Raw genomic sequence first — 288,358 nt, forward strand, 5'->3', positions numbered from 1 at the left:
AGACTCTTGACTTTTGTTTCCTGCTATTAGAATTATGTTTGGTGGTTCCTTCTAGGGGGCTTATATCTATGTCTGATGTCTTTAGATGGAGGGAGTTGTATTATGGGCTGATTTCCCTTCAGGCTGGTACTTGTGAGGGGTGGGCCTGGGAGTTATGGGCTTTAGGGTGGGGATCCATTGGCATGGGAGACCTTGGGCCCCACATTGGGGGTCGGGTGCCAACCTTACCGCAACAGGTACTTCAAAGGTTTTGAGGTATGGGATGGGGGTTTGGGGGTCAGTTGTTGGCGTTTTTTTTTTTTGTTGGGCATGAGTCGTACAACCACGAGGGGTTCCCTACACTTGTTCGGTGCACGCCCGCACGGCCCGGTGCTTGTGCGGTGACTTTGGACGTTTCCTGATGGCGAATCGCACTGATAATATTTCAGGGTCCCATGGTAACCTCCATATTCTCAGCTGGAATGTGCGTGGAGTTTTAGATAAAATCAAGAGGGGAGTGGTGTTACGCCAAGCGAAAAGAGCTGGGGCTGACATACTTTTGCTACAAGAAACCCACCTATTAGGTACTAAGGTCCTATGCTTGCAACGCTATGGATTTCAGCAAGTCTTTCATGCGGGCTTTGCGAGGGGTTCCAGGGAGCTGGCCATTCTAGTGCATCCATTCAAAGCAATGGGCCGACACACAGGGGCGATATCTGTTTATTAGGGGTAAGGTCGGGGAGAACCCTCTGGTGTTGGGCTGCGTCTACGCTCGGCCCCCTTACAGTGGTCGCTAGTCGAGAAATTGTTTGCAATCTGGGCAGACATCTCGAACGCGATATCGGCAGTGGGAAGAAACTGGAATGATGTTCTAGATATCACTAATTACAGGTACAGGCCTAGGGAGGCCAGAGTGTAGGCCTCTCTACAAAACTACGGGACATGGTGGTGGGGTTGGATTGGGTGGACACATGGCGGTGCCTACACGGGGATAAACGGAAGTACACATTTCTCTCTGCAGTTCACAAATTCTTTTCCAGGTTGGATTATATCTTTGTCCCTAGGGAAATGACGGGAAGAGTGGAGTCGGAGGTGATCCTCCCGCGTGGACTCTCGGATCACTCGCCTATTTCCGTTGATCTCCGGATAGGCAGGGGGAGACAGCCATTTTGTTGGGGCCTCTCAGTGTGGCACCTGCAACAGGAAGACTACGGGAGGCATATGAGCGAGGCAATGGCTGATTACTTGGTTGGGAATGTGGGCTAAGTCTCTAGTGCCGGGACGCTATGGGAAGCACTGAAACCCACGCTAAGGGGGGTAGATATTGCTTGGTGTGCGGCAGCTCGAAAGAAGCGTTGGGCGGACCTAGTACGCTCCGAGGCGGAGATTGAGGAGCTGGAGCACCAGGGACGCATGGCGGGTGAGGGTAAGGGGGTGGGTCAGCTAATCCTGGTGCAACAGTCCTACGCGGCCCTCCTACTAGATGAGGCACGACAGATCTGGCTCACAACACGCAGTAGAATATATCAGTGGGGGGATAAGTCTGGCAAAATGCTGCATCGGCTCTGTCAAGGGGCTTTCCTTGCGCAGACTTTACTGGGGATACTCGACGAAGAGGGTGCCCCACTTACGGATCCGGGGGAGTTGGCAGAGAGCTTCACTACATACTATGCTGACTCATATGCCCCGAAGGAGTGCCTACCGGAATATGTGGTGGACAAGTTTATAGCTTATTTGCCTCCTAAAGCTGTGTCAGATGAGGTGCGGGATTGGTTGGAGCTCCCCCTGACGGATGAGGAACTGGGCACAGCCCTGGGTGAGCTCAACTTGGGGAAAGCCCCCTGTCCGAATGGATTCCCCTGTGAGTTCTTCAAGAAATATCATATACAGTTAGCCCCTCACTATCGAGCAGCATTGGAGGAGGCCAGGGAACAGGGCAGACTCCCCCCGGACTGGAGACATGCAGAGGTAGTGGTATTTCACAAGCCGGGCCGACCCCCAGAACACCATGCCTCCTACCGCCTGACTATACTCTTGAATGTTGAAGCCAAAGTCTTGGCTGAAGCATTGGCCAAACGGCTTCTCCCTCATATCTCAGCGCTTGTACACCCGGATCAGGCCGGCTTTATGCCCCAAAGGGCGCCTAGGCACAATATTCGGCAGGCGCATGTGCGGTGGAGGCGGTCTGGGAAACAGGCCGCGCTTCTTCTTGCTGACATAGACAGGGCATTTGACTCGCTGAGCTGGGTCTGTCTGTTCACGCTACTGCCTCAGCTTAACCTTGGGCCTCGATTCTTGTCCTATCTGCGTCTTCTCTACACTGATTTGACAGCTTTGGTTCGAGTGGCGGGAGCGATTTCATCCAGTTTTCCCATCCGGCGCGGCACCTGGCAGGGATGCCCCCTCTCGCCCTACTATTTGCCTGGGCTATGGTGCCGTTAGCGGCGTGGGTACGCATGGATGCGCAGTTGAGGGGGTTTGAGTGGGCGCAGGGGCCGTCCGACAGGATTGCATTGTATGCAGATGATGTCCTTTCTTTCTTACGGATCTCAATAGGTCGGGCCGCATCTCCTGCGGGTAATGCAGATCTTCGGGGAGTCCTCGGGCTCTACATGAACCCTCACAAGTCCACGTTATGGGTGCTGGGGGAGCGGACAAGAGTGGGTAATTGGGCATCTTCACTTCAAGCAGCGGTGGGGGTCTCAAGTATCTGGGGGGGTTTCTGTCGAGGTCCCGGCCATCTCCTGGGAGCGGAACCTGGTGCCGGTGTGGGAGCGAGTTCGGGCAGATCTCAAGACCTGGTCACGTATGCCGCTTACTATCTATGGAAGATCTGCAATTTATTAAATGGTGGCACTCCCCCGTCTGTTACATCAGCTGCAAAATCACCCATATCCAATACCGCCCGGATGGTTCCTGCTCGTGAACTTCGTCCTAGGGCAGTTTTTGTGGGGGGGTGGAGAGTTGCGTGTGGCATTACGCACATGCTTCCTCTCCACTTATTGCGGAGGGCTGGCGACCTCGGACATCCTTTCCTACTACCAAGCCTCCCGCCTTCTGGTCCTGAACGAGTGGTGGTATGGTGACAGGGGGGATCCTGCGTACGCCATGGAACGCTATCTTATGGGATCCCATATGCTACACACCATTCTATACACAGCGTCGATACGGAGTGCATTACCTGCGGCCACACAGGTGGTGTTTCGAATCTGGCGGCAGGCTCTGCACCGGATGGGGTGGTGGAATGCCCTGACTGGAGAAACCCCCCTGTGGAACAATAGGCGGCTGCCCAGCCTTGCGACATTACAGGGCTTTAGGGGATGGGACAACATAGGCATCTCGACCCTGGGATATGTACTGAGGGGTACGACACTTAAGTCCTTCCAGGATCTCTGTGGGGAATTTGGTATGCCTCGTTCCCAGTTCTTTAGATGCCTCCAATTCCATCATGCACTGTCCCCCAGCCTGGAGAACTTGGAGTCCCTACCCAAGTTTAGCCCGTTGGAAGCGAAAGTGTTCATGGGGGACTTGGTGACAAAGAAGATATCCGCATTTATCAGTCACTGGTCATGCATTGTTCCCCCACACTGCAGAAGCTCCGGGAGATATGGGAGGAGAATGTAGGCGAACTGGTGGAGGAGGACTGGAGAAAGGCTCTGGCCACCCCCAGGGGTGCGGCCATAGCAATGGGTCTCCGTCTCATCCAATTTAAATACTTACACAGAGTATACTTTACCGAGGTTCGGCTTTGGCGGGCGGGACTGATCGCCTCACCGGAGTGCCTCCACTGTAACAGGGAGTACGGGACGTTTTTACATACAGTCTGGAGTTGTGGATCCCTAGATCGGTTCTGGAGGCGGTCCTGGCCTATTTAGCCAAAGTATTGGGATGGGTGCTCCCACGTACGCCACAGTTTGTGCTGATACATGTAATGGAAGGGGTGGGGGGCAATCCATACAAAAGGCACCTGACGCTACTTGGCCTCACATTGGCCAAGAGAGACATTGCTAAAGGGTGGAAAGATTTCCGGGCCCCGTCGGTGGCCGTCTGGAAAAGGGGTTTAGATTTTTGTATGGGGTTGGAGCAGCCGATCTTTGTGGCCAGGGGGTGCCCGCGGAAACATTATAACATCTGGAAGCACTGGGAAGACCATAGGGGTTTGTGGCTTGAATACCCTGTGGAGCCGGAGGATCTTCCTGGGGTGGGATGATAGGGGCGGGTGGTACTGGGGTGAGGGGCGTAGGGGCCTGGGAGGCGGGTGTGCATATACAGCTATTATGTTTTCCCTGTGTGCTCACAGTTGCGGGTGGGTATAACTTGGTGGATTTTTTACGACTCTGGGGGGAGGGAGTTGGGGTGGGGGGGAGTTGGGGGGGCTGGGGCTGTGGGGAGGGGGAGAGATAGGTTTGTTAATTATTGCTTGGTTATACACTAGCCTGTTTGTGCTTGCAACGAAAAAAGTCGATTGCCTTTCAGATACTGTAATGTTTTTAACCTGCAGATGTCCCTGGAGTACAGGGCCCTGCATGGTATGTGCAGTCTGACAATAAAATCTGTTATCGAAAAATATATATATATTTATATTTTTCAGTAAGATATAGAGATGCTACTGGATGAAGACGGCCCTGCTGTGATAAATTAGTGGATTGAAAGGCTGTGTTTGTGTGTGCTGGTTTGTTGAAACTAGTAAATGGGCTTGCATGTAGTTATAGGTAGAAAAATATTAAAGCAAGTAAGAAAAGCACCACTGCAGTAAAGAACATGTGTTTGGTATGGAAAACATTTGTTTATATTTAAAGGCTAGTGAAGTATTGAAATGTATGTGCCCTGAAAGCAAAACTATAGTATTAAGCATTCGTGTATGTGTGTGCACTTTACATGAGTTCTAGTTACGTTACACAAGAACATTTTTATGATCTTGTAGGATTGGTACTTTTATTGCTAACTATATTTATAGATACCTGCGTTTTAAGTACAAATACATTTTTTTTTGCTTCGACTAGTCACATTTTTTTGTTTTTTTCGACTGTATCCTGGAGTGTTTTGTTTTATATTGAGTGGCGTGGAGACAGGGAGTGTATGTTAAGGAAAGAAGGGGGCAGAGAAAGGTACCCATGGTGTTGAGGGGAGAGAAGAAGCAGAGGTCATGAGCCTTGAGGATAAGGGTAAGCTGAGACAGAGGACAGAGGGAAAATGCTTTGCTGCTGCAGCAGAAGGGAGAGGCTGAAGGTGTATAAGATATTGTAACGTCGTCTGCTGAAAAGTGTGAGCCAGTGATGTAGAATGTGCAAAAGTGAAACGTATGAGGGAAGGAAGAGAATGAGTAAGACGCAATTGAGGTGCACAAGGGCCCTGAGGAGAAGCGAGTCTTCACTGATGTCCGTGAGGGTGGTGAAGATGAGTGAATATGTACCAGAGCCCAAGAGAAAATACCCTCAGCGCCCCAGGCCAGCAGCTGTTTGTTGATGTAAGTGGGGCAAGGGTGGGGGGTATGTTGTAGCGCCTCATGACATGACTAAGCAAGCATTTCAACTCACAACAATATTTTAATTTGAGCGAGGGGAAGAGTCCTACGATCTAATTACATCCTTTTCAGAGTTGGGCCTTGTCAGAAATTACTGCCAGAATGTTTGTTGTTGTTTTAATAAGGTGCTTGTATGTATGATCCCCAAACTTGTAGGTTTTAATAGCTTTTGCCCATGTGTGTACCGGCAGACACCAGCTGAAATTAAGCCCCCTGCAGGGGCCTGAGTTACGCCCCTATGTTGAGCAAGGCAGAGGGGAGAGGAGGACCAGATAGAAACTGTTCGGCTGGCTGAGGGAAAAGAGGAACAGAGTGTGTTTCACGGTGTGGAAACAGGGAGAGCATGCTAAGGAAAGAAGGGGGCAGAGAAAGGGGTCCATGGTGTTGAGGGGAGAGAACAATCGGAGGCCATAAATGTTTAAGCTGATCTCTGGAAAAGAGTATCCTTGCCCGGGGTTTCTCCCCCGGTGGTGAAATAGGGTGTTGTCCCATAGACCACATTAAAACACAGACTTTACAAATGTGAAGAAGTGTAGCTATTAAAGGTGGTGTAGTGGCACTGGGCCCAGTTATGAGGGTCCTACTTTGCCCCAAACACTTGTTTTGCTGCAGATGCTGGAGCAAAAAGCCCATGTTCCTCTCTGCTTTGGAGACCTTGGCACTTTTACTATGCCTCTGGTAAGTCATTCAATTACACTTCAACAGAGAGCGGCGGCCTGCACAACCGCCCTATGGAATGGCATATATATAAAGCCGCTAATTTTCAGGATTTAATAGCTTTTTCCCAGGTGCGTACCGGCAAACACTGACTGAAAGTTAGCCCCTATATGGCTCTAGTGGTGCTGCCAGGAGTGCTGGGGCTTCTCGTTTGCCTTCGCAAGGTTAAGCAAGGGGGGGGGGGGGTATTTTGCAGCGCCCCATGCCACGACTAAACAAGCATTTCAAAGAAAAGCAAGGCGGCGCGTTAAGCTCAATTGGTAACCTGATACAGGATACAGGATAAGGAATGCAGCTGCCACCCTGCGCACCTCTGCTCGCTTCCGAGAGCCATGGGAGTGACACATTGGAAAGGAAGTGGGACATGTACCCGCCTTTGGCCGTTTGCGTGCTTTCCTTATTGAAAGCCACATGCAAAGGCCAATCCAATGTGTCGGAGGTGTGTGGGAGGAGTCAGACCCACAAGGAAAAGTTTGAAGTGCTCACAAGAGGCCTCCCCATAGAGCAGCGCATGCACGCTGCGCTAGGCTCGACCTAAAAAGGAGATAGGTCAGACGCTAAAAACTACAGTCCCATATCATTATTAAATTCAGCCGTTAAAGTGATGAGTAAAGTTTTATTACTGCGACTGGAGGAATGGGTAAACGATAATGATATACTCTCTCCAGCGCAATATGGTTTTAGAAGAGGTTTAGGGACTATAGAACAATGTATTAATCTAGAGTTGTTAATAGGCAAATATACACTTGCTAAAGAAGGAAAAATATACCTATGCTTTGCCGACCTACTGAGTGCCTTTGACTTAGTTGATCATACGTGGACTACTTTACTTACCCTGGGGGCACCTAAAGGCATTATTCATTTTCTTGCAAGGCTTTATGAAATGTTATCTTGTAAAGTGAGATATGGACAACAGGGTGAGTGCACTCCAATTATTTTTTTTAATTTGGCATTCGCCAAGGGTGCATCCTTGCCGCCTTACTTTTTTCACTTTTTATTAATGAGATTGATAAAGTGTTGCAGTTGGAGAAGGCAGATGCACCGGTAATATGTGGCAATCCCATACCGATTTTATTATACGCAGACAACGTGGTACTCCTGTCTAGGACCTCGATCCTACAACGACTCCTGGATAAATGTTGTATGTTTATAAGAGAAAGAAAACTGCTAATTAATAAAACAAAATCTTTTACTATGATATGTGGTACCAAAACAATGAAATGTAAAACCTTTTATATTGATAGCACCCCAGTTCGAACTGCTAAAACATTCTGCTATCTAAGGGTAACTTATACCAGTAATGGGAAATGGAATCAGGAATTAACCAATGTTCACTCCAACATGGCTAAGAATGTACATGGGGTTTTTAGATTTGCTTCTAAATAAGGAAATTACCCCGTAAAGGAAATGCTTACAATATATAAAGTGAGATGTGTTACTGATAGAGCGCGCGAGGCCACCCGACCAATAGTTTTCGCCGTTTCCGGCTTCAGGGCCCATATACTTTTCAAATCACCATATACATCGATCAGGTGACTTCACAAGCTCTACCAAGTTGGTGTGTGTGTGTTCCCTGCTACCAATTTTCGGTGCACCCGACTTACCATCCACCGATGAGGGTGCCTAATGACCACAATGAATCAGGGAGCTAGCTGTAAGGAAAGGCAGCAAAATACAAACCCAACCAATAACATTCAAGTACTGTTTAAATGACCACGGACAACTGGAAGTTTTAAATGTTTATCTAAAGTTCATTATTTTCTTGCATGAGGTACAATAAAACAAGGCAATCAATAACCAAGATAACGTAAATTATATATGCATAAAGAAATAATGACAGTGTAATCATCAAAGTACTAATAAAATGTAACGAGAAAAGATACTATGCAAGTCAGTATTATCTAAACAGGGATAGCCTAAGTGTGAGTGACTATAGGAGAGCTTATAATGAATAACACGCTTCACTTAAGGTGAAGGGGCCTTTGAACAATCTAGGCAACGAAGTTCTAGACCATATCAGGAAATGACACACTGCTATGCAAAATATAATTTCTAACAAATGAGAAGACATAGGAATAAACTTATGGAAAATATAAATGACTTTCAATAGTTGCAGAAAGGCATGGAAAATATCACATATGCAATGTTGAACTTTATTAAAGCAAAAGTTAGAAATTCAGAAGGTGCAAGAATTTCAAGAGGTTCAGAGCAATATTTACCTAGAAAGGTGTGGAAACCAAACCCTGGCCACGGGTCGGTTAAGGACAGGAAACCCTCAAGGAAGGATACCCCTCAAGGACAGCAGGTGCAGAATGGACACCCAGGACAGGACAGGATACCCTCGGAATAGGAATCAGGACAGGACCCTCAGGACAGGACAGCAAACCCTCAGGACAGGACCCTCTTCAGGACAGGACCGGAACCCACAGTTCGGAAGCAACGCCTGCGCTCCACCCGCTCTGCAGCTATCGATCAAGACCCCGATTGGGTCAGCGAACTCCCAGCTAAGTGCTTTGCCAGCACTTTAAGGTTCAGTAGAACCTTAGCCTATGGTCAAATTCGGACAGAGTGCTTGCAGCGCTCTGTATCTTCAGTCACCTATTGAGTGCGTTGGGTCAGTGACAGGTCAGCTAAACCAGACAAGTCGGACGGTTCACTAGGTGAACCCAGGGTAGATATACAGTTTGGGGACAGTGTACCACCCCCCAATGTTGCAAAGTGTCAAATCCCTCAATTTGGATTGGTCCTAAGGTAGGATTTGGGTAACACACCAATCACAATACACGATTTGAAGCCTTCATTAACATATTTGGGTACCGCCTAGCAGGTTTGGGGTTCTCATGAGAACTGTGCAGGAAATTAACATTGTAACACATGAGGAGCAACATTCGCCGTTCTCGTAGCGCAGAGGTGGCTTTCCCAGGCGCATCTTGACTGTGGCTGCCAGCTGGCTGAGTTCCACTGTCCAAAGTGGCCACTTTTCAATGCTCCCTGGTCATGCGCAGAAGAGACCGTCAATATGGCTCCCAATCAGTTTGGACCCCCATTCCCCGCGGTACATGAAAAGTAAGCGAAAACAAATTAATACATAATAATGTCATTATGAAAACACATCACAGGGTTTGTACTTTTAACTCATCATCAAGAAATAAACTTATTGCATCTAAATGTTAGCTACATTGATACGGGCACAAGAGCAGTGGCACGAGCAGTACCACATGATAAGCACAGCTATGAATTACGCATGCGCATAACTTTCCCTCCACTTCTGCAGACGCGTCAGGACACGTGAGTGTGGCTGACGCATGCGCAGTAACTAAAATACAAGCGGCGGCCATATTAGAGGACACGGATTAAATTCATTAGAAATACACATAGGCAAGCTTCGGGAACTTTGCCTAAACAGAATAAATGTTAGTAAAACATACATTTTGTTACCTTATTACACATAAACGAGGTTCTTGACTTCGGCAAGCCGCAAAATATGCGAAGCTTTCCTTCATCAATCCCCTCTTTGATGATATTTACTATCATCACAAATTATAATGGAACCAGATGCCAACTTTCTTTCATACTTTATAAAGTTCTATTTCTTCCAGCAGCCGTTCTAACTTTTCTCTCTCAGTTTTAGCAGGGTGAGAAGTCTTCACCTTTTTGTATATCTGATCATTCACCTCCTCTAATTCAATCTCATCCACACTTCGTTTCACTCCTCTTGCATTTACCTCGTGCTTTTTGGTACGCTTGCGGTATTTACAGCATAAGAAAATGGAAAGTATAATAAGACCTATAATACCAATTGGCATCAGAATTTTGAATAATAAGCTTTTACCTATGCTAGCAAGCCAATGACCTACATTTGAGAGACCATCTACCAGTCTCTTCCAGGCACTATCAACCTCGAGTGGTTTGAGTTCCTTTGCCAAATTAGTAATGTTTTTCACATATCTTTTGATCTGTACACTTTTATCCGGAATATAAGTGCAACAATGTTGCGCCTTCAACATCCGGCAGACTCCGCCCTCTTTCGCTAATAAGGTGTCAAGAGCAAGTCGATTTTGTAAAACCATTGATCTGATCGCAACCATTTCGGTATTGACCAGCAGAAATCCATGAGCTGTTTCAGTAGACAGCACATCTACTATAGTAGACAATTTGCAAATTCTGTGAGTGTTCAGAACCACTCCCACTCCAGGTATCAGTGCACTGAAAATACTACCCATAATTTCACCTATACTTTCTCTTTTACTACGCACTAAGCCATTAGTATCTTCATTGCTTCCAGCTTTTCCATTCACATGGTATATTTTCGGGAAGACAATGCCAAAGTAGCAGCTTCCATACCAGTGATCCGGCAATTTGAAATAAGCCTTGTCCCCACAAATATAATAAATTCCAGGAAACACAGGCTCTGACCCATTTTTGAAACCCCAACCTCCAATTACCTTGTAATTATGTTCGCATTCACTGGAACCAATGAAAACATTATTATAATAGCTAGTCTTCTCGCGGTGAAGACATAGCTTGCCTTTCTTTTCAAAATCCAGCAACAGAGCAGGACCCGCTCCACCAGATGAGGTGCCTTCCATGTTCTCTGCCCACTTTGGCTTTTTCTGACTTTCGTCATTAGCCTTCTTTTGAATTTTAATTCTCCTTTTCTCTGCCATGTTCAGGAACATCTTTTCCTGCTCACGCAAAGAACAAGTCAAGTTATCTCTGTGTGCGTCTGCTATGTCAATGTTACCTATAGTCAGAAAGTAGTCTCCCATATATCTTATGGTGTCAGTTTTGGTATGTACAGGATTCAAGTTCCCACGTATAGGAAGTTCAGAAAAGATCACGTCATTGTTAGAGTAATAGTACTGTAACGGTCCTCTTTTATAGAATAAACTAGCTAAAATGCTACAGGAGATTCCATATGTCAATGGCAGATGATGGTATGTCACGCCCTCAGCCACCGAAGTAGGTAGCTTCATGCAGACATAGCAATCTTCAATTTCCATAGTCTCTACATAGTGTATTAACAAGTTTGCGAAAACATTTAAGTGTGTCCTGTTCTTCATTCCATGATAATGTAGTCCTCCCTCATCTGATGCTTCTAAGTTCTGCTTTGTTTGCCTCAAAGCTCTCTCATGTCGTGCTACACTCTGTGTTGTTAGCTCCTCATTATCGGTATTTACAACTTCAGTAGGGACAATGTTAGTATCTTTACTTACAGCAAAGGGAATGAAAATTGTTAATCCTATCCAGATAACTATCAGTACTACTACACTACATATACACACCTTGCAACACGTCTTAAAACGGCTGCAACTAGGTCTACCATTCACTGTTGAATCAGACATTTTGGCTCAGAAGGAGTCTCTCGAACCCCTCTTTTTGGCTTCACACAATTAGCTTACTTTGTGCAAATTCACGGTGGTTCGTCTTCCTCTTCAGCTGAGTACTCTGGGACGGGTTCTCCGTCGCTCACGTCAGTTATATCAAGATCTTCAAGTTCCTCCAAAACCAGTGTCCATTCAGGAGATTTGTACTTTTTGTTTTGTCTTTTTATTCGCTCACTCCTTCTTTTGGAAGAGTCTTCTTCTTGCTCTGCTATTCGAGCACTTCTTCTTGCTTCTGCACGTTTTTCTTCCACTGTCTTTATCCTTAGTCTCAATCTTTTTACAAACCTAGGCTCAAGGTTGTTTCTTTTCTTTAGTCTCTTAGTTGGTACTTGGACTTCACTTTCTTTTCTTATTCTCTTGTTCTCTTTATCTTGTGGTAATTCTTCTCCACTTTCTTCTCCTACTTCCCTTATCTGGCTAGTTCCAGGGCTAGCATCAAATTCTTCTGCCTGGTTGCTAATCTGGCCTTGTTCAGGAATATTTTGTTTTTGGCTTTCGATTGTCTCTGTTTCTGTTTCGTTTTCCTGAACCCGTTCTTTTAACCCTCTCTGATCCTGTTCAAGCACTTAGATCTCTTGATTTTCTTCTGCTCGAACTATCACTCTATTTCTAGTCTCTCCCTTATCTGCATCAGGTGTTAGCGGTGGTGTATCGAATACCTGCTCTGTCCCTGTCTGACCTTCTCCTTCCTCAGTTTTGATTTGAATCTCAAGCGGCTGAGGTTCTTCGCCTGTGCCTTGCTTTTCCTGACTAGTCCACTCTCTACCTTCACTAAGTCGTTCTCTTGTTCTGATAGGATCTTCGGTCAGATCAATCATCGGTATCCATTCTTCTGGCCATATGCTTGGCAGCTCGTCTTCAGCTACTCCTGGCTCAGTTTCCTGGACCTCTTCCACAGGCTGGTTTCTTGGCAGTTCGTAGTCAACTACTCCTGGGCCAACGTCTGCTGTTCCTGCAACCTGACTGGTGCTGGGCTGCTCGTTGTCAGTTGCTTCTGGTCTGGCTCCTTCAGGGTCCTCTGCCGGTTGCCCTTCTTCTTCAAATCCTTTGTCTGGCAATACCTTCTGGGTGTGTCCAGCGTGGATCCACTGGGGAACACCTGCGACCTTCACTGCAGTGGTTGTTACCAGGATTACTTGGCGTTTCTTTCCCCACCTTGGTGCCAGACAGCTTGATCGAGTGTGCTTCTTTATTTTGACCCAGTCTCCTGGAACCAAGCTGTGGAGAGGAGTCGTTGGATTGAGGATGCCGTCGTCTCCAATCTGGCGAGAGATAGAACGCACTTGGTCACCCAATCTTCTGCAGTATTCAAGCACCAAATCATCAGTAATACTCAACAGTTTGCTTCCTGGCACCCATGCTTGTCTCATCACTCTTCCCATAATGATTTCATGGGGACTTAGGCCTGTCTTGCGGTCAGGAACACTTCTCAGTCCCATCAGGACCAGGGGCAGGGCCTTCACCCAGGTCATGCCCGTAGCATCTGTCAGCTTTGCTAGTCTGTTTTTGATAGTTCCATTTACTTGTTCCACTATTCCAGAAGCCTCTGGGTGGTATGCACAATGGAGTTTCTGCCTTATTCCAAAGGCCTTACACAGTTCAGCCAGTATTTCATTCTGGAAATGTCCACCCTTATCTGATTCAATAATGTATGGTATTCCGAATCTAGGTATCAGTTCTTTTAGTAAACACTTCGCTACTGTCAGTGCGTCACTTTGAGGAGTAGGGTAAGCTTCTACCCATTTTGAAAATACGCAAACAATGACAAGGACATATCGTTTCCCTTCACAACGGGGCATGGTGATGAAATCAATCTGTATCCTTATAAAGGGACCCCCTGATCTCCCAATCCTGCTCAGTTCAACCATTGTCCTCTTGCCTGGGTTCATCTGTTGACATGACAGGCACCTCTGGCAGAGGGACTCTGCTACCTTCCTGAACTTTTTACTGTACCAAGTCTGTTTAAATACCAGAATCATGGCATCCCTACCAATGTGTGATCCTTCATGTATTAATCTTGCCATTGTGCCAAGCAAGTGTCGGGGTAACACAGGCATACCAGTTGGGCCCAAAATCACACCATCCACACGTCTCGGTCTACACCCATCCTCCTTCCATTTCTCTCTTTCTTGCCAAGGAGCCGATTCCTGCCACTCTCTCACTTCATCCCACGTAGGCACTTCTTCAAACACCTGAAGCTGGCAGCTGGTTCCTGGCCCCCCTCGTTTTGGATTTACAATATACCGATCTTTGGCACACCATTGGGCCACTCGATCAGCATAATCGTTTCCCAGTGATACTCTGTCCATGCTCCTTTGATGAGCAGCACATTTTACCACTGCCAGTTCTTTGGGCAACTGGATGGCCTCTAAAAGGTCATGAACAACCTTTGCATTCCGTATGGGAGTACCTGAGGAAGTCATGAATTCCCTTTGTAGCCATAATTGGCCAAAGTCATGCACAACTCCATAACAGTACTGACTGTCAGTATACACTGTTATGCGTAAGTCCTTCCCAATTTTGCAAGCCTTTATCATGGCTATCAATTCGGCTACTTGTGCAGACTTGATGTTATATAGGTAACCTGCTTCTTCAATTTTGGTGAAAGACACTACTGCATAAGCAGCACTCAAGCCTCCTAGTTCATGTCTTAGACAGGAACCATCCACAAATAGTTCTTTATCATGCTCAGGCAATGGTACTTCTTTTATGTCTGGGCGTGGCTTAGTACTGAACTCTGTCAGGTCAATACAATCATGTTCATCATCATCCCCACCTTCTATTTCCAAGGGGTCGGGGAGTAAGGTGGCAGGGTTCAGAATACCGCACCTAACAATGCTTACATTTGCTGCACCCACAAGAATCCTCTCGTATTTAGTCAGCCGACTAGGGGTGAGATACTGTGTTTTAGTTCTGGTCAATAGAATTACCACTCCATGTGAAACATACACGGTCACAGGATGTCCCATGACAATGGACTCACTCTGTTCCAAACTTGCACAGGTAGCAGCTACTGCTTTCAGACAGCCTGGTAACCCAGCAGCTACTGGGTCCAATGTGGCAGAGAAATAAGCCACAGGCCTTCTGGTCGTGCCATGTTCTTGAGTCAGGACTGACAATGCGCAATTATCGCGAGTGTCACAGAAAAGGGCAAACTCTTTGGAATAATCTGGCATTCCCAACGCAGGGGCTGTACACAGACAGTTTTTCAGTCTTGTGAAAGCCATTAGACTTTCATCGTCCCACTCTACAACATCTGGCATTCCTCTCGTGGTCATTTTTATCAAGGGCCTGGCTAAAGCTGCAAATCCCAGAATCCACTGTCTGCAGTACCCTAATACCCCCAGGAACATTCTGACATCTTTTTGAGTACGGGGCAACTGCATCTTTTGAATTATTCTCACTCTTTCTGATGTGACTTTTCTGACACCCTTTTCTATCTGGTGTCCTAGATATTTTACTGATTTCGCACAGAACTGTAGTTTGTCAGGGGCCACTTTATGCCCTTTCTCACACAGATGATTTAGGAGGGCAATGGTGTCAACTACACAGTCCCTGTGACTTTTAGACGCCAGTAGAAGGTCGTCTATGTACTGTACTAACACAGAGTTCCCAGGTAAGATCAAAGTCTCTAGACATTTTTTCAAGATCTGATTAAAGATAGAGGGGCTCTCTGTATACCCTTGAGGGACCCGGTTCCAACAATACACGTGACCCTCGAAGGCAAATGAGAAAAGAAATTTGCTGTCGGGGTGCAGGGGTATCGAAAAGAATGCATGACATAAATCAATCACAGTGAACCATTCAGCATCCCAAGGGATCTGGTACAATATCACTGCAGGGTTTGGGACAATAGGGCAGCAAGGAACTACAATTTTGTTAACCTTTCTCAGGTCCTGCACTACCCTATACTTGCCACTAGGCTTTTTGATGCCCATAATCGGTGAGTTGCATGGGCTGCTCATCACTTCCTGTATGATGTCTCCTTCTAATAATTTTTGTATTTCCAGAGTGACACCTGCTTTCACTTCAGCATTCATTCGGTAGGGCCTAGTGTTAGGATATACTGCATTGTCCTTGATGGCTATCTGTATGGGGTCCACATCTTTCATCAACCCCACATCCTTTCCAGTGAAATCCCACACCTCTGGCTTTACGGCTTCCTGTAGTTCTTGGGGCAAGTCCTGCAGGGTCAATCTTTTAATTTCTGAGTCAGGTCTAAGTAACAATAATTTATAAATGCCATCTTCATCTGGGGTCTGTATTTCCACACCTTTTGGTGTGCAAAAGATGGTACAGTTCATTTTGCACAGGAAATCACGACCCAGTAGATTCACTGGACTGGTGTCACAGACGACAAATCTATGCATCTGTTTAAAATTTCCAATTGAAATCTCCATTGGTTCGGTAACAGGAGTACTAATCAATTGATTAGATACACCCACTACTTGGATATTTTCTCCCGAGAGGGGTAGGTTTGGAACGTCCACTGTTCTTACAGTAGAACGGGTAGCGCCAGTGTCCAACAGAAAGGTGACATCATTTCCGTCAACCTTTCCTTCAATATATGGTCCAGACTGGTCTACCGGCAAGGAAGCGCCAAGTACGCACTCCTCGTCCTCCCCTCTCAGGCCCCGTCAGTCCTGATCATTACAAAGGAAGGTATCATTCAGCAGATACTGCGAAGTTGCTGTATTTCTGTTCTCCCCGCTTTCCAAAACCTCTATCTCTTCATCTTCTGCCTGTCTTCCCCTGTATACCTGCTTGGGTGCTCGAGGCACCTGAATTGTTTTTACCTGGGGTTGAGTCTTTCTTGGTCTTTCTTTCTGCGTCTGTGGAGTTAAATCAGGAGTTTTTTCATTAACATCGACTAATTGAGGACACTCGTTTCGCCAGTGTCCAATTTCGCCGCACTGATGGCAGGGAAATTTCTTCATAGCCTCTTCCCTGCTAAATTTGGGCCGGGGCTTTCCTCCACCCCCTCCCCCAGGACCTTTGTTCTCAGCATTTTTAACCATGTTACTCAATTGTTTTTCCTGCTGTTCTGCGAGCTTCACCTGAGCCCACATCACCTTTTCCTTAAGGGCCTTTTTCTTCTCTGCCATCTCGTCCTCGCAGTACTTAGCGTACCGCAGGACCTCATCCATTTTCTTAGTATGCCAACAGATTTTATTATCTTTTATCCACTGACAAATTTCAGGTCTTAAACCATTTACAAACCTGTAAATAAAGTGCGTCATATCCTTCAGGTCGATGCTATCAATACCACTGTATGTTTTAAATACCTGCAATAACCTCTCATAGAAGGAGTGCACTGTCTCGTCCCTTTCCTGTGTTGTTCTATCTATTTTTGTCCAATCAGTTTCCTTTGCGGGCACCTTTTCTTTCAAATGCTGAATTACCTGCTCATATTTTCGCATGACATCCTTTGATGGCTCTCCAGTTTCCTTGTTTCTGGGGTACTCCTCACTCGGCCAGTCTATGTTTATTTTACACTGGGTCCATAAATCTACTGGAACCACAATGTCGAAAAACCCATCCAGGTCTTTCCACAGACATTTCTGTACCTTCACGAACCTTTCCACCTGCCTGTACCAGTCAACTGGTTTCTCTCGTAATTTTGGAAAATCGTTCGTGAAGGACACAATATCCTGCCTAGACCAGGGGACATGCACATATTTCCCTCCTGGAACTTCGCGCATGGGGCATAACTGCTCAGGTTTTTCTATCTCTCTTAAAGCAAACTCGGGAGTCACTTGTCGGGAGCGAACCTCTTCCCTCTTTTTCGCCCACCTGCTTCTCCATCTTTCCACATCTCCCCATTTCTGCAGTACCCCCATTAATTCTTTAATCTGCAACTTCTTCCCTGCCACATTCAGGTGTTCTATATCTTTGTCTGAGAAGTCTGCTCTGTACGGTTTCTGTAAGGGCTTGGATTTTGAGATATCTACCCTCATACTAACTGCTGTTTCGGTCAGTTTTTCGTGGAGCACTCTGGTGTTCCTTGTAAAGCTTTTACATATGAACGACAATTCTTCTTCAGAGTAGGTATTCAATCGATCCAACCCCACATTTCCTGCCATAAATTCTTCTATTTCAACCCTCAGCTTGTAGAGGTCTAAAGGTTTTGTTTGCGGAGTCTGCTTCTCTAATTCACGACTCCAACTCTCAATTTCATCCGGAGTTACCAGAGAGACATTCCTAGTACCTGTTGCTGTCTCTAATTTAATTTCTTTTGTATTAAAAGGGTTATGCCTCTGCTGTATTCCCTTTCCAGTCTGTTTGTTTGGCAATTCCAAAAACGCAACTTCAGACTCGCACTCACTGGACTGATCATCTATGATGATCGGTTCCTGTCTCGGGGTTGCCATGCCTGGGGTCATAACTGGAGTAATCGGATTTCCCTGACCATTTCCGTATAACGGGACCACCGGTCCAATAGTTACTGGAATAGTCAATGCCTCAGGACTGGTATTTAACTGGGAAATTTTCTGAATTATTTCTGTTCTTTGTCTAGCTAGAGCCTCTTGCTCCTTTTCCACTAGTACCCTTCTTAAAGTTGTGTCATGTAATATCTGTGGGGTCAACGGAGGAGTAAAACTCGGGGCAGTAGGATGCGTTTCACTTGGTCCTCCCCCATAATTTGGTTTCGGGAATACAGTTCCAGTATTAAAGGACCTGCGCTCTTCCCCATATGGAGGTTGAACAAAAGGCAGTCCTGAATTCGATGGTTTCTCTTCGCTTTCATACAAGGGTCTGGGAAAAAAGATTTTCGTACGTGAATATTTTTCTTCCTGGCTTGCGGGCACTTTGGGATATATATCCCTTGTTTCCGTCGGTTCGGGTTTTTCAGGATAGGGCAATACTTGACCACCCCCTCCCAGTCCCAGGGACCTGTCTTCTTCCTTTAGGAAGTGGCGTCGGGGAACATCTCCTACACTGGAAGGTCGGGTTCCCTCATTGTAAGGTGGCGGACTTCTGGTACAGATGTCATCTATTAGTTCATCATCTGAATCCCCCAGGGCCCCCCAATGCTTACATTTTTCAGTACTTTTCTCACCCGCTCCAATGTTATGACATGCCGGCATCATGGGAAACAGACCCTCAACAATCATGCTCTGTCTCCACTGTTTCATCCTTTTATCCCTGGACTCCTGTTTCTGCCTGGGGTACCACTTGGTCAAACCCTTGTCCATTCGGGGTCTTTCTCTTTCAAAAGCCTCAATCTCCCATTCCTCTAATGCCTCATACTGCGTTAGTCTCGGTCTGGGATGCAGTTCATTCATTCGGGTTCTTAAATTAAATAAGATCCTACCATTGAAAGTACCATCTAACGGAAAAGCCAATACTCCGTCATCTTTTGTGTACTTCACCCAATTCTCCAACCACACACAGGTATTGTACCCTCGGTCAAACATCATGAATGAGGCGGGAGTATTGGGTGCTGGGACAAGAACACCTTCCCTAGATTTAATCGGTTTGTCCGTTTTAAAATAATTTTTCACCTTACTTACAAGGGACATTTTTCTCTTGGTTCCGTACATAATATCGTATCTATTAGTCTTCCACTGATCCCTTTCAAACCCTAGGTGCCTTGGATCAGGTCGAGTTCCTGTAGTCTGCGAGTGCCACATACGACTTCTGCGCTAACTTTGTTTACAAACTACCTCCAATCAGAACGCGCTTCAGAAATCCGTGCAACCAATGGGTGCGCGACACTAAATAAGCTCCTCCAATGGGTGCGCGGCCCCTTCGTGGGACAGTTCCCACGCTCCGGCGCTCACCCCTCCTTTACAATTCCAGCTCCGCTACCCGCCCGCTGCTTCTACCAATCCCAGCGCGGCACAGAGTGACGTCAGAGGCGCTTCGCGACTGACTCCCTCCCTTCACAAGGTAACGGAAACTTTCTTTCTTTTAAAGTGCTCAGTGCTTGGTTAATTTACAACAAATACACATTCGCCACAGTGCTCAAGTGTCTAGACAGAGAAAGAATTGTTTTACTGCAAGTAAACTACTTCCATTTACTTTTCACTCGCTGCGGGCAGATCTCTTCTGCCTACCCTTCACTCTAGCATCGGGGAACCTGTTATTCCCCTAAACTCATCCACTTCTTTCCGGGATATATTCCGAGTTTAAGGTTTCTCAGCGGACCCCTCTGCTTTCACGCTAGCTCCGAGGATCCTGCTACTCTTCCGATGTGACCCTTACTAGGTTACGCCACTATGGGAATTTTGCCAATGAACCCCGTTACTGTCATTTATTCACACATGTATTCAGAAAACCCTAGTTAGTGCTTCCCGGTTATCCTAACCTGCACCTAACTTTCCTCGAACCTGTGACCTCAGGACAATGGATTCTATTCACCACTTGCCCTTTCAATTCCCCGGGGAGTTCGGACAACATACAACTAAACGATTGACAATTGCATGGATTAGTACATATAACAATATAAGAACAAGAATAATGGCAATACAGTAATTCATGAATTTCAGCAGCGTATTCACAAGAGAGTGATCAGTTCCCTCAGAACAGCCGCTCTTATAGCAGCATTAATATAATAGCAGCTTCCGACTTAACTAGTCCAACTAATCCCTGCCTTACTCTCAACTAGTCCCTAACCATCCTCTAGCTACCAGAAAACTGATAGAGCGCGCGAGGCCACCCGACCAATAGTTTTCGCCGTTTCTGGCTTCAGGGCCCATATACTTTTCAAATCACCATATACATCGATCAGGTGACTTCACGAGCTCTACCAAGTTGGTGTGTGTGTGTTCCCTGCTACCAATTTTCGGTGCACCCGACTTACCATCCACCGATGAGGGTGCCTAATGACCACAATGAATCAGGGAGCTAGCTGTAAGGAAAGGCAGCAAAATACAAACCCAACCAATAACATTCAAGTACTGTTTAAATGACCACGGACAACTGGAAGTTTTAAATGTTTATCTAAAGTTCATTATTTTCTTGCATGAGGTACAATAAAACAAGGCAATCAATAACCAAGATAACGTAAATTATATATGCATAAAGAAATAATGACAGTGTAATCATCAAAGTACTAATAAAATGTAACGAGAAAAGATACTATGCAAGTCAGTATTATCTAAACAGGGATAGCCTAAGTGTGAGTGACTATAGGAGAGCTTATAATGAATAACACGCTTCACTTAAGGTGAAGGGGCCTTTGAACAATCTAGGCAACGAAGTTCTAGACCATATCAGGAAATGACACACTGCTATGCAAAATATAATTTCTAACAAATGAGAAGACATAGGAATAAACTTATGGAAAATATAAATGACTTTCAATAGTTGCAGAAAGGCATGGAAAATATCACATATGCAATGTTGAACTTTATTAAAGCAAAAGTTAGAAATTCAGAAGGTGCAAGAATTTCAAGAGGTTCAGAGCAATATTTACCTAGAAAGGTGTGGAAACCAAACCCTGGCCACGGGTCGGTTAAGGACAGGAAACCCTCAAGGAAGGATACCCCTCAAGGACAGCAGGTGCAGAATGGACACCCAGGACAGGACAGGATACCCTCGGAATAGGAATCAGGACAGGACCCTCAGGACAGGACAGCAAACCCTCAGGACAGGACCCTCTTCAGGACAGGACCGGAACCCACAGTTCGGAAGCAACGCCTGCGCTCCACCCGCTCTGCAGCTATCGATCAAGACCCCGATTGGGTCAGCGAACTCCCAGCTAAGTGCTTTGCCAGCACTTTAAGGTTCAGTAGAACCTTAGCCTATGGTCAAATTCGGACAGAGTGCTTGCAGCGCTCTGTATCTTCAGTCACCTATTGAGTGCGTTGGGTCAGTGACAGGTCAGCTAAACCAGACAAGTCGGACGGTTCACTAGGTGAACCCAGGGTAGATATACAGTTTGGGGACAGTGTACCACCCCCCAATGTTGCAAAGTGTCAAATCCCTCAATTTGGATTGGTCCTAAGGTAGGATTTGGGTAACACACCAATCACAATACACGATTTGAAGCCTTCATTAACATATTTGGGTACCGCCTAGCAGGTTTGGGGTTCTCATGAGAACTGTGCAGGAAATTAACATTGTAACACATGAGGAGCAACATTCGCCGTTCTCGTAGCGCAGAGGTGGCTTTCCCAGGCGCATCTTGACTGTGGCTGCCAGCTGGCTGAGTTCCACTGTCCAAAGTGGCCACTTTTCAATGCTCCCTGGTCATGCGCAGAAGAGACCGTCAATATGGCTCCCAATCAGTTTGGACCCCCATTCCCCGCGGTACATGAAAAGTAAGCGAAAACAAATTAATACATAATAATGTCATTATGAAAACACATCACAGGGTTTGTACTTTTAACTCATCATCAAGAAATAAACTTATTGCATCTAAATGTTAGCTACATTGATACGGGCACAAGAGCAGTGGCACGAGCAGTACCACATGATAAGCACAGCTATGAATTACGCATGCGCATAACTTTCCCTCCACTTCTGCAGACGCGTCAGGACACGTGAGTGTGGCTGACGCATGCGCAGTAACTAAAATACAAGCGGCGGCCATATTAGAGGACACGGATTAAATTCATTAGAAATACACATAGGCAAGCTTCGGGAACTTTGCCTAAACAGAATAAATGTTAGTAAAACATACATTTTGTTACCTTATTACACATAAACGAGGTTCTTGACTTCGGCAAGCCGCAAAATATGCGAAGCTTTGCTTCATCATTACTACAGCTTTATATTGTGCAGGGGTATGGGGTTATCATTGCAGCCAGGCTCTACAACAACAAGAAAATGCCCTTTTAAACCATCCAGTTCAGAAAACATGCCCCTTGGATTCTAACCCTTGCCCCTGCGATGAGTTTTCTAGACAAAGTATTGTGCATTTCATGTTCTTTTGTACATTTTACTTGTATTTTAGATATTTTTATCTGAAACTGCTTTTTATAAAAAAACAAGGTAGGATGGTATGAATTTGCTTTTTGCACTGTATGATCCGGGAACTTGCTATCATGTAGCAATATATATTTTAAAAGCAATTCATGTCAGGAAAGGTATTATTACTATTAATTGACCAAGAAAAGATATATGTGAGACTGCATAATGTTGATTTGTCCAGCTACTGTTTTGAATGGTCATGGAACTAGGAATCATGCTGTGGTATTAATTTTATGAGATATGTTACCATTACTGTCTTCTATGGTTATGGAACTTGTGACTAATTATATAATTGATTTCAAATGTGTATTTTTAATCCATGTAAACGCTTTTATGGTAAAACGAATAAAGTATTTGAATTGAATCGAATCGATCACCCAAAGGAATTTTTGTGATAAAACCAGTACCCCGGGTCATGGGCCAATAGAAGGCAAAGAATGGTTCAATAGGGAATATACACTAATGTAAAATGACCTTATATTATCCTTAAAATTCTCAGGAGATATGGAGAAAAGAGAAACGGGTAATATATGGGAAGATCAATAAAGGAGCTAGGCTCAATTGGGAATCTAGAAACTGGGAGGATGCCCCATAAGCCTCTAAGTGGAACAATGTAAAAACATTTTGGCATATAGTATCCCATGGTATCCAGAATCACTCCAAGAATCCAGAGGTTCCTATATATGAAAATGACTGGGTTAACTGCTTTAAGGCTCTTTATAATAGTCTGTCCTTAAACACCGCTAGTGAGCCACATAAAAAACTTGACCATACTAGAAAAGAAACAAAACAAATTATAATCAGTCATGTTTTCCTTAAAAGACACTGTGATGGGGGGCGTGGTCAAGATGGCGGGGTGAGCGGTCGCACTCTCCGCGAGCTCCTGTAAACCTGGGCCCCTAGACCACTAATATCTGCTGATCTCCCCCCACATCGCTGGAGATCGGCGACGGACAGTGGGGTGTACCCAGCGACACTGCCCAGAGCATCGACGAACCCCGGGTTGCAGCGGCGGGGCCTCGGGAGTGTGGCCTGGGGAGGTGACGGCACAGTGAAAAGGCCGGAGCCGGAGGCAGTGAGAGGCCCGGAGCTGTGGCACCAGACCGGAGACGTCCCGGAGCGGTGCGGCCCGCCTAGCATCGAGGGCCGAGCCCTACCTGGACGCCCAGCGAGACTTAGAGTTTTAGAGCAGCCGGTGCCCGGGAGCGGCGGAGCCGAGACAGGGGCCCCGGCGTGATCTACTACGCAAGACCGGGGCTGCGGCCTATACGTCAGCCCCCGGCTTTGCTCTGCGGATCCCTCTTATGCAGGCCGCGGCTCACTGGAGGAGGTGTGGAGGCGCCCGAGGCAGCAGACGACCCTAGCCGCGATGCCGGGCCCCGGGGGAGCAACTGAGGTTGGCGGCGGCGCCGGGTGTTGCCACGAGTTAGCGGGAAACGGTGATTAAGGCCCGGAGCGGGGGCGAATCACCCCACGGCAAGAGCGTGCCCTGGCCGCCTGCCCGGTGGACCCTGAGGGGTGCGGACGGCAAAGAGCGGGGAGCGGCTGGCCTGGGTGCGAGAATCAGCACTGGGCCAGCGTACAAGACGGGGGAAGGGCCGACCAGTGGACAGGCCTCGGCGCCAGAGCGAGAAGGCAACGAGCCCCGCGAGGAGTGTCGGAAAGGGCGCGCAGCTGTGACACGCCGGCCTACTGGGAGCAGACAGGCCTTGGGCTGGGTGTTAGTGCGCCACTGGGCGCCCCCAGCCCATCACCAGCCAGCCCGGGGACGGCCGATCGCCACCGCGGACTGCCTGGGGGTGACCCGGGCCCCTTCACATTCGACTGAGGGAGCGTAGTGGATGGTGAAGATAGACCAACTGTGCTACCGGCCCAGGTGCGGAACGTAAGCATTGGAGGTGGTGGTGTGTCAGCCAGGCCTACTGAGGCCGAGACCGATCGAGGGGTGACCGAAGCTGAGAGGTGAGCGCCCAGGGGCCGGAGCCCGGTCTGCCTGCCGGTGGTGGGCGCTTGGCGCACCGGGTGCCCGAAGAGACGACGACATTGGCACGTGTCGAAAAGACGGCGGAGAGACTCCTACTGCGGCCGCCCTGGTGCTGGCGCCGGCCGCGTTCCCGCGTTTGGAGCCCAGGAGGACATAGAAGGCCTGGAGCTGGAGGTGAGCGGTTCGCTGGGTCCTCTGGGAGTGTAGCGGTGGAGCTGGGCCTCCCGGGGGGTCATGTCCCCCGGTTCGTTGGTGGTCTCGGAACTGTACTGACCAACGTCGCGATAAGCCACCAGGTGTGAGACTCCCACTACTAGCATGGCTAGCAACAGAGGGGGCAAGAAGGGTGAGCGGACATTGCCAGAGATGCTGGGCAGAGGCTCCGCGAAGCAAGATAAGGGACAGCACTCCCCGGGCCACCCGAGCAGCTCACAGGGGGCGAACGGAGGGGAACCCCCGGTCACCAGATCGTTCCTGGAGTCACTTTTCAGTTTCCTTAGAGAGGATTTCCATGCGCTGAAGCAGGAAGTGGCCGGAGAAGTTCGGGAAGTGCGGAGAGAGGTCGATGGCCTTGGCGAGAGGGTAACTACGGTGGAGGAAGCAGGGCACACTCGGGACGAGGAGATCGCACAGCTGCAGCAGGAAGTGATACGACTAAGGGACCCAACAACTTGATCTTCAGGCGCACAATGAGGACCTTGAGAACCGGTCCCGGAGAAACAACATTCGGGTCCGGGGAATTCCGTCCAGAGAAGAGGGTGAAGACGTGGCTGGGTACCTGAGAGACTTGTTCAGGGAGATACTGGGTGAGCCAGACGATTTCCCCATCAGAATTGACAGGGCACATAGAGTGGGCCAGGCACGTCGGACCTCAGCGCCACCCTCAGATATCCTAGCCTTCCTGCCGGACTTCCCTTTGAAAGAGCGGATCCTCCGTGAAGCGCGAAAGAAGCAATCCTTTCGTTTCCGGGGGCACCAGGTGGCCCTTTTTCAGGATCTATCAGCAATCACATTGCAGAAACGCAGAGCCTTCAAAATTGCAACTGACTTCCTGCGAGAACATGATACGCAGTACTCCTGGGGCCACCCTTTCCGACTCATCTTCCGGTGGAATGGGACTCTGCACCAGCTTTGCTCCCTCCAGGACACCTGCGGAGTGCTGGGAATCACCGCGACGGACAAAGAGGCGCCCACACCGCGCCGAAGACGGATCACCAGAGATGGCTGGCAGACGGTCCCTGGACGGCGGTCCTCTACATCTTCCGCACGACCAAACTCACCCACTATCCGAGCAGAAATGGACAACGCGGTGCGGGAGGTGGCCAGGGACACCGCGTCTAGTGATGTGGCGCTGATAGCCTGAGAGAACTCCGGGGGGAGATCGACACAGCTTAATCAACATTGCAGGTTCGGGGGCCCGGGGGAGGGGGGGCGGCGGGAGGGTGTGCAGTGGCTGGACGTCCTCTTAAGTAACTTTCCACAGACTTGTCCGGTGAGGACTGGACTGGGACAATGGGGTTCTGGGAACAGTTGGCGGGGTGGGATGGGGGGAAGGGGGGTGTTGGGACAGTTTCAGGGTTGGATTGGGGGAAGAGGGTTGGAGGGGTGAGGATGGGGAGTTTTGGGTAGGGGTCAGGGAGTTGGAAGGGAGGGGGTGGGTCGTCCAGTGCACTATGTTATGTTATGTTATGTTATTTAAGATTTGTAAAGCGCGCGTACGCCCAAAAGCTTCTTGGCGCTGAGGAGAGAATAAGAACATAACAAGGAATACCAGAAAAAAAAAGAAGAGTCGCTATTTCAAATAGGCCTGTGTGAAAAGAAAAGTCTTAAATGCCTTTCTAAAAGTAAGAAGGTCCCTACTCTGTCGCAGTGTCAAAGGGAGGGAATTCCACAAGGAAGCAGCCAAAAAATGAAAGCAGCTACCTCCTTGTCGTTTCTTCTTGAAACGGGGGACCTCAAGTAGCTCCTTGTGAGCTGATCTCAGACTTCGTGAGGGACTATATCTCCCTATCAGTTGTCTAATAAACATTGGGCCTTTACCCTCCAAAGCCTTGAAAACAATGCAGCCTACCTTGAATGTGGCTCTCTGTGCCACGGGAAGCCAGTGCAAGCTCTCTAATCCTGATCTAATTGATTCCCATTTAGGTACCTTGCAGATCAGTCTGGCAGCTTGGTTCTGCAGGTATTGCAGTCTTCTGAGTTGACCAATAGGTGAACCCAGATAGAGGCTGTTTGAAAAATCAATGTGAGAGAGAACTAAAGCACTGACTACCTGAATTAAAGCAAGATCAGTGAGGAAGTGTGCAATTTTCCTGATCTTCCTCAATTGAAAAAACCAGAGGAAACCACCGTACCGATTTGAGATTTTAAAGTAAGGTCCTCACTGATAGTCACTCCCAGGCTTTTTACTGTTTGGGATTTTTTTGGAGGAGAGCCCATGTCAGATGGCCAAAAACATGGGCTCCAACTAATCTCGCTCTTCCCAGGCAGGATAAGTTCTGTTTTTCCCAGATTTAATTTAAGATGATTTAAGGACATCCACCTTTGAATAAGAGACATGGTTGCCTGAAAATCCTCGGCCGCATTAGGTGAATTTAATGCAAAAACCAACTGCAGGTCGTCTGCATAATTATATACAGTAACCTTGTGCTCTCTTAGGGAGAACAAGAGAGGCCGCATATATAAATTAAATAATAAAGGGGACAAGGAGGATCCTTGAGGAACCCCACAAAAGGAACTATTTTTTGGGGCTGTGAAGGATCCCAGCCGGACAGACTGGGTACGTTCTGATATAAAAGACTTGAGCCAGGCCAAGGCCGAGTCTCGAAGACCGGCCTGTTCGACACGGTTGACCAGAATAGTATAGTCAACCGTGTCGAACGCCGCAGACAGATCCAAAAGTACCAAGGCCTGGTGCAAGTCCCTATCGGCATTAGACCTTAGGGTATTCTGAACGGCCAGTATCACTGCCTCGGTGGAATGACCAGGCCGAAAGCCTGCCTGGTTAGGTTGTAAATAACCGGAGTCTTCCACAAAGTTGAAAGGCTGTTGGTGACATGAGCCTCCAAGATCTTAGATAAGTAGGGTAAAAGTGATATTGGCCGATAGTTGGAGAGATCTGAAGAATCAATACCTAATTTTTTCATAAGGGGAATCAATAAGGCCTGTTTGAAGCTGTTAGGGACTATCCCCGACGTAAGGGAATTATTGAGCAAAGGGATCATGCTGTCTGGGATTGCCTGACCAATTTCTCTCATTATTTGGGGGGGGCAAACGTCCTCAGGAGATCCTGTTTTGACTCTAATAAGTAGATCTAAAAAGGTTTTGTTATCAATTAAAGGAAAAGAATGCAGTGTTGAAGGATTAAGGAAAATATCATCCATAGGGGCGCAAGCAGGAAGTTTGGATAAATTGTCCTTAATCAATAATATCTTATCACTGAAAAAATCGTTCAGCGAGTTGCAGAGTGTTTGTGAAGGAACTACCGGGAGAGAGGTTCTGTCATCATTACACAATTCAGTCACAATCCTGAAAATTTCTTTCGACTTATTAGTCGCATTTAAGATTTTTGTAGAGAAATAGTCAGTTTTGTGAGTGTGTAGTGTTTTTTGATAGGCTTTCCTAGTTAAACAATATGCAGTCCTTGCTAGGGGGCAGTAATTAGTTCGCCAGATTCTCTCTTGCTGCCTCACTTCTAGTTTTAATTTTTTTAACTCCGGCGTGAACCATTTATGTGCGTCCACGCCGTGTGAATTGCAAAAGCAAGTAAGAGGGGCATAAACGTTAATGGCAGAAGTTAGCCATTCTTTAAGCCTATAATCGGCTGTCTCCACATCAGAACTCTGTACAGGCAAAGTAGTCTTTAGGAAATTTAAAAAAGCTGACATGTCCATAGAGGTCCATTTTCGAATTGTGTTTGTAGTTTGCAGCTTAAATTGAGGGGTTTTATCAACGCAAAAGGAGAAACTAATGCTAAAGTGGTCAGACCAACTACAAGGTTTAATATCAATGGACTGTATGGGTAAGTTCAGAGACCAGATTTGGTCGAGGCTGTGGCCCTTCTGATGGGTTTTGGTATCAATGTATTGTATTAGATTAATATCAGTCAGAAGGTCCTTCAACTCAGCTGCTTGGGGGTCTAATGCTGTGTTGTCAAACCAAAGGTTCAAATCCCCTATCAAAAGTAATTTAGAATTATATTATAGCCAACGTAGCCAGTTGTTCGGCAAGAATAGAAGGAAATGTGGGCATAGTTTGAGGTGGGCGATATAATAAGACCACTACAAGTGTCCCATTAGCAGTGTCTAATTTAGCAACTATGTTCTCTACATTGGGCAAGAGTAGAGATGGAAGTTGTCTAAGTTGATATTTCTTATTGACAATGATGGCAACTCCACCCCCAGCTTTACCTGCCGGACGAATTACTGAGAGAATATAGTAGTCCGCAGGCAGAGTGGCTAAGATATCTGGTAGGGAATCCGGAGTGGGCCATGTCTCGGTTAACAACAGCAGGTCCGGTTTTATGTCAGATAGTAGCAGGAATATATCCATCTGGTGTCTGATCATAGAGCGGGTATTTAAATAAATACACTTAAAATTACAGGTTGTACTTGGTGACGTTTCCAACACCTCGTATTTAGGGGCAATATCATCAGATAAATTGGCAAGATTGCTAATGCCAAGACGAGATATTCGTTTCGTCGTGTTGAGAGGTACGGGGGGGCACATCATAAAGGTAGGTCTTAACGCTTGTAACTTAGCGGATGTGTACCTGTAGAGACTAGCAGAGTCCTTAGCCCCTAGCCCCGGACGCTCGCGGACGAGCGCAGACGAGCTTGACTCTAGCGCCCTCCAACACATCACGTTTTATGGGAGTGAGCCTCGAGCGACTGGACCGCTGCCACAGGTCCCAGTGCTCTCTGACTCCTCCCAATATGGCGCCCGTTCTAACCACCAGACCGGCACTAGGAGCCGCGGTAGGTGAGCCGCCCTCCACTCAATCGGCAACAAGCCGCGATGGAACGGGGCAGAGGGGCCGCTGGCAAAGGTGAGAAGCAAGTGGCGCTAGTAATCAGCTGCCCTGCGCGCATATGAATGCAAGACGCTCGCCAGCGTTATAAGATGAATGAATGTTAAAATTACCGCTTTACCCACAGTAATTAATAAAACAACAGTTTTACAAAAATACAGCAAATAATAAGTTTTAAAAGCGATTTTAGTCAGGTCTGCCTCATGCAGTATCTCTCCACAAATGGCGCCGGGGTGCTGCCACCAACCCGGAATCCACTATGCGGGTCCTAGCCACTTTGACAGTATTCATATACCTTGCCTTGTTCGGGCGGGGAAATTACGCTTTCACTTACACCTTCTCCTATGCCTCCCGGCACTTTTAAGGTAGTGACCCTTAATGTTAGGGGCCTCAAGAACCCAGTCAAAAGACGGGCAGTATTGTCTCTTCTGGCGAGCACTCAAGCTGATGTCTGTCTCCTTCAAGAGACACACCTGCTATCACGAGACACTCACAGACTGCGCTCACATAAATTCCCGACACAGTTTTTCTCTTACAGCACCACTAAGACAGCGGGGGTTGCAATTCTGGTGGCCAGACACTTTAAGGGGGAAATCCTTCTCAAACACGCAGAACACAAAAGCCGGCTGTTAGCATAGCGGTTTAGGATTGGAGGTATCGCTTTTACAGTTGGATCCCTGTATAGTCCTAATGACCAGCAAGAACGCTTTTTACAATCAGCGCTCGTAGACGTTACTGCTTCGCAAGATAGGCATGTTATTATTGGAGGAGACTTGAACATGGTCTTTGACTCGACCATGGATAGATCTGCGCAACGATCCCTGCAGGTCGGGGAGTTCTCAGCCGGGTGTAAGGCGCAGGTGTCGGAAGTAGACCTACACGACCTCTGGCGACACATGCATCCCACTAACAGGGGGTATTCGTATTACTCCCATGCCCACAAGACGTACGCGAGGCTGGACCATCTCCTGGTCACGGCTCCGGTACGGGCTTTGGTCTCTGCGTCGGACATGGGAGTGCTGTCCTTATCGGACCATGCCCCGGTCTCCGACACTTTATGTCTACCGCCGGTGGCTAGTCCTCCCAGAATATGGCGCCTCCGCGACACCTTGCTACACAGAAAGGTGGTGGTCGACCGCATCGAAGGAGCGATCCGAGAGTATTTGTCCCACAATGACAACCCGGACACCACCCGGGCAACGCAGTGGGCAGCCTTGAAGGCAGTCCTTAGGGGGGAATTCCTAGCAATCTCCTCTGCTGAAAATAAAGAAAGACAGAACAAGAGGGACGAACTCACCCAGAGAGTCTGCGAGCCCGAACAGATGCACCGCAGGACAGGAGCCCCCAGAATATGGAAGCAGCTTAAGGAGGCGAGGAAACTCCTGGCGGCCCTAGATTTGGATCGTGCGGAGTATGCTGCGCTTCGCCGACGCCATGCATACTACACCGGAGGGAACCGCTGTGGCAGACTGCTGGCTAATAGGCTCCGAGTGGCGCATCAGAGTCAGCTAGTGAAAGAGATCTCCGACTCCACAGGGACGGTGGTGACAGAAGACGCCCAAATAGCTGACACGTTCCGCCGCTTTTACGCAGATTTATATGCCGGCGACCCGCCGGATGACACTGGGACATCCACGTACTTGGACTCGGTTACCCTGCCCTCCCTAGACCCCTCGCAGGCAGAGCACCTAGATAGGGAAATTCGACCAGAGGAGGTAATTTCCGCCATTGCCAGACTCAAGCATGGTAAGGCGCCGGGACCGGACGGGTATACCTCGCTTTTTTACAAAACATTCTGCATGACATTGGCCCCGATCCTCACGCGCCTCTTTAACTCGTTCGGGGGCCATTCCACCTGACCTCCTGCGACCCTCGCTCACGGTTATCCCCAGACCCGGGAAGGATCGGAGGCACTCTGGCTCTTACAGGCCGATATCCCTCTTGAATGTGGATTTAAAACTGTACACAGGGATCCTTGCGGCCCGATTAGCCCCCCACCTGCCGGGACTTATAGATCCAGACCAGGCGGGATTTGTGCCGGGGAGACAGACGGTGGATAACACCAAAAGGATCGTTCACCTCTTGGAGAAGGCCTCCCGGATTCCTGGAGAGAGAATGATGCTGGCGGTGGACGCCGAGAAGGCATTTGATCGGGTACACTGGCCTTATCTCGAACAGGTCTTGATGAAAGCAGGCATAGGAGACAAGTTCCGCTACATGATCCTTAACTGCTACAGATTACCAACTGCGGTAGTGCGAGTGAATGGTTATAATTCAAAGAGCTTTAACATCGAGAGAGGTACCAGGCAGGGAAGCCCGCTCTCGCCACTGCTCTTCGCCCTTTATATGGAACCGTTCGCCCAACGGGTGCGTAACAATCCGGTGGCGACAGGGGGGGGTTCGGGGGCTTCACGCATACCATAAGCCTCTACGCGGATGACATCATATTCTCGCTAGACGAGTCCCGGACGGCCCTGCCAGCTTGCATCGAAGAGCTGGACTCCTTTGGTGCTGTCGCGGGTTTTAAAATGAATATGGGTAAATCTGTGGCTCTGGACATCTCCCTTGCGCCAGCCACCAGGACTCACCTGCAAGGCCAATTCCCCATGCTATGGTCGTCGGGGCAGGTGCCCTACCTGGGGATCCAGTTGGCTCCCACCTTGCCGGCCATGGTGACGGCCAACTACACCGCATTAGGCAAGAAGATTCGAGAGGAACTAGGGCGGTGGAATCGCGGCACTCTTTCCTGGTTGGGCAGAATAGCTGCTGTCAAAATGACGATCTTGCCCCAGGTTCTTTACCTGTCTTGGGCCTTGCCGCTCCAGCCGCCGGTCGGGTGGATCCCACAGATACAGGCAGACCTCTCGCGCTTTATCTGGCAAGGTAGGAAGCCCAGAATGCGCAGGGCTCTCTCCATGCTAGCCCCAGAGGCAGGAGGGCTAGGAATACCGGACCTTCGCAAGTATTTCCAAGTGGCACAGTTGCGCTATCTGGTAGAATGGAGCAGGTGGGAATCAGATATGCACTGGCTCTTTCAGGATCAGGCAGTGGCGGGCTGGCCTCTGCAGGAAGTCCCGTTTCTGCGCCGGCTTCACCGGCCCGCAAATCTGTATGCCTCCTTTGTCACCAGAGTACCACTGCGGGTCTGGGACGCCACCAACCTCGCACACAATCTCACTACATTCCCGTCACCACTTACACCGTTGGTGGACAACCCGGACTTTACGCCGGGGATGGAAAAGAGGGCCTTTACCCACTGGCGGGCGGCCGGGTGTCGAGCCCTGTGTCATATGTATGGCCCAGAAGGCGTCATCCCCTTCCTGCACTTTTGACAGGAATTCTCATTCCCTGAATCTGAAAGACTCCGCTATATGCAGGCTCGCCATTGGGCACTACACCCACAGGTACGGGAGTCGGCCGATAGAAAACTCCTCCCATATGAGAATTGGCTTATGACACGAAAGTCAGACTCGAAACTGATCACTGATCTCTATAAGCTACTGCAACCACTCTCCTCACACCTTTATAACCCGGGAAGAGAATGTTGGGAACGGGAGCTGGGCAGGACTCTGAGCCACAAGGAATGGGAGCAGATATCCTACAGGGCGAGACACTCGGCGTACCACATGGGCCTCACTGACACGCTAACTAACTGGTACTATACGCCGGAACGGTTCCATGAAATGGACCGCAGCAAGGATGACACCTGTTGGAGAGGGTGTGGGCACAGGGGCACACTGACACACATTCTATGGGACTGTCCGCTTCTGGAGCCGTACTGGAAAGAAGTGTTAGACGAAATTAATTCCCACTTTAACATAGAACTGCCACGCTTCCCCGCATATACACTGTTGGGGCTCCCGAATGGGCTGATGTATCCCCTTAGATCACGCAGGGGCAGACAGATAGCTATTGCACTAGGTTCAGCATTTCAGAACATCTTACTACATTGGCCCACTACCACGATACCCTCTCTCACGGGTTGGCTACATAGATTGTGGCATGTATTAGGCATGGAGAAATTATCACTCATGGTGGCGGGAGATATAGAGCAATTTAACGACCTTTGGCAACCATTCCACTCTCTGCTGCTCACTGAATTCAGGGAACTTACCTGTCCCAAATATCTCCGCCTACTGAGGCTCACGAGCCCTGCAGAGCCAGCCTCCTGAGTGGAGAAGGGATCCATCCCTCTCGCTAAGGACGACCAAGGTAGGCGGCTTGGGAACGGCCTGCGCATTGGACGATGGGTGGGTGGGGGGGTGGGGGTAGGGGGGTTTTGGGGTGTTGGGAGTTGGGGTTTGGGGGGGGAGTTTGAGAAGGGGGTAATGAACACTGCAACAATGCATATCCTTCGATACCGCTGTGGACTGGCCCACGATCGAACTGTCCTTTGAAGATACAACGCTATGGGCGTGGCCTTGTCCGCATTGACCCGATGCCTCATGCATTTTGTATGTCTGTCCATTTGTGTTGCACCAAATGAACTACTTTAAACCTAAAAGACACTGTGATGCTACTAGGGCCCAAAAGAAGGATAAAGCATAAGGCCTAGATAAAATCCCCTTGGATCTCTTCCTTTCTGAACCAGATATATGGGCCACTCATATAAATGCAGTATCTAATACTATAGCTATTGAGGCATCAATTCCTGATACATGGAAGGGTGCAGAAATTGTCCTAATGCATAAGAAGGGTAGTCATACCGAGCCTGGTAATTATCATCCCTCAAGGTTGATCGATAATATGGAGAAAATAATCTACTAGCAGTTCTTGGACAAGCTTATGGGTTGGATAATGGAAAACAACATACCGAATCAGTTCCAGGCCGGGATTAGATCCAAAATAAGTTCCATCAATCAGGTCTTTCATTTCCTCTTGGTGAACTGGAAGACAGTTGATAATGGCGGAGGCAGCTTAAATGCTGCACTTGTTGACATACAGGCAGCTTTTGATATGGTCCCTTGGGAGACGTTATTTGACGTTCTAGCTGAATTTGCTGTCCCTTTAAACCTTTTGTAACAGAAGCCTGCTCGACAGCAACTTTACACAGGTCTAGCAGGCGTTTAAATGGAGAATTGACAGAAAGGATTCATGCCACAAAAGGCATCCAACAGGCTTTGTTTTGGTGCCCTCTCTTTTTCTCCTCTATATAAACAGCTGTACTGACTTTTTAATAAATTGTGAAAACGATTCCCCAGTCTTGGCTGGTAGGAAGTTGCCAGCTTTGTTATTTGCTGACAACACTTTGCTTGTCTCCAAAACACATTGTGGGTAGAGATTTAATGCAGAGATTTCCCATGTTCTATAATTGACATGGATTAGAAATAAATACAGAGAAGATGAGATTCATCATATTTAGGTCACATAAAAGTTTTAGGGGCAAAATAACTTGGTGATACTTCTGTAGAGATAGTGACAGAGTTCAAATATTTGGGTGTCAGCTTGTCTAACTTGAACTCGAGCAAATCGTGAAAAGTACATCTATACTAAAGCACCGATCTTGCGCATTAATTAGATTTGCTAAACGTGGAACTACCTACCATGTATTCCCAGGCTCAAAGATATACAGAGGCCAAGCTTTTAATGTGGCTCTCTATGTGTTAGAAAGGCGATCCCAGGGGAGACAAAAGATGTCTGACTGACCACTCCGAGACCCACCTCTCCTTATGAAATAGGCCGAGCGCCGTCGAGAGACCTCCTTGGCGAGGCTCCTCTCCAACAATCGTAACAGCCGAGCAATCAAACCACTACAAAGGGACACCACAAGAGAGTAGATTCTTAAGAGTCTTTATATATAGAATAAAGGCAAGTTCTCGCAGCAATACGTACAAAGGTATCGATGGATCCTTAAACTCTCGGTATCAGGGAAAAGGAGGTAGCGGGACAGTCTTGGTACCAACTGGTACTAGGATACCCCGCGCACAGCTCTCAATCCTCGAGCTGGGGGGTGCAAGGAGCCGCAACGTCGTCAGCAGGGCTCTGAGGATAGTTCAGCGATGTCGGGCCGCGACAGCGTCAGCAGGGCTCCGAGGATGGATCAGCGTGGTCGGGCCGTGACAACGTCAGCAGGGCTCCGAAGATGGTTCAGCGTGGTCGGGCCGCGACAGCGTCAGCAGGGCTCCGAAGATGGTTCAGCGTGGTCGGGCTGCGACAGAGTCAGCAGGGCTCCGAGGTTCCAGGTTCCAGGTACAAGAGTTCTTATCAGGATCAGCCGCAACAAGGTCAGCAGGGCTTCGACTCCAAGATACAACTGGAGTCCTAATCCAGGGCTGGCCCAGATATAGGACTGGAGTCCTTTGATGTCCGGACCCTCGCGCCTGGGGGTCAGAGGGGCCGGGATGAGAGTGTCCAGACACCCAGCAGGGGGGTGGAGCCAGCGCCCAGGGAGGCCGGAGGGCGGTCGATACCAGGCGTCCGGGGACGGCCGGAGGGCCATCGAAACTCCCTCCTCCTGGATCCGTCAAGTGGCCACTCTACCACCTGGGTGGATCTTGGTGCCTCGATGTCGGGGCTTCGCTGGGGCCGCGGCCGGGGTCAGGCCGAGGCCACGTGCTCGGGACGTGATGGGCACAAGATGGAGTCGGGCCTGAAATGGTGGCCCGGAGTGGTAGCCGGACCTGCAGAGTTGGGGCGAGCAGGGTTCGCCGGGTTCCAGGGGGAGAGCCGTGGGTTGCCAGGGGGGCTGCTCTCGTCGAGAGTTCGTGGAGGGTAGTGTCAGGGGGGGCGACAGCAGGTCGATGTAGGGCCGATGTCGTCCCGGGCCCGTCATGCGGGAGGAGTAGGACCACGCCACGAGCCGGGGTCCAACACACGTCCTCTCCAGCTGAAGGCAGGGAGAGTCACCCATCTTCTTGGGGGTTCTCCTCGCCGAGGGGGAAGAAGCGGGACAGGCCATCAGCATTGGCGTGGTCGTTGCCAGGGCGATGCTCCACAGTGAAGTCCATCCCTTGCAGGGAGATGGACCATCGCAGCAGCTTCGGGTTCTCGCCACGCATCTGCATCAGCCACCGCAGGGGCCGGTGGTCGGTCTGGACCCGGAAGTGGGTGCCGAAGAGGTAGGGCCGGAGTTTCTTTAGGGCCCACACGACGGCGAAGGCCTCTCTCTCGATGGTGCTCCATCGTTGTTCTCTAGCCAGCAGTCACCGGCTGATGAAGGCCACAGGATGGTCAACTCCCTGGGGGTTAACTTGCGATAGGACCGCCCGATGCCGTGCTCCGAGGCGTCGGTTTGGACCTCAAACTCTCGGCTGTAGTCGGGGGCTTGGAGCACAGGGGCGGTGCACATGGCAGTTTTCAGAGTCTCGAAGGCCGTCTGACACTCGGGGGTCCAGTGCACCTTCTGTGGTTGCCTTTTGGAGGTCAGTTCAGTGAGGGGCCCCACAATGCTCCCATAGTCTTTTATGAAGCGCCGGTAATATCCAGTGAGCCCCAGGAAGGCTCGGACTGCTGTCTGGGTGACCGGGGGCTCCCAGGCCACAATGGCGTCAATCTTTGGTTGGAGGGGAGCCACATGGCCGCTCCCTACTTGGTGCCCCAGATAGGTCACAGACCCTTGGCCTATCTGGCACTTGCTGGCTTTTATTGTCAGTCCGGCCCGTCGGAGGGCCGTCAGGACCTCCCAGAGGTGCTTCAGGTGCTCGTCCCAGTGGAGGCTGTACACCGCGATATCGTCCAGATATGCGGCACTGAACTCTTCTAGCCCCGCCAGCACCTTATTCACCAGTCTCTGGAAGGTGGCCGGGGTGTTTTTCATACCGAAGGGCATCACCTTGAAATGGAAGTGGCCATCGGGGGTCGAGAAGGCAGATCACTCTTGGGCACCAGGGGTGAGGCTGATCTGCCAATACCCGGCCGTGAGGTCGAAGGTGCTGAGGTACCTGGCGGCCCCCAGGCGATCGATCAGTTCATCTGCCCGGGGGATGGGATGGGCGTCGGTCCTGGTGACGGCATTCAGTCCCCGGTAGTCGACACAAAACCTGAGTTCCGGAGAGGCGCCGGGGCGGCGACTTTAGGGACCAGGACAACTGGACTGGCCCAGGGACTGTCTGAGGGCTCGACCACCCCCAGGGCTAGCATCTTGGCAACTTCGGACTGGATGCAGGCCGAACTCGGTCGGGAACTCGGTAGGCCCGGTGTCGCACGGGCGGGCTGTCCCCGGTGTCGACATCGTGGACACACCACTGCGTGACCCCGGGAGTGAGCAAAAACAGGTCCGCAAACTGCCCCAGCAGCTCTTGGCAGTCCTGGCGCTGTTCGGGGGTAAGGGCAGAGGAGAGGGGGATTCCTTCGACGGAGCCGTCGTTTTCAGAGCACTTCAGGAGGTCGGGCAGGGGCTCAGAGTCGTCTTCGGCTCCGTCATCCGTAGCTAGCAGCAGGCTCAGCTCCGTGCGGGCAAAGTGAGGCTTGAGCCGGTTGGCGTGCAGAACCCGGAGGGGGTTCCTGGGGGACTCCATGTCCACCAGATAGGTGACGGGGCTCTTGCGCTCCACCACTTTGAAGGGCCCCGTCCATTTGTCCTGGAGGGCACAAGGTTCGACCGGGGACATGACCCAGACCTGCTGGCCCGGCTCGAACTCGATGGACGAGGCGTTCTGGTCATACCAGCGTTTCATCTCCTCCTGACTGGCCTCAAGGTTGGCCTCGGCAAGTTCCCGGAACTTCCGAGTCTGGTTTCGGAGGGTCAGGAGGTACCAGTAGACATCAGGCGGAGCATCTCGGACTGTAGTCTCCCAGCCTTCTTTGACCAGGCTGAGGGGACCTCTGACAGGGTGTCCGTACAATAGTTCAAAGGGGCTGAACCCCAGGGACTTCTGTGGCACCTCCCGATAGGCAAACAGGATGCAGGGCAGCAGGACGTCCCATTTGCAGCGTAGAGGCTCTTCCAGGCCCTTGATCATCCCCTTGAGTGTTCGGTTAAACCGCTCCACAAGTAAAGTCCATTTCCTTGGGGGTGATATGGGGTGGTGAACTTATATGTGACCCTGCACTGTTGCCACAGGGACCGCATATATTTGGATATAAAGTTTGTACCCCGATCACTCACGACCTCTCGGGGGAATCCCACTCTGGATAAGATCCCCATCAGCGCCCGGCCCACCACGGGGGCCGTTATGGTCCGGAGGGGGATGGCTTCTGGGTAGCGGGTGGCATGGTCCACCAGGACGAGGATGAAGCGGTGCCCCTGAGAGGTGCGGGGGTCCAGGGGCCCCACGATGTCGATCCCCACTCGCTCGAAGGGGGTGGTTACCACGGGAAAGGGTTGGAGCGGGGCCTTGACTTTTCCCCCGCTCTTTCCGCTGGCTTGACAGGTCCTGCAGTGATTGTTCACATCGTTGCGCATTTTTGGCCAGTAAAAATGGGTCACCAGGCGGCTGTAGGTTTTGTCCTGCCCCAGGTGCCCAGCGAGGGGCACGTCGTGTGCCAGGTTTAAGAGGAAGTCTCTGAATCGTAGGGGGACCACTAACACTCGGCTGGCCCTCAGTTCGGCAATTTTCTGTTCGCTGTATAGGAGGTTGTGGTCCCAGTAGACCCAGTGGGACCCCAATGTGTCCCCGGCGGCTTGAGCTGCGGCTTGCTGCCGGGTTCCCTCGAAGGAGGGACAGACCTTCTGTTCCTGCCGGAATTGTTCTCGGGTGGGACCACCTTCCTGGCGCCATTGGGCTAGTTCGGGGATGTCGCCGAGCTCGGCGATGTCTTCGCGGTTGGGCTCCGGTGGCCTGGACTCAGGGTCGGTTTCTTCATCGACGGCGGGCGGTGGCGGCGCGGGCCACTCCTGTTCTTCGGTCGGGGCGGCCTCGGTCGATGCCGGGGCCAGGGCTGCCGGGGGGTCGCGCAGACCCACTCGGGTAGTCCCAGCATGCCCAGATGCTCTCTCCGCTCGACTTGGGCCCAGGGGGAACTCTCGAGGTCGTTTCCGAGGAGGCAGTCCACGGGGGCGTCGTCCCGGACGGTTACCTTTAGCATGCCCGACACCCCTCCCCACTCGAAGGGGATTCGGGCCATCTGGCACAGGGTCTCGGAATTGTCGGCAGCCAGCACAGGGCACAGCACATTTGGTAGGATCTGTTCGGGAGTCACCAAGTGGCAGTGGACGGCCGTCACACTGGCTTCGGTGTCACGGAGTGCTTCGGCCCGTCGCCCGTTAATGTTGACCCACTGACAGTATTTTTGGTTGTTGCTCGGGAGTGGAGCCCGGGGGATCATGTCTCTCTCGCCCAGACAGACTAGGGCCATGGCGGGCGGCTCCCACTCGGTCTGGTCCTCGTTGTAGGCCTCTTCTTCTTCTTCCCCTCCTTCCCCCAGGGCTGCGGCAGCGATCTGGCGGGTCGGAGGCCCGGTGGTGCCGGGGCGCTGGTTCATTGGGCAGTGAGGGTCACTGGCAAAGTGACCTGGCCGCTGGAATCTGCGGCAGGTAACGTTCGGGCGGAGCCCCGGCCGTGCTGGGGGGGCCCTCTTCAGGTCAGGGATGGCGAAGTGTTGTTCTGGGGCGACCCCCGGGGCGGACTCTGGGGCGGCGCAGACGGGAAGTCTCGGTTCCGGTTCTGGCCTCCTCCGCCGCCTCGCTGGCGGAGGTGCCCCTGGGGGTTCCGTCCTGATTCTCCTATGGGGGCCCGGGGGACCCAGGTGCTCACCCATCGATCGGCCTCGACGGCGAGTTTCCGTGGCTCGGTCAGTTTGCTGTCGAGTAGATGCTGTCTGAGCTCGACAAAGCAGTTGTTGGAGAGATGCTCCCATACAATGAGGTCGAACAGCTGCTCATAGGTGGTCACTTTGCTGCCCTTGATCCACCCTTCCAGTGCCCTGCTATAAAAGTTCACGTACTCCACCCATGTAGTACTGGGGATCTTTTTACAGTCTCGGAATCTTTGCCGGTACATCTCAGGAGTGAGGCCATAACGGGTGAGCAGGGCGTCCTTCATGTGATCATAGGAGGACATCACGTCGTCGGCCAGTTCCAGCAGGGTGTCTCTTCCTTCACTGACGAATTTCCCCCATAAGCCGGCACCCCAATCTTTTCGGGGTATGCGGTGCACGGTCATGGCGACTTCGTAGGCCTTAAACCACTGCTGGATGTCGTCATTTTTATAATACTCTTTGACCACATCCTTGGGAATGTGGACCTTCATGTCGGCAGGAGGAGGGGGGCTTCGGTTCCCAGTGGCGCCAGCTTCTTCGCTCTTGGCCTTGATCTCCAGTTCTTTGAGGCCACGCTCGTGCTCGAATGTGATTATCTTTTCTTCCAATTCTCTCTGCCTCCGTCTCTCCTCCAGGTCTCCTTGCAGCCGTAGTTGCTCAAGGGCCATTTTCTTTTCCGCTAGCTGGAGTTCTCCGTCCAGCCGGAGTCGGGCGAGCTCCAACTCATGGAGCCGGCTTCTCTCTCGTTCTTGGGCGTCTTCGTGGGAGAGGCCCGTGTCTCTGTTGGCGGTTCTTTCTTCCGCTGGGGCTGTTATGGTTCCCTGGGGCACGTCTGGGACAGTGTCACCTTCAGTTTGGGGTGGTGTCGCTCCGGCCTCCACCCATGTTTGCAGTGCTTCTTTAAAATCCTCTTTGGTGCTTAGTCCGGTGGTAGCGATACCTAAGTCTTTGCAAAATTGTTTGAGTTCTTTATGGGTGTACTCCTCCAATAGATCCTTCTGGAACTCTGTGGTCGTTCCGGCTTCTTTAGTACTCATGGTTGCTGTGTGTCTCTGTTAGTAGTGGGCGAGTTACTCGCTGTACAATTTGCGTCGGCTCGGATCCCGTCGCCTGCCACCAATGTTAGAAAGGCGATCCCAGGGGAGACAGAAGATGTCTGACTGACCACCCCAAGAACCTCCTCTCCTTATGAAATAGGCCGAGCGCCGTTGAGAGGCCTCCTTGGCGAGGCTCCTCCCCTACAATCGTAATAGCCGAGCAATCAAACCACTACAAAGGGACACCACACGAGAGTAGATTCTTAAGAGTCTTTATATATAGAATAAAGGCAAGTTCTCGCAGCAATACATACAAAGGGATCGAGGGATCCTTAAAGTCTCGGTATCAGGGAAAAGGAGGTAGCGGGACAGTCTTGGTACCGACTGGTACTAGGATACCCGGCGCACAGCTCTCAATCCTCGAGCTGGGGAGTGCAAGGAGCCGCGACGTCGTCAGCAGGGCTCTGAGGATAGTTCAGCGATGTCGGGCCGCGACAGCGTCAGCAGGGCTCCGAGGATGGATCAGCGTGGGCGGGCCGCGACAACGTCAGCAGGGCTCCGAAGATGGTTCAGCGTGGTCGGGCCGCGACAGCGTCAGCAGGGCTCCGAAGATGGTTCAGCATGGTCGGGCCGCGACAGCGTCAGCAGGGCTCCGAGGTTCCAGGTTCCAGGTATAAGAGTTCTTATCAGGATCAGCCGCGACAAGGTCAGCAGGGCTTCGACTCCAAGATACAACTGGAGTCCTAATCCAGGGCTGGCCCAGATATAGGACTGGAGTCCTTTGATGTCCGGAACCTCGCACCTGGGGGTCAGGGGGGCCGGGATGAGAGTGTCCAGACACCCAGCAGGGGGGTGGAGCCAGCGCCCAGGGAGGCCGGAGGGCGGTCGATACCAGGCGTCCGGGCACGGCCGGAGGGCCATCGAAACTCCCCTCCTCCTGGATCCGTCAAGTGGCCACTCTACCACCTGGGTGGATCTTGGTGCCTCGATGTTGGGGCTTCGCTGGGGCCACAGCCGGGGTCGGGCCGAGGCCACGTGCTCGGGACGTGATGGGCCCAAGATGGAGTCGGGCCTGAAATGGTGGCCCGGAGTGGTAGCCGGACCTGCAGAGTTGGGGCGGGCAGGGTTCGCCGGGTTCCAGGGGGGAGAGCCGTGGGTTGCCAGGGGGGCTGCTCTCGTCGAGAGTTCGTGGAGGGTAGTGTCAGGGGGGGCGACAGCAGGTCGATGGAGGGCCGATGTCGTCCCGGGCCCGTCATGCGGGAGGAGTAGGACCACGCCACGAGGCCGGGTCCAACACTATGGTTCGGACATATGGGGACATTATCATCTTGATAGCATAGAGAAGGCAGAAAATACCTCCAAGAGATAATTGATAACGCCCACAAATAGTTCCCCTGTGGTGCCCATTAGATTAGACTCAGGGTTAAGACCGATTTCTGAATCTGCCGAACTGAGACTTATATTTTTCTGGCTGAGATTTGGTTGACAAATAAATTAAAAGCAGACAGAGAAGGCCTTTGTGATAAGATGACATGCCCTTGGGTGTCTAAAATCCCATCTCTGATATATGTAAAAATACATCTTTGGTCAATTTGATATTAGGAGAATTTTAGTGAAACACTTCATCCTTCAATACGTTTGGTCACTGTGTTGTAAATAAAAGATACAGGTACTGTGCCCTTGACACAAGATACACAAGATAGGCCAGCTAAAAAGCAAATTATTTTCCATGAAGTGTGAGTATGGTCATGAGGAATGTATGATTTATAGCAAACCTTTCCCAACAAGCAAAGCAAGTTTAGGACAGGGATTTTACAAATATCTATTTTCACGAACACATGGCTGAAGCCAGAATTCGATGGCACATTATGCCCACTATGTCGCCTAGCGGATGAAACCGAAGAGCATGTTCTCTTCTTCTATTCTGGATATAGGAGTCCTAGGCAGCCATTGATCAAACCTCTCTGTAGGCTACTGGGGGTTACGATGTTGTCATCTTGCTTTGAAAACATGCAAGGTTGATACCAGTACTTCTGCTGTGTTTACAATTGCTACATTTCTGCAATCGATTCATAAAGGGGGTGGTGATGGACAGAGTATCTGAATTAAGCAGAACACTCCTACCCAGTCAAAAGATCAGGGCTTGATCCATCACCGTTTTTTAGCTCACTGCACCATCCCAGCTCAGAACCTGGCTACATGCAAATTAGTCTGACCCTGGCCCAGTGCATCATGGGAACAGGGCAGACTAAACTACCAAACCAATTCTTTACTGGAAAGGAAACAAGCTTCCGGGGACCGGTTTCTGGCATTACAGCCGTCTTCGGCCAGGGTTGCTTGAATCCTGATGGTGCAGTGAGCAAGGGACTCACATCTGAGCATACCCTTCCACACTTGTGGTGGCCAAAACGATTCATAAAGGGGGTGGTGATGGACAGAGTATCTGAATTAAGCAGAACACTCCTACCCAGTCAAAAGATCAGGGCTTGATCCATCACCGTTTTTTAGCTCACTGCACCATCCCATCTCAGAACCTGGCTACATGCAAATTAGTCTGACCCTGGCCCAGTGCATCATGGGAACAGGGCAGACCAAACTACCAAGCCAATTCTTTACTGGAAAGGAAACAAGCTTCCGGGGACCGGTTTCTGGCATTACAGCCATCTTCGGCCCGGCTTGCTTGAATCCTGATGGTGCAGTGAGCAAGGGACTCACATCTGAGCATACCCTTCCACACTTGTGGTGGCCAAAACGATTCATAAAGGGGGTGGTGATGGACAGAGTATCTGAATTAAGCAGAACACTCCTACCCAGTCAAAGGATCAGGGCTTGATCCATCACCGTTTTTTAGCTCACTGCACCATCCCAGCTCAGAACCTGGCTACATGCAAATTAGTCTGACCCTGGCCCAGTGCATCATGGGAACAGGGCAGACCAAACTACCAAGCCAATTCTTTACTGGAAAGGAAACAAGCTTCCGGGGACCGGTTTCTGGCATTACAGCCGTCTTCGGCCCGGCTTGCTTGAATCCTGATGGTGCAGTGAGCAAGGGACTCACATCTGAGCATACCCTTCCACACTTGTGGTGGCCAAAACGATTCATAAAGGGGGTGGTGATGGACAGAGTATCTGAATTAAGCAGAACACTCCTACCCAGTCAAAGGATCAGGGCTTGATCCATCACCGTTTTTTAGCTCACTGCACCATCCCAGCTCAGAACCTGGCTACATGCAAATTAGTCTGACCCTGGCCCAGTGCATCATGGGAACAGGGCAGACCAAACTACCAAGCCAATTCTTTACTGGAAAGGAAAAAAGTTTCTGGGGACCGGTTTCTGGTATTCCAGCCGTCTTCGGCCCGGCTTGCTTGAATCCTGATGGTGCAGTGAGCAAGGGACTCACATCTGAGCATACCCTTCCACACTTGTGGTGGCCAAAACGATTCATAAAGGGGGTGGTGATGGACAGAGTATCCGAATTAAGTAGAACACTGCTACCCAGTCAAAGGATCAGGGCTTGATCCATCACCGTTTTTTAGCTCACTGCACCATCCCAGCTCAGAACCTGGCTACATGCAAATTAGTCTGACCCTGGCCCAGTGCATCATGGGAACAGGGCAGACCAAACTACCAAGCCAATTCTTTACTGGAAAGGAAACAAGCTTCCGGGGACCGGTTTCTGGCATAACAGCCGTCTTCGGCCCGGCTTGCTTGAATCCTGATGGTGCAGTGAGCAAGGGACTCACATCTGAGCATACCCTTCCACACTTTTGGTGGCCAAAACGATTCATAAAGGGGGTGGTGATGGACAGAGTATCTGAATTAAGCAGAACACTCCTACCCAGTCAAAGGATCAGGGCTTGATCCATCACCGTTTTTTAGCTCACTGCACCATCCCAGCTCAGAACCTGGCTACATGCAAATTAGTCTGACCCTGGCCCAGTGCATCATGGGAACAGGGCAGACCAAACTACCAAGCCAATTCTTTACTGGAAAGGAAACAAGCTTCCGGGGACCGGTTTCTGGCATTACAGCCGTCTTCGGCCCGCTTGCTTGAATCCTGATGGTGCAGTGAGCAAGGGACTCACATCTGAGCATACCCTTCCACACTTGTGGTGGCCAAAACGATTCATAAAGGGGGTGGTGATGGACAGAGTATCTGAATTAAGCAGAACACTCCTATACAGTCAAAGGATCACGGCTTGATCCATCACCGTTTTTTAGCTCACTGCACCATCCCAGCTCAGAACCTGGCTACATGCAAATTAGTCTGAACCTGGCCCAGTGCATCATGGGAACAGGGCAGACCAAACTACCAAGCCAATTCTTTACTGGAAAGGAAACAAGCTTCCGGGGACCGGTTTCTGGCATTACAGCCGTCTTCGGCCCGGCTTGCTTGAATCCTGATGGTGCAGTGAGCAAGGGACTCACATCTGAGCATACCCTTCCACACTTGTGGTGGCCAAAACGATTCATAAAGGGGGTGGTGATGCTCTGTCCATCACCACCCCCTTTATGAATCGTTTTGGCCACTATAGGAGTGGAAGGGTATGCTCAGACATGAGTCCCTTGCTCACTGCACCATCAGGATTCAAGCAAGCCGGGCCGAAGACGGCTGTAATGCCAGAAACCGGTCCCCGGAAGCTTGTTTCCTTTCCAGTAAAGAATTGGCTTGGTAGTTTGGTCTGCACTGTTCCCATGATGCACTGGGCCAGGGACAGACTAATTTGCATGTAGCCAGGTTCTGAACTGGGATGGTGCAGTGAGCTAAAAAACGGTGATGGATCAAACCCTGATCTTTTGACTGGGTAGGAGTGTTCTGCTTAATTCAGATGCTCTGTCCATCACCACCCCCTTTATGAATCGTTTTGGCCACTATAGGAGTGGAAGGGTATGCTCAGACACGAGTCCCTTGCTCACTGCACCATCAGGATTCAAGCAAGCCGGGCCGAAGATGACTGTAATGCCAGAAACCGGTTCCCGGAAGCTTGTTTCCTTTCCAGTAAAGAATTGGCTTGGTAGTTTGGTCTGCCATGTTCCCATGATGCACTGGGCCAGGGACAGACTAATTTGCATGTAGCCAGGTTCTGAACTGGGATGGTGCAGTGAGCTAAAAAACGGTGATGGATCAAACCCTGATCTTTTGACTGGGTAGGAGTGTTCTGCCTAATTCAGATGCTCTGTCCATCACCACCCCCTTTATGAATCGTTTTGGCCACTATAGGAGTGGAAGGGTATGCTCAGACATGAGTCCCTTGCTCACTGCACCATCAGGATTCAAGCAAGCCGGGCCGAAGACGGCTGTAATGCCAGAAACCGGTCCCCGGAAGCTTGTTTCCTTTCCAGTAAAGAATTGGCTTGGTAGTTTGGTCTGCCCTGTTCCCATGATGCACTGGGCCAGGGACAGACTAATTTGCATGTAGCCAGGTTCTGAACTGGGATGGTGCAGTGAGCTAAAAAACGGTGATGGATCAAACCCTGATCTTTTGACTGGGTAGGAGTGTTCTGCTTAATTCAGATGCTCTGTCCATCACCACCCCCTTTATGAATCGTTTTGGCCACTATAGGAGTGGAAGGGTATGCTCAGACATGAGTCCCTTGCTCACTGCACCATCAGATTCAAGCAAGCCGGGCCGAAGACGGCTGTAATGCCAGAAACCGGTCCCCGGAAGCTTGTTTCCTTTCCAGTAAAGAATTGGCTTGGTAGTTTGGTCTGCCCTGTTCCCATGATGCACTGGGCCAGGGACAGACTAATTTGCATGTAGCCAGGTTCTGAACTGGGATGGTGCAGTGAGCTAAAAAACGGTGATGGATCAAACCCTGATCTTTTGACTGGGTAGGAGTGTTCTGCTTAATTCAGATGCTCTGTCCATCACCACGCCCTTTATGAAACATTTCTGCAATCAGCATGAGATTTAAAAATATATATATTTTATTTTGTACTTTTACCTGATTTTGGATTTTTATGTTTATTGTGCATTTGTAAATGAAGCTCTTTCTATCCGATCTGACAATAAAGTAAAGATTGGGTAAGAGAGCCTGTGACCACAAAAGAACCTTTCAACCATGCCCCTCATCGGAGACCAGTGTTGTACCTATATTCCCGATTATAGTACATCTATGACTGATGTCATAAGTAGTCTTTCCAATCTTAGAGACCAAATAGAAACACCAAGTAATCACACAATCCCAAGGATTGGTATCTATGGGAATGGACAGAGTATAGTATAGGATCCTTTGCTTAGATGATAGTGAATAGGATTTTAATAATCATGGGAATATTTATTGCTTCTTATATGTTGTGCAAATGTATTCTTCCAGGTGCTAGAAATGTATGTAAATCAGGTCGTGGCTCACCATGCAACATACCACTATCATAGCTATGAACGAACAACAAGAGATACAAAATGTAATGGCAAGAGATGTATAAAAGCCAAAAGCATTTAAGGGGGGACGGAGAGTAGAAATTTTTGTTGTGCAAAAAATGTGTGTGTGCCAACTAGAAGAGCTTGCATGAAAAGGATAGTTAGAGGGAATGTAATCTTAAAATAAAAAAATAACATATTCAAAACCACAGAAATGTTCTTGCCTGTTTCCCAAAAATCCAGCAAAAGGCTTAAAACTTCAAATGTGCATGGGGCTGTAAACTGCGATAAAGGGTTGCTTGTATGCGATTTGGGTTTGGTTAAAATTACAAAGCACGTTTGTAATGTTATACTGCGTGTGATGATATAAAAGTTACACAAAAGTAGAGCGGGCGCTATGCCCTCTCGTACCTGCCATCTAAAGCCTGGAATGACGTCCCACAACACGTCAGAGCCTTCACCTCTCTTCATGACTTTCTCAAGAAGCTGAAGACCTGACTTTTTGGGTAAGCCCCCAGGGCTGACCTCACACACCTGCTACAGAGTACCTGGATATCATCACGGGTGATTAGCGCGCTCTAAAAACACTGATAACATAACATTAGTTGTTTGTTTCCACAAGGATGGCTTGCCCTCCGACTGCACTCTGAGGGACTTTGCAACTGAAAATTTGATAGATTCCACTGCCCTGTTCCAGTTTCTCAGGGGCACAGAAAGAAACTATTGCAAAAGTATAGTCCTCTATGATTAATTTTAATGATACAGCCCTGCCATTGCCATCTGCTACTAAACCCCATGGAATGAATTTGCCAATAAAATTACCACCCCAGATATTTCTTAGGTTCAAACAAGAAATATTGCTAGGGGAATCATTTTGAGCGCAATCTGTGAAATTCTTTTTCTAACAGATGGGTTTCTTGCAAAAGTCATATCTCACATCCAGAATCTCTTAAAATGGACAGGAGAGCCCCCTGAACACCAGGTTATTGAGAAACGTCACATTCAAACTTAATATTTTAGTCTCCTTTATTACAACTATCTACCGGAAAAACGTCTGTGCATTGTTCCCTATCACATGGGTTTTTCTCTGTTCTCCCTTCCATGCTCAATTTCTATTTCGCTTCTCCGGCATTGTACAGGGACCCCTCCTTGTCCTGCTTCCCAATGCATTCAAACAAATACCAGTAACTGCAAACCAAATTATAATCCTGTCTATCCCCTGTCGAGGACCCATCCAGCAAATAAGCTACTAATCTGTTCATCACCATATTTAGAGTAATCATCTACCATTGTACACAATCTCCTATATACTGTGCTACCTCCTACCTTAGAATCACTTGCTTTACCATCTCAATGAAGTCCTCCAGTCTTGTAGACAGTGTCATTTGATGCCTTCATCTCTTCAGTGATCAGAATTGTCACTTGATTCTTTGAGCTGGTCGAAACACTGCTTGTCTCTCCACTGCCATTATATTTGCTTGTGGCATAATTTGCTTCTTAGTATGTTGTACTCTTTACCATTATTCAGGCCTCTGCAGTTGTGCTTTGATAGTTGGTGTCTCCTTTGCTGCTGAGACTCTCAGTCTTTGTAAATCTTCTATCCCAAAATTAGGCATGCAAGAGGTCTCTCATATTGTGATACAGCTTACGATAGAACAGGAACTCATATTGATAAATCAGTACTATACAGCCCGAAAGGTACAGATCTAACTCCTAATAATGATGTCTTAAATCTACCACCTGCCTCATGCCGTATGTGATAGTTTTAGCAGGGGTACCAGCGCTCAGGAGGTACCAGAATGAGAATTGGATGAACCTAAAAAATAAGACAATATATTGGTAAGTACAATTTAAGCAGTTCAATTCAATTCAATGAGAGTGGCTGATATCCTAATGGTACGCAGGATAGGCTGGGTGGGTGTATATAGGAAGAATTTTAGGGGTGATTGTGTGGTGGTAAATTTTAGACAGCCACAGATGGCCAGGGCCATTTTAGCCACCAAAGAGATAAAAATTGCTCTTGGGAATACCAGCATCAGCGTGTTACCGCTGGGATATTTCTATAGACCGATGGAGAGAGGAAATGCAAATGGTGCTGATCCCATGGTCCCACTGAAAAATGGTTTTGAGGCTCGGTCATCCATCGAGGATTTGGATTGACATCTAAAGTTCCCGTATTGTAGGTTGGAACCACCAACAGTGTCTCGGAAAGATGATTCTGTGGATAGGGGTTTTGTCCTAGAGACAGTGATAGTGGAGGTTCATCAGCCTTATTCACCAAGGGATCAAATGAATGAAGCAAATATCCCAGAGATTGTAGAGGGTACTCAGGAATTACAGGTGGTAGACGTAGAGGTGTACTCAACCAACACGATAGGTAGCAATGATGCAAGCACAACAACTAGGACTATTGGAGATGACTTAATGCGGTTTAGGGTTTCGAGCGATACCTCGGATTTACATGTTACATTGTAGAATATTACAGGTTTAAGGAGGAATACAGTCGACTCATCCTGGAACGAATAAATAGAGGTTAGTGACATCATACTCTTACAGGAGACTTGGCTTCTAGAAATACCTCATAGAGTTGGTTTTAAAACATTCAGTGTGGGGGCTAGTCCCTCAGTGAAAGGAAGGCCTTCGGGGGGCTTGGTGAATTGGATACGGGTTTCCCTGGAGATTAATATTGTTTCACTAAATGTACCGTCCCGAGATATATTGTGCCTAAAACTAGTTGCAAAGAACGGCGGGGTCCTATTTTTATTTAATATCTATAATAGACATGGCCCTGCACATTGTGAGTCGGCATTAATAAGCCAGCTGGAGCTCCTTTTCGATAAATTATGATACAGACCAAATATTATAGCTGGAGGCGACTTCAACTGTAATTTTGCACCTGTATCGGGATTTGGCAACCTGCTGGAGGCTGAAGACCTCGCGTACAATATTCCGGAGATTGAAAGTGACAAAGAGGCAAAGTGTACAGTAGCTGTGGCTCAACTATTAAGGCTTACAATGGGCCATACCCTGAGAGCTTGGAATGGACGCCTCCCCTCTGACAGACCAAATGTCCATACTTTTAGAAGAGGTACTTCGCAAACTAATATAGATTATATTCTAGTGACACTAGGATTCTGGAGCCCCCTAGTTGATTTTAAAATTGATGCCAGAACAGAGAGTGTCCATCAACCTTTGAGTCTGTTGGTACTATCGGAATTTTTTATTCCAACCCAAACTGGTTCCAACGAGACTGGCACCAAGGATGATGAAACCATACTAAGGAAAAACAACCGAGCTGTATAGTGGCCATATATCCTAGGGAACACTAAAGCAATGGCTAGTATTTAGTCTACCTTTGCAGATACCATTGCACCTTTTATAGAACAGCCCACAGGCCAAATTAAGATGACAGACCTGCATGGTACGCTGGTAAATGCCTTAGGACCAGTGTTAAGCAAAATACCTAAAGCAGGGAATGCAGGAGCAACACATAAGAATAGTTTTGGTAATTCCTGGTATAATGGGAACTGCGAGCGGCCAAGTCAGAGCTAATCCAGGCCGTTAGGAGCGAAATATAGCTATAATAAGAGCAAAAAGGCACAATTACAAACAGACCCTAGAAGATGCAAAGAGGTCATGGGATGAGGCGATCTGATCTGACCTAATTTGTGCGGCCAAAGCCAAGGATCAGGCTGGATTTTGGAATCTGATAGCCAAAGGGAACAAGTCGGGAAGAACGCAGAGAGACCTATTCCTCGACGAAAATACATGGGTGGAAAACTTTTCTGGTCTTTACTCTCAGTGGTGGCTGGTGACATTTGAAACTGGTGAGGCAGAAATTGATAATCATACAGCACCGTAGCGAGCAAGCGTAGCGAGCGATCCCGAACCCCCTAAGGAGGGTCCGGGGGGATTTCCCCCCGAGAAAATTTTGAAAAAATAGTGGAAAAATTTTGCATTTTCAAGCAAATTTGAGAAAGCAGGAAGGTTAATAAAGCAATTGTGAAAGTGCAGGTATTACATTATTAAAGAGCTGTCATATAACATAGGTGCTGGAAATAAAAATATAATAATTTATTTTTGAGACATTAGGGTAATCAAACAAAGACTGGGGGGGAACATAACGGTACAATTTTAACCTTGCAGTTTTCAATAGTTCACTGTTGTATGTTAGGATTTTTACTTACGAACTGCAAGTGACAAAATGATTTATCTGAGAAATGCAGTGACTCACTGACCTATTTACAGCATTTTGTGATCTGCATCAGGTACATGTTCTTTGCAGCAGGCACATTAACCTTCTGTGCTACCTTTCCATGAGTCAAAACTTCCATTAGACAAAACTGTGATCTCTCTCTAGGAAAAACATTAACAATATCCTTGGTGCCCTCTCCCTCCGCACCTTCAGACCATACGTGTAACACGATAAAAGGTCCCTTCACAGGGTGAGGAGAAGCAGGAGCTATTATCACACAGTGAGTGTGCAAGCAAGTTCTCCAAGCTTCCAGGTGCTAGCCTGAGGTCACCATGTGTACCCTCTAATAAAACGACTGCGACAGCCCAGGAGTGGCAAGGCTGGGCCAGGGGATCAAAGAGCAAGTTAGGGATGAGTAGCAGCTGTCTCCCGTGGCGATATGAATGGCGTGCTTTTATTGTACATGTTGTCTATTATTGATGCAATTTTATTATGCGCCTGCAATGCACAAAAGCGTTAGAGAGCTTTAAAAGGAAGCAGCGAGTCACATACATGGAAGTCATGAAACCCAACAGATGCAGGGAGCGCATCGAAAGTCAATCAAAATTTCACTTAATGTCTATAGTCAACGGTAAATCTAGGTGGAAACTGTCACATTCCAGCTAATGGTAATCCCATTTTTAATACACTATCGGCTGCACACATTGTAATGCAGCGGTTGGACCGCAGCATCAGATGCTGGTCAGACCGCAACTGACAAGCCATCAGACTGACATAGGAATGACCCCCTATGTTCAAAGCAGTTCTGAAGGATATCCACACCATGAAGAAAAGTCAAGCTGAACAAGCAACCAGCTTTGATGACATAGCATAAAACATTCAGAAAGGGGTGGTAATGCCCGTATGAACTTATAGATAACTATTCTCCTCAAATGCTGTGTCCCTGTTAAGGAAAATGGCTGCCATGACTTGGCAGATGTAGAATATGCCTTTAACCAAAGCACACCTAATACTAAGTGACTTAACTAGACCCAAAATCAAAGCACACAAATCCAACCTATTTCCTGAGAGAGCTATAGAATATTTACTTAGGGAGCTATATATCTTTTCTATATTTACAGACTATGCCTGAGAAACTGAAATATGAAAAAGAAAAAGAGGAAATGAGGACTCTGGAATTTTGCGCTCTTTCGATACAAGCCCCACTGGGAAATGGCCCCTTGTTAAGGTTACTTGGCAAGGCTCATTCCAATGTTCATAGAGGTTTCTAAAGCAAAATACATTCAGATATTGAGGGCAATATTTTATAGAGTGGCCTCTGGCGATCCCCCTAATAAAATGTTTGGAACATTTTAGGCCAGAGAGTGCATTTTACAGCGCCATTTGTTATATGTATTGGTAAACTAACTTTCTTTTTAAAGGCAATTCTAAGGGGGAACTAATTAAATATACCTATATCATTTGGAGTATGCCTCACTGCAGAGGAGCAGTATTTCTCAATATGAGCACATTTTACATGTGCTTACGAGAAACTTTTTTTCTTGAGTTTTATTATGGAATTAACAACATAATACACAGGGTACAGTTGAATGCATACAAGATATGCGACGGTTGATATGATTAACATTCCGCTTACTCGTAAACATGTACACTTTTGTGAGGGCCGGGGGTGTGTTCCTATTGAACAAGTTCATGTACTCTGCCAAGGTAGTACAAACAGGACACATGGGAGACACAAGGTGAGAATGAATTGCATGTTCGTGTCCATCTGAGTAGGATTTGCGTCCAGATATGTTCTCAAGGTCCCCATATGTCTTTCGGTCGCAGCTGCAGGACCATCGACTCAGCATAAGTTGCTACTGTCTCGCTGCAGCATGCAACATCTTTGAGCCAAACCTTTGTCAGAGATGGGGGGCCTTTCATACAGGCCAGAAGTAACCTGCATTTTGCTGCTAGTGGTAGTAGCAGTGGCAGTAATTCTTCTTATGAAACTTGAGCAACCAATACAAAACAGTGAGGTCACAGTATGCAATTACATTTGTGACACTGAAAAAACAGTTCCTCTCTGTTACTGCCCCCTACTAACTCTCATGATGTACCTATATATTGCGGCCCGCTTTGTCCATTCAGCTCCTGGAGGAAGGCTTTGCGGCGAGGTGACCTGAGGCAAAGGCTTTGCCTCAGGTCACCTCACCTATCTGTAAAAACTGGCAGCACTTACAAGCAGACCATCTGCCAGTAATAAGCACTGTTTAAAAGTTAGAAACCTACTCACGTTCTTCAGGCAGAAAAAGCAATATCAGAATTCTCTCAATCCTAAGTTTGGCTCGGTTAGGTCTCTTGTCACACATTAAATTAAAGCAGTGCCAGTTACTTCACAAGCTTTCCTTATGAGCTTCATGCTGCACTGACCGCTCCAAGAACATTATACTGGGACTCTGCCAATGCCAGGACAGGGTTTTGATATCCTCCTAAGACCTAAATGACTCCCACCTCATGAGCCATTCAATTACTTTCCTCATAGGAAAGCATTGCAGTGCTGGTAAAATAACACTTGTCAAACCATGAGTACTTTTTGAATAAACAACACTAATAGTGAACAATCTAATATTATACATTATTTCTGTAATTTAAAAAATGGTGGGAAACGAGGAGAGTGGAGCCCCAACCGATGCCCATAACCACGAGCTGCCCCCATGTTCATGGCACTGATTTTTGTTACCTCGGAGGCCAGGGGTCGCAAGGTGCAGCCATACCATGGGTCGTTTCTGCGTCCCCCTACATGAGGTCCACGAGCACTGCTCAAGGTTTTCGGGGGCATGCATGTGTTGTTTACTTAGACCAAAAACTGACGTTTCCTGCTGGAAGTCGACACTACTTTTGACAACAAAAAAGGCAAAGAGTTGGCATGCAATGGAATTAATTGACAATGGTTAATGGGTGCGCGTTTAAGTGGGCAAACGCAGTGTGTGTGTGCCATTGCAGCGAGCGACACTGCTTTGGAAAAAGGTACAAATTCGGACAATGAGAACTTTAATTTGAAAGGAATAACTTCCACCGCCACCCATCTGTCCACGTCAGCCTGTCTGGAGGAGAGCCCTGCTCTATCCAGCCCACAGCCAAAGGTCAGAAATGCCCCCAAACAGGAAATAATACGGCGTGCTCCACGCGGAGGCAGTCTCCAGTCTGTGATTACTGTGTGTGTGTGTACAATATAATAGCCCCTCTGAGCTCGGCATCCTGAGATATGAAATACATAAATTAAAAAGCTACTACAGACGCTCATAAGAACGCTTAGTGCGTGCGAGACAGCACAGACTCAGAGCATAGGAAATTGCTCACGTTCGGTTCAACACATTCACAGTGGCAGACATGTTTTTGCCGAGATAGTGTTACCATGTATAAAAGTGAATTAAATAATTCACTTTTATACATGTTAACACTATCTCTGCAAAAACAACTCACCTCATCGGTACCAGTTTATTAATCAGATACAGCAACAGTTTATTAATCAGATACAGCAATTAGCAAGTGAAAGATAACTTTTGCAAAGGGCTTTCCACCGTGAGGGAGCACGTCATCACCATGTTCTTGGTAACTTTCGCTCCGTTTGTGCTAAAAATACATTTTGGTTAAAATCTGCAGATTAGAAATTATGCAATTGATGACGGATCATGTGGCAAATGCGGCAACTCCATAATTATATATAAAACGCTAAAACCGTGAAATCGCGAAATTCTAGTGGCCCGGACTACATGATACATACCGAACTAGACACGTACAGTAGTCGAGCACTTTGAACAATAATAGTGAGTGCAAAATAATATTTACTTTTCCCAATGCTCTCTCTCCACTCGTGATAAAATCATCTGAAATCATCACACCATATACATTAAGCTGAATTTACATTATCAGGCGATTTTCTCATACTGCCAGCCACTGAACACTGCCATTTACTCAGAAATGAAAGCAGGGGCGCAGCAACGCCGAGAAGAAATATTAAGGTTGAAGGAGCAAAATTAAATATGTTGATATGTCCATTTTCTTTCCAGCGAGTGACATTCCTTCTGTTCTGTCTAGGGGTAGTTGCGACAAGAAATATGAAGGGGGCGCAGACCCTCAGGAATGATGAGAGTGACTCGGGGGCCAGCGCAATGCCAATGCTGCAGTAGTATATTATTACAGTGACAGTCACGGATTGGTCAAAACACTTACGCGGTAACTCTGGCATGTTAGTCCAGTACACAAAGCAAACAGTGCAAATTTAAAGCAGGTCCAGGCAGGCGCCGGCGGTCCTACTAGGCTGCAGCACACATACAACACGACTCACTGGTCACGACGAGGTCGGAGTCACGATGATGAGTCACGCGCCCTGGTGGTCCGTCCTGGAGAACTGTCTGAGTCTGACTCTCTCTCAACTCACACTATGACTCATCCTCGGACCTCGACTATACGAAGTTCTACTGTAGTACTTTCAGTTTCACACTTACCCAGTCAGTCTTAGTTGTTGTGGTGGCATTGGGCAGCACTGGTGTGCCACGTGCTGTGACGTCCTGACTGTCCAACAGCATAGGGAAATGGCCAATCACCGACTACATGGCTGGATATAGCCATATGTGATTGGCTTTTACTGTGCGAGCAGCAAACACCCACGCGCGGCACCATCCTGCTGCAGCAGCCAATCCTGGCGCAGCATGAACAGCGCCACTGCGCCAGGATTGGCTACTAGCAGGCTCCTATCTGCCCTAGATGAGACTGGGCCCCGGGTCCTCCTGCCTGCCTATGTATCTGAGTGCTAGGGGGTGGGAGGGAAGGTCTCAGTGTACGCATGAGCGAGCCAGTCAACAAATTGACTAATCCGGGATTTGGCATGCGCTGTCAGCACCCCACTGCCTGTCTGTGTGCGCTGCCTGCCTGTCACTCTGCCGCAGCCCCGCCCCCCACGGCCCTCTTCATTATGGATGCCCGATTCGGTCGGGCTTTTCCCGGGACAGGTAGCGCGCAATGCGCTCGGCTCAGATTTAATTTCTTTAAGTAAAATTTTTATTTTCTAAAACTCATACTTCATTGCCAGTGCAGTCGTCCATGGCTAGTGGGGCAACGCCCCAACGCCCTCAATGGACGCACCGCCACTGTAATTACTCTGAAACCAATGGTGATGCCTTTGTGGTAACAAAAGATATGGAGAACATTGCAAAGTCAGCTAAATTGCATTTTACACTTAATGAAACTCTACTAGTACTGAAGTCAGTTAATTCAGGCACAGCACCAGGATCCGATAAAATCCCAGCTGATCTTTTAAAACAAGATATGAGTATTTGGTGACCTTATATCAACCATCTTTTTAATGCGATAGCTGATTGTGAACCAATACCAAACACGTGGAAGGGTGCAGAAATAGTCACAATTTTTAACAAGCATTTACAATGCAACGGTTTCGCCTTTGTAAAAGTTAGAGCTATTGGCATTGTAAATGACAATTTTTTTATTTATGTGTTGGTTTTGAAAACAGATAAATAAATGGCATTGCCATTTACAATGCCAGTAGCTTAATCTCTCGCAAACAGTAAAAATGACTAATGCATTGGAGGGTGGCTGATGATGAATGGACGGGTGGAGGGTAGTGGATGAATGTGAGTGGGTTGGTATGATGAGTCGGTGGATGGATTGGATGGAGGATGGATGACATGGACAGATGAATGGGTGTATGGATGGGTGGATTGATGCAGTAGTGGACGGACTGTTCAGAGCAAACTGTACGTTCTACTACGTTTCCTGGGTGTTTTAATGCGATATTGCAATGCTGCTGTGGTCGTGTCATTCATTCTAAAAGCGAACACTGCAACGTACGTTAATAATGGACTTTATGTACAGATATCTTACGTATATCGTGTGGGACGTCGGAAAAGGGTCATTTCCGGTCCCATTGTAGTTTCCATTTGTAATCAACAGCCATGGGCACACACCTGTAAAAAGAGGCAGAGCTGCGCGCGCCGGCATGTGTCAGGGCACGGCGGGCGCGTGGCTGCACGTGGAGTGTCAATAAGCTGCCTCCTTGAGAGTTCAAGAATTCAACACACACAAGCACATGAAGGGGAAAAATGGATGCGTGTGCCCCCCCCTTGATATTAAACATGCTTAACCGCATTTAAGAGGCAATGTACGTATATAAGAGCAGACCACCCCTTATTGCGGAATTATAAAATGCCTAAGAACCTCAGTTGTTTCCAGTAATGAAGTGGATATAGCCGCGTCACGCTGAGAGCCCTGCAGTTTACTGCGCACAGGGTTGTAAAAGTGAACGCTGCAAACATTTCATGTTACCTTTGACATCGGTCATATTCTCAAAATTAAACCGCCTGAAATTGGATCGCGCTATTTCATTTATTTCACGTTTCTTTACTGGCACGTAGCGCTTCTTGTCTCCGCGTGGCAGTGTTTTGGCACTAGTCCTGATAAACTGAAGCGGATAAATCATTAATCAGCGTGTGCATGCTTCAGGTGGATTAAATGCTTGCTCTGCTGTTGGTTGTGGCAGTGTTTGCTGGCTTGCGTGTCTGGCTCCCTCCCTGGTGCTCCCCTAGTACAGTGACAGTGTGTGCTCTTGCACTGGTGAAGCTGTGCACAATACCCCAACACTCTGGGGGGTTGGGGGCAGGTCTGGCATGCTGTCCCATTTGTGGGCTGTGAATTGAGTCTGGTGTCGGCCGCAGCTCCCGTGGGGGCTTTGGTAATTCGCCCTGGTCGCTGCTGGCTGATGATGCGCTGGGTCGGTGGTCCCGCACAGCCCTCCCTCTCGATAGCTGACAAATGGTGCGAGGGTGACACGGTGCATCAGCGGGTTCCAGCTGAGCAGGGCCGTCGCGCTCCCCGCAAAGGATTTCAACCTCTCCATCCCTAATGCGACGTCCTCGCTTAATAACAAGATTGCGAGGACTCGGCGCTAAGAAGCGTCTGAAAGGCTACATTTTGTAGAACATAAGCAGGCAGGGTGTCGAGCATTCACGGAGTGTGTCCGCGGTCTCACATGGAGCACAGCACACACAGCACGTGTGCATGCGCAGCAGGGGACTGTGTAGGAACATGCACAGCGTGCATAGAGAGAGATCACACCGAATATAGAGACAGCACGCACGGAGGGTGCAAACAACACACTGAGATCACCCTATATACTACTAGGGACACACATGCAGTGTGTCTGCGGATAACTCAGTACAAAACATCAGGCTTGAGGTATGCAGACAGAGCAGACGGTGCACACACACACACAGGAGGCTGCACGTACGACAATCGCAGAAGGCGCACGCACACAGCGTGCATAAGGTATACCTACATAACACATGAAGGAGTGAATGCACACAAACTGCGCCAACAACAGTAAATGCATTCCTTTAGAGAACACACACATGACGCACGCCTGCATGCACAGCGGGCATAGTCGCAAGTAGGCACGCATGCAGTCTGCGAGTACAGCAGGCACATGCACCGGGCGTATACGGCAGACGCATGCACACAGCAGAAGGCAGCATGCACCTATAAAGATACGAGTGGAGCGCACACATGCACAGAGCGGGCTCACTGCTGACGCGGCGCTCGTGCAGGATGGATGCAGACAGACCATGCACATTAGTAATAGTATGCGTAGTACACAAACAACTACACGCGCTCCGCACACAGGCGGCCTTGCTGCCGCAAACACAACCACGCACGCACGCACGCACGGCCGCGGCTGTTGGGACACTAAAGGTGACCCCCTCAGCCCGAGACATCCGCTCCAGCTCACCCACACCCCGAAGCACAGCGCCCGCTCGGCGGCACACAGCAGTCTCCGGTCTCTGCTCCGGTGCCCGGGCTGTGCGGTTCCCTCAGGCGGCCTCTCCCCGGGGTCTGCTCGCGCTCCTCCACAGAGCCCTGCCTGTCACTGGCCGTCGAGCTGCATCCTTGGCGCACAGGGTGACAGTACGGCAATGACTGCACTCATACAACAAATCAGGTCCCGGGCCGGCCAGCCAAACACAGGGCGGCCCGGGAAATGACATCACGGGGGTGTCCCGGGCCGGCAGCCAATCACAGCGCGGCCCGGGACAAAGGGGCGGGGCTTAAAAAAAGCCCGAGAAACGCCCCCGAATCGCGTTTTCCCCGAGAAAGCGCGATTGACAGCCTCTGTCTCCCAATGGCTAGCCTCCATTTATGGAGCTAGCCAATGAGAGGCAGAGGCGGGTCATCTATCACATATACATCTCAAGAGGTTTTGCTAGCGCATGCGAACTTCGTACGCATTGGCTAGGCAAAACCTAAAAAGGGAAATCGACATGATCCTGCAAATTATCGCCCCATTAGCTTGATCGATATCCCACAGAAATTATTTGCCAGGCACATTTTATATAGGTTAACTGCATGGATTGAAGAGGTTGATTTACTTTCAAAATATCAAGCTGGGTTCAGGAAGAAGACTAGCACTATTAATCAAGTCTTCAGATTTATGTGTCTTTGCTGGAAATATATAAACTTAAGGAAAGGTAGATTATATATTGCCTTTGTAGACTTGAAGGCTGCGTTCGAATTGGTACCCAGGAACCGGTTATGGGGTTGCTTGAAAGATCTGGGGGTACCAATCGAACTGCTTGTCCAGATAATTAGGCTTCATGAGGGAAATTACTCTAGAGTGTGATGGAGGCCGAGGGGTGAACTTACCAAGGAAATACCTGTAAGACAGGGAGTACGTCAAGGTTGTGTATTGGCGTTTAGCCTGTATGTAAATGACATCCCTTCTTATCTGGAAGGCTGTAAAAACAATTCCCCTAAGCTGGGAGGCGAAATAATACCTGCATTACTTTTTGCAGATGATACAATTTTAATCTCGCAAACTCCCAGCAGTCTTCAAAATCTGTTGAATTCCTTCCAGTCGTATTGTACCAACAAGGGACTTGAAATAAATTCCAGCAATACCACATGTCTAATAATTCTCATAAAGCTTTCAAAAAGAATTTAGAGCTAAATTGTCAAAGGCTTGAATATGTACACAATTTTAATTATTTAGGCATCACATTAGATACAAAGTTGACCTGGAAGCCACAACTGGAAGAAAATAGAATAATTTTGCTCCAAAATTGTACTTCCGTTATAAAGAAGCATGGGGGGAGTACCTCTAAGGCTGTGTCTCCTGCCATTGAGGTTTTTAAATTCAAGGCCCAGTCATCTGCCTTGTACGGAGCAGAAATATGGGGGCCCTATTGCAAACGTAATTTTGAAATTGGAGAAAATAACTTCTTCCGTAAATTATTGTCTCTACCTAATAGGACCCGGTTGATTCCAGTAATATTGGACCTGAATCTGAAACGAACTGACAATCATGCTGTATTACGCCCCCTTTTATTTTGGGTAAGAATCTGGTCAACAATGGAGCTTGCACATTATAAAAAAGGTTTACAGGAGATAATGAGTACTGGTCTTTTCAAGGCTATACCATGGTGCCAACACGTGTCAACCTGGTTAGACAAAATAGGATTATTACACTATTGGGAGGAGCCCTTAGAACTGACCATGGCATGTAGCAAAGTAGTGAAGTCAACTTTCTGGACTTATATCAACAGAAAATTGCTACATGATTCTAGTCTAGGCCCTCTGACATCATCATTTCTCCTGTTCAAATACATAGCTTAGTTTGAACCGTTTCTAGATGAGGTGTATCCGCAAACTGCAAAATCTTTGTACCTGAAATTTAGATACGGGGTTTTAAAAACAAATAATAATAAATCCAAATGGGGCAGTAACCGTGATGATAAGGATTATGATAAGTGTATGTTCTGTAAAAATGTGGCTGAGGTTAAGGAAGATGATGCACATATATTTTTCTTCTGCCCCCTATATGACACTCCAAGAAAAAACGGATTAAACCTCTCTGCAACAACTTAACTATTAGGCATTGTAGAGAGGCTAAGCGTCTATTAAGGACGGATACCATGCAACTTGTGTTTTTTTTTGTGTATCTAGATTCCTGTACAATGTGTTGTTTATTAGAGCCAAAATTGGTTTGAAACTGTAATACTGTAACTTGTAATTCCAGCAGATATTTGACATATTTTGCACTTGCACTTTAACCCCTTGGGCGCGGCCACGATTCTGCGCCTGTGCGGCCGTTTTGAAGAGTGGGCGGGATCATGATGACGGCCCCCAGCCGTCATCAGCACACACCCACCGTGATGCATGACGGACGGGGGCCATCATCAGCATCGAAGGGGTTAAATCTGTTAAGAACCCAGTGATTAATTTTTTTTTCAACCTCTAAAAACTGAAAACGGTGGAGTTACCAGATATCACATATTTTGATAATTGTAATTATGAGGAGTGCGACCGAAGGTTTAAACGTGCCTATTTTTATTGTTCCAAAATATTTTTATTGTATTTATTGTATTTATTTGTATAATTGGTATTAATTGTACACTAAGGATGGATCATGATATCATACTTTCTAATACCCAATCAATGTGTCAAAATCAACTGTCGATTAAGTGTATGATGGAAATGCTTATCTTTTTTTATGTGCTTTTATGGTCTAAGAGACCGAAATAAAGTTCCATTGATTCAGTTGGTAGAGAGTCCTTCCCAATGTGAAGATAATTATCAAGTGGCAGCCCCATCTGTATTTAATGCCTTTGCTGTTTAGGAGTTCTAAGACTATTTAAAAGTCACAGCGTTTTTGCAACGTTATATTTGAGATATCTTGGAATAACGCTAACTTATCTTCCTCAAACATGATCTGGCTCATATTTCTGGTGGCCTCCATGACACTTTCTTTCTGCCGAAAATAATGGAGACAGGTAAGGATGCATAGAGTTTGACTGGATCTCGTGAATCTTGAGTTTATATGATGGGTGCAGTCCAACATAAAAATTCCTTTCCTCCAGACTTGGGAGTATATGCTTGAAGAGTCTCTTAGCAAAGCTTTCTATATTGTCTCTTTCCGCTGATCTTGATGCTCCTTTGAATCATATGTTCTGACTCCTTAGGGGGTTCTTGGTATATTTCTGATAAGTAGGCAGACCTTCTGTTCAGTTTTTCAACATAAGAACCTCTTGTTGAAGTGCATCCATAGCTTCAGCTCGAGCATCTTCCACTTCCTAAATCGTCATGACCCTATTGTGTTCTTTTTCGTGTCTTGCGTAAGGGTTTGAATTTCCAAGCCAATTTCCCCACGGAGTCTCAAGAAGTTTTCTCTCAGGCCCTGAATGAGCTCCTCCATAAACAAGTGTGTCAATGTGGGCTCAAATTGCGTCATCTCCGAAATGGCTTGGATGCCTTTGTTCGGGGAGTTAGATATGGGTATTAGCATATCCTGTTTGTATGCACCTTACCTGCCTAGCATATTCTTGATGCTAGAATCATGATTGCCCTTCCAGGATGCCACTGCCAGTGAGTTCTGACTGTGCTCCCTTTTGGAAGATTTTTAGAGCTTTGGACCCATGGTGACTCAAAGTGTTGCCAGTTTCTTGGTCGTGGCGGCCCCTGAACCTTAATTTTCAAAACACTCCCACAGTGCCAACAACAAGGGCCCTCACTGTGCTCTCCAAGCCTTCCACCCAATTGTCAGTTAGACAGCCTTTGCTGTCTTCTCTGTCTCCCTGATGTGCTCCGTCTCCTTTATTATGCAGACGATTTGTTGTTGATCTACCTTTTCGGCTATTGTGGCCAAAAACCCTGGCTCAGATTTACTAAGGACTTGCATTGTCCTTGCATGGCGCAAGTCATTACAAAGTAACGCAAGTCCTTATCTGGGATTTACTAAGCAACTTTGAGTGGTTTAGTAAATACAAAGGAACGCCAATGGTGTTTACACGCATCCACTCATTTATTTTGGCACAATACCAGATTTACTATGGTCAATAAACCTGGAATTATGCCAAAATGGTGCACTTTCCAGCACAGGCATAACAAGGAGAAATATTTTTATTTCTCTCTCTAACTGCCTTTAAGGATTTTTCTTGTGCAGAAAGAGACTTTCTGCACAAAAAACAATCCTACTCAAAACGCAGGCACCCCTTGGAGCAAGGGGCCCCTGTTAAAAAAAACTCATTGGAGCCTGCTCTAGCTGTGAGCAAAATTCTGGAAAAATCTATTAATAAAAATCTCTCTGGATTCTGGGAATCCCATAACATTCTGCATCCTACCCAAACTGGTTTCTGGCTTGGGTGCAGTATGGAAACAGCGCTCCTTGCAGCCACAGAAGAGTTGAAAAGGGTCCTTGACCAAGGTGGATCAGATGCAGTCATTTTGTAAGATTTGAGTGCAGCATTTGATACAGTCTCTTATCCAATTCCATTGCACAGATCGGAAGAGGCTGGGATCACAGGGAGCGCACTAAAATAGCTCTCATCCTTCTTAAATAACAGAAGTGTCCAAATTAGCGAAGGGCCATTTCTTACAGCAACCCATCGCCTAAAATGTGGGGTCCTACAGGGATCTTCACTGAGCCCTTTTCTTTTTAGGTTTCGCCTGTCGAAAGCTGCGCAAGCAGCCTTTCGCGCAGGCGAAATCTAATGACTTACACTGTGTAGCTTTGTTCCGCCCTCTCTTTCCATTGGCTAGCTCCATAAATGGAGGCTAGCCATTGGAAGAGAGATCGGCTCGTCATTCTGCGAGCAGATTCGTGGGCGTTCAGGCGATTTTTAGGCTTTTCTCTACGTCATGCAGCTGTGGGCGTGTTTATTATTTTTTTGGGGAGGTTTTTTTTTGGTCATTCCGCCGGAAGAAGTCGTCCTTGGTGAGTGCTTGCTGTCCTGTCTTCCCCCGCTACCCCTCCCGCTGTCCGTGTGCCCGTTACCGCCCCCCCTCCCGCTGTCCATGTGTGCCCGTTCCCGCCCCCCCACTCCCACTGTCCATGTGTGCCCGTTCCCACCCCCTCCCGCTGTCCGTTCCCACCCCCCCTCCCGCTGTCCGTGTCTCCGGCAAAAGCTTCCCCTTTACCCAAGCGACTTTATTTAATAGCAACAGCAGCAAAAATGTTCGGAAACGGCATGGTTTTGATAGTGAAGCGATGAAAAAAGTGAAAACTGGCTATTAGTGTGCATCGACTGAAGAAATTATATATTTTTTTCTTGTGTGTTATAATTCGGACAAGAATGCGCGTGTGCTTTAGTGCGGGGGCGACCTCTACTGAATTGTAATTGGATTTATACAGCGTTTACTACCCCTGGCGAGGCGTCGAAGCGCTTTACGGCGAGTATTTGCTGATCTCACTTAACCACAACTGTTATTGATTATTGCATCCCCGTCTAGATGCAGCACACATTTGAGCAGCCAGATATGGCAAGCTGTAATGTCGTGCTCATCAGCGATTTATGTGTAGTCTGTTGTGTAATATCCTGACTGTTTTCCGTGCGAAGCCTCCATTGGTCTCCAGTAGGACTCACAATGGGCTGTCATTGGTTAGGGAGTCCTACGGTGAAGCTAGACCATGATTGGCGGGGCAGTGTCCAAGGAACGTCTGTTATTTGTCTGGACTTGCTGCTCGCAGGGCTGTGTCTGACCCGGGTGGTTGTGGGCGGGGCTTAGTGCTGATTGGTTAGAGTTTCCTTCCTGCAGCAGCCTGTGCTGTAATTGGACAGGGCTTGCTGGGCCGGGGGTTCTTTAGACCCCCTTCGCTCCCTGTCTCGGTTGTCAGCTTTTAGTGCCTCCGCCGCAGTCGGTTTACCTCTGCCTCCGTGTCCTCCCCTCTCAAGCACCATGTCGCGGCCTCTGACTGACCAAGAGAAGCGAAGGCAAATCAGCGTGCGCGGCCTGGCAGGTGTGGAGAATGTGACCGACCTGAAGAAGAACTTCAACCGGCACCTGCATTTCACCTTGGTGAAGACCGCAACGTAGTCACCACCCGCGACTACTACTTCGCCCTAGCCCACACTGTGCACGATCACCTGGTAGGGAGGTGGATCCGCACCCAGCAGTACTACTATGAGAAAGACCCCAAGGTAAGAGCCTTGAGAAAGTGGAAGGTTAAGAGACCTGCTTTTGTAGACCGCAACCAGTCTTAACACATAACTTCTCATAGAGCAGTGCTGGTGCGAGGTGGTCCACCAAGAAAGGCGCAGTGGCGAAGTATTGAAGGGTCTGGCTAAAAACCCAGTAGCTGTCATCCCTACTTTGGCCAAGGAAAAACATACAACACTTACCTGCGGTAAAGTATTTCATGTTACCCCGCAAACTATACACCCCTGCGTTCAAGGGGAGGCTGGAGGGCAACTTTACTCATCCTAGAGACCAATTACTACTCTGATCTCTAGCACTCAACTCTCTCTCTCTGGTATAATCATTCTTTCTTTCTCCACCCACTAGAGAAGCTTGAGGGGGTGGGGAGGGCCACCCTTAAAGGGGACTCCCATTGAGCCCAAGGTATATCCGTAAGGTATGGGAGATTTTTGCTGGTGGGGGCATCGTTTTATTTTACACCACCGGCTTGCAGGCAGTTTGGATGCAGCACCTACATGGTGGTGGCGTTTTTAGGTTTCGCCTTTCGAAAGCTGCGCAAGCAGCCTTTCGCGCAGGCGAAATCTAATGACTTACACTGTGTGGCTTTGTTCCGCCCTCTCTTTCCATTGGCTAGCTCCATAAATGGAGGCTAGCCATTGGAAGAGAGATCTGCTCGTCATTCTGCGAGCAGATTCGTGGGCGTTCCGGCAATTATTAGGCTTTTCGCTATGTCATGCGGCTGTGGGCGTGTTTATTTTTTTTTGGGGAGGTTTTTTTTTGGTCATTCCGCCGAAAGCCGCCGAAAGAAGTCGTCCTTGGTGAGTTCTTGCTGTCCTGTCTTCCCCCGCCCCCCTCCCGCTGTCCGTGTGCCCGCTACCGACCCCCCTCCCGCTGTCCATGTGTGCCCATTCCCGCCCCCCCTCCCGCTGTCCGTGTGCCTGTTCACACCCCCCTCCCGCTGTCCGTGTCTCCGGCATTGTAAATGCTTGTTTAATCCGATTTGAGACCCGTTGTTTTCATTTGCAACACAACCTGCAGGCACATAAGGCCACAATGTAGCTGCGAGTAGAACCCTGTGCTTAATTGGACACATTCAAAGCACCGCAGATAAAATTCAGTGGATCTCTGCCACTAGTAAGGACAATTTTCAGAAACGAGGACATAATGCTGCAAGAGATGGCAAAATCAGGCACGCAATATCCTATTTTAAAATAAAAGTAAATGGAAAGGTAGACTTCAGAGTCATTTATCAACCGTTAATCCTTTCACATACTTTCAGATTGACAATACATTTGATTGCTGCCAGCTCTTTCTAGCAGCTAATTGGAAGTATGTAGTCGTGAACAACCCGTAATGGTTTGCTTCACGAATATAAGGCAGGAGTAGCAACCACCTACCACCTTCTTCAGTTTTAAAATCTGTGTGGTATTTACATAGTGCCTGGATTAAGCTCATCCTGCATATAAAGCTAATGAGGGATATAAAATATGTCAGTGTGTTACTGTCTGCTGAAAGACCTTGTTTCCCAATTCTGTGTAGGACATAAAACACAGGGCTCGGATGTTATTTATTGCTTGTGCTTAAATCTATTAGATTCCAGCCTTTCGTGAAAAGGGACACCTCTGCTGAGATATCAATGTGCATTCCATGTTATTTTAGTGGAATGTTTGGGAGTAAGTTTGGTTGTAGAGTTTGATTTTTAACCCCCATGTTAAGGTTTTTTTTTTTTTAAATGTAGGAGCCTCTGAAATTATTAATGCAGGTTAAGATTGTAAGTCCCCAACCTGTGTGTTTATCACTGCAGGATCAGCCACCCACTTAGCTTTAATACAGATCATTCTGTTTACACACACTAACAGTACCACAAACGGCGCTCTGCAGTCATTGGAGCCCATAACGACTGCCTAGATGTGTGGGAAATGTTTAAAATTGTATGTGGTGACATACGTAAATTCAGCTGAAGTACTAGTGGAAACTAATATTATTGTTCTTAGACCAAAGTCAGAAATGAGAAAAGTACCTCAAACTGCACTTAGTGTATTTATTTTCAGCATTCCTTAAACAAGCTTGTTGAAATGTGAAGGCTTTCTGTCATGCTCACACACATCTCTCTAAGCTATAGTTTGAGTCTTGATGTCAAGGTCTGTCTCCCTCACACTTCCTGACCACAGTAAACTTTCATCAGGTCTCCTTTTCAGTTTTTTACACATGCTGCTGCATTTAATAATAGGGAATTGAGTCACTGGGAGGCTGATGGAGTTGGGCTTGGTAGCGTTCCTCCTACCACATACTGTGTATGTGCCCAGGGGTATAGCTGCCATTAGTGCAAGCTGAGCAGTGATACTGGAACTCGGGTGACTGAGGACCCCCATTACGCAGTACAACCAAAGGGGAGGTGTCCCATTTTTTTCTTGTTTGCTTTAGGGTCCATTTCACGCTGGCTTTGCTGCTAAAGGTGCCGATTGCGCAGACTTGCAAATTCAGCTACTATTAAAGTTAATTGAGTACCTCAGTCCGTGCTATAGCGTTGCTAGTTTAAGATAATAGCTGCCACCGTGGCTGCTCCTCCTTCGTCTGTCATTTCTCATATTTTGATTGTTTTCTGGAAACTTTAAAAGATGTTCAAAAATTAGCAAAAGAGCCAAAATCTGTGGTAAAGTAACAAATCTGTGGTAAAGTAACAAACACGCTATTTCTACGCAACAGTCTGTGCCGTGGATATGGGCCATTGTCCACACACACATTATTTGGAAAAGCCCCCCCCTCCCCTAACCTCAGGGAGGCTCTACCATAGCGAGGTAGCAGGTCTGCAGAGGGCGCACAGGGGTGATGATCGGGGGCTCAAAACATGCCCTCCTACGGACGGCTGTGTGTGTGTTGCTCTGTCTGTGTGTGTTGCTCTGTCTGTGTGTGTGTTGCTCTGTCTGTGTGGGTGTGTTGCTCTGTCTGTGTGGGTGCGTTGCTCTGTCTGTGTGGGTGCGTTGCTCTGTCTGTGTGGGTGTGTTGCTCTGTCTGTGTGGGGGCGTTGCTCTGTCTGTGTGGGTGTGTTGCTCTGTCTGTGTGGGTGTGGCTTTGTCTGTGGGTGTGGCTTTGTCTGTGGCTCTGTCTCTGGGTGTGGCTCTACGTGTGTGTGTGCAAATGCAATAGGTCTCGCATTTGTGAGAGATTAAGCTATTGGCATTGTAAATGACAATGCCATTTATTTATCTGCTTTCAAAACCAACACATAAATACAAAATTTGTCATTTACAATGCCAATAGCTCAAACTTTTATAAAGGCGAAACCATTGCATTGTAAATGTCTGTCTGTGTGTGTGTTGCTTTGTCTGTGTGTGTGTGTTGCTCTGTCTGTGTGTGTGTGTTGCTCTGTCTGTGTGTGTGTGTTGCTCTGTCTGTGTGTGTGTGTTGCTCTGTCTGTGTGTGGTGCTCTGTCTGTGTGTGCAAATGCAATAGGTCTCGCATTTGTGAGATTAAGCTACTGGCATTGTAAATGACAATGCCATTTATTTATCTGCTTTCAAAACCAACACATAAATACAAAATTTGTCATTTACAATGCCAATAGCTCAAACTTTTACAAAGGCGAAACTGTTGCATTGTAAATGCTTGTTAATCTTTATGTTCATCCACTGTCAGACATCATCTGCTCTTTCAATTTTGTAATGGTGTCATATACAGATGACACACAGATTATTGTCTCTTTTACTTCTAACACAGGAATAATATCGTAACAACTTGACACCTGCCTATAGCAAGTTGCAGACTGAATGGCTGCCAGCTGCCTAAAGTTCAATGGCGATAAAACAGAGGTTCTAGTAGTTGGCAACAATACATCGCTATGGAATGAATTTAGCTGGTCTGCTTCCCTTGTAGATCAGCCATGCCCCAAGTCAGAAGTAAAAAGCTTGGGTGTTATGCTGAACAGTATACTCACCATTGGGGTTCAGTCTTGAAAGATGTTGCCCAGCTGTTTTGCCTATTAAGAGCCCTCAGCAAAATGCTCAATTGGCTACCAGTATCTATTTGGAGAGTGGTAGTTTAAGGCGTAGGATTATTCCTCCTTGATTACGGTAATTCCTAATGCTCAGGAAGCCCACAAGCTGTCATTAAAAAACTTCACGTAATCCAAAATGACATGGCTTGAATCCTTTTGGGTATCCCAAAATATCAGGCTGTCTCTCCTGCACTAGCCACATTACACTGGCTACCGATACAAAAGAGGATTTAAAGTTCTTTGCATGGTCCACCATGCAATGCACATGAAGGGGCCTTGAATCCTTCACCATCGGGTCTGCCCATATCACTCCAGGAGAGAGCTAAGATCCAGCAACTGTAGTCTACCCTCCATTCCTAGGGTGAAGAAAGTCAGTAGTGGTGGATGTTCGTTTGCATTCCTAGCCACCAAGCTATGCAACACCTTACCTCTAATCGTTAGGGTGACTGACAACCTACTCAATTTCAGGAAACAACTTAAGACACATCTGAGTGCTTATGAATGTGATGCACTAGAGCCTGGAAGACCCACTTGGGTAGCCTTTGGGTAGCCATGCGCTTAAGAAAATCTTGAATTGAATTGAAGGGTGCCTGCGTTAGCACTAGGAAGCCTCAAGTGGGGCAGCACAAGGAGGGAGCAGAAGTGCACCATCTTAGTAGAAATGGTGCACTTCTATTCTCTTCATTTCAAGCACCACAGTGCAGCATATCTCCATTTCAAGCAACACAGTGCAGCAACTTTGCTTGATTCCCTGCATTGAGTGAAATGTCGAAAATATGCTCTCCTGTGTCTGTGGGCTCTTCTGACACCATACACTCACTAATCGGCTTGTTGAGCCCGCTCCCCAGAAGTTCCCTGTTGTGGTCCTCTTTCACTTGTGTTCTGGCCACATGACAGCACAGGCCTCTGCACAGCCACTACTTGTCTTGTTGTTGCAGCCACGAACAGTTCAGCACGTCGCTTGATGAGCTGTACTTGCCCCTGGTGTGAGTAGGTGTTTATGTGTCAGCCTTGTGTGGTGCTTACAGGCAGGTGTCTTTGGCTTCAGTGTCCTCGGTGTTATGAGGTCTTGCAAGCCTTTCGTTCATGCAGTCCGTAGTTCATAATGTTATGCTCTCCCTTCGTGCTTTCTCGGCCAAATCCTTACCACGAAGCGCCTTCGAGAGGGCCTCCAGCTTCATGTGGCCTGTTCTTCCTGGCACAATCCCAGTCCAAAGTCTCGCCCTCCAGCAGCTCCCAGCTGGATTTCCCCTAACGGTAGGTATTCAAGTTCCCACTGGGGTGTGCTGTTTTTTGTGGCTCTGGTGAGGCCCTTAGATCATCTTTAATGCCTTTGTACCTGTCCCCGAATTGTACCAGCAAACAGCCACTTCCAGCATGCCGATAGCACACCTTACTTTAGGTACACTTTGCAGGCTGCCATGCTGGTTCCAGGCCACTCTCTGTGGTTGGGCCAAAACTCAGCGGTAGCAAGGTTGTGTTGCCCCCAAAATCGGACTATAAATTCACAGCTATAGGAGGGGCTCCGTTTTGAATAAATAGGGGTCCCGCTATGCAGAGGGGTCAGGTGGGGGCGGAGAAATCTCCTTTACAGCAGCTGGTACAGAGTAGCTTGAAGAGCCTCCTATCTTACCGCCATCAAGGCCTCGTCCCTTTAATAATACTTTTTTTGGATAGGAAAGTTATTTGTGGTGTTTCCTATAATTTTAAATATTGTTAATTTTGAACAATGTGGGCGATGCAAACGATGCTATATTTTGAAGAGCACTTGTGTTCAGGTCGATTTATTTAATCTAGAACAAAGGCTCTTTCTTTATTACCGTAAAGCACTAGGGCCAGATGTAGGTCGCCCAATACCGGTCGGTAAAGGCCGAAATTCGGTAATTTCGTCCGTTACCGACCGGTATTTGGCATTTGGAATGTAGGTGGCATGATTGTAGGATTCGGTATTTTACCGAATCGGTAACTTAAGGAATCGGTAAATTACCAAATCTTAACATACCGATTCGATAAGTTACCAAATCCATAATGTAGGAAGCACTCAAGTGAGTGCTTTTCACATTTAAGGATTCGTTATTTACCACCAACTACAAGTTGGTGGTAAATAACGAAAACCGTTAAAAAAGCAATTTTGTGCAGACATACATGCCCTTAGGACATGTATGTGTGCCACATGTGCACTCATGCACTATTCAGGGATGCAACAGGGTGTCAATGTGACACCATGCCACCCTTGTAAGTCTACCCCCTATTACCAATTCGGTATTTACAGAATCAGTATTTCTCATTCATTCCTATAGGCCTCCAGGCCCATAGGAATGAATGGGGAATACTGAATCGGTAAATACCGAATCGGTATTTACCGAATGTTACCGATTCGGCAAAATTTACCGAATCATTAGCTACATACCATTTACCGATTCTAAAATACCAAATCTGTAAAATTGGGTATTTTAGAATCAGTAAATGATATTTACCTAAATCTGGCCCTAAGAGTGATACATACTAGGTCTTGGTGAATTTCTTAACCACTGAAAACACAATTCTTCTGGTAATTTTTATTTTCTAAATATAGGACTACAAAATAAGAGTTGATGTGGCTATTTGATTGTTGATGTAGTAATAAAATAAAAGCTATTTTACCATATATCGAAGGAATAAGTGACCAGCTGAGATGCAATGATTAAGAGTCCTTAAATAGTTTAGGTAGAATCAAGAAAAAGTCTTCGGGACACTTAATTTATATTTGTACAATGGAACAAAAGGACTCTAGAAGATTCTGCCAGACAGTGGCAACCGGCAGCAGACTATTACCGCAACTGGGTTAAAGCCCGATCGTCTCGGCTGCATTAAAAGCTGTGGGCTGCTTCACTGTGGTGTTCACATTCCTCTTTATTAGCATGATTTCCTTGATGCAGCGACAGATGTTTGTTAAGAAACAAGTGTGTCTGTCCATTCTTTTGATATTAACTCATGAAACTTTTTGTTGACCTTCTGGTGATACTTTAATGATAAATACTTTTTTCCAAAGAATGATGTATATGTGTGCTGAAATGACTTTTCGGTGCCTCCTGTATTTTTAAATCTTATGACTGAGCCTTTGTAAAATAACAGTTGAGTCCTTCCTCTGAAATGTTTCATGTGTTTAGTCTTCAGGAGTTTGGTATCAATCTTTGGAATCTTTGCTTGGGGCACTTAGCCACCCTAAAAGGAATTTGTTCAGCACCTCAGTTGTTCCATGGGCATAGTTCAAAGGGTATCCTATACTGTTAATGCATGTGCCAAATTAAAGAGGTTTCGGCCTTTACATACAACACCATGCAGCAGAGCATTTGTGACAATTGGGCTAGGTGTTCAAGGAAGGAACATGTAATGGATTACTGGGCTACTTTTTTCTGTTAACCAACAGGTACGTTTGTATATTACGGGAAACTCTCCGAGTACAACAAAGAACTGCAACCACAACTCGCTTAAACTGTCATAACTATCACTAAAGAAGGGTGGTGGCCAATGTTCTAACCAGGCGAGACCAAAGGAAGAAGGTGAATGTGACAAGGGGAAATACAACATATCCTTCCCCTTCAAGGAAACTTAAAGAGAGAAATACAATACAATAATGTACATTTTCCTGGTAAATTCACCATGATGGCATTCTGACTCTAAATAACAATTTAACACATTAGGTAATAGAGATGTCAAAGGAACTGTCATCAACATGAGAATCATTAGCTGGCATTGACATATAAGAAGTTGCACCATCTTCCCCATTGGTCTGGTATGAATTGGGGGTGTTCTTTTTGCATTGTGAATTGCTAAAATCATCACATGTACTGTTGTACATGAAAACATCCCCAACATTTTCAAGCAAGCTGCCATCATAGTCACACTTGCCAAATGCCTGATGCTCCAACATTTACCTTCTTGAGTAATCAACTCTTCCCTTGTCGAACTTGACTAGTTTGAATAACTTAGAAAACCTTTTCTCACCTTTTGTCAATGTGTTCAGGAATATTAACCCTGAAAAAGTCTCCAACATGAACATCTCTTGGTTTAACATAACATAAGGCATCATTAAGAAGACTTGATTTAATTCCATGTTTACTTTGCAAGGATTAGCAGTGTCTTGATACCTTAAGCTGGGAAGAATCTTATTCAACAGCAACCATGGGCTCAAATCTGAAACAGGTGGCTATCCTCTAAGTAAAAGGAAGAGACTCACCCGTCACAAATATGTGTGAAATACAATAAGACCACAGCCCATCCCTTACAGTGGATATTATAGGTGTATGAGTAGACACGTTGAGATGTACACTCTCCTTAAGGTAGTGGTTAAAGCCCTCAAATTGCTCATTACACTGGGGAACATGTAAGGTGGGTATATGAGTGATGTTGTGTGCCACGAAAAACTGTGTCATTTCAATAGCACACCGTTGTCAAAAACTTGATTATAACAGAAGAGGTGATGGCTACCACAAATGTAATCTCTGGCTTTTGTAATGGTAATACATGAAAACACTTCAAAATTGTGTGAGGGATGGAGTTTCTTGAAAGACTTACTACATGCAACCCACGTTTTTGCCATGCCTGTTTGTGCCCCATGATGGGCTGCAGTGGTGGGTAAAACATTTATCACAACTGGGGCAATCCTCACTTTCCCTGACAAAATGTCCTGCTCCCGCATCCATGCCAGGCCACCAAAAATGGGTTTACAGAAGGTTTTTTAAAGCTGACATTTCCATATGTCATTCATGACTGACACTAAGAATGCAGTACGTACACCTGCTAGGGAACACATTTGTCATTGTGAAAGTCTAAGCTGTTTACAATACCCAAGTCATCAGAAACTTGACAAAAGAAATACATGGAACCCTTCGGAAATCTGCGTGTTGGACAACCCTCCTGAATGTACTTTACCAAGGATTGCAACCTTAGAGTCTTCAGAATCCCACTCTTCTTCTATTATGGAGAATCAGGGAAAGGTGCATACTTAATTTACACAGGCTACCACATCCATTTCCTCCTCATCACACATATCACCATTCTCATTCTGCATGGTAAATGTGATAAATAATCTGCTGTAAGGAGCTGTTTTCATCATTCTCACTTCTATATGGTAAACCTGATAAACAATCCTGCTCGTAACGCAGGCACCCTTGGAGCAAGGGGTCCCTGTTAAAATAAAACTCCTTGGATCCTGCTCTAGCTGTGAGCACAGTACTGGAAAAATCTATTAATAATAATCGCTCTGGATTCTTGGAATCCCATTACATTTTGCACCCTACCCACACTGCTTTCTGGCTTGGGTGCAATACGGAAACAGCGCTCCTTGCAGCCACAGAAGGTACTTTTTCCCCAGAACTTAAAGTTTCAAAACCATATTCTTGCATCTTTTAACAAAGATGAAAAATCCATGCAGTGGCTTGCAGTACCCCTGTGACAATATAAGGGCAAGGGGTTCATGGTCTATTTGTAGTATTAATCTATTTCCCGGAAGGTAATATCTGAAATAGTTAATGGCCCACACAAGAAAGTAGTTCTCTTTCGATTACACCATTATGTCTTTCGTTTCATTGAGTTTATGAAGCATAGATCACAACCCAGTTGTTGTTGTCGCTGCATTTTTGCAACAACACAGCTTTGAGTCCATAAGCACATGTGTCAATGTTAATGATATTGCTTGCCCACAGAGAAGGGTTGTAATGTAGGGTCCGAAGCTATTTGCTCCTTCACATTTTCAAAAAGTCAATTGATCTTTGCCCCAAGTAAATTTTAAATTTCTGTCGGACAGGTGCAGCACTCCCCTTGAGTTTGATACAGTAAACAAAGTTAAATACAATTTGATATACAATAAAGAAACATTTCCACTCCATTTATGACCATTACTGTATCAGGCAAGGAACGTTTCAAAATGATTTTCAACAATTGCTGGTTCTTCCAACCCTGCACATACACTCCTTTCTTGCTTACATAGATTTTTATCTTCAACAGGCTTAATGTGGGGAAGTATCCGATAAATTCAGCGAGTCTTCCATAGAATGATACAGCCCTTATATCATGTTCTCTCAACTCCTGCATCAACGAGGATAATAAAAATGTAAATTTTTCTCTGGTTATGGTGGTTTAAGGAGAACTTGAGTCTTCCATTACAACAACTTCCTTCAGCATCACTTCCACTGTACATATTGGTGGTTTGTCCAACTCTGAGTCTTTTGTGTTCCTTACACCATCAATCACAACTGCCATTTGGTATGTTTCTTTCTCAGGTTCATCTTTCATACATTATGCAACCTTGGCCTCAGACACTTGCGCTGTCCTTGAGTTTATATGGTGTTTGCTTTTCTTATGACTTTTTTGTGAAATGTTCTACTTTGCCAAATAGGCTACATTTTTTGTTTAATTCAGGGTATCTCTTAAATTATGCTAGAATGACGTTCCTTCCAATATGACATCTGATTTTTGTTCTCATCCTTTTGTTCTTTCTGGTGTCAACTTTCTTGTTTGCTTACAGCACTTACATCTGCAATTTTCATCTCATGTCTGTCTCTGGGGACTTCCTTCACACAAGACACACATTGCTGTATAGCTTTAGAAAATTTAGTTACTTCATTGGATTACCCATGTTCTACAACCTCTTTTGAATGTGTTTTCTACGCGTGTTGACCATGAGTTGGTCTTGTATCATTATGTTGTTTGCTCTTTCAGAATGACTTAGCTGAGAATTTACTCAAAGCTTTCAAAAATGTGTCAAAGGACTCTGCTTCTCATTGTCTACTCATAAAGAACTGATATCTTTCAAGCATAGTGCGGAATCTAGTTTTAGTGTAGGTTTCCAATCAGGCGAGGGCCTCCTCATATTCATCCTCTCAGTCATGTTCTGCTTGGAAAGATATCCAAAAATATCCTTTACTTCTGGACCTAAACGGCCGCTAAGAATTCCCTTACATCGTCAACATGCATCTTGTTTGCACTAGGGAGACATCTTTTAAAATGTGTCCTTCCGTAAGATAGGCGATTCCCCTTCATATTGCAGGATTCTTTTGGTGGTGGATTGCATTGCATCAACAGTATGGAAGAGAAGAATAAATCAGAGACAAATTGCATGGAAGGCCAGGAGAAAAAACTTGATGAAGAAAAAATATGTGTGTGATTCGATAGGCACAGGTGAACTGCAATTTACTATACTCATAAACAATATGTAGAAAAGAGTAAATCATGTGGAGGCAAAAGCCCACTCTGCAGGATAGAGTAGGTAATGTGTGAAACAATACTTGATGGTTGAATTGATGGAAAATAAAAACTGCAGTGGAATGCAGAGTTCAATGTAAGTCAATAGCAATTACAAAAAGGCAGCCGTTCCAGACGAGGCTTGGAGAGCCAGTGTCCTATGAGGACATACTGCACAACACTCCACACAAGAGGAGATAGTACACCCAAACGTTTCCTCAATCAGACCTCAAACCAACCTCTGTGGAAGAGATGAGCAAGCTCAAGGTAACACCCTATAGGGTTAGAAGAGATGAGCGGGACAAGTGTCTCATATTATCCGCTGGGCGAGACAAGCGCTGCAGCAACCTCTCCTCCACTACACCACGCCAGATAAGATTAAGGCTGCTCTATGGCACTGGAGAGGGAAGCAAAGGGTCACCAGACCTCAGGACATGCACAGCTCAACTCCCATAGATACCGCACACAAGCGAGCGGAGCAGCAATCGCTTCTGAAGGACTCTGAAACTAAGCTACTTCCAAGCAGCCATCACAGTCAGACACATAAGAATTAATCCTGTTCTCTGTTACCAAAGTTGTGTCACACAAGGAAGGAGCCACCAAGTAAGTGTTAACTTCTTTTATTAGAAGACACCCTGCCAGCATGTCAATATACAAAGAACTGCATCCACAACCAGGTTCAATTGTGGTAACTGTCACTGAGAACATGGGGTGACCAACGTTCTAACCAAGTGAGACTGAAGGAAAGAGTGGGGTGGGAGGAAGGAGGGAAAAGGGACAATATGAATTTGTAAAGACAAGAGTCCACTGTATACATTGAATTTAAAGTCAGCCCGTAGTGTGCTCCACACAGAATGCCAACTATCAAATCCCAGACACTCAGCTCAATCCCCAACATTTTAAATACAGCTCCCAAAGGAATTTGTGTGCACAGACACAACAGGAAGGAAAGGAAAATGGGCCCGATTCACAGAACTAACTTAAGACAAAATCCTAAACTTACTACCATTTTGGTATTCACAGAAGGCACTTACTCATTTTGGTATTCACAGAAGGCACTTACTCGTCAATGAGTAAGTGCCTTCTGTGAATACCAAAATGAGTAAGTGCACTTACTCATTTTGGTATTCACAGAAGGTACTTACTCATCAATGATTAACTGCCTTCTGTGAATACCAAAATGAGTAAGTGCCTTCTGTAAATACCAAAATGAGTAAGTGCCTTCTGTGAATACCAAAATGGTAATAAGCTTAGGAATTTGTCTTAAGTTAGTTCTGTGAATCGGGCCCAATGTGAGGAAAGTGAATGAACAGCACAAGAGCATAAAACAACATTAACAAAGTTGATAACAGTAATGTAAGCACAATATCAACCTTAGAGTAGCACATACGGATGTTATGTATTTTCCCTATCTTGGAAGAAATCTGTCAAACAAGTTATTCTTCAATTTGATAGGCATTCCCAGATTTTGCCTGGGCAATTTATTAGGAATATATCAACACAATACTCCCAGTAATAACTAGGAGAGGGAACTAGAGGATAAGGGGTCTCTAGGGTGAGCTGGCCTCCAAATCTACTTTATACACACAGTTGTAGCTACCCTAAAGTTATAGTCACTTGTTCTCAATAGCACTACTTAATAGGAGTGCTGGGCAAATTAAAAATTGTGAAGGGAGGCACTTCTCATTTTTAAAGTGGGAGCTCGTCGGGGAGAAGGAGGGGACGTACTTAGGTGTAAGGCGAGGGATGTACCTTGAGACAAGTGTGACTACAGAGGTGCCGGAACCCTGCTCCCATGGGCTTTAAAGACCCTACGTTGGGATATCTAAGGAACCACAATGTTAGTTAAGAGGCAGACATAGATCGCCCTAACAAAGAAGTAATATCTAATACCATATTGTAAACCGGGAGCCCGACTCTCGTCCCGAAGAATGCGGCGGACTCATTACAGCCAAAGGCAGAAACATGTTGACGACGGTAACAGTGGTGATGGGGTAATTGTTCCCCTAATCCCTGTATCCAATATTTTTAATACCAAGTAGTATACCCTACTATTAAATGCAAATTGGGGTACTACATTGGTTTTTAACACACTATGTGCATGGGGCCCCACTTTAATGATTAGAAGTACCTCCTTGTCTTCAGGTGACGGCCCGCTCTCTATCAAACCGAGTTTTTAGAGAGCAAGGGCTGACTATGATGAAGCATGACACTTGGTGGTGTGTGAGGACAGACAAAACAAAATCAATGTCCTGAGCAATACTCATGTATTAATGTCCAAAATAAATCGACACAGTGGTCTTCTCCAAGAGTTCTTCTTGATTTATTATGCCAGATCTTGTCAGATGAGTACTTCAGTTTTCATTTTCTTTTTTTCTTTTTTTAACAACTGATAGCCACAAAGCCAACACGTGTTTCATCTTATATGGGTATTCACCCAAGACTTCTTCAGGGCGTGAAAGATTATCTTCAGAAGAATTAAGACTGTCATTTCTATATTTGAAGCACTAGAAGATTGTCATAAAAAACAGAATGATGCCCAATAGAATAGCCAGTCCAAAGGAAAACAACTTTGAAATTTCAACGAGAAGTGTTCATATCAATAGCTAGAAGGTAGTTCCAACTATTTGAAAAACCCAGCAGCGTCACGGAGAGTACTCCGTCCCGTAAGTCAGCGTGTGTGAGGCCAGCCCTTCACGATTTTTGATATACCCAGCACTCCTATCAAGTAGTGCTATTGAGGACATGGTAATGTAATGTAAGTGATTATAACTTTAGGGTAGCTATAACTGTGTGTATACAATTTATTTGGATCCCCTGGGTACTACACAGTAGTATTGGTTGCATTCCTCGAAACGTCATGACGCACAGACATTCTCTGAGTTGGTGAAGCAGTAGTATCTGAACTGATATCTGTAGTTGTTTTCCCAATATTGCTTCTTAAGGGTAAGCAAATAATGGTTCCAATAGACTGCGGAGGTGTGTTGTCAAAGTGAAATTTACATAGCACGACATATCCCAACAATATCCATTGTTGACCATTATAGCATACCCTGACTTTTTAACCAACCTCATGGGGTTCCCAATCTGGTCACCAACAAAGCTATGGGAACATCTAATCCTAACAATATCACACACGGATATCTTATTGAGAATTGCTTATTTCTTTCAAACATAATAACAGTTTATCTTGGCTGGGGTCCATTGCACCCTGTCCCTCTTGGTTTTCTGGCCTTTACTCAGTTGTTTCTTTATTGGAGTCCCCCTCCCCGAACCAGTGGGACTGAAATTTGGTGGAAACAGGCTAACTTTTCGTAATACACCATGAGGATTAGTACACTACGCCCAGGGACGTGTTCTTAATGCATTCGAACAGGTAGGTTGCCCATATCTGTGGAAGAGGTGTGGCGCCGCGGCCAGGGCGACTGACTCCGGAATCTGGGGATCACGGTTCGATCCCCGGCACCGGCGGCAGATTAGCCCAGCACCATGTGACTCTGGGCAATAGCTTGCTTAATCTTCCCGACGGCCCCCAGCGCCTAGAGACCCTTACGGGTGATTGTGCGCTTTACAAATGTGGATTTATTATTATTATTATTATAATGGCTAACTGTATAGTTTTTTTTAATGATGCAGTTGGTCCTCGCTGCTCGACCATTCCTGTAGGGATGGTATAAAGACGACTTGTGGTAAACAATCCTGTATGTGCTAAGAAATTCTGACATTTTGATAGAGAGGAACTGGGTGGTGCTGTCACTCACTATTTCTAAGGGAAATCCCTAGAAAACACTTGTTGGAAGAATGGTGATAACTAAGAAGATGCTGAATCTTGTTTGATTACGCGTTCCTTCAGCTAATCATCCAACACTTTCTTGATGTCTTTGCGAACGATGTAATGATATGTTGCACATTTTGTTTTACTAGCAAAAACAACAAGTGATGGACTGAATGTGGATCAATGTCACACACTCCCCCAGTCAAAGGATCTGGGCCCAAATCCATCGTTTTTTTGCACTCCACACCACCCTGGGTTAGACAATGGCGATATGCAAATCAGCTCTGACCCTGTTGCCCCATGGGAACAGTCCAGTCCGAACTACAAAAGCCATGTCCTTCCCAGAACGGAATCAAGCATCCGAGGACCGGACCGGTTTCGAGGTAACACCTCTCTTCAGCCCGGCTAGCTTGACTCCAAGTGGTGTGGAGTGCCTGGGACCCACGTCTGGGCATCCCCAGCGCACTTAGGGCGGCAATTGCAAAAACAACAAGTGATGGACTGAATGTGGATCAATGTCACACACTCCCCCAGTCAAAAGATCTGGGCCCAAATCCATCGTTTTTTTGCACTCCACACCACCCTGGGTTAGACAATGGCGATATGCAAATCAGCTCTGACCCTGTTGCCCCATGGGAACAGTCCAGTCCGAACTACAAAAGCCATGTCCTTCCCAGAACGGAATCAAGCATCCGAGCGCCGGACCGGTTTCGAGGTAACACCTCTCTTCAGCCCGGCTAGCTTGACTCCAAGTGGTGTGGAGTGCCTGGGACCCACGTCTGGGCATCCCCAGCGCACTTAGGGCGGCAATTGCAAAAACAACAAGTGATGGACTGAATGTGGATCAATGTCACACACTCCCCCAGTCAAAAGATCTGGGCCCAAATCCATCGTTTTTTTGCAAAAAAACGATGGATTTAGGCCCAGATCCTTGTACTGGGGTGAATGTATGACATTGTTCTACATTCTGTCCATCAACTGTGTTTTTTGCATTTTGTTTTACTGGCAAAGACTGAACCTTAAAGTTTAATGAAATGCTGGACCCTCCTCAACTGATCTAAGGTACTAAAAGGCTGCTTGGAATTCATATAAAACATCATTGGAGGTCAACACTAGTGATACTGAAAACATAAGGCCCTTTGAATGGATTTATTAACATGCGTACATTTTGCTGCTCCGACACCCTTGTCAACACGTATACTTTAGCAGAGGCAGACCTTCAAAAGTCAGATTGGCCCTGAACACGCTGTCCATGGGATAAGCACCTGGTGTGATACTGCAGGGATGCAGCATACTCTTGTTTGACTGATTGTCATATTCTTCCTTTGATAGGATAGTGATGCATAAAAACGTGTCCACTAAGATCATGACCTCAAGTTGTGTTACTTGAATAGTGCAATTGGGAGGATCCATAGCATTAGATTTATCCAGGATAGCCGTCAGCACAACAAGGTCTTCTAAGTTTTCCTCAAAATCAGTTTCCTCTCTGTTGTCATCCTCAATGCCGAAGCCATTTTTGGGATGGTCACTTGCATGAAACTTTTGCAAAATGAGCTGTTTCCACACTTGTGTGTTGTTTTGATTTCCTAAACATCTTCGCTCCCTTGGCTGAGCTTTCACAACGTTTGATAGTGCTGGTAACCTTCTGAAGACAAGGGTTTTTGTGGCATAGTAACCTCTCTTGCTCTTTGACAAATTTTGTGGACATGACCACTCTGTCCCGGATCATTTTATTAATGATACCAAAATCACAAGTCAATGATAGTATGTGGAAGGGTGCAACATATGCCTCTATTGTCTTGCCTGATGCTTGTTATCTGTAGTAAAAATTGTGACGCTCCTTTAGGATGCAAATATTTGTATAAAAATGTTCCTCTATTGTCTTCTATGAAAATGTTTCAGTCTCCATCTCCTTCAGGTTTTTCAAAGGGGCCATACTGTCAAACAATCATTAACCTACTGCACACACAGCTATACAGACATGCCTGTTTGCCTTGTGCAGTGTACTTAATTTCGTCTCTGGCCACTAGGTGCATTTTGAAACTCTTGATCCACAAGGACCATTGTTCCCTCAGTAACCCAGGAAGGTTACTGGCATTGCTACAGCATTCATCATGCCAGTCATGGTGCCCAAGAAAGGAAGGCAGGGTGGGTAGCTGGTGCGCTTGCCTTTAATAGTGTGTAGACCAGGATTGCAGGGAAATATAGTGGATGTGGAGCTGGCAAGTAGAAAAAGATTACAACAGTATCAATGTAATGAAAGTGGTATAACAAGAGCACGTTTTAGTGTCTTTACCCTAGGTGCAGAAAAAGGCAACAGGGATGCAGAAAAAGGGAAGCGAAGTGCAGAAAGACGTAAAAGGGGTGCAAAAAGAAGCGACAGATGCGGAAAGACATAAACAATCCTGAAAGAAGGAACAGGGGTGCAGAGGCCATGCATACTACCTAAGTAATTGAAAGAGTCTATGGGTAATTGCCTCTTTCTGCACCTCTATTGCCTCTTTGTGCACCTCTGTTCCTTTTTTTGTGTACTTTTTTCGTACCTCTTATGCTTCTTTCTGCACTCCTCTTCTCTGTTTCTGTACCCATCTTCCCTTATTTTGCTGCTGTGCTCCTTCGTTCTGCAATTCTTTTGTTTCTTTCTGCATTCTTCATTCCTTTTTTGCATCCCACTTGCCTCTTTCTGCAGTTCTCTTGTGGCTTTTTACACCTCTCTTGCCACCTTCTACACCTCACTTACCCTTTTCTGCACTTGTTTTGCTTCTTTCTACAGTTCTGTTGCTTATTTCAGCAATTTTGTTGCCTCTTTGTGCACCTGCCTTGCATCTTTCTTCACCTCTGTTGCTTCTTTGTGCACCACACTTGCTTCTTTCTGTACCTCTCTTGCCTCTTTCTGCAACCCTATTTCCTCTTTCAGCGTTTCACTTGCGTCTTTCTGTACTTTTTTCCCCTTTTACTGCACATCCCATGCCTCTTTCAGCACGCCTATTGCTTCTTTCTGCACAACTCTTAGTTCTTTCTGGAGTGCTCTTCCCTTTTTCTGCACTTCTTTTGTTTCTTTCTGCACTTCTTTTTCTTCGTACTGTACCCCTTGTGCCTCTTTGTCCATCCTTTTTCCTGTACGTGCATTGGTTCTTTCTGTAGTGCTCTTGGCTCTTTCTACACATCTCTTCCCTTCCTCTGTACCTCTGTTGCTTCTCATTGCGGTGTTCTTGCTTCTTTCTGCACCTCTGTTGAAGTCCATTTTCTAACATGACATATGTCACTTTTGTTCTTCTGCTTTACTATTTTAGTAATGCTCAAAGTGTTGGGCTCAGGCAAATATAAAAAAAAGCCTATAACATGTCTCAGGTGCAAGTCTCAAAATATTCCGAAAACCATATATGCATTTGTTAGTACCTTTTAAATAGAAGGTGTTTCTTTAGGAATAGATAAGAATATTTGTGTATAATTATTTCAATAATATTAAATTAATTAAAAAAAGTTTTTTTAGATATTCCCCATTATTATTAAGAAAGATTCAGTATGACAAGAAAAGCTCAAAAGAAAAGAGAACAAAAAAATAGTACTATTTAAAGGAGAGAGAAAAGCAGAAATTAGATGAAGTACAACATGTGACATAGATGAAAAAATCTTCTGGTAAGTGAAACTAAAGAATTTGTTAAAAGACTTTTAACGACTGGAAAGAATTTTGAAAATGAGGAAAACAGAAAGAAAAGTTGTAGAACCAAGGAGAATGAAATGAAAAAGGACAAATTAATGGAAAATCAGGTTATGGGAAAACAATCTAGGTTGAAAGAAAGATGAAACAATATAAGGAACTTAGGAAACAAATGTATAAAACTAGAGTACTACAAAATGTATTGAAAGATTGCAAGAAATATAAAAAAATCAGCATTTTACAAGAAAAACAACGGACTGAAAGTGTAGTCAAAAAGGCTTTTGAATTGAAAAGAAGATTGTTTATATTAGTAATAAAGATGTTGAATAAAACAATGCATTCATGAAAGAGAAAAGTAAAACAAAAAGACTGGTTAATAGAACTAACTTTTGTAAAAAACAAATCGCGTGAATGGAAGCACACTTCTAGTTCAGAACCTTTTTTTAATGGAGAAAGCTATTTTCAACAAAATACATTACTCCACGCAGTTAATACCAATGGTTGTTCTTTTGACGTTAGAAAAGGTTGTCCAATTGAAAAAGAAAAGATGGTTGCTAGAAATGTGGAAGAAGTAACAGCTGAAGAAGCTAAAGGGAAATGTTCACTAGCTCCAGTGTATACATGGAATTGTAGTAGTATTTGTAGCATACAACAGGAATCTATTGATATTTTACAAAATTTCTTACGACAGTATACTAAAAAAGATATTAAAGAAAATATTAAGATGTTGCAAGGACTAGATCCTTGTAAAATGAGAAAAAATACTGACTTGCAGGGTCATTCTCTGGCTTGTCTTTCCAGAAAAGTGTGTCAAAGTATTTTTCATCACTTGAGAATGTTAGCAGTACATCACTCTGCAATGCAGAAGTTAGTAAGAAGATTGTACTATGTAAAAAGTCCTGCATTGTTTTTAAGTGAAATAAACACTGCTCTTTTGCATGGTTCAGTATTGGATGTAAAAAAAAGTTTGTGATGATATAGAGTTTAGTTTCTTTAGTACTGAACAAGAGTGTAAAGAAATTGAGAGTTTGGTAAGTGTAGGTGTTGCGGAAGAGGTGGAAGATGGTATTACTGAGAAGTTTGTACAAGAAATGACAAAGTTTAAGGTAATTTGTTGTGAAAAACCAAACTATTTTTGTATTGGTTGTTGACATACTCACTATAGTAGTCAAACTAGGAATGTTGATGTGTATTTAAAAAGTGAAAAGGAAAACAAAGATAAGTGGAAGTAATTTGGCGCTTATTTGTTGGTGGAAGGTTGTTTTGAGTTGGGTAGTGATCAACGTATTTGTAAATATTGTTACAGCAAATTAGAAGAGAACAAAATGTCAGCTAGAGCTGTACATAACACATTAGAGTTGGTAGATATTCCCCCGGAACTGGTGGATTTAAATACATATGAATCTATTCATATTTAATCTGTACACCCATTTCAGGCTATAGTTCGTATGGAGCCTAAAACAGGTAAGTTGCCTCCTTCAGATTTACAAAGAGGATTAAAAGAGAGTTGTGTATTTACCTTTAGATTTAAAGAAAAATATTGAAACTATTGGTGTAGAGAAAGAGGAAACTGAACCTGTAGGTATTCTAGTTAATGGTGTACCAACAAAGAGTCGGAAAATATGGCAAGAGTTAGTAGATGTCACCAAAGTTCAAAAGGCTACGTTCTATCTCCTAGAAAACAATATTTATTATAAAAAATGTATATCTGGAAGAACAAGAAATATCTTTAGGAGATGATAGAGAAATTTCAACTGGCCAAATCTAAAAAGTGGACAACTCCAGGAGTGAAGAAATGTATGAACATTATAGTACACATCCTTTACATTCAAAAGAAGTGATTGGAAATACTATTGAATTATTCCAAATGAAGAAAGTGAAGGGAACGCCCATGAGTGTTTGGGAAAGAAGTTTAGAAGCCTGTTGTTTTCCATAGCTCTTCGCCACTGGAAAAGGTGGACGATATGATGAAGGACCCGTGCAGATTCCAGCTTCAGAGTATCGTACAACAAGATTGTACTCAGAAGATCCAATATTTCGACCATGTATTCCATACATATTTCATCTTCTGTTTGACTTGTCTGAACTTTCATATGCAGTGAACCACATATTAAAAACAGGAGTTCATTTTACACAATTTTCTGTAAAGGATTTCATGGACAAAGTACAACAAAGAGACGATCATTTAGAATCTCAGTTAATTAATTTGATGGCGTGTCAACATGGTACTAATGAGTGTTGCTATCATCGTCACGGAGAACTTAAATGTATGTTAGGGAACTTAGGAACCCCTATGTGGTTTGTTACGCTTAGCTGTGCTGAATACGCATGGGAAGATTTACTTGAATTTCCACGAGAAGCAAATTCAAATATTAAAAACATTGAATTGAGGACAGCTGAAGAACTGTGTTCCTTGGATCCTGTAAATGTGTGCAGATATTTTAATCATAGGTTCCAAGCTATGATGTGTTTTATCTGCAATAAAAATAACCCACCTCTTGGAGAAGTTATTAATTTCTTTTGGAGAAATGAGTACCAAACCAGAGTTGCTCCTCATATAGACGTGCTATTATGGATCAAGGATAAACCTAAATTTGGAACTAATTCTGATGAGACTGTTATATCTTTCATTGAAGACTATGTTGCCTGTGCTATTCCAAAAACAGGAGGAGAAAATACCTTAAGACAACAAATTTTACGGTTTGAAAGTCATTGATTTGGAAAATATTGTTGACGGAAATACAAGTCAAAGGAAAACTTTTATATAAAATGTTATTTTGGATTCCCACATCCAGTAATTTCCAAAGGAAGAGTCAACAGTTTCATTTCAGCAGTGAGGCATACTATAACTCACAAATCTCCTAAGAATACTTACAATATAAAAAGAAGTAAAGATTCAAATTATATTAATGATTACAATCCAGTGATTTTGACGATGTGGAATGCAAATATGGATATCCAGTATGTTGCAGATAATTCAATTGCTGTTGCTCGCTATGTTACATCATATATAACAAAATCTGATAAGACAGAGTTGAAAGAAATGTGGGAAGAAATTTCACGAGAAGACTCTTAGTAACAAATTGTACGGCTTTAGTTTGAAGATGCTTTCCCATCGAAAGATTGGATCGTACGAATGTTTGGATTAGTTGACATTTGCAAGTTTATATTCAAAGTCAAACGGAATCATTTAGGTAAGTCTAGGTCTTGCTGCAACACGAAATTGAGTATTAAAATCTCTACAAGAAATTGAATACTTAGCATTAGATGAACCGGAAAGTACAGATATTGTTAATACAAATATGATGGATACGTACTATCCTAAAAGAACTTCGTAGAGACATATGTCTCTACAAAGTATTGCCATATTACAACTTTAAGAGAAAGGTTATAGAAAATATGAATGAAGAAAAATATGCAGTAATTGGATGTGATGGATGTTTGGTAAAACATACCAAAGAAAATGTTATTAATCACAGTAAACTCAGTTGTGATACTCCAGATAAAAGGGAATGTTTCTATTTAGCACTTCTGCAACTCTTTAAGCCTTGGCGTACTGAAATGGAATTACTTGGAGATTTTGAGTACTATGAAGATTCTTTTAATGCATGTAAAGATAGCATTGAATGTACAGTTTTTCCAAATTATCTACAAATGTTGACTGAAGAGATTGAACAAGTAACTAGTATTGCAGCTGAAATCGAATGAGACAGATCTCAAGATAGTCAAAGTTCTACTCCACTGAGTCAAGATCCACTAGGATAACCAATTTGTGAAAGTGAAGCAGCAATTGCTATGAATGAAGTAGAAACAGCAATGCAACAGGCACAACAGGATATTATTGAGTTGGGAAACTTGGAAGGACAACGAAATATTAAACAAAAAGAAATATATCAGCAAGTTACACAATGGATAGAGCATGGGTTAGTTAATGAAAAAAAAGAATGCCAAGGAACATCATTTAAACCTATTCGAATGTATATCAGTGGGCAAGCTGGAACAGGAAAAAGTTTCTTCATTAAAGTTTTGACTAGTTATTTACACAAAACCACTGAATCACATTTATCTTGTGTTTTAACTGCTCCAGCTAGGTTAGCATCTCATAACATTACAGGGATTACATTACATCGATTACTCATGCTACCAGTTGAACATGAAAATAAGTTGGAATATCACAAGCTATCTGGAGAAGCTTGTTATGAAGTTAAAGAAAACAAAACTTCTGATCTTTGATGAGGTGAGCATGGTCTCAAACTTAATGCTTGCCTTTGTACATTTAAGAATGCAACAGATTTTAAAAACAGATTATGATGTTTTATTTGGAGGAAAACATGTAATTGTAATCGGCGATCTATTACAACTTACTCCTGTGAAAGGACAACCAGTTTTTAAAACACTTGTCCATCAAGATATTAAGAAATCTTTGGGATGTATTGGAAATGTGAATATTTGGTCTCTTTTTGAATATATAGAACTTATTAAGAATATGCGACAAGCAAGTGATGAACATTATGGAAACATTCTTCAAGATATTAGAAATGGAGTTTTGACAAAAGATGGTAAAGAAGCTTTACAAAGTCGACTACTAACAAACTTGTTTCCAAATGAAAATATTGCACCTGAAACAATGTACGAAGAAATTGGAGAAAAGAAGTCTATAGTTTATCTAATGCCAACACTGCAAGAGTGCTCTATATTCAACCAAGAACTTTTGAAACTGGAGAAACAACCAATAGTGAAAATGGAAGCCATTGATAAAAATGGCACATGAAGGAGTTACTATTCTTCTCTCAGAGAAATTACAGTCAATATTGGATTCTTTGGAAAAATCTGTATCTAAGACTGCTGGTTTGGAGAAGACTTTATATGTATGTGTAAACTGTCGGGTAATATTACGGCATAATTTAAATGTTGAAAAAGGTTTAGTAAATGGAGCAATGGGAAAAGTTGTTGATTATGTACATTTTCAGAACAGAGATGGAATTTAATTTTTGAAGATTAAATTTGATCAGATTGAAGAGGTAAAGCAGATTGGATGTTGTGCTGTTCAATTTTTGCTTGTAAAAGGTTTGTATGTTCGTAGAAAACTGTTTCCTCTTTCTTTAGCATATGCGGTGACCATTCATAAATCTCAAGGTTTAAGTGTAGACAGTGCTTTGATAAATATTGGAAGTACAGTGTTTAAAGAGGGTATGGCATATGTTGCATTGTCTCGAGGAAGAATATCATCTGGATTGTATTTGATTGATTTTGAGGAGAAAAAGGTTAGTGCAGATGCAAATTGTGTAAGAGAGTATAATCGGTTAAGAAGACTGTATGCTCCTAACTTAGGTGAATATCTGATATATGAAAAATGTGTAGTACGTTCAAAACGAAAATATGACAAACCTTCTAGTGAGGTTGAAAAAAAACCAATTCAAGAGAATGATGAGGCTGCAAAGAAAATGAAAATGGACACTGTTGATGATATTGTAGGATAGTAGTTAGAAAATAGTACAGGTATCAACTACTATGCTAATGTAATTCTAAATGTGGTCTTTTATCTAGAAGATCTTCATCATGAAATTATGGAAAATCGAGAAAAAAGATTCTGTTCTTTATTACATCATATTTTTCAAAAGTTGATAACTGATAGAACTAAAATCCATACTGCTTCTGGCATTCGGTATCTTTTGGATATATGTACTGCTTCTTCACAATTTACACTTAATATACAACAAGATGCACAAGAGTTTCTTATGTTTACGCTTGCAGTATTGGATGATGAAGGGATTGAAATTGAAAATTTGTTTGGACTAAGTTACAGATGGGATAATAAATGTCAAGAGTGCTCATTTTCTTCTACCACTGAAAAATACACTGAACGATTCACATATTTGATAATGCCAGATTGCAAATCAGTGTCTTTTAAAAAATTAGTAAAACCAGCTAATCAAGGTATGAAATGTTGTCATTGTAAATTAGAAACTTTGTCAACATTATTTATAGAAAAATGTGGACAATATGTCATTTTAATGCTACAACGTTATAGAGCAGATGGAAGAAAATTGTAAACCAAAATTACAAATTTTGTTGCAATTCAAGTGTCAATTTCAGGATGAACTTTTAAAGCAGTGGCTATTATTTTCCATGATGGACCTACTGCAACATCTGGACACTATACTGTGTATTTAAAATGCAATAAAGGATGGACACATTGTAATGATGCCCATTTGGAATTCAAATGTTGGTTGCCTTATGAATTTCCAAATTCATATCTAATATTTTGATGCCAGAGTTTTTAAAACATCATTCGGCCTATTGGGAAGATGTGAACATAAATTAACGAGTCTGTTTTGGATATTTTCAATGCAAATGAATTTGGAAACATCATTCGGCCTATTGGGAAGATGTGAACAATTAATGTTTGGATTATCGTTTGTGTTAATTGATATTGCATTTGGGAAATTGTGTTTCAAAGAAGTAGTTCATATATTTGTTTTTTATATTATATGTAGGGCTCCCGGTTTTATGGTATTTATTTTTTTAACATTTCCGTCTGTATTTATCCATATTTCTTTTTTGGTCATTTTTTCAGTATTTATCCATATTTATTTGGTCGGGAGCAAAAAAAAGACGCTGTAGCTAGTATTTATTCACATTTATTTAAAAAGGCAATGCGCGCTCAGTAGTTTTAGGTTCATATAGATTTATGTAGATGGGCAAATGGGTTACAGCTTTTAACAAAGAGATCCTTGTGTTACTTGCTGTTAATAAATTGCAAACCTTCTAATAGAAGACAGTGAGCTATGAAGGGTCTTGTAAGCCTCGCTGTCTTATGTAACACATCCTATGCATTTGTTTACACATGATTTATTGTATTGTAATTGCATTTATATAGCACTTACTACCCTTGACGAGGCATTGCAGCACTTTTTTATCCAGTAGCACGCTACTCCGGAAATAACTTAAAAAATCAGGGATTGTGAATAGCATGACTTTCCGTGGTGGTCACATATTAGTCAGGAAAATAATATTATTTGAGTAGAGGTGAAAGAATTATGTTTTAGACTGGATAAAATCATTATTTGCCATTGGTACGCATGCATATCGTCTTGTCACTGACCTAGCAGTGCTAAAATAAATGCCTCCCCAGACTGAAAATGCTGTGGTACTCTGCAGTAAATACAGTGCTGTGCAGAGCTCCCTGTGAAAGTCACGCTACACACTGGAGTGAACCGTGGGAGAGATATGATGCAAGGAGAACCTGACCCGAAGCACCCTGTGAAATCATATTGTATTCCAGCCACAGTCTCAGCAAGCCAGACAGGCATATTCTGAAGCCGAATAAGAATCCCTGAGAGCATTTCATCTTTTTCGTGAAACAGAAACCATTCACCCTTGTAGCAGACCACCTTTCTCTGCTTTTAATCTGCAGAAATCCTAAAATGAAACTTCCCCTCACAATAGAAAGGCGGTGCCTCTGTCTACAGGACTAGAAATAATTCACAGGTTCCACTTGGCAAATGACTACACCGCACTCTCAGTGGCTGAAATTTCCTGAAAAATACCCGAGCTATGTAGTCAAGCCGGTCAAACCTGTGCACTTCGCAAGGACGTGTTAATGCAAGCATCAATGAGTGGTCCAGCGCAGCAGGCATCCTCTCCGCTCCTGGACCATAAGCAGTGGGGGGCTCAGAGTGCACCCACAGGCAGCACTTGCAGCCCCTTAGCACAGCTCAAGTTCTTCAGGCACCCACGGACAGGACTGGCCAGCAGCCGCCATGGACTCATTGTGAGAGAACACACGTCTCCTACAACATCAGGCAGAGGACCCAGGCCGTGACAGCCGCTGAGGAACAGTGGCAACAAAACTTCCAGTACACCAGGAAGTATGGGTTCCAGCTCTAAGATGCACCTTGTGGCGAAAAATGTGGGTGAATGTCACAAGTGCCAAAAACTGAGCGAAACTCTGGCACCAGAGACCTGCAAATGCCCGGCCTGACTCATGTGCTGAGAGGGCCCCTGCAGCTCGCCCCCCCTCCCCCGCCCCACGGGGAATGGCGAGGGGGGGGCGAGCTGCACAAAGCTAATCACTTCACAGATACTCTCAAGTATCTGTGAAGTGATTAGCTTTGTGCAATTGTTTTACCTTAATTTCTTTTAAGTGTGCATCCCGCCGCACCTCTGCTCCCGCCAGGACAGCTCCAAGTCAGGATATTTAAACAAAAGGAGGCCCTAATAGCCCCTTAACATCAACCTTTCTATTAATTTAGCTGAAATCCGTGACGCCTTCTCCCTGCCTGCGCTTGGACAGACTTGTCTTCGAGACCAATTTATTGGCATTTTTCCGTTTTTACATATAAATGCAGACAAAGGAAAAATATTTTTCCGTCTGTATTTATATGTAAAAATTTGTTTAAACGGAAAACCGGGAGCCTTAATTATATGCAATGTAAATGAGAGTGTATATTTTTGAAAATGTAAACAGATAGTTCAACTTGTAAATATTTTCAACACAGATTTGTTTTTTGTTTTTTACAATCTTATTGATTGTATTTTTTGCCCGCTGTTATATGATGATCAACATTGAAATCACTGTGTATGGTGACATTCAGTAGAATTTGAAAACAGCAAAAAAGAGAAACTGAATTTGTTATGTATTCTAAAATTATGTTGTGTTCTTAAAACTATATTATTATATGTAATAACAGTATTTTGTCTTCTCTTTTACAGAAAGTAATACTAAAGTTTGAAAATATTTTAAATTTAGTTTACAATGAAACAAATGTAAAATGGTTTCAATAAGTTTGATATCTACTTCAATAAAGAAGGTAAGATGAAATAATGTAATAAGCATAATAATATGAATTAATGTTTAGTCACTTTTATTGCAGTTATTCATTTTTTCAAAGTCAATCATCTCACTCCTCAGATCACCTCAGCAGTACCCATGCACTCCTTCAATCACTGAAGCATAACCTATGTACTTACAAAATCACCCAGGCATTACTAATCCACACATTTCATCACTCTGGCAGTACCCATAAACTTGTGCAATCACCCAGACATTACTTCAACAGTCTTGCAATCATACAAGTATTACCTATGCACTTCTTCAATCACCCAGACATTACTCGTCCACTGATGGAATCACCCAAGCAGCAACCATGCACTAATGCAATCACCCAGGCATTACCTATGCCCTTACACAATCATCCAAACAATACCTATGCACGTACAAAATCACCCAGGCACTACTGATACACTTTTGCAATCACCCAGGCACCACTCATGCACTGCTCCAATCACCCGTGCACTACCCATGCACTCCTCTAATCACCCAGACGCTACTCGTTCACTCCTTCAATTACCCAGCCAGTAGCCATTCACTCCTCCAATCACCCAGGCAGTATTCATCCACTCATGTAATAACCCAAGCACTACACATGCACTCAAGTTCAAGTTCAAAAGCTTTGTTTGGTTTGTAAATCACAACCATATAAGCAACATTAAAAAACAATTATACCATTGTTATTATTGTTTTCAGCCCTTATTAAAAACACAGGTAAAACTTGTCTTCGTAAATAAATTTGTACACACCTTTAGTAAATAATATTGTGCAAACTCGCAAATAGTTGCCATGTGCGCTATAAGCTACATAATGTGCAAATGTCACAATACAGTACTAAGTATAAATAATTTACATTTCGTACACGTTTTCCCAAAGGGACAAATGCTCTGGAAAATACATTATGTGCAAATTTCGCAATAAAGTGCCATGTGCCAGCAGATTACGTTTCGTGCAATTTTGCAAGAAAAGTGCCATGTGCTAATGATATTTGGGTAATTAAAATAATGGCATTCCTGACGAATTTAAGTATAAGATCCTAGTGCAGGGCCAAAAGGGTTCATAAGGTGCTATCATGCTATTTTAATTAATTGATCAAGCAACAATATGTAAGCTCATAAAACTATATATTTCCTAGCAGCTATACACTTTAAAATGTAAGATGCAACATAAAAACAAATATCTGAATTTCCAGTGAAGACATTAACTTCATTGCATTTTTAGTGGATCGGACATTATATTTTAAAGGGATAGGCTTCAGATAAAACTTCCTTAAAAATTAATAGAATTTACAAAATAGTAAAAAATGACAGCAGCTTTGTTTAGATATATTGTCACAAGGGCATTCAGAATTACAGCTTTTTTCATGATGGGAAAGGCCACAAGGTGATAAACAATCCCTAGCCTAAGACGTGACAATACAAAACGATGGGAGCATCTTGTCACTCTGGACAAGTAATCCTGAAAGCCAATTCTAAGATGTAGTTGCTGGTAAAATACTAGTGTGGGTTGATCGCCGATCAGTCTCCATCGAACCTCCCTTTTGTGGGCTAAGAAAGTTCCTTTTAACTCCTTTTTTGGTATTGATACTGCATATTCTGGCTCTGTATAAATATTGCAATTAAACAAAAGACTAAACCAATGATGGATATAGCTTAGCCAAGGGATGCGGGAGCAATGGTCCAACTTCATGCAGTCATTAATTATGGACTGAGTGAAGAAAGTTTCATTTTTGGACCAGATGGAACGCCATAAAAGCTAGGGGTGTAGGGCTGCTAGGTCTGAAATATAGTTAATACCAACTTCCTGATGTATTAATTCAGTAGAAGCGGAAGTTGGTACACCCAGCAACCGTTTAAGGAAAGTATTTTCATCTTGCTGAAGTGTTTTGTCGCAACAATGGCCCCAAACTCCAGCCCCATACAAAGCAGAGGATACACACCTGGCGTTATATATAGCCACCATATCTTTTAGTCTGCGATCCCCCAGTTTGGTAGAAAATCTAAAAATGATATTAGTGTTCCTGCTTATCTTGTAGCGCACATTTTCGTGTTCGAATAACCATTTCCTGTTCCCTGCGTATGTTACACCAAGATAGCAGAATGATTTAACCAATTTTACTTTGGTTTTATCCAGATAAAAAGACCTAGGTAGATTGACTTTCTTCCCACATGTCATGACAAATGTCTTTGATTTGTAAATGAAAAATTTTCTTCCATTAATAAACTGTATAAAATTAGCAATAAGTCGCTGGAGGCCTATAGGGGTGCGTGATAGTAAAACAACATCGTCAGCATATAACAAAATTGGTACAGCCTTTCCATCTATCAATGGGGTGTCCGCAGGTATCTGGCTTAGAGTCATGTCTATTTGGTTAATAAATAGTGAGAATAAAAGTGGGGCCAAAACACAACCCCTCCTTACACTGAAGAAAGGGGTACATTCGCCAGCTGGCCCATATCGCACACTACTCGATAGTCTCTCGTATACTCTAGCCAAAAAATAAACAATTTCTCGTGGGGCCCCAGATTCAAGCAGTGTGGACCATAGTATTGAGTGGTCCACCAGATCAAAAGCACTGCTCAGGTCTGCGAAACATAAAAACAGATTGCCCCCTTTCACAGTTGTATATTTGCTAATGAGCAGGTCAAGGTTAACACATTGTTCTAAGGTTCCTAGGCCCTTTCTAAACCTGTATTGTACTTGGGAAAGGATGTTGTTGTCTGAAGCCCAGGTTTCCAACTTTTTCAATAAAATCCTGCTTACAACTTTTATGGACGAATCTAGCAATGATATTGGACGGTAGTTACATGCTTCGGATCTGGAGCCTTTTTTAAAAAGGGTAATAATTAATGACTGGCCCCAGGACATCGGGAAATCGCCCAATGCCGCAGCATTAAAAATCCTCGCTAAAATCGGGGCCCATAAATCCATTTCATTTCTAAATAAATCTATTGGCACAACATCGGGGCCCGGTGCCTTACCCCCCCTTGCTATTGACTAGCCCCTCATATGCTTCATCTACACTAATAAGCAGGGGTAAAGTAGGCCATGTGAAAACATAATTGTGTGGCGGTGAATCTAAAACCTCCCTATCCGGGTTAAAAATATTGGTAAAATGTTTGATCCAGGCATTGCAATTTACATGTGAAGTTAATTCTAGGGTACGGTCATTCTGTAAAAAGGGACTATTTACAGTTTCCAAAAACAGTTTACTGTTATTTGTATCTGCTGCTAAGCTAAGTTTGTCCCAGGCTTCCGCTTGAAGCTCCTTTTTCCGTGCCTCGATGGTTAGCTTATAAGTGTGGCGTAGGTCATGAATATGTATTTAATTGCGTAGTTTAGTACCTAGGGCAAGTTTCAAGCTACGTAAAGCTTGGGTGCACTTTTTGTCGAACCATCCTACAGGCAGCTGTTTAATTCCCTTAATACTCTTGGTTAGTATGCCTTTAATTATTTTATTTATCTCCAAAAAGTTGGAAATCAATGTATGTGGATAAACTCTTCGCTAAGACAGTGGTCTATTTTTTTTCTGCATTTTATTACCACATCCCTTTGGGTCTTTTGGGGGTCGACTCCAGCCCATTTAATCCTCATGCCATTTGGTCTCATCGGGACAATGTTGAAAATGTGGTAATTATTATTATGTAGGTTATTCCCCCAACATAACAGTGATATAGAAATACATTGTGATCGCTGACAGCCTGTTCTATGATCCATAGGTTAGAATAGTCACTGTTACATGAAATTAGGATGTGGTCAATATTGCTAGCGGCGTTCCTGCCGGTGAAGGTTGGGCATTTAATATTGCCCCTTCTCATGGTGCAATTTAATAGTTCTAAATCAAATTTCGCAATTAAAGTATTTAAAGCTAGACCATATTCGCAATGGGGGAAGTGTATATGGTCAGCGTTGTTATCGGCACTATGACCCTTCATAAACCTACATGTCTTAGTTTGCACCAGCGGACACGCTTGCATGTTAAAATTGCCAGCCCATACGATGATAGCCAACTTACTTGACAGTGCAAAAGCCCTATCAATCTCCTTGCCCAAAGCCTGCACTACAGTCCCCCTGCTGTTATTAAAAATGGTATTATAGTAATTGACTAGGACCAGGTCTTTGCCCCTATGGAAATCAAGCCTCATTACCTGGCTATGGGTATCTATTGAAGAGCAACTTTTGATTTTACACACAGTTAGTTTGTTCGACACGAGCAACAGAAGACCACCCTTTGCTCTGCTCGCCACAGAGTTGGCAGCGCTTAACCAATGTGAGGTGTAACCCTCAACAAAAATCGATTCCCTACACCAGGTTTCCTGTAGGCAGATTATCATAGCCTAAGGAAATGAAATCCCTCCAAAAAGATGTATCCAATTTCTCACTGAGGCCTGCGATGTTCCATGTTACGATAGTGTAGCCTTCGTTAAAAATGTCGGTGGCAGATGTACTTCGGTTGGTAACTGGGCCCTCCTTATGGGAAGGGTCAGGAAGCTCCTCAGCTATTATCGCGGTTTTGGTTGCCACCCCAGCGGATATATTGTTTGGTTCACTATTCTTGGCAGAGGCCATTTCTGCAACAGCTTGCCTGCTGTCTTGCAGCGTTGGGGAAGGGAGTAACCGGGCTTGTAATAATTCCCCCTCGGTCTCCCTATACAAAGACCCTGGTGGGTTATGGTTCGGAGTTAAGCTGTCGCCCATCATAAGTCAGTCGTTGTCTTCCAAGGGGGTTAATACCTGAAATCTATTATAAGTTGGGACTGTAAAGGAAGGTGGCGGTATTAGTGGCAGTGACATTTTGTTAGGAATACATTTGTAATCGGGGTTTGGGTTGCCAAAGTTATTTCTCGCCATCAGGTGTCTGTAGAAATATCCCAAGGGCAGGAGGGTTGTATTATACTCCCAGTATGATGGAGAAGGGGCACTCAATAAGGTGTTCCGTGCCCAGCTGGGGGACCTGAAATTGATGATTATACAGTCACCCTCACATCTTTTATTGAGGGGACCAATCCACCCCACCCTTTGGGTTAGATGTACCTGGTCTGCCCCTGCCATTGGGAAGCCACAGTTTTTAGACAGCCAATGTATTGTTTTGTTTTTGAGTGTATCGTGGTTTTCTGTCTGATCTTCCCGTAATTTTGGTACATTCGTATGGACCGCTACATAAGCCCCACATTCAGACGGCAAGTTGATAAATGCCGGTATCTTATGGTAGGTGACATAGAATCCGTAGAGCCTGTTTTGGGGGTTTCTACAGCTAACACTTTACTGGTCCCTGTAGTTGATTTCTCCCTTCGGTTCAGGTCATAGTTTGGTGCAGTGGCTGGCAATAATCTGGTTGGCATAGCAATTTCATTGGGTTTCGTGCTGGGGCCTGGATGTTCGCAGATGCCCTTTCTAGATGTTCATTGTTCGTTTTGGATACCGGTCGAGTGCTGCTACTGTTGCAATCCAAGTTAATTATTTCGCTATTTGTGTCTCTGAATGTAACTGCCCTTAAGTTGCCTAATTGGACCTTCATACTACATTTGTCAAGATTACTGCTTAACTTGTGAACTTCCCTGGCTAGGTTGTCAACCTTCTTGTGTAATGGCCTGAGCAGCTCAGTTATTTTGCCAAGAATAACTTCTATATTTGGTATACCATAGGCAACATCGGGGCTTGGTTCGCTACTTGTAGTTGCCAAGTCCCCCCGTGATGAGGGTTTCTTGTCCTTTTTGGCCTTTGTGTTTCCCTGACCTGTAGTTTTCTTTTTGTATCCTTTTGACCTAATTGGGGAAGCAGGGGAGGGGGCCAGATTAGATAGTCTAGTTGTAGTGGAGATGCGTGAATGCTCTACATCGGTGTTAATTACGTCGTCTAATGCACCTATTAAATCTTAGGGAGTGACGGCTAGTACTGAGGTGTTCAGTCTGTCCTTACTGATCGACAGGGGTTCTTCACTTACGCTAACGTGATCTCCAAACATAATGCTAGACCCCCTAGATAAGCGTCTTTCCGTGCGATCAATTTCTTCGGACAAGACGCTAACTGCTTTTACCAAATAGGTGTCTATAGTTTTACACGTTTTTTCCATAAGGGGTTTTGCTCTTCGCCTTGCCATGGTAAAGTTGTAAACGGATCTCAGATCTCTGTTCTCGCTCCACAGTAAAAGACTACTGCTTAAAGTTCGGGGTAATACAACCAAGAACAACTAGAGCACCATTAACGCGCCTTGACCCAGCAATACAACTTAAATACCTCTTTAGTAAAGAGTCCACGCCTAGTCCATTCCAAAATGTTAGGGGGGTGGCCGAGCTCGGCTTCTGACGGGCGCGGACGGGCCCGCGCGCGTCCCGCGCTGCGGGAGCCCTGCTGAGGTTTAATAGCGCCTCCTGGCGGAGAAGGTGGGGCTGCTGATGGGCACCCGCGGGCACTCTGGGTAATGCAGTCCCGGGCAACCCTCGCAGCGTGTGGTGTCAACAGTGGCGGTAGCAGCCCCCTGTGGGCTGAGCAGGTGAGCGCCGGTCAATCTGGGCAGCTTTGGCAGGGAACACGCTGCGGGATCCCTGCTGAGGTTTAATAGCGCCTCCTGGCGCGGGAAGGTGACGCTGCTGATGGGCACCCCTGGGGACTCTGGGAAATGGAGTCCCGGGCAAACCCTTGCGGCGTGTGGTGTCAACAGTGGCGGTAGCAGCCCCCAGTGGGCGGAGCAGGTGAGCACCGGTCGCTCTGGGCAACATTGGCAGGGACCCCATCTATTCACTCATCTAATCACCCGTGCACTACCCATGCACTCCTCTAATCACCCAGACGCTAATAATGTATTCCTTCAGTTACCCAGCCAGTAGCCATGCACTCTTTTAATCACTCAGTTACTATCCATGCTCTTATAAAATTACCATGCACTATTCTTGCTCTTCTCCACCATTCACCCAGGCAGTGCCCATGCACTCATGCAATTACCCAGGCACTACTCATCCACTCATGCAATGACCTGTGCACTACCCATGCACTCCTCTAATCACCCACATGCAATTACATTCACTTCTACAATTACCCAGCCAGTAGCCATGCACTCCTCCAATCACCCAGGCCCTACTCATTCACTCATGCAATAACCCAGGCACTACCCATGCCCTACTTTAATCACCAGTACACTACCCATGCACTCCTCAATCACCCAGACACTACTCATTCACTCCTTCGATTACCCAGCCAGTAGCCATGCACTTCTTCAATCACCCAGGCACTACCCATGCAGTCACAGAGGCACTACCCATGCACTCTTCCAATCACTCAGGCACTATACTTGCAGTCCTCCAATCATCCAGGCCATACCCATGTAATCATCCAGATATTATCCTTGCACTTCTTCGTGCAACACATACAAATTTGTCTTTTTTTAACCAAATAGGCGCTTCTAACAAGACCCATTTTTTCTTCTTTTTTTGTTTTATATATTTTTTGTGTTTTTCTAACTCTTTTATTTTAATGTGATATTTAAAAAAAATAACAGAATAAACTGACAAAACTGCTGTCTAAACTTTTGCAATTTAAAAAACATTGTAAAAAAAAAAAAATTGCAGTGGTGGCTTCGTGCAGCAATAACAATGCACTTCGATGAACTGTTCACCATAACAGAGAACCTTCCTGCACTTGATGCACCTTTCCTCCAGATCAGCAAATTCTGCCCTAATATCAGGTCCAGTTTGAAGTTCCAGAACAAGTAGAAGTACTTGGTCCTTGTTGCTGGTCTTGTTCTTCCAGCTCTCGTCTGCATTGCTCCTGTGCTAGCTGACGAGGATGTACTGTTTGCAGATATTTTAGCATGGAGGAAGTACCACATGAGTATTTCTTCTCGGAGCCCCGAGGTAAGACATGTTTGCAGATTCTGCAGGTGACCTTCTTCGAATACACTTTTTTTTCCTTCCGGAAAAGTGAAAAAGGCCCACAAAACACTCTCCTTGCTTTTTCTTGATGGTTCCTCCAACTCATCTCCTTCACCATGGATGTTTTCAGGTGCATTGGAAGATGCAATTTTTGTTGTTTTCCCAAAAAAAACACCAACAAAATTGAACAAGAGAAGAAAACACAGTAGGTGTGTCTCCTAGCAATGTTCTTGAAGGAATGAGAAAATTGGGTGGCGTGCTGTAACTTCTAGAATGAAAAGGTTCTTAACCAATGAAATTATTTATTTAAAAGTCACTTAGATTCGCGCACCAAGCCGCAACCAGCGTGCACCTGTTGCGAATCCGTAAAAATATATTTAACAATAATTTATCTTTATTCCAGTTACAAATATATGATTTTATAAATAAAATAATCTCTTGCTATAATATACATATTAAACATATATATAAATATACATATAGTTTTAAAACTTAAAAATTTACTGTGGATTCGCGTACCCGGCACGACCTCTGGAACTACGTACGTATCGTTACATGGGATCGAAATTCGCGCACCCGTCGCTTACCGAGCGCGAATCCTACACAACTTTACCAATATGACGGCATGGATTCGCGCACCCACCGAGACAGGTACACGATCGGTACGTGAATCCACTTTTTTTTAGATAAATAAAAATTAATATTTATATTTTTAGAAAACATCAAAATATACATTATTTTTATAACAAATAAAAAACTATGAAAAAATATTTTTCAGGGATGTTATAGTTAAAAATTAGCATTTAAAAAAACCTTTGAAATTCACTGAAAAAAACTCAGGTTTCAGGGACTTACAAAACCAGAGAAATATGGCCGTTATAAGTAGTTGAGATAACAAGAACTTGCGCCCCCGCGATGCACTGCTTATGACGTCACATATTACATCATTCATGACATGGTCAGTGACATCACTGATGACATCTCAAATGACATCACTGATGACATCATCCACGTGATAATCTGATGCACCTCCTCACACCCTAATATAACCTTTGATACACCCACTCTAAATACAGACTACCATTTTCGAAACCATAGTCACACTAATACAGGTTACTACAGGAGAATAAAGAAACTAAGCGCAATTTGAAGTGGTGTGCGGCGTCTTCTTGAGTGAAGAAACTTTTTGCTACAGCAATATATATATATATATATTCCACAAACAGTCGTTCTCCTCACTCTCACAAGAACGATGTCCAGGCCACAGCTTGATTCAGAAATCTTGTTTATTCACAAACGCACTCGACGCGTTTCGGGAACTGGGTCCCCTTGTTCACGAGTGTTGGTGCATATTAACAATACAGTTTAAATGCAAATCATGTGACTTGTTCATTTCGTGGACATAGAAAGCAGACTACCCGGTCGGATAATGTCTGGAGCTATGAAAACAGACTCACAATCTAAAGCAGCAGGCTAAACCATATTAGTCACAAATAAATCATAATTATATTCATTTTACAGTATTCAAGTTACCGCAAAGCATTCGACAAAATTTGTGAATTGAAGTTGTGTCACAAAACCATGATTCGAACTCGCGACCTCAAAACACCAGCAGACATCCTTCTGCTACGCGCACTAACATGCCGTGCCACTTTCCTCTTAGTCAAATAACAGCCCCAGTGGGCTGTCAAGCGCTTCGTGTTCGCCATGCGCAAACCCGCACACTCCATGTTTATACTCGTTATCCAGCCCCAGTGGGCTTGTGGCCAAAACCATTATCGTTGTGCCACGTATCGCACATTATCTCATTCTTTGCTTTTGCTCAAGGTGCTTTGTCCATTTGCCGGTCTATCTGCCTTCCTTCAGGCAGTGCCATGAGGTCAATCAATCACAGTATTCAAATTATATACTTGATATTGAATCAACTTTGCTCCAGCCTCTCTGTCTTTCATGTGCTGTGTCTCACATTCTCCCAAATTAATTCAACAGGTACCTGCAGTGAAAAAATATAGAAATAAGCGTGAATATAGCTCACATTCAGCCGTGATTTGTGCACATTCATACATTTAAAATTTAAGGTTACTGCGGCAGGTATAATTTAACAGGCAACAAATACATTACGTTACATTTACGTTTGTCATCCAAGGTGTACCCCAAGTGCCTCATCACAATTATGGCCCAGGGGTTGCATGGTTTGGTACTTGATAATAAACCTTGATTCAAGGCGTCTCAGTTCTTGTAGTCTGTTACCACCTCTCTCTCTTACTGGAATCTGATCCAGTACTGTAAAGGATAACAGACTGTTGTTACTCTGGTGGTGGGTTGCAAAGTGCCTGGCAACTGGATATTGTTTATCCAGGTTTTTTATAGCCCTGAGATGTTGTAGGACCCTCTCCTTAGCCGGTTTGATGGAGCTACCCACGTAAAATTTGTTGCATGGGCACCTGAGTGCATAGACAGCAAACTCCGTGTGGCAGGAAACATGTTTCAAAATCTTGTAGGGGGCACAGTGTTCAGACAGCTTAATTTCTTTAGTGTTATGGCTGTACTTGCAAGCCTTACAACGACCACAGACAAAAAATCCCTGGACAGGGTTACTTCTCTTTTTGTTGGCAACCAATGTCTGACATACTCTGTCTTTTAATGACATAGGTCTTCTGTAGGTTATTTGTGGAAATTCAAGGATACTTGTTTTTACGTCCTTGTCAGTTTGCAAGGTATTCCAGAATTTACTTATGGCACCTCTGACCTCTTTAAATTGTGAATTATAGTCTGTGATGAACCTGACTGTTTCTTGGCTCTCCCCATCTTTCTCTATATCTTTCTTGGTTGACTCTTTAGCATACACTTTTTTGACCGCTGCTGAAATACACTTCTTACTGTACCCTCTAGTTTTGAATCTTTCACACATGACCTTCTTTTCATGCTCAAAGTCTTCGAGTTTCGTACAGTTTCTCTTAGCTCTGAGGAGTTCTCCCAGTGGAATAGAATTGATCAAATTCCGGGGGTGACAGCTCTGAGCATGAAGGAGGCTATTTCCAGCCGTCTCTTTTCTGAACAGAGCTGTTGTGAGGTGATTATCCTCTATTCTGACTTTAAGGTCTAAAAAGACTGTTGTGACTTTATCTATGTGGCTCGTGAAGGTTAAGTTAAAATCATTAACATTAAGAGTGTGAACAAACACTGTGGCTTCTTCCTCACTGCCCTCCCAGATGATGAAAATATCATCAATATACCGGAGCCACGTGCGTACTCTGGTCCGGTATTGATGAAGGTGTCTGACTACCTGCTCCTCCCACCAGCCCAAGTACAATCCAGCAAAGCTGGGGGCGAAGCAGGTACCCATAGAAGTACCAAGCAGTTGGTGATATATGCTGCCATTAAACAGGAAATAATTCTGGGTAAGACATGTGTGAATCATATCCAGTAGCATTTCCGTATGGAACAGATAGGAGACTGATCTGCTACTCAGAAAATGCCTACAGGCCCTAATCCCAAGTTCATGCGGGATGTTGGTATATAGGCTGTTCACATCAAGGGTCATGAGTAAACAGTCTGCATTAAGTTCAATATTTGCAATTTTTTTCAGAAAATCACCTGAATCTTTAAGGTAAGCCGGGAGGCTTTGCACTAAAGGCTGGAGAAAATAATCTACATACCTGGATGTATTCTCCAGGCAGCTATTTCTAGACGAAACAATTGGCCTACCCGGGGGATTTGTGGGGTTTTTGTGAAGTTTGGGTAATAGGTAGAGAGCCGGCAGTTTGGGGAACTTGCATTTTAAAAAATTATACTCATCAGTCTCAATAAGTCCCTTATTTTTCCATTCCATCAGTTGCTCTTGGTATCTATTATTTTCAGAGTCATAGATTTTTCTAGTACTTTTCAACATCATTCAGTTGTTTCAAACCTTCATCAATATACATTTCACGAGACAGGATAACAATGTTTCCACCCTTGTCGGATTTCTTAATAACAATACTAGTGTCATTACTTAAATTGTCAATAGCTAGTCTCTGTGCTTGAGTGAGGTTACTTTTACCCCGCTCATTTTTCTTGGCCAGTTCTTTAAATTCCTCCACCACTTCTTTTTCAAAAACATCAATGGCATCATTGGTAATCATAGGTAAAAAAATCGATTTTGGTTTGAACCCACTGTTACTCTTAAGGTCCAGCCTGATGTTTTCATTTATCAAGTTAAGGGTGGGATTTTCAATCACTTCAGGGTTCCCCCCTAAATCATGAAGCACTTGTAGCATTTCTGCATCACCTATCTCAAGTGTGCTAGGGGATGGTGCATTACTGCCAGAATCTTGGTTCATTCTAGTAGCAAACCACTTTTTTAGTCTTAGTTTTCTAGTAAACTGAAAAAGATCTATTCTACTTTGAGTGTAGTTGAAATTAGCAGAGGGACAAAAAGATAACCAATATGACAGTACCTCAATTTCAGCTTCATTAAGGATCCTGTTGGAAAGGTTGACCGTTGTTTTCACGTCTTTCATTTTAGTTTCCTCTGGCCCCTTGTCCTTGTTCCCACTGGGCTCGGTACGTTTGCTACCATTGCGTTTTGCTTGTTTCCTCCTTTGCCTCCTCTTCCTCGTCCTCTGGTTCCTCCTGTGCTTGTCTTGTTCTGGGCTTCTAATCTTCCTTTTGCCATCAAGGAAAATTCTTTTAAAATTTGATCTTTTGGGCTTAGGAAACCCGCATTCATGTCTCCTGCCCGGTTTTCCACATCCTCTGCTTCTTCGTCTTGCCCGTTAATTGCCCCTTCTGTTGCCTCCATTACAGGTTTAGTCGGCCAGCTTACTGGAGTAGGGGTTGTTGTTTGGGCGCGAAGGTGATCGTATTTTTTTGAAAAGGTGAGAACCTGCCCCTTTTCATAGTCGACATGATCTCTTAGGAATTTCCTTTGTTTCTTTTCTTTTATTTCTTTTTCAATGATTTCAAGTTTTTTATCAAGTCTGGCCATTTCCGTTTCAAATTCGTCTTTACTACAGATCGTTTTCAGATGTTCCATTAAATCTTCGATTTCGGCAGCCCATTTCACACAGTCCTTTTTGGCATATTTTACTAGTAGCCTCAGCATGACCATTGAGCATTTGTGGCTGTTTGTTGCCCATTCCTCTACCAAATCGGGGTCCGGATCGTTAAAGGTGGGTGTGGTGTAAATTCTCAACCCTCTCAGGATTCTTCCCACCTCAATGTACTTTGCTAGGGTGGTTGCCTCCCACCATTTCGTCTGCTCTAATTTGAGCAATTTCCATAGTTTATTCCAGCAATCCTGCTTGCTTTTTGCATCTCCACCACTTGCCATGCATGACGTCGTGTCTGTGCTTGACCCCAGTGCCTGGATGTCAAACATTTGCCTCGCAGCCTCATCCCTTTTAAAATTTCTGTTAGAAGCCATTGTTGTGAATTAAGTATGTTACTCGGCTTTCCAAGCGCTGTAGTTAGTCTAAAAGGCGCCCACTTATTACTGACTGTCCGGATTTGTAGCACTGCTTGTGTACAGTTCACCAGACCTCCGCTTGCCTCTGCTGTGTGTCAACGATCCCTAGAACTCCCGGTTCCCACACCTTATGTGAATAAGTGTCCGCACGTTATTTACTTAGCTCGTATTCAGCGTATCGCGTGTCCTCATCTCACGGTCGGTGAAGTTTGAACCAAATCTTCTTTTCGGGATCGTTCCTACGGGATTCACTCCTCGTGTTCAGGCAGCAGTGGCGGGCCAAAGCTTCAAATTACATCCACCCGAAGCGGCCATCCCAGCTTCTTCGACGATTTCGGGTGGATATATATATATATATATATATATATATATATATATATATAAACATAAACTTTACAGAAACACACAGTCACTGGATGTCATCAGTGATGTAATTGACCATGTCATAAATGGTGTCAAATGGGAAGTCATCAGCAGTCTATTGCGGGGGCACGAGTTATAGTTAGCTCAACTAACTATAACTGCCGAATTTCTCTGGTTTGAAATGTCCAACTAACTACAACGTCCCTGCACTGCACAAGAGGGTTGGCAGCAGTCAATCACTAACAGCAAGACAGGGACCCAACAGGCTCACTAGTAAAGGGGAGAAGCAGTGCACACATGCATCCCATCCACGTCTCCAAAAGGACACCCATGGTAAGGGGCACAATGAATTTAATGTCCACTTGGAGTGGGCACCACACAGAGTGCCAAATGAGAAAACCCAACCCGATCCCAAACATCCTAAATAAAGCGCACATGGGAAAACTAACGCACACAATTGGGGAATGTGAATGAACACCACAAGGTCATAACACAATGTTAACAAAGTCAATAACAGTAATGTTAAAAATGCCATTCTTACAGTAGCACGTACAAGGAGAAATACAACACCATTGAAGTTCATTCACTATCCGGTTTTTAATGTTAATACTGACAGTGTGTGTCTTATGGCACAACAGATGGGCTTGTCGTTACATGGCAGGCAGACTGGTGGAATGTGAAATTGGTGGCAGGGAAGAGAATACTACCACCTTTATATTAGTGCTTACCCCACGTACGCCAGTAACATTGACAGCCATGTTATGATGTCAAGAACTAGAAGAAAGAGATTCGGAAAGCATGCAAACCACTGCTTAGATGGCGAGTGGGGCAGTTGAGCAGGGGTGGAGGACCCTTCAGTGTCCTCAATTCAGTCCATGGTCTTTGAACATCTGTGTGATATGAACGGCTCAGGAGCACCTCACAACAGACTGCATGGCAGTGGACTTCAAACTTTTTCAACAATGATTCTATTAAACTGCCAATGTTTAAACATGTCCAGACTTGTTTAAACATTGCAGTTAAGTTCTGTTACGGATTTAAAAATACAATCAAATTCATGATTGCCCCACATACTATTCTGCTCAGGCAGACCTTACTAACACGTAAAAGTATCCACTGTGTGATTATTAGAAATGGAGTTCTCGGTATGAAGAATATTTGGACTCCCTTTCCTTTTTACACCTTCTCGCTGCCAGGATGTAAATCACAAAAGAGATTAGTGATGGCCCATTACACAATGGCTTACTGCCGCTCATTTTTTTCCGCTGGAGAAAAAGCTGTCCTCAACATAATGCTTATTAAGGCTAGAGCCGGGTGCCCCTTTGGGATGCCTTGAGCCCTCCAGTTTGAAGATCCCAACTGTATGCGGAACATCAATTAGCAGTACACCACCGTTAGTGAGAAATTAAAAGGCTACGCTGCCCACCTTGATTCTGCAGTTACATTATAGAGAATGGTTGATGCATTGGACATAAAGTATGGGGGGGATACGGTTGCAGACAGGGCCGGCTTTTCGCAAAGGAGGTGCCTGGTGTGACAATTTGTGGCGCCACCCCAAGCCATCCTCCTTGGATTCCCTCACTATACCCGGGCAAAAATGCTCCTCATTCTCCATAGCCCTTTTCTAACACACACACTTAATTTTTTTTAACACTGGTAAAGGCTAGCTTTACTGATAGGAAAGTATATCTACCCAGGCAAATCCTTTTTAGCAACCTTAGGAATAGATAATGAAATACTGGGGCAAAACATAACTTCTGACCCTATTTTATGTAGTTTGCATGCAGCTCTTTGATAACATTTCATAAGTCACTGTTCTATATTAGTGTTGTACCTTATTAACTGCAGTAACAAAAGAAACTCTGAACAAAAGCAGTAATCTACTCAGCTATCCACCTAAAATATAGATGTTATTTGCACCACCCGCGAGCTTTGCAGCAGAGCTTTAAGTGGGCCGGGTCTCACTCTCACCGGTGCTAAGCACCTGCAGTTTTTTAAAGGGGGCTTCGAAACGGGTCTCTATCGGGCTCTGTTTTGTGCCCTGGTACAGGCAGTTCGTTTTTTCCAGACTGCAGTGACAGCAGGCATATTGATGTGCGCCTGCTCACTTCTCACTGGTGGAGAAGTTACTACATGACGTCATGCAAGGTGAGCTTTGTAGAGGAAGGGAAATCCTTTAAAGAGAGTCATTGCCTCTCTGGATTTACCTTCTCTTTTTGAAACTCTGGAGCAGCAACATCTTTATGGTATCACCAGGGCTTTAATTGGATGCTTTTTCAATATTATATACAAGCCATAGTTGCTGCCAATTTATCCTATGCAACTAACAACCATTGACAAAGCCAATAGTCCTGACTTGTTGTAGGTATGATGTTAATTGTTGTATCATATATCTGGATGCAATGACAAACAGCAAAATACAAGTCGGGTGGCACACTATGCTAATCACAGATTTTTAGCTTACCTGTTTTTAAGCCACGCCCTTAATTACATTGCCCACCCCCTTTGAGAGACCCCCCAGTTTTTTCATCAAACTTAAAGGCCTGGCAGCAAGTAGATGAAGCATCTGCGCTACTTTATGGCAAATCAAAGCTGCCAGTAGGCAATACTCTGCTCTCTCTCTCAGGAACATTAACCACAAGAGTTATCTTGACATTTTCCTTACTGCCTGAAAGCTGGGCGCACAAGGAACTCTGCAGCAGATGTTTTTAAATATAGTAAGTTATTACTGAACACAACACCCAGGTAAGTAGCCCCTTACAGGTCAGCGCCTAGTGCGGCAGCCCAGACATATAGCCTGTCCTGGCGGCAGGTGTGAGATCGGAGCCGCACCGTAGTGGAAAGCTTCGTCCTGTCGGTCCTGGGAGGAGGGAATTGCCTTAGTTTTTATTAAAACATTTTGTTGGGGAGAAAATGATTAGGCCTGGCGCCGAGTCTGGCCGGTGCGGTTTCTCCTTTCCTCCTCCCGATGGCTAGACTGTAGGATAGGGGGTCACGGCCTTCGGTGACGTTTCGTGCCGTCACAAATCTTAGCCCAGAGCTGGAAGGAGCGCCCATTGTTCGGTCATAGACACCGGCACCGGTGAGAGCGCGCCTGATGCGGTCCAGTCTTAGAGCATCCAACGGCCACTGCCCATCACGCGGCGTTAGCCTCCCCGTACGAGATGGCAGCGCTGTCACTCCATCCAATGAAACCAGGCATCGCATGCTGATTGATATAACGCTTGTCGAATTGGCGATGGAATTCGCCGATTGATTTCCCTCGCGTCCAATCGTTGGTCGGCAAGTGGGCGTGCTGTCTGCAGGGCTCAACCCGCCCACTGCTGGAATCTGAAGGTAGTTCGATCGGCAGCGGGAGCGGACGCCAGGGAGCCCGAAGGCAGCAGCCACCGCCGGCCTGATACCATCAACCCCCGGGGAAGGAGTCAAGTCACCACCGCGGACACCAGCATGAGCAGCGAGGTCGACACCCAGCAGCAGACCGAGGCTGTGGAGATCAAGCCCGGCCTGGCTCCGGCGGCCCCCGCGGGGGACAAGAAGGTCATCGGTGAGATGGGGGTGACACATATCAATGGGGTACATCTGCTGGGAGCGAACACCTTTAGAAAGTGAAGTGTTGGATGCGCGCTGGGTCAGTGCGCGCCCACCTGCAGCCTCTGGTCCTTCCGTACTGACAGGTGAGCGCGCGCTCTAAGCGGCTGGAAAAGCGCGCGACACGAGGAGGTGGGGGCTTGCAAGGACCCTCGTACGAGACAAAATGTCCGCCACCCCCCACACCAGCCTTTTGTGTGCAGGGAGATGAATGCTTTCTCCGTGGAGGCGGGCTGTTTTATCTACAGTGCACGGTGCCAGCAAAGAGGCGGTTCTCCTCCTCTGAGTGCACGTAGTAGCAGCTCCAGAGCGAGTGGTCCTTCTTCCCTGTGAGTGTGTGTGGAGGGGAGGAAGGGGGTCCTCTTAGTGTACACCCGCTGCACATCAGTGATCATGTGTTTCCCAGCAGGCTCTTTGGAGCGCGTGCCAAGCTAATAGTGAAGCCTGGACATGAGTGCAGTAGGCATCACTGAGCACTTAGTCGCTTTGAACTGCGCCTCCGAATTGGATGGGGCTGCCAGCTAGCGTGCTCCCCTGAGCGGCAGTGAACTTGAACTACGTTTCCCAGAATGACGTTTTCAAATGAAAGCTCAGCCCTTGAAACTTGATGAAGTGCGACTGGCATATGTGTGTGTGTGTGGGCAGAGAACAATTTGTTTAAAAAATGAAGCTTTAAGTTTTAATAGGGACCTCCCTGCCTCAGCCCGCACGATGCTGTAATTGCCGAATACCAAGGCAGACAGGCTAGTTTTGCCTATTCCGCCACATCCTACACACTTAAACCATCTCGCTATTGTTTTTGCTTCTTTTGCGTTTTTTCCATTCTCGCTTTCTAGCTTTGCCACTGTTTCTTACCTTTCTGTTCACCGTTCTTTCTCCCTGTTCTCTTTCTTTCAGTATGTCAAAGTATAATGCTTAGAAAACATGGCTTGGCTCCTAGATTAGTTTTGTGCTCGCCATTTGCAACCAGTGGCACAAATTAGGCCATGCAGTAATTTCTTTCAGTAGAAGTAAAGATCTGGACGGGAATTTTTATCACCGCTCATTCTATCTTGCCTTGCCTACAGAAGAGATCCTTCTGTACTATGAGCGGGAGCAACACATCCTAGTAAGACACGAGGGAACTCCTATTTTCAACTATATACGTTTTCAAGCCACAGGTTTCCATTATGGATTTAAGCACATAACCCAACAAAGCTGTGAGAGGGAATGAGATAGCACAGCGCCATGGTAGTCGTGTAATTTTGGGGGGTAAATGCAACCGCAATCAACAGGGACATGCATCAAGATAAGCTTTTGCGAGTCCTTAATTGTGATTATTAAGGAATCGCAAAAACATGGGTGCACATCACAATTTCAGGGGTGCAACAGGGTGTCATTTTAACACCTTTGCACCCCTGAAATTGTGATGTGCACCAGGGGCGCAACTAGGTCTAAATTTCGGGGGGGGCTAACATGGCAAATGAAGGGGCGGGGCTAATGTTAATCAATGGGGCGTGGCTAAAATGGCAGATAATCAGGATCGATTAATGCTCAGGTCAAGCGGAGAAAACGTGGTGAATTCTGCATTTGAAACTGGACAGCAATTAGAGCACACATTTTTGTTAATTTGATGCATTTATATGCTATTGTGTTATGAAAAAGGAACAGAGTGTACTGAATTAAAAGGCCAATTTAATATATTTTACTACAAAGCACTTTAGGAACACAATATAACCAATTTTCACAATGCCATTTCAAAGCGACGGCCCTTTTTCGCCAGTTCGTCAACAATTGCCTCTATAGGAGGACAATGTGCTCGTGAAATGTTTATCATTGCAAGTCCAGAGAGTCGTTCTTACCCCATTGTTGAACGAAGATAGGTTTTCATTCTGCCAAGACAACTGAAGCACCTTTCTGGGGATGCGGTTATCACTGGCAAAGTGGCAAATTATTTTAGCAGGCAGTATATGTTGGGATAGAAGTCAATGTGAGCATGAGTTAAGGTGTCATTTTAAAATATAACAACCCCCAATTACCCACCAGGACGCTTGGCAGACAGCGCGGTAAGCAGATATTAATATCCCCTGTTTGGGTGACCGGGACTCCCGCGCCAACCCCCGCAAAGGACACCAGGCAGAGAGGTTGCGGCGGTCAAACAAGGGGGACCCGAGGGGGCACCGAAGTGTACATTTGCCTCACCTCCCCAATAGACTTTTAATGGCTGCGCCTGTCACGGAAGCCGACTCGATCTTCATCACCCCACAGCATTCTTCAATTTCCTCGAGGCACAGCATTGGGGCTTTGTGGGAAGTATAGTTCCACTACACAGGACTACACAGTTTGATTGCATCACATCGTGGGGGCGGAGCATGGCAACTGTTAACAACAGCGTGACAGGCTGACCATTCGCAGCACAAGGAGCAGCTGGAGAGGGGCGCTGAGGAAGGCAGAAAGTGCCGAAATGCATTCGCCCGAGACCTGTGTGCAGTAAAGTGCTCCTTTGAATCTCCCTTCTGGGTCACGTCTCTTTTCTTTTGGAGGAGGGGTTGTTTCATATATATATGTATGTATATATATATATACACACACACAAACATCTATCTATACACCCACATATGAATATACTAGCAGCCCGTCCCGACCTTGTCCGGGAGCAATCAGGCTTCAGGGCCACCCCCCCAACATTGTCCATGGGTCCCCCGGAGTAGTAGCCCATCCCGACCTTGGCTTCAGGGCCCCCGGCCGCCCGATATTGTCCGTGGGTCCCCTGGAGCCTTACCTCATCCGCCGCACCTCCCCGCGCTCCTGAGTTCACCGGTCCGCCGCTCCTCGCCACTCCTCCCCGCCTGTCCGCAGCTCCCCACCGCTCCTCCCTGCCTATCCGCCGCTCCTCCCTGCGCTCATGTCCGCCACTCCTCCTCGCGCTCCTGGACGCCGCTCCTCCCCGCGCTCCTGATGTCAGCACGCACGTCACGGCCGGCGCTACTTCCATGGGACTACTTATTTTTCTCGTAAATTCTTTAAATAACTTTTTTTTTAAATTTATATAGCCTATGTCCATCTGCACACCTTGACAATTACAACGATGTATCGGGTGTGTGGATTGGCGCTGTGGTTCCCGAGTTTACCTGCCTCAAAGGTTCAAAGTTCTTCCTTTATAATAGTAGTATAGATATAGGTTTATATTTACCTGTAAATGGCTTATTTTTTTAGTAAAGTATATATATATATATATATATATATATATATATATATATATATATATATATATATATATATATATATATATATATATTACATCAAAAGAGTCGCCTGCTGAGGAGAGAGCCACACGACAGGTAAGTCTTCGCCATTAATTTTATTGCAGGGTACAGCGGGGAATCTTGCCATGCATCGCACAATTATAGTCCACTAGAAGCGACTCTTTTGATGTAATTTGTTGCGGCTCAGCCTGGGCCGCGGAGAGAGCCCTGTTGCTGTTCTCGGCATCCTGCAGCGACGCCAACCGACGCCGCTGCAAATGGGGACAGGTGCCGAATGTTGGAGGATAGAACGTATGAGCGGGGACTCGAACAGTGACATCGCAACCCCTAAAATTAACCCAAAACCCATACCCACGCTGAACCCTAAAATTACCCCGACACCCTAAAACCCATTACCACCCTGAACTCTAAAATTGCCCCCCTGGCACCACAAAACCCATCCCCACCCTGAACCCTAAAATTACCCCTGGCACCCCAAAACCCATACCCACCCTGAACCCTAAAATTAACCCTGGCACCCCAAAACCCATACCGATCCCTAAGATAACCCACCCTGGAACCCCAAAACACATACACTGATCCCCAAAATTACACCCTTGCCCCCCAAAATCCATTACCACCCTGAACCCCCAAATTACACTCCTGGCACCCCAAAACCCATACCCACCCGAACCCTAAAATTACCTCCTCACACCCCAAAACCCATTACCACCCTTAATCCTGAAATCATCCCCCTAGAACCCCAAACCCCATACCCACGCTGATCCCTAAAATTACACCCTTGCCCCCCAAAATCCATTACCACCCCAAACCCCCAAATTACACCCCTGGCACCCCAAAACCCATACCCACCCGAACCCTAAAATTACCTCCTCACACCCCAAAACCCATTACCACCCTTAATCCTGAAATCATCCCCCTAGAACCCCAAACCCCATACCCACGCTGATCCCTAAAATTACACCCCTGCCCCCCAAAACCCATACCCACCCTGAACCTTAAAATTACCTCTGGCACCTCAAAATTCATACCCGCGCTGATCCCTAAAATTACACCCTTGCCCCCCAAAATCCATTACCACCCTAAACCCTAAAATTACCCCCTGGCACCCCAAATCCCATACCCACCCTGAACCCTAAATTTACCCCTGGAACCCCAAAACCCATGCCCTCCCTGAACCCTAAAATTACACCTGGCACCCCAAAACCCATTACCACTCTGACCCCCAAAATTACCCGCTGAGCCCTAAAATTACCCCTGGCACCCCAAAACCCATACCCACACAGAACCCTAATATTACTCCAGGCACCCCAAAACCCATACCCACCCTGTACACTAAAATTACCCCTGGCTCCCCAAAACCCATACCCACCCTGAAGCCTAAAATTACCCCTGGCACCCCAAAACCCACACCCACCCTGCACCCCTAGATTACCCTCCTGGCCCCCAAAACCCATAACCGTCCTGAACCCTAAAATTACCCCCTGGCACACCAAAACCCATTACTACCCTGAACCCTAAAATTACCCCTGGTACCCTAAAAGCCATACCCACTCAGAACGCTAAAATTACCCCCTGGCACCCCAATCCCTAACTCACCCTGAACCCTAAAATTACTTCTTGGCACCCTAAAACCCAGACCCACCCTGAACCCTAAAGTTACCCACTAACACTCCAAAAAATGAATTCCCTACAAGTGCACAGACAGCAGGGGGAAAGGGATGGCCAGTACAGGTGAAGCTTTTCCTTTGTAAATGAATTCCTGCTGCCCTCATTGCCCAGGGTTTGCTGTCTGTGCACTTGTATGTAATACACATCCATACAAGTGCACAGACAGCAACCCCTGGGCTATGACTCCAGTGGAAATTCCTTTACAAAGGAAAAGCATCATCTGCACTGGCCGGCCCTTTCCCCCTGCTGTGCACTTCACACCCCATGCTGAATACATTAAGTGCTTAGGAGAAATCCCTGCCTTTAGGCAAGGATATCACCTCAGCGCCAGTAAAGGAAAACAAGAGGTGGGGGCAGGGGGGTTCACTGAAACTGTTTAGAGGCTGTCTGTCTGTCTGTCTCGGCTGCTGGGCCTCTCAGAATGCATCATAAAAATGACATTCTCGGCTCCGATGCGCAGCCTTCTTTCATCATTTCAGTGCGTGTCAAATGAGCCCGGGCTGAAGAAGACGACGGGGGGGGGCTGAAGCCCGGTGAGCCCAATGGGTGTTGCGCGCCTGATGTGCACCCATGTTGCGCAACGCACGTGTGTGTAACCTAAGGTTTTTGCAAAATACGGACTAGAGTAATTTCTCTGTATTTTGCGGCCCCAAATAGCGAAATCGCTATTTGAAAGTGCTTCTTGCATTGCATTTAAGGAATTGCAGATTACAATTCCTTAAGTGAAATTGCAATTTAAGAAATCGCAATAAATTGCGATTTCTTAAATTGCGAGTGCCTAACCCTTTAATGCATCGCAAAAATACTTTTTGAGGGTGCAAACGGCCGATTTTTGCAAATCGCACCATTCGCGCGCATAAAACCTTTGATGCATGTGCCCCCAAATATATTATTAGACATTGCGAAACCCAAGGCAGAATACGTCTGCCAGAGCCCTATTCCTAACCGTCTCAGTGGCAATAGTATACAATTGAGTGTTCACATTTTAAAGTGTAGCACTTTAGTTCGACTACAGGAGAAAATGTTTTTACTCATTTGTCAGTTCAGTCTATGTCCGCCTCCCAATAAGCCACAGCGACAGAGTATTTAGAATATTATCGTCTTGGCTATTTCTCTCTTTTTTTTCCTTCTTCTTTTGGAAATGGTACTGTGCATAGTATCTGTTGTCATAGTCTGCTTGGAAAAACAACACATTCTCCTGAAAGATTATAAAACTAGGCTATATAGATTGAGCTGCATGTTTCAACTTGTATAGCAGGAAAGGTCCATGCGGTGTCACCATCTCTGTCCTTAATCAATGCTGCCACTTGGGAACATATCTCCAAGCATTGACATTTTAGAGGCGATAGAGCAGTAGGTCAAGAGACCAGGCCAACCCATACAATTCGAGACAGATGAAACGTGCAGTTCAGAGCAGCATGCAAAGAAGAATATATTAGTCCAGCAATTGTTAAATAATGAGCTGTTTATAACATGCCAGAGTGTGTAACTAGAAAGCCTCGCAATGAGCTTCTGCTGATGAGTGGACATAAACGTCCGGTACATCTATGCCGCCAATCTACATTAATCTTCTCAGGATCTCCTTCCTATTACTAGCTAGTTGCCTCGCCCAGATTAAACGCAACAGCACTGTTTGTGATTTAGTGTGAATGGTATCTTTGTCATGCGGCAATACCATAAAACTATTTAACCTGCTGTTGTATACTATTATGCACGTTATTATCCAGGCTTTTTCATTTAGTTTTTTTCTGTGATGTCTGTGTATTCCATTTGCTGACGGTGACAGTTTCTTTCTGTCAGTCCGTGGTGCAGCACCTGGCACAGTTAGTTCCTTGAAATCCCCCTTGACCATCTAAGTATCCACATTTCAACTCTTCAAATAAAGACCCGAAAAGTTAGAGATCTCCACTCAGTCTCTCTCTCTCTTCCACAATATGGTGACAAGTTAACTCTACTGTTTTCCTTCAAGTCTTCACCATTGTGTATTACTGCATAAACTTCCACACTTTTCACCTTACTATGTAGTTTTGTTTCATTCATCTTGCTTTGCTAGCTTTTCAGTGGTCTAACCGTTTTCAAACACCTTGTTTTCAACTCTTGTTCGATCCGCTGAGATTCTTTGCTCTCGCATTCTTCCAGCTCGTGCTACCCAAGAGAATGCTCACTGTACACGCACGTTCATAAAGGAGAACAAACAATATGGTGTGCAGCCTCTACTGCTTCTGCGAGGGCGTGTTTTCTGCTGATGCAAGTTTCAAAGCATGCTCTGTACTTTATTCAGTGGTTTGTAAGCACCTATACATGTTTGTGTGTGCCTGGGACGTGTTTCCATTAAATGCCGAGCATTGTAATTGCAAGGAACGGATCATTCTTTTCTGGGGTAACATTCCTTGTTTAATCTACACAGAAGCCTTTGTTTGAATTGTTGAACCTTCACAATTTATCGTTTGGAAAAGTATGTGTTTTAATTACATATAGCGGGCCAGTTTCCCAACCAACCCAATTTGTGATTTGCAAAAATACTTGTAAATCAAGCCTTAAGTTGAAACAAGCGCACCACTCTTTTGAGAATTACCTGCTGGCAATTGATCAGTCATTCACACTGGAAAAAAGTTTTGATTGTTTTGTTCACTGATGCTGGATAGAAGACTTTTGATAACCTAGCCAAGTTAGGAGCCCCTGCTTCTTAATTTTTATATTGGAATGTGCATATGACACATTTAAAGGACTGGAGAAGTGTTTCACTGAAGACCCTAGCAGCGCAGTGCTTGATCTTGTTTTTAAAAAAATAAAGAAAGAGAACAATAATTTGTAGAGCCTAGGGAAGAATATGTAACAACATTAGGAATTCTTGCTTCTACGAGTGTAATCATTGTTTCTCATCTCAGAGACCGGTTTGTTCTCAATTGCATATCCAAAATAATACAAGAACGTTTGTTTACTTGCATAAAGGAAACCTACTCTTGATAAAGTTGTAGATGTTGCAAAAAGTATTGAACAGTATACCTCAGCTAAAGTGTTGGTGAAGATGCTTCAGATTTAATTCTAAAAGTCATATCTGCAACGGTCCTCCATGTCCTGCGACTGGGAAACTGTTAAAAGCAAAACGATTTGGCCATTTTCAGAATGCATTTAGTAGTGTCAAAGTTTCTGGAATTTTGAAAAGCAGGTTGAATATAAATTAGTGTTTACCATTGTGAGTAATACTATGTGGTAACCATTGAGAGTACCACAGGGTATCATAGTAGTGATACGTTCCGGGAACCTTTAGTGTATGCTCATATTGGAGACGTATACTAAAGATTAATGGCTGATTCTGGCTTACCAATCACCAGTTAGATCATTTATTTACTGTGCCCCCAAAAGAGCCTCAAATTAAAGCAACTACACATTTTTTCTCGGGCAGTTTGACTGATTTTCCTAAAAGTTTGCAAAACAGAAGTTCTGTCAACCCAACCCTGCCAAAAAACTGCAAGCAACCAAGATCCCCAACTGTCTCCAGCATTAACAAGCGGCAACACCACTCGGAGCTACAATCCTCACTTTGGATCTGCGATTATCCCTGCAAAAAAGGCAGAAGGCAATACTGAACCAATCACCGTAAGCATCCCTGTAGATAGAAAAGTGCTCTAGTCGGGCACATTCAGTATGTTTCAACTCCAATCTCGCATGACCAATCGGCAACAACTTCTCTCATACCAAACCAAAATGGATTCCGACACTGCTGCATGCCCAACCCATGAACACGATAGGGATCCCGATTCCTCCAGATGTAATTTTAGCACCTAGTGGCAGAAGCAGGCAAAATGTGACTCAAACAGCCTTCTCAACATTTCCCCAGATATGGGTAGAACTGCGGTTCACATAGATCATGCTTCCTGCCAGAAAAAGAGACTTTCAAAGCAAATGACCAGAACAGTATATGCATTTATCACCGTTTTCTTAGTCTCCCTAAAACTTCACGTTAAAGCGACAAATCCAGGGAGGAAGGGTGGTTGGCGCATAAACAATACCATCAAAGCCGCTGACAAGTACCTGGGCCTAATGTTTAACATCAAAGGTTTCCTCTCCAGGCAATTCGAGGAAATACAATCCTAAAGAGAGCGGCTTGATTTAGCGGCTTGGTTTACACTTTCCTGAACCTATTCAATAATCTGCCAGGGCCCAGTTTAAAACACTTATTACTGGTAATAAAAGCGAAGTGTATACCTTCCCTGCTGTGCTTCTGCAAAATGCTGTCTACCTCTCAGTTCGACAAGTCGAAAATAAGAGTACACTATTCAGAAGAAGGCTATTTATCTTACGATTGTTAACACACCAGACCGACACCATTTGATTTTGTAAAAGCAATCCGTGTATAGGGTGGATTGGTTATTTTCCCACTAGCAAGAGGGCCAAACAGCTCGGTAAGATCATTTCTCAGGAGATAACTATGGGCCTTCCTGGAGCTAAAACACACGTCTAGCACCCTTAAAAACCCAATTAAAAGGCTCAGCATGACAGAACTTTGGGACCCAGCTGTACTCTGGTATCAACTATAATTGCTATTCAAAAACCAACAGCTCCTCTGCTGCTTTGCAGTCCACACCTCCTTCCGTGCCCCCAAGCATGTCAGTACTTTATTACACCTTTACAAACAAAATTCTGTCCAACTACCTGACAGAGGCATTCTTGTTTAAATGTACAAGGGAACTGTAAAAAACGGAGATTCGGACTGTTTGTTGCAGGCGAAACAAAGCAGATCTGGAAGCTTGCCGGGTCCACCAACAGTTGCTGCTTCTGTTCATACAAGAATAAATCCCTGGCTCATGTACTTTGCTGCTGTAAAGGTCGTGCGGAAGAGCAGCGGACATTTTAATACCTTTATGTAAACTTTTTTAAACAGAAGGACGTGCAAAAACACAATATGTGAATATTTTAACCCCTCGGGCATGCTAGTGGCACTGCGATTTATTTATTTATTTATTTATTTATTCATTAAGCTTCATTTTAGCAAAAGAAAATTCTCTTTGAAAAACCCAAAAACTTCTAATAACTGAGCGAATGCTTTGATTTAAAATTTTTATAACCCGTTTAAGTTTGACTTTATAATTTTTATCGGTAGACCAAGGCGAACGTTGTGTGGTAGGACATTTGTGCCTGCAAGGTGATCCTACACAGAAATGTGAGGAAAATGTGATTTATTTTCCCCCAGCTAAATTTGAGGTTTGCGGGGGATTCTGGGTAGGAAAATGTTGGGGGATCCACGCAAGCCACACATCCCTGGACTCCCCTGAGTGTCTAGTTTTCAGAAATGTGTGAGTTTAGTAGGTTTCCGTAGATGGCCGCTGATCCGGGACCAAAAACTGCATTGCCCCCTTGCAAAACCAGGTCGTTTTAGCAATTGGTAATATTGATGTCTCCACAATACGTTTTGGACCCTTGCCTGTGACGGGTACTTGGCCCACCCACACAAGTGAGGTACCATTTTTATTAGGAGACCTGGGGGAACGCTGGTTGGTAGGAAATTAGTGTCTGCTTGGTGATCCCACAACTTTCCCACACAGAAACCTGAGGAAAATTAGATGTTATTAGCTAAATTTGAGGTTTGCAGGAGTTTCTGGGTAGAAAAATGTTGGGAGATCCAATCAAGCTGCACATCCCTGGATTCCCCTAGGTGTCTAGTTTTAGAAAATGTCTGGGTTTAGTAGATTTCCCTAGATGGCCGCTGAGCCCAGGACCAAACACGTAGGTGACCTTCTTGAAAAACCAGGTCTTTTTGTGATGGATAGTTGGGCACCTGTGTTTTTGGTCCTGGGCTTACAGACATCTAGGGGAACCTAAAAAAAACAGACATTTCTGAAAGCTAGTCACCCGTTGGAGTCCAGGGAGGTGTGGCTCTCGTTGATCCCCCAACATTTTCCTTCCCAGAATCCGCTACAAATTAAGCTAAAAAGTCACATTTTCCTCTAATATCTATGTGGGAAAGTTGTGGGATCACCGCACGGCACACATTTCTAGTAAAAAGCACCTCTCCTGCTTTTGTTACTGAGGGCCGATAATGCAGCACTGCTTTAAAACCGGCCTCCACGGCCAGAAATACCAGCCCCCACCCCTCCGGCCCACCGGGTAAACGCCCGGTGCCCGCTATGGCCAGTCCGGCCCTGCAGCCAAGCACCATCCATGCACACAGTCAACCAATCGCGAGTCCACGTACACTTTCAGCCAAGCGCCACTCCATGCACAGCACCAGGCAAGCGCCATTCTACTCACCCAGTCTTCAACAGTGAGTCCACACACATCATTAGCCAAGTGCAGATCCACACACACTGTCAGCAAAATGCCAGCCAAGATCAGTAAACGCAGACGGTCAGCCAAACTCCAGTTCACACAAACAAACAACCTCTCCCTGGTTTCTAGTGGTTTTCTTCCCCTCCTTGGGGAAAATGTCACTCAAACAACCAAAATGTGTGCCTAAAAAAGGGGGAGTGACCCATGCCTATGACCTTTAACATATCCCTGGTGCCTAGTGGGGTTTCTGCCACTCCAGCAGGGGGGGGGGGGGGGAGGCAGATAAGGGGCTATTTCCCCAATCTGCCTTCTGGGGGGGGGGGGGGGAGAAAGACTTTTGGCGGGTGGGGAGCATTAGCATGCCCATTCTCAGCATCCCCACCCCTCCCTACCTATAAAAAAAACAACATCGGAAGCAGAAAGACTGGGACATTTTTAGGGCGAAGGCATTGGCATGCCCATTTGGGCAGCCCCCACCCCTATAGGCGTTAAAAAATGTCCTGGTGCCTAGTCTGCTTTCTGCCCCTTCTCCCCGGGTGGACCGATCAGGAGCTGTTGCCCATCTCCCTCCCAGGGTGGTAGGAAGACTGTGGAATTTGGGAGGGGGCATTGGCATGCCCATTTTGGGAAACTCCCACCCTTATAGACATAAAATAAAAATCATAACAATATATGATCAAACAAGAGGAAACAACTTCATATCCTCCTTCTGCCAATGGTCTGATGGAAAGAGTAAATACATTTTTTTTTAAAAGGCGTGCAAACCAAATTGAATGCTATGTTGGATGCTAGGAATTTCTTTAGCAACCAAGTTTGAAGTTGTGTCAACTCCCCATTCACTTGACGCCATCCTAAGGGTTAGAGAGGCTGTTGCCCATTTAGCTCCCAAGTGGAATGCAAGTAAAGCTGCATTAGCATCAGTGATAAAGAAATTAGAGCACTTGTGAAGAGTTAGGAAGAATTAACAAGGTTATACTAGAAACAAGAGTGTGGGAATCGAGAACAAGGACCTTGAATTGGGAGTCTGTTCTGGTTCAGAAACCGTCTAGAGTGTTGAAAGAGGATTCATAATTCTCCAACCCAATATAAGTTCATAGTTTTAAGGCGTGATGAGTTCCTCGGAAACTGGGGTTGGTTGAATAAGTGATCTGTTGTTAAACTGAGACCAGGTCAAGAGAATATTTTGATGAATGGGAAGTCTTGTAAGGAATTTGATGCATAGGTGGATATAAAATTTCCTAGCTATCATGAAGGAAAGTTTCAATTCTATTAAGGACGTGGAGGCGAGGATTATGCTTGTCTCTCATTTTATTGCTCAGCAGCCTTAAAACCAATAACAACAAAAGACTACAAATCCCATGCAAGACCTCTGACCTCCTGGTCGGAGACCTGCTCTCTTCCCCCCCCGAACGGTGATGGATTAAACCCAGATCTGTTGACTGGGTGTGAGTGTTTGATTGGTTCAGATGCTCCCTCCATCACCACCCCCTTTTGACTGGGTGCGAGTGTGAGTGATCCCTGTCCCCTCAAAATCCAAAAAAATTGCAGGGACACCTTACTTCCCCCCCTTGTTGGAAGTTATGAATAGGGCCATCTCCAGTGGATTATTTCCAGCATCCTGGAAGACTGCCATCGTTAAGCCCCTCTTGAAAAAGGCCTCCTTGAATCCTGGGACTTTGAAGAACTTTCGTCCCATTTCTCTCCTTCCTGCTCCAGCCAAGATGCTGGAGGCTCATTTGAATTTCCATCTTAGCGCCTTTCTTGATAAGACCTGCCTGCTTGACCCCTCTCAGCATGGCTTCCGAAAGGCGCATAGCACTGAGTCAGCCCTCACAGTGGTGGTCAATAACATCCGCGCTAAGGTCGACAGTGGTCAGACTACTCTTCTGATCCTGCTCGACCTTACAGCCGCATTTGACACCCTGTCCCCTACCATCTTGGCCTCCCGTCTCAGGGAGACGGGAGTGGAGGGTTTGGCTCTGAGCCTCCTCACTTCCTTCCTTAACCATCGGGAGCAAAGGGTCAAATTGGGTGACTTCCTTTCCAACGCCAGGCCTGTGCAGTGTGGGGTCCCACAGGGCTCTTCTTTGAGTCCTACGCTCTTCAACGTTTGTGGCCCCACTTGCTAGGCTCATTAGAACTTTTGGACTGGAAGTGCTTTGTACGCCGATGACACCCAGATCATGGTCTCTCTGTCGCAATCTGTTGAGACCACGGCCCTAAATTTTAGAAATTGTATGGAAGCAGTGGCAGGCTGGATGGCCTCGAATTTCCTCAAATTAAATGGGGAAAAGACGGAGATTCTGGTTTTTGGTGGAAATAAGGAGGTTTGGTCAGCCGACTGGTGGCCACAGACACTGGGTACTTGTCCCCAGCCTTCTCCCGCCGCCCGTAACCTGGGAGTCATATTTGACACCTCACTTGCTTTCGATAAGCAAGTAAATAGAACGGTCTCAACCTGTTGCGGGGTTCTAAGGGTGTTAAGAAAACTTACCCATTACCTCTCTCCTGACGCCCGGAAACTGGTTGCGGTTGCCCTCCTATCCACGCGACTGGACTACTGCAATGCCTTATATCTTGGCATGAGCAACAAACTACTCCATCGCTTGCAAGTCGTCCAGAACGCTGTAGCGAGGTTTGTCGTCTATGCCCCCAGACGCTCTTCAGGTACCTTGATCAGGAAGAATCTTCACTGGCTCCCTGTATATGCTAGGATAAAATTTAAAATCCTGACCATTACTCACCTGGCTCTCCATGGTGCTGGTGCTGAGGGCATCAGGTCCCTAGTGTCGACCTACGTCCCCGGTAGGGCCTTGCGCTCTGCCAGCCAGAATTTGCTGACCGCCCCCCGAGTCGTCAAGGCGAGATGGGGAGGCAAGGCTTTCTCCTCTCTCGCTCCCAGACTCTGGAATGAGCTCCCCTTGGAACTCGGGGTCCAAGAATCTCTTCCCCTCTTCCGAAAGGGCCTTAAAACTCTGCTTTTTACTGAAGCCTACTCCTAGGCCTCTATACCCTATATTTCTATACATGTACCTGGCTATTTTCCATCAATTGCGCCTTGAAGCCTCCGGGCAAAGTTTCGCATTACAAATCCCTATTCAATCAATCAATCAATCAATCAGTGTTTGATTGGTTCAGATGCTCCGTCCATCACCACCCCCTTTTGTACCACTTTGTTCGCCATCAGTTGGCAGGGTATGCTCAGAGGTGAGTCCCTTGCTCACTTTGCCACTGGATTCAAGCAAGCCGGGCTGAATATGGCTGCAATGCCAGAAACCGGTCCTCGGAAGCTTGTTTCCGGTCCAGGGAAGGCATGGCTTGGCAGTTCGGGCTGGACTGTTCCCATGAGGCACAGGGTCAGACTGATTTGCATATGGCCATGTCTGAACTGGGGTGGCAGAGTGGGCTAAAGAACGGTGATGGATTAAACCCAGATCTGTTGACTGGGTGTGAGTGGTTGATTGGTTCAGATGCTCCCTCCATCACCACCCCCTTTTGTACCACGCTGTTGCTGCTGTGCCGCTGTTGCTGCTGCTGCTGCGCCACTGCCCTGTGTAGGGAGGGTTCGAGTCCACTCTCCGACAGTCTGCCTCGTGGTAATGCGTCTTTTTACTGTTTCCCCTTTTTACTGTTGCTCCTTTTTAGGGCTCGCTGCGAAAAGCGCGCTCTCGCTGAGAGCACTATAGCTGTCTGGTCAGGGGAAAATCGAGGGGCGACAGGAGCTGGCCACACGCAGCTTGTTCCCATAGGATTATGTAGCGCGCGTGAGCTTCTGCATTGGAATGCATGGGCGACCGAATCGGATCGCGTCTCGCGCCTCGTTAACAGTTCCTTTGGAATGCAGGGGGAGTCTGCAGAGGGACGCGCGGCGCTGTTCACGAGGCGCGCGGCGCTGATAAACAGGCTGGCTGCAGTTAGCATAGTGTGCCGCCTGACTTGTTTTTTGTGGAGAGCAGATATAATGCCCTTTCCAATGCTTGTTAAAAAGTGAGCCCGCATTTGGGCTCTTGGAAAGAATTTGCGAGCAATGAGAGGAGTGAGCCCACCCCACATATCTTGAAGATCTGCCGAGATTGGCCAGAACTGCTGCCTCGAGAAATATGGGGGCAGAGCTTACTGGCCAGCAGAGGAAGTTCCCGCGTGCCAGTTGTATGCTGTTTTTGTAGGACTTTGTGATGTTTATACAGCGCAAACGGTTTAAGTCTCTGCTGATGCCCCCCCTTCCCATAGGGTGGTTGTCAGTGCCTGATCCTCCTCCATCAGCAGCAGACATGCAGCCAGCGCCCCTCCCTGAGGTCAGGTGACACCGCAGGCAGGGCTGCTCGGGCGGTTGCATGCCTCTGTTTTCCTCCCGGACTCATTTGCTCTCTACTGTACTTTCTACTGTTGCTCCTGCAGCGTTTGCTGTGTAACAACAACATGGGGCTAGACTTCTACTCTGCCGCCGCGATTCCACGCACCAAGAAGACGTGCTGCGGAGCCTAAACCAGCTTATATGGTGTAGACCCCCTCCTCCGGTGCGAACCTGGGCCAGAGCTACTAATCCCTTTTCCCTTCACCCCTCTGATGCCCAGATCGGCCTCCGGTGTTGTCTCGGAGATAACTGGGTCCCGGAAACAAACATGACGGCCAGAGAGCAGAGCAGTCTCTTCCGAGCTCTCTGCAAGACAAGGCGGCAACATGTGTGTAGTATGTGCCCCTGCGCAGACTGCTTGACAGGAAACATAATCCTCTATGCCATGGAGTGTGGAGGCATGACGCCCGAATGACAGCCCCGCCTTCACCTCTGTCAAAACACACCAGTCAGACACACACACGGGCTGACAGGCAGCCAAACACATTCTTAGAGTCACGCATACCAACAACACACAGACTGGCCTCCGCCCATGAGACACTCAGACTATCGTGCATACACACACAGGCAGACACACATCAAAAGAGTCACTGACAAGCAGACCGTAAACAAACACACACGTAGATGATACACAGATATGATTATTACTCGCACACAGACACAAACAAGCAGCCTCAGCCAGTGAAACCCACAAAGAATGGCACACACACACTCCAGCACACAGGGATATAACCACAGACACACTAACACACCTTAGACAGTTATGGAGATATGCACATGCATACAGGAACGCAAACCAAGCATACTTACAGACACACACCAACACTCACAGGCACACATATACGCACTGTCAGTCAGTCACTTCACAGACACACATATAAACACTGTCAGATACTAAGAGGCAACCACAGACACATGGTAGTCAAAGAGTAGCGCATACATGCGTGCACAACAGCAAGCAAACATACACACATCCAGCAGGATCTCCACAGTCACACTTAACCTCTCACCCCGCTCACACACCCACGTGCGCGCACACAATGTGGACCTCAAAGTGGTGGGAACAATAATCTTTGTTGGGCACAAAATATGAACTGCACCTCTTGCAATTTGATGGCACGTTTTAAAACAAAAAACGCAGTTGCCACTAGCATCTGCCAGGGTGCCATAAACGTCTCTGCACTGCTTTCAGTTCTGCCACAAACATGTAACTGCGTACGTTTGGTACAGGCTGCAGCCAAACTCCATACACACCATCGCACAGTTAAAGGCAATGAATCAGAGCGGAGTCAACGCCTCATCTCAGGTCACAGGGGCACAGGTATTGTAAGAGCGGCGAGGTTGTACTTAACTTTAGAGATGGGTAGATAGACGGGACAGTGGCTACATTGCCCGTGTCTGCCCCGCGACACGTTGATCCTGCCATGGAGGTTTCCCACAGCCGGGTGCAGTTAATAAGTACAGGGACCCAAAGATATGTGGCATTGCAGAATAAGAACAGACGTGGTACAGGTAGGCTTTTTTGTATTTATTTATTCGTTTTCACTTTTATATAGCGCAAACTTTACCCGCAGGTATCAGAGCGCTTTAAATCAGCATGCTTAATAACAAGCAAGACTAGCATTCTATATTACTGCCAACTTTGCTTAGCATAAGCAACAACTAACCATTCACAAACAATGCTTATATACCAATTGCAAATCAAAAACCAAAAAAATTAATGCAAAGCATTGTCATTTACAATGCTAGTAACTCAAACTTTAATGCTGCGAGACCTATTGCATTGTAAATGCTTGTTTACTTTATTACAATTACTGTGATTTCCTAGTTGTCCATTGCCTCTTGCCCTTGTCAACCGTGCTCACTTTGACACCCTTTTTCCGCTGCTGCTCGCCCTGTGGCCCCTGTAGTTTCCCGCACTTGCCTCCCAGCTGCGCTTCCCTCCTGTTGCCCCTAGTTGATGGTAACCGCAGGGGTGCCAAAGCCCGTCCGCGACCTGCTCCAGGGACCCTGGATCTCCGCCCCCCCCCACCGCTACAACTCTGCCACCTCCTCTCACTCAACCCCGGAAAGAACAACAACTGCTAGCTGTCTACTCCGAACACCACCCACGGGCAGTTCTCCTGCTGATAATCCCTCACCATCCACAGCACCCCCACGACTGCCGCACTACACCGGACATCCGCACAACCTGGAGCCCTGAGGTGCATCCTCCTCCACGTGCGTTCTCTGCACAGACATGCCGTAGAGATCAGGGACCTCCTCGACACCCTTTCGCCAGACGTTGCCTTCTTCACGTAAACCTGGACCAACGCCTCCTCCGCCCGACATCGGCACTGACATCCCTGACTGATACAAGATCCAGAGTAAGGACCTTCCCCACTGCCTAGGTGGAGGGCTCTCCATCGCACACAGTAGCTCCCTCTGACTCTCCACCTGCAGCACGAGCGACTCTTCCTCCACCACCGAACACCTTCACCTCCAGATCCAGACCAGCCCTAGAACCACTCTTAACCGCACCCTCGCCTATAGACCCCCAGGGCCTTGCGCTTTCTCCACTACCATTGCGGACCTCATCGCACCCTACGCCATCGCATCAACGGACTACATACTTATCGGAGACCTGAACTTCCACCTCGACAAGCGCAGTGACCCCGACCCCACCACCCTCCCGGACAACCTCGGACTGAAGTAGCTCATCTCCACCCACAAGGCAGGATACACCCTTAACCCTAGCTTCACAGGAGGGACCAACATCCGCTTCAGCCAAACCTCACAGACCCTCTAGACTGCCCACCACTGTGTACACTCCTCTTTCAACACCACAACCACTCACAAGCCCACTCTGCGCCTACCACGAAGGAATTGGAGCAAGGTCACAGAGGAACACCTCAACTCCACCCTCATCCACAACCCCCACCACCAACGCCAACTCTGCAGCCAAGGAACTACACAGCTGGATCACCAGCTGCACAGACCAGATCACATCCCTCCTCAACCCCGACAGACAACACCCCCTGATGGTCACCTGGTTCACCACCGATCCCCAAGAAGCTAGAGGCTCCTACAGACGTCTCGAAAAAGGTTGGAGAAACAGCAAAATCACCAAAGACCAGACCACTCACAAGACGCCATGACAGAACACCACCAACTCATAAGATCCACCAAGAGGACCTTCATCCGAACAAAATCCTCAACAACTCCAGCAACTCTAAGGAACTCTTCAACATCCTCCAGCAATTCACCAGCCCCCCACCCCTCCCCAGCAAAGGCACAGACGTCACACCCTCCCAGAACGTCTGCTGCAAGCTCAGCTCCTACTTCCACCAGAAAAGCAAGGCCCTCTACAACAACTTCAATGAGACTCCAGAGACCACCCTTCCCTCCAGCGATGACAGCCAGCCCACCATCACCTCCTGAAACTTCAACAGAGGCTGTCGCGCATTACATTAGCTGTTTGCTGGTAACTCCATACCCATCGGATTAGTTCCGGTCGCGCCGACTCCACCGCGCAGACTACAAGCTCCATCCACGTCTCAATATTAACCCCCGGGCTACTTTGCGCCCTTACCGACCTCCAGCCCACACATCTCCCAAGCTGTTGTCTAGATTGACGATATTCCAGCACATCTTCCTGCAATTTGAACCCACAAAGATCGGCGCTTTAACTTTTGACTCAGCTCACACTTTATTGTCCTGATGACTTCTCGCAACCAAAACTCCATTAACACAACTTCATACTCGCAGAGTGTTGTAATATGTTGTCATTGTGATGAAAATTTTAAGTCACCATCACTAATCACTTCACGCACCTTCACTTTTTGTGTGAGCACCTGGACTAGCTCCTTAACGTTGGATGACGCTCCATTTATTATGTTAATAAATGTGGTCACCCTTGCTACCTTGTGTCCCTGCATACATTGTTTTTCCATTGTTACTGGTTCTCCTGTTCAACCACTAACCTAGATGAAAGCTATACTCTAACAGTAGCCTTGCTACACAAGGACCAGTTTGGCCTCACCCAGACCATTGTTCTTCTCAACTACGTATAGCACACCTGGTCGTACTACTGGGGTACCCTTGTTCTCTATATACACATTCACCACCTGGACACCGGTCACCACCGAAGACACGACCATGAAAAGCACCCATTCAGGAGCCCCCACTGACCCCTGCCCGCTGCGCATCCTCCACAGAGCCGCCGTAGCACCCGAGCTACGCCGCATCATCAATGCCAGCTTCGAACCTGGCATTTTCCCCGACGACTGGAAGCAGGCTGAGGTCAAGCCCCTCCCCAAGAAACCCTCGGCAGACCCGACGGACCTGAAAACTACTGCCCCATCTCTCTCCTTCCCTTCGCAGCCTAGGTCATCGAGAAAATTGCCAACGCCCAGCTGACGACCTTCATCGAAGAAAATGCCGTCCACCACTCTTACCAGTCTGGCTTCCGCAGTAACCACAGCACAGAGACCGCCCTCCTTGCCGCTACCGACGACATCTGCACGCTCCGCGATCAGGGCCACACGACGGCCCTCATCCTGCTGTACCTTTCTGCAGCCTTCAACACAGTCTTCCCACCGCACTCTCGCAGCTAGGCTCCACAATGCCGGCATACGGGGAACCGCCCTCGACTGGATCTGCTCATTTCTCACCGGTAGAACTCAAAGGATCAGACTCCCACGCTTCCTCTCCGAACCCACAGAGATCAACTGCGGAGTACCCCGAGGATCATTGCTCAGCCCCACGCTCTTCAACATCTACATGGCCCCCCTAGCTTAGCTGCCATCGTCAGATAGCATGGACTCAGCATAGTATCCTATGCCGATGACACCCAGCTCATCCTTTCCCTCACGAAGAACCCAGAAGACCCCAGACTCAGTTTCTAGGACGGAATGAAAGGCAGTCCGGATGAGCAGCAGCTGCCTAAAACACAACTCGGAGAAGACAGAGGTCCTCAGACCCTCCCCCACTGCCTGGGACAACACCTGGTAGCCCTCCGACCTCAGAAACCCACCCACGCCTACGGACCACACTGGAAACCTCTGCATCATTCTCGACTCCCCCTCACCATGACTTGACAGACCAACTTCATCGCCTCCACCTGCTTCAACCCCCTCTGCATCCTTCGCAAGAACTTCAAGTGGATCCCCCCGAAGCCAGGAAGACATCACCCGCACACTCATAACTAGCAGACTGGACTACGGAAACGCCCTTTACGCCAGAATCAATAAATCCCTGCTCCAAAAACTCCAGACCATCTAGAACACAGCGGCCAGACTCATCCTCTGCACCCCTCGACGAGAGCCCATGACCCCTCGACGAGAGCCCATGACCCAACACCTGCGAGACCTCCACTGGCTCCCAGTCAAGAAGATAGTAACCTTCAAGCTACTCACCCACACCTACAAATCCCTCCACAACATCGGACCCAAATACCTCCACGAAAGAGCCTCTTTCCACGTACCCAAAAGAAACCTCAGCTCCGCCGACCTCACCCTAGCAGAAACTCCGCGCATCCTCAGAACGAGAGCAGGTGGATGAGCCTTCTCCTATGTCGCAGCCAAGGCCTGGAACGAGCTCCTAGTCCACATCAGACGCTCCCCTACTGTGCAAACCTTCAGGAAGAGCCTCAAGACCCGGCTTTTTTGGTTGACCCGAAGATGCCCCTCCCTCTACATCCCCCGCCCCCTGCCCCCCCCCACCCTCCCCCCAGAACTGCAATACTTAGCCAACATGAAGCATGCCAACATCGAGGGAGGGAGGGAAGGAATAATGATTACTCTGGGTGGGATAATCCTCTCCTTCAAGTCCTTAATAGAATTGAAACTTTCTTTCACGATGGCTAGGACGATTTATATTCTATGTCAGGACCAGAGGCTCGGATTATGCTAGTTCATAGCTGATCGACAACCATAGAAGCCATGCCCAGGACCGGTTTAAAATAAAAAGTCTTAAAGGTGGAGTCCGAGGAACAATTCGCTGCTCCGAGGATGTCCTCTAGCCCCCCACCCCACCCACCCCAGAGCGAAGGCTTTCAAAGCCAAGGCTTCCCTTGCTGAGTGGGCTCACACGCGCGCTGTCTCCAAGGCTTGGGCATCTGACATCCGCATGCACGAGATCAGCCAAAGGAGCATTGCTAGTTTACCTGTCAGCTCCTTACGGGAAGGATATTGATTGTCTTGCCAAGACTATAGAAGACGTAGCACTGTATTAAAGTCCCACAAGGCAGAGTACCTCGTAAGGGGAGGAAATTACAGGCATATGCCCATCAACAATCTACAAACCAGGGGATGTTCGCCCACCGGAACCTTGTGAATGGGCGAGTTACCTGCTAAAATCGCGAATCTACTCGTGTTAATCGAACGATAGGCTAGACCTTGATCCACTAACTCCAACAAGTAGTTGACTACATGAATTACATCGGCCCCCATGGGATCCAAACCCCGTCGCACACACCAGTATAACCACTTTCTCCAAGATGACCTATATCGTTTGACTGTAGATTCAGCCCATGCCTTCCTGATAAGGGAGGAAGCTCTTGCCGAAAGGCCAGGGACCTCCCAACATCCCCTGTAATTCTCCAACCCATAAGGTTGAAGCTGCCCTCCAGAACCAGAGGATGCAAGTATCCCTGAAAATCCACCAGAAAATGATGAGTCCAGGGAAGTTGGATTGTTGCCCAACCAATACGGTTAGCTGATGCGCTGCGGAATAAGCGTAATGCTGGAGCCAGTAAACAAAGAATGTGAGCACTGCTCGCCCGATTCCACGAAGCGCGAAGAAACTAACAGCCCGCTCAACGGGAAGCTGTTCGAAGCACCGACTGGATCCGAGGAATGACAAATGTGGAGGAATGCCCCCTCCCTCCTTCTACCTGCTCGCACTGTCCCCTCTATCAGGGTCGACGGTGCACCGCGGTGTGAGGGGAAGGGAGCAGCACCGCCTTGGAAGACCCGGCCCGCAGTCTGCATGACAGTCCGTCCAGAGCGAGAATGAGACGGTACCAACGCGTTCTCACACATCAGGCGAAGGCAGAAGTCATCAAGGGCTGACACACCCCGCAGTCCCGACCTCCTGGGAATTCTCCCCCCACGCCCAACTGTCAATGCTCACAATCAAGTACTCGCAGTAACTAATGAATGCACGATGTCCCCACAGACACAAACAAGATCAAGGAAAAGCACTTATCTGGCTGCTGAGCATCAAAGAAGGAGGAACTGCTGTCCCTTGATGATGTTTATATGGGACTGCCTCTATGGTTATTTTGAACTGTGGAAAGACTTGTGGGATTTGTAGTCTTTTGTTATTGATTTAGGACTGCTGATCAATAAAATAAGGGAGAGACCAGCATAATCCGAGCCTCTGGTCCTGACATATAATTGGTTACGTGGTTGTCGTTTGACAGGAAACAAAAATGTTGAACAGAAAGACCCACCCATACCCCTAGTGCTTTTGTTTGGGGTAGTTTATGCTTATATTCTTTTCTTCACAGAAGGTATCCACTTCAAATTTTCATCTCCCGGGATTCTAAAGGTACCCAGGATTTGGAGATACCCCTGGATGGAACCCAGAAAATAGCCAATAGCTATATTTTAGAGTTTTTTTTTTTTTTTTTTTTTTTTAGGCGAAACCTGAAATGCTGTGGAAGAAATTGTATTTTTTTCTCTAAAAATGGTACTGGTGAAAGGTATGCTGTGGTAAGATCACCAGTCTTGAGGAATAAGCAGAGATGTATCAAACAATGTTTTAAATTGTAGGTTTTGCCTTTTTCAAAGAGGTTATCCATTTTTCATAACTTTTGTGGTTTCAACCTACGTACAGTTTGCTATGGAAACTAGTGTGAAACACAAGCGTGATCTCTTAAAGGTATACCTTTCGAAAAAGTTCACAAAACTCTGAATTCAGCAATGGGTCATTTATATAGCTCTGTCAAGCTTTTCGCCTGGAAATTTATGGTTGAAATAAAAAAGAATGGAAATGAGTAGGGGGAAAAAAGTTACAAGTGACCGCTTTTCCATCCGTAATTTTTTGTCACAGTGGCCTTATTACAAAAGCAATATATGGTTCTGTCTGATAGACCCTTCTGTTGGCGGGCATATGTGGTGTTTATAGGTTCCTCAAAAACATCCGTTACAGACAGCCTACACAAATGAGCTGTGGCTTATAATTGTTTTTCATTGTGTACCTACCATACAGCAATTCATATGGATAAAGATGAAGTAAAATATAATAAATGAAGAATGGGTATGAAGGAGACCAATGAATTTCTAAAATGTGCACAAGATATAGTGTTTAGGAACAGTGGTTACCTGTACACCCCAAATGTCTTTTTTGCATACTGGCTTACATTTGGAAGCCAAAGATGCAGAGAAATCCAAGCGGTAATAACAAATGTTCTTCTATTCAGTGTTCCCACACATCTCCCGGTTAAAATCTGTACTTAAACCCCTCAGACATTCAGCTAACTTGTTGATTGGCATAATACCTGACAAGATTAGAATTAAAAATTAACGTTCAGCTGGCTGTATTGTATCTGAGGCGGATTACGTACTTTTGAACTCTTTTCATGTACAAGTCTACCTGACCACTGCTACTTTAGATGAACAAAACTGGACTAATTAGGCCAATAACCAGCTGATGGAAGCGCATGTGGCCACTCATTTTAAATGGATGACCCGCATCGAGTGGTTGAGAAGACAGCTCGACCTCCTACGTGCAACACCATGTCCGTACTGCCACTTTTTTGCGACTAAGATTTGTTCAAGACCCTTACTGCTGCTGTTTTTTAGTACAAAAAAGGATTGACACATATTGCACTTTAAACTGATTGATTGTTGTGTTTGGCCAAGCTACAGTCTATTAGCTAGCAGAGGACAACCCAGCCTTGGAGCTTTATGTTGTGAAAATTCAGTATTGACTTTACAATTATTAGAACTGTTGTATTTTTATACACACCGAGTACCGTACATTTAAATTATTTCTATTTTGAATAATTATCAGTATTTTGACATTTTTAAATGAATATTTGTCTTAAAAAAGTTAGTGGAAAAGTTTTAATTAACTACACACTCAATCTCGTACTTTGTGTGCCTTCTTCAATGCCATCTACTTAATCTGAAAATAATATGCTAGTAAACTGTGTTGCCCCCTTGCACCAGTTCAGACAGTGTAAGTGTACATATGTTGAAAGTATGTGCTTATATTTCTTATCCGATTTTAGTTTGAATGTTTGACGTACGTTGAATCTCATTTCTCAAATCATTATACATCGAGTTTATACCTCTGTAACAATTCCAACTAAAGTAATGTACAGCACTTCTTTTAACAGGGCAGCACATTCTTTTAGTACATAGCAAATAATAATACTATTGTTGCCTCTAATATCACGTTGACACTAGCCCTACTATTGTTTATACAAGAATAAAACACCTCTTGATACTGCTACCAGAAATACTTCCAGTGATGCTTTAAGTACAGCTACCAGTACTAAGTCTCATTCAACTAGTTGTACTCTTAGTGGGAGCCATTTCAATGTTGGTGGATTTAGAGGAAATCTGATGGTCCGATCTGCTAGGTAAACACACAAGTGGCAAGTGTGTAAAGCCATTTTTAGCTGTCTCTGAGCCAGCGCATGCGCTGCTCTGCGAGACATTTAGTAGTGTGCCTTTAAAAGTGCTGCCCTAGGCTTCTGCTGGCCTAGCGCTTGTGGTCACGCGCACAGCCGCCAGCTTCCAGCGCCGAGGCGCCATCTGGAGCGTGATTACTTTCACTTTTGCCGATGCTGCGCTCGCACCACTCGCGTGTTTGCTGTCTTGCGCGCGCACCCCTGATTTCACTTTTGCCATCTTGCGATCCGTGTCACTTTCACGGCCGCGCGGCCAATGCTTGTTTTTAGTCTCCCATTCCTTCCCTCGGTTGCACTCTGTGCCTCTCGATCGCAGTCTAAAGCAAACACCCTCGTTTATGCTGTCCGTCGGGTTCAATGTGTGTTCCCCCTTTGCTATCGTGCGTTAATACCAATCTGCTCATTTGACGAAGGAAACAAAAAATGCTGAGAAGACAAAAGTCAAAACGCTGCTGCCAATAAAAGTAAACACCAAGGACAGGGGATTCTAATCGCACGGCGAGTTTAGCGGTTCGAGGCACTGGGCTACTGCTCTGTGCTCTTTGGACACAAATTCCTATGGGGCGCTACAAGTGTTTGCTTCGGTTTCCAGGATATCACAGATTCTTTTAGACAACCGCAAAACCTTTAAAAACTCTAACCCTCTACCACTTTTAGAATTTAGGAACAAGAGAAATTCAAGGTATATTTAATCTCTGCCAATCTGCACACCTAATTTTCAAGCAAATGGGCATTTTCACCCAAGAACGATTTTGTCCAAAGTACAAAATTGTGAGTATGGAGGGACAAGCAGACGATAGCTATCAGTACTAAACTGAACATATGTCGTTTGTTTCCAATACCGTTTATTTGGTGGGCTCGTGGCTAGTATGGCTTCATAGTCTGATATGGAAAAGCATGTGTGTGAAGTGCTGCGCTTTGAACAGTACTCTGGCAGAAGGGTGCTTAAGTCTGCTTGATAAGCCAGATTTTACTAGTGGGCATGTGTTCTGCTCTTTTTTTCTCAACACGTGAAAAGCTCTGGAAGAGAGTTGAAAAAGTGGCAGAAGTTTTGCCCTCTACACGCCATTGAACATGATAAAGATAGCAGGCACCAGGGAAGCAGGAGTTCCCAGCAGGGATGCCTCACCACAGCTCAGCACGTCCCACGATCGTTGCCTCCGTTCACACGTACAGCTCGGTGTGCTTGTCAGCAGGGATGACGAGCAGTAGACACGCCGCGGCTCCTCTCACAGCGCGGGAGTCTCTCCTCGTCACTTAGGAACGTGCAGAGACGCCCTTGCAGCACATTGTGAGTGAGGCCTTCGCGGTACAGGAGACACGGCGTGCCGATATGTGAGGTACCCAAAGTGCATCTTCATGCCAACATACAACTTGGCAGCGCCACTGGTACATGGGACTGGCTATGAGCGTAGCAAGTGACCGTTAATCGCCAACTCCTGGTGCTCCTCCTTAACTCAAGTCAACTAGCGGATCCGAATGAATGTCAGACAGCTGTCACACTGTGGGGCGCTTGAACAAATGCTCCCATCCTTCACACGCAATCACCCCCACCCACCTCCCCTACACTCGGACCAGAGACCTGGGCCTCGCACACCATGTACAAGGCTCCCACTGCCATCTCCACACAAAGGTACACACCCATCCAAGCCTCAGGGCCCCAGCGCACGCCTTCAACAGCCCCAAGGGTCACTTAATCGCATTCATCTCCCCCAAAGACTCACACCTCATGCAACAGCCCCCCAGAAATCCAATAGCACCTAAAAGGCAATGCAAGTGCATAACTCAACGGATTTTACGCCACTACACCCCTCCAACCTGCGTTCTCTCGTCTATCCAAAAGATTTCAAAAGCATCCTGCCTTAAACATTCACACAAACTCCGATTGTGCCGCCCCCGCCCCAAGAAATAAACGCTAAACTAAAAACGCACCACTCCCGCCCTACAAAATAACGTTTAGCACACTCTGATTTGATACACCTGCACCTCAGAAACAATTCCAACAAACATCCTTTTTTTACACATTCGAGCAAGACACCATTGCCCCAGATGACCCACACAGCACAGCTTGCCTAACACGCCTTGCCCAGAATGCGCTGCCCTTGGGAATCCACACAGCACAGCATGCCTTCACACAGTAGTGCATGTCATGTACAGACTCCACATGGTGTCCAGCTGTCGCTTACACTCCTCTAAATATGTTGTATATAACATTGAAAATGCGTGAACGAACTAAAGAGTCTCATTAAAGTTACATTCAAGACTTCGAGCAGTGGTACTGCTGCATAATTATGAATTTTTATTCCAGCCTGAGGGCGAGAGCAACAAGCGTTGGCATAGCCAATAGGTCTCGCCTTTGGGACCTTATAAGTGTTTATTCATGCAACAGTTGATGCTGTTGCACCAAGGATATTGTGTTGCATAACTAAATACTTATAAGGTCCCAAAGGCGCGACCTATTTTATTTATTTATAAAGTTTTGGCTATGCCAATACTTGGTTCATGTGGCATCATTTTAGTATAGGATGACTTTCAAATTCCAATGCTACTTCCACTTGCAGATGATAGGCATCGAGTAGTTTGCTAACCATTCTAGCCCTTTAGATTGGCGGGCTTTAGTTTGCAGTATGGACATTTGCATCTCTGGCCTCAAAGTTCCTTCATTGCTGAATTTGAATTTTCTTTTTGTTTCCTTAAAGACTTATGCCAATGGATGCTGCTGGTGATGGGGCGAGGCAATTCTGGCTTGATTGCTGTATTTCCCTATTTGCTGAGTGTTCATGCTCCCTTTTATGCAAAACCCGCCCTATTGGGTTCAGACCTTTTTCTGGGCAGGTGGACGCAAAGGACTGACGCAGACAGGCTAATCAGTGCAACCGTCCGTTTCATGACCCCTCTTGACACGGACTTCCCTTCTGATCCGGGTCTGGCTCCCTCAGTAGACCAACTACCCGTTTCGGCCTTGGCGCCAGAAATATCACTGTGCAGGTTTCTGCCACTTACATTTGATTTCTTTACCAAGGTAGCCAGAGGGATTGTTTCCGGCTCCCCCCTGGACCCGGTGCCTCCCAAAATTTGGAAGGAATTTGAAGATGAGTTCTTCCCCACACTCCATCTCATCTGCAATCAATCCCTGGTGACTGGCACCGTCCCTGCTCACTGGAAACGGGCGCTAGTCTCCCCCTTGTTAAAAAAACCTTCCTTGGATCCTGACTGCTCCAAAAACTATCGGCCCATTTCACTGCTGCCGTTCCCCGCCAAGATAGTTGAGCGGGTGGTTAGTAACACTCTCTCCACCCACCTGGAACATCATCTCCCACTTGACGAGGACCAATTCGGCTTTCGGCCTGCTCATGGAACCGAAACAGCTCTCATCAGCTCTCATCCGCTATGGACGAACTGCAAAGGCGTGCAGACAGAAGACAGGCCTCATTTCTGATCCTGCTCGATATGTCTGCCGCCTTTTACACAGTAAACCATAAGATCCTACTGAGGCGGCTGTCTGAGGTAGGAGTGAGAGACTCGGCACTGCAATGGTTCCACTCTTTTCTGCATGATAGGCAGCAGGCAGTTTCTATGCCTCCTTTCCAATCATGCCTTTCCCCGGTGCTGCACGGAGTTCCTCAGGGTTCTGCTATCAGCCCAATTCTTTTTAATGTGTACCTCAGGCCACTAATTAGGCTTATTAAAGGATTCGGCATTAGAACTGTTAATTATGCCGATGACACGCAGATGATCCTCTCCTTGGAAGGAGAGGATTCTATCTCCGGGGAGGTCTTTCACAATTGTTTACGGAACACGTCAAGTTGGTTAAAGGCTAACTCACTTCAGTTTAATGTCGGGAAAACCGAAGTGCTTTTTAGTGCTGGAACAAGGATCCCTCGCCCATTTCCTAACAACTTCTGGCCCCCAGAAACAGGCTCCAACGTACGGCCTGCGGAATCTGTCCGCAACCTAGGGGTCATGTTAAACCAGGGGCTCAGCATGGACACCCACGTGCAGAAAACATCGGCTTGCTGCCTCGCCATCCTTCGCTCACTTAGGAAGGTTCTGCCCCTCTTACCCACTTATGCTCGCGCCCAAGTGGTCAGATGCACTATCCTGAGCCGGCTGGATTACTGTAATGCCCTCCTGCTCGGGCCCCTAATTATCTACTGGAAAGGCTTCAAAGGGTTCAATCCGCGGCCGCGAAACTGGCCTTGGGGATGCCTAGAAGATCTCATGGACCATTGGCCTTGGCAAAACTACACTGGCTTCCTCTTAGACAAAGAATCCAATTTAAAGCCCTCTGTATAGTTTTTAAGGCTCTTCATGGTTGCGGTCCAGCCCCTCTACAATCCAAGTTTGCTTGGTACACTCCTACCAGACAACTTCGCTCATCTGATGCTAGACTGGTTGTCGTTCCCAGATTTAGGAAGGTCAGAGCTGGAGGTAGATCCTTCGAGGTGACTGCCGCCAGACTCTGGAACTCCCTCCCCACCGAACTTAGGTCCACAAATGAACTCTTGCAGTTAAAAAAAAAAAGAAAAAGGTGAAAACCTGGCTCTTCCCTTGCTAGCCTCTCCTACGGTATCTGATCTCCACCCCTCTTGGTTTCTGTTAGCGCCAGGATGCCTGCAACGGTGACAGTTCGCGCTCTATAAATTCTCACAATAAATAAAATAAATAAATGAGCGATGCATTAAACAACTGTGTTTTCTGTAACAGTAATGCACCATAAACTTTGTTTTTGATCAGTCTAAGATTTCTTCTCTGTGTTGTCGTCGTGTTTTGAATGTGAATTACTACTGTAAAATGGTCAGGTATACATGACTGCATTAACGCATATTATGGATTTTTTTTGCTGTTCATTGTGTGGCTGAGAACATGTGGCGCTAATTTTTGGTGTTACTGCAACTGATTTTAATCTGTTTCCTTTCAGCAACAAAGGTTTTGGGGACCGTTAAATGGTTTAATGTACGAAATGGGTACGGTTTCATCAATAGGTGAGCAGAATATCAAACTTTCATAAATTAAATGATGTTTTGCTTTTTTATCTCAAGTCTCTTTGTCTTTAGAAGCATATGTATTTTGTTTTTGGAGATAACGATCATGATAGAACATATACTCTTTTTTTTTTTGTATTGCTCTAGGTGGTGCAACTTACCTAGTAGCACGGCAGTGTTTTATTTTATGCCCTTTAAGATTTGCTAAATATTTTTTCCAACTATTCCCCCGGCTTTAGTACTGCAAAAAGCATGTGAAATGCACAATTAAGCTATCTCGCTTTTCAATTTCCGCAACAGACACCATTGCGGCTAATTCTTATTCCGTTCCTAGTTCCAGGCAGGTTTTGTTTTGGCCATATACTTTACACCCTTCAACTGTGATACATCGCATCATCATACACAACATAATTTGTTCAAAATATGCAGTGCTCATAAAAGGTTGGTTTTTCAATGTACCCAAAATAGAAGTAATAGATAACACAAATCTATTCGTATAATGCTCAATTGAATTTATGAATTTCAGAGATACATTACATTTGTTACAGTAGTATTGTATTCGATATTCACCACACAAGTTCGAGAAATAGGATGAACGATAAACTGTGGTGACTGTATCCACCTAAAATATTGTTATGAAAGAGGAGATTATTGGTATTGTGTATGTAGTTTTTGAGAAATTTCTGTTACAGAAAGTTTTTTAGTGGGCTTTTAGGATTACTGAGAGAGCACTTTTATATAGTATAGTTGTTAATTTATGGATTCTTCGAGTAGCCGGATCCTTTACTCCTTCGAGAATACTAAATTTGAAAATCTAATCGATCATATTCAAGGAGGAAGCATTTTTTCCTTAATCCAATAAAGACTTCTTAGGTCAGGATTAGGACGATCTGGCTGTCAGTAACTGGAAATTCTTGTTGTGGTGCCCATAACAAGATGCCAGACCTCCATCCTGGGGACAAGAGACCAGGGAACTATCCCCCCGAGGGGTAGATGCCCAGTGTTTTTTTTTCCTTTGAAATTCTTTCACATGATTACATTTCAGTTTGATAGCCAAAATCCTTTCACCTACTGCCAATTTTCAGATATTCTACACTGATGGCCTCCCTTTACAACCAAAAAAAACCACAGCTGGCTATACAGAATGGACTGCCACGTTGTATATTTACACACCTATTATGCCATCTGTCTGTAAAACAATGTATTAACAGTGTTGGGTAACAGTTCACTGTCCCACATGTCTGGGTAATCACAGGTTGGTGAAAGTCTACTAACTTAAAGTAATTGAGCCACCATTATAGTAAATATTGCAGTTTGCAGGTCATGCAAAATTGCATGATTGTTGTTGTGAGCTACACTGGCGGGAGTTGGGTGGAGATGCTAGTAAAGTTCTAGATAATGCTTTCTGAGCTTTGGACATACAGATAGATGGTGAAAAATGTTTATTCTTAAACTCCCATATGCTGTAATGTGGCATTGGCTTGCTGGAAGGTGTAGTTACGTTTTTTACTCCACACAAGCAGGGAGAGATTTGTTTTGGCTGGTAAGAAATTCTACTCTGCAACCACCTTAGCTCTTAAATTCTCAAGCGGTTCTGGCTTGTTGCATTTTACAAATATTTGAACAGTTGCAGTACTGTAGCAGCTTCTACCTTAATGCTCGAAGATGAGCAAATGATGGCATTCCTTCTTATCTCAATTTAGGCCAAATAAAAACAGCAGCAAGTGGTTAAAGTCATCTTGCTTCACTCTAAAACACAAAAGAGGTGATTGGCTTTCTATTTGATGGGAAAGATGTTTGATGGTGTGGTTGTATCATAGCAACATTTTGGAGCACTTGCTGACAAATCTTGGCCCATGGTCAAAAGTCCATACAATTTAAAATTCACTGACTCTAAAATGCTGTTGTCCCATACATTAATGGTTCAGTATAGGTAGACAGATTTGGAACTTGCTGGCCTTGAATTTTAGGAGATTACATAAAATTCAGTAAGAGACTATAGGCTTTCATAGTGCTCTTGCTCATTTTGCTCTTGGGCAAAGGCCAGTTTGGTATTAGAACTCCCTATAAACTACACAACCTAACCATGTACTCAAGCAGTGTTATGTCTTGGACTGTCGACTGGAAGAAAAGGGTTAGGAGTAAATAACATGTCACTTGCAGTTCATGGGGAATAAACCAAAGATTTGGTCTACAAGAGATATTAACCTCTATTTCATGTACATAGGAGGAGTTTCCTGTCTCAAGATTTGCTAAAACTCAGTGACAAGTGAACCCCTTAAGTGATTAATACCCTAGCCAAAAATGAGAAAGCTGGATGTTTGGCAGCAGATCTTTCGGTATAATATAAAATTTCCACACATCAGTTGCACACCACTTTGTCTAAAGGCTTGCGTAGCTTCCTGGCCACATATGTGGCCAGTTTGTATGCCGGCACCCAATCCGATGATCTCTGGTGCAGTAGATCTGGGTTCAGCATGTCAAACCCATGGGCGTCTTTGTCGTCGCAGACGACTTGTGGTCTGAGAACCATGCCATGATCTGTCTGGCTCTATATCCCCATCAGACCTCTGGGGAGACAGGGAGTTTGCTGTGTTGAAGGTGAGTTTAGCATGATCCCCAGCCAGAGGTAAAAGGGGGTGGGGGTGTCCAACCCTTAAAGGGTAGTAGTATCGAGGAATGCACATTTAATCCTAACGAAGGCATCTAGGGCGAAAGGGGTAAATGGCCCATGTCTCTCCGCCATTGCTAAATTAAGAGCTTCTGTTCTTAAGGGCTCCACTGCTTCGGAGACCGCCTTACAAATAGAGGCATCAATGACATCTCACAGGTTGTCATCAATAGGTAGGTAGAAGACACTCTCCTCTTACATAAACGAGTACTAAGACTCCTGCATAGTTGGGGCAGTAATGTTGGGGAGGTGTAGGAAACTGACTCTTTATATATCAAGAAGGGGTATATTGTGTAGAGAGTTCAGGTATCCCGTACTAGTGGACAGGATTTGCTTTAAAAATCCCAAGGTGATCTTTTAGTGGTTGTGTGGTTGAGCAGCCTTAGGCTTATCAAGTAGGCATGTTTGACATTTGTTGCATACACACAGTCAAAATATGGCAAACACACTCCCTAAGGAGATCACATCAATTTAGAAAAATAGCACTTATTTTTAGACACCAAGAACTTTGTTATTGGTTAAGAACTTTTCAAAATAGCAGTTTTGAAGAAAACTACTAAGTACACGTGTATTGTCTCTATTGCTGTAATATCATCCTATGGGAAAAACACATATACTGCCTACGGGTACTAAGCAGCGACTTACAAGACCAATCTTCTGGCATTAATGTAAGTACGGGGCAAGGTCTTAGGCAGCACCTACAGGTCCCCTCGGGAGGTCCTGGGGCGTCCGGGTGCAGTGGTGCTTTTCGGCATCTGGTGCTTGTTGATGTAAATGGGAAACGGTCCTGGGACAAAGAGGCTGCACATAAGGACCTACGGAGGGAGGGGGGGGGAGGAGGGGGGGGGAGGAGTCTGGCTGAACCAAGAGGGTTGCTCTGGTTCCCCGATGCACATAGTGACAAATTCTGTCTACTTCTCCTCAGGCTGTAGGGCTCTGGTGCATTGGTGTTTTGAGGAGTCAGGTTTTCACTGCAGAAGATACTCTCGGCAGAGGGGGGCTTGCACAAAAAAGCGGCAGGTGGCGAGTGGAAGTCCAGTCTAAGCAAACCTAAGCTAGAGTTAGGCTCTGGAGGGTCTCAGGACCTCACTTGCATAGTTCACCCACTTCGACTGGAACTTGGGGGAACAGGTGCAGTGGTGTTTTCTGGTGTCGGGCTTTTAGAGATCTAGATTTCTCGCAGTTCTTCTTGGGTGGCTGCAGGGGAGCAGCTTCACAACTTCACTGGAGATCCTGGTTGCTTCTTAAAGTTCTGGGAGTCCTTCCAGGCTTTTGTAGGCAGAGCAGCTGCAGGACGGGTCCTTTTCGATGCAGTTATCAGAGACAGCAGGCAGGCCAGTAGGGTTTGCACCAGGTCACTTGCTGCTCCTTTGTTCTTGCTTTTCACAGCTCTTCTGTGTCCTTCTTAGGTCGGTAGAATGCTTTTCTGGTGCTAGGGGCTCCCTTAATACTACATTTGGGGGTGTTAAGGGGAGTAAGGCTGGGAGTCACTAAACCCCCTATATGACCACCTCATGTGAGAAGTAGGCATATGCCTGTCCCAGAGTTCCTAATATTGCCATCACCAAGACGAAAGAATTTTCTTAAAGAAGGGCACATCATTCAGCTCATCTTAAGGGTGTGACTGGCCTGGTAGTGCCTCCCTGCATATCTAATTTCCCACCTGCCCTGGTGCCAAATGGGCCCAGGGCAGGGGGTTGGCATTTCACCTGTCTGGGAAAGCCGTAATCACATATCAAAGGCGGAAGAGGCCTTTGAAGCCTCCTGCCTTCATATGCCGATTACTGAGCCATCCTGCTGGGAGGAGGTGACAACACCTCCGGCCAGAGCAGGCATTTTTTCCTCCGAGAACTTAGGCTCTCGCAAGCAGGGGTCAGAAACCTGTCTGGTGGCAGGCTGGTCTACACCAGTCGGCCAGCACACTAGAGACTGGTAGGTTTTCAGGGGGCACCTCCAGGGAGCCCGCTGGGTGCATGTATTAATAAATCCACCACTGGTATCAGTTATGGTTTATTAATACAGGGTGTTTGATACTAAACACCATAGAATTCAGTGGAACCATCATGTAGCTAATTTTTATCAGTGTCCCGCACCTGTACTTAAAATGGCTTTCCTGTTAACTTGTGACATCTACGTATTGGTTCACACATCACAGGGACATATCTGCTGTAGGGCTGGCTTACCAATACTGCATGGAATATCTGTAGGCATGGCACACAGGGATGTGTGCCATGTTGTGTTTTACTTTTATCTGCACCAAGACACACAGCCTGAATGGCACTCTGCATGAGTTAGGTGAGGGGTCCATTAGGGTGGCACAAGACATGTTGCAGCCCTTACAGACACTCTTTAGCACCCTTGCCCTACGTACCTAGGGTACCACTTACTAGTGGCTTACAAGGGATGCTAAAGATAGTGCCAATTGGGGAAACAATTGCACGGTTTAGGGAGAGAGATCTGGCACTGTGGATCTGGACAGCAGGAACCCAGTGCACTTATGTTATTGTGATGTGTAGAGCGCTTAATACCGGCAGGTCTCTAAGTGCTGAGAGAGAGTAACCACAGGCCACCCCGATGAGTGAATGTTAACCACTTCTGTCAAAACTTGCATCAATTACCAGGCAAAAAGTAGAGGTGACCATATCAAAAAGGGGCACTTTTCTACAGGGGGTCCCAGTTATACAGATATGCAGTGCCTAAAGTTTAATAATAGTTAAACACCACTTCTGTGGAAGCAGAATGCCTGGGCCAGTGTCCCCAGCAGGGAAGTGAGCGCGTTATGTGCAGGTCAGGTTTCTAGAGGAGGACAGGACCTCATTCAAACCAAATAATGAGGAGGCGAAAGCCTAAATGGAGACCCCTTCACTGGGGCGTGTTGGTGTCCTTCGGGCACTTTTGAAATACAGACACCTTAGAAGGGGGGTAAGACTTCAGGTAGAGGGTCAGTTACTTATGTGGCCAGACGCGTTGCTCCAATGTCATTTTTGAAACTACATGAGCGTGCGCGCCTGCCGGGACCAGATACACCTCTGGGAGAGGGGAGCAGCGTGTGGGTGCCCTCTAGCGGTCAAAAGACTGTACTGCACAGCCTCTCCCGTTCCCACTGTAAATGGCCTCAGAGGGTTCGGGTGACCATGTAAGGAGTGCAAAGGCATCTTGCTGCCGCTCAGTACCTGCAATGAGGAAGCACTAAAAATACAGCAAGATGTGCACAATTACAGCCATAATATGACAGATACATAAAAAAAAATACACCTAAATACGAGCCGAAGGCCAACGTACTTAACTGAAGGCTACTGGAGTAGTGAAGAAAGAGTCAACAAGGGACTACAAAGGGACTCTCATATGCTGGTTGGATAGACTAGGGTTCATGGGATTTTCAAGTTTATTAGTTGGCTGCTGTAAAAATAAAGTTAAAGTGTAGCATAATCCTTGCTTTCGGTCCTGACATAGAATCCAAAACCTCTACTTAAAGAAAAAAAAAACCTGGGTACTCCTACATTTTGACACTGTTGCATACTCCATCTGGGGATACAGGCCACTTGCATACTTTGCTTTGCATGCCTGGCACCTATGCAATCTTTTCTTAAGAACCTTCTTTTCCCAGAAGCTATCTAGCATCAGGACCTAATTTTTATGACCCTTCCTTACTCGCCAAGGATCGCCTCATGTTATTGCAGGACTTTGCAGGCCATATATCTTCTATTTGCAATCTAGTCTTTCCCTTGCTGCTGGGTTGCAGATGGAGGTGGGCCAGCAGAGTTGCATCTTCCCAGTGTCTCTCCTGACATTCAGTCCCTTCAGCCCTCCCCTTAGTGTGATTGACACAAACTTCCAGCCCTTGATTTAGTGATCTCTACTGCACCACTGTAGAGCCCTTGTGGGGGTTATGTCGATGTTCAGTTAGCAGCACTATTTCTTCATTGGGTTTCTCTAAATTCTGGCACTGGATGTTGCACCTCTCCTTCACTTCCTCTTTAATGTGGAGAACACCTGGTTGGTCGCCAGCTTGCTGCAGGCTTGAAGATCAACACTCTACCACCACAGTCCATTGACCTCTAGAACGAACCACTGTGTATGACGTTGTTGGGGGTTATACGATCATTACGCTTTTAAATGGGCTGCTACCCAGGCATTTTCAGCCATGGGTAGACCATGGTCTAATATCACCACAAAGGAGGAGGGAGGATGGACTTGGGCCTCCTCCACCTCACTACTTTGAGATTCTCCAGAGCAGGTCTACATTTGGACTCCTTTATCTCTAATACTGAGTTTTTACTATTGATAATGCTTGTTTCCAGCCATCTGCTTTTTGCCTGTTTGGACATGTTCAGGGACATTCAGCTGTTCTGCATGTAAATGGCACAGTTTTTTGCTTGCTATAGTTTTTTTATATTGGAGCACTAGGGACGTCTAAAAAAAAATTGAAGAATTTTAGGAATGGGAGCTCACCATAGGAACAGCCTTCTTGTCAGTGTTCCGTTATGGGCTTCTTCGACAACTGTGGATGTTCTCTGAGTGGTTGAAGATAGAAGATGTACGGTCGTATTGCATCTCTATGCAGCTTTTGATGCAGAAGTGCATACTTTCGGTTTGTTGAAGCAGCCCTGCCTTCTTGATCTGTGGTTCCTCTGGGATCAGTTAAATTCTCAGTGATGAATCCCGGTAAAACAGGTCTACAGTTGTTTAATCTATTCCTGATTGTTTGAACTGTGGAACACTGGCCCTCAACTGTGGTTCTTGTGCTGTTCCATCCATCACGAAATATGTTGTCTCCCCATATTAGCTATACTGTACACCTTTGTTTGGTGTTTTCTTATAACTTTTTGTAAGCGGTTCTGATTCTAGAAATTCACTCATCTTTACTCTTCCATTGTGGCCCTTGTTTTTTGTTGTGGGACCGTGCCCATTGGGTCTTGATGGATCTCCCAATGTACAGCTTTGCTAAACCCTAGGAAGGGTTAACTATAGTGCCCCTTGTTATACTTAGTCTGCCAGTCTGGCCTCCCAAGACTCGGATCTCTTTTGGAACTTGCATTGGTTTCTGCCCGAGAGTCAACGTTATAGATGTTTTGTATAGCTTGAGCAAGCATTTACCTGAAGCCATTGTTTCCTACCTAAAAAAATTGGGTCCTGAACATACAATTGCAATCGTAGTCCATGAAAACTAGACCTATTAACGCCACCTGAACTAGAGGTCTGTGTCCAAAGTTTGCTTAGTGTTAAACATAGTATAGCTTGCCATTCACAACACGAACTGGCTCCAATTTCAGTTGATACAGAATTCTCAGTGTAAAAATGTTCTCCCTTAAAATGCATTGTCAGAGTTCACATTGTCAACCCCCTACTTACTACCCTTAATAAGTATTTCACAGTGTAAAACCTGGCTCTCATGAGGAGTAGTCTAAGGTTGACTAAGGGAGGTGTTGTAGGATAGAAACTAAAAACTGAGCAACACACAAAAATAACACCCACTAATATCCAAACACTGCTTTTTCTTTAGAAAGTAGACGTTTTAATGCACTAACTGATACATGTAAACCCACTTTCTCTTGCATTTGTGACAGTTCATAATGTAATAACCATTATCCAGTATTGGGGTATCTTTCATAGATTCACATGCCTGAATCATTCCCCCATCTCGACGACGGTGAATGATTCAGGCATGTGAATCTATGAAAGATAGCAATACTGGATAACCGTAGTTACAGGTAAGTAACTTCTTTTCTTTTGTTGTATTTTGTCATAAGGTTGACAATGTAAACACTTTTCCTGTTTATTTGGCAGAAAAAATACCATTGTAAAAAACCTTTACTAATTTTATTTGTCAGTATTCTCTTTTTCCTTTTTAAGGATTTGTGAATTCACAATGTAAAATACTTTTCTTTTGTATTTCTCACATAGTTGACAGTATAAAACTCCTTCGTGTGATGTTTGACAGGATCACAATGTAAAATCCATTTCTGTTATTTTATCAGTGAGTTCACAGTGCAAAACCTTGGCATATCCTATTTAGGATGTCTCAGGGACGTTTTGACAATTACTGGAACACAGTTGTCAACTGGAAGTCTATATCGTTTGGTGCCCTGAAGCCTCTCTACCGTGGTCCCACAAACTGTGTACCAGCAGGCTTTAAGGATAAAAAATAGCAAAGGCTTTCCAGAATTGAAAAGATTGTATACTGGAACTGGCAATTTGTTTACTATGTAAAGTTGGAGGCCTACTGCCTTTGTCAACACCTTTAAATATCAGTAAAGCAAGCTTGTGTTCTCCCTGTAAGTCAAATAATTAGGTGCTGCAAAATGTTGAATTTGATGGCTAAAAGTCATAACTCGTGTATTTAAATGGATTATGTTCTGGATTATTTCTCCTAACGGAGAGATGGAATTTATGCATTTGAAATATATACAACGTTTTCTAATATTGTTTTTTTTTCTTTCAGGAATGACACCAAAGAAGATGTGTTTGTACACCAGGTACGTCAACTATATATCACAATACTATCACCTTTCTTTCTGATAGATACATCTGCCGTGTGGATTCCTCACCTTGTGAATATCCCCCTTGCGTCAGCAACGTTCGGAATTTTTCTTCGTAGCACGCCGGCATGGACGACGTCATAGGAGCACGGCATCGCGCGCGACTCCGTCTGACGTCACCGACTCCTTATTAGACCCACGTCGGCGTGATGACGTCAGTTCTCTTTTTTCCGCGTCGTCGACGCTAACGGTTTCTGGGATCTTCTGCGATACTTAGTATCTTCTTCTGTTTCGTGTTACTATTTCATCTGTTGAGTGTTTCTTCTTCGTCGAGAATGTCATCGAGGAAGACAGGGTTCAAACAGTGTGGGTCATGCGCTCGCATGATGTCGATCACCGATCCGCACGGTGATTGTTTATGGTGTCTTGGATCAGACCATGAAGTTAAAAACTGTCGATCCTGCTTCAAAATGAACCCTAAAGCCTTACGTGAACGTGAAGCTAAACTTCTTCTAGCGAAGGTGAAAGGAAGGGAAGCTGGTAGATCATGGAGGTCGACGTCTAGACGCTCGAAGTCGAGACAGAAGTCGCGATCGAAGTCGAGGTCGGCTTCGAGGTCGAGGTCCAGAGCGAGGTCGAGATCCAGAGAAAGGTCAAGATCCGGATCCAAGTCGGCTTCGGGTCATGCTTCTGGCTCTTTGAAAAAGAAGCACAAGAGGAGAAAACATAGCTCGAGACATCACTCTGGTAAAGATTCTTCGGATTCAAAGAAAAAATCTCGAAGGCATCATAAGGACTTCGTATCTCCTTCTCCTTTACAATCTCTTCGAGGTTCCCCGACTCCGGATCAAGAACCGGATCCGGAATTACACCATTCTTCGGATTTATGAGGTAGAAGAAGAAGTTCCTCAGACTGTAAATTTTGAAGGCCAGGATGAACCGATGCCGGAGCAACCTCCTTCGTAACAACCAATTGGTTCGTACCCTCCCTTACCTGGTCCGGGACAAGACCCCTCGCATTTTATTAATGCGATGTTTGGAGTCTATACTAGAGCAATGTACCCCACTGGTGCACCGGCTGGTCCCCTGGGCCCAATGTCTTTCAACTTGCGCATACCTCAAACTTATGCCCCGGCTCCCTTTATGCCGTTTATGCCGGCGCCTTTTACACCTTGGCTCGGTACGGCTCCACCGAGGTCATCGACTCCGCATACGGCTTCGCCGACTCCGGATCGACCACGTGAATCTAATCGAGGTGCCACGCCGATTCGTGAATCTCATCCTCCTGCTGCCCCGGCTCCTCGCTCGACGCCGGATCCGACTCCGTCGGAGTCGTTACCGGATCCATCGACTTCGATTCGTATGGAATGGTCGAGGCGCAGAGTTAAGCGCCTTTTGGAAGAAAAGGAGTTCGAGGATCCTGAAGTAGAGGAAGGTGAACTTCTGGATCAAGGAGACTGTTTTGATGACCTTCATAGTGCCAGTGGCCTAGAACTTTCTCCGGAATGGGGTTTGCCATCGGTTTCTGATGCACCATCAAGAGACGTGACACCTTACCACATTGTGATTAGAAAGGCTGCAGATCTACTTAATCTGACCTTACCTACTGTTGAATACAAACCTAATATTCTTACAGAGATTTTACATTCGTCCTCATCCATTATAGAGCCTACACTTCCATTTACTGAGGCTTTAATTGAACCAATAATGGAGGTTTGGAAGAAACCATTGACTGCTCCTGCGGTTTCCAGGTCTGTAGCAAGACGTTACAGAGTGGCACCTGGTGACCCAGAGTTCCTCTCTTCACATCCTTCTCCTGAAAGTTTAGTGGTACAGGCCGCTTGTTCCAACAGATCGGCAGGTTCATTTCCTCAAGTACCAGCAGACAAAGACTCAAAGAAATTAGACCAATCTGCTAAAAAGATTTTCTCATCAAGTAGCATGGCTCTAAATTCTACTAATGCTACTTGTCTACTAGGGAGATATGTACATGCTTTGATGGACTCTGTTAAGCAACTGTCACCTAAGCTTACTGAGGATGATAGGAAAAACTTTAATGAAGTAGTCTCCGACACTCAAGCTGCAGCCCGCTTAGTCATTCAGAGTGGCATGGACACGGCGGACTCTGTTGCCAGAATTATGGGTTCTACTATTGCCACCAGAAGGGCTGCATGGCTAAAATCTTCTGATTTTTCAGCAGACGTTCAATCCACTTTAATGGCCTTGCCTTTTGATGGTACAGGCCTCTTTGGGAAGAAGGCGGATGTGGCTTTGGAGAGATTCAAAGATAGCCGGGCTACAGCAAGATCTTTTGGTCTTCAGGCTAGAGGTTCTGCCACTAAGAAGTTTAGAGGATTTGGTAGATCCACTTTTCGTTCCTATAAGCAAGGCCAACAACAATAACAGCAGAACCCTTTGTATAAATCTTAGAGGCAGACAAAGGGGACGTGCTCGTGGACGCCATGCCTCCTCCTCCTCTACTTCCTCCAATAATACCCACCCCCCACCTGCAACAGCAAAGCAGCCCTAGATCCACCATTCTGGATCATGCGGGTCCGGTAGGGGGTCGGCTTACTCATTTTCTACGGGATTGGGAATCGGTTACATCAGATCTTTGGGTTCTCAATCTCGTAGAAAATGGGTATGCACTTCCCTTCCAGGAGTTCCCTCCCAATTACCCTCCTTGCCAAGGTTATTGTTCGGAGGACCACCTACTTCTCCTGCAGGAAGAAGTCCTGGCACTGTTCCGAAAAGGTGCGATAGAGGTGGTTCCAGAGCAGGAAAGGGGTCAGGGGTGCTACTCCCGGTATTTCCTGATCCCCAAGAAGGATGGCAGGCTTCGGCCAATCCTGGACCTCAGGATTTTGAACCTCTATCTCAAACAGGAGAAGTTCAAAATGCTCACACTTGCACAGGGTCTTCAAGCGCTGTTGTAAGAAGACTGGATGGTGTCGATCGACTTGCAGGATGCGTATTTTCACATCCCCATTCTGAAGTCGCACAGAAAGTATCTCCGTTTTACGGTGGGATCGCAGCACTAACAGTTTGCGGTCCTTCCGTTTGGACTTACTACTGCGCCTCGAGTTTTCACCAAGGTGATGGCAGTGGTGGCTGCGCATCTCAGAAGATCGGGGATTCCTGTATTGCCCTATCTAGACGACTGGCTGATCAAAGCAGAGTCACCGGAGAATGTGCTTCATCATCTGCAAGAGACAACTCAGTTGTTGCACAGGTTGGGTTTTTCGATAAATGTACCCTAATCTCACCTGGTGCCCTCCCAGCGCAACCTGTTCATAGGTGTGGTACTGGACACTACTGTATGTCGTGCATTCCCTCCACCTCAAAGGATTCGCGACATACAGGATATGATTCCTTTATTCTACAATGGAGCGGTTGTTCCAGTCTTGAAGGTCCTTCGTCTGCTCGGTCTGATGGCTTCTTGCATTCTGTCGGTCAACCATGCACGCTGGCACATGAGGGCACTCCAGTGGTGCCTCCGCAGACAGTGGTTTTAACACAATGGAGATCTCAGGGAGTCAGTGAGGATCTCAAGAGAAACTGCAGCGGATCTGTCTTGGTGGAGTGTGGAAGGCAATCTGTCTCAGGGAAAGCCTTTCCATCTTCCTCCATCTGTTGCCACAGTGATAACGGATGCATCCACTCTCGGGTGGGGTGCTCATCTGGGGGATCTAGAGATCAAAGGTCTTTGGTCTCCAGAGGAAAGGTTGCTTCATATCAACCTTCTAGAATTGCAGGCGATAAGTTTGGTGCTCAAGGCCTTCCTCCCTTCCCTTCGCGGTCAGTCGGTTCAGGTCCTGACGGACAACACGACCGCGATGTGGTACGTTAACAAGCAGGGAGGAGTAGGGTCGCAGTGTCTCTGCAGAGAGGCTCTGCGTCTCTGGTCCTGGGTTCAGGATCATCAGATTTGTCTGATGGCAAATCATCTGGCCGGAGTTCTGAACGTTCGTGCAGACGTTCTCAGTCGGCAGTTCTCTGCCGACCACGAGTGGAGGCTTCACCCGGAGGTGGTTCACGACATCTTTCAGATGTGGGGATCTCCTCAGGTGGACCGGTTTGCCACTCGCGAGAATGCTCACTGCCGGTCATTCTGCAGTCTCCAGTATCCGATGCAAGGAGCTTTGGGGGACGCGTTTCAGTTGAGTTGGGGAAATCAACTCCTTTACGCGTTTCCCCCCATACCCTTGTTTCCTCGGGTTCTGAGGAAGATTCGCCAGGACCGGGCCCAAGTCATATTGGTCGCCCCGGATTGGCCAAGAAGGGTGTGGTACACAGACCTTCTCCACCTCTCCTCTCGCCCGTCGCTCCGTCTCCCTTTCAGGGCAGACCTCCACTCTCAGATGGAGGGGCAAGGTTTACACCCCCACCTCCAGACCTTACACCTTCATGCCTGGAGATTAAACGGGGCAACTTGAATTCCTTTTCTCTCCCTCACGATGTGGTGGATGTCATTCTTTCTGCCAGGCGTGACTCCACTATGTCCATTTATTCGTATAGGTGGACTAAATTTGTCTCTTGGTGTAGGGAGAGGGATGTTGACCCTTTGAAAGCTCATTTGTCTGACATTTTGCAGTTTGCTCTTTCTCTGGCGCGGCAAGTATTTGCTGTTGCCACGGTCAAGGGGTATCTTTCAGCCTAATCGGCATTTCTCTGTTTGCCGGATCAGCCTTCTCTTTTTAAGTCTCCTGTGGTTTTAAGATTTTTGAAGGGTCTCACTAATAGATTCCCTCCTACTCCTTTTGTTGTTCCTCATTGGGATTTGAATCTTGTGTTGACCTATTTGATGGGTTCTCCCTTCGAACCCTTGCACAAGTGTCCCATGAGGCTTCTTTCTTTTAAAACGGTCTTCTTGGTTGCAATAACCTCGGCAAGGAGGGTAAGTGAGCTTCAGGCTCTTAGTTACAAGCCCCCGTTCTTGACCATTCATGCTGAAAGAATGGTTCTCAGGACCAGGGCTGCTTTTCTGCCTAAGGTGGTAACTCCCTTCCATCTAGGACAATCCATTACCCTTCCTACTTGTTATCCTCCCCCTCACCCTTCCAAGGAGGAGGAGAGACTTCATCGCTTGGACCCAAAGAGGGCAGTCAGTTTCTATCTCGATAGGACTAAAGACTATCGTGTTGATGATCAACTCTTCGTGGGTTTTGCTGGCTGTAAGAAGGGCAGAGCGGTGCACAAGCGCACACTTTCCAGGTGGATAATCCTGTGCATCAAGATTTGCTACTCCCTGCCGGGTAAGGACCCTCCTGAGGGTATTTGAGCACATTCAACTAGAGCAAAGTCTGCAACATCTGCTTTGTCTAGAGGTGTTCCTGTTGAAGACATTTGCAGGGCCGCGACTTGGGCCTCCCTCCACACTTTCGCGAAGCACTACTGCTTGGATACCGGGGTGAGGAGGGACGGCCACTTCGCGGCTCTGTCCTCCAAGATTTCCTGGTATAGCAGGGTGGACACCCTCCTCCGGGAGTGGGGACTGCTGTGGAACTCTATTCACAAGGTGAGGAATCCACACGGCAGATGTATCTATCAGAAGAACAAGTTACTTACCTTCGGTAACGCTTTTTCTGGTAGATACAATATCTGCCTGTGGATTCCTCACTGACCCACCCGCCTCCCCGTTGTCCACTCTGCTATACCTGGTTTTATGTATTTATATTTTCTGGTTTTTGATGCTTTTGCTACCCACTTTCTGTGTAGTTTTGATTTGTATGTACTGTGTACACTGTATATATGTATATTTACTGTCGTTGGTCCGTCCGGGTGCCTCGAAGGCACGGAAAAAGGGCGGAACTGACGTCATCACGCCGACGTGGGTCTAATAAGGAGTCGGTGACGTCAGACGGAGTCGCGCGCGATGCCGTGCTCCTATGACGTCGTCCACGCCGGCGTGCTACGAACAAAAATACCGAACGTTGCTGACGCAAGGGGGATATTCACAAGGTGAGGAATCCACAGGCAGATATTGTATCTACCAGAAAAAGCGTTACCGAAGGTAAGTAACTTGTTCATCAGTCTTACTGATTTAGAGCATTTAAAATGCAAGTTTTTGTCTGCTCTAAAGAATTGTTGCTAGAGGTAAACCTTCCTTGGTATGGGATCCTGCTGTACTTTGATTACAGGTGGTTTGGAGGATTCTGCATAAGTGCATCCATAAAATAATGCATCTCCGTCATGGCCAGCAGTTCCATTTTTTTCATTAGATAGTTTGAAAATATTCCCTGCTCAAGGCTTGGAATATGGACTTTTTCCCACATTGATTTTGGCAACAAGGATTACAGAATGTGTGTTTAAAAGTGTTGCTTAGGCATGGGCCCGTCTTTCCAGTGCCCTGTCGCCAAGTGCTGATTTGAATGTTAAATGCTTGAGTGAGTGAGTGTCATGTGCCTTTTACTACTATTATGCCATATCATTGCCTGTTCATTTAAAAAAAATTATTTTTGCTCCCTTTTGTGCTTTTGGAACCTGCGTCTTGTGCTAAGCGTGATTCTAACTAATGTGGCACCCTATCTTTATGCCCCACAATTTTTTTGTTTTTTTGGCTGTTTGTTCCCTCCAACCTGTTTTTCCTTCAGCTGGTCCACCTATAACCCAACAGTGCAACATTAACCTATGCACATTGTCGCCAACCATTGGGAACATCTGATTTCCATTACCTCAGCATCTCACATTTGAGGACCAGTCATCCAAGAGTAAAGTTGCACCAGCCCTTTTGGGACTTGTGACTTTATTATTTGGGGCAATAATCAAATTGGCCCTGCACAATTACTTCACGTAACTGATCGCACCTAGTTGCAAGAATGTTGTTTGTCGCTCTCGTGGCCAAGACTTTGGAAGTGATTTTGTGGTGATCCTGGCAGCCTCACCAGGGAATTAGAGCATTTGTGCACTGGTGACAGCACCAGCTTCTTCATCACAACCAGCCCTGTCATTGTGCCACGCATTGTGGTTTAAATTCCAGAGAATTGTTAAGATTCAGCCTGGACAAGGAGGATCCAGGACAAAAGCTGCTGATGTGCCTGGTAATGAGGTAATGAGCCTTACCTCTGCTGTTGCCAGAACCTCAAATAGCAACATTTTCATGCACTGGAAATACAGGATTAAGTCCTCCTGCATGTGAATTTGGATTCAGTTATCGACTTCCCATTCAGCGTGAAGAATCTATTTTATTTATTGGCAGATAACACAAGATGGGCATGGCCAAATTGATGAGTGCCGTTCAGCTGATTCCCTGAGACCTTCCTTCCATTTGCAGCTAATGAAGGCTTTCTAGTCTTTTAAGACTATGGAATCCTTTTGCTTCATGACCCTTGTTAGGGAAGCCTCTTCAAGAAACCAGCAGAGAAGGTGCTGCTGAGAGATTAACAAATCACCTTCTTTAGACTTGATAGAAGCCAGGAAGTCCCAGTGACTTATGGGGACCATCTGCCCTTCGCTGCATGATTTCAGATGCCACTCTACGCATTTTGAGGGGACAAGGCTTTCCTCTACAACTGGCTCTGGACCAGATAATTATGGATGCATATGGCACACTCAGTGGCAAATTCTCTACCGCAAACACCTCTCCCTCCATTCAGGCCACTGTTGGCCCAGGGAGCACAGTAATCATTTCGGCAATAGGAAGTAATATTTTCTTGTTAGCCATCAAGCCAGTCCTGCCCTCAGAAAAAGTCAGGCATATTACTTTCACTGCTTCCTGTGAGGACAAAAAGGGAATACTGTTATGCCTCGCCCTAGACCTCAATTATCTCAAGCAATTCCCCCCAGTCCAAAATTTAAATATTCTACGGTGCTGGTAATTGTCCAAAAAATAATGACTGACTTTTTTTACCCTTCAGGATATCTTCTTTGATTTACCTGTATTGAGGACAACTGGGAGTAAGTCTGTTTCAAAGTAGGAAATCAGAACAACTAGTGCCCGATGCTGCCATTCACTTACACTGCCACGCTGCAAATCTTCACTTACATTCAGTTCCCTATGGCACCCTTTCCGCATGAGCTGAAAATCCACTGTCTTCTGAGCTAAGAGGACTGTCTTGCCTGATTAGAGTCAAATGAAGAAGCAGTGTCTAGTTTAGTGCAGCCTCTTGCAGGATATCTGTTCCGTTCAGTCTGCAACTTGCAGTCAGCCCAGACTCACTCACATAATCGTTTGATGGAAGTAATTGCTGGGGACGGCATGATTTGTGTGGAAAAGTCGATTTATTTCTACAGGTGAAAGTATTGGAGCTAAAAGCAGTCTCTGAAACACATGAATAAGTAAATCCACTCACCACCAGGCGGGAAAGTCTACAGAAAGGGCATACTCCCATCTTCTAGTGTGGGCTTGTCCATGTATAGTTGCTTTTTCTACTCACCTGATCACCAAGTGTGACCAGCTTGCTTTGATTGGTAGTGGGGTCTGTATCCCTGTGGATGCCTTGGTGCTGCATTGGACTGGGTTGTTTCTTAATGCCCTTCTTGTTATTACTAGGATTCTGAGGATCTTCCAAAAGAGTATAAAATATATGGTGCTCAGTCATCTTTTTTCCGCTCGACTATGCCAGTTTTTTCTCTGATCTAGTGCCCATGCAAAAGCTTGTTTGGTTGCTTCCAGTGGAGCTAAGATATTCACAGCTAGGTCCATTGGGATTCTGGTGGTTTGTTGGTAATCCTCTATCTGATCTCAGTGCAAGGGGAAGATTCAGTCATTGGATACTGGTGAGCAAAATGTAGATGATGTGAGAAGTTGGCCTGGTATATGATGTTCACTATTCTAGTGAGCACCTTGCACCAGTCCAAACAACCCTTATGGTGATGGTTGTAAAGTCAACCTTATAGACCAGCTATCCTAGTGGTAGCATGAACAAAGCAGTCTTAGGCTAAAACTTCAGAGAGCATGTGAAGCCAGCTGTTTTACCATATGTAACCCCTTGAATACCAAATGAAAGGACACCACACGGGTTATATATCAGATATATATGCATTTATTATAAACACAACCCCTCTGAACTCTTTATGAGGTCAGAGGCTAAAGCACATAACCAGTTACTCCATTATCATACAATAAGTTGCACAAAATACAGTCAAGCCCTAGGGGCGCTGAAGACCATATACTAAAATAGTGGTATAAGAACCACTTCACGAACAAAGAATAGGCCTAGGGAATCGCTGGGGCTACGCTCAGCTAACAATAGTTAGGAAGCAGGAGGCCCACGGGATGTGTGTGCAGTGTCTAAACAAACACGCGAGTTACCATAGGGATACAATGGGATCATAAGAGTCAGAAACTAGTTGATTTAGGACACTTCCGGATGAACTAGGAGAAAGCCACTAAAAACAGGGACACTTGGATAGTTAATACCCACAGTAGCACCGGAGTACTCGCGTTACCTCACCCACAGGAGCCGGTGCATAGGTGTCAAGATGTGTCTGGGTTCGTCGCTGAATCCTATGGAGACCTGTAAAAAGATGCTGCAGGCGACCAGGAGAGAAGTGTCCAGGTGGATCCAAGGGTGGATCGAGGATGAAGAGTACCTGAAAGCAGAGGGGACCGAGTCTGGGTCACTAGCCAGTGACCAGGAAGGAACCAGGCGATGTTGGGTGTAGTCGGGTAAAGATGCAAACCTTGTCTCTGCAGCCACGTGGACCAGGAGGTGTCGACGACGACCAGGAGCTGGAGGCGGACTGTCCCACGAAGGCTCTCGCTGTCGGCTTCCGGATTGGAGTCAACAGGCCTTGGCAAATGCAACCCACGCAGGAATCAAAGATGGGCTTCTGTTCAGACCAGCAAGGTCTGGGGGGCTCCTCCTTTTCAGGGAAGCAGAGGCCAACCTGGAGCAATCAGGCAGGTGGTTCAAAGTTAAAGGTTAGTCGTCACAGAGGCCACTAGCCAACGGGCAAGTGACCGGACAGACGCGTCGAGCACAAAAGTACTAGCAGGCCCCACGCGGCACTCTGTGAGTGTGGGGGGCTGTGCGTCGGTGCAAAAAGTGCTCGGGGCTGGGGCTTCTCAATCCCCAAAGCACAACTTTGAGGGTGCCTCAGAAGCTGCACAAGTAGCAAGGAGCAGGTTTTTCAAGATGTCCTCTCCCACGTCTCTCGTCGCCTCCACGGGTCTCAGCTTTGCTGTGGCTGTGGATCGGGCTCAAGGAAGTCTGGAAGTCCAGGTCTTGTCAGGCTCTGTCTCGGGCTCTGGCGGGAGCGTCGACAAAGCAAACCGCTGATTGCTGGATGGTGCCTGTTTGCACAGGGTGGTCACTCCTTGACCGCAAGGGAGTTTCTTCAGTCGTCTTCTGGAAAGTAGATCGTCGAAGGTCCAGAGCTTCCTTTCAGGTTTCAGTTCAGGATTACTCTAAAGTCTCTAGACTCAGCTCCTATATTTATACCAATTAAAGGGGCTGGATTACCTGCTAGGTCCCTCCTATGGGTGGGACCAGGGAAGGGGGTGGTTACACCCCTTTCCCTTTGTCCAGTTTCGCGCCAGAGCTGGGGCTGGAGTGCCCCAGCAACTGGTTTCAACCGGACTATGCATGGAGCACCTTGTGTGCCCCAGGCAGTGTCTCATTTCATTCAGCCCTCCCTGCCCCAATACACTAAGGCCTGTCTGGGGTGGTGCTAGCACCTCCCAAGGCAGGAAATCTATTGTCCAAGCCTCCCTCGCTGGAAGGATTCCCAGCAGCAGGAGGTCAGACTTGTGTCTGTGGCAGCAGCATCCATTTTGTGATGCTGAGGCTCTGGTTAACTTTAACCGGGATTAACAGGAACAACATGTCTTCTCCCTCTAGGATGGTGGAATGCTACCCCCGTCGCCAGAACTGGCGAGGGGGTAGTATTCCAAAGCGTATGACACCTTACACGACATGTTTTGATAAAGCCAAACCAAAGTTAGCAATAACTGCGAGGATTATAATGCACTTAAGAGTATATGGTATGGCTATATCATAGAACAGCTGTAAGGAGATGGTTCCGAAAGCTGCAGGCAGGCTCAGCTCATGCTAGAGCCTCACCTCGCATAAAACCATGCACTCTGCCTTTAGGATTGTTAAGGCCTGCCATAGGAGTGACTTATAGGTGTATATGTCTCTATATATAAGGGTAGGTATAGAAATAGTATACCTAAGCAAGGGGTGATTACACGACCTTGACCCTGCTGAGTGATCAGCCAGTTGTGTCAATTAGGATGGCCAGCCAGGGGTGGCATAATATATGCTGCAGCCCCTGGTAGGCCTTGGATGTACCTATGCCCTGGGTACCTATGGTACACTATACAGGGGCTCACAAGGTGACCCAATATCCAATTAGGTATGTACCTAAAGTACATGGAGTCCATTTTACAGTGAGAGCAGATTGCCTGGGGTCCTGATTAGCAGGATCCCAGGCCAACTAAGTCGAAAACCAGCTAAACACTAGGCAAAAAAGTTGGGGGTAACCATAGTCAGATATCCATCCTCCTAAAGATGATATGTCTTCTTCATGTTACACAACACAGACTGAGTTTTCCTTATTGGTTATAAATCTCATCAAGAGAGATCTGACCCTTCAAATACACCCTTTTCCTCTTTTTCACAACTCCGGCCATATCTTGCATTGTACACCTTGTACTAGCCAGGTTGAAGCACACAACTTATGAGCCATTGGCCTCCTGTAACACGTACTTGCTTATAGGTCACCATAAGATTCACCAGGCATGTAAGTGAACTGCAAGCCTTTTAAGTATGAAAAACGTTCATGGTTTATCATGGAACATGGCCTTTCTTCGGAATCATCTTTCCTTCACCCTTCAGAGTTCCATCTTAATGAGAAGGTGAGATTATACGCATGCTCCAAGGCTTCTTCAGACGAGCAGTCCACATGGATGTAAGTTGTCCCTTGTGCTTTTATTTTGACAGTTCAAGGGGTCTGCAAGATGTTGAGGAAATGTGGCCTACCTAGAAGACTGGTTGGCCAGCATTGCTTGATAATCTGTTGGTACACCTAGCATGGAGCTCACCCTCGTTCCAGTGTAATAGCACGCTGTGCCAGAGGCTTCTGATAGATACATCTGCCGTGTGGATTCCTCACCTTCTGAATACCCCTTGCGTCAGCAACATTCGGAAATTCTTTTTTCGTAGCCTCGCGCCGACGTGGACTCCTGACGTCATAGAGACACGACCTCGCTCGCGACTCCGCTGACGTCACCGACGCCTATAATAGGCCCACGCCGGCGTGATGACATCAGTTCCCTTTTTTCCGCGTCGTCGACGCTAACGGTTTCGGGATACTCTGTAGCCTTAGTACATTGTTACTTCGTTTCTTCGTTTTCTCCAATTCTCAGATATTGTCATGTCGACAAAGAAGACCGGTTTTAAGCCTTGCAGAGAATGCGGGAAGATGATGTCCGTTACGGACCCTCATCAAGACTGTATCTGGTGTTTAAGCTCGGATCATGACGTCGATGATTGTTCATCTTGTCAAAAGATGAATCCGAAGGCTCTTCGTGAGAGGGAATCTAAACTTCTTGTTGCCAAACTTAAAGCAAGTAAGGTTAAAAGATCCTCAAAGCATCAGAAGAGGTCGAGATCCAGGTCAAGGTCTCGAGAGGCGTCGGCCTCGAAGTCATCATCCGGTCATGCTTCCGGTTCCCGCAAGAAGCATAAGAAGAGGAGACACGGATCACGTCATCATTCCAGATCAAAGTCTCCCAAAAGGATGAAGTCGAAAGTGATTCCTCCTCATGAGTCGGTAGGTGAGGCTTCACCTTCGGAGTCGGTGGTCCATTCTCCGACTCCAGTTCCAGATCCGACGCCGGCTCCGGCTCCATCTCCGGCTCCATCTCCGGCTCCATCTCCGGCTCCGGAAGACACCGATGGAGTTCCTGTTGAGGAAGGGGCTTCGAATCCTGTTGAGGAAACAGATTCTAATGTACCTCGAGGTCAGCCTGAGCATCCACCATTTCCGACTCCAGGTCAGGACCCTTCTGCGTTTTTAAACGCGATGTATGGTGTTTTCTCGAGGTCGTGGTACCCCTCTGGAGCACCTTTGGGTCCCATGGGTCCAATGGCTTTCAATTTGGGTGTTCCACACTCATATGCTCCGGCACCCTTCATGCCGTATATGCCGGCTCCGACTCCGTTGTGGCAGTACCAAGCTCCACCGCGGTCGCCGCCGGTGTCGACGCCGGCTCGGCCGAAGTCGGCGACTCCGGTCCCGGCGTCATCGACTCCCTTGGATTCTATGGGGCAGCCTTCCAAGCCCTCGGATTCGATTCCGAAGTCGGCTCCGGCGCCGTCGAATTCGGCGTTGGATTCGGCTGCACTTCGAGTCAAAATGAGATCTCGTAGAGAGGCTCAACGGCTTCGGGAGGAGCAGAGAGTTAATGATTCATTTTCTGAGGTGGAGGAAGGTGAACTGGAAGGGGATTGTTTCGAAGACCTGGCGGATGCTAGTGGTCTTGAGTTTTCTCCGGAGTGGTCTTTGCCTTCTGGACCTGATGCTCCCTCCAGAGATGTTCAACCTTATCATGTTGTCATGAAGAAAGCAGCAGGACTTTTAGGTCTGACTTTGCCCTCTGTCGAGTTTAAATCGAATTTGTTGACAGAGGTTCTCCAATCTCCTAGTTCTTCAGTGGAACCTTTGCTCCCATTTAACGATGCCTTAAAGGATCCTATAATGGAAGTTTGGAAAAAGCCTTTTTCTGCTCCTGCGGTTGCAAAAAGTGTGGCTAGGAGGTATAGAGTGGCTCCTGAGGATCCTGCTTTCTTATCTTCGCATCCTTCCCCTGAAAGTTTGGTGATTCAGGCTGCTTGCTCTAAGAAGTCTGTTGGGGCTTTTCCGCAGGTGCCTGGCGACAAAGAAGCCAAGAAACAAGATCAGATTGCGAAGAAGATTTTTTCTTCGTCCAGCATGGCTTTGAAGTCTTCTAACGCCACTTGCCTCATGGGAAGATACATCCATGCTCTTATGGACTCTATAAGGTCTTTGGTCCCTAAGGTTCCTGAGGCTAGTAGAAAGGACTTTGAAGAGGCTTTATCTGACACTCAGGCAGCGGCTCGTCAGGTCATCCAAAGTGGACTTGATACAACAGATTCTGTGGCAAGGATCATGGGCACGGCGGTTGCCACGAGGCGTTCAGCCTTGTTGAAGTCATCTGACTTTTCGACTGATGTGCAGTCTGCATTATTGGATTTGCCTTTCGATGGCGAGGGGCTTTTTGGGAAGAAGGCAGACACGGCCTTGGAGAGATTCAAGGACAGCAGGGCAACTGCTAGATCTCTTGGCCTTCAGGTCAGGGGTTCTACGACCAGAAAGTTTAGAGGGTTTGGTCGCTCTTCCTTTCGGTCATATAGACCCGCTCAGCAGCAGCAGCAACAACAGCAGCAGCAGCAGAATACCTTGTCACGTCCTCGAGGTCGTCAGGTCTCTTCCTCCTCCACCTCCTCCAACCCCCCAGCCACAGAAAAGCAGCCCTAGATCCGCCATTCGGGATCATGTGGGTCCAGTGGGGGGTCGGCTTACCTACTTTCTACGAGATTGGGAATCGGTTACATCAGATCTTTGGGTTCTCAATCTCGTAGAAAATGGGTATGCCCTTCCCTTTCGGGAATTCCCTCCCAATTACCCTCCTTGCCAGGGATATTGCTCAGAGGAACATCTGTTACTCCTACAGGAGGAAGTCCAAACACTTTTGAGAAAAGGTGCGATAGAGGTGGTTCCAGAGCAGGAAAGGGGTCAGGGATGCTACTCCCGGTATTTCCTGATTCCCTAGAAGGATGGCAGGCTTTGTCCGATCCTGGATCTCAGGATCTTGAATTTTTATCTGAAGCAGGAGAAATTCAAGATGCTCACCCTTGCTCAGGTTGTTCAGGCTCTGCTGGAAGAAGACTGGATGGTGTCACTCGACTTGCAGGATGCGTACTTTCACATCCCAATCCTGAAGTCGCACAGGAGGTATCTCCGTTTTACGGTTGGATCACAACACTACCAGTTTGTGGTCCTTCCGTTTGGACTTACTACTGCACCTCGGGTCTTCACCAAGGTGATGGCAGTGGTGGCGGCGCATCTCAGAAGATCGGGGATTCCGGTATTCCCGTATCTGGACGATTGGCTGATCAAAGCTGAGTCGTCAGAGGTTGTGCTTCATCATCTGCAGGAGACAACCCAGTTGTTGTACAGGTTGGGTTTTTCAATAAATGTACCCAAGTCTCACCTGGTGCCCTCCCAGCGCAACCTGTTCATAGGTGCAGTACTGGACACAACCGTATGTCGTGCATTCCCTCCCCCTCAAAGGATTCGCGACATACGGGAGACGATTCCTTTATTTTACAATGGAGCGGTTGTTCCAGTCCTGAAGGTCCTTCGCCTGCTCGGTCTGATGGCTTCATGCATTCTGTTGGTCAACCATGCACGCTGGCACATGAGGGTGCTCCAGTGGTGCCTCCGCAAGCAGTGGTATCCGCACAACGGAGATCTCAGAGAGTCAGTGAGGATCTCCAGAGAAGCTGCGGCGGATCTGTCTTGGTGGGGCGTGGAAGGCAATCTGTCCCAAGGAAAGCCTTTTCAACTTCCCCCATCGGTGGCCACGGTGATATCGGATGCATCCACTCTCGGGTGGGGTGCTCATCTGGGGGATCTGGAGGTCAAGGGCCTTTGGTCTCCAGAGGAAAGGTTGCTTCACATCAACCTTCTAGAATTGCGGGCGATATGTTTGGCGCTCAAGGCCTTCCTCCCTTCCCTTCGCGGTCAGTAGGTTCAAGTCCTGACGGACAACACGACCGCGATGTGGTACATCAACAAGCAGGGAGGAGTAGGGTCGCAGTGTCTCTGCAGAGAGGCTCTGCGTCTCTGGTCCTGGGCTCAGGACCATCAGATTTGTCTGATGGCAAATCATCTGGCCGGGGTGTTGAACGTTCGTGCAGACAGTCTCAGTCGGCAGTTCTCTGCCGATCACGAGTGGAGGCTTCACCCGGAGGTTGTTCACGACATCTTTCAGATGTGGGGGACTCCTCGGGTGGACCAGTTCGCCACTCACGAGAATGCGCACTGCCTGTCTTTCTGCAGTCTCCAGTATCCGATGCAAGGAGCCTTGGGGGACGCGTTTCAGTTGAGTTGGGAAGGTCAACTCCTTTACGCGTTTCCCCCCATACCTTTGATTCCTCGGGTTCTGAGGAAGATTCGCCAAGACCGGGCCCAAGTCATATTGGTCGCCCCGGATTGGCCAAGAAGGGTGTGGTATACAGATCTACTCCACCTCTCCTCTCACCCGCCTCTCTGTCTCCCTCACAGGGCAGACCTCCTCTCTCAGATGGAGGGGCAGGTTCTACACCCCCACCTCCAGACATTGCACCTTCATGCCTGGAGATTGAGCGGGGCAACCTGATTTCCTTTTCCCTCCCCCCTGACGTTGTGGATGTTATCTTGTCAGCCAGGCGTGACTCCACTAAGTCCATCTATTCTTATAGATGGTCGAAATTTGTCACGTGGTGTGGGGAAAGGTCTGTTGATCCTTTGAAGGCCCATTTGTCTAATGTTCTCCAGTTTGCCCTTTCTCTGGCGCAGCAGGGTCTTGCCGTTGCTACAGTGAAGGGCTATCTTTCTGCGCTGTCAGCTTTTCTCTGTTTGCCTGACCAGCCTTCTCTTTTTAAGTCACCTGTGGTTTTACGGTTTTTAAAGGGCCTTATTAATAAGTTTCCTCCTGTCCCTTTTATTGTGCCTCAGTGGGACTTGAATCTGGTCTTGACCTTTTTGATGGGTGCTCCTTTCGAGCCTCTCCACAATTGTCCCTTGAGGCTTCTTACCCTTAAGACGGTCTTCCTCGTGGCAATAACCTCGGCAAGAAGCGTAAGTGCGCTTCAAGCTCTTTGTCACAAGCCCCCTTTCTTGTCCATACATGCTGATCGAATGGTTCTCAGGACCAGGGCTGCTTTTCTGCCTAAGGTGGTAACTCCCTTCCACCTAGGACAGTCCATTACTTTACCTTCCTTCTATCCTCCCCCTCACCCTTCTAAGGAGGAAGAGAGACTGCACCGTCTGGATCCTAAGAGGGCGGTGTCCTTTTACTTGGACAGATCCAAGGACTTTCGTTTGGAAGACCAGCTCTTCGTTGGGTTTGCTGGCTGCAAGAAAGGAAGAGCGGTCCATAAAAGAACTTTATCGAGATGGATCGTCCTCTGCATAAAGATCTGCTACTCTGGCCGGTAAGGAAACCACCAGAGGGTATAAGGGCTCATTCAACTAGAGCTAAATCTTCGACCTCTGCATTGGCTAGAGGTGTGCCTGTAGAGGATATTTGTAGAGCGGCAACTTGGTCTTCCCTCCACACTTTCGCGAAGCATTACTGCTTGGATTCCGAGGTGAGGAGGGATGGTCATTTTGCACGCTCTGTCCTTCAGGATTTCCTGGTTTAGAAGAGTGGACACCCTCCTCCGGGAGTGGGGACTGCTGTGGGACTCTATTCACAAGGTGAGGAATCCACACGGCAGATGTATCTATCAGAAGAACAAGTTAGTTACCTTCGGTAACGCTTTTTCTGGTAGATACAATATCTGCCTGTGGATTCCTCACTGACCCACCCGCCTCCCCGTTTGTCCACTCTTCTTTGCCAGAGTCACTGTAATGTAATGTATATATATATTTTGTTGTCAAGGAAATGTTCCAATTTCTTTCCTGCTTTTGCTTAACACTGTGTGTTTTGCCTTGATTATGGTGTACTGTGTATACTTGTATATTTCTACTGTCATTGGTCCGTTCGTGTGCCTCGATGGCACGGAAAAAAGGGCGGAACTGATGTCATCATGCCGGCGTGGGCCTATTATAGGCGTCGGTGACGTCAGCGGAGTCGCGAGCGAGGTCGTGTCTCTATGACGTCAGGAGTCCACGTCGGCGCGAGGCTGCGAAAAAAGAATTTCCGAATGTTGCTGACGCAAGGGGTATTCACAAGGTGAGGAATCCACAGGCAGATATTGTATCTACCAGAAAAAGCGTTACCGAAGGTAAGTAACTTGTTCATCTGTGGCATTCTCCAGGTCGACAATTGTCGGAGAATAATGTTGGATGGCTTCATTCATTCTGCTGAGTCTTCTCTCTGTAGGCTGCTTACTTCAGCTATGGTAGATTTTGGTAGGAACTGATCTTTATCCGCTTTGCCTATGCTGTTTTATGCCTTCTACTCCTCCCTTTCTCATTTTCAGCTTCTTGCAGTCGGTTCACAAATGTAAATGCAAGAGTAGAATAAAGGTACCACAGTTCTCCTTTCTTTAGCTCTTTCCAGCACATACCCATGTCTCCCTTTAGCTTATTTTTTTAAAAAATGCACTGATTGATGACTTTTTCACTAGGGACTGGCTATGGGGTAAGTATGCAGGGATAGTAGACAGCCATGTATGATGCACACATGTGAGGACTATACCAGATGGCATTTGCCTGAAATTAATAGATGTAGAGACCGCTTCCTATCCCACCACTTGGTTGAAGGGTAGCCACAACTGTGATCATGAGAAAGAGCCTATGGATTTTGAGTATAGTCATTACCATTAGGGTGGCTTTGACTTTTCCTGCTCCACATTCAGTTGGGCTTTACTGTGTTCAGAAATGAAAGTATGAAGTTCAGCTTATCAGAAAGTTCCCTTGTAGTACTGTCTCAAAATAAGCACACATGCTATAGGATTTTAATGCCAAATCCGCTCTCATTCAGTCATATCAAAGACAGGCTCCCAAAGTAGTTGTAGGTAACTTGTGATCTCATTGTATTAATTTTCTATTTACTAGGGTTGAGCCTGTACAAGTATGCTCTAGCGCTTGTGTCCCGCTTACGAGACACTTGTATACAGAAATGGGCTTGTAGTCTGCCCGTTGCTTACCATTTGTTGGCTTGCGTGGCACTCTTCTTTACAGCCTCGTAATTTGTCACGGCAGGCCTAATATCATTTCCGTTCCTTTCTTTGGAGCAGGGACCAAGCATCGATTGATACAACGTAATCAGTGTTCGTCCGCTGTTTCCGACGTGATTGAGATTCTGTTTTGTTTGTTTTAGCTTTTAGTACCCTGCACACAGAAGGTGTGTGACTTGTAAAGACGTTCCTACCAGAACAAACAAAATTGCAAAGATTGTTCTATAGATAACTTTCTTCATTTTGCCAGGTCTTCTGGTCTCACATTGCATTCATGTTTTCTTTTATTTTTGATCGTGGTTGCTGTTCTCAAATGGTGAAAATTGTTTTTCTTATATGTAATTTTTTTAATTATGCTGTAACACATAATCGTGCAGTACACCCCAATCCACCCGCTCCAATCCATCTGACCCCACACCAATCCACTACACTCAGTCCAAACCACCCCAGAACAATCCAACCCACTCCAATCCAATCCACCCCACCCCACCCCAATCCAGACCACTCACCCAAATCCAGGCCACTCCAAATCACCACACTCCAGTACTCCCAAACAACCCCCCTCCAATCCAACTCACACCACACCAATCCGTTCCATTCAGTCCAAACCACCCCAGACCAATCCACCCCAATCCAGACCACTCTCCCAAATCCAGGCCACACCAAATCACCACACTCCAATATTCCCAACCCACCCCTCTCCAACCTGCTCCAGTCCAGAACAATCTGCCCCACTCCAATACAAAACAGTCTGTTCCACTCCAATCCAAAACAGTCTACCCCACTCCAATCCAAAACAGTCTACCCCACTCCAATCCAAAGCAATCTCCCTACTCTAATCCAAAGCAATCTGCCCCACTCTAATCCAAAGCAATCTGCCCCACTCTAATCCAAAGCAATCTGCCCTACTCTAATCCAAAGCAATCTGCCCCACTCTAATCCAAAGCAATCTGCCCCACTCTAATCCAAAGCAATCTGCCCCACTCTAATCCAAAGCAATCTGCCCCACTCTAATCCAAAGCATTCTGCTCCACTCTAATCCAAAGCAATCTGCCCCACTTCAGTCCAAAACAATCTGCCCCACTTCAGTCCAAAACAATCTGCCCCACTTCAGTCCAAAGCAATCTGCCCCACTTCAGTCCAAAGCAATCTGCCCCACTTCAGTCCAAAGCAATCTGCCCCACTTCAGTCCAAAGCAATCTGCCCCACTTCAGTCCAAAGCAATCTGCCCCACTTCAGTCCAAAGCAATCTGCCCCACTTCAATCCAAAGCAATCTGTTCCACTCTAATCCAAAACAATCTGCCCCAATCCAGTCTGCCTCAATCCAAATCAATCTGCCTACTGCAATCCAACTCAGTCTGCCCCACTCCAGTCCATCCTACTCCAATCCACCCCACTCCAGTCTGCCCTACTCCAATCCAAAACAGTCTGCTCCACTTCAACACACCCCAATCCAATCCACCTTACCCCATTCCAATCCAAAATAATCTGCCCACTCCAATCCAAAACGATGTGCCCCAATCTAATAAAAAACAGTCCGCTCCTCTCCACCTCACCCCAATACAGTAACCCTACTCCAATCCAATCTACCCTACTCCAGTCCTATTCACCCCCCTCCAGTCCCCCACACCAATCCAGCCAAATCCAATCTACCCCACCTCAATCCTCAATCTAATCGAATCCACCCCAATGCAGTTCACCCCACCCAGTCCAATCCACGTCAATCCAATCTATCCCACTGCACTCCAGTCTACTCCACTCCAATCCACCCCACCCGCTTCATTCCACCTCCCTGCAATCTTATTCTCCCCATTAAATCCACCCACTCTACCCCAATACACCCTAGCCAGTTCAGTCAGCACCACTTAATCCAATCCATCCAGCCAACCTCGCTAAAATCCAATCCAGTCCACCGCACTCCAATCCATCCCCTCCAGTACATTCCCCTCCAGTCCAATCCACTCCACCCCAAGCCATCCACTCCACTCTATCTCACACCACTCCAAACCACCCTACTCTAATTCACTCCTCCCCAAACCAATCTAATATACCACAGTCCACATCATCCCATTTCAATCCATCCCATCCCATCCCATCACACCACAACCCAATCCACTCTACCCAATCCAATCTATTCCAGTCAGTCCACCTCATTCCCTCAATCCACTGTACCCTATTACACCTCATCCAGTCTACTCCACTCAGCGACACTGCGCTCTACTGAACTCTACTCGCCTGTATGACATTCTACTCCCCCTATGATACTCTGCTCCCCCCTACAACACTCTACTCTAACTTGTACCGTCTGCAACACTCTACTCCCCCTCCCCCCCGTTACCCCCCCTCCCTGTCCCCCTACTCCACTCTAGGACACTCCATGCCACTAAACTTTAGTCATGCTGAACAGCAGCTACACTGTTGTGCAAAATGGCATAACCACATTGCCAAAGCCAATAAATAGCTCTTGTAAAGGTGCTACCTAATTGTTTTGCCAATGCTTGTTTTTATGTAGCACAAACTTGACCTAATGCCATCAGAGCACTTTGCAATGAGCACTTGATCACACAAGGTCACATTTTATTTTTTTAATTTTATTTCTGGCACATGAAGGTTAAGTAATTTTCTCAGAATCACAGGATGTTAGGGAGACACCAGGTCACATCTACTCCCGTCCATCAGGATTGTGAGATCTGCTGAACGTGATCTGTTTGGGAAGATTGTTCTTGAAAGAGGAAGATGCAGCTGAATGTCTTTAATTGCTCAAGCATGCCCTCAATCTTCCATGTCATTTGAATCTGAGCACAGGTCTCCAACACCGTCTGAAATAGAGCAAAGCCTAATTGATATCACAGTGAATCAAGTGTTTCAAAACTCCCATCATTCTCAGGACGTAGTTTGAAGAAAGCAGTGGTTAAGTATTTCTCGGTCTCTCTCCTTTGTCGTATTAGGGTGCGGGCAGGGGAGGTGCGCTGGAAATTGGTGTTTGAGTTTTGTAAGTGCTCCAGAGGTCTTGAGACCAACCCAGGTCTCCTGGTTTGGCAGTGAGGAGTTGCAGCAGGCAGCTTGTGCCATTTCTCTTGTGGATTTGCCAGTAACATATATGTCTAAAGTTTTTAGAAACAGGTTCTTGGAATTGTTTTCCTCTTTTTGTTGAGTATAAGACGCGAGGCTCCTTTTTAGAGGGTGTCCAACCTCATCCTGTTGGTTACAGTATTTCTGTGCCATTGACTTTCCTGGTTGTGGACATTTTTATATTTTTGGATGTTTGTGGATGGTTCGGTCACCTTACAAACTAGAATCAGGAAAGAAAGTTGGTAAACAGATTTTCATCCTGGTTCAAGTGGATATTTCAAACACCTATTGATATAAAATTACCATCAGTCTTTAAAACGTTTAATTAAAAATGACCTAAATGTATCCTCATCCAAATGAGCCTCCAGCTCACTTATATATCAGACTAAACCACCACTGCAGAGAATACGAGCTTAATTTTGGTCCAACTGCCTCTCCTCTTTATTATCGTTTTTTCCCAAAATCATTCTAGTGTGCCCATGTACATAATAAAGTAGTTCGTGCAGGAATTTTGTAGCTGGGATGCAGTAAGGCTATTGCTGACACTTCAGAGGCAGTTTGTTCCTCAGTTGGATCAGATCTGTTAACAGCTAATTTTGACAAATCCATACAGCCATCATTTGTATTGTAGCAATTCGGGAATTTCCTTACCGTAGCTGTGATTCTGTTGGCCAAAACCAGTGCTACATCCCCTTTAGTCTTCTCCTTTTTTCCTAGATAAATTCTCCAAGCAGGCATGATTGTCCTGTCCAAAAGTCCGTCCTACCTGCCAACCCATAATATATGCCTGTCTCTGCTAGAATTGTGCAACATTCCGTCCATCATCTTGTGTTTTGCTGTTCATCCTATGTGGGAAGGGTATGCCCAGACGTGGGTCCCGTGCTCACTAAGCCACTGGAGTCAAGCTATCCTGGCTGAAGACGGCGGATAGCCAGAAACCGGTCCTAGGATGCTTGATTCCGGTCCAGGGTAGACATGGCTTTGCATTTCGGGCTGGACTGTTCCCATGAGGCACAGGATCAAGACTGATTTGCATATAGCCATGTCTGAACTGCGGTGGCTTGGTGAGCAAAATAACGATGGATTAAACCCAGATCTGTGACTGGGGTGAATGTTTTGCCATTGTGTAACATTCCGTCCATCATCTTGTGTGTTTTGCTGTTGCTGCTAGAAAGCCTTTACTTTTGTACCGTGTATGTTGGAATTGCATGCCTAATGTTCCTCAGCTTTTGCATCTGTGTATCTTTGTATCCAGTAGCTCACAGTTTAGCTACAGTATGGACTAACTACATTCCCCAAAGATTCTACCAATGTTGGACCACCAATGTACTTGTCTCATCAGACCTCTTTCGCAAGAATTGATCAGTTGGTGTATCATTCTTTCCCAGTGTTAGACTGCCTTTCGGGTAGTCTGGCAGTCAGATGCGTCATTGTCTGTACTGTTCGTTTTGGTCCCGTCCCGTCCAGTCACAGATCAAAGAACCAAAAACAACTGCCCTCACACAGGCCATTTCAAGCTGTCCTGTCTGGCAGCACCACACTGTCCAAAGACCAGTCCCACACTTAATATTAGTGAAGGTCTGGAGTGTCTTCTATTCGAACAGAAGACCCGGTTTGAACCATCACTGCTGCTTCCACAAAGAGGTAGTAATTTCTGTCGCCTCCTTTGCACAGTTGCTGTGGACCCACTGGGTCCTTTATGATGCGTTTCCATTTTCTAGTTTCTTGCGTATATTGATCCAGGCCTGTCCGACTTCTCAACTGGATCAACCGTTTTATTATAATTGTTTGCATTGTCTTGGTAAAACTCTTTCCCACTACTATCCTTTTAACAAGCATTATTGGACCTAGTAGTTTTTCCAGTTTTCTGTAGCACGTGCATTCTGGTATGTGTGCAGACATAGGAAACACTGACTTGTTCATAAAGCAACATATAAGCTTACACCATTTTATATGTATACTCAATAAGCATGTGTGCACCCCCACATACAGAGCCCAGTCATTCACAACAATGTGCACGAGAGTAAAAATGACCGATTCATTTGGCAGCTGTATAGCATAATTAGATTTAAAATAATTAAAAATCAGACTAACAACTATAAGATAAAGTCCAAGTACAGGTTATTGATTGTAGGTTCTTCTTTTATTGTTGAGCACAAGATGATATGTAACAGCAGGAAACATAGGGTAACGTCTGAGCGATGTGCTCAATAGATAATGAATGCTGCAGTTCCACTTGTAATGTAAATGCTTTATTGTATGATTAAATAAAATCTTCACAATAATAAAAATAGATAACATTAAAAAAGACGCTGCAATGTAATAAATACTTCAAAACTGTGATATGGTTATAAATGATAACTTAACATTCATTTAATGTGGAAAAATGGAAAAGAGGTAAAGTGCGGAATTATTCTAAGGTACCAGAATTATAACAGCATGTCAGGTTCGCCCACCTGGTCCTTACCACTTAATGCAGAGTAAGTAACATTTCAAGGTAAGGTGCGACGTGCCTAGGATGCAAAAACTCAGCCAAGGTCCAGCATGCCTAAGGTGGGGAGGCTATCCAGTGCCTTTTCTTGCAGTCTAAGATAAGAGTAAAGTGTACATTTAGTTCTAGAGTGCAGATGTTATGGACACTGCCAATTTCGTATCAGGTAATGTAACATGGAAAACGAATGAGTTGCAAAGTTTAATCTAATATCCAAGTGATGCAAAGGTTATTTTAGATTCAAAGGTCAAACCAGCATGGAGGAAGACTTGTCAGAAATAGTCCCACAGTTCTGGCAGTAAATGGGATAACCGTATTCCAAACTTAAACCAGAATATGAATAACTTTGATGCTGTTTTTTCAAGGTCAACGAAATCTCACTAGTGGGGCTCTGTCACTTCGACTTCAAACATCTTCGGTAGTGGCTGATTCCAAGCAAAACTTCCAGTTATGAGTGTTATAGTAACTGAAAGACTTCAGGTATTGCATACCCTTAGCTGATGCGCTAGTATTAAAACATATTTTGCCATGCCCCACTTCTGAAACCCACCTCTGACATTCATAAAGCTAAAGCTTCAAATGAAATTAGGACCAGGAGCAATTTATCACCTTGAATTAAAAAAAATCATCCGATAACGTCTACAACGCCGAACAGAAAAAAGTCGCTTTAAAAGTTAAATTGTACTTTTTGAGAAGTGTTCTTTGTCCCCGCAGGCACTTTCCAATCAGTTAGTTGTGTATGAAAAGCCCAAAGAACAAAAATACTGTCACCTGTAAAAATCAAGCTTTTGCAATGCAATAGGTCTCACATTAAAAAAGTTTGAGCTATTGGCATTGCGTTATTATGTGCAACGCCAATAGATAAAACTTTCAGTAATGCGAGCACTATGCTTGTTTAAGCTTGATCTTACCTCTGGGATCCCATGACTCCTCATCAGGCCAGTGGCTTGTAGAAAAGAGCCTAAATGAGCCCCCTCGAGATAACGACATGGATGGACGCTGCATTTGCACGTGATTGGGGGCGTGGAGGCGGGGTGCTAGCAAGGACTCAGATGGCCTGAGCTGGCTAACCTAAAGAATCAATTGGTGATGTCAGCTGGGAGGGAAACCAGCACCAAAAGGCGGGACAGATGCACAATAAATAACCAACAAGAGAAAAGGAATTTTAAAAAGCAGCCCAACTAACCAACCAAAAGTAGTGGGCGTGTCGAAAGTCCCAGATAGCCCATTTACTAAATAACGCATGCCTCGCAGAGCAGCTCATACGCTGCCCAGGCTCAACCTAAAAATTTATCTTTTTTTCCCAGTCCACAGACTTTTTCAGATGTTCTCTCCACGACATCAAAGAACATGCCGACTCCTGTTTCATTAGGATTAGGAAATTTAGATTGAAACCTAGATTAGAATCAAAATCAAGTTCTGTTATATGAGGTAGAGAAACGTCTTTACTTTCAAACGGGCCTGCATTCCAATCTTTGCTTCAGGCTTCAATCACTCCTTCTACGGAAACAAAAGTGGTATACATTTTAAGTTGCATTTGCTAAAGGTTTCTGACAGGCCTGAAGTCTGTAGCTTGTATAGTTTGTTGGAATAAGGATAGAGGTGATCACCAATACTGCAGGGATTAATGAAAAGACAAGCATGGATTATAGGATGTTGCTAAGAGAACCCTAACATTTTCATCATGTGATTGTGTCAGATAAAATCTCTAGTATTTCTGGAAGTGTCAGTGTGAGTATTTAATGAAAATGTAGCCATTTTTGCTGTTGATCACTCCATTTTCTTTTCACTAGACTGCCATCAAGAAGAATAATCCCAGGAAGTACCTTCGCAGTGTAGGGGATGGAGAAATAGTGGAGTTTGATGTGGTGGAAGGAGAAAAGGTGCATATATTTTTGCCAGTTTGTGGGTTATTGTAACATTATTATTAAACTGTTGATTTTAATATTAATGAAACAACCTTTTGTAGGGTGCAGAGGCAGCTAATGTCACAGGTCCTGGTGGTGTTCCAGTTCAAGGTAGCAAATATGCAGCAGACCGTAACCATTACAGACGCTATCCCCGTCGAAGGGGCCCTCCTCGTAATTACCAGCAAAATTACCAGAACAGTGAGAGTGGAGAAAAAAGTGAAGGGACCGAGAGCGCGCCTGAAGAAGGCAGTCTTCAACAGCCACGCCCATTTCGCAGGCGTCGCTATCCACCTTACTACATGCGAAGGCCTTATGGACGCCGACCACAATATGCCCATCATCCTTTACAGGGGGAGGTAGTAGAGGTATGTTTTTAGGTCTGATCAACGGACCGCTTTGGCTTTATGTGGCTCAAAAATCTATTGTGAGCAGTGGATCAGCTCGGTGCATGTCATTGGCTGGCTTTCTTGACAATCTCATTATCATGCTTATTATTCCATGGCTGTTCTTCTTATTGTTGTGTGGGCCCAGCTCTGAACCAAAGCTTCTTTACTATCCTTTTAATCAGATGATTTTCATCTTTCTGCTTACATTCAGGCAACTGCTTTTTTTCCCCTTAGCTTTTGACACTCCATGGTAGTGCATGTGTTTCTTGCTCTCTCCCTAGTTTACTGCTTCCCGCGTTGGTACCCATGACCCACTGTGCTTTTCCAGTTGGCTCCACCCCTCCAGCGACACCCCTCCCAGCTTGTCCATCACCCCCAACATTTCCCATCCAACTCTGCTTTTATTTTCTAACAAAGGGCATTGCTCTCCTGCCCCTTTTTATCATCATGATGGACTGTCGTAGCATATTGACGCATGTATGTGCATGCATGATGACCAGTGAGCACATATACATTATGGCACTTTTGTCGTCCAATTCTGTCCAACTGGCAATAACCATGTTTTAACCTATTTTGAAAAATCGTTGGCAAAGCTTATAGGTTTGCATTGTTAAAGCCTAAGGCAATGAAATATCCAATGATTAAAAAAAGGGGGGGGGGGGGTAACTTGTTAATTTGTATGTATTTTCACCTGACTGGATTCTGAAAGTCTTTTAGAAATGTATTATTTTTAAAACATTCATGAACTCACTACATATTTTTAATCTTCCACCAAGGGTAACTGTGCGTCTCCAGCACGGATTTGCATGCTTTCATTATTTCACTTCTTTAAACTGGGAATCCCCAGTTGTAAAAAAAATGTTGTATATTTTTATTGAAAAGTACATATCGGATTATAAACAACACCTACATTTATTTTTTTAAAGGAGTATAAACAAATCAAATTATGGCCACACAATGAATTACTATGAAATGTCATCTTCTCAGAGTTGTACATTTTAAATAGTTGTGATGACCTTCACCTACCTAGAACTAATGAGGTGTAAGAATTGTGAGCTTCACTCTTCCCAGAGGCTTCCACCATTTGACAGAGCAACTATGAGCGATTCTGTTTATAAAATGAAGGACATGACTTGTAAGACATTTGGAATATTTATCCTGGTTCTGGATTTCGTGACACGTCAGGCATTTTTCACATCGTAAGTGCACACATATAATATATGTGTGTGTGTGTTTTGGCCTCGCTCTCAAGAAAAACCAAATCAGATATTGCAATCAGTCTGTAATTAACAATTCACAACCAAAATTCTTCACGTTTCACAGATTATTTGGATTACTTGGATCTGGCATTAGGGTATGTCAACCTTATTGGTAAGACATTTTGTGAAATAAATATTTTAAATAATTATATTAGAGAGCACAGGAAGAGGTATATCCCAAAAGAAATGTTAATGCTGTTTCAGAATTGTATAAGATTTGAGCAAAGTCTCAGATCTGGGACAAAGTTTTCTAGACTTTAAAGACCCCAGTAGAGAGAGACTGATGTTCGTGGCATGTGTAACTGTATATACGCATGCTGTACCTACTCCTGTCATCTAGTGTTGGGCTCGGACGAGTGCAGCTTGTTTTTGTTCGAAGAAGTAATTTCTGTACACAAGGTGTGGTAACTCCACCTATTGTAGGCAATGCACATGGGCATCGTCTCCATATTTAGATTGGTTCTCTCCTCTGTCATGTTCAGACGTGTATACGGGAGCTTCTGTTTGAAGCCACGTGCCTTTGGCACCGTCCCATTTCAATCACACTTTTCCGTTGGTCTACCGTCCCTGGGTTTACTTTGATGCTGTTTTTTCAAGGTCAACGAAATCTCACTAGTAGGGCTCTGTCACTTCGACTTCAAACATCTTCGATAGTCAAGAATGACTACATGATGGAAAGGGGTTCCTTTCGGTTCTGCTCATCTTGCCATGCCAAGTATCTCAGAACAGTCTTGCACGAAGTTTGTAACCTGTGCCTGTTCTCAGACCACCAAGAGAATGCCTGTGCGTGTGTAACAAGAAAACTCTTCGGAACTGAAGGGCACGTCTCATTACCTCTGCTTCAGAGATGCAGTGAGTATACTCAGGACATCTTCGGCGAAGGCGAGGAGGAAGGTCTACGGCAGCCAGGCACATCTGGTGCCCAATTCGAGGAGGCATTATCTTCGGAGGAGTCAGAGTCTGGTGTTGAAGCAGAGGCCCCAGCCAAATCCTGTTGCCGAGGACCACAGTAAGCACCACTCTCCTTCTGAGGCACCAGCCTTGAGTTCTCGGGCTGCCACTGCCTCATGGCCATGGTTGGCACCAAGCTACCGAGCCGACCCCATGCTCTTGCAACCCTTGGTGCTGAAGTCCACCTCAAAGCCTCATCCCTCGGCGTTGACCACCGCTTCGGTGCCAGATCTGAAGATGCTCACTCGGCCACAGTCAGAGTTGAAAGCTTCGGAGGTGAAATCTACTTTGCGTCATTCTGGACGCTGACCCTCTTTGACTCTATCCAGGCCAACTTCGTAGGAGGTCGATCAGCCAGTCCTGCAGCAGTTCCAACATCATCTAGACCCCGGCCAGCAGGACACGTGCAGGATCCTGGATAAGCCTGTTCACCCAAGGATCCCCACATGAGGAGACTGACTTTCAAGGAGGCTGTCCACCCTTTGTCCGGCCCGACACCCAAAAACCCTCAGCATCATGACAGAGGCATCTCTCCACTACTGCCTGGCCTTTCCAGACCTGCTCCTCCTCCTCCGTCCCCTCCTATTCCTATCTCCCTCTTGCTGCTTGTAGACCCTCGACCACATTCAGCACTGGATCTCCATATTCTGGGGATGGGAAAAGTCCAGGTTCTCTCTATGATCCCTATGATTTACCTTATGATCCCTTGGTTCCTGACCCTTGGGAAGACTGTCTATTAATTCTCCAGTAGACACGACCGGATTTGAACCCCGCTAAACCCTCTCCCACTGTCAATACCACCTCCTACCATGAGGTCCTGCACAGGGCAGGTGCTTTCCATAGTTGAGTTTTATGTTCAGCTTGAGGAAGAATATTTCCTGATGGAAACCTGTCCTCCACACAAAGGCCACTACAGTATCTGCCCATGTTGAAGGGTGTGCTTAAGCCTTTGGAGGCATCTTCAAGGAGCCTGTGAAAGCCAGAGTGATTACGCCCCGGGTTGACAAATAATGTAAGGCTCCTACCTCCAACCCCCCAACTCCAAACCACTCATCAGAGGGCAGTTCACTAGTCGTCCAGCACCAGGAATGCTGCCGAATTTACACAAGGGCCATGCTTTAATGCGAGAAAAACTCTCTCTGATCTTCTCCCCATTTCCCTCCTTCCTTGCCTAAGTAAAATCACAGAAAATGGGTCAATTCATAACTTGTGACCTACCCTAAAAGCTGCCCTTGACCAGGGAAAAAGTGCTGTATTGGTTCTATTGGACCTAATAGCCGCTTTCGACATGGTCTCGCATAACATTCTTTTTGACCGCCTCGAAGCCTATGGCATTTCCCAGTTTGCACTGGCCTTTTTAAAATCTTCCCTTTAAAACCGAAGGCAAGTCATTACTCATGGGCAATATCAATCAGCAGAAAAGCCTCTGCTCTCTGGGGTCCCACAGGGTTCGATCCTCAGCCCAGTACTTTTTAATGCATATATGGCCCCACTTGGTTAATATCATCTTTCAACATTGAGACCATCTCATATGCGGACGACACACAGCTGGTATTGGTCCTAGACAAAAATACTACTGGCTGAGGAAATCTCCTGCCAATTCCTCACAGCTGTTTTTCACTGGATGAAGACCATCCACCTGAGATGCAATTCTGAAAAAACCAGAAATAATGCCGTTAGGGAATAATTTCTGCCCCCGCCGATGGTGGCCAGCTGATACCCCTCCTCCCCCTAACACCATAACTGCCGTCAGAAACCTGGGGGTCAGATTTGACTCCACCCTGTCTTTTCATCAGCAATCGCTATCTGTAACAGGCACCTCCTTTCACTTACTCAAATCCCAAAAAAGGTCCTTGATCTACTTCCCATTACGACGAGGCAGACGGTTTCAACAGCTTTGATTACTTCTAGAATCGACTATTGCAACAGCCTTTATGCAGGAACTAATAAATAAGTCCTTCATAATCTTCAGATGGTTCAACATGCTGCAGCAAGCTTAGTACTTAAATGTCCTAGGAAATCCTCTGCATCTGCTGCCCTAAAAACTCTGCACTGGTTAAACGTCCACAAAAGAATACTGTTCAAACTCTTAATAATTACTTTCAGAACCTCCAGCCTTCAAACATATCTCTAAAGGAGACAAGTCCATTACAGTGTTAGGCACAAAGGTGTGGATCTGACTTCCTAGTAACCTCTGTTTCATTCAATCAAACCCTTTTTAGGAAGTTCTTAAAGACCTAGATTTTCACAGCCTCAGATACACTATGTAGAGCTCTGATCTAACCCCTTCAGTCCAGCTCTCAACTGTTGTTACTGTTGTTGTTATGCCCGCAACTCAATCAACTACAGTGCCATGATACTCTTCGGAGTGACTGCTGCGCTCTATAAATACTCTCTAACATAACAAGAGTGTTGCAGCGCAATCTGCCACTAAGTGGCGTTTCACCAACTCCATGGGCTTTCTCTCCCGGTATGATCGCGCCCACTGGGGCCAGATGAGGATCTTATCCCACATCTCCCAGAGCAGTACCACAAGTGAGATTATGAGTTTGGTATCAGAGTGGAAGATTATCTCCAATAACATCCTGTACGCTCTGGATGCCCCGGACACAGTTGCTTGCTGCATTAATTCCAGTCTTCATCTCCACACTCATGCATGGCTACATGTCTATGGGAATAAACCGGAGATACAGTAACACCTTGTGTTGGACGAGATGATCAAGAAGGACACTGATAAAGCTAAATCCCTGGGTGTCCTAGAGACTCCCACTCCCTGCGGCTCTTTCTGCTGCTCACAGTACTGTGACGCAGCCTAAACAGTTGCCACGCCAAGACTTCCACCACCTACACCAAACAACATCAGCAGACTCCTTCACAGGGTTATTACAGGGGAGGATATGTTGGGGCAAAGGTAGGGGCAAATGAGCCACTGCCCCCAAACCGTAACACGCTCCTCCTTTACCCTGATTATCCAACACCTGTCAGGGGCAGGGTGCAGGTTTTTCTGCCCCACTGGGAGGCAAGTTCACTTGACCGGTGGGTTCTAGACATCATTACGGGAAGTATTGTTTAGAACACACACAAATACGACCCCCCCCCCCTAAATATGCGTAAAGTGGAGTTGCACGCACCACTTGCCAAATGAGCCATAGAGCTGTTGCCGCCCCTGCAATGCAGCACTGTACTTACTTCCTGTAGTTTTTCATTCTCAAGAAAGAAAAGATAGCTTCCTCAGGCCCATACTCTACCTCCAGCCCCTTCCCAGTACATTCTGCCACATGGTGTCACAGTTCAGGATGTCATCCCTCTGTTGTTGCAAGGCGACTTTATGACCGCCCTCAACTTAAAAAATGCCTACTTCCATATTCTCATCCACCCTGCCCATCGAATGTTCCTGCAGTTTGTGATGAGTGGACAATATGATCAGTTCAAGACGATGCCTTTCGTGGTAGCAGCCCACAAGTGTCTAGCTGTGGTAACCGCTCACCTCAGGCGGTGTGGCATCCACTTCCTCCCTTACCTTGACGACAGGCTGATCAAGAGCACCATGCAGCAGCAATGTCTAGTGCGCTCACAGCAAGCTATAAACCTTCACTAGTTAGGCTTCATGTTAAATATAGCCAAATATCACCTTCAACCCCTCCCAGTACAACCCTTCCTCTGGGCTACTCTAGACTAAAGCAATGCATTTTTTAGGCACAATGGCATCCTGCATTGCAATAGTTCTTTTGTAAGGTTAACCATGTGTGCCTTACAGCAGCGCCTAGTGGCACTGTGGTCTCAGGCCAAGGGTCGGCATGAGTATCTAGTGTTGATTTGTGGCCATACACATCGCTCTGTAGTGATAGGACGCAAACCACCTGTTGCAGGGACGGCCCTTTCTACACCCAGTTTTGCAGGAGACCATCACCGTGGACTCCTCGCTCACCAGATGGGTAGCGCCTCTACAAGATCACACAATACAGGGCTTGTGGACGCCTGCACAGAAGGGCCTCCTCATCAACCACCTTGAACTGTTGGCTATTCAGCTTGCTCTTCGAGCATTCTTTCCACTCATTCACAACAAGGTCGTTTTAGTCCGAATGGACAAAACCACAGCTATATTTTATGTGCAATGCAAATGCAGGGTGCATACACTTGCTCCAGCTGTTTGCGCTAGCCCAGAGCACCTGGAGATGAGCAATACTTCACAGGGTGGAGTTCATGCAGTATATTCTGGGTCTGGACAACACCTAGGCCGACCTGCTCAGCAGCACGCATCAAGTCCTCGAGGGCAAACTCCACTCCCAAACTCTACTCATTTACTTCCAGCAGTGGGGGTTTTCTCACATAGATCTTTTTGCCACTGCTGAAAACGCAAAATGCCCAAACTTTGCCCCCAGGTTACCACATCTGCGGTCCGTGGGAAATGCACTATGGGTGAACTTGTCTGGGATATTTGCTTATACTTTTCCTCCTCTCCCACTCCTACAATTCGCCGTTCGCAAGCTGTGGCTGATATCCCTTACCCTCATCCTAGTAGCCCCAGCCTGGGTTTGCCAGCCTTGGTGCTGTACTCTGCTGGAACTCACTCTAGTTCCTCACGAGAAACTCTCCAATCAACCGGACCTTCTCGCACAGAACCACTGAACGACACACCAATCCTCAGCTGCTGAATCTTGTGATCTGGCTCCTGAGGTTTTAGAATTTGGTTATCTCAATCTGTCAGAGGATTGTGTGTCCATTCTTTGCTAAGCACTCAGGCCTACTACCAGGGCCCGCTATGCAGCCAAATGGAAACGTTTTGTGCACTATTGCCTTCCAAAACATGTTGGTCCGCTCACACCGCCTGTACAAGAATTCGTCTGTTACTTCCTTCACCAGTCAGGCCTTTCCTGCACCTCCATTTGGTTACATCTGGCTGCTGTGGCTGCTTACCTACAAAATAGACAACACCCTTCGCTCTTCAGAGTACCAGTAATTAAGTCCTTGATGGAAGGACTTAGGCGGGTTATTCCCTCCGGTGTGGAATCTGAACATTGTCCTGTCTAGGTTCCTGGGTCCGGCCTAGAGCCCCTTTACTCTTGCCCTCTTCAATTTATTCATGAAAGGTTGCCATCCTTGTAGCCATCACTTCCCTCAATCGTGTCTGTGGGGTACACACTCTCACCTTAGAGGAACCCTTCTTCTAGGTTCATTGAGATGGGGGGTGGGGAGTGGGGCAGGGTATCCTCAGAACAAACCCCAAATTCCTCCCCAAGGTGGCTTCTAGTTTTCACCTAAAACAAACAATTGAGCTGCCAGTTTTCTTTCCACACCCAGAGTCTGTAGTGCAACACGACTTGCATACCCTCGATGTCTAAAGTGTGTTGACGTGTTATCTATATAGAACAAAACCTTCTCCTACTCAAAGCCGTACAAGGGTTGTACTATTTCCAAAGCACGGATTGCTTGATTGCTTGTCTGGTGTATTCAGACTTGTTATGCTAAAGCTAAAAGGTCCTTATCCGTCCCTTCCAGACCCCATTCCACTCACATAAAAGGGTTTCTATGGTGTTCTTAGGGAACATACCACTAGCTGATATCTGTAAAGCAGCTACTTGGTCCACACTTCACTTAACTAAACATTACTGTGTGGATGTCCTGGCTAGAGAACAAGCTAGAGTTGGTAAGGCTGTCTTACGCACACTGTTTCAGTATTCTGCACCAACCTCAGGGTAAGGCTACAGCTATTTGGGAAGGACGACTGTGCAGTCTATCCACAGCATGTGTATCTACAGCTACACATACAATTGGATTGCATTTAGTGTTGTAGATTTACACGTGCCACCCTCCACCCCGGTCGCCTGGAGATGGTTGCAAATACTCTTAATTCATTCCTTCGCATGGTCATCTTTTCTGTATCTCTGTGCTCCATCTACATATTCGCCCTCTGCGGGGAAAAACAATCTAACTATGGAGCTGGTGCCCATGAGCTTTACCTACAATAGGTGGAGTCCCCTCACCTTGTGACTCAAAAAGACTTTTTCGAACAAAAACAAGTTCCGCATATCCAAGCCCAACAATAGATGGCAGGAGTATGTACAGCCAGTGAATCTGCAGGACTTCATGCCACGAACAGATGCTTACAGGGTAAGTAACATTTTCCATTTGGTTTGTTGCTTTCTGAACTATAGGACTTCGAACTGCTGCAGGTCTTAGTAAAGCAAAGTTACCATTGGACAGTCATGTGTGATCACTGTCTGATCCATTGTGTCCATAGGATGCTGATTCCCAGGGTGCAGGAGAACAAGGCAGACCAGTGCGACAAAATATGTTCAGGGGTTACAGACCACGATTCCGCAGGTATGCTCAGAAGTGATGAATCCTTCCATATAATTGTATGTGTGTATGTGTGTATATATAGCTATATCAAACATCAAGGAGTTGCCCCCTAGAAGAAGTGCACTCTTTGAAAGAACCTTTATTCCATAGGAGCCGCGTCGGTAAGTTGCACAACATGACATCACCTGACGCGCATCGGAAAAACATCCTTCAAAGGCTGCACGCAAGAAAATGTCCACAATTAACCACCAATAAATACCCTTTAAAACATCATAGTGCTCAAGTGAGTATAAAGCCAGTGCAAAGTTTTGTGGGCTTGGTAGTCTTTAGTAATGCCCTTGGGGGCCGCCATTCCATTATGTTTTAAAAAATGCTTTTTTATTTGTTGTGCAAATCTCACCCAAAGCAAGCTCCTTCACTCAGTCCTTCAAGCGACAAAATGCTGCCCCAGTAAACCAGCTGCAGCCCGCTGAGATTCCACAGTGGTGCTCTCCACGGCCGGCCCAGCCGTATTAATCAAACATCAAGGAGTTGCCACCAGACGAAGTGCACTTTTTTTAAAAGAACCTTTATTCCATAGGACCCGCTTCGGTAAGCTGCACAACATGGCATCGCCGGACGCGTTTCAGAAAAACGTCCTTCTTCAAAGGCTGCCCGAAAGAAAATGTCCACAATTAGCCACCAATAAATACCCTATAAAACATGCTAGTCCTCAAGTGAGTATAAAGCCAGTGCAAAGTTTTATGGGATTGGTAGTCTTTAGTAATGCCCATGTGGGCCCCTATTCTGGGATCTCAGCGAGCTGCAGCTGGCTTATTGGGGCAGCATTTTGTGGATTGAAGGGCTGAGTGAAGGAGCACGCTTTTGGGTGAGACTTGTACAACAAATAAAAAAGCACTTTTGAACACGTAATGGAATGGCGGCCCACATGTACATTACTAAAGACTGCCAATCCATAAGCTTGGCACTGGCTTTATACTCACTTGAGGACTATGATGTTTTAAAGGGTATTTATTGGTCACTAGTTGTGGAAATGTTCCTGTGTGCAGCCTTTGAAGAAGGAAGTTTTTCCGAAATGGGTCAGGCAATGCCATGTTGTGCAACTTACCGAAGCAGCTCCTATGGAATAAAGATTCTATCTAAGAGTGCACTTTGTCCTTGATGTTATATATATTATTAATTTATTGGGTTACATGCACGCCTTTTCATTGAAAAACTTTCTTGTTCTTAAACCTAAACACAGGGGCCCTCCTCGTCAAAGACCATCTAGAGAGGACATGAATGAAGAAGATAAGGAAAACCAGGGGGATGGGACTCAAAGTCAGCAAGCACCTCAACGTCGATATCGTCGCAATTTTAACTACAGGCGTAGACGGCCAGAAAACCCTAAACCACAAGATGGCAAAGAGACCAAGACAGCCGACTCTCCAGCTGAGAACACGTCTGCTCCCGAGGCCGAGCAGGGCGGTGCTGAGTAAATACCGGCTTACCATCTCGACCATCATCCGGGTATGTATTATTAATGCTGAGTTTCACATTCTAGGCTTTTCGGTATTTTATTACATGCAGACAGTGGTTGTGAAGCTGCCTCTGTTAACTTATCTAATAAGAGCAAGAGTGGTGAACAACTCTTTTAGCGTGTCGGGTTAGGATCACAAGTATGGACTTTTCCAACGTCATCCATCCCCATTAAGAAATCTCTATTTGTTAAGATTATCACCATAGAAAATCCTCAGCACCTTTAAAAAAAATGTAATTGGAATCAAAGAGGAAGAGACTTCTTAGAGAATTGTGTTGGTACCTATTTCAGTTTGGCAGACAACAAGCACCCATAGTGTCATGCATCTGGTCAGTTCCCTCAGTTCTATTTTCTGCTTTTCCAGAGAAAAGCCTATAGCAGCTGGATGCTCTCATTAAACTGAGTCAAATGTGGTGAATTAGAATGCACAAGCATTCTCAGTGTCTGTCCTGCCATTTTGATCAGAACATTACCTTAAAAGGGAGAGGGAATTATAGAATTGAAAGTTATCATGCTAAGCACCAGACCTAGTCGTGGCTCCTCTTCAGTTAAGCCATTTCTTGGGTCTGTGCTAAGTCTGCCAAGGGAGAAGAAACTCCACTCTGAGTTGAGACCAAATAATGTTTTACCATTAACTTTTAATTGTGCCAAGTCTACTTAAGCCCCCCCTTGGACCCCTGTGAAGTGGCTTGTTAGCCACACTGTTTGCAAACAATAGGCACTGACTGAAAATACTTTTGTTGCTGTCTGGAACATTGTCACCAAGCCAGCAGACTCTAAGAAGTGAATCTTTGTTGAGATGGTTCTTACTTGTTGAACTATTCATCACTCTATATTGTTACCTCTATTCTACCTCCCTTTTAACAGGCACTAAGCACACTAGCTGCATGATCTACTGTATAAGAATCTGAAAATCAGATGTAACATTTCTTACATAAAGCTTTGGTATCAACATGCCCATTATTCTTTCTAGTGTATAACTTGAGAACTCATTCCGCTGCAGGCAAAGTTGCCTTTAGATCCTTGTTTGATAATGTCCCTGGTGTTTTTTGTTACTGTGCCACATGGAATAAGCTTTTCTGTAAGCATACATTAATGTATTCTGATGCCAGAACAGGAAATCAATGAATCAGGGGGTTTGAAGCGCACTACTTCTCCGTGAGGGTCTCAATGCACTGGGGGGAGGGCGGTTCAGCTCAGGTTCAGTCGAAGAGACAGGTCTTGAGGCACTTCCTGAAGGTGTGCAGAGTAGGGGAGCATCTGATGTTGACTGGGAGATTGTTCCAGGCTTTGGCTGCGATGTAGGAGAAGGCTCTACCACCCGCTCTGGTTCTGCGGATGCGTGGGGTTTCTACCATGGTGAGGTGGGCGGAGCGGAGGTTCCTTTTGGGTACGTGGAAGGAGACTCTTTCGTTGAGGTATTTGGGTCCGATTTTGTGGAGGGATTTGTAGGCGTGGGTGAGTAGCTTGAAGGTTAGTCTCTTCTCGACGGGGAGCCAGTGGGGGTCTCGCAGGTGTTGGGTGATGTGTTCATGTCGTGGGATGCCGAGGACTAGTCTGGCCGCGGTGTTCTCGATGGTCTGGAATTTGTGTAGCAGGGATTTGTTGATTCCAGCGTAGAGGGCGTGTTCGTAGTCCAGTCTGCTTGTCATGAGTGCGTGGGTGACGGTCTTTCTGGCTTTGGGGGGAACCACTTGAAGGTCTTGCGGAGGGTGCTTGTCACGGTTCGCGGCGTTTTCCGCGGCCGGCCATTCCCCGCATTACACACATAGAAGCCGGGATACTCACTTCCGGCCGGAAGTAGAGTTCCCGGTCTAGTCCCGGGCAGCGACCTGGGAGCACAGAAGCACTTCCGGGGGAAACGCTTAAACATTGCGTTTCCCGCCGGCTCGGTGCTTCGGATTCCTTGCTGGGATCCCGCTGCTGAGACCTGCCTACGCAGTCCTGGGACGAGCCACGTTGGAGCGCTGTTCGGCTGTCACGTCAGCCACACTTGGGAGCGTTTCCTTTCACTCGTCTATTTTCGAGGAGGCAACCCGCGCTGGAGCGCAACCCTGCCTCACGTCTGCGCCACTCAGAGGCGCTTGTTCATTGCTTCTCCTGGGGGTTCCAGGAATGTGCCCGTTTATTGTTTTCCTTAACCCTTGATGCGCAGGAGCGCCTTGAGGGTGTTTAGTGGACCAGTAGCCACGTTTTGGGGTTTGTACTTCACATTCCCACCGCGCAGGAGCGCCAAAGGGAAACAACTCAGCCCACAGACTATAAGTTCCTTATCAGGGTTACCACAGGTGGAGTGACTGCTGACCATTTACTGCTACACGCGCAGGAGCGCTTTCTTTTTGTTTTAGCTTGGGTGAAACGCGCAGGAGCGCTTCTTTTAGTTTGGACTTGGCTGTAACGCGCAGGAGCGCCTTACCGTCGCTATTCACATCCGGAGCTGTTCTCATCTGGGGATCTTTCTTCCCGGAAGCATTGGTGAGTCCTCAGAGGGTGACAAGGTCTGTGTGTGTATGTGGGGGGTGGTTCCTTTTCGGGTCTGACTCAGTTTCTGATCTATCTTCTTTGGTTTCCAGTTGACACCCGGACGCCCCGCCAGCTCCACGCTATCCTCTAACCCTACACCCTGGCTCCCATCCCTGCGTCCATCTCATCCCTGCTGGGTATTGCCTTCCACGAGGGTCAGGTGGGTACAGGGACGGGTGCTCTTGTCTCTGTGGAATTGCGTCACAAGCAAAGGTAAGACTTGTGGGGTATCTGACAGAATCCGAAGCCCACGGTAACTATTCCGCCCAGACGATATGGGCGACCCGGAGGTCACTCTGCAAGACATCGCAGTCATGCTGGCTGCCATGCAGACAGAGAACCTTGCTTTACGCCATGACATAACGGCCCTACAGGGTCAAATGGCAGCTGGGGTCACGAGTCCTTGGGGTACTACTTCCAGCCCTAGAGTCAGACAAGGCGGCCTGTTGAGACAACCAACGTTCACCTTTGGGGGGCCCTCCGCCGCCACCAACCAAGACACAGCCATCCAGGTCGTCACTCCCCATCCTGTGCAGTTGGCACCACCAGAACGCTTCTATGGTGATAGCACTAAGTACGGAATATTCATTCATCAATGTCAACTGCATTTCATGGCTAGGATCGCTGCCTTTCCGGATGATGCTTCCAAGGTCGCCTACATACTATCTTACATGGGCGGGGATGCCGCTGAGTGGTCCATTTCCTTGGTAGAGAACGACGATCCCATGCTTAACCACCTGCCAACGTTTAAGGAAGCCATGCGGCGTATGTTCGCTCGCCATACCTTCGTGCAGGCCGCAGACAACGAGTTGCTCAGCCTCAAACAAGGTAACCAGGACTTGCTCCATTACATCACCATGTTCAACAGACTTGTCATCGAGGCCCACTGGCCAGAGGATAAGAAGGTATCTGTGTTCTATCGGGGGTTACGGGATGACCTGAAGGACCTTATCTCGCAGTATCCCGATTCGCCCGAAGCTATCGGCCCTTTCATCGACATGGTTGTGAAAATGAACTTCCGTCTACAAGAAAGAAAGACCGACAGGGGAAAAGGCAAAGACAACCGTCTCTTGCCCATTGGGGACAAGGGCGTCGAGAAAGCCAAAGAGGACTCCACTCCCCAGGGAGAAGCTTCCGAGCCCATGCAGATCGGAGGCATAAGGGAACCCTTGTCCCATGTGCACCACGCTCCTGTTCTGGTTCGTGCTTTCCATCTGAGTCATCCCATGAGCCCTCGCCCTGTCTCTCTTTTCTGATTTCCGGGGGTGTGGGTTCTGTTCTAGGGGGGGGGTGCTGTCACGGTTCGCGGCGTTTGGCGCGGCCGGCCATTCCCCGCATTACACACATAGAAGCCGGGATACTCACTTCCGGCCGGAAGTTGAGTTCCCGGTCTAGTCCCGGGCAGCGACCTGGGAGCACAGAAGCACTTCCGGGGGAAACGCTTAAACAGCGCGTTTCCTGCCGGCTCGGTGCTTCGGATTCCTTGCTGGGATCCCGCTGCTGAGACCTGCCTACTGGGACGAGCCACGTTGGAGCGCTGTTCGGCTGTCACGTCAGCCACACTTGGGAGCGTTTCCTTTCACTCGTCTATTTTCGAGGAGGCAACCCGCGCTGGAGCGCAACCCTGCCTCACGTCTGCGCCACTCAGAGGCGCTTGTTCATTCCTTCTCCTGGGGGTTCCAGGAATGTGCCCGTTTATTGTTTTCCTTAACCCTTGATGCGCAGGAGCGCCTTGAGGGTGTTTAGTGGACCAGTAGCCACGTTTTGGGGTTTGTACTTCAGATTCCCACCGCGCAGGAGCGCCAAAGGGAAACAACTCAGCCCACAGACTATAAGTTCCTTATCAGGGTTACCACAGGTGGAGTGACTGCTGACCATTTACTGCTACACGCGCAGGAGCGCTTTCTTTTTGTTTTAGCTTGGGTGAAACGCGCAGGAGCGCTTCTTTTAGTTTGGACTTGGCTGTAACGCGCAGGAGCGCCTTACCGTCGCTATTCACATCCGGAGCTGTTCTCATCTGGGGATCTTTCTTCCCGGAAGCATTGGTGAGTCCTCAGAGGGTGACAAGGTCTGTGTGTGTATGTGGGGGGTGGTTCCTTTTCGGGTCTGACTCAGTTTCTGATTTATCTTCTTTGGTTTCCAGTTGACACCCGGACGCCCGCCAGCTCCACGCTATCCTCCAACCCTACACCCTGGCTCCCATCCCTGCGTCCATCTCATCCCTGCTGGGTATTGCCTTCCACGAGGGTCTGGTGGGTACAGGGACGGGTGCTCTTGTCTCTGCGGAATTGCGTCACAAGCAAAGGTAAGACTTGTGGGGCATCTGACAGTGCTGAAGCAGGTGGAGGGGACGGCGTTGATCGGTCGGGTCAAGGTGAGGGAGGAGTAGAGTATGATGCCGAGGTTACGGGCGTGATCCGTGGGGGTGCTGAGGGCAGGGGGCCACCAGGAGTTGTCCCATGCCGAAGGAGAGGGTCCAAGAACTAGGACTTTTGTCTTCTCAGAGTTGAGTTTCAGACAGCTGCTGCTCCTCCAAGCTGCGACGTCTTTCATTCCTTCTTGAAAGCGGAGTCTGGTGGTTTCGGGGTCCTTCGTGAGGGAGAGGATGAGCTGGGTGTCGTCGGCATAGGATACCATGCTGAGTCCATGCTGTCTGACAATGGCGGCAAAGAGGGCCATGTAGATGTTGAAGAGTGTGGGACTGAGCCCTAAAACAAAATCTGCTTTTTAGTGCCTGGCTTCTCCTCTCATTTCTCCAGAGTGTTCTCCTCGCTAGTTCATCGTAATGGCTAGGAATGATTGAGGCTCATATCATGGTGAATGAAATAAGACCCCTTCTATTTATTGTTCTTTCTGGTACCAAATGATGATATAATCATATTAGAGTGTACGCTGAGATGGTTTGTTTAGCAGAATAAGAAACCCCCAACTACCTTGGTGGTAGTGGATTAGACCTAAGACCAGAAGAGAATGTCCTCTTCTAAATGTTCAGTGGTATTACTGGGCTGCTACCTTGATGAGAAATTGGATTGTTATTACCCTTTACGTACATTAGATTATATAGCACATCAGGCTATGTTGAATCTTAGAAAAACTAAACCGATACATTTAAGATTTTCCTGCGCTCTATGTTTAAAAAAAAGTTTGTCTAAAAAAAATGTTATGATGGGAGGTTGCTAAATATTTTAGTTTCCTTAAGGAAGTAGTGGAATCTCTGCTGTAGAAACAATAACGTTTCACTCACCTGTAGGAAATTAGTATAATTCTATGCATGTTACATGGAAAATGCAAAAACCCATGCAATCTTCCTGGGAAAACATGTCCACTTCCCTTGGTTTCCCTTCAATTTTATTGCTTAAAACAATATTTATTTGCGGTTGAATTAAACCAGTAGTTAGAAGTGCTCCAATTTATAATATAGTACCTACTTTGCTTAATCTCATATTTCATACTTGTATTGTTTTTTCATAATTGCAGTTATTGAAGGGTCGAGCTTAATTTCAAATTCGGAGGGGTTTATGGGTATCGAGGTTTAGACCTACAGACCTATGATACTTTCACTCCATTTCGCTCAGGAACAGCTCAAAAAGATCTTTAATATGTTGGGGTGCACGATTATATTACACCCCAGGCGATGTCAGAGTCCTTAGTTAAATACGGAGTTTAGAATCCAATGCTTTTGTGAGTTTCTTGATCCTTAGGGAGTCAAATAGTGTAATAATAAACAATTTTTGCACTTGCTATGGTAACCACCCACAATGGTCGTTTTTTAAAATTCAGTTACAGCAGATGGATGTTCTTTTCTTTTATCAAAAATACATTATTTTTTGTCAGATAAAACCTATTCTTGTAAAGAAATTTTTAATGAAGGTATTTTGGGGTAAATCGTGCTTTTCTTCAAGGTTCCACCCCCGCACCCCCAATTTACGTTTTTGTGCATTCTAAAGTAAAATCGAACATACATTCATAAAGAAATGTTCTACTTTTATATTAAGTTCACCAAATCTTAATTTCTAGTCACAATTCATTGCTCTGTTCGGTTGCTCTTACTTGAAAATCAGTTTACCAAACACTAAAAAGTCTCCTGTTAAGAAAATATAAACATCACTGTTCAAATTGTCTACATGACAAGTTTGTTTACATAAATGTTTAATTTGACAGATAACCACACAGGGCAATACTACTATCCTCTTCTACAGTTTTTTTTGTATTTAGGCCAATTCTAGTTGACAGTATGAGCAGAGTCTAATATTAGGAAATCTTTGTTTAACATTGAGGACTACTGTAAACAGATTACAAAAAACAGATTAGTACAGAAAAGAGATATAGAGGAGTATGGAAAATATATTTATACGTCAGCCAAAAAAGATAGTACCAGCACCAAGGAATGGTAGACAAAGTTTAAAGAAAGTTACGTGAAGGGTTTGTGTGGGACGTTGGCTGAATATCCAGGACTAGCAATCCTAGACTGAAAAATAAAGCAGGATATCAGATACAAATGGAAATAATAATGACTTCATAACTGCATCAGAAGATTACGTTTAACCAGCAATGTTTTTTCATTCTAGTCTCTCTCATACTGTACTAGTTTGGAACAAATGTAATATAGGCAGGACTGAAAAAATGTAATCAAAAGATGAACTGTTTATATGTTTTGTTCACTGAGCCATAATGAGTGGCCTTACTCTTGCACCATCACCCTTTACCCTGCTTCCTGTCTGCTGGGCCCTTTGTTTACCTGTACATTACTAACAATCCGATGCCAGTTGCTGTTTTATCCATTTGTTGTGAGATTGGCTCAATTTCTGTGCATTGTTTGTTTTTGCTCTCTCCCCAGCTGGGACGCCCTTGGGTAGCCATCGCGCTATATAAATCCTCTTTCCATTCCATTCAATTAATTTGTGCTTTTATAATTGATTGGGTAAAATGCATTTGCATATTCTGTGGAAGGCTGTTTTGAAGCATTGTATATGTTGCCTGGGCTTCTTGGTGACTGCTCTTCACAAAGCTTGTATGGGGTCTTGTTTAGGCAATGTTTGAGTTCTTTTCATTTCTGTGAAGGAATACAGCCAAGGTGCCAAGATCAAGAATTATGTCATTGTCAAGTTAGGTATCTGAAAGAAACACAAAGTGATTCCTTACCTTAGAATTACCCCCAGGCGTCAGACTGGATCCGGAAAGTTTTCTTCAGCAGTACCCCTGCGTGTCGGAAGGTGGCGTCGTGCGGATCCACGTCCGTCGTGGTCACCGAGAAGACGTCGCAGCAGCTACTTAGACTCCGCCCTTGCGCGCTGACACCAGATCTTTCTTTTTCTGCGCCAGCAAGCGCAGCTCTGGAGAGAGTGGTACACCCAGTCATTTTTTGACTGAGTTTTTGAGGCTTTTTGTCTTTGTTATTGTTGAGTCGATCGACTCCTGGTGTCGTAGGGATGCCCGGTTTCAAGTCTTGCGGGGATTGTCGTCGGATGATGTCAGTGACGGACCCACACCCCGTGTGTCTCTACTGCCTGGAGCGTGACCACAGCCCCAAGTGGTGACCCGACTGCAGTGCCATGGCGCCGAAGACTTTGCGGGAGAGGTCCCGGAATTTGCTTGAGGTCCAGCAGTCGGCTCCGCGCCACTCAAGGGTCCCGGTCCCGTGGGAGGTTGAGGGACAGGTCGCGGAGCCATCACTATCGTTCTTCAGGATCGAAGTCTTCGCACTCGGGGTCAGGTAAGAGTAAGCACAAGAAGTCAAAGAAGCGTCATCGCTCGACAACTTCCCCTCGCCCGTCCCGGCTGAGGGTGCGGGTGGTGCCTCCCCCACGGCTCCGGCGGAGCCTATGGTGTCGCCGTCGGCTTATCCCCCCTTCCCAAGTCCTTCGGCGTCTCTGGCCCAGCGGCAGGAGTTTCTGTCTGCCATGGCCCGCCTCATTGGGCCGTTGGGTCCCGCGGGCGCGCCTTCGGGCCCGACTGAGGGCCCTTGCCCTTCACTGTCGGCAGCTCCAGCATCACTGTCCGATCCAGCCCCGGTGCCGCAGGGCCCCCAAGGATCCAGGCCTGGATCCCGGTTAACCTAGTTACACCTCCACCGGCACCACCTCCGACGTCACCCCCTGTTTCTGCCCTGACTTGGACACAGAGCCAGAACGGCATCGCTCGACGCCGATGGGGCCTTTCTACCCCTATGTCCAACCTCCTTATTTTCAGCCTGTACATCAGCCTTCGGAGGGGGAGGACTGGGAGAGGTCTGAGGACCCTCTCACAGCTGAGTGTGAGTATGACCCGGACTGGCCAGAGGAACTGGGGGATGCCAATGTTCTGGACACCTCCCCTGACCTTGGCATGCTCACTCATCCTACTGTGGCTACGGAGGAAGGTGCAAGTTATGCAGTGGTGTTGCATAGGCCCTCAACCTCCCAACTCCCAAAGGTGGCCGTCAGGACTAACCTCCTGACAGAAGTGCTTCAGCCGGCGGCTACATCTGTGGAGCCACTGCTGCCCTTTAATTTGGCTCTTTCTGACGTTTCTTTGGGCACCTGGTCCAGGCCCAACACACGGGTTCCTGTAGATAGGAACGTGGCTCATCGCCTGGCCCCGGGTGACCCCATTTTCCTTCTCCCAACACCCCACCCCTGAGAGCTTGGTTGTCCAAGCCTCGACATCCCAGAGTACCTTCCTTACCGCACCCAGGACAGGGAATCCAAGAGACTGGAACAATTTGGGAAGAAGATTTTTTCTTCCGCCAGTTCAGGGCTGCGGTCTGTGAGCACTGCATGCCTCTTGGGCTGTTCTTCCCATTCTGTGTGGGATACAGTTGCGCAAGTGCTGCTTCAGTGTCTGGGGGAGGCGCAGACAGTGCTCTTTAAGGCTATTGCTGAGCGAAGAGATGCTGCCAAGTTCACAATACGATGTGGCCTTGACACTGCCGACTCGCTGGGCAGGGCAATTTCCATGACGGTGGCGCTCCGCTGCCACGCCTGGCTGAGGACTACTGGCTTCTTGGGGTATGTCCAGACACCCTGATGGGCATGCCCTTTGATGGCATTCGCCTTTTTGGCAACAAGTCATATAGTGCGTTGGAGCGTTTTAAGGACTTGCGGGCTACGGCCAAGTCCTTGGGCCTTTCGGCTACTCGCCCTCCTCCACCTTCTGCTGTTCACTCCTTTCGTGGCCACAGAAGGGGCGCCCAAACACATTTGCTTCAGAGCCACATGCCCCAGCAGCGGCAGTCCCAGCGCAGACGTGGGACCCGCAGAGGTGGGTCAGGGGGCCAGCGGGTGGGTCAGTCCTCTTCACCGCGGCCACCACTGCCCCAAAACCTTCATAGTCCGGTCTTACAGGCCCATCAAACGCCAGAGGGCGTCCGGATTCCCCATCACCTCCCCCACTGGCGCAACATCACTTCGGACAGATGGGTTTAACAAATAGTCCGAAGGGGCTACTCCCTCCCTTCGAGACTACCCATCCAGCCATGCCCCCCCAGTACCACCGCATGTCGGGGGATCACTAGGCACTTCTTCAACAGGAAGTCGCGGCCCTCTTGGCCAAGGGGGCCATCATGCGCATTCCTGCACCAGAAGTAGGACGGGGTTGTTATTTCCACTACTTTCTGTTGCCCAAGAAGGACAAGGGCCTGCGTCCTATCTTGGACCTCAGGGACATCAGTCGCTTCCTCTGGTAGGAGAAGTTCAAGATGCTAACTCTGGCTCAGGTCTTGTTTGCTCTCGACGCTGGAGACTGGATGGCACCGTTGGACTTGTAGACGCATATTTCCACATTCCCGTCCTGACGGCCCACCGGCGTTACCTACGGTTCACGTAGGCCATGAGCATTTTCAGTTTACTGTGCTCCCCTTTGGCCTTACCAGCACCCCTCGGGTTTTCACGAAAGTGATGGCGGTGGTCACAGCTCATCTGTGCAGATCAGGGGTTCCAGCCTTCCCCTATCTCGACGACTGGCTGTTGTAGGCGGGCTCGCCCCAGGCAGTTGTTTTCCACCTCCAGACTACGGCCGACCTCCTGCATTTGCTGGGGTTCTCCAACAACGTGCCGAAGTCGCACCTGATTCCCTCTCAGAAGCTCCTCTTCATCAGAGCGGTTCTGGATACAACGCAGTTTCGGGCATATCCTGCCGAATGGCGAGTCGGCCTCTCTCCTGGGTTTTGGTCAGGATGACCCTGGGGCTGCTGGGCCTCATGGCCTCTTGCATCCTGCTGGTCACTCATGCCAGATGGCATATGAGGGCTCTACAGTGGGACCCGAAGTTCCAGTGGGCGCAGCATCAGGGGAAATTGTCAGATTACGTCCCGATCTCGGAGAGCACTGCACAGCAGCTGGCAGTGGTGGTTCATGAACCGACTTTGGGTCCAGGGCAGATCCCTCTCCCTTACCCAACCAGAGCACACAGTGGTGACCGACGCGTCCCTCCTGGGATGGGGGGGGGCACATGGGAGAGGCGGAGATCAGCGGTCTCTGCTCTCTGGTCTCCGGCGGAGTCCAGGCTCCATATCAACCTTCTGGAGCTTCGGGCGATCCGACTTGCACTGAAAGCCCTCCTTCCCTCTGTCAAAGAGAAAGTGGTGCAGGTGTTCACAGACAACACTGCCGCCATATGGTACTGCAACAAACAAGGCGGGGTTGGGTCGTGGACCCTATATCAGGAGACTCTGCGCCTCAGGGCATGGCTGGAACAGCAGGGCATTTTCCCTGGTGTTTCAACACCTGGCAGGTTCATTGAACGCCAGGGCGGACAGACATAAGCCGCAGGTGCATGATGGATCATGAATGGCGTCTTCACTCGGAGGTGGCGCAAGGTCTCTTTCAATAGTGGGGAGAGCCTTGGTTAGATCTATTCGCCACAGAAGAGAACGCGCAATGTCAGCAATTCTGCACGTTGGAATTTCCAAGGCGGCACTCGCTAGTCGATGTTTTTCGTTGCGAGTGGAGTTGCGGTCTGTTGTACGTCATTCCGCCTATACCACTTCTGCCCAGAGTGCCGAAGAAGATCAGGCGCGACCAGGCCCAAGTCATTCTTGTGGCGCCGGACTGGGCTCGAAGAGTTTGGAATCCCGAGCTACTCAGTATGACGATTGATCCCCTGAACCGACTCCTCTTCAGGAGGATCTTGTCTCAGCAGCAGGGACAGTCCTCCACCCGAACCTGTCCAGTCTCCACCTGAACCTGTCCAGTCTCCACCTCTTTGCGTGGAGATTGAGCGGCGGCAGTTTATTCCTTTTTAACTTGCCTCATAGAGTCTGTGATGTCATTCTGGTAGCCAGGCGTCCCTCCACTAAGTTGGTATACGCCTGCAGGTTGAACAAATTTGTGGCATGGTGCACAGCAAAGGCTGTGGATCCCCTTTCTGCCCCTTTTTCAGAAGTTCTTTTGTTCCTTCTTTCCTTGGCCCAGCAGGGCTCTGCTCTGGGCACTATCAAGGGCTACCTTTCTGCTATTTTGGCCTTTCTCAGGCTGCCAGATCAGCCTTCTCTTTTCAAGTCCCCTGTTGTAAATAGATTTCTCAAAGGCATTACTCATCTTTTCCCTCATATTCCTTTCCTTTCGTAATGCCATAGTGGGACTTGAAGAGCAGGAAGCTAGGCTCTTTGTGGCTGTAGCTAAGGAATTTAGCGGGAGTTGCAAGTCCAGGGCCCTACTCTAGGTTTCCGGCATCGAGAGTCTTCTTCTGAATGCATAATTAGAAGAGAAGACAAGGGAGCAAACACAAGTGAGTTAAGTCGCCCTAGCTGTTCTTGAACTCTTCAGAGCCGGAGTTGGTGGAGGCATTCCCGCATCAGGAACCAGCACCACTGGCATAATTTAAGGCCCTTGCACCACCACTCGCATTCTCTATTCCACCCCAATGCCCGGATATTCCAGCTCTTAATGCCATGTTCAAAATATTCAAGCTTGCTATGGTCCCTTTTGGGGCTCCTGTGGTACTTTTTTTTTTTTTTACTTTTCAAGTTTCCTTAGATGCAAGGTTACATATATGCATATATGTTCACTTATGTATTGCCTCACATTGTCGCCATCCGTTAATGCATAATACAAAAATTATAACAGTGTTGTATGTTCACAGGTAATATATAACTAAATTGTAATATCATAAACCTCATCCTCGCGAAGGGTACATTCAACCACATCCCAATCCGTACCCTGTTCCCCAGCAGCTCAATCTATCCCACAAGCCCGCCAGTCCTTGTCCCGCTTATGCATGATTCTCTGTTTCTTTGTGGCTAATGAGATGTTGCTTTAGGATGCCCCGCTCTATCTGAGAGCTGGATGCCTGATTTATGTTCTCCACTTATGAACAATATGGGCCCCATATGTCCTTAGGACGGGATGTAGTAGGCATTACAGAAGTGTAGTTTTCGCTATTAACATTGCAATAGGCCAGGCTGCGTAACCAACTCTGGACAGTGGGTACTGATTTGTAGCCCCAGTGAAGTGTAACCTCCCGTTTCGCCAGTAGAGCTCCTGTGGTACTTGAATGAATGCCTTATGTGGCACTGATCCCAGTCCAGCCGAGACCATCTCTGCCTGCGGCACCCATCCCCCGTACCAGTTTCCACCACACCAAAGATGCTGTTGGCACTAGTCCTGCCTTTGGAGCCGTCCAAACCTCTGGTGCCTTTACATACATCTAGAAGGGAGGCACATTGTCAGCTGGAGGAGAGCACCATACTTTACAAACTGGCACTGTTTTCCGAGTGGTAGGACCTCCAAGAGTCCTAACGGAATTTCAGAGGATTGCTGAGGTGTGTGGCATAGATAACTCCACTGAGTTGGAGTTCCTGAACACATCTACCACAGTTTCTGCGGGAGCATAAACATACCATTCCATCATTAGAAAGGAAGGAGATATAATGAAGTTGCCCTTGCCTATTGTTGAAACTAAAGCCAGTATTCTGACTGTAGTGATGCAGTCCTCCTCCACCTACCCTTTGTAGCCAATACTTAGTCAGTAAGGCTCTTATACCTCATTTTGCCTTCTTGGACCAAACCATCCTCCGACCCTGCTGTCAACGGTAAATGGCAATACTGTATAGACCCGCCCCAGATGATCCATTATTCCTTTTGGAACCCCCACAAGATAACCTGGTTATTTAAGCCTTTTGTTGAAAGCTTACACCTGGAGAGTTCTCCACTCCACCAGCAGACAGATATTCTGAAACGACTGAGGCTTGGGCAAAAAGATCTTTGCAGCTGGGAGCCTGCCATCAAAGTCCCTCACTGCCACTTGTCTGCTTGGTCGCTATGTCAATGCCTTTCGGATACCCTTTGGCAGATGGCAGGTACGGTAGTTCCTAATCTCCCCCAGGAACTTAATACCCATTTCCAAGATCTGATCAGTGATGTTCAGACAGTGTCGGGAAAAGTGATCCGACCTAGATATGGTGTATTTATTCGCCAGAACAGTGAGACATCTGTACTGTCAGGAGACATGCTTGTGTTTTTTTTTTTTCTAGGATGTGCAATCCATTTTTATGTACCTTCCCTTTGAACGTACCAAACTGTTCAGGGAAAAGGCCATCTCAGCCTTGGAACGCTTCAAAGCTACTTCTGCCACAGCCCATTCTTGCTCTGCAGCCACACAGGAAGGAATTCCGGGGTTTGAGAAATGTTGTGACTTTAGAAGAGGTCTCTAATCCACCAGTGCCATGCAGCCCTTGCTGAGCAGCAATCTCAGAATCCCATTATGCGACAATACGTCCTCCTCCTACCCAACCACCACAGGGCAGCAGCTCTAGTTCTCCCTTTTAGGCCATTTGAGGTTGGGTATCCCTTTTTCCACTGGCCTGGAAGGCCAATAATTCAGTTGCTCATACAGATTTTGGAAAATGGATATACCCTACACTTCCAGAAGCCTCTACCCCGGATCCCTTCACCCTATCCAGGCCCTTTGCAGGAACACTTTCTCCTACTGCAGAGGTGGCATCCTTGCTTCAGCTGTTGAGTTGGTGCCAGAGATAAAATTGGACAAAGGTGCTCCTCATTGTACTTTCTGGTTCCAAAAAAGTACAGCAGTCTTCATCCAATCCTGGATCTCACGATCTTAAACATATTTCTGAGCAAAGAGAAGATCAAGATGCTGTTCCATGTTTAGGTTCTTTTGAGGCTTGAAGCTAGATGGTGTTACTAGACTTCCTAGATGCGTATTTGCTTATACCCATCCTGACGTTCAACAGGTAGTACCTGAGTTTCTGGTGGAATTGACTCCCTGTTGATTGTGGTAGCACATCTCAAGAGGTCAAGATTCCAGTTGTTCCCCTAATGGGATGGCTAGTTTGTGAATGCCAAGTCTCCTGAGATGGCAGAGTCGCACACACCTGCAGTCGATGGCATCCTTGCTGTACGTTCTGGGCTTTTCCATCATTGTGCCCAAATCCCACCTTGATCCCTCTCTGCACCTCCTGTTTATCAGGGTTACCATCTTGGGCCGGGGCTTTCCATTTGAGAAGAGTATACAAGACATCGACGTGTAGCTCCCACACTTCCAGTAATTTGCTCAGTTTCATGTCTTGTGTCCTTCATCCTGTTAGTCTGCTAGCCAATTGGATCCTCCTGGTGTTGAATGCTCACTAGCATATCCAGACTGTATAGTGGTGCCTACGCAGGCAGTGGTTCCAACATGAGGGTAACTTGCAGAATCCGTTATGGTCTCTGGGAACACTGCAGCAAAACTTGCTTGTTTGGGGTGTGGAGGAAAACCTTAAGAGAGATGTCCTTCCAACTCCCTCCAGCCATGGTCACAGTAGTGGCAGATGCATCTATTCTACGGTGGGGGGCTCACCTGGAGGATTAGAGGCCTCTGGTCTGATATTCTCAGTTCAACACTTTCGTTAGCAATGGAAACCTGTTCGGTGGGTACAATTAAGTGGTATTTAGCACTCTTGTCACCATTCCTTTGTCTCAAGGATCAACCATCCCTTTTTAAGTTTTACTTTTCTTGAAAAGTCTGAATAATCTTTTCTCCTTTTATGATGCTTCAGTGGGATTTAAACCTGGTTCTTACCTTTTTAATGTGAGCTCGCTCAAGCTGATTCACAGTTGTTCCTTAAGACTTTTAAACATCAAACCTAAAATTCTGGTTGTTATGACTTCTGCCAGGCATGTTCATGAGTTGCAAGCAATATATAATATCCCATGGTTATAAACAACTGATGAACAGTGCCACTTGGGCATATCAAACGTGACATTGTTTTGGAAGTTTAGGATTAAAAAAAAGACCAATAAATACAATATGTTGCTTTAAAAAGAGCTGAAAGTGTAAATGTGAATGAAAAAGATGCAGCCTGATAGGCCTACATTGAATGCTAAGAAAAGGGTATCCTGTTCTTTTAAGATCCCAGAAGCCTCCCCTCCCAATGATTCTCTGTACTGGCAATTGACTTATATAGTCAGGTTCTTTTTCCGACCCCTGTGAGTAGGATCTCGGAGCCGATGTGAGGCTGTGACATATCTTTGTTGGGAGGCATTTTTGACTCCATTTTCAGTCATCTTTGTAGCTTTTTCACTTTTAATCGAAGTCTTATATTCATCTATCAGGTTAATTAACATGTTCCTACATTCTGAAAACATTTTCCAGTCAGAATGCCTTCTCTGCTTGAGAAGTGCCCATGAGGTGGGAGAAGGTGGTCTCAGACCCTCCTAAGCTCTGTGTGGTATACTTTCTAGGTTCATATACTGTTGAAGACGTATGTCTGAAAATGCCAGAGTACATTAAAGGAGCAGCAAGGCATACGGCTCAGAGGGATGCCACAGGATGTGGGAGCAGAGGAAAAAGAAGAGTATGGAGAACAGCTCCAGTTATTCACCTTCTGTAAGAGAGCTCCCTAAAATGACTTCCTAAGGGGAAGATGTTGGGACACAAAAATTAATTAACATAATTGTTCCACCCGTTACTGAAGATTGCTGCAGAGACCAACGCCATCAGCATCTTCAGTACCTTAAGCCTAGCTTTCTAAGACTGGTATATCACAGTCATCTCACTGCCGACCGTAGGCACTGAGGGTATTGGTCACCCAACGCTGGGGTACAGTCGACACCACGGTTTTACTGGATAACGTCGACAAGATCACGGACTTCTACGTAGCAGATCAACGGTTGACGTCTACAAGAGAGCACCACTTGTCGTCAATCAAGTTTGCAGAACCTCCATCGCCATGGAATAAACAGAAATACAAAAGCTACCTCTCCATCAACATCGAGATGACTCAGAAAAGGCATAGCACCCTATCAATCGATATCCATGATAATGCCAGACTCACCCCTTCTATCTGCAATTTCAATATCTTCATCAAAATCTCTTCGCTCACTGAGGCTTTAGGATTCCATTTCAAAGTTTTCCTACGTCTTCTCTCTCTCTCCAACACCAAATTTGAGAAAAACAGCAGAGAACACAGCTAGAGACCTCCTCAGACCTTACCAGTGCTTGTCATTATGGATCTTTATTATCGGCCACTAATGCCCTTGAGACCAATCATTACAATTGAGCATCCCATTCAAGAACCTCTGCAGCCATTACAATGTTCTCTACCAAGAATGGTGTCCAGAGTCTACATCCCTGGTGGGAGGAACTAAAAAACTTTCACCTCCTTCTCGTCCTCAGTCTTCATCAAAAGATATATCACAAAGCTTAAAGAAGACTAGAAGACACAGGCTCCATTGAGGTTTGTCGCTCTATTCTGATATGCATGGTTCTCATTCCTCGTAAAGAACCTCATCTTCAGCAGCGTCTTCTCATGTCTCACATATAGATGACATCGCAACTTTTCATGAGGTCGTGGCCAGAGGAGCTTCAAACTTTAACACTCCTCGATAGACATTACAAACATGGGCGTCTATAAAGCCTCCTCCTCTGGCCCCTCTCTCACATAGCAGAAGAAAAATTCCTCACGTCTGCGATGGTAAAAGCTGCAACTCCACGTCAAAAGAAAATAAAACTCCCAACAGGATCCTGACTTTATAAAGTTTGATCTAAATCCAGGCTCGATCACAGTGGCATCAGTCCAACGGGGGCATCTTTGCGCCTGAGACCGTGGAGCCACCAGTAAAAGAAAGTAAAAGGTAAGAGGTCACAGGCAGAAAAGTCTGCGGAACTGCTGCTATATTTCCTAAAGTACAACAGATATCCGCGGCAGGTACCAGCGAGACATCATGGACAGCATTAGGTCATTTATGAACAATTTGCCAAACCTTGTGCAACAAGACTTCTTAGAAGAACTCAGTGAAAATTCTCAGGTTGCCAACTAGGTAATCCGCAAGGCTGTTTATTCTGCTGGATTAGCCTCCACTGCCTATTGCCACAGGATTGCAATTGGAACATTGTCCTATCTTATACGAATACATTTGAAGCCACAAGCCAAACTGAAGGTTATGAATCTTCCTTTTCCAAGTTCACCTCAGTCTGTTGTCACACCAATGACGAAACAGTTAAGATGAAAAAATTAAACGGAACCCCTCAAGGTAGCTGGATCGGAAAATAGACAGTGGTATAAACCTAAAGCCTGCAGTTTCTAACAATGGATGGTTCAATCTCATGGGTGGCTTTTTTACGCACAGCAACAATATCCACAGGACTAGAAATATTGGTATCAAAGATGTACATCCAACACAAGGTGAAGACCAACAATCCCTAGAAAAAGTAATTCTTCAGGAGGCACCACTGACAACCATTTAAGACTTTCAACCCTCTGCTCCCTTTCCATCTTGAGTGGGTGGGAGTGCTTCCTGCCATTAGGAAGTATGTACTGAAATAAACTGGTGATTTTATTATGTCATATGGATACTTTCTACTTTTCAAGTAAATTCCACCGCCATTTTCTCCAACAAATCCTCAAAGCACCAAATTTAAATTTTGAGGAAAGAACCATCGGCCCTTCTTTAAAAAAAAATAAAAGCAATAGAGTTGGTTCCACAGAACTAAAATGCCTCAGGAAATACTCAAAAGTATTTTCTGGTGGGAAAGAAAGATTCAACGTGAGAATTCAGACCAATTTTAGACGTTCACTTCACAAATACATCAAAGGAAAAAAATTCTGAATGCTTGCCCTTTATCAAATCATCCCTCATTTAAGACCAAATGATTTAATAAGCACAATATGGACTTTCACATCCAGTAGCCTCAGCACAGGAAATGCATAAGGTTCATGGTAGGGCAATATCTCTACCAATATGGAGCCTTGCCATTTGTTCTGAAATTCACTCCTTGCACCTTCTCGAAAACCATGGCAGTGATAGCAGGCCAACTCAAGAGAAGTCGTATTTTCATCTATCCCTTTCTGGATGACTGGCTTCTGAAGGCAAAAGTTGAAGTAAGATCTCAAAGTAACATGAATCCTGTTGTTCGTATTAGGGTTTCAAAATCTTGTTCATAAATCAACCCCTCTTCCAACACGGAAGCTGGCCTACCTAAGGGCATGACGCAATAAAAAGAAAAGTGTTTCCTTCAGGGCAGAGTGTCGTCTCTACGTGACATCTGCTAAGGAGAGCTAACAGCTATACAGATATCATTGCTAGGCTCTATGACCTCATCTGTTTACGTTGTCCAAATGCATGTTTACAAATGTGACCCTTATAACGGTTTCTGGAGGCACAATTGAGTTAAAAGATAAGCCATTGGGAAGACCATCTGATGCTGAACACAACATCAATTCAGCAGGGTGGTGCAGAAGTCAAAATCTTCTGCAATTAGTCCCCTTCTGGAAAGACTCTCCTTTCACAAACAATAGTCACAGATTAATCCATGACACAATGGGTTTTGCACTTGAATCTTCTTTTGTTTCAAGGACTGTGGACAGAAAGGGAGAGAACATAACATATAAATCTCAGGCTGGGTGTAGTTCATCTAACCTACAAAGCATTCCTTCTGTTCCTGCTCATGAAGACAACAGTCAGGATTCAGACAGACACCCCCACCTCCATGCTCTAGATTACCAAGCATGACAACACCAAGTCTCAACTGCTATCCATGGAAGCTCAGTGAATTTAGCATTGGACTGTAGCCAAGGATCTATCCATAACAGAATGACATCACCACGAATCAACAGGTAGACTTTCGCATCAGCCGGTATTACGAGGAACCACAAATGGGTCTTGGTTGATGAGGTTTTAGAAGACTATTTCAAAAAGTGAGGAACAACTTCTTTATACCCCTTCGTAAAGGCACAGAACAAATATGTTGAGACTTTGCATCCAGATGACCCGAACCAGGCTCAAGGGGCAAATATGTTCTCTACACCTTTCCTCCCATATCGTGTATGCCCTCTGTGATAGTGAAACTGAGAGAGGCTCCAGGAAAGATGATTTTAATAGCTCCAGGCTGTCCCTGATAATGGTGGGACGCATATGTGCTACAGATGCACACCAGACTGAACATGAGGCAGGCCCTCATGGCTTCTCAAGTCACACAGTTTGGATGTCTGAATCTCCCTCCTGCTTGCACAGCGATTTTAAGAGGCCAAATGTCCTTCAACAAAATCTTGTTATTCCATGAAGTGGAAACTGTTCTTGTTAGTGGTATCAAAACAGTGATTACAAAAGTATAACCTGTCAAGAAATTTTCCTCTTACCTTACCTGCTGCATTCAGCTCAATCTAAGTTATAATTTTCATCTTTTACAGTGCGTTTGGCTGCTGTCACGGCCTACAGGAGATCTCCGAATCAGATTTCATTTTTCAAGGTTCCAATAATTAAAGGCTGGAATTTTTAAAAAAAAGTGTTCTGCTCCAAACACAAGACCCTCTCTCTCATGCGAACTGAATCTTTGTGTCAAAATTGATAGGCCTTCCTTTCTAACCAATTTGCAAGGCTAAATTACAGCACCTGTCCTGAAAATCAGCCTTTTTAGTAGCCATTACATCTGCTTGAAGAGTGAGCAAGATGTAGGTTCCATTTTCACTTTGGCCTTGCACGGTATTCCTCTGTAACAGGCTAGTGATGAGTACATATCCTTCTTTTCTTCCAAAGGTTTTTTCTAAATTCCATATCAAGCAAACCATTACACTGCGCCCACCTTCTTTCCAAAACCTTTGACCCCTGCTTAGCGGTTGTTTTACTCATTGGGCATTAGAAGAGTACTTCTATTTTACCTTGACAAGACTAAAACATATAGATGAATCAACCAGCTTTTTGTGAATTACGTCTTAGGCAGGGGTTGCAACCTCTAAACAATTGATTGCTTGTTGGATAATGGCTTGAAATACTACGTGCTATAGGATATGAACGTAGACGGATTCTTGGCCTGACGTTGAGCTGCTTGCCTCACCACAGAATCTGGTTTTGGATGACCTAGTGAGGTCTGCTTGTGAGCATTCCGGTGCTTTGTATTTTTTGTCTAACCTTGGTAAAACTACAGAGACTGTAGCAGGGTTCTTCATTATCTTGACACCTTCTTCCCAAATAAAATCTTCTACAGGGATTGCGTTAACTGATTTGTTATTATTTTTTTAGCATTTTCCTTAAGGTCATATAAAAAACAATCTGACTACTTGATAGTCAGTGGCAATTGAAACCTTTTAGTGGCTATTCCCATCAGATTATGGAACCCTCTGATGTCATCAGGTGGAGAATCCACTGGTTGTGGTGCAGGCGGAGATGGCACAGGAATTCGATAATCGGGCCATTTATTGGGTGTTGATTGGTTGGGAGGTATTTTCTCCTTCTTTTCTATCCTCAACTCGGGAGACTGCTTCCTCTGTCGGAAGAAACTACAATATTCAAAGTTGGAGTCCCTCTTAGGTGTGAGAGGCGTAGTTTACTTTTTTTAAATTTAATTTTATTTAATATTAAAACAGTAACATCAACAGTTGTGCCACAAATTCAGTAAATGTACAGTGCAATCATCAGAGCCCAAAACCGTCCCCTATGGTGCAAATCGGAAGGAAAAGTATTTCTCTCCACCCACATAAAACCGAGATGATGTGATTACCAAATGAGGTAAATAGCACCATGGAGCAAGTGAGGATCTTCATATGGGGGGAAAACTGTAGATTGGGCACAGAGTCTAGGAGGGTAAAGTCTGAGTGGCATCCCCATTTTGCCCAGTGGGTTCAACAGGCTCAGCACGAGTGTTGTCTCATCAGAATAGCTGTCAGAAGAGCATGCAGGAGCAGATATGTCCGTAGCAAATCCGAAATATTCCGAGGTCTTGAAGTGGGAGGGAGTAGCTCAGCATATAAAAACATTTCCTCATTATAGTAAATGAGACCAGCAAGCCACTCCTTGAATTTCGGCACCCTCCCTCATCACCAGCGACAAGCGACACTGCATTTAGCCAACAGCACAAGCGCTATATATTTCCTGAGGCCAGCCTTGAGGTGTCGCTGAGATATTCCAGAAGTGGGGTCAGTGTTGGGGATTGTCCTTTCATTAAAGCGAGCACAGCGCTCGCCTCACACCAGAAGGTCCTCATCTGGGACACCCATCGCCTGGTCTAAGTCCATATCTATGTGGACGGGCCGGAGTAAAATATATTCTATGAAGGAATTTGTGTGTGATGCGGAGCCTACTACTTGGATCTACATGCACCTTTTGCGCTCAACAGCATTTCCATTGCTCTTCCGTGAAGACAACCCCAATATCTGCCTCCCATTACGCTTGTGCCCAGCCTTGTGAACCAGCATATTCCGCTTGTGCAGTGTTATATAGTAGGGATACTAGGTAATATGGAAAATCAACCCGAAGCATGATATGTAAGGTGTTAAAAGTAGGAAGATCAGTCAGGAAATCTGGCGTGGCTGATTTAACATTATGTCTCAATGGATGTATGTAAACTTTTCTAGTGGGGAAGCCGGGGCCTCGCTTATGTAGCCTGCTTGAGAAAGAAAGACGTTGTTGCTATATAAGACTCACCACTGCTTGAAAGCACACCTTTTGAACTGAAGTCTCCACAAAGACTCATGAGTGACCTGCAGCAATGTGTGATGGGAGAGAGGAATCAATGGAGAATAAAGGAGCGTCTTACCCATTTTTTGGCCTAACCTATGCCATGCCGTCAAGGTACAGGCCACGATGGAGTCAACAATAAAAGGGGCGTCTGAGGAGGTGCCCTAAAAGGAGGATGATGGGATAGGGCCATTAATCCCGCTCTACCGCCAAGTGGGGACGCAATGGCGCGGGTCTATACCAATGGATTGCATAGTCGGCCTGAGCGCATAGATAGTATAGCTCCATATCAGGAGCTGGAAAGCCCCCATTTGAGAAAGGTACGGTCAGAATTTCCCACTGCAAGCATTGCTGTTTCCCTGTCTATGCCAAACAAATCAATTGAGTTTACAGCTTGTGAAAGAAAGAGGAAGTCCATGGCAAAGGTATGTTAAAAAAAAAAAAAAAGGAAAAAGTATTTGGACAGTAACACCATTTTCATTAGGGCATTACGATCTGCCAGCGACAGTGGGAGAGAAATCTAGCAAATTATGTGATCAGTGGGGAAAGAGTGCTATGCCATAGTTGGAGCGAATCCTTCCTCTCTATCTCAAGATATCACAACCCCCAAATATTTGAGGTCTGCCTGACACTGCTGCAATGCAAAGTCTGTGGTAAAGAGTCTGGTAGCCATCGTCAAAGGGAAAATCTGTTGTTTCTCCCAGTTTATCTGAAGCCCCTGCCAGCCCACAGACTTGTACAAATTCCCGGAGGATAGCTTTGAGACAAAGATGGGGATCGCGTAGAAAGAGGTTCATGTCTTTGGCATATAGAGAGATCCAAAGATGCTGACTGGGATACTGTAGCGCTTATTCTCAATGGTCTTGTCTCAGCTTGGTGGCAAGAGAGGCATAGTTAATGTATGCAGAGTGGGGGCGTCTGTATTTGAGGGGATTGTGGCGGATGCATAGGCTGTGAAGGAGATGCAGCCTTCGTAGGTTCTGGAAATCTTATATAGTAGTCTTGTAGCATGCCTTGGAGGTCTTGTACTAAAGTAACTGGTACTTGAACCATGCCTTCCTGAAGATGAGGATGACTGTAATGCTGAAATTGGTCCATATATTGTGCAGGTGTCTCTATATATTACTGGGGTCCTGAGGAATTGTAATCTTCATAGTATCCCTCATCATCTTCCTCTTGGTATTTGACATTCAGTTCGGAAGGACTATGGGCCTCTTCAAATAGTCCATCATCTAAATCCTCTTTCATCAAGCAAGCGACTTGACGGGTGATGAGAAACTTTGGTTTGAGAGGTGTGTTCTTGATTTAAAATATCAGATTGTCTCTTTTCCTTATCGACTGTGTAGGAACTGGGTTCGCCAGATCCCCGGGGGGTAGCTGGGCCGAGCATGTAGGCACCCGAAGCTTAGGTGTAAAGTGATCGAACACAACACACACATCGACTGAGACAATAAGTACACGCAAAGACTGAGACCACACTAGTATGTTTGATTTAAATAAATAAGCTTTATCTAAGCTCAAAATCAGGGCAATCAAACAGCACAGTAGTAGGACTCATTACCTTTCCTTAAAAACGCATATTTTTCAGTATTCAACCATAAATACATAAATAAATAAATAGTAAATAGCTATAGGCCTGGCTTCAGCCTTGCTCCTGGTCAGCACCTGCAAGGAATTCCCTATAGAACCATTCAGATAACATTTCATTTATAGTCTCCAATAACCACAGTAGTAACACCTCATTTCATTAGGAGGATAAACGCTGCGTTACTCTGCAATAACAGTTCCTAGCTGCAAAAATAAGCAGTTCAACAGCAGAAGTAGAACATTTCATTAGGTAATAATGGATATCTCCTGAAAGTTTGGACCACAGTTCATTAGGCAAATTAAACTAATTCCTTATCTGGTAAGCCAGCATTTCATCAAGCTAGTGTAAACATTTCTTTAGGCAAGAACATAACCTTTCATCTGGCCAGGATAAACATCTCATTAGGCAGGGGATAATTATCTCATCAGGTAGAGTGAAACAGCTCAATAAGCTAGTGTAGACATTTCAGGTAACAAGAATGAGCCTTTCACCAGGCAGGAAGAAACAACTCTACCCTATGCATATACAGTCCCCAAGTCAGGGGTTAACTCCAGCAGACCCAGTTCATTGAGCCCTGGGGGGGCCAATGGGCCCTGTCAACAGTTCCCTGCGGGGAGGGCGATCTCTGGGCCTCCCCGGGGGTTTACCTTGGTACCTTCGGACCTCCTCGGGGCCCTGGCAGAGGTTCGGTCGCTGGGGTAGGACTCCTGCTCTCACTTGAGCCCTCCGGTGTATCACGTTGTCGGGGCCGGCCCCAAGGGTATAGCTAGGCGGAGGGGGCTCTCACTCCTCCGTGATGCTCCTCGGGCCGGCTCAGGGCTTCACCGGTCGCTGGGCCAGTCCGTGGCCTCGCTGGAAAGGGTGCCGCCCGTTGGGCCAATCACGCAACAGCAGGGGCGGGGCACGACTGGTGACGCGGCCGAGCGCCCCGTCACGTGGGAAGGGTGTAGGCGGCTTCGGGCCTAGCTCGGCCTACTGGAAGTTCGCGGCGCCTCCCTCCCTCACTCCTCAGGGCCTGGCGTGGCCCTCCTCTGGCATCGGGGGCCGCCGGGGGAAAGTCAGAAGGCTCAGAGGATTCCCGCGCTGCAGCGGTAGATCAGCAGCGCGTTCTGGGTGCAACAGCCTCTTTCAGGGCAGAATGGCGCGGGGCAATTATAGCGCCTCTGGGCCACAACAGTCACGGGCACAGCGCTCAGACCGATAGCAGATCTCTGCTCACAGCGCTGGGGTGGAATGCAGGGTTAGCCTCACACAGCGGTTCTGGCAGATATAGCGCTTCAGGGTCACCACATCCTCATGGATCACAGCCCGCTCCGGAGCCCGAGAGACACTAGCACTTCGACGCTTCTCAAGGGCACAGTGGGGGAGTAGAGCGCTCGAGGAGAATAGCACAGTTCAGCTGAAGGGATGAGGCAGGACAGCGCAGGGACCCCAGTTTAGGGCAAAAGGGGCGCAGAGGTGACAAGGCCCAATACCTGGTTGGTCCCCAGTAGTCCTTGGGGCACAGAAAGAAGGTCTTCACAGCGCTAGTTGGTTCTGGCACCCTTCTGTGAGATTAGAATCTTGGTTTCTTGAGGAGGGGGGGGGGGTGGTGAGTTGAAGGCTTTCCTCAGCAGGTCACTTCAGATGGTTCCTGAGTTCCCCTTCCGCCGGGCCAGATCAGTGGGCTAGTTCTGTGTTCCTCACACAGCTTGGTGGGCAGCGCCTCAACCCTGTCACCCCAGTGGTATAGGTTTCTGACTAGGCCCTCCCGCGTAAGTCTCCTGCGTAGGGTCCCCCAGGTAAGTGATGCCCCAACTGACTAGAAAGTTTCCCTCCCTTTCCTTTTATAGCGTCAGTTGGCAGTTGGCAGGGGCAGTTGGTGTCCACTCCCCTATTCTGGGAGGTTCCAGGAGCTTCCCTCACTCTAGCTATGGGCAGGCTGGCAGGCCGGCATTGCAACATTGTTTAAGGGTTCCAGCCAGCTCCTGGCTACTAGAGTGCGCCTATAACGACCACGCTGTGGTAGCAGGGGTCAGTGGCAGCCATGTTAGGGGAAGAGAGCACCTGCACCTTAGCATTGATAAGCCATAGGAAGGTGCCCAGAGACCTAAGGCCAACAAAAAGTAGGTGGAAAAAAATTGGGCAAAAGCGGAAAAAAATGGGTAAGACCACTCTAAGGCTGACCGATCTAACAGACTGTATTGTCAATGATCCCGCTGTTATCCAGTATTGGGTTATCTTTCATAGATTCACATGCCTGAATAATTTCCTGTCTTCAAGATGGGAGTCCCACGGTAACATCAAGCAGTATTTAAATAATACCATAGGCTAAAATGGTCCTGAACCATGTTTTACATAGGCTATGTATCTCCTTTTTAAAAAAAGACTAAAAGTTGAATGCAGCCAATCAGCTGCTAGCATCCTCTAGAACCTTCCCAGCAGAGGCAGTATCCCTCAGATTTTCACCACACGTAGTGTGTGAAGGGAGTCTCCCCGAGTTCTACTCAGTTTTCATCTGCTAACTTCTAGGATTTTTTTCCTAAAATCTTTTTCATCATGTCTGATCAGAAAGGTCTCTTCTGTGCCTGCAAGACCTGTGGCAATTCTATGGCTTATTTAGCAGATATCGTCGATTTTTCTCTGAGGAAGGATTTTTCCAATGCAATGCAAAACTAGGGGAGGGAGTCATAGGCTCGGATCTTACTTTTTCTCTTAGGAGACTCTTTCCTTCTGTCTGTGAGAGCGCTCTGATGTCATAAATTGAAGACTCATGATGAGTCTATTTTAATGCCTTTTTTGGGAACTGAAGACCTCTGATCACGTGATCTTTCTCATTTCCAGGCTGTCATCTCAGTTTTTGGGGAATCCTCACTACCCTCCTCGGAAACAAAAGCCTCCTAAAATTTAAATTTGTGGAGCCTATAAGAAGCCTCTTCTCTCTATCTTTAAGGGTCTTTGAAGAAAAAGGTACGGCAAATCTACCTTATGAGAAGGATATGGACAATAAATATACTACTTATGTGGGTCTTCTGAATGAAGTCTCTTTTTTCCACAAGTTCCACATGGTCTGGAAGGCCCTTTCTTTGTTGATTGACATTGAGAGTAGTCAGAGGTTTGCAAGTGGAAGCATGCCCGGTCTCTCCTGATAAAAAAAAAAAAACATTTATAATTTGAGAAAGCTGTTGATGAATTGAGCAGAGCTCTGTGAGACTCCCTTCACACGACATGGGGGAGAAAATCTGAGGGAATGATGCCTCTGTGGGGTTCTTGTCGCCTGATTAACTGAAGTTTAATATTTTATAAATAATGTGGACAAGTTAATGAAGGGAATGGTTTCTAGCTATTATAGGCTATGTATTACATGTTGTACTGCTTTACCATTTTACCGTGGGACTCCCACTTCGACATCAAGGAATGATTCAAGCATCTGAATCAATGAAAGATGCAAACACTGTAGAACTGCCATTGCCCGTAAGTAACTTATTTTCATACATTTACTATACTTTAGTGCTTAAACATACAGGCTGATGAAAGATTGGGGTTAAGAAACACTTCAAAACGTACTAACGATCAATATTTTTACACTTGATTGCAGTATTTAACTTCTCATTTTCCTAGTCCTTTCCTGCAAAGCAATCTCCACCATCTATAAGTTAGTTTGCTATTCTAATTAATCATTTAGGACTATCTGTGTTACAGAAGAAAAGGTTACTTGCTTGTAGTCCAAATTCTGCATCATAGGAATAGTCCGTGAAATCGCTCACCACCCTGGCTGCGTTGGATTAGGCATTTTAAACTTATGACACACTTTCCTAAAGAACTGACTCTGGGACAACTATCAGTACAGTGCATCATCATGCATAGAGGATTCTCCTTGAATCTTAAAGGAAGAGAATACCCTTTTCTCAGCTTTCAATGTAAGCCTGTCAGGCTGCATTTTGTTTCCCTTCGTGTTGCACACTTTGAATCCTCTTTCCAACTAAGCTGCTGCAATGCAAACCTGAAATGGGTGGGCTGTTTTCCAATGCAAGACTACAGTCTGGACAGGAAAAAATGCCGCATTTGATAGGCCCCTAAAACTTGCTGTTTCTCAATGGATACTTAGTACCCTCTGTTTATATTCATGGGCTCAGGGGTCCAGGCATGCAGTGCAGAATTATTCAAGAGTTTAGGACTTCAATGAAGATTCCTACAATGCAGAGCTAGGACTAAAAGTAAGTAAATTTGTGTTCTCGATATCATAGGAAATGTATATGCTATTAGGTTAAAGTGTTTGCACTCAAACATTCCTTTGCAAAGAACTCACATAGGTATTCACTTGAATTGGCTGGTCAGTAAAGTTCTGGTGTCCGTAAGAAACATTGTATCAAGAAGGATCTTTAAACGTCACAAAGGTATAAAGTCCTGCAATTTTCTAGTAGCAAAGAAAGGAAGAGTACAAATCCATCCTGGTTTTAAAAATCACAAGAATGCCCAAAAATGTGTGAGGATGTTTAGCCTTCAACAGAATTTACCTGTGCACAGTAGAATTTTAAGTCTCTTACAGTCTTGTTCCTTTTGCCGAGAAGAATAGGAGTCTTTTTTGTTTGTTTGTGGTAAACGAGCAGTATTACCAATGCAAGGTCCTGAAAAGGGCACATTTATGTCCAAGTCATGGCGGTTCTGGTGGCATACTGTTGCAGAGTGAATATTATACCTTTGTGTAGATTACTTCCTACTCAAATGCTAGTCTTCACTACCTGACAGTTGTTCCAGTCCAAAGGATACAATCAATACGTGAGATTGTTGACTACACAATTGAAAAGTGTCCTCCGATGAAGACTATACTTTCTGTCCTTCAGAAGCATGGCTAGATTTACTTGACACCCATTCCCAGCATTTTTCTAGTCCTGCACAAGGCTACTGCAGAGTCGTCTACAGAAGTGCCAATGGATAAATTGGAAGGCCCGGTTGATCCAGTCCTTTTCAAGGTCTGTGGTCAGAAAGTGATCTGTGCATCTAAAGCTAAAGTTGTTTCCCTCACCGTCTGAACCAATTCAGATGTAATCCACAGCTGCGGCATTGTATTTAAACAAGAAAAGCAAACACTGGTTGCTCTTGATGGCAAACCTGTAAGATTTGGGATTACTGCCTATCAAGTAACTTGTTTTGATATGTAAAATGTAAATATAAAGTTCTTTAGCCGGTTAGTCACAGAAAATCATGCATGCTTTATTCATCAGGAGGCCATCAAACATACATTACACAGCTTGCCTTCTTACCAATATTATAGCACTCTAGATGCCACGATTGCTTCCATAAGCAATTACTCCAATAAAATAGCTGAATCCTTGTCCACTACAGAGGGTTATGCTAACAAATTGAGAAGATAGGTGTGTGCATGTTACGCTCTATACGTGCTTCATCATAAAATTCTCTCATTGTCTGTAAATCGGCTTAAAGTATCCTTGAACCGTCTTCACCCAGAGGGCCCACTTGCACCTTCAGATTTAGAAGCAATTAGAAACATCTTTATTTTTACCCACATCATACGTGTATTTTAACAGGCTCATCTTGAACGCTATTCCCTCATTATTAAAACTAGCACTAGCATGGAATTTAATATTAAAAGTCTTAGGTATGCATCTACTTCCTTTAAGACTTTATATAAATGTACCTTTAGAATCTTGCTTGAAAAGAAGCTTCACAAAATTATTTAAAGACAATAAATTGTAAGATCTCAACTGTTGTTTATATAAAACAAAAGCCTTCTAACAATCATGTTAAACTTGTTGATTCTGCATTTTTTCAAAACCTGGTCACTCCATCACAGAAAGCGTTTCACTTCTTGAATGTTTTGAATGCTAAGGTACTATAACAGAATACATGTGTTATTTAAATGAGTCACCTGCATTGAGAGGGTTACATTTGGTCAAAATTCAACTGATAAGGGTTGTGTTGGAATGCTTGGTTTGACTTTAAAAACATTTTTTAACTTCCCGTTCCAAAATGTTGGAATCGAAGACCGTGACAATTACACAAGACATTCCCTTGGACCTGTCCTCCTGGTTTATTTTTGTAAACTCTATGGTCAGTCTTTCATGCATGTGTCATTTTCTCAGTTTGCAGTCCTGTGCTCCATGGAGTTCTACACTTTCTGAAGAAGCGGAACGGGCAGCAGCTTTTTATTTATACAAGCTTTTGGTCTCAAGTTTTTTTCATTTTTTTTTTCACTAGAGATGCTAACATACTCTGACCATTTAAAAAAACGATAAAGACTTGTTTAGATCATCTGCTGTAGTAGTAATCAGCTATGACATACCTACCACTCTAATTCATGAATAGTTTTTAGCACTGCTTGCCTTTGTTTCATGCATTCATTCAATTCAGTTGTTAAAGCTCAACCACTTCTTCTGCTTGAAGAGTTAGCAGATATAGGCTCCATTTTCAATTTAGCCTTGCACGGTATTCTGCTGTAACAGGGTAGTGATAGGGACAGATCCTTTTCTTACAGAGTGTTTGTTTCTGAAGAGTATATTGGCTCTGCATGCAAGTACCCAAATATATTTGAAAGGCTGTAAATGAGAGGACAGCACACACCTTCACCAAGCACAACTGCCTGCATACTGATGAGAGTTAAGACATAGGTTGCCAAGCCATTCTGAGAAGCTTTGCTTTGTCAAAAGTAGGCTCACAGCTCCATCTCCCAGGAAAACTTTGCTCACACTCTCTTCACAAGTATCGAAAACAAGGACAGTCAACAATGGTGAATATAGTACATTCTTAAAACTGCAGTTCACGGTTGATATCTTTCATTGAATCAGATGCGATTTGCCCTCCTAGTTGAGACACACAATGTATGGACTATATGGGCTCTGGAATTCAAATCCTTAGGGTACATCAATGCACAGTTGCATAGCAAGAAAAAAATGATACTATTGAAACTCGAGAATTTAAAAGCAGTCAACACTGAATCTGTAACTCATTTCTTCTTAGTGGTAAAATGCTTTGTCTTGTGATGTGTTTTTGGACAATTATATTTAATATACTAAATTATTTTTGACCTTTTTTCTTCACAGTTTAGTCATCAAGAAGTATGAAATTCCAGCAATAAGAAATGGACAAAGAATTCGAACTAAAGACCTTAAGTGCTTGCTTTCTGCAATTGACCAGATACACCAGACTGTCTGCATTATGTATGCAACATTGAATTTTTATTATTTTTACCTGAAGTCTTTTCGGAATGACAAACCTGTTTTTTAAAAGCCTATTTTTTCTCAATATACATTTTTTAAAGGTTTTTAAAATTGTTTTTATCTGGTCAAACAGAGATTTTTAACGACCTTATTTTTAATTTGTATAAAATTTACACCTGGTTTTTTCAAATGTCAACAAACTGCAAGCATCTGTTATTAAAGGTCTTAAAGTACGTTCTTGTATTTAGTCAATTTGTTTTCGAAGCCTTTATGCACCACATTCTACAGCATCTATCCTCGCAGTGTGAGGTCTCCGTTGCACTCACCTCCTCAAACTGAAGTCCCAATGTGTTCTTGTCCAACTTTAATGGAGGCTACAGAGTTCCTGCTCTTGGATACAAAGCAGAATCATCCAACTTAGCTGTTTTTCCTTTGGACAGTTTTCAGCTTAGCTTTTTTCATTTATTGCACATCCTGATTAACTTCTTACCTTTCAGCAGTCGTGCAGCTAGTGATCTTGTCTTACTCTGCTTCATCTATTGAGGGGCACAAACAACTCCTGTGGCACTTGGTACAATGCAATTCCGTGCATGGTTTATTTTTCATTAGGAGCTTTCAGAAAATGACTATAGGAAAGATTCAGGGTTCCCATGTAATTCAAAGATTTGTCTACATACCAAAATGACGTGGTTAGCTTATTTTTCCTGACCTTTTCACCATTATTTAACAGGTTGATAACCTGGCCAAAAAGTCCAGTCTCCATTTATTTAGTTTTAATATTTCTTTTTTTGTTTTTTTCAAGGAATAATAATAACACTGTTACTTTTGCAGTGGCTGAAACCACCATAGAGACCACAAGTCAAGCTTGGCCTAACACACTGATTACCAACCTCACTTTAACTTTCCCAATATCCACTGCTTAATCCTCCATTTTACCTTTCAATGGCATTTGTAGGTGAGCATAGAGTACCTAATTCTAGGTAAATATCATTAATTCATACAGTGTAAGTATTACATAAGTCCAGTAGTGCCCTTGAATGTGTTATCCTCTTAGGAGACTCCCCAGTGGTGCTGCAGATGAATAGCACAGTTTTACTGTGTTATTGCTCCAAGTTTTTAAAACCCATACCTGTGCCGTGGCTTTTAGCAGCATAACTGTGGTGGTTTGTACCTGGATATGGTGAAAGAATTATTGTACCACCTAGGTTCTGCCTTCTGTTACCACAAGAGTGTTCAGAGTAGGACAGACCTCAACAACGACTATGAATCCACACTGTTAGACTGTGCAGACCACAAGGGCGTCTTTTGCATGCATATAGACCCATGCGTCCACAAGATACTTAGGAGCCTGGATTTGGATTGACAAGGCACCTCAGTGACCCTGCTCACTGCTTCCTTTCAACCAAGAGACTTTCCTCTTCATTGCCTTCACCATTCTGCCTTTTGCCTTAGTCAAAATCAGGCCATCATGGTAGCTATAAGATCTTACAGCACAGATATATTCTCTTGTCACTAAAGGAAACAAGCGCTCAGTCCAGACGTGTCTAGTATTTAAATTACTGATGAACTGATTTGACGCTCCTAGTACTGTAAATACTTTGAATGATTGTAAATTCTGGTTTTGGCATAATACCTGAGCCCCTCACCTTCTTCTGGAATCAGTACTGTGGACATTCAACTTAGGAGCACATTGAGGGCCAGATTACGAGTTTGGCGGTGTGGGAGTGGGCCCGCCTGCCGCCACCGCCCCTCTCCCACATTGCCATGCCCATGTGCCTGCCTTCCAAATTACGACTTTTACAGTCACTGGTGGGCAGTTCTGTGGCGGTGCCTATGAAATGGGAATGCCAAAGGCAGTACCTGCACGGCATGGACTGGTGCAGTTCATGTCATGCAGGTACTGGTGTGCATGCAAACAGAGTGGCACAACATGTGACCCCTGCCTACACCCCATGGCCCTGAGGCAACAGGGGGCACTGTAGGGCCCCCTTTGTTTCCTCTCCACCACGGTTTTCATGGAGTAGTAACCACCATGAAAACCGCGCAAAGAGGAAACTTATAATATGCTTGGCGATCCCGCCAAGCATATTGCGGCCTCAAGTCTGCCGCACCACAGCTATGGTGGCAGAAAAAGCAGTTTACACCCATCGGGGATGCCCCGGAAAATGGTCGAGAGTGTGGGGGAAATGGAATGAATACCGTGGGACTATCTGTGAACCGCCAGGCGAGGCTTTAACCCCTGAGGGTAGTCCATGATGGTAGAGAGACCTGCCAATATGTTTGTGCTCGGCACTGGGGGGGGAGGATGAAGGGAGTGGGGGTTTCGGAAGCAGGGACTTGAACAATATTGAATGACTTTGTACTGTACACAGTGTCTTAAGAATGTATTCTGTCGAACAAGCGGAGAACCCGCCACGTTTTCTGGTGCCGCACCACAGCTATAATCTCGGATTCCTGGCTGTTGCGGCAGTGAATGGCGGTTTGGCCGCTCAAGTTGTAATAGGGTGGTCAGTCCGCCGGTGCCGTGGTGGTTAGACTGCCGTGCCACCGTGAGTTAGGTGGTCCACAGACCGCCAAACTCATAATTTGGCCATTAGTTTGTATTTATCTCCTGTCTCTCCTTCTTTTGCTGATAAACTAGAATATCATCTGCTTTTCTCACTTTGGCTTGGTCTGTACTCTGTTCTTTCATGTGCTTTTCTAATCCCAAACTGTAATTCGTACTGTTAGGTCGACTTTAGAGAATCGTTTTTCTCTGCTTGAGGAAGTTGAAAGAACAGCAAATTTCCTTCGAAATCTGAACAGGCTTTGCAAGTTGATTTGGTCATTCACCTTCATTAACATAAATCGAGTGGTTCCCGTTTGTGTCACTTTCGAAAAGTAGTATGCACATAAAAATATGAACAATGGATTTCCATGTTTTCCTAAATCCTAGCGCTTCATCCCAGATTAAAAACACCAGGTGGCACTTTTCTACTGCTGCCAACTCTGGCCTTGTAATTCTTTGTCATGCGATTCTCCCTGAAATCCATTTGCTGTAAAATATGTGCGCCCACCTAGTGTGTCCCAGGATCTCTGTTTTCTTAAAACATGTTTATAAAGAAAATATGCCCATAAGAAGCACATTTTCCAGTTTGTACTTTTCTTTGTTTGAAAAAGCAATTCCAGTCAGCCACATTAATGCTACACTTCATTTGGCTGCAAACACTACTGTACTAGACCTTTTTTAAACTCCAAAGAAAAGGGAAAATTTAGCCTTTAGTAGGGAGACACACACACATGCATTTTGCTCATTGACATTGCACCTTTAGGAAATGTTATATTAACCATTTAAACAGGAGTTTGTAAAGTGTGACAACTCACCTGTGAGAGTCTCCAGAGGCTGTCAGCCTTCCTATCATGGAATGCAGGGTGAGTAAGGCAGTTAATGTTTTGCTGGCCTTTATTGTCTGAAACCCTTTATTTTCAACAGGTTCTTTGTTTTATTCATATGTTTGTTAACCTTGTTTGGATTTTTGTAATTTTGTTTAGATTGAAGTACCTATTTTTTCCACTTGAGGTTATTTTTCACCTTTCCTTTGAGTCACTATGCTGGCTCGTTTTGACCATTGACCATTGTGTGGAGGAATGAAGTCCTGAAAGGATAAACACAACATTTGTGTCGCCGGTCTCCCGGATTCTCACTCAATCATGGAAGTTTTAATTTTGTTTGGAGAGGCCATATCAGTGAGTCTGATAGTTTTCTAACCCCAGATTAGTCACCATTTGAGTATTCCACCAGGCGTCGTACTGGATCTGGAAATGTCTTCGCGAGGGGCCCTGTGCGCCGGCGGGTGGTGCCAGCGGCAGCATCGACTTTGTTCCGCACTAGAAGTGACCTTCGCAGGCAGCTATAGGCACTATCCATGCGCTTTGACATCTGTTCCTTTCTTTATGCGCCAAAGGACATGGATCCAGAGCTACCTCTCTATGCCCTAAGACTATTTTTCCCCCAAATCTCTTCAGTGTGCAAGGGAATATGCCACCTCTAAAATCTACAGGGTTCAAACCTTGTGGGGAATGTCGCAGACAAATGTCTGTATCTGAAAGAAACAGGTTAGTATTAGATTCCTTACCTTAGAATATCCCCAGGCGTCAGTCTGGATCCGGAAACTTTTGCGTAGCAGTACCCCTGCGCGTCGGTAGGCGTCGTCTGCAGGCGTCCCCTGCGGCTCCGTGTCGTCGGCGTCGTGCGCCGTGATGACGTCGCTGGAGTATATAGACGCCGCCTCCGCGCGCTGACGTCAGTTCTTCTTTTTTCCGCGCCAGTTAGCGCAGATCCGAAGAGCAGTACTCCGGTCTTTTGACCTAAGTTTTTGTTAACTATAACTCTTTCAGGTGCCGGTAGGATGCCCGGTTTTAAAAGTTGCGACGGGTGCGACCGCCTGATGTCGGTCACCGACCACCATCGACTCTGCCTCCGGTGTCTGGGCGCGGACCACGACGTGGAGTCCTGCGTCGACTGCCGGGCCTTGACGGGCAAGGCTAGACGGGAGCGGTCCCGCAAGCTGCTCGAGCTCCGGGTGTCGGCCCCACGTCGAGAGCGGTCCCGGTCCGGACGGAGGTCGAGGGAGCGGTCGAGGGAGCGGTCGCGGAGCCGCCACGAGCGCTCCGGAAGTCGTCACCATTCCTCCGGTTCCTCAGGTAAGCGACACAAGAAGTCGGGGCGTCACCATCATACCCCCGACGCCCGCGCGATGCGGCCGGGGGTTCGGGTGGCCCCGCGGCCCCGCGTGGGTCGCCGACGCCGCCTGCTCCATACCCGCCGGTCCCTGGGCAAGGCGCGTCGCGTGAAGAGGTAGAAGAGTTCCTCATGGCCATGAGGGCGCTTTCTCCTCCGGCGGGGCCTGCGGGCCCGTCGGTCCCGTCTGGGGGCCTGAGCGGTTCGGGTGCACCTGCCCCGACGAAGCCGCCGGCGGTTCCGGCCCCGGCGCCGCTGGGCCCTTCAGGGTCGTCGCCGGCTGGTCAACCGGCCTCTCCGGCGCCGATTCCATCGGGGCAACCCGTGGTGCCGCCTCCGCGCGGTGCCGTGCCTCCGACGCCGGTTCCGGCCGGCGTCGGAGCGCCGGCGCCGCGCGGCGCCACCCCCATCCCCTCTCCGACTCCGGACGCGGAGTCGGACCGGCATCGTCCGACGCCGAGTCCGGCGCCGTTGGGGCCCATTGGCTCTGAGGAGCCGGTCTATATCGTTGACTCAAACTATGGCGATGAGGACGATTATGGAGAGGGTTGGGAGGGGTCTGAGGACCCTCTGTCACGAGCATGCCAGTACGACGTGGACTGGGTAGGTGACTTGGGTGAGGCCAGTGGTCTGGACGAATCGCCTAACCCTGGGTTTGTCTCGCCCCCCACTGTGGCGTCGGAGGCTGGGGCTGCCTATTCGGTGGTACTGATGAGGGCTGCCAAGGCTTTACGCCTTGAGCTCCCCGTCGCTAAGGTGAAGCCTAACATCCTCACCGAGGTATTCAAACCGCAGTCATGTCCACAGGAGCCTCTGCTGCCATTTAATGACGCCTTGACGCATGTCCTTTTGGGCACATGGTCCAGGCCCGCTTCCGGTTCACCTGTTGATCGGAACGTTGCCAGGCGCCACCGTCCGTGTGCGGATGACCCTGCCTTCCTGTCTACCCATCCCTCCCCTGAGAGTCTGGTGATCCAGGCCTCCACTTCCCAGTCCGCATTCCCGACGGCCCCGCCCGATCGGGAATCTAAGCGGTATGATCAGTACGGCAAGAAGGTCTTCTCGTCCCTGAGTGCGGGACTGCGGTCTTGCAACACCGCGTGCCTCTTGGGCCGCTATACCCACTCTCTGTGGGATACGGTCGCAGAGTGCCTGCCGCAATGCCCGCAGGAGGTACGGGACAAGCTCGGCCAGGCTTTGGTTGAAGGCCGAGACGCGGCGAGGTACTCCATACGGTGTGGTCTTGACACGACCGACTCGCTGGGCAGAGCAATGTCCACGACGGTGGCGATTCGTCGCCATGCTTGGCTGAGATCCGCCAACTTCTCGCCGGATGTCCAGAATGCCCTGATGGACATGCCATTCGATGGCAGTCGCCTGTTCGGCGACAAAGCGGACAACGCGCTTGAGCGCTTCAAGGACTCCAGGGTCACGGCCAAGTCCTTGGGTCTCTCGACCCAGCGCCAGCAAACGGGTTCGTTTTGCTCCTTTCGTGGCCACGGAAGGGGCGGTCCCACACGTGCTGCCAGCCACGCACCGCAGAACGCTCCTCAGCGCGGTGGCGGCCGTGGATTCCGCCGTGGTGGCGGTCGGGGACAGCGGCGAGGTCAGTCCACACCTCCCCCCGCAGCAGCCTCCAAATCCTCCTAGTCCGAGCTTTCAGGCCCATGTGACGCCAGTGGGTGGCAGGGTTCGCCATCACCACTCCCGCTGGCGCACTATCACATCGGACAGGTGGGTGCTGCAGCTCGTCCGAAGGGGCTACTCCCTCCCCTTCGAGACCACTCCTCCAGCCATGCCACCGCAGAACCACCGTGTGTCGGGGGACAACTTGACACTTCTGCAGGAGGAAGTTACGGCCCTCTTGGCCAAGGGGGCCATCGAGCGCGTTCCTGGGCCAGAAGTAGGGTGTGGTTGCTACTCCCACTACTTTCTGGTGCCCAAGAAGGACAAAGGGGGCCTACGTCCTATCTTGGACCTACGGAACGTCAACGGCTTCCTCCGGAAGGAGAAGTTCAAGATGTTGACTTTGGCTCAGGTCTTGGCTGCTCTAGACCCGCAAGACTGGATGGTAGCGTTGGACTTGCAGGATGCGTATTTTCACATCCCCGTCCTGCCGGCCCACCGGCGTTACCTGCGGTTCACGGTAGGCCACGAGCACTTTCAGTTTATCGTGCTCCCATTCGGCCTTACCAGCGCCCCACGGGTGTTCACGAAGGTGATGGCGGTGGTCGCAGCTCATCTGCGCCGGTTAGGGGTTTCAGTCTTCCCCTACCTCGACGACTGGTTGTTGAAGGCGGGCTCGCCCCACACAGTCGTCCACCACCTCCAGATGACGGCAGACCTCCTGCACGAGCTGGGGTTTTCCATCAATGTGCCGAAATCACACCTGTGTCCCTCTCAAAAGTTCCTTTTCATCGGAGCGGTTCTCGACTCGGCGCAGTTTCGGGTTTATCCTCCGGAACGGCGGGTCCGGGATATCCAGGCCTTGATTCCCATCTTTCGGCCGTTATCCCGGGTTTCGGTCAGGTTGACGCTGCGGCTTCTGGGGCTGATGGCCTCCTGCATCCTTCTGGTGCATCACGCCAGATGGCGGATGCGGGCTCTGCAGTGGGACCTGAAGTTTCAGTGGGCCCAGCATCAGGGCAACCTTTCCGACCATGTCCTGATCTCGGAGGGCACTGCGAGACAGTTGCAGTGGTGGCTTACGGACCGCGATTGGGTCAGAGGCAGATCCCTCTCCCTTCCCCAACAGGAGCACGTGGTTGTGACGGACGCGTCCCTCCAGGGCTGGGGTGGCCACTTGGGAGAGGCGGAGATCAGAGGCATCTGGTCTCCGGCGGAGTCCCGGCTCCATATCAACATGTTGGAGCTGCGGGCGATTCGCCTAGCACTGAAGGCATTCCTCCCCTTTGTCAACAGGAGTGTAGTGCAGGTGTTCACGGACAACACCACCGCCATGTGGTACTGCAACAAACAGGGCGGTGTGGGGTCGTGGACCCTTTGCCAGGAGGCCCTGCGTCTCTGGCAATGGCTGGAACGTCAGGGCGTGACTCTGACGGTTCAACACCTGGCAGGTTCTCTGAACGCCAGGGCGGACGAACTCAGCCGTCGGTGCTCGGTGGATCACGAATGGCGTCTGAACTCGGACGTGGCGAGAGGCCTCTTTCTGCAATGGGGAGAGCCTTGGTTAGATCTGTTCGCCGCAGAAGAGAACGCGCAATGTCATCAGTTCTGCGCGTTGGAGTTTCCAAGACGGCACTCGCTCGGCGACGCCTTTCGGCGCGAGTGGAGTTGCGGTCTGTTGTACGCCTTTCCGCCTATACCACTTCTGCCCAGAGTGCTGAAGAAGATCAGGCACGACCGGGCCCATGTTATCCTTGTGGCTCCGGACTGGGCTCGAAGGTACTGGTATCCCGAGCTACTCAGCATGTCAGTCGGTCCCTCGATCCGCCTGCCCCTTCAGGAGGACCTTCTGTCGCAGCAGCAGGGGACGGTCCTCCACCCGAACCTGTCCAGTCTCCACCTCCATGCTTGGAGATTGAGCGGCGACAGTTGAGGCCATTTGACTTGCCTCCTGAAGTCTGTGATGTGATTCTGGCAGCCAGGCGTCCCTCCACAAAGTCGGTATACGCCTGCCGGTGGAACAGATTTGTGGCATGGTGCACAGCAAAGGCTGTGGATCCCCTTTCTGCCCCTCTTTCCGAGGTTCTCCTCTTCCTTCTTTCTCTTGCCCAGCAGGGCTCTGCTCTGGGCACTATCAAGGGCTATCTTTCTGCCCTTTCCGCCTTCTTAAGGCTACCTGATCAGCCATCTTTATTCAAGTCCCCTATTGTACTGAGATTCTTGAAAGGCATCACGCACATGTATCCACCTGCTCCGTTCGTGATGCCTCAGTGGGACTTGAACCTGGTTCTGACATTCTTGATGTGTGCTCCCTTTGAGCCGCTTCATTCCTGTCCTCTCCGTCTTCTCACTTTAAAGACGGCCTTCCTGGTTGCCATCACCTCTGCCAGGAGAGTGAGTGAGCTCCAGGCTCTTTCTATTAAACCTCCTTTCTTGTCCGTTCATCCTGACAAGGTGGTTCTTAGGACTAGACCTTCTTTCCTGCCCAAAGTGGTTTCTGCTTTTCACATTGGGCAGTCCATCACCTTACCCTCCTTCTTCCCGCCTCCGCATCCTTCAAAAGATGAAGAGCGGCTCCATCGTCTGGACCCAAAACGTGCGCTTTCATTTTATATGGATCGCACACGCCAGTTCCGGGTGGATGACCAACTGTTTGTTGGCTACGTGGGTGAGAAGAAGGGAAGGGCGGTACAGAAACGAACCATCTCTCGGTGGGTCGTCCTGTGCATCAAAGCATGCTACTCTTTGGCTCGGAAGGAGCCTCCTGTTGGGCTGAGGGCCCATTCCACTCGGGCCACGGCGGCTACTACTGCCCTGGGCCGGGGAGTTCCTTTGCAGGACATTTGCCAGGCGGCTACGTGGGCCTCGCTGCACACCTTTGCGAGGCATTACTGCCTGGACAGTCCAGTCCAGAGGGACGGCTTCTTTGGCCGTTCGGTCCTCCAGGATTTTCTGGTGTAGGATTGTATTGGTTCGCAGACCCACCACCGGGGTTGGTATTGCTGGGGTATCTATTCTAAGGTAAGGAATCTAATACTAACCTGTTTCTTTCAGATGAACAAGTTACTTACCTTCGGTAACGATATATCTGTAAGAAACAGTAGTTAGTATTAGATTCCTTACCGCCCCGCCCATCCTCCCCGTTCTGCGAACTGATACCTAGGGTTAAGGACATCCCTTTCAGGGCCCTAGTTTCAAATGGCACCAGTGTTGGTTCTCACATGGCTCTGCGTGTTCTGGCGCGGAAAAGCTGTGTGCAAAGAACTAACGTCAGCGCGCGGAGGCGGCGTCTATATACTCCAGCGACGTCATCACGGCGCACGACGCCGACGACGCGGAGCCGCAGGGGACGCCTGCAGACGACGCCTACCGACGCGCAGGGGTACTGCTACGCAAAAGTTTCCGGATCCAGACTGACGCCTGGGGATATTCTAAGGTAAGGAATCTAATACTAACTACTGTTTCTTACAGATATATCGTTACCGAAGGTAAGTAACTTGTTCGACTGACCCACACATAGTTTGGCTATGTGAGACCACGACCCTAAGGTCTGTAGTGACTTCGCCTTGATGCAATGCAGGCCATTCAGAAACTGGGAGATGTACGTAGCCAAACAAGGTCCCATCTCATGACTGGTCGAGGTCCAAGTTGAGGGACTGGTCCTGCTGCTGAGGCCAGTCCTGTGACAGATCGTCATAAATTAAATTCTCTGGCAAATCAAAGGGAAAAAAACCCACAAAAAATCCAAGCAGGACTTGCTTCCGTCCTACCGCTCTTGGTCTCCAGAGAAAGCATGATGACGTCATCGTGCCTCGAGATCTCGCTTGCAAAGCCATTCCACTTCTGAGTCAATTCCTACTCTTGTCCAGCGGCAACATACATTCCCAGGACTTTTGACAACACCCAGTAGATTAAGGAATTCAGTGAAGCCATGCTATGTCTTTCCACACATTACTTGCTTCCTCTGCAGCGCCCAAAGAAAGCAGAGGACTCCAAAACTATGCTATTGTGGGCTGGTCCACCCTTGGCGTAAGCTGGAACTTCTGGATTTTTTCCGGGCTCTAGACTGACATCTTTACCAACTCCCTCTATGGTGCCACAACCCACACTGAAGCATTGCCCACTGTTGCTGAGATGCGCCCCCTTCCCCCCCCATCTTGATCGAGGCCACACTGCACCTTAACTGTGCTACAAACGTTTAGCCACCCTTCTGATTTTAACACGGTGTCTTTGTCCTACGGAAGAGATTGTCCTACATGAATTGTTTGGCACAGACACTGACAATGATGGTGGGGATGATTTTGCTCAGCCGTATCGGGAGTATAATTGGTATGAGGACATCCAGGTTGCTGATGGTATGCATCCTTTCTCAGACACTGTATTGGTTTCACCTCTGGGCCCTGCCTTCTTCACCATAGACCTGCAAAGGACAGCAGAGTTTCTTTATCTTCAGCTTCCTACCCAGGAAGTAAATATCAATGTCTTGACAGGTGCTTCAGCCTGGCCAAACAAATTCTGCACCCCTTCAACCTTGTAATGAGGCTCTAATACGCTACTGGGGACCTTGGCTAAGCCCTCTACAGGTCCCATTGTCATATGGCAAGTTGCCAGAAGCCACTGCCCTGCTCAGTGTATCCTAGCCTTTCTAACCCAGCACTCTACTCCGTAGACCCCTCTGGTACAGGCTTTGGCAAGTAAGTTTCACCTGAATTTATTCCAGACTACTACCCCTGAACGGGAGTCGAAAAGTATAGAGACATTTGTTGAACTACTAACTGTGCCCTTTGCTCTGTGAAAGCCAGCTGCCTTCTAGGTTGCAACTCTCTCACTCTGTGGGACCCAGTAACCAGATATTGCCCATGATTCCGGAAGAAGCTTGTGCTGTTCCTATGCAGGATGGTTGTGATGTGGCCAAGTTTACTATCCACTGCAGGCCTGACACCACTGACATGGGTACAAGAACCATAGGCACCAGTGTGGTCCTTCACAGGCATGCATAGATACAGCCCACTGGCTTTTCGGGGGGGTAGTACAGGCCATTCCTATGAACATGCCATTCGACTGTTCCAGTCTTTTTGGGTACAAAGCAGATTCGGTCCTGAAGAGCTTTAACGACCGTAGGGACACAGCATGCTCCCTGGGCCACTCTGCTCCTCCACACCAGCTGCATCAACAACTCGGCCCTCTCCGTGGTCATGGTAGGGGCTTTCATCAACAAGTCCAGCCAGTGCAACATTTCCCCCGCCCCCCCAATCTTTTTGTGGCTGCTATACCCACCGATAGATGGACTACAGGGCAGCATGCGGCCCATTCTTCCACCCCGAAGCCTCTTTAGGGTCCCTTGATTGCAGACAGCACCCTGTTTGGGGCAGGATCTGACATTTTCTGCCAGGGTGGAAGGCGAGAACTTCGGACAAGTGTGCCCTGCACATTGTTATCCATTACACCATTTCTTTAAACCTTCCATCATCCTCAGAAAGGCTGACTGACCACAATCTGTCCCTGTTGCAGAAGGAAGTGCAGGTTCGTTTTTGTCAAAGGAGCCATAGAGAGGTGTTTATACCGGAAGTGAGTCATGATTGTTATTCCTGCTACTTCCTGGTGCCAAAAGACAGATGCCTCCATCTCATCTTAGATCTCCACCCTCTCCATGTCTCCTGAAAAAGGACAAATTCAAGATGGTCATCCTGGCTCAGGTTTTGTCTGACCTCGACTCTGGAGACTGGACGATAGCAATGGACCTGTGGGATGCTTATTTCCACATCCTCGTCCTGCAGGCCCACAGAAGCTATCTGCGATTTACCATGGACCAGGAACATTTTCGTTTGGCTGGGCTCCCCTTTGTTCGCACCAGTGCCCCATGGGTGTTCATGAAAATGATGTCAAAGGTTGAAGCACACCTTCAGAGAGTGGGGATCATAATTTCCCTTACCTCGATATATAAGGAATTGCCTCAACAAATGGCTGTTGAAGGCAAGTTTCCCCCAGCCTACTATCACCCACCTCCAGACTACTCCAAACATCATTGTGGTTCACTATGAGCGTGCCGGAGTCACACCTGGCTCCTTTGCAGATGCTCCCCTTCATGGGAGCCATTTTGGACATGGTGCATTTTCATGCCTGTTCTCCAAAGAGGTGAGAGTCCAGGACATTTGGCCTATGATCCAGATGTTTCAACCTGTCCTAGATTTCAATGAGGATGACTGAGGCGGCTGAGACTGATGGCCTCTTGCATCCTGCTGGTCAAGCATGCCAGACTGCATATTCATGCTCTGCAGTGGGATATGAAGGACCAGTGGGCACAGCACCAGGGTTATCTTTCTAATGTGAACTGTCAAAAGATCTACATGGGTAGGTGCAGGACTGCGACTGTCAGCGGCAGACCAGTTTTCTTAACCAACCCACAGCTCACAGTGGTGACTGATGCATTGCTTCTGGATTTGGGAGGACCCTTGAAACAGGTGGATATCGGAGGCCGGCTCCATGTCAACCTCCTAGAGCTATGAGCTGTCTATTTGGGGTTGACTGCCCTCCTACCATCCATCAGGTTTTGTATGCTGTCGACCCTGGAGAGTGGGTGGTAGCGATGGACCTGCTGGTGCAGCTACTCACTGCAACACCACAGCCATGTGGTACTGCAACAAGCGGAGCAGAATAATTGACCCTTTTCTAGAAGGCTTTGCAGCTCTGAACATGGCTAGTTAGGCAAGATGTTTTTGTGGTGACGCACAGCCTGACAGTTTCCTTGAACACCAGAACGGACACCTTGCCAGGCGTTGAGCTGACAATGCCTGGCATGGTGGTGCAGGGTCTGTTCTCAGGGCTCGACAAATTCACTCGCCCGCTCGCATTTGCGAGTGAGATTGATTTAGGACGAGCTATTTTTAGGTCTTACTCGCCCTTTCTGGCGAGTAGGAATACAAACTTGACACTTGACCTCTGCCTCTGAAAGCAGAGGAAATGTGACAAGATCGGAAGATTTAAAGGCATCTTTATTGCTCACAAAGTAAATGAGCAATAAAAATGCTTTTAAATCTTGTTAACTTGTCACATTTGCTCAGTTTTCAGCGTTTGAGGTCAAGTTCATTTAAGTTAGGTCGAGGAGATTTTGTAGTTTACTAGACCTGCAGGTCTAGAGCATTTTTTATGATTTGTCGAGCCCTGTGAGTGGGGAGGACAGTGGCTCGATCTTTGTGCAAAAGCCAAGAACGCAAAATGTCAGCGCTTTCTAGTTTCCACAGTGTGTCTCCCTCTGAGATGCATTCGCATAGGGTGGAACTCGATTTAATAATTCTCATGCCCAGAATTCTAAAGAAAATGAGCTCCGACCAGATCCAAGTCATCATAGTGGCCCCAGATTGAGCACGGCGTATGGTAACCGGAACCCCTGAGTATGGCGTATGGTCTCCGGAACCCCTGAGCTTGAGCACCTGTCCTCCTTTCAGGCTGCCCCTTCGGGGTGGTCTTCTGTTGCAGCATCAGGGCAGGGTTATGCATCCGAACCTGTGCAGCCTACACCTCCATCCTTGGACATTGAACGACAACAGATGAGACCTTAACGACTTCCTCCTGAAGTTGTTGATGTTATCTTGACAGTCGGGTATCCCTCAACCAAATCTGTATACGCCTGCCGTTGGGATACGTTTTGTGACTTGGCGCACTTCTAAACAGATTTACCCATTTCATGCCAAACTGTCTGAAGTTTTGTTTATGTTGTCCCTAGCCCATCAAGGTGTTGCTTTGGGCACTGTTATAGGATACCTCTTGGCTCTTTCTGCCTTTTTGTAGTTAACTGAGTAGCCAGCCTACATTGTGATGAGCTCTACCACGTGGCTACTATATGTGCCCCACCCCCTCCCTCTTCGTTTGTCAGGGCCCAATGAGATTTACATTTAGTCCTCAAATTCCTCTTGTGAGCACTGTTTGAACCTTTACAACGATGTTTTCTCAGGCTCATTAGCCTCAATACAGTCTTTCTTGTCGCCATAATGTCGGCACAGCAAGTGAACAGGTTACAGGCACTGCCTTACACCACTTTGTATCCAGACAAGCTGGTTCTGGGGACTCAAGCTTGGTTGTGACTCCCTTTCATTTTGGTCAGAATATCAAACTTCAAGAATTCTTTGCTCTGCCTCATCCTTCTAAGGAGGATGAGAGACTCCATCAGCTGGATCCAAAAACTGCTCCCAGCTTTCACATTGTACCAGAAAACCTCAAATGATCAGCTGTTTAGTTGAATTTCTGGATTCACGGAAGCAAAGAAATACAAGGCTGTGCAGAGTAAGACCATCTCTCGCTGGATCGTACTGTACATTAAAATCTGCTACGCATTGGCACAGAATCAGACCCATGCAGTCTTGCGGGCTCATTCTACCAGTGCCAAGGCTGCCGTTCCTGTTGCAATATGTGCTGCATGTTCTCGACATTTGTCCGGTGGTTTGGTGGGCGTCACTCTATTTGTACACAAATCACTGCTGTCTGAACACCCAGGTCAGTTGAAATGGGCCTCTTAACCGTTTGAGCCAGTTCACACAAACCACCTCCTTGGAATTTCTGCTATGGTATCTATTCAAAAGGTGAGGAGTCTGCGGTTAGAAGTCTGTCGGTTGAAAAAGTTACTTACCCTCTGTATGTAATGCTTTTTCTTTTGGAGACTATATCTAACCTCAGATTCTTTACCAGCCCTCCCATCCTTCCCGCTGTGAACTGGACTCTTTTTCACCTTAAAAACTCCCATGTTAGATATCTGCACACTGGTCTAAAAAATCTGATGTTAGATTTTGCAACTAGTCAGAAAGCAACTGATGTCCGCTGGCATGGATGGCACCTACATAGGCCCACCCACATCACTTCTGGTGTGGAATGACATTGATGCGGAGCTGATGGTGCCACCTCCCGGTGTGCTAGGGTACTACTGAAGATTTTCCAGATCTAGTCGAACAGTGATAAGGGTAGAACTTGGGGGTACATTCTTAATGTACCATCTTCTGTGGATTTCCTACCCCTGCTGAAGTGTCAGTCCACAGAGGATGATTCTTGAGTGCCCAGAGCTCTGGAGTGCATAAGCACTCCAGAGCTCTGGGCACTCAAGAATCATCCTGTGCATCCTGTGCACTGTCTGCTTTGCCTCCTTCATATCCTAGCCATCCCCTCCCAGTGCTGCCTCTGTGCCATGGAAGCTTAAAGAAAAGAATCAATCCACAATTTCACAGTCATCAGACTCCTTGGAAGAAGAAGGAAGATTGTCATTCACTACCCTTAAAAGAAAGGAGTTGCGACAGGTCCCATAGATCTGAATCCTCTAACACTCCTAACAGAATATTCTTTCGTAAGCATTTGCCATGAGTAGTAACACCGATCGCTGGGTTTTCCATCCCCTGCAGTAACCCTGGTAGAGCACCTAGAAAGCATGAACATTGAAGATTGAGTTCCTGTTTTGGATCACTTCTTTTAAAACCACTGGTTAGCCGGCTGGTAGTTCTGGTTCCAGGTCTTTTAGAGCCTACTATGCATATATGCTTCACTTTGGCCTCCATTAAACAAGTTAACCAGTGGTTAGAGTAGCAATACACACCTAGAGTGTGATCCTCCTCTTTTAAGAGAAACACCACCCCATGACTTCTTGGTGGAATTAGTTCCCTGTCCTACTTAGTCGGGTCCTTCAGAAAAGTACAAGTGGAGAATGGGCACTGTAGGAAATAGCACCATTCGGCCACCACCTTGTGAGCTGCACGCCGAACTGCACTTTTACACTGATATGGAATCTTTTGAACGCTTTCTCAATTTGATTCCAGCAGAGGATAGTGAATTCAGACATTGTGCATGAAGTAATGTTGATTATAGTTCAAACCATATGTGTAACCAAGGACTCTTTTGATTTAGCAGCACATGATATTTGCCATGGCTAATCAATGAGATGTATCCAATAGCTAAGGCTCAATTCCTTGGCTCAATTCCTTGACGCCTCAACTAAAACATTATTGAATGCCTTTCTTTGGGTCCTCTGTGTGAAAAACATATTGACGAAAAGAGCCAATCTATGAGAGCAGAAACTAATAGTTGAAAATCAGTCTAGAAAGAACAGTATTTTCCAAAAGTCCAGTTTAAGGGATAAGATCAAGGCAAGCAGCTTTGCCATATTCCCTTTTACAAAAGGCAACGACAACAATGTCGAGAATAGCACAAAAGGAATATTATCAGAAGTCGAAATCTTGCAAAATGATGAGCTCTCAACAGTCTCTCACTGCTGTGGTAAAGGGTCCTTCAGTGATACAGTGACTTACACCCTCTGCTACCACCAGTGGGTGGAACATTTCAACCTTGTGCCCACCTGGCACAAGATCAAGAGACAATGGGTATTAAATATTGTCAAATCAGAATTTTTGTTCTTCTCTGCCTTCTATTTATTTGATAATATAACAACTATATCATCTGAAACATGTAGATCAAGAGATAACAATTGCCTTCTTAAAGAGAGTTAGCCAGAGAGTCCAAAGAATGCAGAAGAACCGGGGAATATACTCCTAGGGGGTAGATTGATCAATCTTTCACACAACGCATCAAGCCAACTTTCTGCGCTGCATGAAAGAGAAACACGCCGTATTTAACTTTATACCACACGTTCCTGTCCTTTCCTTGCGCTGGGGCACTTTTGGCTGCCTAGCGCCAACGCAGGCACCTTTGTGTTATGGTGCAAGGGTGCCTACGTTGTAGGCAGGATTGTTTTGTGCAGGAAGGGTCAACTTCCTACACAAAAACAATCTTGAGAGGCATTTTTAGAATACAGCACACAGAAAAAAGGAAAACACTAGGAGAAATAAAGATCTTTATCCTTGTTATGTCGCATCTGGGAGCCGTAGCATTTTGACGCATTCCCAGGTCACCCACGAATGGTAAAACCATGAGTAACATACCCAAGGAGGCCTTGAGTGTCTGGATAACTTTCACTGGTTTTGCCACGTAAAACCTTGATTAATATGGGCCCTAGACTTTTATACAGAGAAGTCTAAGCCTGAAGTTTAGCCCCATTTCAGGCCTCTAGTATTCTAAAAAACGGGTCAAGGAGAAACTCTGCATGTTGGCCCTTCAGCAAATCTTCCCCTTCATTTCGCCAGGGAGACTGAATGACATAAATAAGTCATCAAGCTGCTATTTTCACACACCCATCTACGTGATGCATCTCAGTTTCTGATGAAGGTTTCCAACAGTAGATCCCTCACAATGTGAATATTCCTAGGTGCCAGACTGAATCTGGGTAATTTCCGAACACCACTATGACGATAATAATGAAGATAAGAGCCCTTACAATTACAAAAATGTATTTTTGGAAATGCAGAAGTGGGCTGGACACCTCATCAGCTATTGACCTTTCTCTCCTTAATGTTGCTATTGCAGTGATTGGGAAGGCAGCCTCAGCGGTGATTCAAAGGGCAGCTGAAGTCTTCGATCTCACCTTACCAACCACAGAGGTAAAAACTAACATCCTCACTGAGGTCCTTCACACAGACAAAACTAATCAGGAACCTGTCCTCCCTTGTAAAAATGCTCTGTCTAATGTACTTACTGATGAGCACCAGGATCTCGCATCCCCAGTCTTTAGATAAGTCACAAGTCAGTGTAGGCCTGCTACTGGGCAGCCAAACTTCCTCTTCCAACACCCCATCCAATAAAGACTGGTGATGCAGGTGTCTACAAGAAGAACTCTATCCCAACGTGTTCCCCACCACTCTCCAGGAGAGGGAGTCGAATCATGGAGACATTTGCCAATTCTTGTCTGCTAGTGTTACCCTCAGATCAGTCCGCGCTAGCTGCCTTCTGAAGAGGTACTTGCATAGATTGTGGAGCAGAGTGGGGGACATGTTGCCAGCTGTCCGGTGTCATCCAGCCAACCCTACAATGCCCCATTACAGACAGCCAACATTCAGCTAAGTACTCACATACGTTTGTTTTTGGACACTTCTGTTTAGGTAGACCAGTTGGGTCCATTCTATAGCTTCGGCACCCTGCCTGGATTCGCTCCACTGGCTTTTCAAACATCATCCAGCAATCCTTAATGGATATGCCCTTTGATGGCTCTAGGTTCTTCGGAGCGAAGGCAGACTGTGCCTTAGAAATATTTAAAGAGAGCAAGGCCACTGCATGCTCTCCAGGCCTAGCGTGCCTGTTCGGCAATTCCCCCAGTAACTTTGCACCTTTTGAGGCTTTGGCAATGGATACCAGCAAGAGGTAATGCCAGTGTTCTCAACAACCGTATGCCTATCAGTTCTTTCGCGGTGAAGGCAGAGAATCATGCTGACAGCGTTCAGGCCCCCAGGTGGAACCCACTACTCAAACCCACTCCCATCCTCCTGCAGCCAGGCATTGGTGCGTAGGAGTGTCGCCCCACTTAAATTACCCCCAAAGATGAAAAATAAAATGGTAATTCATTACCATTTTATTTTTCATCCTTCCATCCTGAACCAAGCGTAACGACAGTAGCAGGGAGGAGGGGTTTGGGCTCTTTGTGCACTTCTCAAAGTTTGCATCTCCCTTTTGCCAGTCGTCTTGCGACAGCCAGCCAGACATGCACAATTGGAAACATCTAACCCAGGTGTCTTAAGACAGCTGGGTTAGAGTTAAGTGCAGGACTTGAGGGTGCTGGAGAGTGCCAAGTGAGGCCGCTCCCTCCAATCAGGGTGCTGCTCTAACAGCATGAGAGCAGCACCAGAATTGGTTCCCACACTGCATCCAGTTTCTGAGAAGAGGTCTGGAGCAGAGGACAGAAGACGGGTCAGGTATGTTTTTTAATATTATTTGCACGTGTCTGCCTCCTCCCTCCCTGTAGATACCAGTCGCCACTACCGGCAGCTGCCGCAGAACTGCTTTATATCACCCTCGTAGGCTCGACAACACCCTGTGGGAAGACACATTACCTTCTACTTCCCCAGGTGGGGGAGCATCACATCTTACCAATGGTTGCTCCAGTTTTTGAAACACGATTACTCTTTACCCTTTCAAGTACATCTCCTCTGCCTGTGACACCCATCCTGCAACACTTCTCTGAGGACCAGTTGTCCATATTCCAAGTAGAATTTCAAGTTCTCTTGGCCAAGGGAGCAACAGCGAAGGTGCCAGAATTAGAGATTGGGACTGGCTGTTACTTCCTTTTATTCTGTTGCAGAAAAAAGGATGGTGGTGTTGGATCTGCAGGATGGCTGTTTTATCTTCACTGAAATCCCTCATACATGACCTGCATTTTCAGGTAGGTCAAGTACACTTACAGTTATCTGTGCTTCCCTTTGGCCTTACCAGTGCACCTAGGGTGTTCACAAAGGTGGTGGTGGTGGTCATAGTTCATCTGCAGAGTTTGGAAATATCAGTCCTCCCAGCCCTAGACAATTGGTGGCTGAAGACAGGCTTGCCTCAAACATTCCTGAACCACCTCCAGACGACAGCTGATTAGTTGACATTGTTGAGCTTTTCCTTCACCATGCCGAGTCACACCCGACTCCTTCACAATGGCTCCTGTTTATCTGAGAAATTCTGGATACAGTGCTCTTCTGAATCTTCCCCCACCAGGATATTTGGGCAATGATCACAATGTTTCAACCCTTGTTCTGGGTTTCAGAGCGGGTCTGAGGATGTTTGCACCTTGCTTGTCAAACACGCCTAGTGGCAGATGCGGGCTCTACCATGGGATCTGAAGTCTCAGTTTGCTCCACACCAGGGGAACTTGTCAGATGTCATCCTGGTGTCAGAGGAGACTGTGAAAGACCTGCTGTGGTGTTCATTATTTTAATGGTAGATATTTGTAAAGTTACTCGAAAACAGACCTTTGACGCAGTGGTATTTGTATTGTAGGCTCACTTTTCCGTGGGGGTGTTAGCCCACTGTGAAGGACTTCAAGTTAAAAGGTAAGCCAGGACGCTTAATAGAACGGAGATGGTTGACTTAGATTGACTTTGATACTTAGAATTGGTATACATGTTTTTGCTTCGTAGCCTTGACGATTGAAAGTGCTTATGTAAGAAGGTGGATTCTGTATCTTTGGCTACAGTAAAGTCGGACCTGGTATGTAATGTTTATATCATCATTACCTCAGGTTACTTAGGTCCTGAATATTCGTTGTTTTAGGAATTGGTTGTATATAGAGGTTTTGTATGTTTAACACGTGGCCTTGGTGGAGGGTCTACTGTCTCGCTTTGATTCTTATCTATTAGTACACACGGAATAGGGTGTTCTTTAAATCTATTCATTGCCATACACTTCAGGAAGGGACATTCGATAATGTAAATAGAGTCACATTGTAAATAGTCACAAGGGGTTATGTGCATGGGGGTGATATGTTATCCCAGTGAACTTATTATGAATACAAATTGAGTTTGTTTGTTTTAGGGTTCTAGTATGTTTGCCCTCGTAGTCCTGATCAGGTCTGGAGTAAACAGAGGCTGAAACGCGTCGACACACACATTTGGAAGACTCCAAAACAAGAAATCTGTTTGAACATTGTTAATGAAATAATTATTTAAGAGAGTGCCATTTCAAGAGAGGTCAAAAGTGGTATAACCTCATACACTCCTTTTTGTCATCGCTTTTGTATTTTTTTGGGTGATCTAAAGTGAAGGAATGTTATGTGAAAGAATTATACATTGACATCCTTGTTCAAATAAGTGGAGCATTAGAACCGTGAGTTTGGTTCCTAAAAAAGTGTGTATATATATGTAAATCAAAAGTATATGTGTTTTGTGTGTATATATAAATCGTGTACAGTTTTCGTTCAAAGTGAGAGACCAATAATTAAGGTCGAGTGTGGTTTAATTAAAAGAAAAAGTTGAACTATACATTGGATTTTTAGTGCTCTGTGCGTTTGGCTATCCTTTTGGAGATACTCTATAGTTAAATTATTTCAATTAAATTGTGTTGAGAAGGACTACCCCAAGACTGGACAATTGATGGTATCCAGTCTTTCAATCAGAAAGACGAAATAGTGTTCCGTAGGCTTTACTTTGTTGTTTTTTCTTGTGGTGCTCCTCCACTGCAGCTGGACTGGTGACAGACCCGTCTCCTTACCTCACACAGAGATAATGGTTGTGACGACCCATCTTTGCTGGAGAGGGGAGTGGGGTCATCTTGAAGAGGTGGAGATCAGAGGACTAGTCTTTTGATGAATTGCCTCCACATTAATTTACTGGAGTTGCAGGTGATGTGCTTGGCACTGAAGGTGTTCCTTCTGTCCATTGGGGGGGCAGGGGAGACAGGTAGAGGTTCTGACTGACAACATGACCACCACGTGGTATTGCACGAAACAGGGCAATGTAGTCATGAGTCCTATGCCAGTAGACTCTACTTCTCTGGAAGTGGCTGAGCTATCCGGTTATCTCCCTGATTACCCAGCTCCTGGCAGGATCTTTAAACCTCAGAGTGACAAGCACAGCCAATGTTGCCTAGCACATCACAAATAACAATTGCCCTCAGATGTGGCATAAGGCCTGTGCTTAGTTTGTAAAAGAATGAGTGCCGGTGCCCAAAGCTCTGCCCAGAAACTTGAGTCCTACGCTATTAAATATATGCATAGTCTTCAATCCATCTGAGGCCTCTTTAATCTACTGCCAAACACTCCCTGCCCCTTTATCTCCTCTTGTGGGTTCCTGCTTTCTACCTTTGTGACGATTTTTCTGTCTTTCAATTCCCCTGTCATTCCACTTTGTGTGTTTTTCCCTCTCTTGCTGTCAGGAAATATCTGATGAGGTAAAATAAGTGCAGCTGGCCCCGACTGGCAGCCACCAGCTCAAATTAAGCACTGCATAAGGCATCTTTCACCAATGAGGAGAAACCTGGCTCGATCTATTCGCCACCAGTCCTTTTTCAGAAAAAGGTTCTATATTAACCACTTTTATGGCTCCATGTTATTTAAACCCTATTAAGGGCCACTCATTAGTATTTACCATGGATGAAATTAGAACTGCCCTCCTTCACATAAAAAAGAGAAAGCACCCAGCCCGGACAGTATTTCTGTGCATTTATTCCACTCGGAGTCTGACATCTGGGTCCCCTATCTTTCTCATGGTGAAGACATCCCAGAAACATGGTGAGATGCAATAATCGGTCCTATGCACAAAAAGGGTGCTAAAGATATCCCTGCAAATTATAGGCCAAGCAGCCTATTAGATAGCACCCATAAGATCTTTTGTCACCACGTTTTAAGGCAGGTTCAGGAATAGATGGCTGATCATAATGTTCTATCACACTTTCAGGTGGATTTTTGGAAGAAGACTGGGACAGTGGACCCAATACTGGGAAAGAGCATCTGTATGTGGTTTTTATGGGCATGAGGGCTGAATTTGATCTAGTACAGAGATATATACTCTGGGAGGTGTTGGATCAGATGGGGCTGCTCCATGACATTTGCATCTCTTAATTAGACTAAATTCAGACACTATGCCCAGGTGAAGTGGAATGCCCGGGTGGCTTAACACCGCGGATCCCTATTGAGCAGGGTGTACGCCAGGAATGTGTGCTGACTCCCGCTCTCTTTTCTTTATGCATGGAGTGGTGGATGACTTGTCCAACTGTCAGCATGATGCCCCAAAGGTAGCTGGTGTTAGGGTATCATCCACAAAGAGCAATACCGGAACACGGTTACTCTCACGCACCCCTATGGGTGTGCAACATTTGTTTAATCATTTAGTAGATTTTAGTAAACGCAGGGGCCTTGATATAAATTCAGGAAAATCTAAACTGATGGTATTAAATCCCCACCGCTCTTTCAGAAATAACTTGACTGTTGATAGATCACCTATTAAACAAGTATAGAGCGTTGGCAATTTGGGAGTTAGGCTCTTGGAGAAACGTACTTGTTACAAAAAAGTCATTCTCTCTTGTTCCGTAGGTCAGCGATGATTACCAGGAAACACAGAACAACAGCTAATAGAGCAATTTCCCCAGCTGTTTAGGTGTATTGAGCAGTGGCTCTGGGTGGAGCACTTTATGGGGCGGAAATATGGAGTTCAGTTTACATTTCAAGACATACCATCCAGGAAAATGGGTTCATATGGGTCCTAGTAAATGTTCTACTAGTACTCCCCTAATACCATTTAGGTGGGACCAAAATCTGAAAGTAATTGATCATGTTGCCAGTCTTAGTGTACTGACCTATTGGGCTAGAATGTGGACAACTAAGGGGCTTACCCCATATAAAGCAGCCTTGCAGGAGTAAGTACCTTTGATAAGAACTGTATTACACCTTGGCTGAGTGTTGTAAAAGCTTTATCTAACACCTTAAATCTAATGAGCATGTGGAAGGATCCAACTAATGAAGAACTGTAATATTCAATCTCAGGGGTCTCACTAATACAAAGAACTTGGCACAGAAGCTGAGATATGAAAAGCCATCTTTATTAAACTTAATTAAGTGAGACTACGTCACACAGGAGCCTTAGCAACTGAATGAGGCAGTCTAAAGAGTACAGAACACAGAGACCTTTATATGCTTAGGGTTACAAACTCAGCACAAAAGTAAGGGGCAGTCCTAGCTTTTGCAAGCATGCAAAATACCTAATATGGACATACAAGATCTGCAAAATATTAGCCAATAGGAAAACATTCAGAACAAGGCATCATGTAACCAGAACGTCCCCCTTAAGTCGTGTTTCTGCCCAACCCATAAGTCAATCAATTACAGCACCTATAGGTCAATCAGTAATGGCAGAACATGTCTGTATGCAGTTAGGCCAGCTGGAGTCTGAGATTGGTTTTCAAAACAAGGACAGAGGGGGGTTTTCAACACGTTGCAGTCCAAAGGGCAGAGACACTTCATGAATAGAGCGCCTGTGTAAAGGCAACGCAAAATGACGACAAATGTAAGATGGAGTCAAAATTAAAGAACCTCAGACCCTCCTTTTGCTATTACACAGGCAAATCCTAATTCATTACTAGGTGAGCATTCTACTCATTTTATAAAAACAGGAATATGTAAGCTATCAGCAGGAATACAAAGAAAACAAAGCATTTAACAATTAGATAACAGAAGAAAGTAATGACCACTATTACAAACAGGTTTATCATTTTTTTTCACAACCCTAGGCAAAAGCAAATCCTAAAATTATTTAGCAAACTTTTTCAGGGCTCCTAGTTATTTCAGCGACTATTGACAATGCCAGTAAAACAATAAGAATCAGTCTCCAAACACCCATTCTATGCAATCGCACGGAAAATACCCAGAGTCCGTCCAAGCGTCTCTGGCAGGCTTCTATTGTCCATCAAATCTGCTTCTGTTGTTTTCTTCCGCATGGGCCTCTTCATTCAGGCCTTTCATGAAAATGGTGCTTCTCAGTATTCGTTGGAGTGCCCTCCTGGCAAACACTCACAGCTCATTTGAAAGTCTCAATGTCTCAATGCAGTGCACCAATATATTTCCTGTGCTGCAGGCACTACAGATATTGTGCTCTTCGTTAGTCATGGGCACAGATCATCTCATGCAGACCCAAGTACTATTAATCGGGAAAGAGCAACAGACTGTCGCACTCAGCAACACTTTCAGGCTCCAACACTCTCATTTCAGTGTCAGAGGATGCTCGGGCTGCTCTTTCATTTAATCATAGGTACCGCAATGTAGTGCCTTTTGCCAATCTTGGATCCTCCGGTGCACTGCCCTTCCATTGGAGCAAAGAAAAGCGGGGGTGTGGCAAAACTCAGGCCAAGGGGCTCAAGGGACTGCACACTGTCAGAGGTTACCAGCACATGACAGGTGGAAAACTGAAGCCTCAAAACAACAGGGATCCTTCTCCTTTGCTCTTTTGCACTGAAACTCTGGTTCTGTGATGTCCAATGCCGTCTGATGGAGCAAGTACGATGCTTTGGAGATACCATTGATGGCGCGCTGGCGATCGCTGTCCGCCCTTGCTACTTTTCTGGGTGCTGGGACTTTTCATCTATAGCTGTCACTGATGGGATTGTGGGTGAGTTTCGCAGGTTATTATGACTTATTCCCGCAGAACCTAGTGACGTAGGAAATGTGACACAGTTGTTAGTTTCCTTCAATTTAGTACAAAAACAGTTTATTGTTTTTAACAAGGGGATTGCAAGCAGGTGGCCTGCAATCTGCGAGGGAGTGGCCATATGCCATGGGACAATTCTGGTCTAGAACACACTGTCATTCTCAAAGGCAATACTTCTAATCTCTTCAATTGGGTATCCTTCATTATCCTCTGCCATCTAAGGGTAGATAGCTATGTGGGAATTCTATCTGAATGGATGTCCTCACACATAGTGGCATCGTCTTATGGGGTAAACACATTTTTTTTCTCTAAATGATTACATATAGGTGTTCCTAAATTCCTTATCTCGAACACCTTAAAAGAGAAATCACATAATACAAATTATCAGGGACATGTAGATACCTCCCTTTTAATAACTGTGCATCAGGTGCACTATGCAATACACAGGCTAATGATCAAAATGTGGAAGCAAAAGACAAGAACTAGAGAGTCCTAGTATTTCCATGATTAGAACATATCTGATTCACCAAAAATTAAAGCAGCAGAAAAAAGGAACTAAAAACCAAATTAGAATAGGCATTGAATTTGTCATATTCAAAAAAACGTAAGGTGTCTCCTATTGAGGTGGAAAACTTATCTTACTATAGTATTGAGTCAGTTAACCAGTCTATCACTACCCTGATGGTCAGACTGGAAAACATCGAAGTAGGCCTAAAGAAAATTCTTGAATACCAGTCTGGTCATACAAAAGGAATAAATGAGCTGACTGGTGAAAAGAATACAGAAAAGGGAAATGTGAGTAGGACACAGCTAAAATCCCCAATAACTAGGCACAGTGCAACATCAGTCAGGGGAGAAGCGGCAAAAGAAAAATCTATAGGAAGAACAAAAAAAATTACTCGGGTGATAGTCAAGTTTGTGACATAATACCAAGAGTATGGGTGATGCACAAAAGTCAAAATAGTTCACAAATGTTAGCTCTACCGCTGGCCGCTACACCATATACGGTAATCTGAGCTAATGTTCCAGTTCCTTTTGTCAGGGAAAAAAATGAAAAGTTTAGGTCACCTTTAGCAAGAGCCACAAATATATAATTTCATCCTTAGGTCCAATCAAGGAAACATAAATTTAGGGCTGCCTGTTCCTTAAGGGAAGAGGACAGTATCGTGACTAATTGCAGGAGACACACTTTGATCCTGTATATCTCTTTTATTTTACTTCAATACTATATAGCCAAATTTGACATATACTGGTGAAGTGTTGTCTGTCTTGTTCACAGCATGAAAAATCATATCTGTGAAATTTAGTATCAGCGCAAATTCACCCAACTGTTGTGCAGCGATATACATCGTCATGTAGAACCCTCACAACACAGGTGAACTTGTAATAGTATCTAAAGCAGCAACATAAAACAAAAACATGCATAAAATTTAAAAAAACACACACATGCCAAGCCATCAGATATACGCGCTGTATATCAAGCACAAAAAGCATAGACAAAGTACAATAGCATATGTAAATAAGCGGTGACACACAACACCATTGCATGCACTTTATGCACTGTGAACTAGCAGCCCAAAACCCAATATTCAGGCCTGCTTAATTTGTCAGGCTTAAAATCAAAATTACACTTTCTTTTACGCACTTTCTTTTACTTTCCTCACACTTTCTTTTACTTTCCTTACCCTCCTTTTGACAGCTGGTCACTAGTCAGTTGCGATCGGCTGTCAATACACTCTACTGTGTCACTTCTGACATACAGGACCAGCAAGAACAATTCATGATAGGACCAAATACACAAACATGAAAGTCACAGGAACATTCCTTTCCAAAGGAGTTACACAAAAACACATCTCTTTTCAACCAACCAAACTCACGTGTCTTGTCAGCCTTAAAATCACCCAGAACAATCCATGAATGATCTGTGGGCAGCAGCAAAAAAAAAAAAATACAGAACACGCAAAAGAGACATTTCTCATAACAAACAAATATGCTTTGTAACTTTTAACCAGAAGACAAAACATGATACACATTAACAAACACAAAAATACATTTCCATTACTTAACTGTTACCATCTTGTCAGTCAGCTTGCAACATTAAGCTAAAAGTAAAATTGTTTCACTGACACTCCATGTTAGCTTTGTGCCACAATTTCTACTGTGAAAAATAATTCTTAATTGGCAAATCGTTCTCACTTAGGCATGTAGCCTTCAAAATTTTATTAAAGAGCTTTGTCTTATTTTCTGTCTAAGACTTAATGCAATACCTCATTTTCTGTCAAATAAAAGCAACTAGCGGACATTATTTTTTCAGAGCAGAGATACAAATGTATCGTTTCTGCAGAGCATTTAGCATGATGTTGGGACTTTCAAAGAAACCCTTTTTTCATATTTTCCCTTTGGAATTAAGTTCTTTAATGTATTGAGAACAAATGCTTGTTGCAATGGTACTTATTTCATCAATCTTAAATAGATGAAGGTCTCAATAGGTCCAGCTAAAGTTAAAACCTTCCACCCTGATCTTAAACTCAAACCTCTGCACCAGGCACATTGGCTCACCGAGCCATTAAAAGCAACCCCAAATAGGAACAACCTGCAAATCTGTATTATACCCAAATGTATGCATTTACTGAAGCCTAAAGCACTTTAAAGCTATTGTAAATGGCAAGAATGCCCACATTTTACCCAAATTCGACTTTGATATTTGGGGTACTTAAAAATAAAGATCCTATAATTGTGATTCATATTAATCATACTCAGAATGTTCTTTACAAATTGCAGAGATTGGACATTAGACATATCTCATGCAAATCCTAAGAAAAATGAGTTTTTCACGCCTGCGCCAAGTGAAATTCTATATGCTAATGTCCTCATTATGCAGTGCAACACAACTTAAATTAAATTATAATGCTAGGAGGTCACAGTATAAGTATTAAGCTTCATGAATAGTAAAAAACGAATTTTGTAGCACTTATTTTGAATAATTAATCCTCATAATTAATAATTATTTTTAATAAACCCAATCATTTTTGATAATTCCACATATTAAGGTTCTGTAATTCCTCAAATCTGACTTCATTTTCTTTTTTTTTTTTTTTTTGCTCTGTGCCACGTAGGCCTGCAAAGGTAGCCTGGCGCACAAGGTGGCCTGGCCTCCCTAGTTCATGTACACATTAACCAGGTTTACTCTGAAATGAACTGTAAGAAACTGACCTCTTCACCTGAAACTGACCTTGCAAAGCTAATTTCCCTGATTGATCTGTAAGAAACTGACCTCTTCACCTGAAACTGACCTTGCAAAGCTAATTTCCCTGATTGATCCTTATCTGAGATTGCCAATCAATGTTCAGGACATCGTTAACTTTTTAGTCTCCTTGCACATGCCTTATCTTGTTCAGCATCTGTTACTGTTTCTTTTTTTAAATGTTTCTTCATTACATGGGTTAATTATTATTTAGCAACAGAACCAAGAATGTGGTTACAGAAATGCTTAAAGAGAGGAAAACCCTTAATTGAAATGTCTTCCTATAATACAAAATAATGAACCTTAGTTTTGGAACCTTTTTAAAACAACATTCTGAAATGCAAAGATTCACCCGTGCAACTGAGGGCGAAGTCCTGGCTTGAGTAAATATTCCTGTCTATTTAGCTTGTCTCTCAGTGTTTGTAACATGAGCATGGTGGCTGTCTATTTAAAACCAAAACTAAGACATTTCAAGTTTCAAAATGCATGTGCAATACAGCAAAATCCAATGTATTCAGATGATGTGTTTGCCTGTTAATATCTAATACAATGTATCTAAGGAAAATGCTGTAAGTTTATTTATTTTTTGCAAAACACCCAATTTCGTTTTTGGGGGCTTTTTTTATTCCTAGTGAATGTGAATTTAAATTTCAGTTTTTAAGCATTTAGACATTTTGCTTAATAGACTGAAAACATCAAGAAAAACCACGAACAGACATTGAGCTCATTTCAGACATAAACAGAAAGGGGTCAAACACTCAGGACACACAATACGGCGCGATTTAGCCATTTATTTCGTGAATAGCGCCATCGCTATTCACTTACAGAAATTGCACTAATGGGAAAACCACATAGACATTTAAACACATATTTAACCCACATATCAATACTCAGGACAGAAACAAAGGACAGCCCACAGACTGTACTTAAACCAAACCATTTGTAAATACTAGTTGTAAGTCATATTTACAAGAAGCGCTTCTCAATTGTGTTCCAAAAGACTGCAAAAACAGCCCAACAGACTGATGTGTGTCCAAGAAGCGAAAATACACTCAATTCACTAGCTTTGGTTAGCAGAACACCAAAAATTGCTCTGCATATCTTCATTCATAAAATTGCACAGAACAAAGTATCCTTGTATGCATTATGTCCCTATTTTAATTCCCTGGGGATACAGAATCACCAAGGAAGAAATATGTTTGTATACCTAAACCTATTTAGGTATTCCTTCTAGGAGAGCCGGCTAATTAATTTCACATCACAGTATGGTACCTTCCAAATAAAGCAACACATTCTTTGATGTGAGCTTGAAAACAGGCATGCCATAAATACTGCAGAATATACAAGTATTATAATCAAATTAGTGCTTAATGTACTTTTCGTACGTGCACCGTTCAACAAAACCAGATAGAGAAATATCTCCTCATTACCGGTCTACACAAATTGCAATTTGCATATCAAATCCATATCCAAAGTTGGCCACAGTTCAGTAAGCGTTACTAAACTACCTTACTTTTACCAATCAAAAGGTTGTCCAATTTCTAACTGCCAAGTTCTGAATGACCTAACGGTCTTTTTTTAGAATACTCACGCCAAAAAGGTTCTCAGTCAGGAGTGACATCATGTGGAGGATCAAAATCAGGAAGATCAGAAATATACTGGGCTGCAGAGACAGAGAATCCCCAGAATCCCTGTGCACAGAGTACTTTCGTAGTAGAATCCTGTCATGTCCTCCTCAGTAGATTTCAGTCTCCTGACAAGATCACTCCTTCAAAAAGTCACTTCTCTGATGAAGCCCACGTTGGCCACGCCATTTGAAGAACTGTAATCTTCAATCTCAGGGGTCTCACTAATACAAAGAACTTGGCACAGAAGCTGAAATATGAAAAGACATCTTAATTAAACTTAATTAAGTGAGACTACGTCACACAGGAGCCTTAGCAACTGAATGAGGCAGTCTAAAGAGTACAGAACACAGAGGCCTTTATATGCTTAGGGTTACAAACTCAGCACAAAAGTAAGGGGCAGTCCTAGCTTTTGCAAGCATGCAAAATACCTAATATGGACATACAAGATCTGCAAAATATTAGCCAATAGGAAAACATTCAGAACAAGGCATCATGTAACCAGAACGTCCCCCTTAAGTCGTGTTTCTGCCCAACCCATAAGTCAATCAATTACAGCACCTATAGGTCAATCAGTAATGGCAGAACATGTCTGTATGCAGTTAGGCCAGCTGGAGTCTGAGATTGGTTTTCAAAACAAGGACAGAGGGGGGTTTTCAACACGTTGCAGTCCAAAGGGCAGAGACACTTCATGAATAGAGCAGCCTGTGTAAAGGCAACGCAAAATGACGACAAATGTAAGATGGAGTCAAAATTAAAGAACCTCACTAAATGGCGAAGAATTCATCTAAATAAATAAAATAACTTTTCTGGGAACATGTTCCTACAAAGAACTTGGTGCAAAACAAGATCGGAAGGCTGGTGGACAAATGTTTGAGCCTCAAGCCCTCTCCACAATTTGGACCAGTCCTCGATAGGATACCCCAGCAGAGTTTAAGTCCCTGTACATTCGATTTCGAATTGGCAGACTGTCATTAAGGTCATTTATTGCAAGGTGGGGCCTTCATGGGCCAGAATTTGAGGACTGTACTTCTTGTCTAATATTGCTGAATCTGACTTACACTTTTTACTGTTCAATCAAAAGTATAAAGCGCCTAGAACCAGGTGGATTCTCCCTCTCTGTCGTAACTTGGGAATCAAACAATGGGGCATATTTACAAGCCCCTATTGCTACTACAACGTCACTTTTAGTGACGTTGTGGTGGCGATAGGAGCTTCGCCTAATTTACAAGGCAGCGTTAAGCCGCTCAACGCTGCCTTATAAATAAGGCCCTCTTTCACGCTATACTTAGTGTGAAAGGGGAGGGCAATGGGTGTTACGGTGGGCGTTCCACGCAACACCCATTCATTTTGCTGCTGCTCCATATTTACAAGGGCAGGGGAAATTATGGGGCAGCGCCAACATTAAAATCAGGGGAAACCTGGTCTTACCCTGGCGCAATGAGGAGAAATATTTAATTTCTCCTCGTTGTTGCCATTTTCGTGTGTGCTACTTTGTGCAGCACACATGGAAACAGAGAAAACACCAATGATTATTTATGTACAGGAAAGCCCCCTTTCCTGCACATAAACAATAATTTTATTTAAATGCCATTTTGCAACTTCTATGTGTGCTGCTTACTGCACACATAGAAGTTACAAAATGGCATTTCAAGATTGTTTATGTGCAAGAAGGTCCCCCTTCCTGCACATTAACAATCTTCCCCACAACAAAGGCACCCTTGCACCATGGTACAAGGGAGCCTGCATTGGCGCTAGGCAGCTAAATTTAGCACCAGTGCAGGGGGAAACACAGGGCGGCACGATATTCTTGTGAATATGGTGCAGCCCTGAGTTTCTAAAGTGACGGAGCGCGGCATTAAGCCAAGGAGGCTAAAGCCACGCTCTGCCACTTAACTTGTAAATAGGCCCCAATGTGCGGTTATTTGCCCTATCAAGAAATTTAAAGTGGGCCTGGTCCTTTCGTGCAGCTGCATTGAAGGCTGGGACCTAACGTGACTTGGCTAAATGGTCAATCTCTTGAGTTATTGTTTAAATCTGTAAGTAGCTACTTTCTGGCAAAAGAGAATGTGTGCTCTGCCCAGTGAATTAAGAAATGGTCTATGTGATGCCTTATATACTTTAGTCTGCCTGGCTATGAACTAGCTCCCTCCGTTTTTAACTGTCTTGTCTTTTTATTTTATCTTTTTAGAGAACAATTGTAGATTTGTCTTTTTTAGTGTGATGACTGTATGTTTGAAATCGATGTATTGTACTTTTATGGTCTTATGGCCGAAATAAAGTATATATGACTTGGCAGCTGTGCTCATGCCCTCCCCCTGGGCAGAAGACAAACTGAGGCTGAGAGCAAAACGGGGGGTTGCTGTGCCTTTTAGAGCTCCCCACTGAGTGTTGCGGCGCCCTTAGGGTGAGCAACCGTCCGTAAATTTCACGGACCATCCGTAATTTCGACCTCGCGTCTCTTGTCCTTGAGGATCCTTTTTACAGACACCTTTTGTCCGTAATTATGGCCATTACAGGGAGCTGTGAAACAGTAAAGGTATCGGATCCTACATCTGACCAACCCGGATCTCAACAATAAGAAAAACAGAACAAGGTGGCTGGACAGGATTATTCGCAAGACAATTCCCCAGACACACAGTCAATCTATACCATGTGACCACTGGATTTAATTTTCCAAACAAATTTATTTTTCTTTTTTATACATTTATCAGCAAAAATTTTTTGAAAAACAGGCACAAACAGAACCACTGTCAGATCAAAAGGTTCATATATACAGTATCTACAAATGTACACATTTACAAATTTGCAACAAAGAATCAAGCAAAAGTGGTTTGACACACCAAAGAAAACCAATAACATAAATAATAATCCATATAAATGGTAATTATATACAGTGCAAAGATTAGTCCATAAACAAAAAACAGGCACCAGTCCTAGGGATTGAAAAACCAAGTGACAGGCGGGATTGAGATCGAAAACAAGCCTGCCTGCCAGCAAGAGCCTGTGGTATAATGTTTAATAGGGTTGCGAGGCTAGGGTACAGAGTGGTGATATGATTTACATCCTAGCGGCACCCTTTGTTGTAGCCACAGGGTGGTATTGTCGACGCGTTTCGAACCTCAATATTCAAGGTTCTCTTCAGGACGGGGACTGGGAAAAGGATTCTGCACGAGGGCACAAAGATTGCGGCAGTGTAGGTATATCTTGGTTCGTATTCACACCTGCAATTAGCGCAGAGCTGGACTTTGAGCGTGGTGTCAGGCCTCAGGAGCATTCAGGGATAAGAGCGGCTCACATTGTTTATACGCGTGTTGGTCTGGCGTTGTAGACCATGGAGGGGAAAGCGACCGGTCACTGACCTCAATTCAGTTCGGCAGGCAGAGATGGCCCGTTCTATGTAGGAAATAATCCAGCCTCAGAAGGATCGGTGTAGCTCACTCCCTCACAGTGACAAGCAGACCGCTTTCCCCTCCATGGTCTACAACGCCAGACCAACACGCGTATAAACAATGTGAGCCGCTCTTATCCCTGAATGCTCCTGAGGCCTGACACCACGCTCAAAGTCCAGCTCTGCGCTAATTGCAGGTGTGAATACGAACCAAGATATACCTACACTGCGGCAATCTTTGTGCCCTCGTGCAGAATCCTTTTCCCAGTCCCCGTCCTGAAGAGAACCTTGAATATTGAGGTTCGAAACGCGTCGACAATACCACCCTGTGGCTACAACAAAGGGTGCCGCTAGGATGTAAATCATATCACCACTCTGTACCCTAGCCTCGCAACCCTATTAAACATTATACCACAGGCTCTTGCTGGCAGGCAGGCTTGTTTTCGATCTCAATCCCGCCTGTCACTTGGTTTTTCAATCCCTAGGACTGGTGCCTGTTTTTTGTTTATGGACTAATCTTTGCACTGTATATAATTACCATTTATATGGATTATTATTTATGTTATTGGTTTTCTTTGGTGTGTCAAACCACTTTTGCTTGATTCTTTGTTGCAAATTTGTAAATGTGTACATTTGTAGATACTGTATATATGAACCTTTTGATCTGACAGTGGTTCTGTTTGTGCCTGTTTTTCAAATTTTTTTTGCTGATAAATGTATAAAAAAGAAAAATAAATTCGTTTGGAAAATTAAATCCAGTGGTCACATGGTACAGATTGACTGTGTGTCTGGGGAATTGTCTTGCGAATAATCCTGTCCAGCCACCTTGTTCTGTTTTTCCCATTACAGGGAGCAGCACTGCTCCCCTGGGAGAAGCCTTAGCCCCCTGATGGGGCTGCCTCGCACTCCTACTCGAGCACAGGAACAGCCCCACCCGCCCTTTGTCTAATTGCCACATACAGAATGATAATGGGGCAGTCTGGGCTGTTAAAGCATGTGGTGGCTTCCTCCTGCCTCAGTGTACAGCAGGGCATTCATTATGTTAGATGGATAAAAGGTAAAACGCCAATGCTGCAAGATGAGAATGCAGTTTATATAAAGAAGCCTGTGAAACAAGTAAAAAAGAATGGGTTATAGTTCTTTAACTGTCTCATCATTTTAGAACTGACGCATTTTCAATATTATATTCAACAAACCCATGGTTGCTGCTTTTTGATTTTAAGCAACTAACAACCATTACATACATTACGAAACAGACGACCTGACCAAGGTTCAGCACAACCATAACACAAGTATAATGAATGAAGATCCGGTGCAGCACACTTCCCGTGCCCGTGCACAAAAACGGTCAAAACATTTCTTCAGATGATGGAAGGCGCACTCATTCAAATATAAACAAGAAATCTTCTTTAGTCCAAACTGTTAAATTCTTTATTGTGGCAATTATGCCAAACAAGTTGCACAGCCAGCGCGTTTCGTTCCTAGGCGGAACTTCGTCAGGGCTGAAAAGAACCAAAGGAATATTTATGTTACAAACAAAGCATTCCACAGAACATACATAAATACAATACAAGTAATACAACGATGGATGGGATTAAAAACACAGCCTCACAAACCGAAAATTATAATTTCAGCAGGGTGAGTGGCCTATACACGTTTACACTCACACCAAAATATATATATACATTTAAAAACATACGACATGAAAATACATGCATATGAAACATAGATATGTACAAATTTCTCACTACACACATATATATATATATATATATATACACACAAATAAAACCACTTATTTAAGCACAATCGCTGCACTGAACATATTTCACATTAGATATTGGTGGTCACCAAGCTAGAGGAACCGAAGTATAAACCATGGAAGTTTTCTCAAAATGAATAGACTCGAGTTAGGGTGAACATTGCCAATAATATGGTAGTGAAGAAGAGAAAAAGGAGAAAAATAATAAAAAAATAGAAAAATAATACAAAAGAACTAATATGGAACAAGCTGAAGGACAAGGTTCGTTTGAAAAAAATAATAAATTAAATAATAATAACCTAATCGGTCAGGAAGAGAGAAAGGGAGGAAGACAGAGCGTAACAAATGTAAAGAACATCAATAGAAGTGCAATATAGCGAGGGGTCACTACAGAAATAAATAAGAAATGTTTCTTAGTGGCTAACCCAGAACCTCTAATTTGGATAGAATACCACTCCAAGTTGTGGCAGGGCGAGCAGTGCAGATCCGTGCACGGCGGGAGGAAAAAGGAGCGGGGACAGAATGACGAAATGTTGAAAAGAACCCCATCTATTCAAGCAGTCCGATTAAAAATTAGGAAAAGTTGAAGGGGCACTCACCAAATGAATTAAAGTGGGGTATTCCATAGGTGTGTGGAACAGCAGATTGGAATATACAGTCGACCAATCGTGTCCCGATTACCGGGGCAAGTGAGCGCCGTTCCACGGTGTCCCACAAATATTGGGGATAAGCTAAAGAAAGAAAAATGGAAATGATATAAACAGAGAAGAATTTGGTAATGACCTGAAACACACTATACCAAAACGTTAATCCTGAGAAACTAAGCACGGGCCTCACAACATGCGGACCACCATATCGTGCGTGGATAGAATCATGCATGATGGAATATGGGGGTGTGGAGGGGAAGGGGGGGTTAAAAAATCACCCTCGATGACACAAGGCACTTTAGTAAAGTATATGAATAAAAGAATTAGATGGATCAAGGGAGCGCAAATGTCAACAATTTCTGATACCTGCCCCTTATGCCCCTTATGTCTAAGGTAACAACAAAACAGGTCAACCCATCTCACCTGTTCACCAAGTAATTCCAACCACATAATCCAATCTGCTGTTCCACACACCTATGGGATACCCCTCTTTAATTCATTTGGTGAGTGCCCCTTCAACTTTTCCTAATTTTTAATCGGACTGCTTGAATAGACGGGTTCTTTTTTCAGCATTTCGTCATCGTGTCCCTGCTCCTTTGTCCTCCCGCCGTGCACGGATCTGCACTGCTTGCCCTGCCACAACTTGGAGTGGTATTCTATCCAAATTAGGGGTTCTGGGTTAGCCACAAAGGTGGGATGGGTATACATTTCTTAGTTATTTCTGTAGTGACCCCTCGCTATATTGCATTTCTATTGATGTTCTTTACATTTGTTACGCTCTCTCTTCCTCCCTTTCTCTCTTCCTGACCGATTAGGTTATTATTATTTAATGTATTATTTTTTTCAAATGAACCTTGTCCTTCAGCTTGTTCCATATTAGTTCTTTTGTATTATTTTTCTCGTTTTTTTATTATTTTTCTCCTTTTTCTCTTCTTCAGTACCATATTATTGGCAATGTCCACCCTAACTTGAGTCTATTAATTTTGAGAAAACTTCAATGGTGTATTCTTCGGTTCCTCTAGCTTGGTGACCACCAATATCTAATGTGAAATATGTTCAGTGCAGCGATTGTGCTTAAATAAGTGGTTTTATTTGTATATTTATATGTGTGTAGTGAGAAATTTGTACATATCTATGTTTCATATGCATGTATTTTCATGTCGTATGTTTTTAAATGTATATATATATATTTTGGTGTGAGTATAAACGTGTATAGGCTACTCACCCTGCTGAAATTTTAATTTTCGGTTTGTGAGGCTGTGTTTTTAATCCCATCCATCGTTGTATTACTTGTATTGTATTTATGTATGTTCTGTGGAATGCTTTGTTTGTAACATAAATATTTCTTTGGGTCTTTTCAGCCCTGACTAAGTTCCGCCTAGGTACGAAACGCGTTGGCTGTGCAACTTGTTTGGCATAATTGCCACAATAAAGAATTTAACAGTTTGGACTAAAGAAGATTTCTTGTTTACATTTGAATGAGTGCGCCTTCCATCATCTGAAGAAACTAACAACCATTGACAAAGGCAACAGTCCCTGCTTCTTGTTGGTGTAATGATACTTGCTGTAATATGTATCTGGATGTGATGACAAACAACAAAATACCAGTCAGGCGGAACACTATGCTATGCACATATTTTTAGCCTAGTTGTTTTAAGCCACACCCTTAATTACATCGAACACCCCCTTTGAAGAGACCCCCCCAGTTTTTTTTTACCCCACTTAAGGCCCTGGAAACAACACCATGTCACAGTCACCTCAAGTCCTAGCACTGTGCATCATGCACGGCTCATGACTTCTAAGTTGTCAGATTGCCTATGTGCAGGGGCATAGTGAACCCTCCCCCACCCCTTGCTTTAGGAACTACATCGAGGTGAAGTTCTTGATAGGCCTTTTCTGTCTGCAACTCTGCAGACAAAGGCTCAGCTCATAATGTGAAAGGGTGGGTGAGTAAATAAGTGAAGGAATGTGTGAATAGCTGGATGGATTAGTGAAAGTACGAAAGGAGGAGTGAAAGGGTGAATGGATAGAAAACGAAAGAAAGGCTGGATGAGTGGGTGGAAGGATGGATGAGAGAAAAGGTAAATAGATGGATGGATGTATGGGTGGAAGGGTAGATGGATGGGTAAAAGGGTGGATGGATGAGTGAAAGGATGGATGAGTGAAAGGGTAGATGATCGGCGAGTGAATTGGTGGATTGATGTGTGAAAGAATGGATGGATTGATGAATTGATAAATGAAAGGGTGAATGGATGGATGAGTGAAAGGGTGGATGTAGAATTGATGAGTGAGTGAAAGGGGGTAGATGTACAAAAGGATTGATAGATGAGTGAAGAAGCGAATGGGTGGATGGATGAGAGAACAGATGGATGGATGGATGAGTGAAAGGATGGCTGAGTAATAGGGTCAATGGATGGATTAATGAATGGATGAGTAGATGGGTGGGTGGAAGGATGGATGGATAAGTGAAAGGGGAATGGAGAGAGAAAGGGAGGATGAATTACTGAAAGGGTGAATGGGTGGAAGGATAAGTGACTGGGTGGATGGATGAGTAAGTGAAAGAATGGCTGGATGGGTGAAAGGGTATATGGCTGGATGGACGGGTGGAAGAGTGGATGGATGAGTGTACGAATGGATGGGGTGAAAGGGTGGATGGATGAATAATGGATGGATGAGTTAAAGGGTGGATGGAGGGCTGGATGAGTAAAATGATGGATGGAAGGATACATGGTGGATAGGTTTGCAAATGGTTGAATATGTTTGGATATAGATGGGCACACAGATGGAAGGACAGAATGAATGGTGAAAGACTGAATGATAGATAAAAGAAAGATTACACCTTTTTAGCACCCATTATCTTAAGTAACATTTCGTATGCATTGACTTTCACATTTATATGTGTCATTGTCTCTATATGATGTGCGGGTGATGTAACGCACTCCGACACCCTGCCCTACATACTTGGGATGAGTAGCACTATCAAAGAAATTAAATACACATGGGAGGCGGTCTACGTGAAGATGAGGGGCACCATAGGAGGGTGGTAGCAAGGCCGGACCGGGCATCGGGTGTTTCCCTGGGAGGCTGGGTTCACCATACCTGGTGAACCACACCTGAATACAAGTGGGGCCGCTTTTATTGTTGATTAAAAACATTGAAAGTTGATTAAAAACATTGAAAGACGCACATTTATCTTGGGTGAACTCACCTCATTTATACCTGCTGTACTTGGAAAATTCCCAATAGGAGGCGGTAGATTCATGCCTTTTGACACTTCTTTCACTTGGTAAAAATTGTATTAGTATTCCCTTCCTGTTCTGTTGTATGAGTTTTCTGAAACCTGTTACTGGCTTATTCCAGGCCATCATTTATCGCTTATATAGACCTTCCTAACCATTGTAATTTCTCTGTTGATACAAGGGGACTGACTTAGAAACTCACTGTCACCAACTGGTATTGAAGTATCTTACGCTAGGGACAATGTCCTATTCGAACTTGGAGCCACTTTTATGATTATGTGTAGTTTGCACTTTATATATAATCAATGTGTTTAATTCTGTTGAAATTGTCAGAGTCTTGAGTTGTCTCAATAATAGTATATATATCAGTGTTGTTTATTTATGTGCTTATGTCATTGTTTAGTCCTGTGCCTTGCTATTTGAATGTAATATTTGTGTTATTTGTTACTCTTTCAGCCCTGATGAAGTTCCCAGTATGGGAATGAAATGCGTTGGCTGGAGTATCTATGTTTGATGTCTTTTAACATTGTTGGACCTGGAATCACCAGACTACATAGGGTAGCTTGGCACAAAGTGGGTAATTCTATCACAAAGGCAATAAGTGTTAAGCTTGCGTAGCACCCTACAGTAACACAGTGACCATCCACTCAAAAATGACACTACACCGTAATTTTATAAAAGTAGAAACGTTTATCTTTTCCTCTTAAGGGTTACTTTCATTTATGTACGTCTTTACAGTTCATTATACCACATGTAATATTCCATGTATACTTCTCAACAACATTCCTACCATACTAGAAGTTATTACTTATTCCTGCCATTAATCAATTGTCTTGTTGCAGAATAACAACATAACAAGACTTGTCTTACTTCTGGTTACATGTGTTTCAGCTCGAGAACTTGTGAATATCTGCGCCCAAATCTTCTTAGCAGTAATTTAACTGTGCAAAAACCATTCATTAGTTATGGTTCAGGTTGTCAATAGGTTCTCTTTATCTTTTAAACATATCACTCCTGTTTATAGCCATATACTGTAACCATTCCATACAGCTAGCATACACACTGTTTATAGGTGAGATCCTAGTACATGCATTTTGAACAGTTATGTCGTATCTTTTTCCACATTAGATCAGTAAAGTTGAGTTAATTCATTAACTGTCCCTTGGCTGATTGAACTCTCCTCAACGGAAAGGGGCAGTCTCCTCGGCCACGCTACCCCCTATCTTCTACGAGGCCAGGAAGCCTCCTGTTTCAGCAGGCCCGGCAGAGGGTTTCACAAACCAAATTTTCCCCCCTCCAGCCCCCCTCAGTTGAAATCCCTGCTTACATTACTTTCCAAAAGCTGTTCTGCCCAACCCGGCCGATGTCTGCTGGCTGGCAGGCCGGGATTTCCCACACGGAGGTCTAAAGTCTGTCGGACGTAAGCCTGAAGAGGCGGGACCCGACCTTCCCTGGGAGCTCCCAGTTGTCAACTTCCTACACCGCCCCTCACGCCGCAGGAAGAGCGGTCTTCTCCTTCGGCCACCTCCAATCACGCCTTACTTCCTCCAGAGCGCTCTTGTAGACAGCGCCAAGGCGGGGCCCTTCCTCGGGTTCCTCCCGCTTCGCGAACAATTCCCTGAGGCAGCTCACCACTCACCAGGCGTCCCCGCCCTCCGCACCGGCTATACCTTCAGGGATCGGCAGACGAGTGGCCCCGTCACCCACACACGCAATCGGAGGTTAAAGAGGCGGCTGCGGCCGGCTCCGATCCGCGAGCTCCTCAGCCCAAAGGCAGCGGCGCAAGCTCAAGCGCGAGCTCCTCAGCCCAAAGGCAGCGGCGCAACAACAGCGCAATGGTCCTCAGTGCAGAAAGCGGGTAAGTTCTTCTCCTGCAATGGGCTAGCCCAGGCGGTTTATCATGTGACTTAACTAGCCTAGGGGGAGGGCAGGACAGCAAGGCAAGGGTCTGGTTCTGCAAACGTCTGACTTCAGTCAGGAAACAGTCTCGGACACCCTCACCAACGTTGTCCCGTCTACTCCCCCCAAGTCAGTCACACTCGGCACCTGGGTCAAAGGAACTGATTATCAAGGTCCTTGTTGGGCCAGGTCAGTAAGAGAGGGACAACATCCGGAGTGGGGGTCAGCGACCCCAAGAGGCAATCAGCTCCCCTCTCAGTGCTCAAACCTCCTCGCCCCACAGCCTTTACTCCAACCAAGTCAGTCTCCTTTGTACATCCTAAAATGGCTGCCTAACATTCCCCCTTATATAGGCTGACCCTAGAATGTCCAGGGAAGTCCAGAAGGTTCTGGAAACCCTCATTCTGTTCTATGGCCCTGCTTCCTGAGGTAGCCAGGCAGGTGACTGTTGAAAGCCACCATTTTGTGTAACCCGTGGTTTTAGTCAGAAAAGGCACCTAAGGCAGGGGAAAAAGACTATGAGGGACAAGGAGCACCTAACCCCTAGGTCAACACCTAAAAAGTCCAGTGGACATAAAAAAATGAAAGGATTGAGGGGCAGAAAAGGGGACCAAAAATTAATAAATAAAAGGAGGGACCACCCAAAGGGCTGACAGGTCTAACACGCGTCCCCCCCAGCTGAAAGTTGGGAGAGCTACCCAACCCCTTGGGAGTCCTCATCACTAAGGCAGAAATACCTAGAGAGACCGTCTGCATTGGCGTGGTCCACTCCAGGCCGATGTTCCACCCGGAAGTCCATTCCCTGTAGGGAGATGGACCACCTCAACAGCTTGGGATTTTCTCCCTTCATTTCCATCAGCCAACGAAGGGGACGGTGGTCAGTCTGAACCAGGAAGTGCGAGCCAAACAGGTATGGCCGCAACTTCTTCAGAGCCCATACCACTGCAAAGGCTTCCCGCTCAATTGCACTCCACTTCTGTTCCCGGGGAAGCAGTCTCCTAGACAGAAAGACAACAGGTTGATCCAGACCCTCTTCATTGAGTTGCGATGCTCTGATGCGTCTGTCTGGACAATGAACTCCTTTGAGAAATCCGGGGCCCTCAGGACCGGTGCTGCACACATCGCTTGTTTCAGCTTCTCAAAGGCTTGCTGACAAGCCTCCGTCCAGACTACCCGTCGAGGTTGTTTCTTGGATGTGAGCTCAGTGAGGGGCGCCACAATAGTGCCATACCCCTTCACAAAGCGACGGTAGTAACCTGTGAGGCCCAGGAAAGCTCGGACCTCAGTTTGGATCTTGGGGGGCTCCCAGGCCATGATTGCCTCAATCTTTGCCTGGAGGGGCTGCACCGCTCCCCTGCCCACCAAGTGGCCTAGGTACACAACTGACCCCTGCCCGATCTGACATTTACTGGCCTTGATTGTCAAGCCAGCCCGTTTCAGGGCCTGGAGAACAGCTTGTAAGTGACACAAATGATCCTCCCAACTGCTTCTGAAGACAGCAATGTCATCCAGATAAGCAGCGGAGAAAGCCTCCATTCCAGAGAGGACCTGGTTCACCAGCCGCTGAAAAGTAGCAGGGGCGTTCTTGAGCCCAAAGGGCATCACACAGAACTGGTAGTGGCCCTCAGGCGTGCAGAAGGCTGACCTTTCCTTTGCTCCATCTGTAAGGGAGATCTGCCAGTACCCTGAAGTAAGGTCAAAGGTATTCAGGTATTGGGCAGCTCCCAGCCGGTCAATAAGTTCATCCGCCCTAGGGATCGGATGTGCATCAGTCTTGGTCACTGAGTTCAGTCCCCGGTAATCCACACAGAACCTCAGTTCTGGAGTGGTGCCCGGTGGGGCAGCTTTTGGTACCAGAACCACCGGACTGGACCAGGGGCTACTAGAAGGTTTAATGACTCCTAGCTCCAGCATCTTGGTAACTTCACTGTGGATGCTGGCCTTCACCTTGTCTGACAGCCGGTAGGTCTTAGACTTCACTGGTGGGCTGTCTCCTGTGTCCACATCATGCGTACACAGGTGGGTCCTTCCCGGAACAAGGGAGAACAGCGAGGAGTACTGCTCCAAGACCTGGCGGCAGTCCTCTCGCTGCTCAGGAGTTAGGAATGGGGAGAGAATCACTCCCTCCACCGACCCATCCTTTTCCTGAGACGAAAAGAGATCAGGGAGAGGCTCGCTTTCCGCTTCCACTGCTCCATCAGTCACCATCATCAAGATGACCTCGGGCCTCTCATGGTGGGGTTTGAGGCGATTGGCATGCAGCACCCATAGGGGCTGTCGAGGGGTCTTAAGATCCACCAGGTAGGTGGCCTTTCCCTTCTTCTCCATCACCTCAAAGGGGCCTGTCCAGCGATCCTGGAGGGCACTCAGCTCTCCAGGTTCCATCACCCACACTTTCTGGCCAGGCTCCAACTCCACGGGGTGAGCGTTGTGGTCATACCACTCTTTCATCACTGCTTGGCTGGCTTCCAAGTTGTCTGAAGCTTGCTTCCACAACTTAGCCATTTGGCTCCGGAAAGCCTGCATGTAGCTCACCACATCCTGGGGAAGCTTCCTGGAAGACTTTTCCCCATCCGTCCTTCACCAGGCTGAGAGGTCCACGCACAGGCTGCCCATACAGAAGCTAGAAGGGGCTGAAGCCCACTCCCTTCTGTGGCACTTCCCTGTAGGAAAACAACAAACAGGGTAGGAGGACGTCCCATTTCCTCCGCAGGCTCTCAGGCAGACTTCTTATCATGCCTTTCAAGGTCTTGTTGAACCTTTCCACTAGACCATTGGTCTGTGGGTGATAAGGAGTGGTAAACCGGTAGGTAACTCCACACTCCTTCCACATAGCCCGCATGTACGCTGACATGAAGTTCGTCCCCCTGTGGGACACAACCTCCTTGGGGAAACCCACTCGGGTAAAGATCCCCATCAGGGCCCTAGCCACTGCAGGTGCAGTAATGGTCCTCAGAGGTATTGCCTCTGGGTACCGTGTGGCGTGATCCACCAGAACCAGGATAAACCTGTGACCAGCTGTAGTTGGTGGATCCAATGGCCCCACAATGTCGATGCCCACCCTTTCAAAGGGGGTGCTAGCGACAGGAAGTGGTTCCAGGGGAGCTTTCAGCTTCACCCCTGTTTTCCCACTGGCTTGGCAGGATACACATGTCCGACAGTATGTGTCAAATGCCACTTTCATCTGAGGCCAGTAAAAGTGGGGGACAAGCCGGGCAAAGGTCTTGTCCTGTCCTAAGTGTCCTGCCAAGGGAATTTCATGAGCCAGTTCTAAAAGAAAGGCTCGGTAACGTTGAGGGACAACCAAGGCCCGTGATGAACCGTGCACGGGTGCCTTAGGTTCACTGTAGAGGAGTCCATCCTCCCAGTAAATATGGTAATTCCCAGTAACGTTCCCTGCTGCCTGGGCTTCGTCCTGTCGCCTCAGTCCCTCAAGGGTAGGGCACTCCTTCTGGCCCTTACAAAACTCCTCCCTGGTAGGCCCTCCTTCCACATGCCACTCAGCAGGGATAGGTAAGTTCTCCAGGGAGACAACTTCCCCCTCCACGGACTCCTGGTCCACCACCGCAGGTGGCCTATCTGTCTCATGGGGTGTGGAAGCCGAGGCAGGCTTCTCCTGTCCTCGGTTCTTTCCCTTTTTGGCAGCTGGCTGGGCCCTTGTTCCAGGCTCCAGCCCAAGCGAACTCCCCCTCCGGGTAGTCGCGGACCTTGTGCTAGCACAGGCCCAGTCAGGTGTACCCAGCATCTCACAATGAGTCCGGTATTCCACCTCCTTCCAAGCATTGTGCTCCATGTCATTCCCCAACAGACAATCGACCGGCACGGCAGGGCTTACGGCAACTCGAAGTGAACCTGCAACCCCTTCCCACTCAAATGGAACCTCGGCCACAGGGTAGTGGCCCAATCTGCCGTCAACCATGGCGGCGGGGTGGAGTACATGTGGAATCACCTGCTCTGGAGACACCAGTTGACTCCTTACCATAGTCATACTGGCTCCTGTGTCTCTCAGAGCCTCCCCTCTTTGGCCATTGATGGTGACCCATTGCCCATACTTGGTAGTATTTGAGGGCACCTGGATCTTAGGAACCATCTCCCGATCTCCCAGGGACACTAAGGTGACACCCGCCCACTCCCCACCTTATCTAAGGGCATCTCCTCCCCGAGCACTACACTAGCTACTCCCGGAGCTTTTCCTCCAGTGGGAGGGGGTGGTCTCTTGGGGCACTTAACATCTCCCTTGTAGTGCCCAACGCCACCACACTCAAAGCAATGGACAACCCTTGGCTGCTGGCTTTGGCCAGGATGACGGTTTCTGGGCGGGTTAGCCTTAGGGGTGAAACCTGTTCCCTTTCCCTGGAAATTGTTTTGGGGGCCTTTTGAGAACTCCCTATTTTTATCTCCCCCCTCTTTCTTCTGGGGGGCGCCCTGTCCGGCCCTTTGGGAATCCCCTCCAGTCCCCTTTGAGGACACCCGGGTACTTGCCCAGATGTCCGCCTCCTCAGCAAGCCTCCGGGGGTTGGTCAGCTTGCTGTCCACCAGGTGTTGACGCAGCTCGGGAAAACATTTCTCGAGTAGGTGCTCCTTGAGAATAAGGTCATACAACCCCTCATAGTCCATCACCTCGCTGCCTTGTACCCAACCCTCTAATGCCTTCTTTGCGTAGTCCAAGAAATCCACCCAATTCTGTGTGCCTAGTTTGTGACTACCCCTAAACTTCTGCCGGTATTTTTCTGGAGTCAGTCCAAACTTTCTTATTAGCGCCACTTTCATGGTGGGGTAGTGGGTCTGCTCTCCCTGCTCCAGGGCCAATAGTGTATCCCTTCCTGCAGGAGGCATGTATTTATACAAGCCACCCCCCCAGTGTTTCTCCAGTATCCCATGGGCTCTTAAGGAGACCTCATAGGCAGCCAGCCACTTGGCGATGTCATCCCCTGTGCTATAGCTAGCGACTACGTCCTTAGGTAGATAAGGTCTGGGTTCCCTGGTCACATCCTTAGATTCGCTGCCACCGTTTGGAGAACTGGGAGTCCCTGCCTGTAGGGCCTTGAGATCTAACTCTCTGAGTTTCAACTCGTGAGCCATCCTCTGCTCCTCCATCTCCTTTTCCAACCTGGCTAACTCCCACTTTAGCTGTCTTTTCTCCCTCCTGTCCGCTAGTTCGGCTTCAGTCAAGCTTCTCGCGGAGACACTGCTGCCCTCTCTTGAGAGTGTTCTGGGACCTGTCAGTAAGTTCTCCCTCTCAGATTGGTACAACACATCTACCCCGATGACAGTGTCTCTGTCTGCCTCCTCCTCCTCCTTCCCATCTGGGTAAGCTGCCACCCACGCCCTCAAGCTGGTTTGAAGTTCCCCCTTCTTAGCACCACGCTTGAAGAGCACTCCCATATTTTGACAGAATTCTCGGAGTTGAGCCACCGTATATGTCTCTAACTCCTCCAGAGCGAATTCCATTTTTGCCAAAGAGAGTCAGGGACAGCCACTTGGAAGGAATTAATTAAGAGGATAATTAGAAGCTACCTCCACCCACCACCACTAGTAAATTTGGAAAAACAAAAATATAATTAGGGAGTCCGCTAGGAGAAAACTCCAGGTGTAGGTTTATGGAGTACACTAGGTTACTATAGAGTGGACGCAAGCACAGTTCTCATCCCACCGCTGGACACCAATTATGTTGGACCTGGAATCACCAGACTACATAGGGTAGCTTGGCACAAAGTGGGTAATTCTATCACAAAGGCAATAAGTGTTAAGCTTGCGTAGCACCCTGCAGTAACACAGTGACCATCCACTCAAAAATGACACTACACCGTAATTTTATAAAAGTAGAAAAGTTTATCTTTTCCTCTTAAGGGTTACTTTCATTTATGTACGTCTTTACAGTTCTTTATACCACATGTAATATTCCATGTATACTTCTCAACAACATTCCTACCATACTAAAAGTTATTACTTATTCCTGCCATTATTCAATTGTATTGTTGCAGAACAACAACATAACAAGACTTGTCTTACTTCTGGTTACATGTGTTTTCAGCTCGAGAGAGAACTTGTGAATATCTGCGCCCAAATCTTCTTAGCAATAATTTAATTGTGCAAAAACCATTCATTAGTTATGGTTCAGGTTGTCAATAGGTTCTCTTTATCTTTTAAACATATCACTCCTGTTTATAGCCATATACTGTAACCATTCCATACAGCTAGCATACACACTGTTTATAGGTGAGATCCTAGTACATGCATTTTGAACAATTATGTTGTGTCTTTTTCCACATTAGATTAGTAAAGTTGAGTTAATTCATTAACTGTCCCTTGGCTGATTGAACTCTCCTCAAAGGAAAGGGGCAGTCTCCTCGGCCACGCTACCCCCTATCTTCTATCGAGGCCAGGAAGCCTCGTGTTTCAGCAGGCCCGGCAGAGGGTTTCACAAACCAAGTTTTCTCCCCTCCAGCCCCCCATAGTTGAAATCCCTGCTTACATTACTTTCCAAACGCTGTTCTGCCCAACCCGGCCGATGTCTGCTGGCTGGCAGGCCGGGATTTCCCACACGGAGGTCTGAAGTCTGTCGGACGTAAGCCTGAAGAGGCAGGACCCGACCTTCCCTGGGAGCTCCCAGTTGTCAACTTCCGATACCTCCCCTCACGCCGCAGGAAGAGTAGTCTCCTCCCTCGGCCACCTCCAATCACGCCTTACTTCCTCCAGAGCGCTCTTGTAGACAGCGCCAAGGCGGGGCCCTTCCTCGGGTTCCTCCCGCTTCGCGAACAATTCCCTGAGGCAGCTCACCACTCACCAGGCGTCCCCACCCTCCGCACCGGCTATACCTTCAGGGATCGGCCGGCGAGCGGCCCTGTCACCCACACACGCAATCGGAGGTTAAACAGGCGGCTGCGGCCGGCTCCGATCCGCGAGCTCCTCAGCCCAAAGACAGCGGCGCAACAACAGCGCAATGAGCCCAGGGGGGTCCGGGGTCCTCAGTGCAGAAAGCGGGTAAGTTCTTCTCCTGCAATGGGCTAGCCCAGGTGGTTTATCATGTGACTTAACTAGCCTAGGGGGAGGGCAGGACAGCAAGGCAAGGGTCTGGTACTGCAAATGTCTGACTTCAGTCAGGAAACAGTCTCGGACACCCTCACCTCAGTTCTCCACCAACGTTGTCCCGTCTACTCCACCCAAGTCAGTCACACTCGGCACCTGGGTCAAAGGAACTGATTATCAAGGTCCTTGTTGGGCCAGGTCAGTAAGGGAGGGACAACATCCGGAGTGGGGGTCAGCGACCCCAAGAGGCAATCAGCTCCCCTCTCAGTGCTCAAACCTCCTCGCCCCACAGCCTTTACTCCAACCAAGTCAGTCTCCTTTGTACATCCTAAAATGGCTGCCTAACATATTCTGCCTTATATAGGCTGACCCTAGAATGTCCAGGGAAGTCCAGAAGGTTCTGGAAACCCTCATTCTGTTCTATGGCCCTGCTTCCTGAGGTAGCCAGGCAGGTGACCGTTGAAAGCCACCATTTTGTGTAACCCGTGGTTTTAGTCAGAAAAGGCACCTAAGGCAGGGGAAAAAGACTATGAGGGACAAGGAGCACCTAACCCCTAGGTCAACACCTAAAAAGTCCAGTGGACATAAAAAAATGAAAGGATTGAGGGGCAGAAAAGGGGACCAAAAATTAATAAATAAAAGGAGGGACCACCCAAAGGGCTGACAGGTCTAACAAACATTAATTAAAATAAAGAGGGTTGGTCTAGCCTCACAAGTTGGTGACTCCTTGCCATACAAGCCAGTATGGGGAAGCGAGACCCAGTCAGTGGTTGCAAGAGGCTGCAGAGTTCCACCCTAAATGGGTTCCTACAGAGAGCAGTGGACCTAATTAGCAAGGAAATCGACATGGTGCAACACCATTTATCCTTTTGGCCCTATTCCTAGTACCCCTTCCCCTCTTCGATACTGGGCCACTGTCGGTGATAGCCCCTGGAATCCTGGGGGTTTCTCCAATACCTAGCTCCTACCTCAACCCAAGTGAAATGCCTAACTACGCAGTAGCCAACAGTACCACCAGAAGAACAAGAAGGTCCCCCAGCATGGACAGCGGACACCTCTTCACCCCTTTATTAGCCCGGCCCAGTTAACAGAGCTGGAGGCAAAGGGGAAGAGGGTGGCCTATTACACCAAGGCAGAGAGACTGCGTCCTCCATCATGAATGGCGAAGAGTGAGGCTGAAGACAGGGCACCAGCCAAGACATCTGAAGGGCTCCAGGACTTGTGTGACAAATTTGTAGCATTAGTGTCGGAAAAGCTAGAGCCCATCTATAAGAGACTGGCGGCAATTGAGTTTGGGATCAGGAACTTGAAGGACGCAGTGTTTCTGAAAAGCAATACCTCCATGCCGTACATTGCCACCGCTACTATGGGTGATTCCTCTCTTTTGTCCCCTAAGGGTGGTGCAGAGGTGGTGATTTGTGTATCTACAGATACAGATCCTGATGCTAGGGCCACCAGGGATAGTTGCCCTTATGGCAAACCATTAGCAAGGGAATGTACCCAAGTGGAGACAACCACTGAGCCAGGGAGAAGGGGTGGGTGAGTCAGAGGGGAGCTACGCTCAAATGGCAATCCAGATCAAGGCTGACACAAGTTTATTACATTGAGCCTGCCACAAGACGCATGCCCCTACGTTGCCATACTGGCTGAGGAATCTTTTTTTTCCAACTCAAAAATAAAGTCCTACACTGGTTGTGCTCCCAAACTGGTTTCTCAACCCATATTGATGGTCAGTAGATTGAACTCAGTGGGGCCCATCTCCAAATCCTTTAGGGGTGATTGCATTGTAAATTTCAGGGTCCCTTCCATTATCTACAATCTCCTTAGTAGCTGCAAACACCAAAGTTGGTCCGGACCTAATATCTCCCTTCTGCCATTGGGGTTTTTCTTTTGTCACCTGAAGGGTAGTTCTGGGTTTGCACAGCAGCGTGCATTAGCTGACTATCAAAGCTAACCACAAGTGGGATACTATGCCCAGAGGGGAAATCCTGCCACAATAGATCTTCCATCCCCATTAACAGAGTTGGACTGACTCTACCAGGTAGGTTTCAATAGCCCTGAGTTTACAGGCCCCCAAGTACAAGCAACAGACCTAGTATAGAGGAAAATTTGACTGTGCTTCCTCACCCAGAGCAATATTCTCTGAATGGCATTCCAGGGAATAACTTGGTTGCAGGCAACATGCCATAACACATTATGTTATAAATGGGATTTCTGGTTGGCTAAGGCTTGCGCCAAAGCCAGGCAGAAACCACCACTCTAGTCAGGGCAAGGGAGTTACACGACGAAGATAACCTCTGCTCACCCCCTTGGTAGCTTGGCACGAGCAGTCAGGCTTATCCCGGAGGCCATGTTTAAAGCATTTGCCCGCACGCACACATACAGCAGCAACACACTAGGCACACCACAAAAGGAACTCCACACAAGGTTATATCAAAAATAGCCTTTGCATTATCATAAAACATATTAGATGGTAATCACACAATATACACTCTGCCAAATGGCACTGGGAAATATTTATAGGGGGTTATATACACATGACAGGGCCACATGGACCACTGTCAGAATCATCACTTAGTAGAAATAGTAAAAGTAAGATTTATCATAAATGTAGAGCACAACCAGTAACTACTGTTGAAATACTGAATTGAGACCTAGATCCTGCAACGTAAAACAGAGGATGCCTAAATCACCTTGCGCATGAATCACATTCTGCATAAACCTACATTAGCATCACACATTATGCACCAACCTCATTCGTAAAAGCACATTATGCAAGAATCATGGGGCATAAACACATTAGGTACTGACCCCTGGCCCACTGGACTTCCGTGGGGCTCAAATGCCCTATGTCCAAAACAGTACAGAAAAGGGGGTGGTGATGAACAGAGTGTCTGAATTAAGCAGACCACTCCTACCCAGTCCAAAGATCAGGGCTTGATCCATCACCGTTATTTATCTCACTGCCCCATCCCAGCTCAGAACCTGGCTATATGCAAATTAGTCTGTCCCTGGCCCAGTGCATCATGGGAACAGGGCAGACCAAACTACCAAGCCAATTCTTCACCAGAAAGGAGACAAGCTACCGGGGACCGGTTTCTGGCATTTCAGCCTCTTCGGCCCGGCTTGCTTGAATCCTGATGGAGCAGTGAGAAAGGGACTCATGTCTGAGTATACCCTGCCACACCTATAGTGGCCAAAAACGATACAGAAAAGGGGGTGGTGATGAACAGAGTGTCTGAATTAAGCAGACCACTCCTACCCAGTCCAAAGATCAGGGCTTGATCCATCACCGTTATTTATCTCACTGCCCCATCCCAGCTCAGAACCTGGCTATATGCAAATTAGTCTGTCCCTGGCCCAGTGCATCATGGGAACAGGGCAGACCAAACTACCAAGCCAATTCTTCACCAGAAAGGAGACAAGCTACCGGGGACCGGTTTCTGGCATTTCAGCCTCTTCGGCCCGGCTTGCTTGAATCCTGATGGAGCAGTGAGAAAGGGACTCATGTCTGAGTATACCCTGCCACACCTATAGTGGCCAAAAACGATACAGAAAAGGGGGTGGTGATGAACAGAGTGTCTGAATTAAGCAGACCACTCCTACCCAGTCCAAAGATCAGGGCTTGATCCATCACCGTTATTTATCTCACTGCCCCATCCCAGCTCAGAACCTGGCTATATGCAAATTAGTCTGTCCCTGGCCCAGTGCATCATGGGAACAGGGCAGACCAAACTACCAAGCCAATTCTTCACCAGAAAGGAGACAAGCTACCGGGGACCGGTTTCTGGCATTTCAGCCTCTTCGGCCCGGCTTGCTTGAATCCTGATGGAGCAGTGAGAAAGGGACTCATGTCTGAGTATACCCTGCCACACCTATAGTGGCCAAAAACGATACAGAAAAGGGGGTGGTGATGAACAGAGTGTCTGAATTAAGCAGACCACTCCTACCCAGTCCAAAGATCAGGGCTTGATCCATCACCGTTATTTATCTCACTGCCCCATCCCAGCTCAGAACCTGGCTATATGCAAATTAGTCTGTCCCTGGCCCAGTGCATCATGGGAACAGGGCAGACCAAACTACCAAGCCAATTCTTCACCAGAAAGGAGACAAGCTACCGGGGACCGGTTTCTGGCATTTCAGCCTCTTCGGCCCGGCTTGCTTGAATCCTGATGGAGCAGTGAGAAAGGGACTCATGTCTGAGTATACCCTGCCACACCTATAGTGGCCAAAAACGATACAGAAAAGGGGGTGGTGATGAACAGAGTGTCTGAATTAAGCAGACCACTCCTACCCAGTCCAAAGATCAGGGCTTGATCCATCACCGTTATTTATCTCACTGCCCCATCCCAGCTCAGAACCTGGCTATATGCAAATTAGTCTGTCCCTGGCCCAGTGCATCATGGGAACAGGGCAGACCAAACTACCAAGCCAATTCTTCACCAGAAAGGAGACAAGCTACCGGGGACCGGTTTCTGGCATTTCAGCCTCTTCGGCCCGGCTTGCTTGAATCCTGATGGAGCAGTGAGAAAGGGACTCATGTCTGAGTATACCCTGCCACACCTATAGTGGCCAAAAACGATACAGAAAAGGGGGTGGTGATGAACAGAGTGTCTGAATTAAGCAGACCACTCCTACCCAGTCCAAAGATCAGGGCTTGATCCATCACCGTTATTTATCTCACTGCCCCATCCCAGCTCAGAACCTGGCTATATGCAAATTAGTCTGTCCCTGGCCCAGTGCATCATGGGAACAGGGCAGACCAAACTACCAAGCCAATTCTTCACCAGAAAGGAGACAAGCTACCGGGGACCGGTTTCTGGCATTTCAGCCTCTTCGGCCCGGCTTGCTTGAATCCTGATGGAGCAGTGAGAAAGGGACTCATGTCTGAGTATACCCTGCCACACCTATAGTGGCCAAAAACGATACAGAAAAGGGGGTGGTGATGAACAGAGTGTCTGAATTAAGCAGACCACTCCTACCCAGTCCAAAGATCAGGGCTTGATCCATCACCGTTATTTATCTCACTGCCCCATCCCAGCTCAGAACCTGGCTATATGCAAATTAGTCTGTCCCTGGCCCAGTGCATCATGGGAACAGGGCAGACCAAACTACCAAGCCAATTCTTCACCAGAAAGGAGACAAGCTACCGGGGACCGGTTTCTGGCATTTCAGCCTCTTCGGCCCGGCTTGCTTGAATCCTGATGGAGCAGTGAGAAAGGGACTCATGTCTGAGTATACCCTGCCACACCTATAGTGGCCAAAAACGATACAGAAAAGGGGGTGGTGATGAACAGAGTGTCTGAATTAAGCAGACCACTCCTACCCAGTCCAAAGATCAGGGCTTGATCCATCACCGTTATTTATCTCACTGCCCCATCCCAGCTCAGAACCTGGCTATATGCAAATTAGTCTGTCCCTGGCCCAGTGCATCATGGGAACAGGGCAGACCAAACTATAGCCAAGTTCTGAGCTGGGATGGTGCAGTGAGCTAAAAAACGGTGATGGATCAAGCCCTGATCTTTGGACTGGGTAAGAGTGGTCTGCTTAATTCAGGCACTCTGTTCATCACCACCCCCTTTTCTGAATCATTTTGTCCACCACAAGCGTGGAAGGGTATACTCAGATGTGAGTCCCTTGCTCATTGCACCATCAGGATTCAAGCAAGCCGGGCCGAAGACGCCTGAAATGGCAGAAACCGGTCCCCGGAAGCCTGTTTCCTTCCCAGCATAAGAATTGGCTTGGTAGTTTGGTTTGCCCTGTTCCCATCATGCACTGGGACAGGAACAGACTAATTTGCATATAGCCAAGTTCTGAGCTGGGATGGTGCAGTGAGCTAAAAAACGGTGATGGATCAAGCCCTGATCTTTGGACTGGGTAAGAGTGGTCTGCTTAATTCAGGCACTCTGTTCATCACCACCCCCTTTTCTGAATCATTTTGTCCACCATAAGCGTGGAAGGGTATACTCAGATGTGAGTCCCTTGCTCATTGCACCATCAGGATTCAAGCAAGCCGGGCCGAAGACGCCTGAAATGGCAGAAACCGGTCCCCGGAAGCCTGTTTCCTTCCCAGCATAAGAATTGGCTTGGTAGTTTGGTTTGCCCTGTTCCCATCATGCACTGGGACAGGAACAGACTAATTTGCATATAGCCAAGTTCTGAGCTGGGATGGTGCAGTGAGCTAAAAAACGGTGATGGATCAAGCCCTGATCTTTGGACTGGGTAAGAGTGGTCTGCTTAATTCAGGCACTCTGTTCATCACCACCCCCTTTTCTGAATCATTTTGTCCACCATAAGCGTGGAAGGGTATACTCAGATGTGAGTCCCTTGCTCATTGCACCATCAGGATTCAAGCAAGCCGGGCCGAAGACGCCTGAAATGGCAGAAACCGGTCCCCGGAAGCCTGTTTCCTTCCCAGCATAAGAATTGGCTTGACAGTTTGGTTTGCCCTGTTCCCATCATGCACTGGGACAGGAACAGACTAATTTGCATATAGCCAAGTTCTGAGCTGGGATGGTGCAGTGAGCTAAAAAACGGTGATGGATCAAGCCCTGATCTTTGGACTGGGTAAGAGTGGTCTGCTTAATTCAGGCACTCTGTTCATCACCACCCCCTTTTCTGAATCATTTTGTCCACCATAAGCGTGGAAGGGTATACTCAGATGTGAGTCCCTTGCTCATTGCACCATCAGGATTCAAGCAAGCCGGGCCGAAGACGCCTGAAATGGCAGAAACCGGTCCCCGGAAGCCTGTTTCCTTCCCAGCATAAGAATTGGCTTGGTAGTTTGGTTTGCCCTGTTCCCATCATGCACTGGGACAGGAACAGACTAATTTGCATATAGCCAAGTTCTGAGCTGGGATGGTGCAGTGAGCTAAAAAACGGTGATGGATCAAGCCCTGATCTTTGGACTGGGTAAGAGTGGTCTGCTTAATTCAGGCACTCTGTTCATCACCACCCCCTTTTCTGAATCATTTTGTCCACCATAAGCGTGGAAGGGTATACTCAGATGTGAGTCCCTTGCTCATTGCACCATCAGGATTCAAGCAAGCCGGGCCGAAGACGCCTGAAATGGCAGAAACCGGTCCCCGGAAGCCTGTTTCCTTCCCAGCATAAGAATTGGCTTGGTAGTTTGGTTTGCCCTGTTCCCATCATGCACTGGGACAGGAACAGACTAATTTGCATATAGCCAAGTTCTGAGCTGGGATGGTGCAGTGAGCTAAAAAACGGTGATGGATCAAGCCCTGATCTTTGGACTGGGTAAGAGTGGTCTGCTTAATTCAGGCACTCTGTTCATCACCACCCCCTTTTCTGAATCATTTTGTCCACCATAAGCGTGGAAGGGTATACTCAGATGTGAGTCCCTTGCTCATTGCACCATCAGGATTCAAGCAAGCCGGGCCGAAGACGCCTGAAATGGCAGAAACCGGTCCCCGGAAGCCTGTTTCCTTCCCAGCATAAGAATTGGCTTGGTAGTTTGGTTTGCCCTGTTCCCATCATGCACTGGGACAGGAACAGACTAATTTGCATATAGCCAAGTTCTGAGCTGGGATGGTGCAGTGAGCTAAAAAACGGTGATGGATCAAGCCCTGATCTTTGGACTGGGTAAGAGTGGTCTGCTTAATTCAGGCACTCTGTTCATCACCACCCCCTTTTCTGAATCATTTTGTCCACCATAAGCGTGGAAGGGTATACTCAGATGTGAGTCCCTTGCTCATTGCACCATCAGGATTCAAGCAAGCCGGGCCGAAGACGCCTGAAATGGCAGAAACCGGTCCCCGGAAGCCTGTTTCCTTCCCAGCATAAGAATTGGCTTGGTAGTTTGGTTTGCCCTGTTCCCATCATGCACTGGGACAGGAACAGACTAATTTGCATATAGCCAAGTTCTGAGCTGGGATGGTGCAGTGAGCTAAAAAACGGTGATGGATCAAGCCCTGATCTTTGGACTGGGTAAGAGTGGTCTGCTTAATTCAGGCACTCTGTTCATCACCACCCCCTTTTCTGAATCATTTTGTCCACCACAAGCGTGGAAGGGTATACTCAGATGTGAGTCCCTTGCTCATTGCACCATCAGGATTCAAGCAAGCCGGGCCGAAGACGCCTGAAATGGCAGAAACCGGTCCCCGGAAGCCTGTTTCCTTCCCAGCATAAGAATTGGCTTGGCAGTTTGGTTTGCCCTGTTCCCATCATGCACTGGGACAGGAACAGACTAATTTGCATATAGCCAAGTTCTGAGCTGGGATGGTGCAGTGAGCTAAAAAACGGTGATGGATCAAGCCCTGATCTTTGGACTGGGTAAGAGTGGTCTGCTTAATTCAGGCACTCTGTTCATCACCACCCCCTTTTCTGAATCATTTTGTCCACCATAAGCGTGGAAGGGTATACTCAGATGTGAGTCCCTTGCTCATTGCACCATCAGGATTCAAGCAAGCCGGGCCGAAGACGCCTGAAATGGCAGAAACCGGTCCCCGGAAGCCTGTTTCCTTCCCAGCATAAGAATTGGCTTGGTAGTTTGGTTTGCCCTGTTCCCATCATGCACTGGGACAGGAACAGACTAATTTGCATATAGCCAAGTTCTGAGCTGGGATGGTGCAGTGAGCTAAAAAACGGTGATGGATCAAGCCCTGATCTTTGGACTGGGTAAGAGTGGTCTGCTTAATTCAGGCACTCTGTTCATCACCACCCCCTTTTCTGAATCATTTTGTCCACCATAAGCGTGGAAGGGTATACTCAGATGTGAGTCCCTTGCTCATTGCACCATCAGGATTCAAGCAAGCCGGGCCGAAGACGCCTGAAATGGCAGAAACCGGTCCCCGGAAGCCTGTTTCCTTCCCAGCATAAGAATTGGCTTGGTAGTTTGGTTTGCCCTGTTCCCATCATGCACTGGGACAGGAACAGACTAATTTGCATATAGCCAAGTTCTGAGCTGGGATGGTGCAGTGAGCTAAAAAACGGTGATGGATCAAGCCCTGATCTTTGGACTGGGTAAGAGTGGTCTGCTTAATTCAGGCACTCTGTTCATCACCACCCCCTTTTCTGAATCATTTTGTCCACCATAAGCGTGGAAGGGTATACTCAGATGTGAGTCCCTTGCTCATTGCACCATCAGGATTCAAGCAAGCCGGGCCGAAGACGCCTGAAATGGCAGAAACCGGTCCCCGGAAGCCTGTTTCCTTCCCAGCATAAGAATTGGCTTGGTAGTTTGGTTTGCCCTGTTCCCATCATGCACTGGGACAGGAACAGACTAATTTGCATATAGCCAAGTTCTGAGCTGGGATGGTGCAGTGAGCTAAAAAACGGTGATGGATCAAGCCCTGATCTTTGGACTGGGTAAGAGTGGTCTGCTTAATTCAGGCACTCTGTTCATCACCACCCCCTTTTCTGAATCATTTTGTCCACCATAAGCGTGGAAGGGTATACTCAGATGTGAGTCCCTTGCTCATTGCACCATCAGGATTCAAGCAAGCCGGGCCGAAGACGCCTGAAATGGCAGAAACCGGTCCCCGGAAGCCTGTTTCCTTCCCAGCATAAGAATTGGCTTGGTAGTTTGGTTTGCCCTGTTCCCATCATGCACTGGGACAGGAACAGACTAATTTGCATATAGCCAAGTTCTGAGCTGGGATGGTGCAGTGAGCTAAAAAACGGTGATGGATCAAGCCCTGATCTTTGGACTGGGTAAGAGTGGTCTGCTTAATTCAGGCACTCTGTTCATCACCACCCCCTTTTCTGAATCATTTTGTCCACCATAAGCGTGGAAGGGTATACTCAGATGTGAGTCCCTTGCTCATTGCACCATCAGGATTCAAGCAAGCCGGGCCAAAGACGCCTGAAATGGCAGAAACCGGTCCCCGGAAGCCTGTTTCCTTCCCAGCATAAGAATTGGCTTGGTAGTTTGGTTTGCCCTGTTCCCATCATGCACTGGGACAGGAACAGACTAATTTGCATATAGCCAAGTTCTGAGCTGGGATGGTGCAGTGAGCTAAAAAACGGTGATGGATCAAGCCCTGATCTTTGGACTGGGTAAGAGTGGTCTGCTTAATTCAGGCACTCTGTTCATCACCACCCCCTTTTCTGAATCATTTTGTCCACCATAAGCGTGGAAGGGTATACTCAGATGTGAGTCCCTTGCTCATTGCACCATCAGGATTCAAGCAAGCCGGGCCGAAGACGCCTGAAATGGCAGAAACCGGTCCCCGGAAGCCTGTTTCCTTCCCAGCATAAGAATTGGCTTGGTAGTTTGGTTTGCCCTGTTCCCATCATGCACTGGGACAGGAACAGACTAATTTGCATATAGCCAAGTTCTGAGCTGGGATGGTGCAGTGAGCTAAAAAACGGTGATGGATCAAGCCCTGATCTTTGGACTGGGTAAGAGTGGTCTGCTTAATTCAGGCACTCTGTTCATCACCACCCCCTTTTCTGAATCATTTTGTCCACCATAAGCGTGGAAGGGTATACTCAGATGTGAGTCCCTTGCTCATTGCACCATCAGGATTCAAGCAAGCCGGGCCGAAGACGCCTGAAATGGCAGAAACCGGTCCCCGGAAGCCTGTTTCCTTCCCAGCATAAGAATTGGCTTGGTAGTTTGGTTTGCCCTGTTCCCATCATGCACTGGGACAGGAACAGACTAATTTGCATATAGCCAAGTTCTGAGCTGGGATGGTGCAGTGAGCTAAAAAACGGTGATGGATCAAGCCCTGATCTTTGGACTGGGTAAGAGTGGTCTGCTTAATTCAGGCACTCTGTTCATCACCACCCCCTTTTCTGAATCATTTTGTCCACCATAAGCGTGGAAGGGTATACTCAGATGTGAGTCCCTTGCTCATTGCACCATCAGGATTCAAGCAAGCCGGGCCGAAGACGCCTGAAATGGCAGAAACCGGTCCCCGGAAGCCTGTTTCCTTCCCAGCATAAGAATTGGCTTGGTAGTTTGGTTTGCCCTGTTCCCATCATGCACTGGGACAGGAACAGACTAATTTGCATATAGCCAAGTTCTGAGCTGGGATGGTGCAGTGAGCTAAAAAACGGTGATGGATCAAGCCCTGATCTTTGGACTGGGTAAGAGTGGTCTGCTTAATTCAGGCACTCTGTTCATCACCACCCCCTTTTCTGAATCATCTCTATGTCCAAAACAGTCAGGGCGTAAGCTGCCATTGCAGCAAAAGGAAGTCCACACTGGCACTGGCCTAAACGTTGCAGCTTCCCACTAAGTGCTGGGCAGATGTGAAAATGAGCACGGGCCCCAGCATGCCCCCTGAGCCCCTCTATGGGACTCTAAATTAAAATGCATGTCCCCAAACGTTGCAGCTGCATGCGCCCTCGCAGGGCAGCTGGAGATGGCATGAGTACCACTGTGCCCTGTGAGTCCCCCACTGGGACCCTACCCTGAAGATTGCCCCACTGTGCAGCTGCCCGCCACTGCGGTGCAGCTGGAAACAAAACCTGCACTGGCACTCACTGTGCCACTAAAGCCCCACTTAGGGACTTTAAACAGAATGGACCCCAACGTTGCAGTGGCTCGCTACGGCGGCGCCACTGAGGAAAACTTGGCCCCAGCACTGGGGACGAACTGGTCCCCAACGTTCCAGCTGCCCACTGAAATTCGGGCAGCTGGGAGTGTCCCAAAAAGTAAAGCCCTCACTCACCGGGCTTCGTGGATGCTCCCCCGGTCTCCCTCTTCGCCGTCGGGGATCTCCTCAACATGCAGGGCTCTCTCACCACACGGAGCCCTGCGTGCGTCGTGCTGCCTCCTCACTGCGCGTGGGCTCCCGCTCACCGGCAAACTTGGTTCCGGCGGGGCAGCGTTTTACCTCTTCACCCGGTCCCCCTTCCAGGGACCGGGACTTGAACTTGGAGCCGGCGAGGCTCCGCAATGAGACCAGCAGGGGGGACAGGCACTCGCAACCTGCCTCATCGGGTCCCCCTTACAACAGGACCACTACGGACTTCCTCCTCACGGCCGCGGGACTTCCACCAGTTCACAGGAGCCCCGCTTGGCCGGTGACGACTTCCCGGCTACTTCGAAGTAAGGCGCTCCACAGCACCCGGGTCGCGGCGGTGATTCTTTTTTGCAGTCAATACGGGGTAGACTCCCGTTAATTAAATAAATCATAAGTGGGTTGGGCTCCCGCTAGAAGGTTCTTTTTAGCACTAGTTGGCGGCAATACCACGGGTTGGGCTCCCGCAAGATCTCAGCAAAGCGGGGGAATCTCTACGTCAGGATTTCCTTGAAATAGATTTCAGCTCAATGCTGCAGGCCCCAAAAACGGAAGCGCTCCTCAGGGCAGAAATAAAGCGCTCTTCCAAATAAGCAAGACGTTTCTCCAAATAAAAGCAAAGCGCCACAGTGCAAAGGTCAGGGATGACGGGGCAAAGCTGGGCTCAGGCAGTCCAGCACATAGGGCCTTCCAGCAGGGAGGCAGTCCCTCGTGGCGGTTACTCCTGGAGCCCAGCAGCAGCAGCCCCTCCCAAATCAGGAACAGCACAAAAGAGCACACTTTCATGGGGTCACAGCCCTATATTTATACACCCTTTGACCTTTGTGTCACAACACAGGGCTTGGGGATACCAGTCAGAACTGGTTTGGGTGAGCTTTGGAGCACTTTGTTTTGCTCAGCTCCTCTCTCCTTTCTCAGGTGGGGACTCAAGGATCAGACACACCACAATGAGCGACGCCAGCATTGTGGAGGGAAGGCACAGTCCTAATCATGTCCCTGGTGCAACTCCTCCCTCCCATCTGCATGCAGATCTCTCTATTCACCACTGGGCTGACTCCCCCTGTCTCCTGGAGCCACCCACACCTCTCAGCTCCTGTCAATCACAAGCCAGACATGCAATTCACATCAGGCAGGCAGACACACAGTACACAGAAATGCCAACTTCTAAAAGTGGCATTTATCCACCAGTCACCATAAATCTGCACACACCATTGCGCAGCATTTATTCTCACAAGTTCATACATACTAAACTCGCCCCTGCAATCCTCTCATACCACGAACTACCAGGGACACACATATCCCCCATGCATTCCTATGGGAGAGCAGGCCACTCTCCCCACACACACTCAGAGCGCGCATGCACTTTACACTGGGCCACAGTGCTAAAGGGCGCAGAGGCCTAAAGCCACTACCAGTATGTCAGAGCTTAAAGCAAAAAGTTTAGGGGTGAACCTGCCAAAAGGGCCAAGTCAAACACATTAGTATAGAAGAATAACTCTTACTTGACACCAGCTTGGAGTTCCCTCCCTCTCCACTTCCACAGACACTACCACTAAGTTGGAACATTGCAGGAATCAAGGGTAAATAAGGGGATCCTGATTGGGGTATTTTTGTTGATTGCCACATTATGTCTATTCCGGGAGACATGGGCATTATACCAAGTGAATAGGTTTGGCTACAAAAGCTAAAGTGTCCGAGCAGTCAAATCTAGTGCTGGGTGCCCTTTCTAGTGAATTACTAGTATTGGTCAATTACAACCAGGTTTCAGGTATAAGACAGTTGATCAGGCCTTTTGCTTTCTCTTAGTAAAGTGGAAGATGGTGGATCTTTCTACGGGTGATTTTTCTGTGGCATTTACTGACCTATGCAACGTATTTGACCTTGTGCCTAGAGAGAGGTTATGGGAGGTGCTTTGGAGGATGGGTACCCCCCTGATATCCTGCAGTTGATACAGCTGCTTCATGAGTGGAATTATGCACAAGTAAGGGCGGAGCGAAGGGAGAATTAACGAAAGCCTTCCGCATAAACCAAGGTGTGTGTCAAGGGTTTGTCCATGCCCCCACCCCTTTCCTCCTATACATTAACAACTGTTTCGCCTATCTATTAAACTGTACCAATGACTCCCCAAACGCGGCGGGGGAAAAATACCAGCAGTCTTTTTCACAGATTTATAACAATAAAGACAGATTGAGAGGGGTCACCAATGTGGGCTCTGAAACACTGGAAAGGGTCAGGCAATCGATGAGCTGGTTGGTCAACACAAGTCCCTGGGACCCACAGATTACCAAGAGCAAATTAATTGTAAAACATTGAGCTGCAGCCATATACAAATTTGCCAAGAAAGCATCCTCGAGCCTTGCCCGTCCAGCAATTGAAATTCATAAAGCACAAGCTTGGGGGGCATGCTATACAGGACAGAACTATAGGGCCATTGCAACACGAGCGCCTTGGACACAGCAGAAAACAACTTCCTAGGAGCAATCTGGGCTTAGGTAAAAGCACACAGTTGGTCCCTCTGTCACCTTGGCTTGGGAAACAATGTGATATCGGGCAGATAGCTTTGAGACCTTTATTGATCTGGAGTACCCATGAATTGTGGCACCATAGGAGGGCCTTTCGAAAGTTATTGGGTCCAACAGGGTGGGGTCAGATGGCTGGAATTGCTTAAAAATGCCTACATCGAGCTTGGGATAGAGAAAGTTTGGTACAAGCCCAGTCCCTTAAAGTTAAAAAAAAAATGGCCCAGGAGAAAGTTATTAGAAGTAGGGACTGTTCATCCATGCTAAGCCACTTAACAAGTGCTTTCCTTCTCCACAAATCTGGAGGAATTCAAGGGTTTTATCCGCCTGGTGTGTGCTCGGTCCCTCTTTCTTCAATTTGGGTAAGGGACTCTCCTAGTAGCTGCTTTTACTGCTAACTGAGGAAGTGGAAACAGAGATCTGACCATTGTTTTTACTATAAAACTGTCCAAGAAAGCGAGCACCTGTTTTTCTTTCCACTATATGCCAAACCTAGAAGCAAGTGGATCGTACTCTTGTGTAGATCAATTAACTTACAAATAAAAGTTGAAGCTCTTAGAATACGTAAAAGCGACTTATCCTCGATTGTGAATGAGGCTTTTTCGTAGTTTTTGTATATAGCCTGGTCAATTAGAGCCAAAGCACTAGGGCTCGTATAAGCAGCCACACCCCAAATGATTTATGCATGTTTTTAGAACTCATGATGCCTTTAACTGTGTGATTATGTACTATGTTCTTTTACAATTATTTATTGGTGTGCAATTGTTCTTACATTTTTTATAGTGTTTTAATCATTTTGTCAATTTATCTTTGATGATGAGACTGAGATGTATGGATTCACAGCCCAACCCTTTGTACTTTGGAGATGTCTTCTGCCAGAATTGGGGCTCAGGACTCTTGTACGCCTTCCTGCCCAGTGCGCTGAAGATCAGAAAAGACTGCCCCAAGTGATCCTAGTGGCTTCTGACTGCATGTGGAATCCTGAACTTTCGGCTAGGAACATGTTTCCTCTGCTATGGCTGCCTATTGGGTGGACCCCTGTCGCAACAGCAGGACTGGGTTCAGCATCTAAACCTGCCCAATCTACACCTCCATGTGTGGAGATTGAACGGCAACAGTTAATGGCTTTCGATCTTCCTTCCTAACTCATTGAGGTCATCCTGATAGCCAAAAGTCAGTCAACAAAAACTGAATATGCAGGTAATGGGAGACAATTGTTTGGTTTTCTTCTCATGATATCCTACTGTTTTGTCGTTCTCTTGCCCAGCAAGGCATTGCTGTGGCAACAGTTATGGGTTATCTTTGAACCCTTTCTGCTTGTTTACATTTATCAAATCAGCTGTCAGTTTTCAAATCACCAGTTGCAATGCGATTTTTAAAGGGGCAGATACACATGGTTCTGCTAACACCTTTTCTGAATCGTAGGTTTGGTGGGAGGGAGTTGTAATTTGGTTCTCACCTGCCTAATGTGCACTTCATTGAAACGAATCACAGTTGTTCTATAGGTCTATTGACCATAAAACTATGTTCCTCATCGCCGTTACTGATGCCCAGTTGGTGGGCGAACTGTATGCCTAGTCTGTTCAATAGCCATATACATCCTTTATTAAGGTGGTCCTCTGTACAAAAGCGCCCTTCCTGCCCAAGGTAGTAAGGCCCTTACATACAGGGCAGTCCATCACCTTGCTGGCTTTCTGCGCCCTGCCTCGCCCCTCTAAGGAGAAAGATCTTCTTAACCCCAAGAGGGCCGTCCGGTTTTACACTGATTACACCAGAAAACAGTTCATGGACGATTAACAGTGCAAAATAAGACCATCTCAAAATGGACATTTCTATGCACTAAGATCTGCTATGGGCTAGCCCAAAAGGATTGCATGCTTACTCCACCCTAGCAAAGGCAGCTACCGCTGTGCTTGTGCACCGTATGCCAGTCTCTGACAACTGCCAGGATATCCTGGCCTGAGCCATTGCACAGCCCTACCACCTGGTGAGGTACTGCTTTGGTATCTATTCACACACTGAGAAATCTGTGGTTAGAAGTCTCTGTCAAAAGAACAAGTAACTTATTTCAGGGAATGCCTTTTCTGGTGGAGACTCTTATCTAAATGCAGATTCCTCACTAGCACACCCTTTTTCCCTCTTCTGTGGAATGGACTAATATGGTCCATTAATATGTTTCCAATCTTGAGGTCTGCACACTGGCATATTCTGATTTCTATGGGCCTGCATCTGATGGTGCAGACAGAGATCAGAAAAAAACTGACAGCACGTGGAGGGGGTGCAGATATACTGGTTCCACCATCACAATTGGGGCAAGGCGGGGTGGGATGATTGCGACGCGCAGCCGCACAACACCACCTATCAATGTGCAAGAGAATTACTATTGAAAAATCTCCTGATTCAGTTTGACTCCTGGGGGGATTCACAAGATCAGGAATCTGTCATTAAATAGAGGCCAATATTGATCATCTTTTCACGCAGCGCAACACAACACCCCACCTTGCTGCGCTGCATGAAAGGGAAAGGTCAGGAATGCGCTGTATTTAACGTTGCACAGCTCATTTCTGTCCTTTCAGAGCGCTGGCACACTTTTGGCTGACTAGGGCCAAAGCAGGCACCCTTACTTCATTGTGTAAGAAGGCCTCTGTTGGCACTAGTCAGGATGTTTTTGTGCAGGAAGAACACCTTCCTGCACAAAAACAATCTTGAGAGGCTTTTTCCTCTATGTGTGCTGCACAATGCGACATATTTAGAAAGAGGAAACAACAGATAGAAATAAATATATTTCTCCTCGCTACACCTCATCTGGGATTTAGATGCATTCCAGGGTTTATCACTAATGGTAAATCTGGGAATGCACCAGAATCCATGGATGGATGCATGGGAACACCCACGCTTCACTCATGGCACGCCTCCCTGGGGCTGAGTAACGCAATGTGGGATTTGCGGTGCCTTGTGTTACTCAAGATTTATCATGCCATGCAGGGCCATTCAAGGTGCCCTTCCATGGCTTGATAATTCTCAATTAGGTTTTGCATCACCCTTCCACAAGAGCTACCCAAAACCTTGATAAATCTAGCCCAGACTCTCTAACAGAAACGGCGCCACTGAGGTAAGTTACTTGTTCTTCTCTATCATGTTCCAATAATCTCTCTGATGTCAGAGGTCATCAGCAAATTCACGAAATGCAAAGCCAGGTTTACCACGTTCGCTCAGGAGTGGTGCTGTCAATGTGTTGGTACCCAAACCTTCGATACATGTCAAACCTCACGGGAGTATGCCATAAAAAGTGACTCTCCTGTCCAGACTGGAAGAGAAGGCCTCACCCATCGTTATTGACCTTGCCAGCCTTACTCCTAAGGTTGTGCAAAAAGACCATCTAAAATTGCCTCTTGAATAGAAAGTATTTTAAAAAAAGCTTAGCACTCTTTTGTTAGGGCAAACGATGGAAGCAGCCATATCTGGTGCATTTATCATACACTAGACTTTTACACTACACATGAAGACTACAATTAGCTGCAATAACAGCAGACAAGAAGACCCCTTTGCAGGTGTCATTGCTTTCCACTTCACTAGTAGCGAAAGATTTCTTCGAAGTTATGAAAGTGTTTGTCCGTAACCCTGCTCCACCCAACTATGCACACTTCAGCACAAAAATTGGATAATTGTCAGAACATACCCTTTATTATAACAAAACAGGTCGAATTTTCACATACATTTGACAAAACCCGGAGAAATAAGTAACCTGATAACTTAGTTTGTTCCTTGTCCTACTTGAAACCAAGATCATTAGGAATCCCCAAAAGGAGAAAAAAGATTTGAGGCAGATGATACTCTAAAAAGAACCTCACAGGCAAGTACCTTTGAAGTCTACCTTTCACTCACGCACTCATACTTGTCCACAATAAGGATTGTCAGAGTCACTGTATAGTTCAAAATGTTTATTTTAACTATTGTGCTCTATAATGCAGTCTATGAGCCACTACCAGCAGCAAAATGCATAAGCCTAAAACAGTTAGCATTGTTATAATACCATAGAATATAAAGGGGGATGTCGTCATTAACAGACAGTGGAAAAAGGACTATAAGGCCTACCTCCCCTCCCCTTGGTAAGTTGAGATTTATTATATAAAGGAAGATATCTGGGCTTTGTCAGCAGACCCAATACCTTAGAGCCTAGATGGAATGTTTACCTCATAGGAACAGCATAGCTCTTCTCCAAGGAAAGGTCTCTCTCCAAGTATGTGTTTGAACAACATGCATCCCCGTAATTTTTAAGCACGAGTTCTCCAGCAGTGCAGCTGTGTTTAGCATGTTTTGTCTAGGTGCGAGGGACTGACCAGAACAGAATAACAAGGGTGCATGTTTTTCGACCTTGCACATCGTGTTCAGACTAAGCTCCACAAACAGGGAGAAAACTCAGAAAGCAGACAGTTCTCATGTGAAAGGCGTGAAATAAAGTCATGTAGTAACATGTGCAAAAGCAGCATCATGGCAGCAGAGCTCATGCTAACTTAGCAATGTCGAGAAAGACCCGAACAGCCATATAACACTACTGAAGATAGGACCATGGAATTACTTGTTTCTGTATAGTTATTTACTGCACTTGCTACATAATCCATCTGACTTCCTAATTTGCAGAGTTCACCAAAAATTGTAGCTCAAACGGAACACCAGTTGCAAAAAAGTACCACATGTAGTGCTACACAGTGATAGATCCTTGGCAAACAATAACTTGTCACCTTTTAGTTGGCGTTGGCTGTATGTATGTATTAAACTGATACTAATGAGGTTAACCTTATGCCTAGGCAGTAAATGTGTGTTAAAATTACAAAACAATGAAATAATTCTTAGCTTGAATGTGCTGCATTATGCCACACAATTTGCCTTTTTCGTGTGCATCATGGATTAAACCTGTCCACGTGATTTGTTTTTCCATTGGCACATAATTTCAGCTGCCTGGGCGACAGCTATTATTTTCAAGGATGGCATTGCTGTAGTGTTACTTAAATACATAGAGCGCTAGGACTGATTATCTTGATTTTTATCAAAATATTACTACGCTTTTCTGGTTCAACCAGATGTCGTAAATATTTAGGGAGGGAGCTTCAATTTAGTGTTGTCTCATTGTTGACATATCTACTGGTGGCTTGCGTTACCCTTGGGGTTAAACCACTTAAGTCTTGGATGTGATGTAGTGCTTGTAGCTTTTTGATGCCTGGCGATAATGTCACCACTTAGGTAAGGAGTACTGTTTTAAATAGTTTCATTGTAGAACTAACTATACGTTGCCTCCAAAAGCTGTCTCTTAGTTAGTGTAGGACTGTGAACTACTCCCTTTCACATTCCCCTATAAGCGTAGTTCTGAAAGTTATATGTATCACCTCATCCATAAATAAACGTGGTTTGAATGTGATACTTGAAGAATAATACGTGCTTTGTCAGTTCCAGTTGGAAGCTATGGGAAGCTCCTAGGGCCTATATTTAAGGGGTTCATACTGCCAAAGTGATATGGATTCTCAGATCATTTAGGGCGTTGCTTACTCAGTTTAAACAAGATATCAAGGATCTGCAGGAACAACACAATGAATAAGCATTTACAATGCAAATGGTCTCTAATTCGCGAGAGTTTAAGCTATTGGTGTTGTAAATGACAATGCATTTTATTTATCCATTTTTATAATTAACCCATTAAATTTTTCTATATTTGATTATGCATCATAATCATAAAAGATAGAAAACATAAAAAACACATAAAATCGTTAAAAATGTTTAAATATACAGTCCACCTTATATCGTTCACATCAGACATTCTGTAGAAATTGGGTATAAGTTAAAAACGAATCAACCTATCATAATCATCTTTATACATCAGGCACACATTTTTTTTATTCCAGTGTAAGTCTTCTTTTGAATAATCGGTGACCGCCAACATCACCACATGATCAGGTAATAGCTGTAAATATAAAAAAGTAGGTCGAATTCGATAAAACACCTCACTTTTAATGAACCCATCAATAACAAGCATTAAAAATGCAATAGGTCTCGCCTTTTATTAAGTTAAAGCCATTTGCTTTGCTATACAATACTATTAGCAAAGCAAATGGCTTTAACTTAATAAAAGGCGAGACCTATTGCATTATTAATGCTTGTTTTACAAAAGCTACAGTCTCTTTATTTGTAATATCACGTCAAAAAGTTTATGGGCTGTGATTAATTGCAGATAGTTGTTCAAAGTTTTCAATTCTGTTCTCGATGAGTAGTTTTACTCTCATATGCAATTACTATCAGCATCTGAAGCTTGCAGTATAACGAAAGTACATATGGTCTGATGATTTTATTCTGGAGGATGATTTTTTGTATTTTATTACGTGCTTTTATGATTTCTGAAGTAAAATGGAATGTCCGGCAGACTATCATCTCCCTCTACCCACCAAGATTGTCCCATAGGTCACTTTATAAAATCCTCTCATTTTGAAGGAAGAGAAATAAAAGTAAACCCTAACCTCCCTTTTAAAAGAATGTACAGCAATTTGTGCCAAGATGAAAATAAAACTTAAAGGGCTCTTTATTGCTCGTTCACCTTCTGCACTCCAGAATAGTCACAGACATGCACTAAATAACTCGTAGCAATTATTGTGCAAGAGTTGGCCACTGGTCTGCTCGTGGAGGTGGCTGAAGACGACCAGTCAATACATGGTTACTAAAAGGCAGAAAATCATTTAGTAACAGTTAAGCTAATTTCCATTACTACAGTGCTGCATTAGACGACCAACGTTACACACCAGTCTGTTCGCAAAACACTCCAGGATTCACAAAAGACAGTTTTAATTTAGAGCCATTGCATTATGGAATGTTTTTAAAATATACAAATGGAAAAGACCAGAAGGGTGTTGCCGATTATAAAGAAGCAGTCAGACAGCAAGGCGAGCATGGGGGATATAAGCAAAAAGGGAGAGAATGTAGCCTAACGGCTACGGCGCTCGATTTCAAATTTGGGGAACCGGGTGTGAGTCTCGGAAATGACGCTCAACATCCTGTGATTCTGGGCAAATCACTTAATCTCCCCTGCCTACGTGTCCTTGTATAACGCAACTGGTGCTCATGTAAAGCACTCTGAAACCTTCGGGTCAAGTTCGCGCTGTATAGAAGTACGAAAAAGAAAAAAATATTGGAGCCGGAGGAGAAAATATTTAAAAAAACAAGAAAATGTGTGACAACACGAAGTGAGAAAAGATGAGTGAAATCAGTAAAAAGTCAAAATGAAAGACTTCCAGGAATGAAGTAACAAACAAGCCAGAGAAGAACTAGACAGACTGCCAAAAACAGGGGAAGAGGTGTAACTGATGGGCTAATGGGGAGAGGAGACTGACAGACTGGAAGGCGGAAGCAGGTATTAAATAGATAACGTTCCTTTATAGTGACTGTTACTTTTAGTCCGCAGGGTCTTTACCATTATCAACAAGTGGCTAACTTTCCACTCAAGTGGCAGGACCAGAAACTGCTCCCAAAGAAATAAAATATTTTTGAGAGCTTGTGTGTTGGTACATACACGTTTGCAAACGTGACAGGGAGCACACACCCTCAACCGTGCATGCATACAGCAACAAACCGTTTTCTTTCACTAAGGCGGTGGCAACCAAAATACGATTTAGCTCATAACTGAAGGGTGAGAAAGAGAGTGTTGGAAGTTGAAGGATTCTAAGTACCAAGGCCAAACAAGGAAGAGGGAAAGAAAGGATGGAGGCTGAAGGCAAGCTGAAGGGCGAGGGAGGCGAGGGAGGGAGGAGATTGAGAAATGCGAGAAACGTGTGAAGCAGGGGGCGGGGGTAGCGGATACCTTTGAAGTGAAGCTAAGCTTCACTTCAAAGGCTTGTTGGCACAGCGCACGCTGGGGGATGACTGTGGGAGGGGGGCTGGTGTCTGTGCACGCGCTTTTTATGGCAATGCACATGCGCATTGAGCGAGCTTTCCTGGGCACTGCATGGAATCGCCCGATCTCGGTAAGCTCTGTTTAAGCCCCTTTATATCTCGCTCCGCTCAATGCGCATGCACATTGATAGGTCGCGAGACCTAAAAAGTCATACATAAAAGGCACTGTCATTTACAATGCCAATAACTCGAACTCTTGTAAATGCGAGACCTATTTAATTTCAAATAAGCTGCTGCAATTTTGCCGGGCTGCTTGGAAAGTGAAAGCATGCATGGCGCTCTTAATGTTGGAGGAAAGCATGTCGTGTCTGCAATAGGAGAAACTGATTAAAGAAAATATTGCTTACAGAATAAAT

General features: G+C 46.2%; 1 protein-coding gene across 1 annotated transcript; it reads left to right on the plus strand.

The window, feature by feature from the left end:
* Positions 1-110,194: 110,194 nt before the first annotated feature.
* On the plus strand, positions 110,195-217,918 carry YBX1 (Y-box binding protein 1). The gene is made up of 8 exons (XM_078643043.1): positions 110,195-110,449; positions 140,580-140,643; positions 149,757-149,790; positions 176,014-176,103; positions 176,190-176,495; positions 184,968-185,050; positions 186,273-186,538; positions 217,568-217,918. Exons 1-7 carry the CDS (start codon positions 110,353-110,355, stop codon positions 186,505-186,507), a joined length of 909 nt encoding a protein of 302 aa, XP_078499169.1. The 5' UTR covers positions 110,195-110,352; the 3' UTR covers positions 186,508-186,538; positions 217,568-217,918.
* The last annotated feature ends 70,440 nt before the right edge of the window (positions 217,919-288,358 follow it).

This window comes from Lissotriton helveticus, chromosome 5_1 (assembly GCF_964261635.1).
Source record: "Lissotriton helveticus chromosome 5_1, aLisHel1.1, whole genome shotgun sequence".
NCBI classification, from domain to species: Eukaryota; Metazoa; Chordata; class Amphibia; order Caudata; family Salamandridae; genus Lissotriton; species Lissotriton helveticus.

Bases quoted from the DNA above. Each gene is read 5' to 3' on its own strand.
- YBX1 (XM_078643043.1), top strand. From the start codon at position 110,353: ATGAGCAGCGAGGTCGACACCCAGCAGCAGACCGAGGCTGTGGAGATC. The intron at 140,644-149,756 runs GTGAGCAGAATA...TTTTTCTTTCAG, and splicing joins GGGTACGGTTTCATCAATAG to GAATGACACCAAAGAAGATG. The intron at 185,051-186,272 runs GTATGCTCAGAA...ACCTAAACACAG, and splicing joins TACAGACCACGATTCCGCAG to GGGCCCTCCTCGTCAAAGAC.